This window comes from Oryza glaberrima, chromosome 1 (genome assembly GCF_000147395.1).
Source record: "Oryza glaberrima chromosome 1, OglaRS2, whole genome shotgun sequence".
NCBI classification, from domain to species: Eukaryota; Viridiplantae; Streptophyta; class Magnoliopsida; order Poales; family Poaceae; genus Oryza; species Oryza glaberrima.
The window spans coordinates 39,416,508-39,656,875 of record NC_068326.1 but is presented as its reverse complement, the minus strand read 5'-3'; the positions used below and the strand labels follow the sequence as shown (position 1 = coordinate 39,656,875).

The window sequence follows — 240,368 nt, the reverse complement described above, 5'->3', positions numbered from 1 at the left end:
AACCCTAACCCTAAACCCTAAACCCTAAACCCTAAACCCTAAACCCTAAACCCTAAACCCTAAACCCTAAACCCTAAACCCTAAACCCTAAACCCTAAACCCTAACCCTAACCCTAAACCCTAAACCCTAAACCCTAAACCCTAAACCCTAAACCCTAAACCTAAACCCTAAACCCTAACCCTAAACCCTAAACCCTAAACCCTAAAGGCGAATATTTGTTGGTTTTGCGTTTTATTTATGGCTTTTGGAATAAAGCGCATGAATTTCTTTCCGTGTGCCATAAAAGAGTCCAATATTACCATCGAGCTCTTTGCGCATTAAATATGTTAATATTAATACTACAGTAAGTAATTTGTGAGTGCCTTGTGCATTAAGTTTGTGAATATCAACGGTAGTAATAAAAATGAGAAATTTTGTCTCCATTTTTAAAAATTGTGAGTCATAATCTTCGATGGAAAGATGTGAGAACAAACACATGAAGTTTTTTCGTCGGGCCAAAATTTTTGCTACTATTAGATCTGGATGTTTATACATAAAGTTTATGATTTTCTAATTTTTTGCTATCAGATAAAAATTTCATGAGCTATAGCCATCGGCCAAAACCCGTGAGTGTTAAGCCTTTGAGAAAACGCTTGATTTTTTCCCTCTAGCCCAAAATTTTAGGAGTGTTAGCATTAGGATCATTGTGCACGAAGTTTGTTAACATTAACGTTAGTACAAAAAATTCTTGAAATTTTGCCACCAGGTTTCGAAAAATTTCGAGTTAATTATTGCATTCGGTCAAAACACATAAGTATTAACCTTTGAAAAAAAACACGTGATTTTTTTCTCGGCCAAAAACTTTTCAGGTATTAGCATCGGGGTCTTCGCGAGTTAAGTTTGTGAATAACATTAGAACTAAAAAATTTTTGGTTTTTCACCATCAACCAAAAAATTCATAATCTATAGCCTTCGGCCAAAACACGTGAGTGTTAACCTTTCAAAAAAACATGTGATTTTTTCCTTGCCCAAAATTTCATTAGTGTTAGCATCGAGATCTTTGGACATTAAGTTTGTGAATATTAACATTACAATAAAATAATTTTGTGGTTTTGTGCCATCGACCAAAATTTTCATGAGCAAAGCTTTCAACCGAAACCCATCAGTGTTAACCTTTGAAAAAAACGAGTGATTTTTTTTACCTGGCCTAAAATTTCACTAGTGTTAGCATCATGATCATTACACATGAAGTTTATGCATATTAATCTTACTGTAAAATAATCATGTAATTTTCCCTCTAGGCTATAAAATTGTTAGTTATGGCCTTCATCCCAAACACGTGAATATTAGCTATTGGAAAAAATATTATTCTCCTCAGGTCCAAAATTTAACTAGTATAAGTAATTGGATCTTTGGGCATTAATTTTGAGAATACTAATGTTAAGATCGAAAATTTTCATGATTTTTTGTCATCGGCCAAAAATTTCATGAGTTAGCCTTTGACCAAAACCCGAGAGGGTTAACCTTTAAAAAACCATGATTTTTTCCCTTTGGAAAATGTTTTCACTAGTGTTAGCATTATGGTCATTACGCACGAAGTTTGTGAATAATATCATTAGTACAAAAAATTCATGAAATTTTGCCTCTAGGTTAAAACACGTGATAATTAACATTTGGAATAAAACACATGAATTGTTGTATCGGGCCCAAAAGTTTTCTAATATTTGCATCAGAGTCGTTGTGCATTCAGTTTATCAATATTAACTTTAGAATATTTTTTGCGGTTTTTTCTCATCCGCCAAAAATTTCGTGAGCAATAACATTTGAAAAAAAATGTGAGATTTCTTTCCTTTGGCACGAAATTTTGCTAGTGTTAGCATCACGATGAATTTTGTGAATGTTAAAGTTAGTACCCAAAAAAATTGTGAAATTTTGTCTACAGGTCAGAAAATCTATAGTTATAGCCTTCGTCCAACACACATGAGTGTTAACCTACAGAAAGAACACATGATTTTTTGCTTGGCCAAAAAATTCACTAGTTTTAGCATCGGAATAGCTGCACATGGAGTATGTGCACATTAACATTATGACAAAAAGTTTTATTGATTTTTTTGCCTTTAGACTACATTCTCGTGTGTTATAGCCTTGGGCTAAAACCCGTGAGTGAACCCTTAAAATAACATGAATTTTTTTTCTCGAGCCAAGTTTTGCGCATGAAGTTTGTGAATATTAATGTTATGACAAAAATTTCCTGATTTATTTTCGTTGCACACAAAGTTTGTGAATATTTAAATTTTGACCAGAAATTTCATGATTTTTGCATTCTGGCTATATATTCGTGAGTAGCATACAGATAAAACACGTGAGTCTGTGGAAAAAAATTTAAGAAATTTTCCGCAGGCTAGAAATTTCACTAGTATTAGCATCGTGATCATTTCACATGAATTTTGTGAATATTTAAATAACGACTAGAAATTTCATTTTTTTGCATTCTGACTATATTTTCGTAAGTTATAGCCTTCGGATAAAACGCGAGAATCTTAACCTTTCATAAAAAAATGCATTAATTTCTCTAGCATCGGAATTGTTGCACATGCAATTTTTGAATATTTAAATTAAAACAACAAATTTTATGCCTTTTGCATTCTTGCTATATTTGCGTGAGTTATAGACTTCAGATAAAACACATGAGTTTTAACCTTTCAAAAAACACAAGATTTTTTTACTCCGACCAAAAAATTTGCAACTATTTGTATCAGGATCGTTGCACACAATGTTTCTTCACATTAACATTATGACAAAAAAATTGATGATTATTTGCCTTTAGCCTACAATTTCATGAGTTATAGCCTTCACGTAAAACAAATGATAACCTTTGAAAAAATGCAAGATTTTTTTACTCGGCCCAAAAATACACTACTATTTGCATGAGGATTGTTGTGTAGCAAATTTGTGCACATTAACATTATGACAAAAAATTTCATGATTTTTTTCCTTCAGGCTACAGTTCCGTGAGTTATAGCATTCGGCTAAAACTCCCTTAGAAAATAATGCATGATTTTTTTCCACAGCCAAAAAGTTCACTATTATTAACATCGGGATTCTTGTGCACGAAGTTAAATTCATGAATTTTTGCACTCAGGCTATACTTTCGTGATTTATAATCTTCAGATAAACACGTGAGTCTAAACCGTTGACAAAAAACACATTAGTTTTTCCTCTGGCACAAAATTTCACTAGTATTAGCATCTAGACCATTGCGCATGAAGTTGTGAATATTTGAATTATGACCAAAAAAATTCATGATTTTTGCATTCTGGTTATATTTTTGTGAGTTATACACTTCGGATAAAACATGTGAGTGTTAACTTTGATTAAACGAAAGATTTTTTTTACTCAGGCCCAAATATAGGTAAGTGTTTGCACCGAGATCGTTGCACACTATGTTTGTTCACATTAACACTATGGCAAAAAAAATTCGTGATTTTTTTGCCTTTAGGCTATAGTTTCATGAATTATAGTCTTTAACTAAAACCCGTGAATGTTATCCTTAGAAAAATTGCATGATTTTTTTACTCAGGCCCAAAAAACAGTGATATTTGCATCAGGATCGTTGCGCAGCAAATTTTTGTACATTAACATTGTGAAAAAAACATGAGTTTTGGCCTTCAAGCTACAGTTTTGTGAGTTATATCCTTCAGCTAAAACCCGTGAGTGTTATCCTTTGAAAAATGCATGATTTTTTCATCGGGCCACTAGTATTAGCATCGGGATCATTGCACACTAAGTTTGTACACATTAACATATGACAAAAGTTTTCATGATCTTTTACCTTTAGGCTACATTTTCGCGAGTTATAGCCTTCAACTCAAACCCGTGATTGAACCTTTGAAAAAAGGATGAATTTTTCCCTGACCAAAATGTCACTATTATTTGCATCGGATCGTTGTCCATGAAGTTTGTGAAGCATCTCGATCATTATAAATGATGTTTGTGAACGTTCTCACTATGATTTTTTTTTATTTTAGGACTACATGCTGTAAATTCATACATCGGTTATAGCCTTTGGACAAAAGCTATGAGTACTAGCATTTGGAAAAAAACATATGAATTTTTAATTTGGCCCAAAATTTAGCTAGTATTAGCATCAAGATCTTTGCACATGATGGTTGTGAATATTCTTACCACGATGAAAAATTGTGTGATTTTCTCATTCATGCTATAAATTCGTAAGTTATAGCCTTCGGCCAAAACCCGTGAGTACTAACCTTTAGAAAAAACAAATGAATTCTTTATTCTGTCCCAAAATTTAGCTAGTATTAGCATTAGGATTGTTGTTGCACATGATGTTTGTGAATATTCTCACCGTGATGAAAAATTGTGTGTTTTTTCCTTCATTCTACAAATTCGTGAGTTATAGCCTTCGGGCAAAATCCATAAGTACTAAGAATTGGAAAGAAATGGCCTAAAATTTATCTAGTTTTAGTATATGGGTCATTACACATGATATTTTCGATCGTCCTCACTATGATGAAAAATTTTGTGATTTTTGACTACATGCTATAAATTCGTGAGTTATAGCCTTTGTGCAAAACCCATGAGTACTAACCTTTGGAAAAGGCACATAATTGTTTCCATCTGGCCAAAAATATAGCTAGTATTAGCATCAAGATCGTTGCACATGATGATTGTGAATATTCTTAGCACGATGGAAAAATTGTGTGATTTTTATCTTCAGGCTATAATTGCGTGAGTTATAGCCTTCGGGCAAAACCCATGATTACAAACCTTTGAAAAGAAACTATAATTTTTTTCATCTGGCCCAAATTTTAGCTAGTGCGCATATGATCGTTACACATGATGTCTGTGAACGTTCTCAACACAGTTATTTTTTTATTTTTTGACTACATGCTATAAATTTGTGAGTTATAGCCTTCGGGCAAAACTCGTCAGAACAAACCTTTGGAAAAAACACATGAAATTTTCATCTGGCCCAAAATTTAGCTAGTATTAGCATCAAGATCGTTGCACATGATGGTTTTGAATATTCTTACCATGATGAAAAAATTGTGTGAATTTATTCCTTTGTGCTACAATTTCGTGAGTTATAGCCTTCGAGCAAAACCCGTGAGTACTAACCTTAGGAAAGAAACTCATGATTTGTTTCCTCTAGCCAAAAATTTAGCTAGTATTAGCATCAGGATCGTTACACATGATGTTTGTGGACATTCTCACCATGATAAAAAAAGAGAAAATCCATGAAATGACATTGACAAGCACCCTAATCCTAGAAATGCCATTGACAAAAGCAATTTCCCAAAAATTCCATTGCACAAGCCTCTTTCTCCCAAAAAATGCCATCACCGCCAACTCTACACCGTTACAACCGTTATTTTTTTATAGTGACCATTTTGCCCTCTGTGCAAAATATATCCAGTTTTCACTATCAAAGAAAAAGAGAGATGAAACGAAATTTCCGGCGACGGCTCGGTGACGGCGGCGAGGCGGCGGTCCAAGGCGGTGGCGCCGCTATGCCGGCGGACCACGGCGGCGGTGGCGCACGGCGCGGCGAGGAGGTCGCAGACGGAGCTCCGGCAAGGTCATGGCAATGGAAGGACATGGCGGCGGCGGCGGCGGAAACAACACGATGACGACGCCGGCTTCCCCTGGCCTCCCAGCTGCAAAATGGAAGTACGTGTGAAGCTTCTGAGGTCTTAGGGATGACACCTGCATGGGGAATCAGATGGTGGCTCACTGGAGAAGGACGATTTGGCGGTGGTGCTTGCTCCTCCAATCTTGATGGTTCTTGGGGCGTTTTGCAGAGGGGGACGAGGCGACCTTCACGGCGCAGTGGCTTGCCTCGGGCCAGACGGGTTGTGCCAGGAAATGATGACGCCGAAGCGGCGGCGAAGATTGGTGCGCGCTCCAGAGTGCCGTGTGCACGACCACATTCCCGTCGATCGGCAGCACTCAGTATGGTGAGGTGAACAAGGAACGGGATAGAGATAATGGCGAGCACGGCTTGACGACGAACGGCAATGCCTCCTTCTCGGCGGCCGACGATGAGGAATTTTGAACTGAGGGTAATTTGGTCACATTTATGGTTGTAACGGTTTGGAATGAACGGTGCGTTGACGGCGATGGCATTTCTTGAAGAAAAAGGCTTGTACGATGGCATTTTCGGGAAGTTGCGCTTGTCGATGGCATTTCTGTGATTATGGTGCTTGTCGATGGCATTTCATGGATTTTCTCATAAAAAAAATTGTGAGATTTTGACTACGTGAGATAAATTCGTGAGAAATAGCCTTCGGGCAAAACCTGAGTACTTACCATTGGAAATAAACTTATGCTTTTTTACTCTGGCCCAAAATTTAGCTAGCATTAGCATCTAGATCATTAAAAATCTTTTAGCAGGAATAAAAGTTTAGCCTCTAACCTGATGAAGTCCTCGGCATAGCCGATCTGACCGCCATATACACACTGGTTTGACCACAGCGTTGGCGTCGGTCTAACTGGTGTTGGTTGGCCGGTCGGACCACGCCTTCCTATCTGCTCCTACTTGCCGCTGTCGGACTGACCGCTTGCCTGTCACCGGTTAGACCGTCAATATCTCACCGATTAGGTTGCCTGCTTACCTCCGGTCAAACCATCGGGATCCAGAAACACAAGTATCGACAAAACTCTTTAGATCAACTTTATTACATCAAGATGTGTTTACATAGTGCATAATCTAAAGCACTCCTCTCAAAACTCACGAACTACGATTGAAACCTCGAAGCTAACCCTAACTTTTCTCTCCCAAAAAGTCCATCTCTTTTAGCCTCAACCCCTCTTCTATTTATACACATAACGTGGCTACCCCTAGCCACGAATCCAACTAAAACTAAGACTCCTAATCACATAGGAAACCTACCAAACTAAGGAAACAGCATCCCCATACAACTCCGCACTTCAATCGTTCCAAACTTGGACTCCAAATCCAAATTTGACTCATCTTTCCATACGTACACAACACCATCTGTATGCCAAATGAAAACCTTCACCTCCACGTGCATTGCTCTCTAGCTTGAGCATCCCGCATGATCTCCTTGACCGTCTGGACCTCAACTTCTCCAAAGTTTAATCCCGATCCATCACTGGCTATATTCCCATGGCCTCAACCAACACCTGCACATGAACAACAAAGAAACTACATATCTGAGTACAAGTTCGCACCATTATGACTGACATAAGCACACAAATAATGTCACATATGTATAGAAACCATCTGGAAGTCATAAACATGAAGCAATCTAGAAATTCCACAAAATAACAAAAACCTACTACCTCCCGGAATCTGCCGGTCTGACCGCCGGACTACCTAGTCAGACAACCCAATCACCACATGTCTGACTAGCGGCACCTGTCCGGTCTGACCGGCCTCCCAAAGCTGACAACACCATTCTCAAACCAAAAACACTATTCACCGTATTTTCGTAAACACTCACCTTTGACAATTGTTCACCACAACGATTAAATCATCACATGATTCTACAAAATTTAGCTACTATTAGCATCGGGATCGCTGCACATAATGTTTGTGAATATTCTCATAGCGATGAAAAAAATTGTGACTTTTTGCCTTCAGGCTATAAACTCGTGAGATATAGCCTTAGGGCAAAACCCGTGATTTTTACCCTTTCGAGAAAATGCATGATTGTTTTTCTTGGGCCCAAAATTTCACTAGTATTAGAATTGTGATGGTTACATGTGAAGTGATATTAAAATTAGGACAAAAAAATTCATGACTTTTTGCTTTTAGGCTATAATTTTGTGAGTTATAAACTCCGACCAAAACACGTGAATATTAAATGCATGAATTTATTCCTCAGGCCCTGTTACATGTGAAGTTTGTGAATATTAAAATTAGGAAAAAAAAGTTTCATGATTTTTTGCCTTTACGCGCTATAATTCCGTGAGTATAACCTTCGGCCAAAACAGGTGAGTATTAAGCTTTAGAAAAAACAGGTGATTTTTTCCTTGAGTCTAAAATTTTACATGTATTAGCATCGGGATCATTGCGCTTGCAGTTTGTGAATATTGACACTAAAACAAAGGATTTCATGATTTTTTTTATTTTAGGCTATAGTGTTGTGAGTTATATCCTTTGGCCAAAACAAGTGAGTATTAACCTTAGGAAAAAAGAACATTTGAATTTTTTCCTCAGGTTCAAAATTTTACTAGTATTAGCATCATGTGAAGTTTGTGAATATTAAGACAAAAAATCATGATTTTTTGTCTTTAGGCTATAATTCTGTGAGTTATAGCCTTCGGCCAAAACACATCAGTATTAACCTTTGGAAAAAACACATCACTTTTCCTCAGGACCAAAACATCGGGATTGTTGTGTTTGTAATTTTGTGAATATTAAATTTAGGACAAAATATTTCATGTTTATTTTTCCTTCATGTAATAAATTCGTGAGTTATATCCTTAATCAAAAACACGTGAGTATTAACCTTTAGAAAAAAAGGATGATTTTTTTCTTTGGTCCCTAAATTTTGCTTGTAATATCATTAGGATCACTGGACATGGTGTTTGTGAATATTATCATCACGGTGAAACAAATCCATGATTTTTTACCTTCAAGCTCGAAATTTGTGAGTTATAGCCTTTGGGCACAAAAAAAGTGAGTGTTAACCTTTAGAAAATACATGATTTTTTTCTCCAGCGCAAAATTTAGCTAGTATAAGCAGCAGGATCATTGAACATGATTTTTGTGAATATTCTCATCATGATGAAAAATTATGTGATTCTTTTTCCTTCAGGTTAAAATTATTGAGTTATAGCCTTTGGACAAAACCTACGAATACTGACCTTTGGATAAAAATGCTTGAGTTTTTCCCTTTAGCCCAAAATTTAGTTAGTACTGGCATCGGGATTGTTACAAGAGAAATTTGTGAATATTTAAATTAGGACAAAAAGTTTCACATTTTTTCCTCCAGTCTATCGTGAGTTATGCCTTCGGGCAGAACTCATGAGTATTAACCGGGGAAAAACATATGAAGTTATCCTCTAGACCAAAATTTCACTAGTATATATTAGCATCGAGAGCATCGAGGTTGTTGCGTGTGAAATTTGTGAATATTAAAATTAGGGTAACAAATTCATCATTTTTTGCCTTCAGGATATAATTTCATGAGTTATAGCGTTTGGCCCAAACATGTGAGTATTCACGTTTAAAAAAGTGCATAATATTTCCTCCGGCTGAAAATTTCACTAGTACTAGCATCGGGATCATTGCATGTGAAACTTGCGAATATTAAGATTATGAAAATAAAAATTCATGAAAATTTTCCTCCAGTCTACAATTTCATAAATTATAGCCTTCTATCCAAATTCGTGAGTATAACATTTGGAGAAAACACACCATTTTATTGCTCGGATCCAAAATTTCGCTAGTATTAGCAAAGGGATATTTTGGTAAAAAAATCATGAATATTTATCCTTAGGGCAAAAAACTGTTATTTTTAGGCTTCAACCTATAATGACGTGAGTTACAGCCCTGAGTAATCTTTAGAGAAAAAACGCACGAATATTTTTCTCCAGTCTAAAATTTTACGATTATTAGTATTTGGATCATTGGATCAAAAAGGGGACGGGGAAAGGGGCGGTGGCGCGAGGCGGAGGCGGAGACGGGGACGGGGGAGGGGGGCGGCGGCGCGCTGGCGGTGGTCAAGACGGGAGGGAGGAGGGGAGCGCAGCGGGGATACCGGGATATGGCTGGGGGTGTAAGGACTCAAGGTTAGTGCGCACCATTTTGCGAATAACCCCCTCGGTTTTCAGTTTTTACAGTTCGGTCCTAACTTGCGATTTTTCTCTCCTTTCTATGAAATATACGGCTTTAAGAAGGGCCTCCACGTAAAACATCCTCTCAGGGGTACTGTTCATGAGGGACTTCACAAAATCGCATAGCCCAGCGCCCGCGCCTTGTGCGCGGGTTAATCATTCCTAGATGGGCCAATAAGACACATAAGTTTGCAGAAAAAATTGGCGCTATCAAAATTTGCTTATGTTTTGGATAATATTAGATACAATGAATCGCCTCCATCCTATTGCTAGCGTGAAAATGGGATGTTGTTTGTGGGGGTTTCTTCTGTTACTATTGATTGCAGTTGTAACCATGTTGATTTTGCCGTTCGGGTTGAGCGCCAGCCACAAATGCGACTCTGGTCTGCAGGGATGACGCGATGTGTCCGTGTCTGTGGAGGCAACAGAAGGATCGCCGGTTTGTCAGTGCACGTTAGGAGAGCCCTGTGGATGAAATCGTCGCAGCAACGCAGCAGCTCCTGTCGATTTCGTCTATTTCTACTGCACGATTGTATCCTGAAGTTTGCTACCTTTACCTTCCAAAAGGATGGTTTATGTATGTCTCTAAGTTGTAGTTAAGGCGATGTATTGGGAAATTTATATTTCCCTAAACTTTTATTAATATATCTATCTACCCTATAATTCACCAACTACACTCCTACAAACCCCATTCATCAAATCCGACGGTCCAGAATCATATGATCCAACGCCTCAAAATCATCGCGGACCCTCCCCTCTGCACGCGCTCCTCACGCGCATCCTCCTCTCCCCTTTCCTCACGTGCATCCCCCCAATCACGCTCCTCACACGCATCCTCCTCTCTCTCGCACACCGCCGACGCCGCACCCTCACGCCGCCGCCATCACTCTATCCAGCGCCATCCGCCATCGCGACGCCACCTCCTCTCTCACATCACTCCATCGCCCTATCCAGCGCCATCCGCCATTGCGACGCCGCCACGCCAACAACGGCCATCCCTCTCCCGTCGGCCGGCGTCACCAACGTCGTCGATCTCCTCCGCGCCTCCGCCCGAGCCAATCTCTCCCGTCCGCATCGCCACCGACGGCCGCTCACCGATCTGCTCCGCTAGCGTCAATCTCTCCCGTCCGCATCGTCACCGACGGCCACCTTTGCCGATCTCCTCTGTGCCCAAGGTAAATTTTTGCTCACAAGAATTTGACCAGGTTACGATCTGAATGAATTCCTGCTTCTTTTGAGTTCTGATTTTGGTAATGCACATAGAATAGTGTTACAGAGAATGTGGTAATGGAGATAAAATAGTGTTGCAGAGCCCTTGTACAACTAGACCCCATCCATCCCTTTGTGTCATCATGTGTATACTACAAATTATGGGAATCAACTAAGTTCCATTGTACTATTGCAACTGGTAATAGGATTTTATTATTGTACTCTATTTTGCTACGAGTTGCAAAACAGGATGGTGATACAGGTAATCAAATTGATTTGAGTGTCTTTTTTCCACCGTCATGAGATAGGTACTGCTACTGCTGCAATTTTTTCCCATATAGCAACAACCCAGTTATCTGGATTCACTACTTATATTTGTGTAAGTAGATACCGGGGTGGGTAGATAAATATGTTTCTGATGAACTTCAAACATACGAACCGAAATTTTTGCAAATGACTTCACATATTTATTTGTGATAAATCTCCTCTCACATAAGACAAACAATTAGCAATATATGGAGCATCAGCATGTATTGTATTTGATAATTTGTTCCCTTTTTTCCCTTTACAGGACAGACTGAAATTGCTAACCAGCTTGTGGGGTAACTACTCCATTCCAAAAGACAACCCATACACTGATGACAGTGACTTAGAACTAGAAGTTTGGGCATTGGGTCTTAGAAACCCGTGGAGATGCAGCTTTGATTCTGCAAGGCCTTCCTACTTCTACTGTGCTGGTCAGGTAACATTCAGCATTATATGAGCAACTCATGATAATTTGCTACTTTTAAATTTAATACTATTGGTTAACAACTAATGCAGTAAAAGTAGTGGTTCTTCATCAGTTCTTCTTTTTAAGGAAATTGTCTATTTTACTCCATAAAGTATGCTATCAGTCATCAAGTGCGCTGGCTTGCCAACATCAGGTCGCTGCCTTCATACAATGTTTCTCAATTCCTGCATTTTGTCTCCACCTCTCCCTTGCACGAAGCCCTCTGCTATCCACCAGCGTACAACCTGGGAGCAACTTTTTCAGATGTGCTGGAAGGTAGGTGTAGCTAAAGGTTAAGGATATTCCTGATAGGTTCTACGCTTGGGTTGTTGCTTATCTCCCGGTTAAGTTGTTTATATTTGCGCCTAAATACCACTTCGCTCTTGTCACCAACAAACATTGATTCTTCATATTGGATTGGAGTTACAAAATTAGCATTTCAGTTTGCAGTACATGACAGATTCATGTGTTATATCAACTGAAATTCATATGTTAGTTCTGAGCTCAATAATGTACACAATGTTGGAATGCATAGTTGTTTGCCGGGCTTTGGCAAGGGTTGTTTCACTTCTGAACTTTATTCATTTATTTAACCCATATTTGCTATTTAGAGAAAATATAATGATCTCTATTTTGACATGTGTTGGAATAAATTTGTGCTTTGGGCACCATAAGTGTTTATCTATGGCTTGCTTTTTGAAGCTTTATGCCTATGCTTTGAAAATTAATGTATGGAGTATATTTGTGATATAGTCAAATTGATGAGGAAAATCATTAAATTTTATAAATATATTCTTTTTCTTATTACATTACCTTAATTCAGCACCTAAAATCAACATCATCTTGCTTGTCTTGCTTGGGTAGTTTGGTACATTATACAAGATTGCTGCATATTTTTTTAATGAATACTTGCAGAAAACTAATGTTGTTGTTTCAGATTCAGGCATTCAGCACATGGTATATTTCAGAATATGTATATAGCTATGTTAAAATTTCAGAATGTAAATAGGCATACATGGAAGCACATGATAAGACAGTTTAAGTTATAAGTTACCATGGTTAAGATTCTGAAAGTCTAAACTTTGGAATATTCATTGATAAAAGTTAATTCTGGAAGTCTTAACTTTGGTTTGAAAGTCTGAAAATCTGAAATTCCGAACATGCAGCGGCTAATATCAATTGATCAATTGAGGCGCGGCCCGTGCTGCCAAAGTGAATCGTTCTAGATCATCTGGTACTATATGTGAACTGGAAATTTATTTTGTAAACTTTCACCGCCATTAGCTTTTGAGGTAGATGACACCAAGCTGAAGCATGTTGGACATTTTTGGTCCGCTTAAGTACTTGGATCATTTAATTGGCTGAAATACACATGTAAATTTGTTTCCTAGATCCATTAAGTTTATAGTACTTTCTGATCGGCGGGAAGACCTTGGTGACTGGGTGAGCGACAAAGTCACCTGCATACTCAACTTATGTCTTTGCTCTGTATGTTCTACTGAGGAAAAGAAGATGCAAGGTCTCTTGGACTCTCAATTCTCTTAGGCCAGGTGATCAAATGAAAAAGGGAAATGCTTTGAGACTGAAGTTCTATCGTAAACCAGATATAGATCAAATATTAGATGCTATGGACTTCTATGTCTATGCCTGATTGTGAAGTTGTACAATAGGCTTGTGATACCAACTTGTCACGCCCGGAATTTCTATCCAAAATTCCAAACGCTTACATGTGTGTGAACCCTCGTCCAGGAATCAGCCGAGGCACACAATAACAAATTGATAATAGAGTACAATTATTACTCTAATTAATAAGCGAATAAAATGTCATTACAGAGGTAGATAGTTCCTCTCAATCAATAAAGATCTAAGCAGCGGAAAATAAGATAAACGGCGCAGACGACTCCACTCCACAGGCAGCTTGACCAGGGCTACGCCTAATCATCCACACCATCAGCATCACTGTAGAACTCCTCCTCTGATGAATGATTGCAAGGTGAGTATATGACATACTCAGCAAGCCACGCAGCAATTATGCAAGTGCACAGGATAACAAAGGATGGCATAGTAGGGTTTCATTTGCATAAACAGCATTTAATAGACATTTCAGAATTTAATAAAACAGTTAAGTAATTTAAACATTATTAATCCAACGCTATACAACATACCCTGTTGCATAGGCCCAACCATTCTGAACAACCAATCCCGGCTGCACAGTTCTATCTCCAAACCAGGAATATACCATTCCAAACAGGAGCTAATCAAATTATTACCAGTCATAGTATCTTTTATTATGATGAGAGGTGTGAGACTAATCACGAAAGACATTGTTAGACCCGCCCATAACCGCGGGCACGGCTATTCGAATAGTTTTACTCTGACCAGAGGTGTACCACTGTACCCACAAGACACAGCCCCACGACATGTCACCATGCGCCTTGATACCACCACGGTACCTCAGAAAGGAGCTGTGACAGTACCCCTCGCACAACACAATCCACCACAGCGCACCGTTCCTGGATCATAATCACTCCCTTATAAACAAGGCATGGACTCCCCAGCGACCCCCGTGGGCTTATCTCCGCCACTTCTCAGTCTGGTGCCCCGCAATGAACCATGCTATACAAAAGGTAAAACCGTTGCCCACGCTGGCTTGTGGTTGGCACGGTTAATGTTTCACAACCGAAACTCGTGAACCGGTCCTTAATTGTCATGAGCACGACCATCAAAACCATGTGCTCACAACCCACCATTAACAAGTTTTAGTTGGCAAATTAATTAATTAACCAATCATGATTAACCATCATGAGTTATCATTAAATAATAGTGAGTCATAAGTTATCCCCAATAGTGTGCTAAAGTTTCTAAGCATGGCTAAGCAATCACATCTAATATCTAGCTGAACCAATATATAAAGCTCAACTAGTCAATTTATAATAACCCAAGGTATCAAGGAATAAAGTAATCAAGAACAAAAGGGCTATAACAAACAATAGGTTAATTTCACCCAATGACATTCGAAAATAAATGCAATAATTGAATAGAAATAATAGCTTTAAACAGGATCAACATGCTCAAAGGGTTGTTTGGGATCTGTGTGACTTGCCTTGCTGGCCTTGGAACTCTTCAAATTCTTCTCCTGCGAAAACGGACTCTCCGGAAACGTCGGAATCTAAACAGAAAAGAGCAAAACACCAAAACAGCACATAAACAAGCATGAACAGTACGTGTGGATATTTTTAACATGTAGATCTCAATTTTAGAAAAATTTAGAGACTTGAACCAACTAAATCCGAGCTAAGATGAATTAGTTATGAATTTTTAAAGATTAAATCGGATTAAAACACTTATATGGATTTTAATTGAATTATGAAGCAATAAAGAATTATTTTTAAAAAGGAAAAGAGGATTTATTGCGTCAGCGGCTAGGGTTTGCGGTGGACCGGGTGCACGGCGATGGTTCACGAGATTGGACGGCCGAGATCGATCCATCCAAAACGAACGGCCGAGATCGACCGGTCCACGGCCGGACCACGGCGGACGGCATCGATGGCGTCAGCGGTGACGTCATCTCCGGCGGCGGCTCGGGCGCGCAAGCTCGCCGGCGAACGACGGCACGACGACGCGAACGGAGGGCACCTACGGGTAGCGGACGGCACGGCGAACTCACCGGTGACCAAAGAAGCGGCGGAAGAACAACGGACGGCGACAGCGGCGAAGAAGAAGCGGCGGCGACCTCCGGCTTGACGACGGCGACGGTGTTCCGGCGGTCGACAGCGACGGCGGAGTGGCGGACGAGGTCGGCGACGGCTTGGCGATCACGACGGCGGCCTTCCCGAGCGACGGCGACGACCGGAGCGACGGCGGCGCACGGCTGGAGCGACGGCGGCGACGGCGGCGCTAAGCTACACGGTGCTAGAGCTCTACCGGCGACGAGAGGCGAAGGCGAGGGTGGCGACGGGTAGCGGAGACACCGGGGATCCTTTTATAGGGACAAGGACATGGCGGCGAAGGCCCACGGCGGCTGGCGACGAGAAGGAAAGTCTAGGGTTTAGAGGAGAGAGATGAATCCGATTCGAGATCGAATCCACGAATTTCCAAAGCGATTTAGATGAAGTTCCAAAAGGGAAAAGGTAGAGGAGGTCCCGAAGATCATTTCCCCTCTATTGATTTCACCGGAGAAGGAAAGGCACGGCCGGATTTGGAAGGAGACGGCGGCGGCGCGGCGCTAGGGTTTCGGGCGGCGGCGGCGCGAGGAAGACGACGAGTCTGACAGGTGGGCCCCACCTGTCAGCGGGCGGACGCGCGCGCGCGAGCGGCGGCTCGGCTGCGGACTGGGCCGGCTTGGGCCAGAGAGAGAGAGAGGGTTTTGGGCCGGCCCAAAGCCAAAAGAGACTTTTTAAAACTTTTTCCAATTTAAATTATTCATGAAATGCAATTCCATTTATTAAAAATACTTCCTTAGCTCAAATAAATCCCAAAAAAATCTAGGAATTATAGAATTAAGCAAAGTATTTAATGATATTTTATCTGGCCCCATTTTATATTGGAATTTATTATTTAAAATTAGATCTTCTCTTCTAGGCTTTTAAAATCATTTCTAATAATTCCAATTAAACAACAATTTATATTTTTAGGATTTTTAGGATGTAACAAACCTACCCCCCTTAAACAGAATCTCGTCCTCGAGATTCGGAAGAACTGGCGAACAGATGTGGATGAGCTGACTTCAATTCATCTTCTCGTTCCCAAGTTGATTCTTCTTCCGAGTGATTACTCCACTGAACTTTACAAAAACGGATAACTCGATTCCTGGTTCTTCTCTCATCTGTTTCCAAGATACGGATTGGTTTCTCAATATAGGTTAGATCCTCTTGGACTTCTATCTGTTCAAGGTTAGCTTCTTCAGTAGGTACCCTCAAACACTTTTTCAATTGCGACACATGAAACACATTATGGACTCCTGCCAAAGATTGAGGTAACTCCAACTGATAAGCGACCTCTCCTCTTCTACTGACAATCTTGTAAGGTCCCACGAAACGCGGTGCCAATTTTCCTTTGGTGTGGAAGCGATGAACTCCTCGAAGAGGCGTGACACGAAGGTACACATAATCTCCTTCGTCAAAACTTAGATCTCTACGACGATTGTCGGCATAACTTTTGTGACGAGACTGGGCCACACGCAATCTTTCTTGAATGATTTTTACCTTTTCTTCTGCTTCCCTTAGGATATCAGTCCCAAAAACCTGACGTTCTCCCGTTTGATCCCACAAAAGCGGAGTGCGGCACTTCCGACCATACAGCGCTTCGTAAGGAGCCATCTGAAGACTAGCTTGATAACTGTTGTTGTACGAGAATTCTGCATAAGGTAAATTCTTATCCCAACTTCCACCGAAGTCTAAAGCACAAGCTCTCAACATGTCCTCCAAAATCTGATTTACCCTTTCGGTTTGTCCGTCTGTCTGCGGATGATAAGCAGTACTAAAGTTCAGCTTAGAACCCATCTCTTCTTGAAGCTTCTTCCAAAACTGTGAAGTAAACTGACTACCTCGATCAGACACTATTTTCTTAGGGACACCATGCAAGCACACAATCCTTGCCATATACAATTCAGCCAACCGACTTCCGGAATATGTTGTCTTTACTGGGATGAAATGAGCCACTTTGGTAAGTCTGTCGACTATCACCCAAATAGAGTCATGTCCTGATGACGTTCTGGGTAGACCGGTGATGAAATCCATACCGATTTCCTCCCACTTCCATTCAGGAATCTTCAAAGGCTGCAGCAAACCTGCGGGCTTCTGATGTTCTGCCTTGACTCGTTGACAAACATCACATACTGCTACGTATTCCGCGATTTCACGCTTCATACTTGCCCACCAAAATCTTTCCTTGAGATCCTGGTACATCTTGGTACTACCAGGGTGAATGGAGTATAAAGTATCATGAGCTTCTTTCAGAATTGCATCTTTTAAATCTTTGTTGTCGGGGACACAGATTCTTTCGCCCAACCATACAGTTCCTTGCTCATCTTCCAAGAAACCGATAGCTTTTCCTCTTCTCATATTCTTCTTAATTTCTTGAATATCGGGGTCATTAATTTGAGCTTCTCTAACCTGATCGATTAGCGTGGGCTTTGCTTCTAAGGCTGCAACAAAACCTCTACTAACAATTCCCAAATTTAATCTTTCAAAATCCTTGCATAACTCCAATGGCAACTGTCGTCCTTCCGTAGCATTGCAATAGCCTTTCCTGCTAAGAGCATCTGCTACAACATTAGCCTTTCCCGGGTGATAATGAATTCCCATGTCGTAATCCTTAATTAATTCCAACCATCTCCGTTGTCTCATGTTCAGATCTGGCTGAGTAAAGATATACTTTAAACTCTTGTGATCGGTGTACACCTCTGTACGAGTACCGAAACGATAATGACGCCAAATTTTCAACGCATGAACCACTGCAGCTAACTCAAGATCATGAGTAGGGTAGTTCTTCTCATGCGGACGTAACTGACGAGATGCATAGGCAACCACCTTCCCATCTTGCATCAGAACACAACCTAACCCAAGTTTGGATGCATCGCAGTACACTTGGAAACTCTTCTTTGGATCAGGTAAAATCAAAATAGGAGCTGATATTAAACGATTCTTCAACTCTTGAAAACCCTGCTCACATTCTTCTGACCACTGTACTTTACATCCTTTTGAAGTAATCGTGTCATGGGCTTAGCAATCTTGGAAAAATTCTCTATAAACCTCCGATAATATCCTGCGAGGCCTAGGAAACTGCGAATCTCTGAAACTGTCTTCGGTTGTTTCCAGTTGGTTACAGATTCCACATTACTAGGATCAATGGCAACTCCTCCGGCTAAGATGACGTGACCAAGGAACTTCACTTCAGACAACCAAAATTCACACTTGCTAAACTTGGCATACAACTGATATTCTCGCAGCTTCTCTAGTGCAAGACGAAGATGTTCTTCATGCTCTTCTTTTGTTTGGGAATAGATAAGAATGTCATCAATAAAGACCACCACGAACTTGTCTAGGTATTCCATAAACACCTTATTCATTAAGTTCATGAAGAAAGCGGGGGCATTGGTAAGTCCAAAAGACATAACAGTACATTCGAACAATCCATACCTAGTGGTAAAAGCCGTCTTAGGTATATCCTCTTCTTTAATCCTCAACTGGTGATACCCTGATCGAAGATCTATCTTGGAGAAAACGGTGGCACCTTTAAGCTGATCAAACAAATCATCAATTCTGGGCAGCGGGTACTTATTCTTGATAGTCACATCATTTAATGCACGATAGTCCACACACATCCTCTGGGTATGGTCTTTCTTTTCCACAAAAATAACTGGAGCTCCCCATGGAGATGAACTTGGTCTGATGTATCCTTTTTGAAGCAAATCGTCGACCTGCCTTTTGACTTCTGCCAACTCATTAGCTGTCATTCTATATGGTCGCTTATGGATTGGAGTGGTTCCTGGTATCAGATCTATTCTGAATTCAATATCTCTCTTAGGCGGCATACCAGGTAAATTGTCCGGGAACACGTCCGGGTATTCCTGTACTACGGGAATCTCTTCCAAAGCTATTTGGTTCAGACTTGACCTTAAAGACTCAGAAGATAGTGCATGAACTGTTACAACTCGACCATCATTGCTGGTGAGAGTTACTTTTCTGTTGGCACAGTCTATCACACCTTTATATCTGACTAACCAGTCCATCCCTAGGATGACATCAAGATCTTTGGATTCTAACAAGATAAGATTGGCCAGAAATGGCACTTCTTGAATTTCTATTCTGACAGAGGGGCTACGTTGCAAAGAGAGTACTTGATTACTCGGGGTACTAACCATCAAAGGGCGTCTAAGATCTTCTACTTCCATCCCATGATTTCCTGCAAAACTCATAGATAAAAATGAATGTGTAGCACCAGAATCAAAAAGCACTGTTGCAGGAACTGAGTTAACAAGGAACGTACCCAAAATCACATCTGGAGCACCTTGAGCTTCTGCAGCAGCAACATGATTGACACGAGCCTTTGATGCTGGTGCGGTAGAGTTGCTCTGGGCAGGGACAATCTTCGCACGTCGGGGCTTCGGACACTTGTCAGAGTAATGTCCTGGTTCACCACAGTTGAAGCATACTCCGGGCTTGCTGCCTTGCTCCTTCTTGGCAGGCTGTTGTTGTGTTGGAGCTGCCACAGGACGTGGAGCTTGATTTCGGATGTTGTTGCCAGCATTGTTGTTGAAGAACTGACGCTGCGGACGAACAACAGACGAAGAACCTCCTTGTGGCATGGACTGGGGTCTTAAAGTAAGACGCGGCCTCTGACTATTCCCCTGTTGTGCCTTGAAGTGAGCAATCCGACGTTTCTTCTGCTCCATGCGGTTGTACTTGTCCTCCTGACGAATAGCCTTATCCACTAATTTCTGGAAATCATGGTAATCCCCAGTCATGAGTGGGTAAGAAAGCTCATCATTAAGTCCTTCCAAGAACCTCTCCTGGCGCTCTTCATCAGTGCGCACATCTTCCGGAGCATAACGAGCCAGACGATTGAACTCGTGCAGATACTCGGTGACCGTGCGAGATCCTTGGGTGAGCGACCTAAATTCTTTCTTCTTGAGAGACACCACTCCCGATGGTATATGCGTCTTCCGAAAAGCAGCGGTGAATTCAAGCCAAGTGATAGGTTCAGCAGTAGTCCTGTTAAGGCGGAAGTGATCCCACCACTCAGAGGCAGGGCCATGCAGTTGGTGTGATGCAAATGAGACCTTCTCCTGATCGTTGCACTGAAGCAAATCCAACTTCTTCTCTATGGCGTGCAGCCAATCACCAGCTTCAACAGGATTAGTGGTGCTAGAGAAAGTGGGCGGCCTCACACGAAGAAATTCTGCTAACTTGTTCTGGGGAGGTGCCTGGTTATTTCCCTGGTTCTGCTGGTTCTGGAGTTGCTGCATCATCATGTTCATAAGCTGTGCCTGTTGAGCCAGGACTTGGGCAAGTGTGGGATTCTCTCCATTGTTGTTGTTGTTGTTGTTGGGGCCATTCCCGTTGCTGCGAGTGAGCACCATCTGGCATGGGCAAGAGCACAAGAAGAGAAACCGGGGAAAACTACTTAGGACAGAGAAGTAATTTTTCTTCTAACTTAACTTTTATTGATCTTAACTGAGTTTCATTATTACAAAACTGAAGACTCTCACACCACTAAACTCCCCAACTACCTAACACTCGAAAGCAAACAAACGCATGCACTTACATTCCACCACTGATGTAAACCACATGCAGAACCCACACACACAACCAAACTTAAAACAAGCAAACTAACACAACGACCTAGGACAACGGCTTGACAAGGAACTCTAGGTCTTCCGGGCATCGGAGTTGATTGAAGGCTCGTTCGGCTCGTCTTCATCATCTTGAGTGGCTCCCCACTCGACCTTTGAATGGGTGCGCTTCGATTCTTCTCCTTCATCATCACTTACATTGACGACCGGAGGATCTGCTAGGGCTGGGGTAACTTCTTTCTCCACCACACGGACCTTTGGCGTTGTTTCAAATCAAAAGATAGAAAAGTCACGATGTTATTTTACTCACATCGCTATGTAATTAATAATATAGTAATTGGCTCTGTCATTCTTTTTTTTAGAATGTTAAACTTTAATAGTTTAATTTGCATTACTAAATATTAACGTACGGTTCAATTACTAGTATAAATTGAGTCTTAAAACAAAATGAAGGAAACAATATACTACTCCTATAGGTACAGTAATTATTATGAGTATCAAGGAAGGAAGCATTTATCGGTGAGACTCTTCTCCGCGTCCTTGATGGCCTCCTCGAGGGGAGTGAGGACGAGGCCGAGGTCGAGGAGCCGGCGTGCTGCGTCACGGGCGTCGCGCGGCACGAGCCACGGTTGTGTAGTCCCCTCCTCGAAGCGGTGGATGGCGTGGGCGTACGCGGGGCAGATCCTGGCAGCTAGCCGTGCGAAGTCGCTGAACTGGTAGATGCCGTTGGTGCAGAGGTACCTCCCGGAGACGGTGGGAGCCTCGAGCAGCAGGAGGTGGGCGGCGGCGACGTCGCGGACGTGGACGGCGCCGAGCCAGTAGTCCGCCTGGTCGTCCGTGGAGCCCTGCAAGAGGCGCTGCAGCACGACAGAGCTGGCGTTCAGGGTGGGCTGCAGGAGCGGGCCGAGGCATGTCGACGGCAGGATGGTGGCCAACTCGAAGCCGGGCCACCGCGCCGCGTACTCCCACGCCGCCCTCTCGGCCAGCGTCTTGGACACCGGGTACCACTTGCCCCGGGCCTTGCAGAATTCCATGTCCGTCCAGCTTCGCTCGTCGACGAGCTCTCCCGCCGCCAACCCCGGGTTGGGCACCATCGCTGAGATGGAGGACGTCACCACCACGCGCCGCGCTCCCGCGCCCCGCGCCGCCTCCAGCACGTGCAGCGTGCCCCGCACCGCCGGCTCCACCAGTTCGGCCTGCGGATCCCGCGGGTCAGCCAGCGTGCACGGGGAGGCCACGTGCAGCACGCCCGCCCGGCAGCCCCCGCCCGCTGCCGCCGCCGCGGAGATGGCGCCCGCATCAAGCAGGTCGGCGGGGAGCAGGAGGAGCCTTTCGTCGTCGAGGGCGAGGAGGTGCGCAGCGTCCGTGCCCGGCTGGTAGGTTGCGGTCACGGCGTACCCGCGTGCGAGAAGGATCCGCACGATCCAGGATCCGATGAAACCATTGCCGCCGGTCACGAGCACGCGCCGCTCCTCCTCCATACTCGATTCCGCCGGCGATCCAGATGTCACGCGGACGAGAGGGTGTGGTCAGTGGTGGACTGGTGGGTGGGTGAGTGGGTAGTATGGGCAGCAGCCAGCAGATACTACTCCAGTAGTATAGACAGATGGGAGGGCCGAGGGCCCCTGCTGGTTGCTTTCCAGTTCACAACGCACTACCACTGGGGTGGAGAAGAACGCTCAGAAAGACTGCTTTCTCGTGCGACACCTTCTTTCCAACAGTTCTCTCCTCTATCTTCTCCAATCTCCCATCTCCCATCTTCCTACTACCCGGCGAGGCATCGAGCCGTTTGACTGATGGCATCTCTTGCCACGGCGAGGTCACAGCTAGCAGCACTAGACGACGTGTCGAAGAAAGGGACAAGGCGGCGAGCGGCATCGACCTCGTGCCCAAGTTCCCAACCCAGCCGCTGTCAATAGATCTTAAGGTCAGGCCTAATCATTTTTCTCTTTCACAACTAGGCCTAATCATTTACTATGATGCATTGTATCGATATGGCGACATCTATCAATTTGATTTTCTCCCAAGTTCTAGTGCATTGCAAGTTCATCCATTACTTTTGACTAATAACAATGTCAGGTGAATATTGTCCATGGAAGAAGCATGACGGGTGCGGTGGCAACCGGAAACTCTGCTCTAGACCTTGCCCCCGGACCTTGCTGCGGCTGAAGATGCTGGACTCTCGGTCCCAAGAGCGAGCTGGATTTGTCACCAAGTCCCCGGCCGGAGGAAGAAGAAAGGGAACAGGAGAGATATTTGTTGCTCTAAGATTTGTGTGGACAGGTGTCGTGCGGGAAGCAAAGTCTTTCTGATAAGCGTAGAACTCTTACCAAATTTTCTTCCACTGGGGGGACTGGGCAGGGAGAGGCGATGAGGAGGGGCTGATGGAAGTGGGGAAAAGTGACGGAGAGGTAGAGGGGAAAGTGCAGGGGTGGGTATTTGAAGCATGTTTCTAATTTTGAAGGTACATACCGCCAAATGTTGGACTTTATACACGAATAGAAAAAATTTTGAGGATTTAAATACAAGATATAACCCGTTGATAAGGGGGTAAAAAAGGCATGTGGATGTGGCATGTATTGGGTATGGTCTATCACGAATATGGTTTCATCCCATGTGATATCATTTTTTCTTATGAATGTGGCTTTCATTGTCCATGTCATAAATATACCCGGTTCGTCCAAATTCAATATCCAGATAATACAGAAAAACCAAAATTAGTGCAAAGAGATATTATATGGGAGGAAAAGGAAGCAGCACAGCGGAGGAACCACACGTTGAAGAAAACGACTCCAAGATCGAAACAAATCTATATCTATAACTAATATAAATATTCGTATTTTTCCGGTCGTCACATCTAATTTTCGTCCACACACAATCCGATTCGGTTAGCAATAGCCATGGAAAAAAATTGAAAAAAAAACGGTGGCCATCGACGCCCGCCTCCACGCCGTCCGGGCCGCCGCCCCCTCCCGCTCTGCCGGGACCACCACCACTGCACCTCCCCTCCCCCCGATCTAGCGGAGGGGAGGGCGTCGCCGGCCCTCCCGCCGCCGCCGCACAGAGAGAAAGGGGGAGAAGTAGAGAGAGTGGGGGGCGTCGCGCTGTGGGGAGGGTGGCGCCGCCGCCGCCGATCGCTGGGGGGAGGGCGTGCCGCCGATCGCTGGGGGAGGGCACACCGCCGCCGCTGCTCGGTGCGGGGGAGGCGGCGCCGCCGCCGCTCGCGGGGAGGAGGGCGCCGCCGCCGCTCGCCGTGGGGGAAGGCGGCGCCGCCGCCACACCCCACCGCACCCCGCCGTCGCCGCGCCGTGCCGACGAGAAGGGAGGGACGGCGCCAGCAGTGGGAGAGATGGCGCCGGTGGCGGGGGAGTCGGCCGGCTAGGGGGAGGGGGAGAGGCGCCGTGTAACACCCTGAAAATTCGACGACAAAAATGTAAACTCTAAAAATACGGATTTTCAAAAACTTTTTAAATTAATTGCATCATGCCGATCTTATTCGCCTATTTTATTTGGATTTGATCTCGAAGTTTATTAATCGTGAGTAAAGAATAGTTAATTAGGAACAAACTTTAAAAAAACAAAAACAAATTGGTAAAATAAATGTAAATTAAAATAAAGATTAGGTGTGGATAGGAATAAATAAAATATTATCGCGACCATATTTGGATCAATTAAATTTAAATACGATGGAATAAGAATTAACCCTAATTAAAAATTCAAATAAATTATATAAAAATAAAATATGAGTAATATTAATCTAGGGTGAATTCATTAGTTAAGATAACACAAATATTGAGTAAAATGCATATATGCAAAATTAGGAATTGTGGAATCAAATTCATATGGAAAATATACTAAAATCGGGTTAATTAGAAAACGGCACTGTTCATTGCACCTAAAGTGTTCGACCAAGTCCCCTAGCCCTAACCCTGCCCCGCTGCCGCGCCGACGCCGCCCCGAGCCCCGTGCCGCCGCTGCCGGCCGTCGCCATCGCGCCCGGCCGCCTCAAGCGCCGCGCCGCCGTCGTGTCGCCGCTGCCGCGCCGCGGCAACGTCGCCGTCGCTGCCTCGCGCCGCGCGCCGCCGCGGTCGAATCGCCGTCCCGCACCCGCGCGCCGTGAAGCCGCCACATCGCCGCCTTGCGCCCCAAGCTGCCGCGCCGTCCCGTCGCCGCGCCGCCGTCTCATCGCTGTCGCATCGCCGCCTCGCGCCTCGCGCCCGCGCCTCGCGTCCCGTGCGCCGCCTCGAGCCCCGCGCTGCTGCGCGCCGCTCGCCCCTCGTGCCGCTGCCCGCAGTCGTCGTCGGCCGTCGCCGTCGCCGCTCGTCCGCCTGCCGCCGCTGCTACCGCGCCGCACCGCCCGTTCCATCGCCGCGCGCCGTCGCCGTTCGGCCGTCGCGTCGCCGCTGCCGCGCCATCGCCATTGCGCGTCGCATCACCTGCCGCGCCGCGCCCCCGAGCCCCGTGCCGCCGCTGCTGCCGCGCCGCTGCCGCTCCTCGCGCCCCGCGCCCTGCCGCGCCGCGTCGTCGTCACATGGCCGCGTCGAGCCCCGCGCCGCGCCAACCCGCCGACGCCATGAGGCCGCCACCCCTCTCCTCCTCCCCTCTCTACAAATACCCCCCCTCTCTCCATTTTCCCCCACCCCATCTCACCCTTCCTCCCCTCTTCCCTCTCCACCGCGCCGCCGTTCCCGTGCCGCCGCACCGCCGCTCTCGTGCCACCGCGCCGCCGTTCCCGTGCTGCCGCGCCGCCATTCCCGTGCTGCCGCGCCGCCGCTCCCGTGCCGCCGCGCCGCCGTTCCCGTGCCGCCGCTCCCGCGCCACCGTGCGCCACCGTCGCCGCCGCCGTCGTCGCCGCTAGTGAGCCGCCCTCCTTCCCCCTCGCGTCCACCGCCGCCACCGCTCGGGTGGGAGAGAGAGCCGAGAGAGAGAGGGAGAGGAAAAGAGAGAACCGAGAGAGAGAGGGAGAGGAAAAGAGAGGCCGGCAGAGAAAAGGAAAAGAGAGGAAGAGAGAAAAGAAAGAAAATGAGAAAGAGAGAAAAGAAAGAAAAAGAAAAGAAAAGAAAAGAAAAGAAAAGAGAAAAGGGAGAAAAAGGAAAAGGAAAAATAAATAGAAAATTTGGAAGAAAATTAGGGAGGTTAATAGTTTAGAAAATTTAAAATAATTAGAATTTAATTATAGAATAATCATGGTCGTAGAATTGCAAAATTTAATTATTCTTGGTAATTTCTAAAAGAAATCAATTCGTAGTAGTGATTTAGATATAATTAACAATTAGATGAATCTTTATGGACTATTATGGATCATTTTTTTTAAAATAATCTCTATAAGTAATCGATTCGCGGTAGAAATTCGGATTCGGATTTAATCACTAGGAATTTTAGACGTATATTATATTTAATTGTTTAGTCATAGACTAAATTAAAATGTATAATATTATAAGATAATTTTAGGGTTCCGTCCGACATTTAGCTCACTATAGAAATTTCTAACCTATTATATGGATATAATGTTTGGGTAGATTAAATTAAAAACTTACGATAACAAAATATTTATACCCGCAAAATAGTTTAGGATATTAAAAATCGAAATTGGGTTTGCCCTAGTTTGTGAATAGTAAAGTTAATATAAAAGAATCAACTTTCGCATTCGATTTCCATTTGGATTTATTTGGATTTTTATTTGAATTCTAACCGAATTCAAATCGTTTCTTCGCACGTAATTTTAGAGCCCGAGGGAGTTGCGGATCCAAGCGAGGACCAAGACCCGCAAGACTTTGAGCAAGGCAAGTCATCACTATTCTTTGAACATGTTAATCCCAATTGCGAAATTATTTTGTTTACAAATAAAATTGCATGCAATGATGAACATCCTACTTGTGATTATGCCATGCCTTGATTATTGTTTACCCTTATTCCTTCGTAACCATGTTTACGTATGAGTCCCTAGTCAATTATGACAATTGCTTAGGAATGCTATTCTAGAATCATGCATACTCATATTTATTAAATGCTATATGCTTGGGCAATTACCTTTGGGAAGGTAATTAAGATGCGGCATGTGGAGACATGAGCGCCACATTGCCATGATGTTGATGACATGATTTGTGAAAGGAGAAATAAAATTAAACAATTGTTTTCGACTGGGGCGGACGGAGGATTTGGGTGGTATCTGGAAAAGGCTAGTATCGTCCCCGGTCAATTAAGGACCGAGCCATGAAGTTAAGCATGAAACGACCCCCGTACAACCGCACTTCTCGTATGGGTATAGACCTAGCGGATTAGATAGCCGAGCGGAGGCAGTATCCCTGCATAGATGGTTCACCCCTGAGTGAGGCAGGTGCGCTACGGTGGGACAGCCGTTGAGGTAGGGCCGAGAGGCGTGCCCTACATCGGTGTCGCCATTGGCAGGACTGCTATGAGTGTGTGAGAGAGAGAACTTAACTTGAACCATAATTTAATATGTGTGTGAGACTTCTCTTTCCCGGGAGCGCCAGAACTCCTCTCACTGCTAGAAACATGGACGCCTAGAGTGCATGAGGATTTAAGTTCATGGAGCGGGTACTGCCAATGCGAGGTTATCGAAAAGCTTTGCCGTGACGCGTCTCATGTGTTGGGACGAGGCTCATGTGTTGGGCAGTCGCGGAGTGCGGGTAAAGTGTACATCCACTGCAGTGTGAGTAAACCAAATCTATTCGAATAGCCGTGCTCGCGGTTATTGAGCACCGGGACATGTATTACACTTGGCTAGACTCTAAATTCTTAACTTGTGTGGGATGGGATATTGCATGATGATTTCTATACTGATGGAGCCACTTCCTGAGAGGCGAGAAGGTGGACGTCCTCAGAAAACCATGACGACTCAATGGTGGGAAGCTATCCTTGGGATCACAATGGATGGTGGACAGAACCGCCATTGTTTAATATGAACACTGATACTAAAATTTGATCAGTCTATGCTAGGTCTTAGGCTTGTGAAAAGAATTACAAAACTTGCTTTGCGCAAAAGAACCATAGCCATTCCTTGAAATACTCCTTTCATATGCATTGTTGCTGTGGTGGCTTGCTGAGTACGGTTGGTACTCACCCTTGCAAATATAAAATTAATCAGAAGCGGGAGATGAAGCTTCGGAGAATCCCTATGCCTACTACCAGGAGGGAGACGAAGACGATGGTGCTCAGTAGGTCCTAGTACGGTCGTTGCCTGTGGCAATGGCATGCTGCAGCCTGAATTCCGCTGCCTCATCTATTTCTGCTTTTGGATGTATTCCGGACCGCTCGGTCCGATGATTTAAGACAATGCCTGCGGGCTTATGATGTAATAATTAGCACTAGACTCTCGAGTATGAGCTTTCGGTATTTCAGCTATGAACTCGTGTGTACCAGACTACTTGATCCAGGGAAATGGTACTGTTTACACGAATGATTCTTGTTATAAAAACGGGTGTCGACACGCCGGTGGGGAGAGGGAGAGGGAGAGGAGGCAGCGGCCAGTTCGGCTCGGCTGGGGGAAGGTTAGGGTTAGGGTTAGGGTTAGGTTTTCATCAATTTTAAACTGATCTGAGCCGTCCATCAAAACGAACGGCTGAGATCGATCGAGGGTTTGGGCCGCACCACTTTGGCCGCACGTGGGCCGGCGGTCCACTAAGGGAGAGGAGGAGTATGGGGGTATGGGGTATTAAGTAGACTTTACTCTCTTGCGGGCTGAAAAAGGCCCATAGAGAAAAAATGATTTTTATTTAGATTTTTATTTCAATAAATGCTAAAATGATATTTGTATTATGAAAATTAGCAATTAAGCTATGTAAATTCCAAGAAAATTTCAATGAATGTAATTAATATAGAAATTTTAATAAAAGTTAAATCCAACTATAACATTTTATTTCTTACACTTACTTTACTTATAAATTAATTTAATTATATACCTACCTACTTAAAAAATACCCAAATATTAGAATTTAATTAGAATTTAATATGTTTTAATTCAATTTTATATGTTTTTTCTTTTCGTTGCAACGCAAGACCACTTTTGCTATAATTTAAAAGAGTGTAATTAATATTGCAGAAAATTTTATATTTCATTAAATTACAATTCATTTTCTTCATATAAATAGTTCAAATCAAATTTCAGTCACCATATCATTACCCGGTGCAACGCATGGGCATTTTGCTAGTAAACAAAAAGATCAATTTGCACATATTCTTGTTGATTTGATTTACTCCGTGGCAAAAGTTATGCTTCCCTGGAGGAAAAAAAGAGTAAGAAGAATTTTGAATAAAAAATACATATTTGGTTCTCAATCTTACAATTATTTTTTTGTTATATCAAAATTTAAGTAAATTTTATAGCACTACCAATTTACCACTATGGTATAGTTATATTGTGCATGTTTGGTTTATTATCAATATGCGGTCAAATTTTATGCTGGTAAAAATAAATCCTAGATTTAACATAAAAGGAGTGAAGTAAACGAGCGATCCATTAACTTATACGGATGTGTCAAATAGGTTCCTAAACTCTAAAAGTATATTTTTCAGGTCCTCAAAGTTGTCTTCGGTGTCATATAAGTCCAAACGGGCTTCAACTCGCTCCATTCGCTGACGTATACCATGGTGGCGCCTACATGTTAGTGGGATCTGCATACCAGTCATATGAAAAAAAAATAAAAAATACGTATTTTCTCCTCTCTACCTTAGAATCATTTTTTTATCTTGTCTCCTCTCTACCTAAGAGGAAAAAAAATATGGTTTTCAATTTTATATGCATATGGGTCTACACTAACACATAGGCGCCACCGTAGCATGCCACGTCAGCGCATGAAGCGGGTTAAAGCACGTTTGGACCTATATATGACACCCATACAAGTTCGAAGACACAAAAATACATTTTAAGAGTTTAGGAATATAGATGTAAGTACTGCCCATTTACTTCGCTCATAAAAAATATGCTCCCTAAGGATTAGAGGATTAGGCAAGCTAAAAGCAAGCAGCTAGAGCAATTGAGCAGCTGTAGAAGCTTCGAAGATTTTGTGCAAATTCTGTGGTGTAGAGATCCATTAGAGCTTTTAAAATTCCTAATTATCATGTGGACAATGTAGGGTGCAAGAAATGATATAAACTCAAGAGGGAGAATGGCAACGGCTTGTGAATTGGCAGGTAAAATGGAGCTAAGTGAATTTGCACAACTTTATACAATTGAAAGCAACGCACCAACCACCAAAACAACAATATAAACTTGTCAGGTGCTTATAATTTAGTGTATGAACTTGTAAAATACTCATTTTGGTATATGAACTTGTGTGATACATGTAAACTAAGACTAAAATGGCACGACAAGACTGATTTTTCTGTATTGAACATTATAAATTACAAATTAGTAGATGACTTGCGTATACATAGAAGAAAGGTTATATTTGTAAACTTAGATTTCACTTTATCTTTCTTTGTGATATAAACTAAGAGGGAGAATGGCAACGGCTTGTGAATTGGCAGGTAAAATGGAGCTAAGTGAATTTGCACAACTTTATACAATTGAAAGCAACGCACCAACCACCAAAACAACAATATAAACTTGTCAGGTGCATATAATTTAGTGTATGAACTTGTAAAATACTCATTTTGGTATATGAACTTGTGTGATACATGTAAACTAAGACTAAAATGGCACGACAAGACCGATTTTTCTATATTGAACATTATAGATTACAAATTAGTAGATGACTTGCGTATACATAGAAGAAAGGTTATATTTGTAAACTTAGATTTCACTTTATCTTTCTTTGTTTCTATCCCTTGCATCATTACTTAGATTTTTATGTTTTTATGCAATCATTATGCCTTATTATATGTTTATCCTTCTTAGACACATGTTTATATAAAGTTTAAATCAACAACAGAATCAGTAAGATTAACCTTACAGTGTGATTTTGACCTTGTTCGCATGCACCAAACAAGTTCGTGCACCAAAACGAGCATTTTACTAGTTCATGTACTAAATTACACCCGCTTAACAAGTTTGTGTACCGCTGATGCAATTTACACTTAATTAAAATTAATTGTGATGGTGCTTTTGTGGGATTGACAAATCTGGGTGGATGGGGATGTGTGGCAAGAGACTCAGCTGGATTGCAGTGCAGAAGTCTGTACAGATGGCTTTGCAGCCAGGGATGCGAAGGGTGAATTTTAATACAGATTCACTTAATTGCAAGCAGGCGCTAATAGGGGATGGATACGATCTGGTTATTCTCGGTCCTTTCTTAGCCCTTCTCTAGTTCCAAACTTTCTCTTCAAACTTTTAACTTTTCCATCACATCAAAACTTTTCTACACATATAAACTTCCAACTTTTCCGTCACATCGTTCTAATTTCAACCAAACTTCTAATTTTAGCGTGAACTAAACACACGTTAAATTTCTACTATGAGGCCTATCACAATGCACCTATGTGGACCGGTGCTACACGGTGCCAGTGAGGATTTTGGCGTGCGTGGCAGAAGGAATCGCACCCTAGTAGAGTTCCTCGCCCCCAAGCAAAGCCGCGCGAAACCTCGTTCTCGCGAGTCCACGGGCGGAGGAGAAGGACACGGGTCGCGCGCACTGTGAGCGGCGTAGCCTCGCCCTCGCGTGCCCTCGCGCCGAATCCCATTGCGAAATCCCCATTGTGCCCACGAAAATTCCCCTCCCGCCACAACCATTCTTCCTCCTGCCACCGAGTCAGAGAAAAGGCAAGAAAATCTTGGGGATTGGAAGAGGAGAATCGTTTATAGTTTAAACAACAAGAAATTGAAGAAATGAAAATCAATAGAAACCAACAATCGAGGCGTATGTCCACCACAAGATGAAAAAGAAAAAAAATCGCAAAAAGAAACCGACGCCGGTGATGGTGGCCGACACCGCCACGATAGCCGGGGACGCCTCCGCCGCTAAGAACCGGCTGTCACCGCCGCCGCAAAGAACCCACCACCAAGAACCCGCTGCCGCCCGCCGGATCTACGCCCCCACCTCCTCCTCCTCCTCGCCGCTCAGGGCCTCGCGCCGGTGCTTGCACTATGACTGGTCTGTACTACTTCAATTTTTTTCCTCTATTGTGTAGGAGTTAAGGGGTCTTTTAATAGAGTCTGCTAGAGCTGACCAAGTCTAAGGCCCTGTTTAGTTTCCAAACAAGAATTTTTCACCCTGTCATATCAAATGTTTGAACACATATATGGAGTATTAAATATAGAAAAAAAACTAATTACACAAATTACGTGTAAATTACGAGACAAATCTTTTAAGCCTAATTGCGTTATGATTTGATAATGTTGTGCTACCGTAAACATTTGCTAATGACTGATTAATTAAGCTTAATAAATTTGTCTCCAGTTTACATACGGAATCTATAATTTGTTTTGTTATTAGACTATATTATATGTCCTATATTCGATGTCCTATATTCGATGTGACACGTCAAAACTTTTCGTCTCGCAAACTAAACAATATCTTGTTGGATGAGACACCAGAAGATATATAATGTTTGTTGCGCTACAGAATTAGTGAAAGCACTCACTCTGTTGTATAAAAAAGTAAATATGACACATCCTAATAATCTAATCCGTCTAGCCGTCTGGATTCGTTGTCATTTGTTTTTCAATGGAGGGAATATATGGCAGTAGCAATGGGTCGCTGTCTACCACGGAGCCAAACCATCCACGTAGGAGAAAGCAAAACGAGTCTCCATCTCCACAGTGGGCGTAGCTTTACATGGGACCCACCACCAAACTTTTTTTCCACGTGGGCCCCACCTTCAGAGAAAACCGCGTCTCCCCAACTTCCACCGCTAATTTCCGCCGCTGGCTTCGTACTTTCCAACTCCACGGCGGTTCGGCGGCGTACGGCGGCGACCCCCGCCGCTTACTCCTCTTCCCTCCTCTCCTCCCACCGGCGGCGCACAGCCGGCCTTCCACCGCAGCGGAGAGGCCGGCGCGCCAACGCTCGGATCCGGCCTCCGCGCCGTGGCCCAAGCGGCGACGGCGACGAGCGGACGACTTGGAGCGGCGTCTCCCCCTTCCTCGTCCGGCCTCCGCGCCGTGGCCCGAGCGGCGACGGCGTCGGGCGGTGCTTTTCAGCTGTGCGCCTGCGCCTGAGCTTCGCTTTTCAGCCAAGAACGGGTGACCAAGTTTGGCCACTCGGTCTTCACTAGGCTACACATGTGGATGAGGACGTGGCACCGAATATGCCGAACATGTGGAGGAGCATTGTAAACGCCTCACAAAAGACCATACATTAGGGAGGGGATTAGGCAACAAAAGCTCGTCGTCCATCCGCAGATACGGAACTACTCCCCTATCCAACACCTCCGAGTCCGAGCAACGCAAGATGGCGTCGTGGTCGTCGCCCGTCGCCGCCGCCGCCTTGCAGGTCCAATTCGGGTCCTCCTGCTTCTTCTCCGCCCGATCGCCACGACAGACCCTCCTCCTACCACCTCTCGCCCGCAACCCTACACTGACCATCCAGCCCCGGCCCCATCCCTTCCGGAACATCAACTCCTCCTCCTCCAGCTGGATGTGCCACGCCGTCGCCGCCGAGGTCGAGGGCCTCAACATCGCCGACGACGTCACCCAGGCAATTTCCTTACCCTGCGCGTTACCTACCTACTTGTACAAATTACCCGCATCTTACTCATGCCACTCCTGCAAGTCTAAACTGCAAGATGCCTGTTTGTGAGGAGGGGAAAAGAGAAGGCTGAGTAGATACGCCCATAATTAATCAAGTATTAATTATTTTAATTTTTTGATTTTTTTTCAAGCAATTTTCTTATAGATTTTTTTTTTTTGCAAAAAGAACACACGTGTAGTAGTTCGGAAAGCATATGCAGAGGGAGTTTTTCTCCCAATCCGCTGCTGCCGAACACAGCCAAAAGTAGAGAAATCGGCAGCAACATCGTTTAGAGACATTTCTGGCCGACGAGTGCGCTGTATTCTAATGTGAAGTAGTTGCCTGTTTGAGGATTTAATGTCTGATTGCAGCTCATCGGCAAGACTCCAATGGTATATCTCAACAACATCGTCAAGGGATGTGTTGCCAATGTCGCTGCTAAGCTCGAGATTATGGAGCCCTGTTGCAGTGTCAAGGACAGGTACACATTCGCCGCCCTCTCTCCTTTCCTTTCCTTTCCTTGCCTTGCTGGACTCACCTTACACCCCCAATTTCTTTTCAGGATAGGATACAGTATGATTTCTGATGCGGAAGAGAAAGGCTTGATAACTCCTGGAAAGGTGAATCAATGTTCTTTTGTTTATATATATATGCATAACCACTTGTTGCCGTCTTTCACATTTTGACCTTCTTCCTGATTATTACTACTCCCTCCGTTTTTTAATAGATGACGCCGTTGATTTTTTCTCACATGTTTGACCATTCGTCTTATTCAAAAAATTTACGTAATTATAATTTATTTTGTTATGAGTTGTTTTATCACTCATAGTATATTAAGTGTGATTTATATCATATACATTTGCATAAAATTTTTGAATAAGACGAATGGTCAAACATGTGAGAAAAAGTCAACGGCGTCATCTATTAAAAAACGGAGGTAGTACTAACTACTAAGAAGACAAGTGAGGAAACATGGTCTGTTCATTCATCTAGATTTCTTGATGCTTCCTAGAAACAAACATTTGGTTTCAGACACCAATACATATTGAGTGTCCCAAGAATCAAACTGTGCCTGAACTAGGAGCCATGGTTTATGAATAATCCATTTGTCCAGTTTCACATTTTGAACAGAGTGCATTAACAGTGCCATATAATTCCTCCACCCATCACTAAAACAAGGGTACTTGCTATTCATTGTTCAAAATAAAATTATGGCAACTCTATTGGAAAAGCAACTACAGTAGTATATGCATCGATGTCCATGGCTCTATGCACTATCATATTCATCCAAATAGTTATGAAATTTTTCCACGGATATTAAATTTAGAGTAAATTTCATAAAACTACATATACTTTGCACGATCTATCACAAAACTACAGATTTAAGAACTTGTTTCACAAAACTATAGATTCAATGTCTTCGTTTATCACAAAACTGCAGGTACTTTGCACAATATATCACAAAACTACAGATTTAGGAACTTGTTTTACAAAACTACAGATTTAATATCTTCATTTATCACAAAACTACAAGTTTAGTATCTTCATTATCACAAATCTACAGGTTTTAGCATTATTAAAAAATGTAGTTTTGTGATAATGGAGACACTAAATATGTAGTTTTGTGAAAAATGAAGACACTAAATGTGTAGCTCTGTGATAAACGAATACACTAAATCTATAGTTTTGTGAAACAAGTTCTTAAATCTGTAGTTTTGTGATAGATTGTACAAAATACCTGTAGCTTTGTGATAAACGGAGACACTGAATCTGTAGGTTTGTGAAACAAGCTCTTAAATTTGTAGTTTCGTGATAAATTATGCAAAATACCTGTAGTTTTGTGAAATTTACTCTTAAATTTATATGGATATGTCATGTTGGTTTGAATTATTGAAAACTTTCTCAGATGCTACTTCATTGTTTCTTCTTTTTTTTTCTCATTACGTTACTTCAGCTCTAAGCCTAGTGACCGCGCATGTGCGTGCGTGTGTAAGTGTGTAAAAACTTTATCCAATCCTACTTCATAGTTTCTTTTCTCTCTGTACATTATTTCAGCTCTCACCCAGTGACTTACCATGCATGACATATTACTTTATGCTCTATGCTCAGAGTGTTTTGGTGGAACCAACAAGTGGAAATACAGGCATTGGTCTTGCCTTCATTGCTGCTTCCAGAGGATATAAATTAATATTGACCATGCCTGCATCAATGAGCATGGAGAGAAGAGTTCTACTCAAAGCTTTTGGCGCTGAACTTGTCCTTACTGATGCCGCAAAAGGGATGAAGGGGGCTGTAGATAAGGCTACAGAGATTTTAAATAAGACACCTGATGCCTATATGCTGCAGCAGTTTGACAACCCTGCCAACCCAAAGGTAACATATAGAACTAGCCACATGTCTGTCTAGATTTGTACTGTGCCCAATGTTTGTCTTTCTTCATTTTCAAGCAGGTACATTATGAGACTACTGGGCCAGAAATCTGGGAGGATTCTAAAGGGAAGGTGGATGTATTCATTGGTGGAATTGGAACAGGTGGAACAATATCTGGTGCTGGCCGTTTCCTGAAAGAGAAAAATCCTGGAATTAAGGTTTCTTTAAGTTCCATCCATGCAAAATCTGCTGTTATATGCACTTTATAGTCCTTACACAGTTATCTTTTGTAGGTTATTGGTATTGAGCCTTCTGAGAGTAACATACTCTCTGGTGGAAAACCTGGTATGTTTGTGTTCTTACTTCCTTAAGGTTTGTCAAATGTCTGCTCTTTCCCTTATAATTCACCCCATTTGTTTAGGCCCACATAAGATTCAAGGCATTGGGGCAGGATTTGTTCCAAGGAACTTGGATAGTGAAGTTCTCGATGAAGTGATTGAGGTCTGCACTTGTTCCAATCTTTTCTACTCTATATTCAGACTGGCCGTCAACAGGCCGCCACCGTCCTCCGCCGCTTCCGTCGCCGCACGAAGAGACACCGACGCTGACGCCTTGCCGCTAACCTTCGCGCTCCCGACCACCTGCCGCCACCAAACCTCGCGGCCAGGCGCGGGCCCAGCCACCTCCGGGCGCCACCGCGAAGCCTCTGCCACCCACCTTCCCGCTGACACTGCGCCGCCAGATCTGGGGGTGGAACCCCAGCCCCGACCCTCCCCCACATCCCTTCCGACGCAACAGGGAGCATGGCCCCCACCGAGGAGCCCAGCCGCCGCCTTCCTCGCAGCCGCTCGGTGTGCCGGCGGCCTGCTTGGGCGGCGGCAGAGCAGCGGAGAGAGTAGAGAGGAGAGGAGACGAGAGGAGGCAAAGAGATAAGACCATTTTTGAATTGGTTGTCCCATCAGCCCCCATGCCTCCTATAATTCTCGGCTAGTCTATAAGGTGTACATACCACTGATTATGCATGATCATTATTGCACTTTGAGGTAACAAGTAAATCAAGCGACCCAAAGTTATTTGGTGCAGATCTGGTAATCTGCAAAGCCAAAGTAAATCAAGCGAGCCAAAGTGGAATGTGCAGTACTGTCTCATTCTCTCTTACAGAGCAATCAGATTCCAGCCATTTCAATGTGCTTCTTGAACAAACCATCGTGAACTGGAATGAAATCCTTCACCACCTTCTACAAAAAAATATCACCTTTGGCAGTACATTAAGCTTCCTTAGACTCCAGACAAACTCATCGTTCAGTACCGATGAAGAAGCAAGACTCTTATTCCTCTCAACCTGTACAGAATAAAACAACATCCTGTACGCTAATTTAACATAATGGATTCATCACTGACTGGTGTTATGGCCTAGAATTCATTGGGGATAAACACCAGCATGAAGGTAGCCGGGTGGCATCGGCTTGGTTACTTTAGGTTGGGAAGAACTTGGCTAATTCTGATTCATTGCTTGATTGATAAGAGGGTTTCCTTTACATGTAGGGAGGACTGACTTGACATCCAACAAACTAATCTCTAGTATTATGGAAACCAATCTAATCTCTCTATCTAGTTTGCTAACAAACCTCATCCACTTACCTAACTAGATAATCTCATAACTTTATTTGACTTCTTCCTAATTTATCATGCCTAAACTGCTGCATGGGCCTGGCCCATGCCCATCTTGATTACTCCTTTCTTCAGAGCATCCATACTGGCCCAAATAGCTCACCAAGTATGGAACAACTAGTGTATGAGAAATTCACCATTTCCGAGGATTGTTGCTGGGTTTACTCATGCTAATATCTGAGAAATTTACCACCTGTCTGATTGTTGCAGATATCTAGTGATGAGGCTGTTGAGACAGCAAAGCAATTGGCTCTTCAGGAAGGATTACTGGTATTCTAATTTCATGTTGTGATCTACTCTTTTAATGCGTCATTCTTTCTTTGGTTTGCTCTTGAGTTGCAAATTTTTATATTCTAATGAGAACAGGCAAATCGCTACTCACGAGTCACAGCATGCTAGATAATGCCCTTTCTTGCTTTGCTTTTCATGCATGCCCCAGTCTTATTCGTGAATCAAGAACAATCAATTTCAAGGCACTATCTTGAGTCAGTCTACTCTATTTTCCATCTAAAAATAAGGGATTAGCGGTTAACTAGTAGAAACCTACACTTTTGTATGTCAGACCATAGATTTCTCCTCTTAGTTTCTCAACTATTGTACCGAAAGTGAACACAGATATAAAATCAGAAATGCCAGCAAGATGTGTGATGGATCTACCGAAAGTTAGGAGCTGACAAGAGCTTTATTCACCCTTTCTTGTAAATATCAAACTCTGAACATAATCTCCTTACAATGAAAATTACAGTAGGAGCCTTTCCTGCTGTTTTCGGGTCACACTTTATAATTTTGTTATAACTGCAAAGGCAAGTTCATAACTGCTTCAGGAATAAAACTGAGAATATTTTATCATTTGAAGCTATGTGGATGTTCTTCAGGTTGGAATTTCATCTGGGGCAGCAGCAGCAGCTGCCATTAAAGTTGCAAAAAGACCAGAAAATGCTGGAAAGTTGGTAGTGGTGAGTACTCTATTGTCATAAGTGCTAATACCATTTCCAGTTTCCAAACATCTGCTATTCTTTTGTCAAATCATAACTCAATTCCAAATATTATTACATGAGGTATTGGATATTTGGATGTCAAATACACATAGATAAATCATCTCATGTAATTACATCCTTTTGGCTCATTTCTACAGGTTGTGTTTCCAAGCTTTGGTGAGAGGTACCTTTCATCTATCCTTTTTCAGTCGATAAGAGAAGAATGTGAGAAGTTGCAACCTGAACCATGAGCCTAACTTCAGTGTTCACAACATCATAATTGTTTCTGAGATTTCTGGCCATTAGTTTTTTTTTTCTGAGAAGTATCATACCACTCCATAGCTGTTTGTTCGATAAATAAAACAGTTACCTTTGCACTTATAATGAGGCTTGTGAGGGTACTGTGAAATTTCTCTGAACATCTTCTACTCTTCTCTTTTATCCTTAAATCAATCTGGGAGCAGTTTGTAATACATACGTAAATTTAAAGCTGGGTGTTTGGTAATTGTAAACAAATGTTTCGAAGAGCCGTGAAACATTATCAATTAGCATGAAGCACTTTAAAAGTGCTTTCCGGATGCTGCTAGTGCTTTTTTGTCGAGAGCTGTCACTCGAGGTGTGGTATTTGAAGACATGGTATTATCGTTTGAAGTAAATTTTACGTAACTACATATTTTGTGATCTTAGTTACATATATGTTTTAGTATTGGAGTTTTTTTTTGACGCTGTATTGGAGTTTTACAAGACATGGTTGTTCCAACTAGGATGTGGACTTGGTTGTTCCACCTAGTATGTGGACTTAGAGCTTCATCCTAGGCGGAATAATCACGATGCCACATCCGCATCCAAAATATATGTAGATAAAGGATTGGTTTGGTTTGAGGCCTATATTGGCCTTACCAATATTTGGCAATTTCAATAGTGTTTATTGTCTATTTGATTTGGAGCCAAATTTTGGCATGCCTAAGAAATAGGCTATTTCAACAGTTAATTTAGGCTATTTTGGCTTCAATCCAAACACAATTTTTCCTTTGCCAAAATTAGCCATGCCAAAAGTTGCTAAAATTTGACATTGACAGAAATTGATAAGGCCAATTTAGGCCACAAACAAAACCAGCCCAAATAGCCACGTCATCTCGTGGGTGGGCTCATTCGTTAATAGTGTACTTCTGTGAATCTTCAATTTCAAAATATATGTATGTAAGTAAGCGAGTGTTAAAATTGTTTGTTTGTGAGCTGGTATAGGTCTAGTGGATGTTGATATAAGCCTTTTTTATTTCAATATTGGTATTATTAGTTAATATTTGAAATAGTAAGATAGGTTGATAGGGTACATCTTCGATTTAGGTTTTAAATTGTCAGAGGTGTAGATAGTTGGTTCATTATAGTTTTATTTTAATACTTAATACTATATAAAATAGATATAGCTGCTAACCTCACCATTAATAATACTCCCTCCATTCCAAAATGTAGGGCACACTACTTTTTAAAGTGGTTTCATAATATAAGACGTGCATGCATGCATGTAATTAATTAGCACATTCTCTCCCCTAAATCATTATTATTTTAAATCCTATACTCATAAGCTCTTCAATTCTATTGGTTGCATGTATTGTATTAATTGGGGTGATTCATGATAATGATGAGATATTAATTATTTCTTGGTATTTGGGTTAAGGATGGTTATGTCTTATATTTTGGAATGGAGGGAGTATTTATTTGTGTTGTAGAAATCCATAGGATATTAAAAAAATCCATAATAAGATATTAAAATCAACGGGAAAGCAAGAGGCACAGTTGGTCAGTGTGAAGAGCAAAGTAATGTTCCCTTTATTATAAATATTTGACATTTAGAACCAGATTTGGTTTAAACATTTTGAAACTTTGACCATCAATTTCGTATCAAGATAAGTCTATAAAAATCTAATCCATTTATCACATTATGATAACACTTGTGAGGTAAAAGAAGAGCAACTGTGCTTATGATATGAGGAATGGTTTTATCATGTGAGGTGAAAGAAGAGCACCGTGTGTAAGTCCAAAAGCATGTAGCCCCATCATAGAAATGGTGAAATACAGTTTCACTGAAATACGTGTAGCTTGCAACCTTGGAATCAAACCCAATACAAGAATGGCTTGTCAGGAGCTACTATTTGGGCAGACTTCAGCAGATGCCACATATACGCACAAATGTGTTAGCAAAAATATGAAGATGATGATCTGCCTATATTATGTGTGGCAGCAATCTTGGTAAAATCGCCACAAGATAATTCGAGAAACATGGCAGCAATCTTGGTAAAATCGCCACAAGATAATTCGAGAAACTCGCGCTCAATAGATGATGCAAAAGCAAGTTTAAGTCACAACTTCCTTTCATATTGTTTACAAACCTCGGATACATGAAATTACTACCAAGAGTAACCTATATTTGCATTAGATTTTGTGAGTTTCATTTTTGGTAAAATTAAAAAATTGCTCAGACAGTACAATGACATGTTATGGCCAATCATCTCTGCACAAATGGCTCTGTTGATGTTGTCCTCTGCTGAATTGATGGGTTTAATTAGAACGCATTGTCCTGTACAAAACAAATCTAATCCTAGACATATGTGGCCTTCAGCAAACAGCACTATAAAGTGGACTCAGGAGCTACAGCTAAATCAAGCATCGATTCAGTCCTGCTCCTGCTGTTCACTTGCATGATAGATCCTTGGCTTGCAGTGCAGTGCAGCAGACTTACAGAATTGATCTTCTTACCTTTTTGTCATTTCACAAAAATAAAAATAAAATCATTAGCTTTGCTATGACAGAGTGAAAACAAATAGAGCACTTATTTAGGTGTAAGCATGTCAGGCTATAGCGATGAGACTAGGACTTCCTTTTTCTTTCCATTTTTCCCCTAAAGTAGCAGAATAGCATTAAAAAAGAATATTACCTGCTCCAGTGTTAAAAACATTATCACATTCCATGACCCAATGCGGCAAAAGTTTGCAATGAACCCTTTATAAAAAGCAGGAAGTCCCTGCAGAAAAGGATCATCAGTATAGAAATATTGCGTGGTGCAAACGCCTTCTAAATCAGATATGAATACAACCTAGTCCACATGCATGAGCATCTACAGCAACCAGAAACAAACCAAGGACTGAGACAGCTACGTTTAACAGAATCCCTATGTTGTGGGTAGCCTAGTATGTCTGTATGTGTAATATTCAGATGTACTACGCTGATTGAGTGGTAGAAAGTGATCACTTGGTGACATGCCATGTTTTTATTTTTTTGCGATGTTCCCACATCATTCTCCATAACGGATTCGCCCCTGATTTCTAGCACAATATTAAAAGGGAGAGGCCGGTTGTATCTAGGTGACGATCTAAATACACTAAGCCACTCCCGATAAACCCTAACACCGATCCTAAGGAGCGCTGGAAGGAGACCGAAGGGCGTTCTCCAACGTAGGCCGGAAGGGCGACGCCATCCGCACCGCAAGCCTCTACTTCACCTCTGGCGACCCGCTACCGCGACCTCGACTTAACCGACGACTCCTACCGCGACTAAGATGTCCTCAAGCTCAACCGCTCAGTTAATTACACCATTCCACATAAGCTTAGGTGATCATGTATGTGCTAAGGTTAAGTTAATGAGTATAAGATCTAATACACTGCTCCTGTTGTTCGATAGTATGATCAGATAGTAGACATTTGTGGAAACAAACCTTTGAATCAGATAAGGCCTAAGGGCATGTAAGATTTTCAAAACACCTTTCGTTTTACATGCTAGTTTTTTTTTCAATGGCAAATAGGCTCTCAATATCTCTATTTTTTCCCCTAACGCTCTTAGTAAAATGGGCAAACCCTAGTAATATAGGTCTGCTTACAAAACAATTACAAACACGAGCAAAATCCAAATGGAAAAACGCACACAGGGTTAGAGAGGGACCAGGCCTGTAAAATGCAGCCAGTCAAGCTTACATACTATATACCCCCAAACAAACAAGCAAACAGATTGCAAATTCTAAAAGATTTAAGAAAGGATAACAATCATAATACCTGAATATATAAAAAACTAGAGGCCAAATCAACAATTCAATCTCCATATAACTAGACTATAGTCGAATGATAGAACCAAAAAAAACAATGTAATTCGAAAAAACTATATAGAGCAACAAGGCAAAGTAAAGCTAGTGAACTGAGTTCAAATAAAATATTCATGGTTGCAGGGTACACTTTGAACACTTCATTAGGAGCAAGTGAAAATGTGAAATGTGCTGCTTATGCATCTAATTAGAGAATTGGTGCATATTAGCTTAGGAATCATCACGCGCAAGGTTCTTAGCCTCAGATTTTGATCCGAAGTCACGGAGAAAAATCCATTCTCCTTAGCAGCATCCAGTTTCTGTCATAACCTCTCCTAAATTCAAGTTGACCAATCCAATCAGAAGTCATGGCAAAATAAGGCTCTTCAACCTACTTGAGGTGAAATCCTATTTAGAATGGAATGTCAGCTATATTCTATCCTTTCAGTTGAGTGGACGATTTAAGGGACAAGTATTTAGGGCAGAGGAACATAAATGTTTTAAGGGAATGTTTAACTGAAATGTTGAACCGCTAATCCCCAAGGAAAATTACTTCTGTGCTTGCTACAAGTGTTTGAACTTTGAAGATTAGTTGTATAGTACCAAAATACATTTGCATCGAAAAATCTAAAAGATTTGGTTGTACACAACAGAAGAGCTATGAAAGTTTTGGAGAAGGGTTTGCCGTACATCATTCTTTAATGTCTTTGCAAAACAGTCTAGTGTACTCTTGTACGTTGCGTCACCCATCATTCTTGATTTCACCTACACGGAAGTCATGTATAGTTACATTTTGTAACAGAGTGTTCTGTAGAACATAACATGACTTGGGAACGATGAGCCTAAACAGCATGTGCAGAGCATACCACATCCACTGGAGAGCCAATGCAAACAGCAAAAAATCCAGCACCAAGTCCAGCTAAAAGATGGGTAAAAACGTTATCAGTAAACCCAGGAAGTTTTAGAAACATCTGCACAAACAGAACAAAGTGATGAACAGTAACACACATAGAAAGTGGCCACAAGAATACAAGGTGAAAGAATCAAAAGGCACCTGTTTGAGTTGGTCGTAGCTGGCCAACTCGGTAGCATTAATTATAGCATTGCGTGCTATGTTTGGACCGAGGCCAGTCCACAAAGCTCCAATACCTTCCTGAAAATATGAAGATTTACAGGCCGTGGGGAATATGAATATTTTTTTTTTAATTTACTGCTCATGATCACCATGAATTGTAGCAGCAACCTGTCTGATTATGGTAGCATACGCATTGAGGGCTCCAGAATAGTGCCTCTTGACAGTGGTGGCCTTTCCATCAGCTTGCAATCTCACTTTGACAAGATCAGTTGGATTTGCCACAACAATTGCTATGACACCTATGAATATATAGAACGGTAATTAATATAAGAGTATATTTACTTGTGCATAGTGCACCTACCTTAAGTCCTTAACACATGAAATTTGGATGTAAACTGGTTGGCTGCATTTAATTAGCAAAAGCAATTTAATATGTGACAAATTATTGAGAAAGTGCAGCAAAGAGAAACGGATAGGGGAAAGTACCCACCTGTCATAAGAGCAGCAAGGATCTTAGCAAATAAACTGACACCACCAGCAACAGTATCTCCGTCTCGGATAAAGAAGGCTTTCACCTGCAAGGTAAGGAGGGGATAATTAATGGTGTTGACATGAAGTGCTTTGACAGAAGAAAGAAGAAAATGTATATGAAATAGTAGTATGAAACAGAAGGAAAGGAGCACTAACTGACAGGCTCATACAAGGCGATGCGGAGTCCGCCATAGACGCACTGGCGGTGAAGGCCAGGGATGATGCCGTTCCAAAGCGCGGCCACCCCTTCCTCCCTTGCGATGCACATTATTGTGCCCAGCATTCCTCCAGTGGTCCCTCCTCCTCCGCCTGTAGCTAGGGCTGCTTTCTTTTGCAGCTGAAGCCGCACTTTGGCTGTGTCGAGAGGAATGGTGCACACCTGATGAGAGCGTTGAATCGATACATTATCAGTGTCTACAGTAAGAACAAGCAAACTCACTCTAAGCTAAAATCGGAAGTGAGGGACTCGATAGTTCCTAGTTGTCCAGTTAAAAGCTAACGATCGATGCCCTTTTCTTGCATCACAGCCAATGATTCACAAAGTTGTTCTTCTTTCCCCATCGACCGATGAGCTGAGGCGGTTGGGGATGTCGCAGCGTGCTTACCTCAGCGAAGCAGGCAGCGAAGGCGCTGCTGAAGAAGACGGCGGCGAAGGAGGAAGCCATCGCCAGTGTGTCTGCAGCGGAGGCGGAGGCGACTTCCTAGTCCTCCGCCACTCGCAAGTCGCAACGCCTCCTCCGCAGTAGCCAGTGCTGCTGCCGTACTTGGAGAGTTGGGTGGGAGCTGGATCAGATCCAGATCCAGATCCAGAATCCAGACGAGAGTCTGTGTACTCTTTTTCAACAGAGGAGGCGTTTACCTCAACACCGAAAACCAAATATTTATATCCACTTCTAATCACACAACTCTTCAAGATCACATAGTCAATTTGGGTCACAACTTTACATGTTTCTCGTTAGGTAGGGCCTACACTAGTGCTCCGCACCAGAAGGGAAAGGAGAGGGAGGACTGAGAAGAGAGACCTCGTCGGCCATCCCCTCGCTCCACGCCGCCGAGCTTGTCGGCTAGGTAGGAGAGCCGACATGTGTTGTCGGCTTGATGGGGAAGGCGGCGAGGTCGGAGAAGCTTGTTACTCCGCGGCGTTGCCGTGTCACTTTTATTAAGTGTTATGTATCGGTTTATTAGTGAAATCTGACATAATCGAGTAGTTATTGTTTTTACTAATATCAATGTTATATTGTCTCGGTTATATCCGATCGATCAAGATTGAGATTAGTAAATGCAATTTGCTCGGGATTTATGTTTTATCTCACTAGCATGGTGGCCCGCGCAGAATGCGCGGCTAGTATCGTTATATTTTTTTTTCTCATATAATAGCATATATTTTCTCAATTTATTATTAAAATATATTAAAATGATAACATAATTTTAAATTTTGTACTAACTTTACCAAACTACCCATGTGTAATATTCATATTGCGCGTGATAATTATTGATTATTTTTAATGTTAAATTTTAGTTATTTCTAAATTGTATTCTTATATAGATTGTAGACATGTCTTCCAATATCCCTTATTTTTTTAATTATGAATTTTCGTTATTTGTACATTGTATTTCTATATGGACTCTAGCCTCTTCTTTCAATATTATTTATTTTAAATTCTAGATTTTGAAAATTTCTAAGTGTATTTATACGTGGACTCTGAACTGATTTTTCAATATTATTTATTTTTTTAATTTCGAAAAAATAAATTGTATTCCTATATACTCTAGATTCTTCTTCCCTTTTTTAAATTTCGAATTTTAGTTATTTGTAAATTGTATTTTTATATGGACTCTAAACTCTACTTTTAATTTTATTATTTTTAATCTGAATTTTAGTTAATTCTAAATTCTTGTATGGACTCTATACTCTTCTTCTAATATTCCTTATTTTTAATTCCGAATTTCTATTATTTCTTAATTGTATTTCTATATAGACTCTATACTCTTCTTCTAATATTCCTTGTTTTTAATTTTTAATTTCTATTATTTCTTAATTGTATTTGTATATGGATTTTTTTTTAATTCCGAATTTTAGTTATTTCTAAATTGTATTTCTAAATGGACTCTAACCTACTTTTAATTTTCTTATTTTTTTAATTTTGAAATTCTATTACGGCATGGACTCTAGTCTCCTCTTCCAATATTCATTTTTTTTAATTCCGAATTTCAGCTACTTCTAAATTGTACTTCTATATGGACTCTGTTTTTCTTTTTTTCGATTGATATGAGAATTTCTAAGCCGTGAGAGCAAACGTGGAGACTCATTTTTCTATTACTTTAATAAGTTAATAGATTTTAATGCTGGCTTTGGGTAAAATGATTAGGATTTAGTTAGTTGTAATTTTTAACCAAACAACCTATTCAGTGGGACAAGCAAATTGAAACGGAGGGACTATATCCATTTATTAAGCTGTGGTATGTCAACATAAGTATGTATGAGTTGCGGCGCAAATAAACACTATAATACGTGGTATGGCGTCTCTTTGATAATTTTTCTAAAACTAGAAAAAATGCCCGTTTGCAACGGGTGAAGTCTATTTTAATCTTATTATTGTTATATGGTTTAGTTAAGATGAAATTCACTATTGGAGTTCGCTTGGATATATATATATATATATATATATATATATATATATATATATATATATATAGAAAATCATGAGCTGCAGTTAGGAGTTCGATCGTCTCAAGTTAGCATGCGAGTTTTTTTAAACAGATTGGATATAACATAAGTTGGTCCATCCAATGGCCTAATTCATCAATTAACCTAGATTTCTTAGCTTGAGGCTTTCATCGTCTCATGTCACACTTGCGTAGCTTTATTTTTTTTACATTATAGACACCATGTATTCATGTTGTTTAACACCTAAGCACATAATTATTAAGATGAGTAGTTTATTGATTATTGTATTGTTGTTCCTTGCATTGCTAGCTGGATGTTGTATTGATTGCATATACATGTAGCATCCGATAAATTTAATCCGTTTCTGATCAGACTACGCACCATTTCCGACATCTGAAACAATCCGCTCCGCATCGGCATCCGTACACTATCCGCACCCGCTTTGAATCTGCTTAAAAATATGGTTTAGGATATGGTATGACCACTATCCGTTCGAATCCGCTCCGTTTTCATCCCTACTATCAACAATACACGCGGCTGCACACCAAGCAACAATGGTGAGAGAAGTAGATGTAGCTACTACAGATTGCACAAAGGTTGAAGTGAGCCAATGAGGTATGCCCGATGCCACTTGTAGTTGGCAAGAACATGGCTCTGCCGAAGGTCAGTGTGATCGAGATTGACAACAAATATTACTAGTTTGACTTCTGGAATGTCCTTGGTAGGCCCAATGGGGTGGATGGGCAATTTTTTGAAAAATAAAGTTGTGGAAGCTAAAGCGATTACAAGGTTGGACGATGTATATCTGATGGTCCAAACTGAGATAGGATTGCCTAATCCGCTCAAGAGAAAACCTAGCAAGCCACGACCCAAAAGGTTTAGATCCAACAAGCAAGTATATAATCTCAAACAACAACTAGATTACTACAACACAAAATAAAGTAACAAGAAGGTAAAATGAGAGGATATCATTGAGATGTACGGGATGATGTATTTCTCGGAGTTCAAATCCTTAAGGAGATTCTAGTCTCCGTTGAGGAACTCACAAAGAGCTAGGCTTTTTCTACCATATCCTCTTGAGGTTGCACAAATACACTCCTCCACTAGAGTTATCTTTTTCCATGAGCGAGATGCCAAGATCCGATCTTCTTCCCTTTACCAACCACCAATAGATCGATGCCTCGAGAGCGACGCCTAGCTGTCTAGGAGTCCTCAACCTCCAAAAGTAACAAACATCACACAGCTCTTGGCAAACTCTAGTGCTCAAGATTGAAAAAAAACACACATTAGGTTCTCAAACTCCAAAATTCACAACCACAAAGATTCAAGTCACCAAGAACAAGAGGGGATTCGAGAGAGGAATAGAGAGATCAAAGACTCAAAGCATATTAGCACAAAGCTCAACCCAAAGCAAGATGATAGTTGAATGATTTGGGGTAACCCTGGAAAACATTGGTGGGGGAGGAGGGTTTATATAGATCGCCCAAAATGTGGTCGATGAAGAGAAATCTTTTAGCCCACGTTAGATAGTCCGATTTCTAGATCGGATAGTCTGATATTTTGCTCCCCCCCAAAATAAGAAAAAGGTGAAAAAAGAGCGAGAATCAGAGAGCGAAGTTCTGACAATTTTGAACTATTTGATTCAACGGATAGTCTTAGGGTTTAGAGTTTAGCCGCAAATACTTCACTCTCAGAGATCTTTCAAGCCAAGACAGATAGTGAAGTTCGGTTAAATTTCGAATAGTCCGATGCATCATATAGTTCGATCTTACATCAAACAAACCAATGCTTTGAGAGCAAAAATGCCTCTCAGGACAGAGAGTGACATGCAGTGAAATTTCGGATTGTCTAATGTGTCGAATAGTTTAAAATAGCGTCGGATAGTCTGACCAGAAAACTGTAGGAACACTCAAAGAAAGTGAACTTGAGCTCTACTGTTTAACCAATTATATGCATGTGATACCCCCCTCTTAATAGTACAACATCCTAAACTCAATAAACAAAGTTTACAAGAGTTACCACATTTAAGATGTTGCTTAACCTTTATTTGAATCACACTCCATTTGAACCTTGCAACCATCTCAACAAATTCCATTAGTACCTCTCTATTTGTGTTGTCATTATCACCACAATAAATTAGGGGTTCTAGATGCACGTTGAACTTCATATTACCCATTTTTCCTTTGTGAGTGTGGTGCCCTGTGTCTATCTCTACAAGGTCAATGTGAGACTAAAGCACTTGACATAAAACTAGTCATTGATATGAGACCCACTATTAAGTGTAGCTTTCCTATGACTCAAATTCTAACTAAAAATAAAATTAAATCGCCTTGAGTCATTCCACCCGCATCACATCGATTTGTAGGGTTCGCCATATCACAATGCAATTTATCAACACATCGATTTTAAGGAGCACTCTTTTGATAGCTCATGCCGATGTTTATGCCCATTATATATTTATGGAAAAAGTACGAATTACCCTCCCCCGGAACTATCGCGGTCGACCGAATTACCCCCTGAACCACAGAACCGGACATTCTGCACCCCCAACTATGCAAACCGGACGAATTACCCCCCTCAACCCAATCCACGGTGGTTTTGGTCTACGTGGCGTACGCGTGGCTGTCCAGCCAGCATTCTATTTTATATATAAAAAAAGGTGGGACCCACTTGTCATACCCTTCCTCTCTCTCACTCTTCTCTCTCTCACGGGTGGCAGGCGGGGGACCCGGAGCAGCGGTGGCAGCGGGTGAAGCGGACGCGGCGGCAGCGGGTGAAGCGGGCGCGTCGGCGGCGGGGGATGAGGAGGCGGCTGCCAACGAGCTCGGTGGTATGCAGGAGCTCAGTGGGATTAATCGATTCTTGAAGAAGAGCAGTGAGAGACGCGAGAGTAGGAGGCCATGCCGGAGTCTTGGAGAGACGCGGAGGCGAACGCCTCAGCGGCCGCGCCGCCGTCGTCGGCCTCCGTCGCCGCGGCGGACTCGAGCCTGGGGAATGGCAAGGGCGGTGGCGGCGCCGCGGCAAGGGGAGAGCGCGCGGCGTCAGCGGCGTCGGCATCGGCGTGGGTGCCGTTCCACTTCCACAAGCTGTTCGCGTTCGCGGACAAGACGGACGTGGCGCTGGGGACGCTGGGCGCGGTGGCGAACGGCATCGCGCTGCCGTTCATGACGGTGCTCTTCGGCAACCTCATCGACGCCGTCAACCGGGTGTCCATGGTCTCCCTCGAGTTCATCTACCTCGCCATCGCCTCCTCCGTCGCCTCCTTCGTCCGTAAGTGCTGGAACACACCACTGTACTCTACTGTACTGTCTTGCCGCAAAGATTGCAAAGCTGAACTTGTTGGATGATCTTGTGGCCAGAGGTGACATGCTGGATGATCCCCGGAGAGCGGCAGGCGGCGAGGATACGGAACCTGTGCCTCAAGACCATCCTGAGGCAGGAGATCGCCTTCTTCGTCAAGTACACCAACACCGGCGAGGTCGTCGGCAGGATGTCCGGCGACACCATGCTCATACAGGACGCCATGGCGGCGGCGACGGCGGCGCGTCATCCGTCGTCGTCTCCGCAGCCGCCGCCGCCGCGCGCCGCCTCCCCGTCGGCGTCCGCAAGCTGCCCCTCCACGTCGTCGTCACGGGGGAGCGGGCTTCATCAGCAGCCACCTCGTCGACGAGCTCCCGCGGGGACAGCGTCATCATCGTCGACAACCTCTTCACGGGGCGCAAGGAGAACTTCGCGCACCACCTCGCCGACCCGCGGTTCGAGCTCATCCGCGGGCAACGAACCTCATCCCCTGCCGGCGAGGCCGCGCAAGCCGAGGCCGTCGGGGCCTCGCATCCGCCTCTGCCTCCTCTGCCTCGCGGTCGTTGGCGGCCGCCTCCTCATCCCCCACCACCGCCGTGTCCGCTTCACCCGCTGCCGCCCGTGAGAGAGAGAGAGGAAGAGTGAGAGAGAAGAGAGGAAGAGTGAGAGGGTATGATAAGTGGGTCCCACTTTTTTTTATAAAATAGAATGCTGACTGGACTGCCATGTGTACGCCACGTAGACCAAAACCACAGCGGATTGGGTCGAGGGGGGTAATTCGTCCGGTTTGCATAGTTGAGGGTGAACAATGTCCGGTTTTGTGGTTTAGGGGGTAATTCGATTGACCGTGATAAAACTGGTCATTGCTATGAGACCCACTATTAAGTGTAGCTTTCCTATGACTCAAATTCTAACTTAAAAATAAAATTAAATCGCCTCGAGTCATTCCACCCGCATCACATCAATTTGTAGGGTTCACCGTATCACAATGCAATTTATCAAAACATCGATTTTAAGGAGCACTCTTTTGATAGCTCATGCCGATGTTTATGCCCATTATATATTTATTTATTAAGCTTGCATGTACAAATATTCAGTGACATGTTGAATGCAACATTTTGGACACATTGTATGTCGCACATGCTTCTGTTTTTTACCCGTTGCCTTTATTTCAAGAATGGCGCCCCCACGCCTTCACATATAGTATTCCTTCTATATCTTCTATATAGTTACAACCCAGTACATCATAAAGATTAACATGCAAACACGCTACACTATCCTCCACTGCAAATTATTATATCTTAAAATTGATACAAGCATCCTACATCATTTAGTGTGCAAGCATATCAAATCAACATCCTCACATATTCCACAATGTTCTAAAGAATATATATATATATATATATATATATATATATATATATATATATATATATATATATGATCTCTACAACATTGAACAAACACTCATGCACATTATCTGTAGCGAAGCGCATGGTACCATCTAGTATGTTTCAAAATCCAATTCAACCATATGTCTTCCCATAGCATTTTTCACAGCTACATGCCTGTTTTCTTCCCCTCCATCAACGGACCTCTGAGGAAGAATCACCCTGTTAGCATATTATGGAGGAAAACAACCAAACCAAACGGCACTCTTGAACCAAGAAGATATAATCACAACAAATTGTGAATACAAATTTAAAACAGCAAAATTGATTTGATACCTATGCATTGAATATGTGGGAGATTAAAGAAGTAGTGACTTTAATACTATATATAGCATCCAAATGTTTACAGCATCATCAAGTTAAAGGATCGATCAGAGGGGGAAGGCGTGTGGGTTAGAAGAGGAGACAAGGAAGGAGGAGGATGTGGGTGTGGTGGAAGCTGACGCGAGTACAGGTCTAGTCGAGTGGAAGCCATTGTTTAAGCTGATCATGGTGGTCATGTTTATGGAAGCAGATGAGGTGCCAGTGTAGGAGGTGGAGGTGGAGGTAGAGATGGAGGCGGAGGAGGATTGGCGCGGTCGGCGGCGTGGTGCAGGGCCCTTCTCGGCCCAGACGAGCTCCTGCAGCTTGATAGCCTGCGCGTCGGGGTAGTAGCCCCAGAAGGCGCAGGTGCAACAGGCGGCGGAGGGCGTGAGGTTGGTGCCGGCCCGGTGGATGTAGCGGTGGCTGTACCTTCTTCCCAAGCAATCGATGCATTTGCGGCCCTCTGTCATGTCGCCCATGCCAGCGCCGACGCACCGCCGACAGTACACGCGGCCGCACACCAAGCAGCGATGGCGGAAGAGGTAGATGTAGCTGTTGCAGAGCGCGCAGATGTTGGAGTGAGGTATGCCCGGACGACGCCGCTTGTAGTTGTAGTTGGCACCAACACGGCGGTCGGCGACAACAGTGCTGCTGGTAGTGGTGGGAGACAGCCGAAGGCCGGCCGGCGCTTCGGCGCTTGGGCGATGCTCCTCCTCGTCCTGCTGCAATTTGTAGGCGAAGATGTTGGTGGAGGACCTGACGGCCAACAGATCATTCTGCTTCTCGCCGGCGGCGGACGCGGACGGGAGGTCCTTGAATGTGAGGTCCACCGATTCGTCGGGAACACCCAGACCCAGGTAGAGATCCTCCAGCTCCTGCCGCGCCATCCTCAGAGTAGTCTCCTCCTCCTTGTCGTTCATCATATCGATCGCTTGGCTTGCTTCTAGTGAATCTAGCTATCTCGGACGGTGGATCGATCTTGTATATATATATATGCCCATCGCCCGTTAGAGTCACTGACATCGATCTATATCTATGCATAGACATAGATTGCTTTAATTTGCTTGCCTTAATTTGTATCCGTCCGTCCGGCCGCTGCCGCCCGCTTTGCTACAATCGTCAATTCCCAAGTGATTTAAGCTGTCGATCGATCGATCGACAATTCCGTGGCCCTGCCGGCCGGCCGGCCGGCCGCTGCTATAGCTGTCTCCAATCGATCATACTCCCTTCCTCCCATAAAAAACCAACCTATTACTATATGTATGTGACATATCCTATTACTACGGATCTATATGTAGCGGAAGTCTTCTTATTGGTAAGTGGATATACTTTAGTCGATACAAAGTCTTCTTTTTTAAAGATCCACCGTGATAATAAAAAAGGATTTCTACATATCCGACCAAACCGATTAAGAATATCCCAATCTGATAAAAAATAAGTCCAAATTGGTTTACTAATAGGATGCCCCGATACAGTACAAAATTGGGCTTTTGCTAAAGATCAATAAGAGGAGTAACGGGGACTTTGGTATCGAATTTTTTCACTTGAGCATCTACTAGAAATGAATTCTCCAGCATTTGATTCCTTACAAACAAAGAATGTATTGGTATACTTGAAAAGTACCCCAGAAAATCGAAGCAAGACTTTGCTAATTGGTTTAGATGGATCCTTTGCGGTTGAGTCAAAAAGAGAGAATATTGCCACAAACAGACAAGGTAATATTTCCATTTCTTCTTCAAAAGAAGAGTTCCTTTTGATGCAAGAATTGCCTTTCCTTGATATCAAACATAATGCATAAGGGGATTCATAACTAACCATATGGTTTTCCGAAAAAAACCAGGGTATATTAACCCAAAATGTTCCATCTTCCTAGAAAAGTGGATTCGTTCCAGAAAGGTTCCGGAAAGGTTAAAAAAATTGTTCCGCGAATTAGCTCTCATTTATGGAATTAGTTTTATTATTAGTCTACGTTTAATACTTATAATTAGTGTCCAAACATTCGATGCGACATGGACTAAAATTTACTCCCTAGATCCAAACACCACCGTAGAGGGAGGAGAAGAGGGAGATGCTAAGATGTGGTTCTCGTTGTATTTTTTTTAGACGTTACGTAGGACGAAGGCTATGTCAACGTGTCATGTAGGGCTTGTTTGGTTTGGTGCCAAATTATGCCCTACTAATTCATTGGTAATTTTGTATAGTGCTTCTATATGTTTGGATTGGTGCCAAATTTTACCAACACCAGTTCTTAGGTAGTACAAATTTTGTCCACCTAAATTTGGTAGTGCCAAAAGTTACCTAAACTTTGGTACTACCAAGATTTTGGTAGGGCACCAAACCAAACTGGTCCGTATATTCCATGTACTCCCTTCGTCCCATAAAAAACCAACCTAGTATTGGATATGACACATCCTAGTACTATGAAACTGGATACACCTCTGTCCAGATTTATTATACTAGAATACGTCACATCTAATATATTTATTTTTTTTGGACGGAGGGAGTAAGCAAAGACCACTGTCAATACTGTTATGAGAGTTGTTTGGTAGCAAATCCGGTTCTAATACTGGAGTTGCGGTAGAGGGAGTGAAATTGGACGTTTTGCGAGAAGAAAAGTTGGCATAATCTCAATTGGCTGGCCCATCAGAGTCAGAGCCGCCGCCGACTCCAGATTCCAGAAAGCAATAGAAAAGAAGAAGAAAGCAAGAGAGAGAGGCAAGCGAAGCGAGGGTTCTTCTTCTTGCTCGATCGGGCTCCTCGGCGGCGGGCGGCGGCGGCGGCCGAGATTAGGCGATGGGGAAGCACAAGGGCCGAGCTGCCAGCAGCGGCTTGGCGGCGTCGCTGCTGCCGCATGCGCAGGGTGCCGTCCCCATCGTTGGTTTCGGGGGTTACCATGGCGCCTCCCGTGTTGAGCCCGCCGCGCCTTCGTCCTCGACCGACCCCGATGCCTCGATTCTCCTCCCTCCCGTAAGTGCTGCAATCTCATCCTTATCTTTCCTTTCCAATTTCCAAACCCTAACTGTGGATGAGCGAGCACCCTACCTGCTTACTCCAATTTGCTACAACATGCTCCTATCTAAACCCTACCTATGAGAAGCCTCAACTACTATGCTTTGCACGCCCATCTTTACCTTCACCATGCCACCACTTCACAAGCTCTGGTTGAACTGCCCCCTTCATGTTGTCATGCTCATCAATACTATCCGCATGCTGCCCCATAATGTAATCTTGTTTTCTTTTTGTTTATTTTGGAAGGATGTGGACAGTGAGGTGCTGCAGCACCTAAGGAGATTAGGAAGGAAGGATCCAACAACAAAGGTCAGACACATCCTTCACTCAATTCTTTTCTTAATTCAATACTGTTCTGTTATGCTTTTGCGCTTGCATATTCAATTATGTTCTGTTAATGCTTGTGCGCTTGGAATATGAGTGTCTCCCTCCATTATTAGTTATAATTAGCTGGTTCTGCAATTACTGTCGTCTGTCGATATGAAATATTTTTAGGATTGTAACCGTCCGTGTCCAAGCGATTAAGAAGACAGACTTGAAATCTGTAGCATGACTTCCTTGCTTTTCAAGATGTTATTGTTTTGAAGTAAAGTTAAGGTCTGACCTTTCCTGCACTTGAGCTTGGTTTCCTTCCAGAAAGAACATATAAATACTGTATGTATATGATGGCATATAATCTATAACTTATTATCTGCATTTTAGTTCTTCTTAACACTGCTCTTACTCAAAGTTATTATGCTAATAGGCTTGCTGGCCTGATTATATTAAGCATATTAGTGGACTGCTGCTAAAGAGAATTAGTATTTTCATGGCTGTGGAAAGTTTCGCTAAGAAATAAATTATTTTAGACATCCATTCAGAAGTGTTATTTCTTCCTGAACCCTCAGATTGTCAATATCTTAAAGCAATGTGTATTTCCTGTAGCGATCTATTTTGCCACAATAAATCAGGCCTAACTTGCTGCATTTTTCTTTCACTCATCAATGCAGCTCAAGGCATTATCTACGCTCTCTATGCTCTTTGCACAAAAACCTGGTCAGGAAGTTGTGCAAATTGTTCCACAATGGGTATTTTCCTTGATGGCTCTGCTGCATTTTCATCGTGATGTTTTATTTTTATGGTCCTCGGCAGAGTATAAGTGATCCTTCTTTACAACCCTTTTTACCATCCTTAGTATTTATGTGAGAATGTGCCATGTGCCACAGTAGGTTTTTTCCCCTCATATGCATACCGTAAATTTTGTTAGTTCAAATTCATGCAAAAATTATCTGTAGATCAGCACATCTGCTAGCTGGTGAACATTTTTTTAACTATGGTAATATATACTTCATATGATGTTTGTTCAAAAATATAATATCCGAGTGGAGTTAGTTGCTACAATCAAACAACTATACCTTGTTCTCTGGTTCTTATAATTGTTTTTCCTGCAATTCATGAAAGCTAAAGATCTATGACTTGTTGCCTTGTAAAACGAGACTGGATGAATCCAGCTCAGTAGTCCAGCCCCTTCTTGAGGAATCACTTGTTGGTTCTACCTCTACGGTTTGCTTCTTCCTACTAAGCTTAACTATGTGTTAGTGAAGTATAGAATGATGGAACACATAATTCTTGTTAAATGCTTTGCTCCAGTATTAGGTGATGGATTATTGCTATTCAGAGTGTTATGTTCCTCTAGTTTACTGACAGCGAAATCTATTTCATGATTATTCTAATGCCATTTCTGAAAATGCATCACCTTTTTCAAAAGAGAAAATCCATTATATGCCACTGAGTTTGTCACAGGTCTACAATTTTCCACTGACTTTGTCACCTTTTTCAAAACATATAGGCATTCGAGTACAAGAGGCTGCTGCTTGACTATAACAGAGAAGTTCGTCGTGCTACTCACGATACCATGTCTAGCCTCGTCAAAACTGTCAAGTATGTTAATTATTTCATTTCCTTTCATTCAACTCAAACACAACTGGTTGGTCCCCTTTTGCTACCTGTTTTTTTTGGACCAGCTATTAACTTCTCATGGTTCCATGAAATTACTGGTCAATTTCTGTCCAGCATACAATTTCTATCAATCTTGAATGGATGTCATTGATTGACTGTTTCAGGAAGGGTCTTGCTCCGCATCTTAAGGCTTTGATGGGTCCTTGGTGGTTTTCTCAGTTTGACCCTGCTCTTGAGGTTGCACAGGCTGCTCGGCATTCGTTTGAGGTAGATCATATGCTATCACTATTTACTTGATCGGTGATACTGGCTGCAAGTCATTCTCAGCTGAACCTTCATCTAGATCAATTGGTTTCATTTTCCATCTGGGTTGCTTGTCGTTTCTAGAAATGTTGGAGTTGGTGCTGACGGTGATTTCACCTTGGCACCTTGGAGGATCTTCTGTGCAGATGATTTTTGGATATTTGTGGAGCATGGGGTGATTTGATATATTTGTGTATGTGTTATTTGTGGCATGATTATCTGTGGATTGCTGATCACATGTTAATTCTTTACGCAATTTCTAGAATTAATGACAGCTATTTCTACACAATGTACTTCATCATTTGCTTGCTAGCTTTGAGATAATTTGCAGTAGCATTTGTTTGGGATCTTGCAATGCAGCATCACTGGCTAGTCACAAGAAATAAAATCCATTAGCTTAGAGGAAGGAACTCTGAAAACATTTCAAATAAATTCACTCCCTGAAATGGGTCCTTGATGTAGTAGCATTAATTCAGTCATAGTTTCATAACTTGGTTGAGGCATACTGGCCTAGCCTTCTTAAATAAGCAGCTTTATTGAATTTAAGGTATGTTGGTTTAATAAGCTTTTCCCGAGAGTCCAGAATAAGTTCAATGTCAAAGCACAAAAGCATAGAAAGCATGCCAGCTACTTAACCTCATTTGTCAAGTTCGCGCTTGTTGAAACTGAGCTGAACCTATGATGATCAGACTTATTTTGGTTATTCATTTAGTTATATTTGCTTTTGAGTGTTGAGAACCAAGAAATTTTCAGATGGAGTCTTATCTTATGCTTTGATGTAATATATCTACTAGTTTCTCATACAGATCTGCTGAATCACAAAGTTGTCTGTTCATGTTGTTTCTACTCTTATTGATAGGCTGCCTTCCCACAATCAGATAAAAGGTTGGATGCTTTAATGTTATGTGTGAAGGAAACATTTCTTCACTTGAACGAGAATTTGAAGTTAACAACACAAGCATTGTCTGACAAGGCTACACCAATGGATGAACTAGAAGATATGCACCAGAGGGTATGCTTTATATTTTTCCATTATAATATGTGCAACAATTTTCAGATAAAATATAAAAAGTCAGCTGTATGATCTAGTTATAGCCAATGTAATAGGGTGACACTGTGTAGAAACTGGCATCATTTTTATCATGATGGGCAACCCACATGCCAGATACACGAATACACACATGCACAAACTGCTGTAACTGGTAGGGAGGCATTGAGGCAGGTCAGGTTACTGGCACAGTATGTCACAAGTCACTGCAACAACCAAGTGACGAGCACAAACAGTTATTCGTTGGATGGGTAGGTCCAATAATCAAGCAACTGTTACATTCTGCTGACATTATTTAGTATCCAGATGTTAAAAATCCAACAAAATGTTCCAATATTCCAATCAACAATAGAAGATAGAGAAGAAATGAGCCCTCCTTAGTCATAGTGATGTGCTCAACCCTAACAAGAATTAACTGCATAGGCCATTAATTGTTTTATGTGGATCGCTAATAGTAGAGAACAGAGAGCCTACTTGTAGTATATGAGCATGACCCTAACAAGAATATCTTATTATCTACTCTCTGTTCATTTTTATAAGGCGTATTTTGATTTCAGAAAGTCAAATTTTGAAGTTCTTGGCGAATGATTAGTTATCTCACAAGTGCATTTATCGTGTAAAACTTACCAATAGATTCATGCTTCAAAGTACTTCACGCAAAATTGGTTTTGTATCTATTAAGAATTTATGTTATGAGAAACTAATCATCAAGGTTCAATCTTGTAGAATTTCTGAAATCAAAATTTCCCTTATAAAAAGGAACAGAGGAAGTAACTAACTAAGGAGATTTTGTTTCAGATAATAATGGGAACTAGAGTATGCATATTAAGAACCACATGCTGCTGTACCATGATATCGGGCGGGGGGGGGGGGGGGGGGGGGTGTTCGCCTAACATGGTAACCAAAACCCGGGCTTCTATAAGCTGAACAAAACAGCTTTTGGGAAGTTTAGAAGTCTACTTATACTAGATGAGAATGATCCTAATTATATTATCTTAGTATCTTATGCAATACAGCATCAGGTAGTTTTGGTACAACATGGTTACGATGTAAAAATGTGCCAAACTTGGTTGTCTTTCAAATTGAGCAAAAAGGTGTGAGGCCTATTGAAGAAAAATCTTTGCTCATGTCAATATATGCTCACCCATGGACTCACCTTGTTATTTAGTTGTTTCTCTACTGGTGATTATTGGAAATGGAATTTGTAGTTCTAGATGCTAATGATGGTTGATGACTCTAATCCCCAAAAAAAAAAGGTTGGGCACAGTAACCATATTGACAACCTTAATTTCTTCCTTTTCCTCTGTGTCTCATCAACTAATGCTACATGTACTGCCTACATTAACAATTATCATCTGCGCTTCATATTCTCTTGGAAAAAGTGCATGCCGCATGAAAGAAATTTTCTGAAGAGTATTCTTTATGTTCAGTTATCTTCGATTATGCGTATAAATGATATTTGATTTATGGATTTCAAACATTCTGTTTGTAATTTCTACTGCACTTCTACTAATGGTTGCCTTCTTTTTGCCAAACTCTATAGGTAATATCATCATCATTGTTAGCAATGGCAACTCTGATTGACATTTTGCTAGGTGTAAAATTACAAAATTGTGTCCGTGACAATTCCAGTTCTGAAAATACGAGTCTTTCAAAAGTTCTATCTGGCACATTGTCTTCTGCTGAATCTGCATTTTCTATGAATAAATATTTTCTTGATTTCCTCAAGTCAAAAAGTGCGATTATACGGTCTGCCACATACTCACTGCTTGCAAGTTATATCAAACATGTTTCTCATGTTTTCAATGAAGAAGCCATGAAGGTACTATCTCCTGCTTTACTTGGTGCCTTCAATGAAAAGGACCCATCATGTCACTCCTCTATGTGGGATGCATTTCTTGCTTTCTCTAGAAGGTTTCCAGAGGCTTGGTCATATTGCAACATTCACAAGGTTGTTTTCAGCCGGTTTTGGCACTTTCTACAAAATGGATGCTATGGATCCAAGCAAGCCTCATACCCTCTCCTGGTTCAGTTTTTGGAGTCTATACCATCTAAAGCTGTAACTACAGAGCAATTTGTTTTTGACTTCTTACATAATCTCTGGGCTGGAAGAAACCAGAGGCAATTATCAGCTGCTGACAGTTTGGCATTCTTTACTACCTTTAAACAGAGTTTCTTGTGGCTTCTAAAAGTTCTACCGAGGTACCCTTTTTCTTTACTATTTGTTTTCATTTACTTTGTAAGTTCTGAAGTTTCTGCGTAATTTTGTTTCCCAGACATTCTGGAGGAGGTTCTTCGGATGATATTCCTATCAAGCTCATAACTTACTTTCTTGCAAAAGTTGTTTGGCATGATTACCTTCCAATACCATCTTCCAAAAACCAGGATATTAGTTTGAGTGGATTGTCTGATGAAGCAATCAGTGGTGATTGTCAGTTATCTCATAAGGAGTCACTGTTGGCATCAAGCACACGCTACCCAACTTATTATCTTCAGGATTTGGGGAAATGCATCATTGAAATATTGGATGAGATTTCAGCTATGGAAAATCATTTGTTAAATATTGCTTGTGAGACTCTATTGAAGGACTGTTTGGATATAATCCATCAAAGGGAGAGTTTGCCAAATTTTCAGTATCATGTGGAACAAGTTGTGTCCTTTTTTATTTCGTTGGATCAGCTCATTGTACAGAAAGGTAAAACATGGCCATTGGAAAGCTTAGCAAGACCACTGATTGAACAATCTGTGCCAGCTATCAAGTCTATGGTAAGCTCAAGTGTTGAATTCATTCCTTCTGTTTACTTCTTGTTGAGGTGTGTTTCTGTTGCAATAACACTTGCATATATACTTCTTGAAAGAGTCAACTTTATTTTCGTTACTTCACTAACACATCTGATCCCAGCCTTCTATTGCTTTATTTTCAGTCAATTCATCTACTTGTGTAAGAAGAGTAGAGTTTGAGTATCTAGCAGGGTTGAGTATACATTTGCCAAATAATTTTGCTGTTATTGAACTTATCTATATTTATACTATGCCAATGAATTCGAATTTTTGACCTTTTCTCTCCAGCATGACTCTCTTGACTCGAAATGGGAGCAGAGCAGGTTTGAAAAAAGATCCATTGAAGTCTAACATTAGGGATTGCTGAGTGTACTCTGAATATATTTATATATTATTTTTAATGCTTGCAAGTGTTACATTTCTTTACAAAAGCTGGTCTTTTTCCATTTGTCTACAAATGATTTCTGTTATAGATCCAGAAGGTAAGTAGGGATACAGCCCTATGAACTAGAGATCATTGTGGGTCAAAATTCTGTTGGAACAGGATCAGCTCTACCTAGCTGCAGGCAGAGCAAGTGACTTAAGATCTTCTGGAACTGCCATCCATGCTATATATATTTGGGGTTCATCATTCACATAAATTTTCTCCTTTTATAGAAGTCCAATTGCTTCAATTTTCTTCTATGAATCGTCAACATATATAATGCAAACAACAACATGAGCTTCAAGATAAAGATATGCTGTGAATTTATGCTATTATATGCAAACAAGCGCTTTTTACCAGCCAGATTGATATTCTAAAATGTTTTGCTTTCATGCAGGACACTCCAATTGTTGTTAAACTTCTATCAGTTTTGGTTGAAATATTCAGGCCTGTCCCTTTGTTCTTGAAGAATTCACAGAAAGAGAGTGAGGAATCTGTCCAAGGTTATCTGGATGTGTTCAATGGTGACTTTGTCCCCTGGTGTTTGGATAGGAAATATAGTACTTGTAGCTCAAAGATCGATCTGTTGCTCTCTTTAATTATAGATGAGTGCTTCTTTGACCAGTGGTGTACGATCATTAAATATACTAGTGCTAAGCAAAAGCACCCTGTTGATAATAAGAACTCACACGTTGATGACCAATTTGAATTGCTGACACTTATACTTCAAAAGGTGAGAGAAAGAATTGCTGGGGGCAAGTTGAGAAATTTGCAGAAAAATGGCTCTCTACCAGAACATTGGCGGCATGACCTATTAGATTCTGCTGCAGAATCTGTCTTCTGTGATTTGCCTGCTACAGATTCCCATGTCCATTATGTATGGTATGTGCTTCTAATTTGGATTTGGCCCATTTGTTGAGGCACATTATGTGGTGGTTTTTCTTCATATTTCTTATGAGATGCACACTTGCGCTTAACCATTATAAGTTGTACACGAATTGTTCCATTTTATTTGATGTTAGAGTTGTGCACACTTACTATAAAATACAAGAATACCTCGTACCCCTACTAAAATCGTTTCTCGTGTTACCCATTAAATCCATTTGATGATAGAGTTGTGCACACTTTCTTGTTGCTGCAGCCTTGCTGCCCAGGCCTAAAAAGGATTACAGATATCAAAATAATAAGAACACTTGTTAACTCCTAAACATCAAACAGAAAAAAGAACTAGTTCATTTGGATTAGGCAACAACCAAAACTTTGAAAATTAGTTTAATATGATTGCCATAGTGGTGGTAGACCGACCTGTGTAATATGTTGCTGATGTGGGTTTGATATGTGAAATTGCAGTGCTGCACTTGGTGGCTCAGATCAAGATGACCAAATTTGTTTTCTTTCTGCTGATACTGTCCACAAAATGCTCGGGTCCATTTTGAAGTGTTTGACATCAGTACTCATGACATCAACTTTTGAGTGGGCAAGGTTTGCTTATGTGGTGTTATTGCCTACTGAACCAAAGGACTCGAAGGTTATAGGAGCACAATCCTTTTCATCAAACATTAAGATGGCTCATTTTGCTTTCAAAGTTCTTGAGGGTAGCTTATTTGCCCTGAGAAGACTAGAGGAAGATTCTTTATTTCCTTCTGTTCTGGCAGCTCTGTTTATCATTGAATGGGAATATAGCATGGCCTTAACACTCGATGAAGAACATGACTTGAAAGGTTATAAAGAAGATATTGATGTTGGGTCTTCTGCATGCAACAGTTCAGATGATCATTTGGATGAGGGAATACATTTGAAAGCTAACCTTGCAGAGAGTATACATACCTTTTGCCAAAGCTTAAGTCCATCCTTTTGGAGTGATCTTCATCCATTCACCTTGAATAATTTGTTAAATATTTTAGCTCAATCTGTCAGGTGTGCTTTATTTCAGACACTAGAGTTGCCAACTGAGAGCACATCAGTCTTATGCTCAGAGTGGATGGTGAACATGTTGAAGCTCATCTCTCTTGATCACACAAAATTGCAGAGTTTTTTTTATCTTCTTTTATCTGAGGGAGAATATTGGCCACTCTGGGTGAAACCATCTTTACAAAATGAGAATGCACCAGTGAAGATCAAATTTGAGCCAGTTATTACAAATGAAACGGTAAGAATCTGTCTTTATTTTCCCTTCAAGTTACCAAAACTAGTGCATTTTCTTGTACATAATATAATAAATGCAGGCATTCATGTATTTTACTGCCATTCTTACAAATTCTGTTCGTGTTCTGGAATTTGTGAAAGCGTAGTGCCTGACAGAAGAAATATATAGTTTATGGCCGTTGTTAGTCGTTGCTATTTTGTGAAGTAAATGAACTTAATACATAGTTACTTCCTTTGTTGCAGGGACTGAAACACCATCAATTTGTTGCTTTTGTTGACAAGCTTGTTCTTAACCTTGGCTTTGGTGAAGTGATCTTAGGTGTTCCAGGAAATACATGTTACAACACATCACAATCAATTGATACTACTTCAACTGTTCCTTCATTGTCTAGAGCATGGGTTGCTGCTGAGATTCTTTGCACTTGGAAATGGAAAGGGGGGAGTGTATTCAGCACATTCTTGCCTTCTATGATTCAGCACTTGAAAATGGAATCATGTGCAGAGGTCAGCATATTGTCCATATTGCTTGACACATTGTTGGAAGGAGCTTTTCATGAGTGTAACCAGTGGGTACTGTTCAATGCTTGGCATATTTCTGACAATGAGATTGAGAAAATTCAAGATCATTTTCTACGTGCTCTTGTGGCTTTGCTATTTAGTATCAATAGCATCAATGAGTGTATTTGGAGAGAATCCGAGGCACTTGTATTTTTTGAGAAACTACTGAGCAATCTTTTTATTGGTTCCACAGTAAATAGAAAATGTGTAAAGACTCTTCCCTTTGTCATGAGTACAATCATCAAACCATTGTCAGGCAAACTGAAATTAAATGAAGCTTCTTGTTACACTGATTTGGTGGGGCAAAACATACTGAGTTGGCTTGATGTAGCCATCTCTTGCCTATCATCCAGCCCGAGGGAAGTACTTCAACAAGGTAAGCTAACACTGAAACCTTTTATTGGTCGTACTAGTACAACACTGCTTTACAGTCATTTCATATGATCTATTATATTTGGCAGACATTGTTGATTGGATGCAAGTGGTGTTGTCTTGCTTCCCGTTGAATATAACATGTGGAACCCAGAAACTAGAAGTTAAGATTGAACGAGAGATCAGTGATACAGAAAGATCATTATTGCTGACTCTTTTTCAGAAGTACAAGATTTTCTCTGCCATTGAAGCTCCGTCGCTGTCCACCAGTGGAACTACCCTGTCAACAATGGTTGAACTATTGGGGGTGAAACTGATAGCAGTTATGGTTGGCTATTGCTGGACAGAACTTCAGGAAAATGATTTGCATTTTGTTTTTCATACAGTACAGAAGTGGATTGAATCAGCTGTTTTGCTCGTGGAAGAAATGACAGATGCCATCAATGATGCTGTAATAAACAAGAAATCAAATGAAGATACTTTGGAGAAGCTTAAATTAGTGGTTAGCTCTATAGATGAGTTAACTTTAAGCTTCGGTGAATTCGCTTTGGTTACACTGTGTCACCTCAACCATCTCGTGGATATCCAAGAAACGGAGAACTTCCAGAGTTTGCAAATTATTAAATCAGGGTATTTTGCTGATAGAAATAACAATATGATGGAAAGTATGCTTCGTTTGTTCTTGGCTTCTGGTGTTTCAGAGGCAATTGCAAAGTCTTCTTGTGAAGAGGCTTCATCCATCATAGCTTCCAGTCGCGTTGCTTATATGCATTTCTGGGAACTTGTGGCATCATTTGTCATTTATGCTTCACCACAGACTAGAAGATGTGCACTGGAGTCGATGGAACTGTGGGGGCTCGCGAAGGGCTCAGTCAGTGGGCTATATTCAATTTTGTTCTCTTCACAGCCAATCTCTCATCTGCAGTTTGCTGCTTATTCTCTACTTCTTTCTGAACCCCTCTGTCAATTTTCACTAATAAAGGAGTGTTCTCTGGGATCAAATAGACCACTGACTCAGGAATCTTGCATGGGACAAAGTATTGAGTTGATGCCAGATTCAGAGAAGACACTAGATCTGAGAGAAGAACTCTCATCGTTAATTGAGATGCCTACTTCTGAACTTCTCCAGACAGATCTGTTAGCCCATGATAGGGTATGTATATTAATAAATTTCAGCAGGTGTGTTTTCTAGTTCGTGAACTGATGGCTTATATTTTCTCTCCCTAGGTTGATGCCTTCATTGCCTGGTCATTGTTGTTGTCCCACCTGCAATTACTACCACCAGCTTCCATTACTAGGGAAAGGGTACTTCAATATATACAAGATAAGATTAGTCCATGTATATTGGATTGCATTTTCCAGCATATTCCTTTAAGGACTGGTGCACCTTGTGGAAAGAAAAAAGATGCTGAACTCATGCCTGAAGCAGAAGTTGCTGCGCAAGCTTCTAAGAATGCCATAATTACATGTTCACTGCTCCCATGCATTGAATCCCTTTGGCCAGTTGGGACATGGCAAATGGCCTCACTTGCAGGGGGACTGTATGGGATGATGATTAGGCTGTTGCCTTCCTATGTGCGTACATGGTTTACTAGTTTAAGAGATCGTTCATTGTCATCCTCAATCGAGTCCTTCACTAGAGCATGGTGCAGTCCTCCTCTTCTACTTGATGAATTTTCTCAGGTATTACACTTTTGTTTAAAAAATATGCATATTTAATTTTTTATCCAGTACTCAGCCCTTTGGAGTGTCTATTTACAGGCCTACCCTGGACACTATATTATGACACAGTATGTTATTTCATTGTGAAAAAGAATGTTTATAACTTTTTTAGCCAACCCTCGGGCTGCTTTGGGCATATTACTTCTCTGTTCTATACCAAACTGGAGGGGTATCAAGGTGGAAACCACTTTGAAATTTAGAGAAAAGATATTAAAAAGTTTCCATATGCGGGAGGGTTATGATACAATCACGTGTTGAAGCAGTTCAAACTTCTTTTTTTACCAGAAGCAGTTCAAACTTTCAAGTTGTACTTTTTGGCTCTATTCATTTCGTTAATTGTGAATTTCATCTCCAATCAGAATCGATTTTGCACTAAATTGGTGGTACATTGATATTTTACTGTCAAATTGATCCATGGAACCTACCTTACAAAATGATTTTACCCCATCTTACAGGTCAAGGACTCTCTGTATGCTGATGATAATTTCTCAGTTAGTGTTAACCGCTCGGCGTACGAAATTGTTGCTACATACAAGAAGGAGGAGACAGGAATTGATCTTGTCATACGCCTCCCGAGCTGTTACCCTCTGCGCCATGTGGATGTTGAATGTACCAGAAGTTTGGGCATCAGTGAAGTGAAGTGCAGAAAATGGTTGCTTTCTCTCACGGCATTCGTACGCAACCAGGTAATACCTTCCATCAGAATAAAAGAACAATTTTCTTAGTACATCAGTAATATTTGTCTCTAAGCTTATGTTCCTGTGTGTACAGAACGGCGCAATAGCAGAGGCGATCCACACTTGGAAAAGCAATTTTGACAAGGAGTTTGAGGGTGTGGAGGAATGCCCAATCTGTTACAGCATTCTGCACACGAGCAACCACAGCCTTCCCCGGCTGGCTTGCAAGACGTGCAGGCATAAGTTTCATGGTGCTTGCCTCTACAAGTGGTTCTCAACATCCAACAAATCAACGTGTCCCTTGTGCCAAACTCCTTTCTAGTCCGGCTGTGCTGCGCTATGCCTATTTTTTTTTGTACCGTAGAAATTTAAATTTATACTCCGTAGTTATTATGTTTTGTCTTACAAATTTAATGAAGGTTAGATAAAAATATGTAGTTCATGTGTCTCCGTTGTCCCGTAATTCAAAATGCGATAATTATCACTTGTAGCTTAGTAATAAGTTGTCTATCAAACTCCTGAAACACGTGTGCTGCTGATATGGTTTAGCATGCCGTGCCTATTGGGTAACTAGACGCACACCAGCTTTTTCGTGTACTCCATTAGAGCAGCTACAATATCTGGCTATAAGCCAGCTATAAATATATATTTTAAAGAGATAAAAAGGGTGAGAGGAGCAAGTGGGCTATGAATCTGTAGCCAGCTGCAGCACAGACTACAAGACGTAATATGCGTATGGAATGCGGGACTAGATATTAATAGTATAGTAAATAACTATTATATGTATTGACTATTAAATTGGCTATTGATGTTTTGGATCTAGTAGTTGGCTATACTATTAAACTTGCTCTTATGGCTGTGCTCTTTGCTCTGTTTTCAACCCCTCTCCCTCGTATTCCGCACGCACGTTTTTTCAAACTACTAAACGATGTGTTTTTGGCAAAAAGATTATATACGAAAGTTGCTTAAAAAATCATATTGACCTTATACATAGATGGAAAAAAGAAGAGGGAGAACGGTTCCATTTTTGAAATTTTTTTTTTGCTAATACTTAATTAATCACGTGCTAATGGATCGTTCCGTTTTTCGTGCGGAGGAGGGGGGTACCCAACCCGAACGAACAAATCTCTCCGTTTCAGATTACAAGATGTTTGACCAAGTTTTTGGACAAAAATAATAATATTTTTGACCCAAGATAAATTTATTATAAAAAATTATTTAATATTAATTTAATAAAGCTAATTTGGTAATGTAAATATTACTATATTTGTCTATATAAAACAGTTTGACTTTGATTAAAGTCAACACATCTTATAACCTGAAACAGAGGGAGTAACAAACTTTATCAAAAAAATCGAGGAAAAATTGTACAAGTACTTCAAATAGCATCACACTTATGTGTAAAATCTTAATCTCAAAATCATTATATTTTAGTCGTTAAAAAGATAAAATTTAGATAGTTTTTTCAATATAAATCTTTTAGAATTTTGTCTTTTTTTCTCCCTATATATAATGAATTTGAAAATACATATAGATAAAGCTACCCTTTGCAAAATTGCTAGTGCATGCGTGGCATGCATGTAGGGGGAGACCAGACACATGGGGTGGGAGGTACCAAACTTGAACCGCATGCTACCGGTTCCAACTGCCCAACCAGGGAGCACTGTTGTAAAAGAAATTACGTGGTAGCCATCCCGGGATGCTAAAAATAAAAAAAAAAGGAGAAAAAGGTACTAGTAGGGGTGTTAGCCTGCTTTAAGCCAGGCAACTAAACCCAGGAAGGACATAAATTTTGGCACAAATTGCTATGTTCAGTTCAACCCAACAGTACAAGTGTGCAACCAAACAGCTGTACAGTATGTGATTGAGAAAAATCATGTCCCACGAACGTCAAAACTGGAAATTCCCATCCAATACATGAGCAAAGCAGCTAGCCAGGTGGGCAGAATATGCGGATGGAGTTCAATCAAATGCTCCAAACTCCAAAGCATGATTCAAGTTCAATACTTGTAATCAGAATAAATGCTTAAGCAAGGTTTGTCAATGTTACAGTAAAGAAACAAAATCTAGCAGAACAAACCTGCCCCGCAGTTTTGTTCAAAGCCCAGTTGAATGCTGGCTGATCCTTTGCTTTCTGTTTCTTCGACAAGGGCTCCTCAAGGCAACAGCAGCTTAGCCCTTTTTGTTGCTAAGGGCCTGTTTGGTTAGTGCCACATTTTGCCATACTTGAGGTATGTTAGTTTGACGAAATGTGGCTAGTGTTAGGTTTGGTTCTATAACTTTGGCATGCCACACTTTCTACTCTTTTGGTCCTTTCTACTCTTTTGGTCCCACCAGTCATAGACCTTTTTCTTAGCCAAAGTTTGCCACAAGTGTGGCCATCAAATTTTGAGCCACACAATTTGCATATTGCCACACCTTTGGTATAAAAACTGTGATAAATTAAGGTGGGCATCCAAACAGACCCTTAAGTTTATGATTTTTCCAGAACATTTTCACCTACAATCAACCTTTGCCAGAAAAAACAATAACTTATCAACCTTCTAATATTTAATCTACTCGAGTAATTGTCACAAACTCAACGTCTATAATCAATCGTCCATCGGAAACATAGAACACACATAATCCCAAATTAATAATGCAAGAGATTATGCTCACAGAATGATATGCAAGAAAATCATGGATTTGAGGTGGATTTGCGGTTTTGTAAATTTTTATACATGATTGTGGAGTGATTTTTATTAGGGATTTGAGGTGGAAAAGGAGATTAGGGATTTGAGGCGGATTTTTAAATTTCGAGGCGGGAAAGGAGATAGGGTTTAGGGTTTGAGATGGAATTTGAGGTAGATTTGTAAAAAAAAAGAATTATCTGTGATTGTGGAGTGATTTTGTTTAGGGATTCGAGGTGGAAAAGGATATAAGGGTTTTGAGGCGGATTTGCAAATTTTTATATGCGACTGGAGTGATTTTTATTAGGAAATTTGAGGCACAAAAATTAATAATATAATCGCCCACCGTGGGGCTCGAACCCACGACCACAAGGTTAAGAGCCTTGCGCTCTACCGACTGAGCTAGACGGGCAATTTGGTAATACGACATCATAAATATAATAGTTGATATGCACTGCACAATATTCGGTGATTATGCTGTCGAAGTTTTCGTAAGACTGAATATCCTAGGTGATATGAAATTTTGGTAAATGTGCCAATTCAACCAAATCAAATATTTGGCAATGGAGTTCTTTTAGCTACAAATAGATGCCTTGTTTGGTTGTATTCCTATGGCAGAAACTTGAGGCCCTGTTTAGATGACTTTTTAGCCCCTATCACATCGGATGTTTGGACACTAATTATAAATATTAAACGTAGACTATTGATAAAACCCATTCAATAACCCTGAACTAATTCGCGAGACAAATCTATTGAGTCTAATTAATCCATGATTAGCCTATGTGATGTTACAGTAAACATACGCTAATTATAGATTAATTACGTTTAAAAAATTTGTCACGCGAATTAGCTCTCATTTATGTAATTAGTTTTATAAGTAGTCTATATTTAATATTCTAAATTCATCCGATATGACAGGGACTAAAGTTTAGTCCCTATCCGAACACCCCTTGAGGAAAGATTAGATACTTGGAATGTGGGAACTTATCTCATGTTGGCAGAGCTATACAGTTTAATGCTTGCTTGTCATCTATTCCTTCCTATGCCATGAGATCTTTTGCTTTTGTGTTCTGTAAAGCTGTTAACCCCAGAAACCTAAACCCTTGCCACTGTGGCTTTCAATATAAGGCTGGTCTATGACCTTTCTTTTTTTTAAAAAAAATAAAGAAAGTTTGATTGTATTTGTCAATTTTTTCTACATGGTTGATTAGGGTCATGAAATATAACAATATTCATTATCCAAAGCGCTTTTGAATTTTAAAGTTTTTTAAAAATATTTTGTAGTGTTTTATATTTTTCTTCAGCAGGTCATGAAAAGAGAGCCAAAGCAACGAAAGTGGTGAAGATAATCCATAAAAATTAATCATTGAATCGAACTATAAAATTCAAAATCAAGATTCGGATTGTAATCCGTAGCTCAGTAGCTGAACCACGCGTTGTGTTGTCACCAAAAATCTCCACAGCTGCATTGCCCATTCTTGAAATGATGAAACCTATTAGCATCTCGTACAATGATAGCCCTGCGCTTCAGTAAGCTTATGTGCTTGATTACAGTATGACAGTCCCCACAAACGCGGAGATTCTTAGTAACAAAAATGGTCTTATCTTCACTAAGACTCAGGATACCATAGGCTATCGCTAGCTTTTCACTATGACAGATGAGTGCCTTCTCCTTTTCCTCTTCCTCCAGATCTTGCAAAACAAAACTGGTATCGGGCTGGTAACCCAGTTTCTTAATACCTACTAGAATGTTATCCAGCTCTCGATATATTTCAGGTGATTGTAGATGAGATTGGTCTCCCCCAACAAATGCATGTAGGGAGCCGTTTATCTCAATCCAACTGCAGCCTGGACTCTTCTTAAAACCCTGTACCTTCTGTATTATCCGAACCTCCGCCGCCTCATCGAATCTCCCAGCAGCGCTGTATATGTTGGACAGCAAAACAAAGTTGCCGGTGCCCTCGGGCCCTAGCTCCTGGATCATCCTTGACACCTTCTTTCCTAAATCAATGTTCTTATAAACCCGGCAAGCTCCAAGCAAGGCTACCCACACACGAACATCTGCTCTCAGTGGCATGCTCTGGATAAATTCGTAGGCTTCATCGAGGAAACCACCTCTTGACAAAAGATCAACCATGCAGATATAGTGCTCCATCCTGGGAGTTAGACCATACCCGTGTCCCATCACATGAAACCAGTGCTTCCCTTCAATCACAAGTCCAGAATGGCTGCAAGCCGAAAGTAAGCAGATGAATGTGACACCATCTGGTGGAAAACCTAGATTATTCATCTCTAAGAACAATGCAGTGGCTTCTTTCCCTAGTCCATGGATTCCATATCCTGCAATCATAGTATTCCATGACACAATATCCCGAGATGGCATCATGTTGAAAACCTGCCTGGAGAGATCGATCCGCCCACACTTTGCGTACATATCTATTAACGCGTTGCATATAGAAGTCTCTGATGCGAGTCCACGGATTATGACAGAACCATGACTGCACCTTCCATGCTGCAAAGCCGCCAGGTGTGAGCAAGCTGGGATGAGCGAGACCATTGTTGCAGCATCTGGTTCTACATTGCATGCCTGCATCTTCTTGAAGACAAGGAACGCCTCCTCTGCCCTGCCATTCTGCACATACCCTGATACAAGCGCACTGTAGGAGACAGTGTCCTTGACGGCCATCTCATCAAACAAAGCTATTGCCTGGTCAATCAAGCCAGCCTTGGCGTACATCGAGAGAAGTGAGTTCCCTGCAGTCAAGTCGGCGTGGACACCAGATTTAGCAAGCAAAGCATGCAGCTGTTCACCCATACGGAGATGGTCGAGGGAGGCGCAGGCCCTGAGAGCACTGGCAATGGAGGTGGGAGAAAGAAAGCAGAGGCCCTGGGCTAGCATGGCCTTGAACAGAAGGAAGGCCTGGGTCATTCTGCTGCACAGCACAAAGCCTCCGATAAGTGCGCTCCAGGTGACCTCGTTCCTGGCAGGCATGGCATCGAACACCCTGCGAGCATAGAGCAGGCTCCCGCACTTTGCGTACATATCCAGGAGCGCGGTGCCGAGGAGCACCCCGTCCGTCAGCTTGCTCTTGCTGTTGCGGTTGGGGTGGAGGCAGGCACGAATGCAGTAGGCGTGGACGCTGGTGCCCTGGGCGAGCGCCCCCTGCTGGGCAAGGAGCGGAAGGAGCGCCACGAGGGTGGAGGCGTTGGGCCTGAGCCGATGCATCTGCATCTGCATGCTGAGGAGGTGAGCAACCGCGTGGTGGTACATGCCATGGTGCGCGTAGCCGGCAAGCATGGCGTTCCAGGCGACGAGATCCCTGGCGGGCATGGTGGCGAAGATGTGGGCGGCGTCGGGTAGGCAAGCGCACTTGACGTACATGTCGAGGAGGGCGGTGGAGACGAAAAGGTCGGCCTGGAGGCCCGCGTGGATGGCGTGGCGGTGGATGGCGCGGCCGCAGTGGTGGTCGACCAGCGCAGAGCAGGCCTTGAGGGCGAAGGGGAAGGTGTAGTTGTTAGGGGCGACGCGGTGGCGGAGCATACGGCGGTATAGGTGGAGGCCATCCGCAGCGGCGGTCGGTGAGGAGGAGTAGGCTCGGATGAGGTCGTTGTAGGTGCGAACGTCCGGGCTGGGGATTTGATCGAACAGGTGGTGAGCGCGGGAGAGGTGGCCGCTGGCGATGTGGTCCTGTAGCTGGAGGAGGAGCGACGCCGACGCCGACGCCGACGCTCGAGGAGGTTGCAGTGGAGGTGGATGGAGGCAGGCGGTGGTGGAGGAGAGGCGACGAGCAGCATGGTGGCGCCAATGGAAGTGGAACGAGGGCGGCATTTGTGGTGGCGGCGCAGAAGCAGAAGCAGCAGCAGCAAGAGAACGGTGACGCATCGCGCCCGCTACTCCTCGCTGCCGGCGGGACCTACCCTACATAACGCCGACCAAACGCCGCCGCGAGGAAAGATTGGTTTGGCGGCGGGGCGATCTGGCGCCGGATGAGGTCGGGCGGCGCTGGTGCGCATTTGCACGAGCAGCTGGTGTACGTGCGCTGCCGGGCCGGAGTGGAGTGGAGGAGGAGGGGAGCTGGGTTGCTGGGCCGCGAGAAGAGGATGGCCCGGCCTAGCGAAGACGATGGCCTGCTGGGCCAGTGTGTTTTCAGCCGGGAATAAGTCCATCTCCAACTATAAGATTTGTTTCTTGGTCTACATCGTCTATGTGACAATAAAAGAAGGGAAAACCAACTCAATAGACATATATCAGTCGACCCCTCTCTCTTTATCTCTGTAGCGTTGGATGACAAAAGCGGGCACCTCCTTATTTTTACATACGGGTCTTCTCTTAGCAGTTAGAAAAAATAAAGATGTTTCTATATATAGCGTATATATTGGCCATTCATCAAAGAGATTTTGACAAATAACTTCCCGGTGGTGAATTCGATCGGCAATTAAGCTGGTATAAATTAAAGAATGAAAGAAAATTATATATTACCTCTGGTACTGTTTGTAATTTAGGCATGCATGGTCGATGTGCATGCATGCCGTTTTCCCCTGCTGGTTAAATTAGCTTTTCTCACAAACGGGAGTGGCACATCGATCGTCCGTCCGTGTTCTTGTAATCTAGCTCGCCACCTCGACGTAGCTATCTCTATCTCCCTTTGAAGCGCATGCATCCAATAGTACGTACTTTTTCCTTTTTCAGTATCCCTGTGGCGTCGCACCTGCGTACGATCGACGTGTAGTCGTTATCTGTCTCGCTAGCTAGGACCAATATAATCTCAATTTGCAATTAACCCAAAACGATCGAGCGACCAAGAAAGAATCAACGAATACTACGTGATCGATCGAGTAAGCGTAGTGTACGTTTTGGTAGGAACAAGACAGCATCGATCGATCGGTGCATGCATGCATGCGTGCGATATACGAGTTAGCTAGCTAGCTAGGCGACATGGCCGCACCTACGCATCGTCCAGACGCCCATACACGTATGCATACGTGCGTCATACTTTAATTACTTGCTAATGGACTTATTACTTTTGCTTGCTTTAATTTTGCCCGGACGTTGCAGGCAGTAGGTGATGAATTGCGATATATAGCGCGCTTGCATTGTCGACGAGCGAGGGGAGCTAGCTAGGGAATTGAAGTGAAGGTAAATGGGGATGTGTAGCAAGACAAGGAAGAAGGGGTCGTGGAGGGCGGAAGAGGACGCGCTGCTGACGAGGCTGGTGGCGCAGCATGGCCCCCACCGGTGGAGCATCATCAGCGGCGCCATCCCGGGGCGCTCCGGCAAGTCGTGCCGGCTGCGGTGGTGCAACCAGCTGAGCCCGGCCGTGCAGCACCGCCCCTTCACCCCGCAAGAGGATGCCCTCCTCGCCGCCGCCCATGCCCGCCACGGGAACAAGTGGGCCACCATCGCCCGCCTCCTCCCCGGCCGCACCGACAACTCCGTCAAGAACCACTGGAACTCCAACCTCCGGAGGTGCCTCCGCCGCCAAGCCAAATTCAAATCCAAGGACCCTGATCTGCTGCCCGATCCAATTAATATTCCACCTGACTGCATCGTCGTGCTCAACGACGACGACGAGCCTGCAGATCGGCCGGTCACGCCGCCCGCCATCATCCAGGCCCAGGCCCAGGAGACACTACCGTCGCTGACCCTGAGCCTTAGCCTTTCCCTGCCCGGCGCCGCTGCTGCTGCTGCTGAGGTTGAGGTGGCGCCGCCGCCGCCCAGGGCACTGGCAGCTGCTTCTGAGATCCAAGACGGCAGCAGCAGATCATCATCGGCATCGCGTGTCATGTTGCAGGTGATGCGACAGATGGTGAGGGAAGAGGTGCAGCGCCATACTGCGCAGCTCGCCTACTCCCTCATGGCCCTGGCCTCCTGCAGCCGTAGGCCCCCAAATTAGGAGCATTCATTTTCAGACTTTGTTCAAACATCGATCGATCATCAAATAAAAATTTCTCAGGAGGAGTTGCATGCTTGACTTCCATATCACTTTAAACCTCCTCTCTCCCTTTCATATCATACGACATTTTGACTTTTTTTAAGTCAATTTTTCTTAAGTTTAATATTTTTTATAGAAAAGCTTAGCAACATTTAAAACACCTAATTAATTTTATTAAATATAATTTGATATTATATTTGTTTTATGTTAAAATGTTATTATGTTTTCTATATAGATTTGATCTAAGTTTAAAAAAATGTTTTGACTTTAGAAAGCTTCTTATACAATATAAAACAGAGAAAGTTAGCTAGCCAGATGTTACAGTTAACATGGAGATTGTTAGACATGACGCTCATGGTTGACTGATGGCTAGACGGTCCAGCGAGTGGTTCAGTATGTTTCTTCAGAGGATCTAAGTTTTTTTTTTGGGTTAGTTTTTCTGTTGCGTGCCGACTCCGATCACAATACATGAATGGACCTTCGGTTTTTATGGTTTCGGCGCAAATCCTTGGCTAGTGAAAGTGAAACAGCTAGCTCCACAGTAAGGCTCAGTTTATTTCGATTGGATCATATGCGTCAGAAAATCCCAAGGAAGGATACAACTTAAGGAAAATATTTGATGGTGCTTAAACAACACTTGTATACGATTCTCATCTTGATCGATCGGTCGGTCGGCCTGACTGCCTACAATCAATACCTGTTGTTAAGCTTATCAGCGTTCCTAAAACAAACAAACATACAAACTCCAACTCCACAGACAGTAACTTTCTATCCAAAGTTGAACTGAAATCCTCCAGGAAAGCCGCCCCCGGGGAATCCTCCTCCTCCATGGAATCCACCATCGTAATGGAATGTGTATTGCTGACCACCTCCCCCAAAAGGATTGAAACCACCACCTCCTCCTCCCATATTCATCTCATCAAGATCCTCTCCTCGGTCGTATCTTACACGTTTATCTTCGTCCCCAAGAACCTGCAAATTGCCGATTGCGCATTGTTAAAAGACACGCGTGGCATCTGCAGCATGTCGATCTGATTCAAAACAAACATGCCTATCGCTAAATATGGGTGACCAGAATTTATGTTATTGGGACACTTTTTTCTCTCGGACACACGCGGTGTCTAGCATGATATATTTTGTGGATGAAATGCACTTTAGCTAGTTCTTATTCATAGTACAACACCAGGGCTAGAAACTTGGAATGCATGAGAGTATTTTAAATTAACCATATTAATAGAAAATGTCATCTCATAGAACATTAAATACTTAGTACGGTTCAATTTTGTTTATTCATACCTCATAAGCTGCAGCAATTTCTCGAAACATGTTTTCTGCTTCTTCTCGGTTATCTACATTTTTATCTGGATGCCACTGCAGTGCCAACTTCTTGTAGGCACGCTTAATATCTGCAGCTGATGCCGTCTTTGAAATGCCAAGGATCTTATACCAATCTTTTCTTTTGCTTAACTTAAGCTGCTTTTCAGCTCTCATTAGTGCTTCTCGGATTCCCATGTCCTGAGCATGAACAGTGCAAACCATTGTTACATTTGTACCAAAAAAATACAGAAAAGGGGCAGAGACCAAGTCTGCTAGATAGATAAATCTAATAAAGCATTCCATTAAAAGCACATGACCTTTGGATTCAATTCCTGATGTTAAAGAAACATGGAAGCAACAAGTTAACTTCCTATTTGTAATATAGCTGAGAAGCAATTTGTGTAACTATCAATATTATTTGAGAACTGTGCTAGAAGGGGCAGCCGTCAAGCGGGGCTCACACATGTTCGATACTCTGACCGCCCTCACCTTTTCCGCTAGTTTAAGATCTTGATGAGATCCTGTTGCTTATTCATAAATACATTGGCATAAAGTTCCTCTTCGGTGCCCCACTTTATTATTAGTAGTACTAACAATAGTAATGTGCAAATCTAGTTTTATCAACTCATCCATTGCATGCATAGGTGCTAGAGAAATATATGCAACCTACGATCCCACGCTGCAAAAACCGGATAACAAAGATTGCTGGCAGAAGGGCAGCAAATAGAAATACATCACGGGGAGTAAAAGTATCATCAGATGACTACCGTAAAAAACAAGTAATTGTTTTCGCATATTGTCTATCCAATCGACTAAAACTAGATGTTTCATCCATTTGGAACTATGTTTCATGATAATTTGATTGCAGCACAATTACACTAAAAATATTGTGTTCCCAAATCTAAAAGAAAATGAGATCAACACACCGCGTAGCCACATAAGCAGATTATTTGATGGGAACTCAAATAGCAATATGAATGTTTTCAAACGACAAAAAAGAAGATATGCTGATATATGAGCACACTTATCCCTAACATTTGCCTAGGAGGGTAGGGGAAAAAAGAGATAGGTCCACATAAAACTTGCCTGGGGAGATTTCTGGGAAGCTTCTTTTAGATCCTGAACCGCTCCTTCCCAGTCTTCTGTAAGAAGCTTAGCTTCACCTCTCTGCAACCAGTAGAAGGTAACATACAACAAGCAGATGAAGTAACAGACTAGTGAGATCTGGCTATAACAACTAATTCAATTGCATTGTCTGGTGCATAACTTAGTTTCCTGGTGCAACACTACCAAACAAATATACATTACTTTTTTTTTTTTGCATCACTTATTCACTCACAAAATCAGAACACATTGATTGTGCATACTGAATTACATTTTTTGTGGTTTCTGAATAACAGTTGCAGCTTTCCCAAGTCTTGTGGTTTAAAATACAGAATTAGCAGGACAGGCTAATGCGACTGCATGTCTGCATGCTCACAACTTGCTCAATAATATGGCATCAGTGTGCGGAAGGAGTCCAAGATTCAACATTAATGGCAGGGCAATCAGACTGAAATTCCCTTCTTTTTTTCACGGAAATTTCAACATCGAATAATACGAACTCTAAATTAGAAAAATGTGTATTTCTGTACATGCCAAGCAAGTAATGTAACCTGTGTTAATGCATCAACAAGTTCTCCATCTATGTTGAGTGCTTCTGTACAGCTACTGATAGCCTCCTTGCCTCTTCCGAGTTTAACCAGAACCTTACATAGCCCAAGATAAAGATGTACATTGTAAGAAGTATGATCTGGATCCATTGCTAGGGCTGCCTTGTAGTCCTCAGCAGACACACGTAGCTTACCCTTGGCAGCATTATCTTCAGCCTGCATGCACACCGTTTGATCCTATTACTATGATGCAGTAAGCCCCTAATTTGTTGATACAAAGAAATCATACTCACACTCTTAGTCTTCTTCAGAAGATTTTTCAACCCAAAATATGCTTTCTTCAGTTCTGAATGTTCAGGGTCTAGACGAAGGCCTTTCTGGTAGTGCCTAAACAATTAATATTGTCATCACTGTACAAATATTTAAAGCTAGCACATTTATCTAGTACTGCATTTGTGTGTGCAGGCACAAACAAGCATGCACTTGTCCAAACCTAAAATACCAGATACGCTTTACCTGGATGCAACATCATGATCAGCGAGGTAGTAATATGCTCGGCCACGAAGCAACAAGGCGTCCAGGTTATCTTCATCTTCCTTCAGAATAAATCCTGTTTCTGAGATAACACTTGAGTAGTCTTCAAGTGCTAGCAATGCTTTAGCCTTGAGAAGCTTCGCCTGAAAAATCAATCTTTAGTACTGCAGCTTACTGAGACAAAATTAGATGAAATATTTAGCTGTCCATGATTCCTACTATCCTCTGAAATATACCTTTAAGCAGTCTGGAGAAAAAACAAGCACAATTTTGTTGATGTACTCCAGGACTTTTGAGAAGTCATGAGATTCAAATTGGCCATAAGCAGACTCTAATGCATTTTGAGCCTGAAGCAGTTGAGATAATTCCTTTTCCACAGAAGAACTCCCAGGTTTTAGCTCCAGGTATTTGCTATAGTCACCCTCCGCTTCCTTGTACCTAGACTTCAGAAAAACACATTGAAACAAGTAAGGGATACGGAAAGGTGACACATACGTGTAAAACTGACAATGTTATAAGTAGGCATATTAGCTTAACGGTTCTTTAATGGTACAAGTCTTTAGACATTTTTGGGGCAAGAGAAAATGGGAGTTTAGCTTTCTGGCGGTGGCAAGTAATTATTTTTCTGGTAAGTAACTTTGAACTGAGGAAAATATGTGAATCAAACATGAATGGATTATAAACTAAAGTAACGGACACACAAATTTTTTACCTGCACTTGTGACGAAGCACAGATGCACGCTGCCTGTAAGCTTCTGAGTGATTTGGGTCAACCTCCAACACAGCATTTAGCAGACCAAGTGATCCATCATATTTCCTTAGGTTCATCATTTCTGAGGCTCGTTTGAACAAAGTAGAGGGATCATTATCCTGGCCTTCTGAAAAAATGAGGGGAAAAAGGATACTTAGTCTACCAGGAGGCATAAAGGAAACATCCATTTTGTGTAGACGTAGTGCTAATTGGAGTGAAAAGAAACTTAGGACATTGCTGATCCATGAAATCAATATGTTAAATAGCAAATTTAGGATGGAGTGGTCCCGTTAAATTTAGGTTCCAAGGGTGGCTCTAAGATCCAAATATCTTGTGTTAGAAACGATCCAATGGTATCGCAGATGGATGCAGAACACTGCTGTGGTGGAATGAGATGACGAGTCTCGCGTTCATCTTATCTGTATGATGGATGATTCACTTGCAGTATTTGCCATTTGGGGCTGGGGTGGCGGGGCCAAGAGGAAGCGCCGCCGCGCAAGAAAGAGAGAGAGAGAGAGAGAAGGCGGGGGTCGCAGTACCTTGCGCGAAGACGGGGGAGGAGTGAAGGAGAAGCAGCGGCAGCAGCACCCTCCACCTCCACGGCCACCGCGCCATCGCCGCCGCCGCCGCCGTGCTCTCTTAGTTCTGCCTGCTAAATTAGACTCAAATTTTCTCATTCATTCGCGTACACAAGTTAACTGGGACGGAAACGGGACACGTAACCAGGACCAATCACCACATGACGCGTGGCGTCTGTTTTGCTCTACGTTACCCCCTGAATAAACACGGGATTCACGAAAATAAGCCTTTCCTCACAACATGCCGATAATAGTATAGCCCACTACTTGCTCCAATTCACCTATTGTCAATCTAGGTTGCGTTCGTTTGTGTGATATAGGGTGAGAAAGCACATCGTTTTCCGCGCGCATGCTTCCGAAACTACTAAACGGTGCGTTTTTTGCAAAAATTTTCTATAGGAAAGTTGCTTTAAAAGTCATATTAATCCATTTTTTGAAATTTAAAATATTTAATACTCAATTAATCATGCGCTAATGGCTCACCTCGTTTTACGTATCTTCCCAATCTCCCCAATCTCCTTCTCCTCAAACACACCCCTAATAGCCAATTCATACAATAATTGCTTACTATACTATTAGTATATGGTCCCACCTGTCATACACACATTACGTCTTGGAGTCCGTACTGCAACTGGCTACGGATCTATAGCCCGTTGCTCTTCTCTCTCATCTTTTATCTCATTAAAATATATTTGTAGCTGGCTAATAGTCTGCTATTGTACCTGCTTTAATAATAGTAATTTTGTTAGACCAAATGCGCATTTTCCTAATACTCCCTCTATCTACTTTTGATAGTCATATTTCATCTTAGCATACAGACCAAGGATAAGTAATTCTACTTATCATCAATTTAAACATGCTACTAGTAATTCCTCGTAAACAAGCGATTCATTAATATTTATATTTCTCGATGCCCATGTAACCAATCTTGTGTGGAAAAATGGAGAGTCATGCATTAAATCCGAGAAAATCATTAAGATGATAGGTTGTTGGATTGAAATATGCCTATCAAAAATAAATTTTTCAGATTTAGAAATATGACTATCAAAAGTAGATGGAGGGAGTATATCAAACTAAAACATGCTTTGATATTCCCCTACATGACATACTTTGATATTAATAATTTTTCATGTAATTATTCCTCAATCTTGGTTCAAATCCAACCTATACCGGTCTAAAAGAATCCAACACCTCAGAAAGAAATACGTATATAAATGAATAGATCATGATTAGAGATATGGTTTTATAATCTTATCTATTACCGGTTTTATTTGATTCTCGATTTTGTTTCTACAGGTCGATTGTAAATAAGGATGTACATGCCTATGTACTCATGGTTGTGATTAAAACAATTATCGTGTTGACTCAGTTAGTCTTTTATGGTATTAGATGTTTTCCGCTTCCGCTCCAAACCCTAACTCGCATTGTATGTTGCCGCCATCTCTCTCTATCACCTGTCATGGCCGACCCCCCCTACCCTCACAGAGGCAGTCGACGCCACCTCTTTGCCTCACACCGGTTTCACTAGAGCTACCTCCAATTTTGATTTAATTCACTATATATGTTTTGTGGACTTCTCCTGTGCCTAGTGATTCCGAATATAAATACTACTTGGTTATACTTGAGACTACTCTCACTATCCGTGGATGTTTCCTCTTCGTTTTAAGTTTGACACTTTTCACACTTTATCTAACATATTTGCTTATGTCAAGACTTGGTTTTCTAAAACTATCCACAGTATGCAGTACGACAAATGGTGACGAGTTAGATAACACCACCTCCCGCACCTTCTTCCTCACGGAGGGAGTTGCGTTGCGCGTGTCCTACCCCCAATTTCTCCTCAGAATGACAACATTGAGAGCATGGGTCGTTTGGTTAATATATAACATCGTGCGCTCCCTACTCTTCCAGGCAAGTCTCCCCTCATCTTCTTGGGTTGAGGCCCTTCATACCGCCGTATATTTTATCAACCGCCACCCCCACCAAAACTCTAAGAGTTCCACACATCGTACTTTGCGTTTAATGGCATCCACCCATCCTAAACCATCTTCGTGTCTTCGACTGTAAATGCTATCCAAACCTCTCGGCTGTTGTCCCACACAAACTCTCTCCCCTGCTCCACCTTGTTCGTTTCTCTTGGCTATCCCACATACCATAAATGATATCGGTGTCTGGATCATATTTCTAATCAAGTTATTATCTCCTGCTATGTGGTGTTTAATGAGCACCCTTTTCCATTTGCCGAGTCATCCTCCAAGACACTTGCTACTTACCTTCGTCAACGGCGCCCATCGACCGAGCGGTGACCTCCCATTGTCGGCTCCACATGCCGCCTGCCTCTCCCAGACGGAAGAACGACTCAATTTACACTTCCAATCATAAATCCAAATAATATATGGTGTCTTATTTGTTGAAATGCCCCAAAATTGGGGGAGGTCTAATGCGCGAAATGTATGTATCACCGTGTGAACACGTATGGCACGCCGACAACATGTGTGTCGGAAAGCTCATGCATGTGCGTAGGGAATCCACATGCCTTTTTCTTTTTCAACCTTTTTCACCACCATACCATCCCATAACAAAATGTGAAAAAAACGAAAAGGAAAAAAAGGAGATAATATTAGAGAGAGGAATGGAGCAACAACAGAACTGAGAAGACATAAGCATGCAATTGATATACTAAAATGCATAAATGTTGAGATGGATGCATGCATGTCTTTCTCTCAACAAAATAAGTAAATGTATATCCACATGAACAAACTGAGACACTGAGAACTAATTAGGTAAAAAAAAACCTGAGAAACGTTGAGAACTAATTACAGCAGCGGTACGGTGCGTGTGCCTAAATTATGTAAGTATCCTGCTGAAGGCAAAGGAGGTAAACTTAATTTGGTTTCACCAGTGCAGCTAGCTATCTTCGTCCATGCCACCACCTTGACCTGCACACGTACGCACCAGATCAATTACATTACAAGCTAGCTGAGATGGATGATTGCTCACTCTCTCGCGCGCAAAGATAAAGTAGATACCAGCGGTACTCCCAGCGCGGATGGAGATGGAAGATCGTCTTGGAGGATGTGGCAGTGGCAGTGTTACGGAAGGCGCAGCAGGCGCAGGAGTAGAAGAGGATGAGAAGCAGGAGGAGGACGACGTTGAGGATGGTGACGTTGTGCCAGTGGCGACGCAGCTGCTCCAGCACGCCGGCCTTGCACGAGTCGCACCCGTAGCACAGCACGCCGGGGGCGTTGCTCCACCGGTAGCAGTCGGGCTGCTGCTGCTGCTGCTGGGCATCGTCATAGTAGGTGCACGCGGTGGGCGGCTTGCAGCAACCGGACTGCACGGGCGTGAGGTCATTGCGGAGGTAGTCGAGGGGCGTCCAGGCGGCGAGGGTGTCGCAGGCCCTGGCAGCCAGCACGCAGGCCAGCGCCGGCCTCCAGTACCGCTCCGCCCGCACGTGGCGCTGCAGCCACGACGAGTAGTCGGCGAGGCGGAACTCACGGTAGGGCCTGCCGGCCACCTGCGTGCCGCCCCCTCCCGCGGTGACGGCCAGCCCGAAGACGGTGATCCCGAGCAGGGCCAGCACGAGGAGCAGCATGGCGGCGAGGTACAGCCACAGCGCCGAGGGGACGTGGTAGCAGGCGCCTAGGAAGCCAGCCAGCGAGACGAGGAGGGTCACGAACCCGATGGCCAGCAGCGGCGCCTGCAGCGCGGACCCGCACGGCGATGACCCGCCGTGAGCCTGCAGCCAGAGCCCCGCGCCGATGATGGGGACGGACGCCACAAGCGTCACCAGGTTCACCAATCCCACCACCCTGTTGCTCAGGTGCTGCTGCTCTCCTCCCGCCGCTGCCCGCCGGCTATACATGCTCACCGATCGATCAAATCTAACAATGTAGTACGTGCTTGCAAATTCAGCTAGCTATAATATAATTAACATATATAGCTCCCATCTGATCCAGCCTCCTCTTCTTGTGTGCTCCGGCCTCCATATATCGACATCGACCTACCTAGCTACTTGCGCCTCTGCAACCTACTATAGCGCTCTGCTTTAATTTGCTTTTGCTTTTTTACTTTCTTTATCTACTTTGCTTTACTTAACGATGATCTGGAACCGTCTCTACTTAACTTTTGCGCATCCCCAAACCTCTTTTTTTTTCTTCTACTGGAGTAAACTATTTCAAATCTGTTTTTTGCGCGCGCCTGCTCTTCACTACTACTGAGATCTATCTATCTCGTATATTCGATATGGTTTAACTAAGAACAAGCATATATAACCTGCAAGATCTACCGAGACATGAAAAGTGAGATTCTTTTTTGAAGTGAAGTGGATTATAAACTCTCGAATAGTCGAGAGATATCCTCTCGTTGCTTACATGACACTCAAAGAGTTAACAAAAAAAATAATTCTTTTTGAGAAGATGTATTAGCATCTGATATATCACTCCACAAATATGCATCTTAAATTCAACTTCTACATGTCGCAATAAAAAATTAAATTAAACTACAATTAGTTAACGCATATTCACAGGCATATTGTTTTTTCGGTGTGACATGTAAAGTGAATTTTAAGTTGCATGTTTGTGGAGTGATATATCACATGTTAATACATCTTCTTATTTTTTTAACTATTTAAGTGGCATGCAAATAATGATGGAACATCCCCTTGAGAGTTTAGAATAGTTCCCTTTTTTATGTTTTCTCATTTCTCGCAAGCAGGGTTAAACTTTTCGGTTTAGCCGATTTGATCGGACGTCACCGAAATACCGAAATTTTGAATAAATTTTAGTTGAATTAGGACAAATATTACCAAAATTCATGAAAAAAATAAAAAAAATTGAAATATTTCGGCCAAAATAATATCGTATCAGAGGGGTCCGAAATGACCGAAATCTCAGAAATTTCAGTCCGAAATTTCCAAGCCTGCTCGCAGGTCATTCAAATAGCTATGATATTTTTTTAAAAAAAAAATAGCAAAATGAATTAATATATGTGATATATTGCTCTATGGACATATGGATTTAAGCTAAGTTCAAATTCGACATATACAAGTCTAAATTGTAGAAAAACACGTCTAAATTCTCTTGTATCATTAACGGTTTTTGTTACATCATTAACAGTTGATCGACACAAAAATTTAATGAGAATTCAAAAACATATTAATAGATAGCTTCTTGGATGATTTATGGACTTGTGGCCTCATGGAGATGGGATTGACAGTGTAAAAGCTAATGAGAATGCAAGAAAGAATGGCCATGCATGAAAAGGTAGCTGGCCAACAAAGCTTGTTGGAGTCCAACTTTTGCGGTATGGACTGTAGGATATCTCTCTCTCACACACACACTACCTTTTGGGCTAGCTGTCTTTATTCCAGGCCAATGTAATGTAGGGCAGGACATCTTTTGTTTCTTTGTTAAATTTACATATACCGGCCATCAATGTGCGGGTACAATAAGCTGACTAGGCGGGCTCCAAAAATGTGCCACATCATCATATTCCTATGTGGAGGGGAGAGAAACGATGAGAGAGAAGCGAGCGAGCGACAAATCTATCGCCCGGCGATAGCTCTCTTTCCCACGCGCTATCGCTTGCTTGCAGCCTACCTGGGCGATAAAAAACACGATTTGTGGACCCCACTCACCGCAGCTGATCCCTTCCCCACTGTAGCCAATCGAGATCCCCTTTCCCCTCCACCCAACGCCCGCCCGATCTCCGCCCTTCCCGCGCGATCCCGGGCGATCGCGCTCGATCTCCCGCGCGATCCCGGGTGATGGCGCTCGATCTCCCGCGCCGCGCGCCATTTCTTTCCCTCCCACGCGCGCCATCTCTTCCCCTCTCGCGCGCGAAGCTCTCTTCCCCTCCCGACACAAATCCACCGAAAAAAAATCCCCATCTACTATTTTGCCGGCCCCAAAAATCCGGTAAGATTTACTGTCTCCGCCTCCCACTATCCGCCTTCCCTCTTCCCCCTCGCTAATCTCTCCCGCCCGCACGCCACAGATTTGTACGGAAAATGCTAGTTCCTCTCCACCAACAGCCATGTCTCACCGGAGGAAGAGGGAGGTTGCGCTACCTCCACATACCAGCTCTTCTTATCCTCCTGGTGTTCCTACTCCGTCGGCAGTGCCATATCTTTATGGAGGTCCTTGGTTCGCCACCCCACCGCCAGCTTGGTTTGCTTCTCCACCATCGCAAGCCATGCGGAGTTCATCTGTATGTCCTCTCCCTATGGCTGCCAAGACCAACATCGAGTTGCAACACGATTTTGAAGAATGGTAAGTTAGTTGCGAATTTGTCATAGTTCTGTCTAATATTTCAGATTTTATATGCCTGTTACTATTGTGTTCGTGCGTTAAATGAATTTGAAAAGATATTTTTGCGATCTATGTTAAGGACCATGTTAAAATTTTACAATTTTTTTCATGAATGTTAGTATACGTGATGTCGATTAAAATGAGAATCAGATGACATTGGCTGTAGTAGCATTTTTTTACATAAAACATAGCATGTGAGTTTTATTACTTAATCTGCATTACTAAAAAAATGCCTATACCATATCCTGAGCTGGGATCTTTATCTAAAATTATTTTTAGTCCCTTGCTGTAAATCAATCTCTCCCCACAATAACCCTAAACCCTAAAGTGAGGATATATTTGCGACTACCCACAAGTGAGGATATAGAGCATATACTACAGGTTAACGAGTCTCGTGGCTTTCCAGGTATGCTAGGGAGTATAGATTGCATGCACTGGAGGTGGGAGAGTTGTCCTAGAGCTTGGAGGGGCCAATTCACCCGTGGTGACTACAAAGTCCCAACAATTATCCTTGAAGCGGTTGCTTCACATGACCTTTGGATTTGGCACGCTTTCTTTGGTGTCGCTGGTTCTAACAACGACATCAACGTGCTGAATCAGTCCCCTCTATTCCTTGAACAAGTTAGAGGGGAGGCTCCTCGGGTTCATTTTTCTGTTAACGGGAATGAGTATAACAATGGGTATTACCTTGCTGATGGTATATACCCAGATTGGGCTAGCTTCATGAAATCTATATCACTTCCACAAACAGAGAAGCATAAATTGTTTGCTGAACGTCAAGAAGGGGCAAGAAAAGATGTGGAGCGGGCTTTTGGAGTGTTGCAAGCCCGTTTCAACATTGTGCGCTGTCCAGTGAAGAAGTGGAAACGGAAGAGTGTTGGGAAAATCATGCTAGCTTGTGTGATTCTCCACAATATGATTGTTGAAGATGAGAGAGAGGATGCGATATGTGACATTGACCTCAATAGAATTCCTAGGACATCAATAGTCCTGCCTCCTGAAGTAACTTCTGGTGATAATCCATGTTTTACTGATGTGCTACGTAGAAAATCTACTATTCGTGCTCGTTCTGTGCATACCCAACTGATAACTGATTTAATTGAGCATATTTGGTGTCGGTTTGGACATAGGCAACAGGCATAAACATGGTAGGGTAATAAGCATGTGGTTTCTTTGCCTTTTCTTTGCCGTGTGTAGATTATATCAATTAACCCTTGTGTCTAATTTATTTCAGGAACATGCTCTGCTCAGTATGTCCAAATCATGGAGCTTCACTTCTCAAAGGTAGCTTATATGAACTAAATTTAGTACTTGGCCAGATTACTTACAGACACATTCTTGTGATGATTTACTTGAACTAAATGTACTCCTAGTTCAGACTACTAATAGCCACAGTTCAGTATTTCTCTTTTCTTTCTTATGATGCAGTAGCATGGTGTTTTGTTATTGCTTTTACCTGCTAAACTCACTTTTAATTTACTTGTTATGCATCTGGGCATACTGCACACTGTTACGAAATGGTCAATGAAATTCTCAATTTTTATGGCAGTGCAACTATTTCTTTGTAAGATATACCAACTGCAGAAAAATGCATGTACTGATTACTCCTTTTAGTGAGGTTTCACTGAAAAGAGATTTCATTGTTTCATTTATTCATCAAGTGACAAACTACTCAGGATATTATATGTGTTTTTCTTCTCCCATTAGGTTGATGATAGCTCAGGCAATGGTAATATGATGCAATGATCCTGCTATCAAGGGTCTATCTTCGATGAAGAAATCAGTCTATCTTCGATGAATAAATCATTCTCACTTGTTGGACAGCATATTTATATGTACTTTTGCTTAATGCCCTATTGTTGATGTGACTTTTGGATCTGTAAACCGTTATGTTTATTTTGCTTTATCCTCTATTACCTTGTCAGTTCTTTGGAACTACAGATATCTTTCATTACCATGTCCTTTTGTTAAGACTTGTGTTCGGACTGGCATGATATTATCGATTAATCTATGGTATTTGAGTTATTGTTATATAGTAATACTGTCTTGTAATTGTTATACTATAGAGATTTTGGTTGATATGGTATGTGAATATGCTATTGTCACAACTGGCTACAAAGATGCAATTCACTCTTGATCACACACATTGATATGTGCATGATATAATTTACTATTTGATTATGAGGTGTAGCCAGCCAACAGACAATCTATTGTACTAGTAGCTGGCTTTAGCAAATGGCTATTAGTCAGCAACTGGCTATACTATTAGCCTTAGCCTTGCTCTCAGGGCGGTGCCGGTGCAGGCTTTGGTTTGCCATAGTACGAGTATTGTGCTACTGGTTGCTACTGCAGCGTTCTAGTAGTAGTCCATACTGGAGTACGCTGCAGAGGCAAGCGTGACAGTAAGGGAAGCGAATGAGAGATCCTATCATCAACCGCAGGAGCAGTAACACATAATGTATCACTAGTACCTTGTACCTTGCACACACTTGAGAATGAAATACTACTGGAGGTGGGTTAGCTTTACGGTTGGTTATTTAATTTAGTTTGGAACTTGATGGGATGGGATCTCACTCTGCTTTAATCGCACTCGCATCCCACTGCTTTGCTTTCTCCTGATGCATGATCTCTTTCCCTCTCCCCTGCAGGCTGCAGCTCACAGCTTGCATTGTACTAGTACACTGTACTACTCTACTCCATTGGACTCCAATAGCACTATCACACTCGCATTTAATCTGATTGATACAGTACTTGTTCACTGGAGTAGTATTTCCCAGCCAAAGTTCTCTATCAGTGCCCTTAAGTTATAGCATTAGCTAATTTGGGTGTTGGTGCCTGGCTAGAAGGAGCTACTCTAGGTAATTAAGATGATGGCTCCTCTCTGCTGCTGCCTCCTGCGCGCGCGGCGGCTCCTCTTCTTCTTCTTCTTCTTCTTCGCCGTCGCCGTCGTCTTGTTCTCCTCCGTCTCCGTCGCCCAGATACCTGGTGAGTCTAATAATCTCTATATTTTATTTTATGGAGTTGTGGGTCAGTGAGTGAGATGGTACGTAATGCGTGGGCAGGGTTCCAGAGCATCGACTGCGGGGGCTCCGGCAACTACACCGACGAGGTCGGGCTGGAGTGGACGGGCGACGAGGCGTACGTGGGCGGGGGCGCAGGCGCGACGGCGAGCATCTCGTCCATGTCGGGGCAGGGGCGGCGGCCTTACAGGACGGTGCGGTATTTCCCAGCGGACGGGCGCAAGTACTGCTACAGGGTGAGCGTGAAGGCCAGGACGAGGTACCTGGTGCGTGCGAGCTTCCTGTACGGCAACTTCGACGGCAGCAGGGTGTTCCCGGAGTTCGACCTGTACGTGGGCGCCTCGCGGTGGTCCACCATCGTCATCTACGACGAGTCCAAGGTGGTGACGAGGGAGATGGTGGCGCTGGCTCAGTCCGGGCCCTCCCTCTCCGTCTGCCTCGCCAACGCCACCACCGGCCACCCCTTCATCTCCACCCTCGAGCTCCGCCCTCTCAACGCCTCCCTCTACCACACCGCCTTCGAGGCCGCCTTCTTCCTCTCCCTCGCCGCCCGCATCAACTTCGGCGCCCCCACCGCCGACCCCGTCCGCTACCCCGACGACCCCTACGACCGCGTCTGGGAGTCCGACATGGCGCGCAGGCCAAACTTCCTCGTCGACGCCGCGCCCGGCACCATCCGCGTCGCCACCGACAACCCCGTCTTCGTGGCCTCCGGCGAGCGCCCGCCGCAGAAGGTGATGCAGACCGCGGTGGTGGGCACGCTGGGCGCGCTCACCTACAGGCTGGACCTCAACGGCTTCCCGGGCAGCGGGTGGGCCTGCTCGTATCTGGCGGAGATCGAGGACGACGCGGCCGCCACGGCGCGAAGGTTCAAGCTCTACATCCCGGGGCTGGCCGAGGTGAGCAAGCCGACGGTGGACATCGGAGAGAACGCGCCAGGGAAGTACCGGGTGTACCAGCCGGGCTACGACAACATCTCGCTGCCGTTCGTGCTCCCCTTCGCCTTCCGCAAGACGGACGACTCCGCCAGGGGCCCCATCCTCAATGCCATGGAGATCTACAGCTATATCCCCATACTCCCTGCCTCGCCCGACGCCGTCGCCATGGACGCCCTGGCGGCGCGCTACCAGCAGCAGCAGCACAGCTGGGCGCGGGAGGGCGGCGACCCGTGTGTTCCCGCACCCTGGTCCTGGCTCACATGCACCTCATCCAGAGTCATCGCCATGTACGTACGTCGTCACTCTTTCAATTATTCCCGGGCGTTTCCTTCCTTGGAGTAGTAACGTAGTACGGTACGGGTGCAGAAATCTTTCAGGAAACAACTTGACAGGCGCCATTCCACCGGAGCTAGCGGCGCTCCCATGCTTACAGGAGATGTACGTAACACAAGCGACTGACTCGCTCTTAATTCCATTAATTAAGCTGATCGATGAGCTCTCTTCTCTGACGAATTTGCAGCCGGCTTGACAACAACATGCTGACAGGCCCAATTCCGGACCTCAGTGCTTGTACAAACCTGACAGTCATGTGAGTAACTCAATTCACCACTTGCACGCACTTGCACCAGGCTTATTTCTGTTTTCCTTTTTCTACTAGTATATACTCCTTATGTCCATATGATAAACTAACAATATTGTCGAATTGAAATTTTCTTTTGCAGACACTTAGAGAACAATCAACTGGAGGGCAGTGTGCCGTCATACCTAAGCGGTCTGCCCAAGCTCAGCGAGCTGTGAGTCTTTTATAAGTGAGAGATTTGTTAAGAAAATGCATGCTGATAATTAAATTATAAGAGAATCGGCATGGTATGTATAAAATGCAGGTACCTAGAGAACAACAGGCTGTCTGGAGTCATTCCCAGGGCTCTGCTAAGTAGAACCATTGTTTTCAAGTGAGTGATATATATGATGTATGCCTATAATAATAATGAAATAAAATGAATGGTGAAATTAATTACTCCAGTATATGCGCGCGGCATATGTACGTATGTTTGCAGGTACTCAGGGAACAAGCATCTCCGAGTGGGGAAGCAAGAGGAGGAGGAGCGGAATGTGATAATTGGGATATGTGCGCTGATGGGAATAGGCTTGTTGCTTGCAGCTGCCCTGTGCTATGCCTATAATGTTAGAGTTAGCGGGAGGAAACAATTACAAGGTGCTAGTGCGGGTGGGAACAGCAAGAGCAAGAGCATAGTCGTGTCCGCGGAGCAGAAGAAGAAGGCAACACCAGTAGCAGCAGGAGGAGGAGGAGGAATAGACAACATGATGGCGGCTATGGCAGCGCGGGGTCCGTTGGAGTTCGAGGTGAGGGAGCTGGAGGAGGCGACCAGCAAGTTCGCGAGGAAGATCGGGTCGGGCGGGTTCGGGGTGGTGTACTACGGGAGGCTGGGAGACGGGAGGGAGATCGCGGTGAAGGTGGCGAGCAGCAACGAGTCGATCCAAGGGAAGAAGCAGCTGGCCAACGAGGTGGCGCTTCTGTCCAGGATACACCACCGCAACCTGGTGGCGTTCCTGGGCTACTGCTGGGAGCGCGACAGCAGCAGCTACATGCTGGTGTACGAGTACATGCACAACGGCAGCCTCAAGGAGCAGCTGCAGATGATGAGCATGAGCTGGCTCCGGCGGCTGCAGGTGGCGGAGGACGCGGCCAAGGGGATCGAGTACCTGCACTGCGGCTGCACGCCGGCCATCATCCACCGGGACATCAAGACCAGCAACATCCTCCTGGACGCCCACATGAGGGCCAAGGTGTCCGACCTGGGACTCTCCAAGTCCAACAAGGCCACCAACTCCACCACCAATACCATCACCACCCACGTGCGCGGCACCCTCGGCTACCTGGACCCGCACTACTACGTCTCCCAGCAGCTCACCCACAAGAGCGACCTCTACAGCTTCGGCATCATCCTGCTCGAGCTCATCTCCGGCCGCCCGCCCATCCTGCTCACGCCCGGCGCCGGTGCCATGGCCAGCCTCGGGCCCTGGGCCAAGTCGCACTACGAGAGCGGCGACATCGAGGCCATCGTGGACCCGTCGCTGCGCGGCCGCTACCGCGACGTGCACTCGGTGTGGAAGGTGGCCGAGACAGCGGTGCGGTGCATCGACGCCGATCCCCGGGGGCGCCCGTCCATGCCCGAGGTGGTCAAGGACATCCAGGAAGCCATCGCGCTGGAGATGCCGTCCTCGGAGTCGGAGAGGCCCGCCGCCAGCTTCTTCTCTCCAGGGGCGGGGGCAGCCGGTGCGCGCTCCTCGGCGACGGTGCGGTCGCACGACCTCGTCATGGACAACCTCATGTACGACTCCAGCTTCTGCGATTCCCTCAACCTGCCCCGCACGCCCAGATAGAGACATGCTCGATCGTCTCTACTCCTATTTTTCTGTTTAATTACTTCATCACGCGTAAATTACGCGGCTGGTATTATCTTTTTATAGGAGGCTGGTATTGTTTTTCACGCTTACATTTGCTATATTATATTTATTTCTATCTACAAATATTCTCTTAAATTGAGCTATCATTGCAAATATTATTGTTTTTCAAACATGATATATTAACTATGAAATGCAGAGAGATGAGAAAGAATAAACACCATGGATAAAAATAAAATATTAATTTTTAACCTGCCCCGTACATCCAGATAGAGAAACTCGCCTTTACTCCTAGTTTTATGTTTACTTTATTATACTAACTAGCATCATTATATTTTATCTCATATAATAAGCATATGTATTTTCTTAATTTATTATTTAAATATATTAAAATGACAAGTTTTAAATTTTGTACTAACTTTACCAAAATACTAATGTGTAATATTCATACTGTGTTTTATATACGTGATAGTTATTAATTATTTTTAATATCAAATTTTAGTTATTTCTAAATTATATTCCTATATGGACTATAGACTCGTCTTCCAATATTTCTTATTTTTTATTCTGAATTTTTGTTACTTGTAAATTGTATTTCTATATAAACTCTAAGCTCTTCTTCCAATATTATTTATTTCTAACTCTGAATTTTCATTATTTCTAATTGTATTTCTACGTGGAATCTAAACTCATCTTTCAATACTCTTGTTTTTTAATTTCAAACTTCAGTTACTTCTAAATAGTATTTCTATATGGACTCTAAAATCTACTTTTATTTTTTTTCCCAAAATTTTAGTTCATTCTAAAATCCTATATGGATTCTATATTTGTCGACTTTTGAGGTCACAACTATGATATTTTCATGTTATGGAGACCGTTGGTACCAGGGGTATATGCAAGATTGAAGTAAAAGAGACGTATGCAAGGGTTTATACAGGTTCGGACCCCTTATCTGATATGTAATAGCCCTACTCCTGTTGGTCGTAGCCGATGTTGCTTTATATTCATCAGAATCACACAAGTACAATATTTGGGATAACCTATCTAGTTGTCGTCGACTTGGCGACATAGATAACCAACACGTAGTCGACGACAGGGTAGTCTTTCTCCTCGAGTACGAACTCATTGAGATCAGATATGGCCTATATCCATCTTGTCGGCCTCCGCAGGCACCATATTAGGTCTATCTAGGCTTATCTCTGATGTCGATGTTTGACGGCGTGTGTTGGTGTCTATTCTGACTTGTGTGTCGATCGGTCTGTCCCTCCTCCTCCTAGAAGGTCTTATATTTATACTCATAGATGTTCTCTTGTTCAAGTAGAACTAGGGAGACAACTATGGATACAATACGAGTAATCCTTGTCGTTTTCATATAGAACTCTACTCGTCCTTCATTATCCGAAACTCTTTCTATATTTGAGATATGATTCCATATAAGACTTGTGTATGGTGGGTCCTGCCGAGCTTAGTGGGTATGTGGTATCCATAATTATGACAATACTCTTCTTCTAATATTTCTTATTTTTTTATTCTGAATTTCTATTATTTCTTAATTGTATTTCTATATGGACTTGATACCCTTCTTCTAATATTCTTTATTTTTTAATTCTGAATTTCAGTTATTTCTAAATGGACTCTGACCAAATTTTAATTTTTCTATTTTTAAATTCGGAATTTCCATTATTTCTAAATTGTATACCGGCATGGACACTAGTCTCTTTTTCAATATTCCTTATTTTTTAATTCTTAATTTCAGCTATTTCTAAATTGTATTTCTATATGAACTCTATTTTTTTTCTTTTACTAATATGAAAATTTCTAGGCTGTAAGAGCAAATGTGGAGGTTCTTTTATTTATTACTTTAATAAGTTGTTAATAGAAGATTTCTACTGGTAGTAGTATTCCTACTGTACTAGAGAAGTATGCAATCAATAATGTACAGTATAACTCTGTTGACTTTTGAATGACTAGCAAAGTTAGTACTAACTAAGTACACTAATATAAAAAAAAAGACACACATATGCGCGCGGTCAGTAGTCAGAGTTTTGGGCTTAGAATGAAGAAACGGAGTGAATGGTGGATGGGCCTTTATTGGGCCGTAGCAGGCAGAAGGAAAGGGAGGCCCAGCTAAGGGCCGAATGGGTCAATTCACAAGCACGCGGGCGGGCGGGGGGAGGGATGGATTAGGGTTTCCTTCCTTCCCTGTCGTCCCCGCCGCTCCACTCCCACTCCCACTGACCCGAGACGCCGCCATTTCCGCCTCTTCTTCTCTTAAACAAAAAGCCAACCCCTCCCGCCCCCGCCCCCGCCCGCTAAACCCTAAACCCCAAATCGCTCTCTCCATTTCCCGCCGCCTCCCCTCTCGCGATCCATATCCATCCATTTCTCTTGGCTCTCCGCCCGATCAATCGATCCGCCCCCAGATCGCGGCCGCCGGTAGCTAGCTGCAGCTGCAGATGGATATGGATTCTTCCTCCTCCCCGGTGGACAAGGTGGATCCCGACGAGTGCAACGGCTCTAAGGCTTGCGCTGACTGCCACACTACCAAGACTCCGCTATGGCGCGGCGGACCCGGAGGACCCAAGGTGAATATCCCATTCTTCTTCTTCTTCTTCTTCTTCTTTTGGTTTCTGTGTAGTCGTATGTTGTTTTGATCTGATCCGAGATCCGATCCATGATCCCTTCTTCCAGTCGCTGTGCAACGCATGCGGGATCCGGTATCGGAAGAGGCGGCGGGCGGCGCTCGGCCTGGACTCTGCCGCCACCGCCACCGCCACCGACGGAGCGGAGCAGCAGAAGAAGACTAAGGCCAAGAAGGAAAAGGCACAGGAGGAGGAGGTCACCATGGAGCTCCACACGGTGGGCTTCCGCAGCAAGGACGCTGCTGTGCTCAAGCAGCGCCGGCGGATGCGCCGCAGGAAATGCCTTGGCGAGGAGGAGAGGGCCGCCATCCTGCTCATGGCACTCTCCTCGGGCGTCATCTACGCCTGAACCTCCAACCGAATCAACCTCTGGCGCCATGGCAGGAAGAAGAAGCAGCGATTCCTTCCCCTCTCTTTTTTTCCCTCCCCCCGGCGCTATGGCAGTCACCGAAGCTAGCTAATAATCAATCTTGTCTTGTGGTGTAGTAGCTCTTGTTGTTCTTGCCTTAAGCTGTAACGACGTCTGTAATGCGACTCTTTGTCTGTGTCTCTGTACTAGTACTAGTAGTAGTAGTTTACCGCCTAACATTCAAGTTTGGTTTCTCTGCAATGTAACAAGAGAAGAAGAAGAAGAAAAAAAAAAAAGAGCTAAAGCTGGAGCTGGAGCTTGAGCTTGAGCTTTGGTTATTGATCAATCATCCATCCTGTCTGTTCGTGCTGGTACTGCTACTTCTCGGTTGGTTGTGCGCCTGTTACTGTGACTGTATAGATGATGATGTGCCTGCCTGTATTTCCTCCTTTGATGCGTTGGTCAAGTCACAGAGGTCAAAGGGAAAAGCCAGCGCCATTACTACTACTTGTATTCTCATTTGGCGTATATAAAGTACTAGTCTACGTGATCAGGTGTTACTACTATCTTTTCTACTTATAGAAAGCAACTGTGACTGATGGAGGAGTCATTGGCCCTCTTCTTTTCTCCAACAAAAGTTGGATTAAGGCCCCTTTGAATCAAAGGATTGAGAAAATGATAGGAATATAAATGTAAAACAGATAATTGCAAAACACACGAAAAACACATACAAGAAACCTAATACGTGCGCGCCGGCAGCACGCACACACGGCCCACCGACGCGTGCGCGATTTTTCTTTTTTCTCGCTAACCTCTATCGTCGTTTTCTTTTTTTCTTTTTTGCTTTTTTTCGCAGTTTGATGCTGTATGGGTAGGAGAAAAAATCATAATTAGTTTCACTAGTGAATAGTTTCCTATTTTTACTAGTAATTTTTAATTCTGAACTTAAAAATTTTTAAATTTGGACTTGAAAGTTTTCAAATCTCGAGTTGAAAGTTTTTAAATCTGGATTTGAAAGTTTTCAAATCTTGAGTTTAAAATTTTTCAAATCTCAAGTTGAAAGTTTTCAAAATTTTCAAATCTAAACTTGAAAGTTTTTGAATCTCGAGTTGAAAGTTTTCAAATCTCGAGCTGAAAATTTTCAAATTTCAAGATGAAAGTTTTCAAAATTTTCAAATCTGGACTTGAAAGTTTTTGAATCTCGAGTTGAAAATTTTCGAATCTGAGTTGAAAGTTTTCAAAATTTGACTTTAAAAATTTAAATCTTTAAGTCGAAAGTTTTCAAATCTAACTGAAATTTTTTTAATCTATTAGTAAAAAAATCTTCACTTTTTTTCTAATTACTGTCATTAGCGTTAACTAAGGGGTTAGTTACGCGCGCGCGGAAGTGCGCGTCGCCGGCGCGTGCGCGCGAGCTAGCTTCCCCCAAACACAGGAATGACCGTTTGATTAAACTGTAGGAAAAACGTAGGAATTGGATGAGAGAGATAGACTCAAAGGAAAGATACCAAGAGGTTGAAGCTCTAAATTTCCTCCAAAATCTCTATAGGATTTGTCCATTCATAGGAATTTCAAAGGATTGGATATGATTCAATCCTTTGTTTCAAAGGGCTTCATAGGAAATTTTCCATTAGAATTGAAATCCTCCAAAATTCCTATGTTTTTCCTCCAAATCAAAGAGGCCCTAAATTTTGGATACTCGTGGCACGCTTTTCAAACTGCTAAACGGTACGTTTTGTATAATAACTTTCTATATAAAAGTTGCTCTAAAATATCATATTAATATATTTTTAAGTTTGTAATAATTAAAACTCAATTAATCACATGGTACTACCACCTCGTTTTGCGTGAAACACTTAATCTTCATTTTCATCTTCAGGAGATTCAAACACCACCATTGTGCATCGTCAAGGAAACCACAGATCTTTGGACCCATTGTCGACCAAAAATCCATCATTAAATCTTTAGATTTTACTCCTTCCCTTCCAAAATAACTTAACCTAGAATGGGATATGATCCATCTTAAAACAACGAATCTGGACAAGCGATCATTAGATATGCATTGTGATTCATGCGCTAAGGTGCTTCTTTTCCTACTCTGACAGCCTCTTCTTCTCCGATACTGATAAAAGCTTAAATTTCGACAGAGTACCTATGAATTAAGGTCCTGGATGGGGGTTGGAGGAGGAAGGCAAAAGAGGAGGATGTAATCGGACTTAGAGGGATAACCATGGGAGGTACCTACGAATTAGGGGTCCTGGATGAGGGTTGGAGGGGGAAGGCAAAAGAGGAGGATGTTATCGGGCTTAGAGGGATAACCATGGGAGGTGACGGCGGTGCCACACCGAAGCCACGGGATAGATAGGTAGTGGTATGTTGGTGTTGGTGGTGGGAGCAAAACAGAGCAACATATTAAGAGGCACTGAGCGGTGGTGGTGGCTGATCTGGCGACGGGGAGCCATCTGAATAGGGGCACCTCACTATTGTTGGATTGGAGGAGGGAGGAGGGAGGAGGCCAGCCCAGGAAAGGGGATGCCTCCCTGTGCCGTTGACGTCTTCTGCCTAGCAGACAAGACCGGGTGATAACATGCTATGCGGAGGCGACGGTGAGAGGCGTCAAGCGTCGTTCAAGAATGCGACACTGAGGGAAAAAGAAAAAAAGATGAAAGGAATTAAGGTTGGGATATATGCACGAATCTCAAAGTAATCCAACGGTTAAAAAAGTATTTATTATATCTATTATATTATTAAAACAACTTTGAAAAGAGACACCACGTTCGCTGTGGGGGCTAGAAATTTCCACATTAATCGGAGAAAAAGAAAAGGAAGTCCAAGTAAAAATACAACTTAAAAATAGCTGAAATTCGGAATTAAAAATAGACAATATTAAAAGAAGAGTCCATATAAAAATCCAATACAAGATTAATCAAAATTCGAAATAAAAATATAATAAAATCTGAATCTAGAAAAGAAAAGGAGAGTCCAAATAGGATTAAAATTTAAAAATAACTGAAATTCGGAATTAAAAATAAGGAATATTGAGAGAAGAGTATATATAAGAACCCAATAAGAGTTTAATTAATATTCGAAATAAAAATAAAAATAAAATCCAAAATTAGCAAAAAGAAAAGAAGAGTTCAAGTAAGAATACAATTTAAAATTAACTTAAATTTGAAATTAAAAATAAGCAATATTGAATGAAGAATCTATAAAAGAACCCAATACGAGATTAATTAAAATTCAAAATAAAAAAAAATAATATCCAAAATTAGAAAAAAATTAAAAGAGAGTTCAAGTGGGAATACAAACAATTTTGAAACAACTGAAATTCAAAAATAAAAAATAAAAATATTAAAAGAACACTATATGTTATTAATTAAAATTTGAAAAAAAATAAATTCTGAAATTAGAAAAAGAAAAAAAAAGATTTCAATTAGGAATAAAATTTATAAATAACTAAAATTGGTGATATAAAATAAATACTATTGAAAAAAAGACCATCTGAAACCCATGACGTGATAAATTAAGTAAGAGGCCTATAAAAGAGTAGAGTAGTGGCGGTTAATACAGCATATAAAAACTATTAGTAAAACAACCAATAGAATCCTAGTAATGATTAATAGAAGGAACGACATGCATGCCGTGAAGCAAATGGGTAAGGTGGTTGCTGGGACTTCTAGAAAGAAAAAAATAAATCCCATTGATAATCATATTCGATTTGTAAAATCTCAATGACAATAAGAAGGAGAAGCAGCGGGCGGGGTGTATAGGAGTATAGTTGCAGAGCTACCAACAGTTGGCAGAACTTCTAGAAAATAAAAAATGAATTCCAACGATAGTTATGTTCGATTTTTAGAATCCCAATGACAATAAAGAGTACGCGGTGAATAGGCCGTAGAGGAGTATATAGTGCCAGCGTTTGCCAGTACTTCTAAAAGTTATAAAAAATGAAACCCAATAAGACAATAAACTCTAAAAACTTCTAAAAACTACCAGGTATGATTTTTAAAGGTTCGGAACTTCTTAAAAAATTAAAAAAATAATGAAAATCATGTTCGATTTTAAAATCTCAATGGCAATAAAAAAGGGTGGCAGCGGGCGAGCCATAAAGGAGTACAATGGCAAAGCCGCTGATGGTTTAGCGAGACGTCTAGAAAGTTAAAAATGAACCCAAATGATAATTATGTTCAGTTTTTAAAATCCCAATGACAATAAAGAGAAAAGGTAGTGGATGGGCCGTAGATGAGCATAATGACCGTGTTTGACGAGACTTCTAGAAATTATAAAAAGAAACCCAACGAGATAATAAACTCTAAGATTCAATTTTTAAAGGTTTCAAGGAGAATAAATAAAAATAGTGGTAGATCGAGCAAGCAAATAAATAAGAATATGACATAAGTAAGGGGTAGCAGCTGGTGTAACTTTTAAAAACTATATAATTAGAAATACGGGATGATAAGGTTTGGTCTTTTAAAGTCTTTTGACAACGAGATATCTACTTAATAATTTTTAAGTAAAATTATAATGAAAAATATATAATTTTGTTTGGGTGCTTGCCACGCAATTGCGCGGGCCATTCAGCTAGTTTATATATACTACTTCGTTTTTTTAACCCTTTGCAATTGTTTCGGTTTTGTAACTCAACTTAGCAATTGCGTGATACGGGTAAGATAATACTAGTCGTCAGATAGTTGAGAAAAATCAATACTTAATATTGAAGTACGAAGATGTTGTTTAAGTCGTGGAAAAAGAAAATTCAGAAAAATATCATGGAAAGGAGAATCTGTGGGAGGGGAGGGGAGGGGACGAGGGGACAGAGACCAAACCAAAGCACCATGGGCTGCCCCCGTCGCCGTCATCAATCCATCGTATTCTTTCTTTCTAACTGGAGTACACTAGTGCTAACACTCTTAAGACTAGGGGATAGGAGCAATAAAGTACAAGTAGTAGTTGCTGTTGCTAATTATAATCCATACTAATAATCAAACGACCTCCCCTCCCTTCTCCTTCTCCTTCTCCTTCTTCTTCTTCTTGTTGCAGGTCACATGGGATAGATAGATACTCCTTCCTCCTTCCCCCTCTCTTCCAATCCTAATCCTAATCCTAAAGAAAGAAGTTGGAGAAATCTCACGGCGGAATCAATCCCACGCGATTCGTCGTCGATCTGGCCACGGCACTCCGCTTCTCTCTTCTCCTCTACTCCAGCACAGCAGTGTGAGTATGAATTAGGATAGGAGGGAGGGAGGGAGAGGAATAGCATAGCAGCAGCCTGCAGGCGGAGGAATTCCGCCCGATTTGATTTGGATTTGGGATTCTTCTCTTTCGTTTTCGTGTGTTTTTTTTCTTGTTACTACCCTTCAATTCCTCCCTTTATTTGGGGCCAAGCCAAAGCCAAAGCAATCAACCCCGATTTCACGCCGCAAGATTCTCTTCCTTCTCATGCACCGCCTCTTAATTTCTTCTTCTTTCTTGGGGCCAGACCTCAACCCCCAATCCCTTGACCACCAAGCTCCTGCTTCTTGCAATCTTGATCGATAGCCTCCTCCATCTTCTTCGTCAAGCCTCTCCTCCTTGGATCTTTCTTACTACCTAGGTTTCCTGGTGCAAGTGCAACATGGTTGGGCAGACGGTCATGCGGATTGTGCGCCCCTGCTTCAAGCCCGACCACCAGCTCGCCGTCGGCGGCACCAGGGATGGATTGCTCTGGTACAAGGACACCGGGAGGCACGCTTGCGGCGACTTCTCCATGGCCCTCGTGCAGGCAAACAACCTTCTCGAGGATGCCAGCCAGGTCGAAGCTGCCCCTCTTCTTCTCTCCCACTCCTCCTCCACCACTTTTGTCGGCATCTACGATGGCCATGGTGGCCCGGAGACTGCTCATTTCATCGCACAACATTTCTTCCCCAATCTAAAGAGTATGTTCATTCCTCTATTTCTCTCAATACTACTACTACTACTACAATCTAAAGAGTATGTTGCTTCCCTGCAGAATTTGCTACGGAACAGCAAACTGTTTCAGTTGATGTCATTCGCAAATCCTATGCTGCCACGGAGGAAGGGTTTCTCAATCTTGTAAGGAAGCAATGGCTCATCAAACCGCAGCTTGCCTCCGTTGGTTCCTGCTGTTTGGTTGGCATCATCAATGAAGGAGTTCTTTATGTAGCAAATACTGGTGATTCCCGTGCTGTTCTAGGGAGACTTGAAAGGGGTGTTATTAAGGCGGTTCAGCTGTCAGCCGAGCATAACGCAAGCATTGAGTCTGTAAGGGAGGAATTAAGACAGTTTCACCCAGACGATCCACGAATCGTGGTCCTAAAGCACAACGTTTGGCGTGTCAAAGGCCTTATTCAGGTAGTATTTGTTTCACTTTGATCACTTCTGTATGACAGATTGTGCCTCAAAATATTATTCCATGTGCACCACGCACTCCGGTTTATTAACTGAGTGGGTGCACAATTTGTGACGTTTCACAATATTGCTCACCTTTACCATATAATAGCGCAAGTACTCATACCTTTTGCCTTGCCAATTTGTGATGTGCTCAGGTTTCCAGAACGTTAGGCGATGCTTACCTAAAAAGTACTGAATTTAACCGAGAGCCTCTTTTGGCGAGATTCCGGCTTTCAGAACCCTTCCACAAACCAATTCTTTCTCCAGAACCATCCATAGAAGTACATAAACTGTGTACAGAAGACCAATTTGTGATATTTGCCTCAGATGGGCTATGGGAGCACCTGACCAATCAGGAGGCTGTGGATATAGTTAACTGTTCGCCACGAAATGTAAGATGATATCCTAACTTTCTCTGACAATAATTTTTTTTTCGTGGAGTTCTGAATTAGTTTCCATGTCAGTCATGTCTTTATCATTGAAATTTAAGAAGAATCAACATTAATTGTTATGTCAGACATGTGCTGAGTTTATTTGTTAGAACAGCAAACATCCTAGGGATATTCAACAACATCTGTGCTGGGTCACACATAACATGATGTTGCTTCAGATGCTTCAAGCCATATATTTAGCTCTAATGGAATTAATATCTTTTGAATTTATAAGTTCCATTCGCTGATCAGTTCCTTAAGTTCTTGTTTCAAACCAGATTAACTGTGCGCTTTCCCCTGAGTTCACTCTGTTTTCTGAATTAATTCATTGACTTATGTTTATCCAGGGTTTGCTTTGTTGTTGTGTCTTTTGATTTTTGTTGTATCTATGTAGAATCGAGTATAGTATCTCGGGCAAAGTGAATTTGCCTTGCTCAGGTAGATCTTCACATGTCTCATGTTCATATTTTGCAACCGTGATCCCCTTTTCTTTATAATCGCTGCGTGCTCTGAATGTTCTGATGCTAACATCTTGTTGCTAACTTTTGCCCCCCAAAAAACTGTAGGGTATTGCAAGAAGACTAATAAAAGCGGCTCTGCGAGAGGCAGCAAAAAAAAGAGAAATGAGGTACTCAGACTTGAAAAAGATTGATCGCGGGGTCAGGAGACACTTTCACGATGATATTACTGTTGTAGTACTATTCCTGGACTCTGCTCTAGTTGGCAAGAGATTCTATGGTGGCCCATTACTTTCACTGAGGGGTGGTGATGGTGCTTCAACGCTTACACAGAAATGCTGAAGATCATAGAGGTTTTCTGAGTGAATAATCCATGGTATCTTGGCTGGTTAAAGGGTGGAGCATATTAATTTTGATTCTATAATATGTACGGATAGACTTGTACCTTTGCGTGAGCTCAGGAATGCAAATATTGATCATATTACTCCTATGCGGTTGGCGAAACCTGGGAGCTGCATAACTTCAGGTACCATTGCTTAATCTTTCAGTGGATGAAACTCAAGCAATTTTTTTTTTGATACATGGCTTGAGATGATTATATCTCATATCCTTCCTTTCATTTTGCAGCATCTCCCTCCGCCTCTCAAGTCTCTGTTGTACTATGTGCTAGAGAGGGCTTTGGAGAGTTTGAAGCTGGAGGTAGCCCTGTACAATGAGAGCCGGACTTGTTTGCTTTCAGCTTTGGACTTTGAATGTATGTCCATCTTCACCGCGGCAGAAGAAAGATCCATTCCATCTCGTTCATTCAGTATTTTCGTTCTGCGGTAGTACATATATTTATATAACAGAGAACACATGCAAGTGAGAATCACAATTTTGATTGCAGCATCGTATTGAACTGCCCTATTTGTAAAGCGTTCCTTTGGCAAGTCTTTGGATTTTGAGAGCAAATTAGTGATCGTCATCCATCAGTTTGTCACTATGTAAAGAGTTGCAGCGATGTGAGCAAAATATCCAATTTATAGAATTTGTTAGTTACTTGCTCTGCCCATTTTTATAGGACCATTTTGATTTCAAAAGGTCGAAATTTGAAGATTTTGACCAACAACTAGTTAGTCCATGCATATTACGGTACAAAAGTTAGTAACCTTCGTCCCAAAAAGAGTACAATGAACATGGACTAGTATTGGTTTTATAACTATCATTAAGAACATATTTTATGATGAGAAGTTAATACTCAAGATTACCCTGAAGACTTTGTGAAATTGAAAATACACCTTATAATGAGGTGGTTTTCACACAAGTTAAACAAGTCCATTGATGATAACAAAAATACATTGGACGCATGCTAATATAATTACGTGGTACTTGATGTATCAGGATTTGTCAGCAACGGACATAGGATTTGCCTTTTACTTATACTGCATTGGTAATTTAGTGGAAGGAATTACTAAACTCACCCAAAAAAAATGGAAAGAAAATTATGCGTCTTAATCATCAATCAACATATGAAGTTCACTTGAGATCCCCATCTTGTCGAGTTTGAAAATCGTTGTAGTAACGCATCGCTAATGTTGAAAAACTGGGTCACATTAGGTTGAAAGGCAGTATTGGAAACGGTTTTAACTGGCATGACGACGTGGGACCCACATGTTAGTGGCCCAATCATGTTCAACTCTCTCGACATCGGTAATTGAGGCGGTGGTGGTCTTGCTAGAGCGGCCGTGGCCGTTGGCGGGCGCTGGTGCCTCCTTTGGACATCACCCGCACTTGTCCTTGCACGTCGCAGTGGCCCAATATCATCTGGCCCAATAATAGCCCACACAACCCTAGGCTGCGCTAGTGTCGTCGGTCCCCATCCCATTCGGCCACCGATCCCAATCTCAATCTGACGCCGCCGCCGGCATCCCTGACTCACCGACACGGCTGCCCCAGGCGCCGCCGCCGCCGCCTCCGCCTTGATCGTAAGGAAGTAAGTTTGGAGCACCATGGCTCTGCGATCGGCGGCCGGTAGGCTGGCGTCGTCCAGCCGCCGCCGCCTCCTCTCTCCGCCCACCAGCATCCACACGGCCTTCCTCCACTCCCACGCCACCAGCTTCGGTACCCTTCTCCTCCTAAACCCTACCCTACCACACAACTCTTCTTCTTCTTCTTGTCCAAACTCCTTCCTCTTGGTTGGTTCATCAGGATACAAGCAAGTAGCTGAAGAGGACAAAAGCAAATTGGTCGGTAACGTCTTCAGCAGCGTCGCCTCCAGTTACGATCTCATGAACGATCTTATGAGCGTTGGACTACATAGGTTGTGGAAGGACAGGTTTGCTTCCAATCTCCTCCTCCTCCTCCTTTTTTTCATGTCAGGCTTACCACATTCCTCTCCTCTATTTTTTAAGGCTCATCTCAAAGCTTAATCCTTTTCCTGGGATGAAGCATCTAGATGTGGCTGGTGGAACAGGTATTCTTCCTTTCTTACCTTCAGCATTAACATCCTAAGATGCCATGTACCATGCATAGCTTACTGACCCACCCGACTAAAAACATAGCCTTGCTAGTCAAAAGATATTAGTGTATTTGTGTTATGTAACTCCTCTGCATTTTTTTGGCATGTCTAAAACGTCGATGTGCTGTGCTGTGTTCCATGTGCTAATATCCCCATTTCCTGTGCAATACTGCAAATTATATGAAATGTGCATCAATTAGGTGACATGTTAATTACGGAACTTTTCTTTGTTCTAAAAATGCGTGCTGTCCTAAAATAAGGTGATTTTACACCTAATGTTTCAATTACTACTAGTCTGTTCATGAATGATATTTCAACATGTCCAAGTAAACGGTTACTCCCTTCTCAAAAGAATTTATCTAGTTGCTTGCTAATCTCGTTTTGAAATTGGAAAGTAATTCATCCAATGACTCTCTATGCCTTCAGGGGATGTTGCCTTCCGTGCGCTCGAGAGAATCAATAGCGTGAGCCATAGAGCTATGCAGGGCACTCTTACTGATATTGAAGAAGAGACACAAATCTATGTTTGTGACATTAATCCAAATATGCTGAATGTTGGAAAGAAACGTGCTTCAGAAAGAGGTTTGGATTCATGAAATTTCTTAGCATCATGCCACCTTTATTTCACATACTGCTTCTGTTGTCCCATGGTTGATTTTGTTTTCTTTTTATTTCAGGATACAAAGAAGGCCATTGCCTTAGCTGGATACAAGGAGATGCTGAAGCTCTGAGTTTTGAGGATGGATCTATGGATGGCTATACTATTGCGTTTGGGATCAGAAATGTGACACACATTGAAAAAGCTCTATCAGAAGCTTATAGGTCGGCCCATAATATTGAACTAACTGACTGTATTTATATTTGATCATGATTTTCAAATGTTGTGTATGTGTAGTATGTTTGGATCAAATCATTAGATGTGTCCAAAGCGCTTTTCTTTTCTTATTAATGTCTAATCTCAGCTTCTATCAAATGCTGTTAGTTTCACATGGATTTACATGTTTCAGAGTCCTAAAGCGAGGGGGAAGGTTCCTATGCTTGGAATTGAGTCATGTGGATGTTCCGCTTTTTAAAGAGATGTAAGTTTCTTTAGCCAAGTATATGTTTCTTTTCTACCTAATTTAGAAACACAGGTAGGATAGTTTCATATAAGGTATCTTCCAAGTGTCTTCTTACACATGGTGTAAAATAAAAGAGAAAATAACAGAGTTAAATCAGTTGTGAACAATTACATTTTTAGCTTTCATAACTGGTAATCATTTCTATAAAGCTATCGTTCGTAGTTCTATACCAAGCTATGTATTAAAGCGTTGAGGGTTCTAAAAATGAAAATATTACTTGAGATGTCTCAATGGTTTAAAGATTCCCTTCTTCTGGGGAAAAAGAATATTTGATGTTTCTTCCTACCAATGCTTGCGGAAATTAACAATTCTGAGGATTGTAAAAAACAAAAGTAATACTTGTGGTGATTTGTCAGTGGACAGCTTAATCCAACCGGAAAAGTTTCCCTTCTGTTAGAAAATATATTTGAAGCTTCTTCCTGCTGGTTCTTGTGGAAATTTGATGCCAAAGTTTTTGGCATAGTTCTGTTACTAACTGTGGACCCCCGTTTTTATAACAGGAATCAATCGTGTAAACAGTACCATTTCCCTGGATCAAGTAGTTTGGTACACACGAATTCATAGCTGAAATACCAAGTGCACATACACGAGTGTCTAGTACGAGTTATTACATCATAAGCCCGCAGGCATAGTTCTTAAATCATCGAACCGAGCGGTCCGGAATATATTCCAAAAGCAGAAATAGATAAGGCAGCGGAATTTAGGCAGCGGCACGCCATTGCCACAGGCAACGATCGTAACTAAGACCTACTGGGCGCCTTCGTCTTCATCACCCTCCTGGTAGTACGCGTAGGGATCCTCCGAAGCTTCATCTCCGGCCTCTGATTAAGTTTGTATATTGCAAGGGTGAGTACCAACCGTACTCAACAAGCCATCACAGCAACAATGCACATGATAGGGGTATTCAAAGGATGGCTATGGTTCTTTTGCGTAAAGCTAGTTTTGTAATTCTTTTCACAAGCCTAAGACCTAGCATTGACTGATCAAATTTTAGTACCAGTATTCATATTTAAACAACGACGGTTCTGTCCACCATCCATTGTGTTCCCAAGGATAGCTTCCCGCCATTGAGTCGTCATGGTTTTCTGAGGACGTCCACATTCCTTCCTCTCAGGAAGTGGCTCCATCAGCATAAAAATCATCATGCAATATCCCATCCCACACAAGTTAAAGATTTTAGAGTCTAGCCAAGTGTAATACATGTCCCGGTGCTCAATAACCGCGAGCACGGCTATTCGAATAGATTTGGTTTACTCACACTGCAGTGGATGTACACTTTACCCGCACTCCGCGACTGCCCAACACATGAGCCTCGTCCCAACACATGAGACGTGTCACGGCAAAGCCTTTTGATAACCTCGCATTGGCAATACACGCTCCATGAACTTTACATCCTCATACACTCTAGGCGTACACGGTTTCTAGCAGTGAGAGGAGTTTTGGCGCACCCGGGAAGGAGAAACTCACACATGCATTAAGTTATAATTATGTTTAAATTCTCTCATGGCAGTCCTACTGATGGCGACACCACTGTAGACACCCGCCTCGCGGTTCTACCAATGGCTGCCCCACCGTAGAGCCCCTGCCTCACACATCAAGAAACCACTATGCATGGATACTGCCTCCGCTCAGCTATCTATTCCGCTAGGTCTATACCCATATGAGAAGTGCGGTTGTACGGGGGTCGTTTCATGCTTAAATTCATGGCTCGGTCCTTAATTGATCGGGGACGGTACTAGCCTTTTCCGGATACCACCCAAATCCTCCGTCCGCCCCAGTCGAAAACAGTTGTTTAATTTTATTTCTCCTTTCACAAATCATGTCATCAACATCATGGCAATGTGGCGCTCATGTCTCCACATGCCGCATCTCAATTACCTTCCCAAAGGTAATTGCCCAAGCATATAGCATTTGATAAATATGAGTGTGCATGATTCTAGAATAGCATTTCTAAGCAATTGTCATAATTGACTAGGGACTCATACGTAATCATGGTTACGAAGGCATAAGGGGTAAACAATAATCAAGGCATGGCATAATCACAAGTAGGATGTTCATCATTGCATGCAATTTATTTGTAAACAAAATAATTTCGCAATTGGGATCAACATGTTCAAAGAATAGTGATGACTTGCCTTGCTCAAAGTCTTGCGGGTCTTGGCCTTCACTTGGATCCGCAACTCCCTCGGGCTCTATAGTTACGTGCGAAAATTGATTTGAATTCGGTTAGAATCCAAATAAAAATCCAAATAAATCCAAATGGAAGTCGAATGCGAAAGTTGATTCTTTTATATTAGCTTTACTATTCGCTAACTAGGGCAAACCCAATTTCGATTTATATATATCCTAAACTATTTTGCGGGTATAAATATTTTATTGTCATAAGTTTTTAATTTAATCTACCCGAGCAATATATCCATATAATAGGTTAGAAATTTCTATTGCGAGCCAAACATCGGACGAAATCCTAGAAATATTATACGACTTAATTTAGTCTATGACTAAATGATTAAATATAATACACGGGTAAAATCCCTAGTAGTTAAATCCGAATTTCTACCGTGAATCGGTTACTTATAGGGATTACCCAAAAATAATCTATAATAATCTATAAGAATTCATCTATTTGTTTAGTTGTTAACTACATCTAAATTATTACCGCGAATTGATTTCTTATAGAAATTGCCAAGAATAATCCATAATTTATATTAAATTTTGCAATTCTACGACTATAATTAATCTATAATTAAATTCCAATTATTTTAAATTTTCTAAACTTCCCTATTCTCCCTCTAATTTCCTATTTATTTCCTTTTTCTTTTTCTCCCTTTCTTTTTCTTTTCTTTTTCTCTTTTTCTTTCTCCTTTCTTTTCTTTCTTCTCTCCCGACTCCTTTCTCCTTTCCTCTCTTTTCTTTTTCTCTCCTCTCTCCCGGCTTCTTTCTATCTCTCTCTCTCTCGGCTCTTTGCTTCCCCGGGCGGCGACGGCGGTGGGCGCGAGGTGGAGGGGGGGGAGACGGCTCACCGGCGGCGGTGGCGGCGACGACGGCGACGGCGGTGCAAGGCGGCGACGCACGGCGCGGCGGCTTCGAAGGTGGCGGCGCGGCGGCACGACAACGGCGGCGCGGCGGCGCGTGGAGAAGGGGAAGAGGGAGAGGAGGAGGGAATGGAGTGGGGTGGAGAAGGGGGATTGGGCCGGGGTTTTTATAGGGGAGGGGGGAAGAAAGAGAGGGGAAGGAGGGGGAAGGGTGAAACGACGGCGGCGCGGCGGCGCGGGGCGCGAGGCGGCGGGCTCGCGGCGCAAGGCGACGAGACGGCGTGCGGCGGCGGCGATGGGACGCGCGCGGCGACGGGACGTCGATGGCGACGGTGACAGTGGTGGCGCGCGGCTCGGGGCGGGATGCGATGGGCGGCGACACGACGGCACGGCGCGACAACGACGATAGGACGGCGCGGCGCGGCGCGGCGCGGGCTTGACGGCGACGGGCGGCGACGCGGCGACGGGACGGCTGCGCGGGGCTCGAGGCGACGCGGCAACGGGACGGCAGCACGCGCGGCACGGTGGTGGCGATGTCGGTGCGGGCTCGGGGCGGCTCGGCGACGTCGGCGCGGCGGCAGGCGGCGATGGCGACAGGCGGGCGGCGAGGCGACGGCGGCACGCGCGGTGATGGCGACGGCAGAGGGGAGGCGGAGCGGCGCGCGGCGCGCGGGGTGCGATGGCAACGCGGCAGAGTAGGGGCTAGGGCTAGGGAACACGATCGAACACCTATGAGGCAATGAACAGTGACTTTTCCTATTTATCCCGATTTTAGTGTATTTCCCATATAAATTTGATTCCACAATTCCTAATTTTTGCATATATGCATTTTACTCAATATTTGTGTTATCTTAACTAATGAATTCACCCTAGATTAATATTACTCCTATTTTATTTTTATATAATTTATTTGAGTTTTTAATTAGGGTTAATTCTTATTCCATCGTATTTAAATTTAATTGATCCAAATATGGTCGCGATAATATTTTATTTATTTCTATCCACACCTAATCTTTATTTTAATTTATATTTATTTTACCAATTTGTTTTTTTAAGGTTTATTCCTAATTAACTATTCTTTACTCACGATTAATAAACTTCGAGATTAAGTCCAAATAAATTAGGCGAATAAGATCGGCATGATGCAATTAATTTAAAAAGTTTTTGAAAATCCGTATTTTTAGAGTTTAGATTTTTGTCGTCGAATTTTCAGGGTGTTACACTAACGGAGAGTGAATCTGTACACGTGAACAAAGCTGTGACCAACATTTGTGAGACCATTAGACCAGAATATTTTCAGCAGGACAGTTTCTGTAAAATATGCATAGTTACTAGTAGTATTTAACAAGGAGTCATTCTTGAGGCAGTTAAAGTTTTAAATCAACAGAAATAGCATATCTATTATGTGTATATAGTTGCCAGTTACCTTTCCATTGATCTATTGACAAGTTGTTGATTCTTTTGGCCTTTTCTTCAGTTATGATGTTTATTCATTTTCTGTGATTCCGGCTGTGGGAGAACTAGTGGCCGGTGATCGCCAGTCATACCAATACTTGGTTGAGAGTATCCGCCGGTTTCCAAATCAGGTAATTCTGGTTCTTTATTATCCTTGCCTACTTCTGAGCTGCCATGTTAGGATTAACTATTGACAAAACATGAATGTACATTTGTTGCTTAGAATTTTGGTTCTAAAAGGCTTTCTACTGTATGCTATCCACTCCAGTATAGGCAACTAGAAACCAGTAACTTATAAAAGGTTCATACATATTGCTTTATGTGCCCACGGCAAGAGGCATTAAGCAGAAATGTAGGGAAGTTTTACGGAGACAGCTGAGATGTATCTTTTGCATATCTGGTGATCAAACTTGTGCTTTTCCAGGAAAAGTTTGCTCAGATGATCCAAGAAGCCGGATTTGAGAGGGTAGAATACGAAAATCTGGTGGGTGGTGTGGTTGCCATTCACTCTGGACTGAAACTGTAGAACATTCTGGGTTTCAAGTTTGATGGATACTTTACTGTTACTCCTACGGCAACGGCAAGGTCTTGTGAAGCGGGCGTTAAGAATCAGGACCTAACGAACAAACTAACTCAATCTTGTACCAGTAGTTAGCATTGCAATAAATACATGCAGTGTTTCTGTACATGTTTCTTGTATTTATTTTTTTTAGATGAAAGGCTTTTGACAGCCCAGCTTTACTGAAAAGCATAAAATGTTGTTTTGACAACCAAAACAAACAACTAAAAGGGAGTCACACTAGATTGACAGAAAAGTTACAGCCTATTCTCACGCCTTTGTTTTGGTCTTGTCAGCTCCCGCCGGCTTCAGTTGCATTCTGCATCATTCTTTGGATGATGGCAAGCAGTGAGCGACATGTAACGACGTTGTTGTGTTATACAGACGACCATGCTGTGCTAGTAGCATCCGACCCAGTGTTGTAAAAGTCGGCCGACCATACGGCCATATATACGGAAACGCCGGCCAAACCGTTCCGTTTCAGCATGTCGAAACGGTGTTTGAAAATGCGACCAAATCTGGACATTTTGTTTGCTTAATCACCTTTTTTTTATAATTATTAGATTAGACCTATTATGTGTCACAATTAAGTTATATTGGAACCTGTTTTAAATGGTTAGCAACCCACAAGAGTTGGTCAACCCTTCCGGTGATGCAAGCATATTATCTCATTTTGATAATATAATATGTTAAAGTATGTCTATAACCATAAGAAATTATCAAATATATCGTTATTGGGCCTGTTTGGCTGCCGGGGCTGCAGCAGCCGCAGCCAACCGGAATAGTCCGGCAAGCTCTAAGATAGCAGGGGCTACAGCAGCCGCAGCTGCAGTCCCAGTTTGCCGAACAGGCCCATTAGTGTGAACGCCAAAATTCCGTTTAATCCCGATTAATTATCCGTAATTTGATTAATCGCTTAACGGTACTCATTCCATTTCACCACCGTTTTTCATCTTTTATAACACTGATCCAACCACGTTTCATCTATCAACCCTCTCTCCAACCACTATTTCCCATCTTTTATAACACTGATCCAACTACTACTCATCTATCAATCCTTACAATCAGCTTATCTCTATGGGGATAGGAACATCTTTTATAACACTTAACTAACTAGGAAAACAATAGTTATGTGTCTTTTATAAGACTGATCCAACTACTTCTCATACACCAATCCTTACAATCAGCTTGGAAAACAATAGTTATGCGTCTTTTATAACACCGATCCAACTACTTCTCATCCATCAATCCTTACAATCAGCTTATCTGAGATAGGAAAACAATAGTAATCCTTACTATCATCTTCCTCCAACCATCGTTTCCCGCCTTTTATAACACTGATCCAACTACTTCTCAATCCTTACAATCAGCTTATCTCTATGGAGATAGGAATCCATCAATTCTCACAATCAGGTTATCTCTATGGAGATAGGAAAACAACAGTTATGCGTGTTTTATAAAACTGATCCAACTACTTTTCATACATCAATTCTTACAATTAGTTGTCTTTTATAACATTGATCCAACTATTTTTCATTCATCAATCCTTACAATCAGCTTATCTCTATGGAGATAGGAATCCATTAATTCTTACAATCAGCTTATCTCTATGGAGATATTGATCATCTTATCTCTATGGAGATAGGAAAACAATAGTTATGCGTCTTTTATAAGACTGATCCAACTACTTCTCATCCATCAATCCTTACAATCAGCTTATCTCTATGGAGATTGGAAAATAATAGTTATGGGAAGTTGATCCTTAGGATCAGCTTATCTCTATAGGAGCTAGTAAAACAATAGTTGAGTCGGACATGAGTCATATACACAGATTGTACGTATAGCCCATTTCAGAAGTAGAACTAATTGCAGTCGTTATCTATCAAGACCCATTATGCATGTCCAAAATTGAGATGTTACAAGGAATGAGCGAGGTTACAGTTGGGAAAGAAGTCCAAATCGAAGGAAGGGCGGAATGCAATGGTGGAAGTAGAGAAGAGAGGAGCTACCTCGGTTGCAGCTTGGCAAGGAACCTGAGATCGGGCTGCTGCTTCTGGAGGACAGGGGTGACGCGCGCCAGCAGCGATGGCTTCTTGGCCTTGGCCGGGAACAGGAAGGACTGCAGGGGCACCTTGGACTTGGAGGCGACGCGCGTCAATGGCAGCGGCGGCGGGGTGGCGGCTCCGGCTCCGGCTCCGGCTGCAGGTCCGTCGGCGTCAGGCAGGGTGACGCCCCCGTGCTGCAGCTTCTTCTCGATCTGGGCCTGGAGGCCCTTGACGTGGTCCTGGCCGGCCTGCAGCTCGTCGGAAACCCGGTTGTTCTCCTGCTGCATGTTGAGCACCTCGCCCTGGAACTTGGCCGCCTGGTACGACGTGAACTCTCCTCCTCCTCCTCCTCCTTGTTCCAGCGCCGCCGTGATCTCCTCCTGCACGTCGCACAGGGCCGCGAACCTGCACTGCAGCTCCCCTCGCAGCATCGCGTTCTGCTCCGACCACACCTGCAGCTCCGTCTTGAGCGCCCTCAGCTGCTGCTCCTGCTTCTGCTTCTGCTTGGTGTCACTGTTGCCGTCGGTGGCCGCCGGCTGCAGCTGCTGCATCAGCTCGTCGTGCTTGCGCTGGAACTCCTGCACCCGCTGCAGGGACGAGCTGAACTTCATCCAGAACTCGAGGTTCTCCTCCAGCAGCGTGTCGATGTCCTTGCGTAACTTGTTCTCCAGAGGCGACGACGATGTGGCCACCGCTGGCAGCCGCAGCTCCTCAGCTTTCACCTTCTCGCTCTCGTCGCCTTCATGGATGGTCGACCCCATTCTGATCATCCTCGAGATGGACGACAGGCTCTGCTTCCTGTGATGTCCCAGCGAATAGCTCGGCGTCCTTCGATGGCCGCGCCGACCTCCGTTGCTGTCTCCTCCTCCTCCTCCTCCTGCTGCTGCCGCTCCTGCCTCGGATGAGCCACTGCTGAGCAGCTCACGCAGCGATCGGATCTCATGCATGCACTCCTGGTTCGTCTTCTCCACCTCAGCCAGCCTCTTCTTGGCATCCTTGTTTTCCTCAAGGAGCGCCCTGTACTCCGCCACCAGGATAACCTTCTTCTCTTCTTCAACCCCTTCTCCTTCTTGTCCTTTCTTCTGCTTCCGCATGCCATCGGGGTCATCCACTGCAGCTGGAGCTTCATCGTCACAGCCTCCCAGGTCGTCGGAGGAGATGTGACGCAGCCGTACCAACGACCCTCTCTCCCGCGAACATCCTCCTGCTTTCTCCTGTCCAACGTCCACCGCCTGGGCCTCCTCCTCCTGCGTCGCTGTTGATTTACCCGCAGGATCAACGTCAGCTGTTGATTTACCCGCAGGATCAACGTCATCAGATGCAGCCTCCGTCTGGACCTGGGGTTCAGCAACATCATCCATGCCTCCTGCATCATTGTCCTCCTCCTCCTCCTCCTTCCCATCCGCCACTGCCAATGTGCCTCCTACACCACCGTGTTCAGATGACTGCAACATCTCTGATATACCACTCAGTCTGCTTATGGCTTCGCTGAAGTTCGAGCGGATCGTGCTCTCGTCTTTGTGGAAGCAGCTTTCAAGAGCCTGCACTCTCACCAGCTCCTCTTCTAGCTTCTTCAGCTTCTCATTTACTTCATCTGGGTCACTCACATTCTCTTCCTCCAGACTCTGCAGACAACTCTCCAACTCGCTGTTCTCTCGACACAGCCTGTCTATCTGTGAGCTCTGCGATGACACCATAAGCTCCAAATCAACCACCTTGTTAACAAGTTCATCGATATGTTCTGTGATTTCTGCCACCGAGATGCTGCCGTCCCTCTCAAAATGTTCCTTGATCTTCTCGAGCACTGTCTGCGTCTCAAATTCACCCAGTTTGATATGCTGCACCTCTTCCATCTCAAAGCCATGATTCTTCCTCACGTTTTTATCACAAGGATCTGGAGAATCCGGCAAGGATTTCCCATGCCCCTCCATTACAGCCTTGAGCTTCTCACGTAGAACCTTGACTCTTTCTGACTCACCCATTGCCTGGCTAGCAGATGTCTTCCGCTGTTCCTGCAGTTTGACAATGGTGTCTTCACAAGATTTAAGGGCTGTTGCTGTCATCAGTGCCCGGGCTTCATCATCCTCAATCACCGCACTTTCATCAAACTTATCTTGGAAATGGCACACCTGTTCCTGCATTTCATTGATTTGCTTCTCAAGATCCCAGTACTTTGCAATGCCACTCTCGTACGAGCTTTTGATGAATTCTTTCTCGGTCTGCATCACAAGTATCTCTTTCTGTAGTCTGCTGATCTCCTCCCGTGCGTTGTCCTTGTCGATTGGAGCTGACGTCGTGTTCTTGTTCATCGACCCTGCAGGCTGCTCTCCTCCTTTCTTCTTCTTCATCAATCCGTCAACAGTCGACTTGTGAATTTTACGTGGATCGACTGGGGTAAATGCCTTGGGGATATTGTCATCTTCCTCTTCTAGCATTGCATACTGCACTTGGTCAGGGAAAGCTGTCGCGATGGTATGGTTTGCTTTGTGCAGTTCCCCTGAAATGATGTCATACCGGTCAGCTAGACCCCTGTACGCCCTGTATACTTCTTCCACTTGAGTGATCACCTCCGGCCGCCTTTTGTAGTACATCTCTGCCCTTTTTGAAAAGGAATCAGCTTCCTCTCCAAGGAGTAAGAGCATGCACTTCACTCTGTGTTCCATATCTGCATATATATCCACAAGACCATTTCATGGGATCAGAAACACAAATTTCTATGATGATTTTACAGCAGATAAGATTTCACATACATTATTGGTTTCATAGCTTCAAAAAGGCCCTAATTATGTCACGGGCATCAACATTATTTTGTTTTGCTAGCAAGTATAACTGCAACAGAAACTGCTGAAAACACAGGAATAAAGCTCCCAAACAGGAGAAACAGTTTCCTGATATGACAATATTCTAAAGTAAATTTAATATATTTTTAAGGCGATTGTTTTCCATCTAGATGTATAATGTTTCTTTGCCCCCTTTACCAGGTTGCATCATATCAATTGTACGCATATGCATTCACCTCAGTTCTGGAGGTTCAGGAATTTACACATTCGATTTGGTCCAAATTGATCCTCAGTCCCATTCCCATAAGCAATACATGTTTAATCTTCAGATTAACAAGCCTAAGCTGATTATGATTGTGCAGATTTACCCAGAAAAGTGAAGAGGTTATGTGTATTAATTTAGAGATGTGAGATCTCGTGCTACTCCAAATAAGAATATCTGTAGCCTCATATCAAGAATCACATGGATGGAAGGCTTAGAATAATTTCGTTATTCTCCCCATTGAAGAACTTCTAGGATTGAACAAACCAACAAATCTCCCATATAAGTACATACATAACTCACAGAAATCAAATATATGATAAAAAAGATCAAGATTATATATTGGACGGTCACCTTGGAGGTGGCTATCAAGCCATTTGGACTGCTTGGTGCGGATGTGGCTCGCCCACCACCATGAATACGCATTGCTCGCCGCCCGCTGCAGCATCCTGCCTCCTCTGTCTCTTCCTCCTTCACCTTCTCCAAAATCCAAAGCATTAGTCTTTCCTGTGCATGAAAACTAACACACGAGAACAGAGAAGTGGCAAATGAAAAGAGCAAGAAAGGAGGAGGGAGGAGATGCCATTGAGAGGCTCATAGCCAAGTCCATTCAATGGCTAAATATAGTTAAGATGGTGAGAGGTTAAAGGAAAGGAGAACACACAGCAGATGCACAAACATGTACATAATAGAATTGCTTAAATGCAGATAGGAAAAATAATAACTGCGCTGAAATGGCAGATCAAATGAGACAACAGGCACACAATACTGCTACCTAGCTGTGCCCCACGATGGAATGGAATAGGGTTCTACTTCTAAATTACTTGCTATATTCTTTCAGAAAGAAGAGCGACATTTCATATTGTTCCAAAGGCAATCTGATTAATTATCAATCTTCTCACATGAGATAAATAGGTAAAGGCCATTTAGAATTCATGAATTTAATGAAAAAAAATATCAAGCCTCTGAAATTCCTGCAAAATTCATACATTTCGAACAGGCTTAAGATACCAGCCTATATGTTGGCAGGGGATTTATTTTTTCTCTTTGAATAAGTTGACATACGCCAGAGAGACAAGTGTCTTCCATGCATGGAACAGTGCCTTTGATGTTAAACTCCCTTTCCTGCTCCTGTCAAAGCGGCATTGCCTCGATGAGATTATTGTGGAATCTTTATTGTTTCACAATAATTTGCAACCCATGCATGAGCACTTTCCAAAACTCGGAGCTCGCCGACAAGTAGATCTTTGGCCATTTCTTTTCTGAATGGATGCATGCTCCTAGAGGCAGGGCCATCAACAATTTCAAGTTGCTGCAATATAGAAATTAAATTAGATTATTCAATTTTACTGTTTAATTGAAGTTTTGCTTCACTCAAGTCTTTCATGATAATTTCAATTTGTGTCCCTATTTTTTTAGTATAGTATGTATTCAAATTTTTAATTGGTGAATTAATCTCCCAAACACTGTAATAATCATGAAATATGATTACTAACTTACTATATTGGAACATCCATGCCTGAGTTGTATATATGTGTGTGTGTGTGTCTTACTTCCTCTGATCCAAAATATAGGTCGTTTTGGAGTTGTGCACAAAGAGTACTAAAAGTGACTAATGAATTTGATGGCCTTAAATTATTTTTGCATTGGAAAACATGGGCAATTTATTCATGAGAGAAGCAGCATTTATGTAACAGAAAACAATGCATTGAAATTCTGGCGTGACTTAAATTTGGAGCAGAATTGAGAGAGCTAAAAATGACTTATATTTTGGATTAGAGGGAGTATTCGTCTTTGTCAAAGAATGCATGTGTATAATTTGCCAAGTGCATTCCTTTACATAGCCACTTATAATCGTATGAATATGTTTCTACTTAAGAACAATAGCAACATTGTTTTCATACATACCATAAAACATAAGTGCTGACAGAATGGGAAAATGCAAAAGGATATTTGGAATTGTAGGTTACTTTTTTAATAGACAAAACTCTTGTTATTCTTGGTGCCCTCACCTCAATAGCTGCAGAATGGCCCTGAATCATTTCAGCGAAGTGCAAGAGCAACCTGCGGTGAGCATGGATTTCTCTCTCCATATTCTTCAAAGGACATCTGGCAAGCCTACCATCACTTTCAGCAGCCTCCATGGCCATCTCTTCGAGTTCTAAAGATGTTGTAATCATGCCATTGGACATCAACAGAAACTCTTTAGTATCTAACCTAAAGGGGCTGTCAGGCTAAATGCAAAACAAGAAAAATATGCTACTAGCATAGCACCTTTAAGTGACATGGCAGAGAAAACCCGAAGAAATGCGCGCAGAATCAGAGGAATCCCAATGCCTTTGCTCTGAGAGGATTTGACTTCCCTGTTTCCATTCTTTGAATTTAAAATACAAGCAGAGACCATTTTCTTATATCATGCCAAAGCTATTACAGAATGATAACTTTTTGACTATTTTTTTTCGCCGGAAAGGCCGAAAGAGGCCATCCGAATGTATTAAGGAGTAAAAATTACAAGAAAAAAACATCACAATGCACCAAGGTGCATGACCACACACCACGCGCTACCACCCAAGCACAAACCGCTGAGGGTGAAGCCTAGCACCAAACGACCCCCGCTAAGCGTGGCCGAACGCCGCTAGGCCTACGGCAACACCACAGAGACAAGACTCCAAAAACGATGCCACCACGGTGGTCACGACATCCAGGATGCCGCCATCGCCCATCTAAAAAAGATGTGGTTTTCACCCAGAGAAGCTCATCAAGAAAGGAAGAGGGTACCCCTCAACAACGCCCCAAGGAGGTTACGACGCCCGAAGACGTAGCCGCTGCCGGCCCGGTGAACCACCGGACTAGGCTTTCGCCTGGGACCCTACAACCTTGACTGCAAATCGCCGTCCACCAACTCAGAACCACCACACAGACAAATGGCAACACGTAGCTTCCGCCATACCGCACCAACGCCCCTCCGTCGGCCGACTTCATCGAACCACACCGCACTGACGCCCCTCCGTCAGCCGACATCAACCACCGCCCTTGAGAGCAAGGTTGTCAGTATCCCGATTCGTATTCTAGTATCTTACGATAATACGATCCTACCAAGCCGAAACGATACCGATCCCACATAGTATCCTAATATTCATAGTATCTCGGTCATACTATTCATTACTACACGATCCTACGAAATTTTAGGTGGTATCCCGATTCTATGATCCCTACGATACTACAAAATATTATTTAAAATAACATGGTTTCAAATAAATAATATAAATAAATATGCTCAAATTTATATAAAAATCAGCTAAATATATCAAAACCAACGTGGTTTCTCTCAATAAATATCTCTATTTGCATGACATATATCATTACTATATTTTTTTAATATAGAATGGCTATATATAATTAATATAAATATTAATTAAACTTAAAAAAAGAAAATCTCATAGTATCCCGATACTACAATACGATCCTACGGTACGATATTACTTTGAGTAAAACGATACTACCTATTATCCCGATCCTGACAACCTTGCCTGAGAGCTGGCCCAGGACCCCTCCGTTCCACCACCCGCTGGCCTCCTCGCCAGCTTTGGACGAAAGGAGAACCCGGGATTGGATGGCATTGCTTTGGCAGCCTGGGCTTCACCCGCTGATGAGCTGCCGCCTCAATCCAACCCAGAAACTCCCCACAGAGAAGGGGAGGAGCTCCAGGAAGGGCGAGGGTGCCGACCGGCAACGGAGAAGACGACCCACCGCCGCCAGCTCCCTTTACACTGCCATCTGGGCTTGCGCTGACGCCAGTGAAGCTATTGCTGCTCCGGCTCCGGCACAACCCACCGGCGCCCCCGTCACCCAGCCGCCGCGCCCCATCTGGCCGCGCCGCACAGCCCACCCGGCCGAGGAGGGCACTGCGGCGGCACCCTGGCTGCCCGGCTGCCGAGGCCTGCCCGCGCCATGGGGGCTCGCGGCCGCACCGCCGAGCCGCGCCATGGGCTGCCGTTCGGACGGCCGCACTGCCGAGCCGCGTGAGCCCGGACCGGCCGCACGCCGAGCTGCCGCCTCCCAGCCGCCGCGCCCGGGCAGCCGCACCAGGCCGGCCGTGTTGCCGCCGCCGCTCCCAGCCACCACCGCCTCCAGGCTGCCGCCGTCCCAGCCGTCGAGCCGCCGCCACCGCGCCCAGGCTGCCGCACCGGGCCGGCCACGCCGCCGCTGAGCCGCCGCCGCCGCCCCCTAGCCGCCTCGCGCCGCCGTCGCGCCAGATCCGGGCGCGTGGTGGCCGGATCCGGCCTTGGAGGCGCCGGATCTGCTGCCTCCCCTCATCGCGCCGCCGTCGCCACCTCCGACCACGGTGGAGGGTCTTCGCCGGCGTCGTCCCGTCCACGTCGTGCCGGGAGGGAGTCACCAGGAAGGAAGGGCCTCGCCGCCGCCTTCCCTGCTCGCTGCCGGCTTTGCCGCCGGCGAGCTCTGGCGGCGGCAAGGCGGTGGGGAGGGAGTGGAGGCGCGGGCGGCTAGGGTTTTTCGCCCCCCGAGCCGCCCGCGCGAGAGCGACGCGAGGGATTGTTCCCTTCATTTTTTGACTATTTCAAATGTCTCATTCCAGAAAATATTGAATTAATGCACACAAGAAATACATTTACTGATAAAGTTTCTCTAGATACATAAGCTAGTGTTTCAAAGTTCATTCAAGCTTAGCATATCACTTTGCGATCTGTTTTTAACGGGTCCGCGGTCATAGTTCAACACGAACAGTTGAACTCATGACGACCTCGATCCAAGGCCCTCCAACCTTCATGTTGTTAATGAAGTTAGCCTACCTCTATTTCAAGGTTCAGCATGCTGTCAGAGAAAAAATGTCTACAGCATAAATATGTCCAGTATCTCTATACTAATAGAGCAGATAAAATATAGCAACTGAAGAGTGAATTGAACTGGTCATAAAGAGCTGACCAACAACATACTTTATGACAAAAGAAGTAGCAGAGCTTAAATTGCACATATCTTCAAATATTGGGAGCCTATGCTTTTGCCATATGTCAAGCTTCTTCTTGTATAGTGGATCTTGGACTGGCATATCTATTCGAATAAGTGCCTGAACAGTGATAAGGAGTTACTCGAACACCATGTGCAACAATACATACAAAGGGCAGCGATTTTTGAAAAATCAATGTGCAATTAATATGTAATATTTCTTGGTCAATGGAAAAGGAAGTTTAATTAGACCTTAAGAACTATATTTTTAATGACATCTAGTCCTCAATAATAAAATTACTAATCTTTCAAAGTGACAAAGATGCGAAAAATTGGTATTTGTTTTTTATTGTTTTATTTTACATAATATAAGTGCCCTTTCAATTTATAGTAAGCATTCGTGCCTCCTGGAAATTAGGACATTTGAATTTAGAGCTAGGCTGCTGTTTTACCTGGTCATATATGTTTCTGGCGAGTGTAAATCCAAAGTTGAGTGCCAGTGTAGCATTTGAGTATTTCCCATACCTTATCATCACCTAAAATTGTAGTGAACACTTGAGATTTCAGAGCTAGCAGAAACACATAAAAAGAAATGAAGCACGGTTGCCTCCATTCCCAGAAACATTTTTGTGATAAGGATAAAGATGCAGCTCATGGATTTGGCTACTCACAGTTTATCAGGTTATTTAAGTGTATAGAATAAAGCATAATAACTAGTAGCAAGAATCACCTGTTCACCAACAGCATAATTCCTGTCAGCAATGATCTGCAAGTTGTAAGAAATAAGAGCAAAGAATGTTACTTTGGTATCTCTAGGTGGATAAGAAATTATGTAAAAGATCTTCGTAACCATACAACATAGGCACAAAAGTACACAGATAGATGTGGAACTAATGATGGTTACCTCACAAACATCTTTCTGCTCATCATATATCAAAACAGAACCAAAAACACCATCATGGTTGAGGAAATCTGCAAATGGAATCTAAATGACGCTTTCAGTATCACGAAAATGTTAGGGAATTATGCATGCGATCCATTTAATCTGCAAAAAAGATGATAGGAAACAAATGAGAGAAACTGTACCAACGATACACCTCTAGGAGTCCGCCAAGCTCGAGATGAAACTGCATGTGCCATGTAAAAAATGCCCCAAGTTTACAGTCTCTCCTATTATGCTCCTTTTGGTCATTTAAAACTCAAATGAAATACCACTGTACATTGCAAGAAGGTCCAGGTGGAAGTGCCCTTCTTACTAATTTGGTTTAACCAACAATCAGAGGGATTCAATGTCTGACATGTGGAAATAAACATGTATAGTTTCAAAACAGTAAGAATGTTGCCAGCCTGGTTCCAACATGTTGAAATGCCAAAACTAGTTTAATATATTGATTAATTACTAATTTATATTTTCCTCCTTAAATGAGGAGTTGAAGCGGTGGCACATTCTACATCAACCCCTCCTCTATCAGAATCTTTAGTGTCTTTGTAAATGATTGCATCATATGCCATCATCCATTTAAGTGTATATGCATGTGGCTATAAAACCTGATGTGAATTATGTATTCCCTATTCCTGATTTGATTATATTTATTTACAACCCTCTGCAGTGCATGGGAGCCATATGATAGCAATGTTGCATGGTGTGACCGATGTACTCAACTTGCATGCATTAAGCAACATCAAACACGAATTCAGCGAGGAAATGTTACTACATACCCAATGCAGAAGCATGCATGAAATCCCCCAATTTAACTTCTCCAAACAAATGTGGGAAATGGTCAAGAGCCTTGCATATGAAAAGGATAAAAATGAGATTGGTGGAAAAGGAAGGATAGATTGGATGTGCATATTGCGTGCATAGATAGAGAAAAGGAGGGTACAAACTGGCTTCAGTGCCAAAAATTCCTTTTTAGCTTGTTCCTTGTGTTCAATGGCTTCATCATAAATTGAGCTGTTTTGGACCGCATGGAGCTCATTTAGATCCCAGAGCACCTAGAGCAAAGTAGAGATTTTGGTGCATCAAATCTCTGTTGGAAATGCATATAAAACTCAAAAACTGGGATATGCAGATTTGAGAACAGAAAAGGTAAAACAATCAGGCCCCAAGTTAAGCATATTGAAATACCATGTTATGCATCTGATCCTTGGTGGGAAGAGATTTAATATACGGCGCCCATCCTGATTCCTACATCATAAAAGGAAGCCTCTTTCTTGAGAATGATATGTGAGGAGGGGAGGGGAGGGGAAATAGTAGAGAGTAGAGAGAAGGAGGTACATTTCCCAAGTGTTGCTCCATGATGAGGAGCGCAGCAAGCTTAGATGTATCTCCAACAGCATGGTCAAGTAAGGTGTTAAACTTTTGAGGAAGTTTATCAAGGGTAAGCTGCTGCACATACATAGAGACAATATAGATGTGGTAGAAAGGATGAGATTGGTTGTAGCAGAGCTGATGAGGGGGAAGGAAGTATTGTTATTATAGGAACATACAACATGGTAAGGAACTTGCATTATACAGTCCCCCTCTTGAATGGGCTCCGATGCAAATAATGACCTGAATGGACAAAAAAAGCTAGCAGCTAGTAACAGATTATTATGTAGTAGTAGAAATTAAGAGAACAAATTAAGGGAGAGAATGAGAATGAGAATGACCTTCCAAAGGCAGAGGAGGTTCCGAGAGATAATACAGAAGAAATGTGGGTTCCAGACTTGCTGCGCAGCCAACGCAGGAATACAGAGCAGTCGCAGTCGCCGCCGCCGCCGCCCCCCTTTGAATTCCAAAACATTATTATTAGTAATAGTAGTAGGCAGTAGCAGCTGAAGGTACTCCATATATTATGAAGCATATAGAAATACCTCGGAGGCGGAGGCGGCGGCGGCGGCGGCGCAGCGGCGGGGTGCGAAGCGGAATCGCATCGAGCAGAGACTGACTAGTCGAGTCGTGGGATTGACCTTTGCGTTAGCTAAGCTCAACAAGGCCCTTCTTGGGCCCCAACAAAAGGGGGGCCCCACCAAAACCAAAAAAAAAAGGCCCAAAAATTTAAAAAGAAAACGACCACAGTGGGAGTCGAACCCACGACCTTCTGATCCGAAGTCAGACGCGCTAATCCACTGCGCTATGCGGTCGCTTCTCTTTTTCTTCTTTATACTTTTTTTATTTGACAGAAAAATCACTGTACCTTTTTTTTTACTGAACAGAAGACTTGTGACTGTATGGGATTAGCCTGTCTTTTAAACACAAATGTACTGTAATTGATAGCCAGAAGGCAAAAAAAACGCGCTGATTACTCTGGGGATGCATGCGAGCCATGGAAGGAGTAGTAATCTCTGTAAGTACTGTATCTAGGAAGCATCGTATCTAACCAAAGCAGAGAATATGAAAGTGGCTAGCAGGAACACGTACTACGCGCTCATCCATCCATCCACCCACTGATTACTTCAATTAATTAATACTAATAGAGATCGTGAAAAAAATTGATACGTGGTACAAGCTAGCACCAGGATAAGTTCCAACTTGAACTTATCTTTTCTTTTTCTTCTCCACTCACCTACCTAAGCCGGGCGGACAGAAGAAGAATTCCCCTTTCTTTTCGTTTCAAGTTAGATATGCTAGTAGCTACTAGTAGGAATTTGTTCGGTTCACACTAATTCAACGTCATATTAATTTGTATTGTACTACAGTACTACTGTTCCACATCATCTAAAATATCGTCAGACTGTACTTTTTACCTACACTCGTTTCATCCTATTCAAAATCATAGGTCTCCAACCATGGTTCAGTTGTGTTAGGCGTAATTAGTGCTAATAGTAAGTTTTTTATATTTAAAATGAAAATTGTTGAAGTATAATTTGAGAGCATTTACGAGGTAAGTTGTATCGATGATATTTCTCTCACTAGCTATTAAGATGCATCGATAACTTTCTCGCAGTTCATAATCTGTGAATTGATACCCCCTCACATTTCATGAAAAAAAATGGCTTTTATAAATTTCCGTATACAGTAGTACTTACAGATACTAGTGCACATAATAATCTAAAATTAAGGGTGAAGCAAGCAGTAAGCAGGGTGGATGAGAAATCAGAAGGAAGCGGAGGCGCGTGGAGGCATGGGCGATGAGGAGGAGGAGATGGGCCAGAACTGTGCGGGCTTGATCTTGGAGACGGCAGTGAGCACGGACAGCGGCGTGACGTGGCCGACGACGGTGACCTTCTTGGTGGCGATGTCGATGTCCAAGGAGGTGACGCCCTCCATCTTGGAGATGTGCTTCTTCACCTTCCCCGCGCATCCCTTGCAGTGCAGGGACACCCGCAGGACCACCACCTCCACCTGCGACGATGACTCTCTCTTTTCCTCTTCTCCTCCTCCTCCTTCCACTGCAGCAGCTACGATCTCATTCTCCTCCGCCGCAGCCGCGACAGCAACCGGGATGACGAAGGGCGGCGGCAACTCATCCGCGCTGGGTTGCATCCGGGAGGAGTTGAGAAGGAACCTGGACGAGCTTGCAGGGCTAACCAGCTGCTGCTTGCTCTTGTTCGCCTTCGCCTTCTTCTTCTTGCTGCTGTTGCTGGTGCGAGCTGGGTCTCGGAGGTGCGGCGGCGAGTGGCCGGAGAGCACGATGGAGGTGGAGGCGGCGGAGGAGCAGGAGAGGCCCAGCAGCCGCTTGTTCAGATCCTTCAACACCACAGACGCCATGCCTACTGCCTCCTCTGCTTGTTAATTACTGTACTACTACTGTAGTTTGCTGCTGATTTTGCTTTGCTCTCGCATCGCGCGCGCGTGCCTCTTCTTGCTTGCTGATTGCTGCTGCTTCTTTTAAACTCCCCACCCCAGCAGCAGCGACTTCAGCATAGGCCCACCAAACGAACCTTTGCTTTGCTTCTCTGCCCCTGCCCCCACTGTGCTGTCCATTTCTTAGGCCCCCTTTGAATCACAGGAATAAAAAAACGGGAGAATAGGAAAAACATAGGATTCTAATAGGAATACAAGTATAAAACAGAGGATTGCAAAACACAGGAAAAACATAGGAATGACCGTTTGATTGAGCCGCAGGAAAAACACAAGAATTTGAGGAGAGAGAAAGACTCAAAGGATTCTTAACATGAGGTAGAACCTCATGTTAAATTTCCTTCAAAATTTGCATGGGAAGAGGCATTCCATAGGAATTTTATAGGATTCCATAGGATTCATTCCTTTGATTCAAAGGACTATATAGGAAAAATTCCTATAGGAATTAAATCCTTTAAAATTTCTATGAATTTTCTTTGAATCAAAGGGGGCCTTATTCGTTTTAATTTTAACTACCACAGTATACTGCGCTAGTGTTTTACTCCTATATAAACATCATCTTTTGTACTTACCTATATACTGTGCTCCATATACTATGCAATAATTAAGTACGTACAGATCGAGATCAACATCGGGTCTTTTAGTTTTGTCTTATTGTCTGTTTCATGAATACAGTATAAGAGATGGCATCCACACTGCATAATACATACGTATACAGATTCCTTCACATGCGCAACAGGACGTACATACATGCTGCTCTACCACACTTATTTTAATTTTTCTCTGCTAATTACTACAACTAATCAGGCCGCCATACATTCATTAATTAGCAAACAATTAGTAAAAGAAATAATCAGAGAGACATAGACCAAGTGCTAGCTGCAAGCTAGTCAAATGCAGATTGATAGACTGTGTACCACAACTAGAAGATGAGAGATGAGAGATGAGACAAGAGGCAACTAGGCAATGATGCAAGCGGATTATTAATTCTAGTACAATTTGCTCACTACTACAGTTTACTAATTAGACTGCAGGTACGTCGCCGTCGAAATGTAGAAATTGGATTAGTAAAGGTTGACTCAACTGAAGGAGAACCACTCTTTCTTCCTCCGCGGAAATGAATAAGGCATCTGCACGTACCTTACCTTTCGGCCCATCAGTTTGAAACTCATGCAGTGCAGGATTACTTGTTTACGAATTAGTATGAGTCAGTGGTTTAAGTATATATAAATAATAAAAAAATAGGCACGGATCAGCTGAGCAATTTGCTTTGTTGACATTGGTACTTATTACTGCTCTTTTCTTTTCTTTAGGGACCCTACATATTGACGACTTTGGGTTTATCTTTCTTACTTAATTTGGTGAGTCATTAATTGGTTCATCATGATCAAATGATGATTGTCTGCACTGAACTGAACAATCAATCGGTCGGTAAGCTCTTCAGTCGGTGCTCCGTTCCTGTCACCTATACTTACTTGTTCATCTTTAATTACTCCCAGTCTTACTACGTGTTCTCCCATCTCAAGTGCATATGCTCAACATGGAGACACTCCTCCTACTGCTGCATCTGAATGGAGCAAGTAGTTAGACAGTCAGTCACTCCTTTTAGCAGAAAAAAGGCTGATGATGGTTGCTTCTTGTTGGTCAAGAGAAAAAAGAATGAATCACAAAATTTTAACAAGATTAAGAATGTAAGCATATATAGGCACCCACTGCATTAGTATATACTATATAGTACTAGCTAGTAATTGCTCCCTGAATTTCTTCACCTCGAGCCTAACCCCTGAAAGAAAGGAAGAAAAAAGAAAGGCAAATGGCAACGCCAGGAGACGGCTAGACTAATTAAGCTAGAATTAATACACGCACTGATTAAGCTAGAATTAATCAAAAGCTAAGCAAATGCAGTTGACGAGTGGACTAGTGTAGACAGTAGCCCCCAAGGCCCAAACCCCGGCCGCAAAAGAAAAGAAAAGAAAAAAAATCACATGCTATGCACCATCGGCGGCTTCTGGTGAAGCTCCGATTCTCGTTAATTTGTACACCTTAGGTCCGGAGGAATAATCGAAAATAATTTGGCAGTCTCCTCTTTTTCCTTTTTTTTTGGGACAAATATATACTCTACCTCCTTTCACATTTTAGCTAATCGTAGTATGCTCTATCTGCATATATACATCGTGCTTGCTTTTCTGATATAGTATATGCAAATGGCTGCTGGAATGTTGAGGTTTATATGAACAACCCCTGTAGTTAGCTGCTTTTCTTCATTTGGAATGTTGAGAGTTCTGTACGGTTCACCAGCAGCAAATTCGGCGTTCAAGCTAGGCTGTGTTTACTTCAGCGTAAAGCTTCAGCGTAAAGCTAGGTTGTGTGTGTATGACAGGTTGATGTGATGGAAAAGGACTAAAGTTTAGATCTAAACACAGCCCTAGCTTAGTTTTTTTTTGTCTTTTTATTCATGTTAAATTATTGATTTCGATATGATTCTGATCAATCCTGTTAGGTTTTTGTTCATATCATATCTTGTTCACACTCAGAAAAAGGATTGCAATCTATGGGCAATGGTGAGAAGCTTCTCATCCACGACTAGAATAGAATCTGATGCTGCCAGGCAGGCAGGCAGCCAATGGACTACGGAGCACTCTACTCCAATGATCAATCCCTTTATTTTCTTTCTTTTTTTGGATCATTTCTTTTTTCTTTTGGAAAGGCTTCAATGATCAAGGTAGAATACTAGGTATGGAAATGGGAAAGAAAAGAAAAAAAAAATGGAAGATACGGTATTGGGCCTTGAAAAGAAAGGCATAAGGGAGAGATGGAGTTTCTGGGCCAAAGTTAATTCAGTGAGCCCGTCCGGAGTAAGAGTATTAGGATAAGTTCACTTAAGGTCCCTAAGTTGTCCCTGAAACGAAATTAGATCCCAAAACGGTTTAAACTGCGGTTTCAACTGATGTACCGCCTACGTGGATGGTTTGACGTGATTCATGTCTCATGTGGCGTTGATGTGGCACTATAAGCAATATTTTTTAAAAAAAATAAAATAAAATGTTTGGGTCCATACGTGAGGTAAATAAATAAAAAGTACAGTGGGAGGCATATGTCGGTGAGTCCCACTTCCTTCAACACCCCCCCCCCCCTCTCTCTCTCTCTCTCCCCTCTATGTCATTCCCTTTGCTCCCAAGCTATTGGCAAGGAACACAGCAAACAACAAATAGGTACCGAGGAGGGAGTCGTGGTGTCCTGCGGCAGCGGATGAGAGGACGAAGGCAAGGAGAGGAGCTATAGGAGCCCTCCCACAGCTCCTAATATTCGTCACTTGAGCAGCTTGCTTTCTCGCGGCTCTAGTAAAACTAATTTACATAATATTTTTTTTCTAAAGTCTGATGTGTACCTTTTTAAAAAAATTTTAATGTTATATTTTGTTGTTTTGATAATCAAAATAGAACACAATGTGCCTCTTGTCTAATTCCTATGGAACAATTCATTTATTTATTTTTTCATTTATGTAGTATTTTTATTTTTTCTTCAATTAATATGGTAATTTCTAGTTATCGAAAGTGAACATCGGTGCTTTTCTTTTAGTCCCATATATCTAGCAATTACACACTTTGTATTTTTAATAAAATTTTATTATGAATTTATTCCAAATTTCTTATTTTGAAGGTTTATTTGAAATTAGTAGTGAAAATCAATTTCGGGATTTATTTTATTACTTAGTTCGGATTTTAATTAGTAGTCTTGGTATGCAGTATTTATTTATTTAAATTTTTACTCTTGTTTTTGAATTTTAGTGATATTTTAAAGCTTATTTGGAATCTATTTTGTTCTTATTCGGAATTTTAATTAATATATTTTGGGTTGATGATGGAGCGGAAGTGCGGAGGTGGTGAGGTGGGGTCCATGCACGCAAGGTTTGGTGTATGGGCTGGTCGCGCTGGCGCGGGCGGCAGGTAATCGATCTGGGCCGGCCAGGCCTCACTCAGGCCTCAGTACTACGAGTCAATACACGAACGGAACGGACGTCTCGGAAGATAAGTGATTCATCGCCCGATCCGATCCAACCGGGAACGGATCCAAGGATCGCAGGCCATCCGCTTCCTTATCCGGCTAACTGACGATAATTATCTTTGAATGCAACCAACTGAACTTGCTGCATGTACGCAGTCACTCCCACCCCACCTGGACTGGAGCATCTTCTATAAATAGCTACAATGATCAGTCTCCCTCCCAGTTAATCACTTCACCTTCTTCATTCAGTTCATCCAATCCACGATCACTTCCTAGCAATTAAGATCATGGTGCAGCGCACTTCATCCGATTCGGCGGCGTCGGCTGAGGCCATGGTCATGGACCTGAGTCCCAAGCGTCCCGCCAAGTCCTACGGCGGCGAAGGCGGCTCGTACTTTGATTGGTCCCCCTCCGAGCTGCCCATGCTCCGCGCCGCCTCCATCGGCGCCGCCAAACTCTCGCTTGCCGCCGGAGGCCTCGCCCTCCCCTTCTACTCCGATTCGGCTAAGGTGGCCTACGTCCTCCATGGCAAGGGCACCTGCGCCGTTCTCCTCCCCGAGACCCCCTCCGAGAAGATCCTACCCATCAAAGAGGGCGACGCGCTCGCCCTTCCATTCGGCGTTGTCACCTGGTGGCACAACCTGCACGCCGCCACCACCGAACTCGTCGTCCTCTTCCTCGGGGACACATCCAAGGGCCACACGGCCGGCCGCTTCACCAACATGCAGCTCACCGGCTCCACCGGCATCTTCACCGGCTTCTCCACCGAGTTCGTCGCCCGCGCCTGGGACCTCCCGCAGGACGCCTCTGCCTCCCTCGTCTCCACCCAGCCCGGCGCCGGCATCGTGAAGCTCAAGGATGGCTTCAGGATGCCCGAGGGTTGCGACAAGGACAGGGAGGGCATGGTGCTCAACTGCTTGGAGGCGCCGCTGGACGTGGACATCAAGAACGGGGGCCGCGTGGTGGTGCTGAACACGCAGAACCTGCCGCTGGTGAAGGAGGTGGGGCTGGGCGCCGACCTGGTGAGGATCGACGGCCACTCCATGTGCTCGCCGGGGTTCTCGTGCGACTCGGCGTACCAGGTGACGTACATCGTGCGGGGCAGCGGGCGCGTGCAGGTGGTGGGCATCGACGGGACGCGCGTGCTGGAGACCCGCGCCGAGGGTGGCTGCCTCTTCATCGTCCCCAGGTTCTTCGTCGTCTCCAAGATCGCCGACGACAGCGGCATGGAGTGGTTCTCCATCATCACCACTCCCAACCCCATCTTCTCCCACCTCGCCGGGAGGACCTCCGTCTGGAAGGCCATCTCCCCCGCCGTGCTCCAGGCCTCCTTCAACACCACCCCGGAGATGGAGAACCTCTTCCGCTCCAAGAGGCTCGACTCCGAGATCTTCTTCGCCCCCAATTCGAATTCGATTTGATGGACCATATCCATCCTCCATCTCCAGCACCTGCCCACCTAGCAGCATCAGCAGATTCAGCTTCCTTCCTTTTATTTAGATCATGTCAGTCGTTAGATTTAATTCGGTTCTTTGGTTGTTAGCATCACCTACCTCTTTTATTTGATAATAACAATAAGCTCGAGATGGAGTGGAATTTGATAGTCCTATCATGCATATGTCCTCTTTATTTTTTTAAAACTCTGTTTTAAAGTCAACAGCCGTTCGATTCGATCTGCCATGCATGAACGAACTGGTTTTATCAGATTTTGTTTGTTTTACAGTGGAGTGGAGTTGTTATTCTGAGAGGCGCGCGATATATATGAATCTAACAAATTGGCTGCATGAATGGGCGCCATATATCCCCGCTGCCCGCGCTAACAAACAAAGGCGGCGAGTGTGCGTGGGATAGATCATAATAGATGGACGCATGATGATTGCACAAAATAACCTGTTTATTGTGTTTTCTTGTCTCCTACATCTAGGAGATGAACTGTAGAGGGAGATGAGCTGTTAATCATGCATGCATGCTGCTTTCATTGTTGTTGAACAGGGGAAATGCACACTGCTATAGCTCTGAATTTAGTGTTCTGATTTTTCTTTCGAAATCATTAATTCAAATCTTAACTTTTGTGGAATTCCTGAATCTAAGCTATGAATTCAGCACTTAATCTAAACTCTGAAATAATTCCCGTAGTCCTGAAATCAATACTACGTGTGCTCCTAAATTTCATTTTAGTGGTACATCTGCAAAAATCGTTATGGTATCTTGTCCTCTACTGTTCAACAGAACTTGTTTCGCAGCTCTAGTTGATGATTCTTTTAAAATAATGATTTTTCATTAATCCAGTCTCAATATCCAACAAGGATATACATAACCAAATTATCCACATAGAGTATATATAACGAAATGAATACCTAAAACACTTACACTCACATCTCAACAAGAAGAGAACATATAACCATAAAAAAAACAAGAAGAGAACATACAACCAAAAAAAACCATGACCTTGGTACACATTTGCTTTAGGTGAGCTGAATTGATGCCACGCGCCGCTGGTTAGCCCACCCTCATCAGTTGTCGTCCAGTCAAAACTAGCCGACTAGACGGGATCCGCTTCTGCTTCGCCAGATTCACAGGCCTTCGCCGCATATAGAGCAGCTGTCATCGTCGAGATCCTCTTCCGCCTCCCGGACTCCCAACCTTCCACCGCCCCTAGGACCGCATATCTTGCTGAAATCCCAGTTCTCCTCCACCGACGTCGAGGAAATCCTCTTCTGCCCGGACTCCTAGGTCTCTGCCGCTCTAGTTGATGATGGAAATCAGTGCTAAGTTTAAGCTAGACTACTAATTCTGGAATGGTTCAACCTATATAACAATTAATACGGCAAGAACTATAGCACTTGGAATTTAGAGTAGAGTTCTGCCCATTTTGCTAACAGAGTGTGAAATTCATTAAGTGGGCTATAAAAATTCAGTACTTTCCTTGTTTTAAATTGGTTTGAGCATGGAAAACATGAAGTTGCGAGAATCTTTAGGCTTAGATCCCACCTCAAAATTTTTCACCATGTCACATCAAACGTTTGAACACCTGTATAAAGTATTAAATATGGGTTAAAAAAATAATTAATTGCACAGATTGCGATTAATTTGCGAGATGTATCTTTTAAGCGTAATTGCTCCATGATTTGACAATGTGGTGCTACATTAGACATTTTCTAATGACGGATTAATTAGGCTTAATAAATTCGTCTCGTGGTTTACTGACGGATTCTATAATTAGTTTTTTTATTAGTGCGCGGACACCCAATACAACACCCTATATAATATCCGATATGACACACCAAAACTTTACACCCTCTTAGATTAGTTAGTTGGGCTTGTGCTTAGAATTTTACATGGTTGTCCAATATTATCTGAGCTATTTATGACTTTTATTATTTTTTAATAAGAGAGTAAAGAGGAGGAGTAAAGAGGCAAAGAGTAGAGTAGCAGGAACCCGAAAACGCAAAACAGCAGAAGATGGAGGTGTTGAGCGGTAAAAAGAGCCAACCTGTAAACCTAAACCTAAAGAGGAAAGCAACAGCAGTAGCAGTAGCAGTAGTAGGCTAGTGTGGCGAGTAGTAGTGGTATTCCCCTCTTGGTCTTGGTGTTGGGCTCCGATCCGGGTCGGCCGGCGATCGAGGTCCGCCGCCACTGACCGATTCACCTCGCCGCCCGCCGCCCGCCCATGAAGCATTCTTCTTCTTCTTCTTCTTCTTGGGTCTTCTTCTAGACTGGACTACCTTGTTTGACTAGCTAGCTACTAAGGTAGTGTGGATGCCATTCAAATCTGCCTCCGCCGCCGACGAGTACTAGCCGCTGCTCATGGTTTCGCGGGGCCTCTTCGGCTGGTCCCCGCCGCACGTCCAGCCTCTCACTCCCGTCTCCGAGGCCTCCGAGCCGCCGGAATCGCCCTCTCCCTACGCCGCTGACCTCGCCGGGGACGCCGCGCCGCCTCCGGAGGATGACGCCGCCGCCGCCCTCGACGATGGGGACGACGAGCCCGATCCGCCCCCCGCCGCCGTCCCCTTCAAGCGCCTCTTCGCCTGCGCCGACCGCCTCGACTGGGCGCTCATGTCCGCCGGCGCCCTTGCCGCCGCCGCCCACGGGGTGGCCCTCGTCGTCTACCTCCACCTCTTCGGCACCGCCATCCACTCGCTTCATGGCCGCCACAACCACGACCTTTTCCACCACATCAACCAGGTAAGGTTCCTTCATTCCCCTTTCTCATACGTACTACCAGATCTCCATTTTTCTCATATACATGCCACTCCACTCCTACATATATGGTATACGTACGCCCCGCCCCACCCCGCAAATCAACATTCCTTCTTACTTGGCGCAGTAATCATGCAAATTTCCTTGGTTGTTACAATTACAATTCTTCTGCCAGCTTTGCATTAGTTATCTCCAATTTCATAAGCAAACTACCTAGTTAGTATTAGACTGCAGATTTGTTCTTAGGCTTGTTTGGTAAGCTGTCATTATTTATTTCTGCCTCTCTCTGATGTTGATTTAGATAAGCTGCTGACCTTTTACGATATGGTATTGCTACCGGTGTTTATAGGCGTATGGTTGAAGCTTATATCACTCCATGTCTGAATGTGCCGCTTTCGCTAGCTTTTCTATGACCTATGCATTTATGCGTGTTCAGCTGGAACCAACCTTTCGCTCCAACACACTGAATGAAACAATTCGCTCTCACGCGATGAACCTTTGCAAATTCATTTACTAGTAAAATTACTTTGGCAGCTTGCTGGTTTTCTAAACCTTCACAATTTTCTAACCTCCACACTAATATCTGTGCATTTCTACACTCATTTATGCATCTCTTGTCCATCTATCTAATTGGTTACACTCACTTTTATGTGAATATCAGCATTTGCTTGTCCTTCTATCTCTGTATAATCATTTTTTCTCAGAATTATGTATCTTTGTGTTTTGGAAGTTAGTAACTAAGTGTTTTACCCGCAGCATGCTTTACACTTCCTATATATTGCCATTGGCGTTTTCTTTGCGGGATGGATAGGTAAGATGAGGCTACATCAGCTTTTTATGCACTCTCTGTTTTCTTTTATTCTAACAAATTCACTATCTGTTATATCTATAGAGGTTTCATGCTGGATTCTTACTGGGGAAAGGCAGACAGCAGTGATAAGATCAAAGTATGTACAAGTGTTGTTAAATCAAGACATGAGTTTCTTTGATACCTATGGGAACAATGGTGATATTGTCAGTCAAGTGCTGAGTGATGTCTTACTCATCCAGTCTGCGCTGAGTGAGAAAGTGAGTAATTATGAGCCTTCATGATTATTCACAACAAATCGCATGCTTATCTGACTGACAAGGGTTATTCTCCCATTCTGGCTTTGTTCTTTTAGGTTGGGAACTACATTCACAACATGGCTACCTTTTTTGGTGGTCTTATCATCGGTTTGGTCAACTGTTGGCAAATAGCTCTTTTGACATTGGCTACTGGTCCGTTCATTGTTGCTGCAGGAGGAATATCAAATATTTTTCTCCACAGGCTTGCAGAAAACATTCAGGATGCGTATGGTGAAGCAGCAAGCGTTGCCGAACAGGTATTCAAATTCTTTGACTTTCTTTTATCCTGTAATGACTGCCCACATCTCATCCGTGAATAACCTTGGTTTGTCCTACTTTCTCGCTACAAACGACTATTTCTAAAAAGATGAGAGTACAACATCATCGTCTAAAAGGATAATAAATTTATGGTCTTGAAATTGGTAGGCCTCTAGTGATGTGCGGAATGGTGGATTTAGCTAGGAATATACCTCTTGCTAAAATACAAAACACACTTTCCTTTCGCAACTGCATGTAGCATTATTATTAATTGCTAATGAAGGTATGCATCCATTTGAATCATTCTCATTATTGCAGGCAATCTTATACATTAGGACTTTGTACTCATTCACAAATGAGACCCTCGCAAAATATTCTTATGCTACTTCACTTCAAGCAACACTGCGCTATGGAATCCTGATAAGTCTGGTGCAAGGTCTTGGTCTTGGATTTACATATGGCCTTGCCATATGTTCTTGTGCCTTACAACTTTGGGTTGGGAGGTTCCTTATATCTCATGGAAAAGCTAATGGTGGTGAAGTTGTAGTAGCCCTGTTTTCTATTATCCTGAGTGGCCTGTAAGCATCCAATTTTAAGAGATTGCCTTACTTATAGTTTTATATTGATCAGCACACTCATGATTCCCAATTGTTTGTAGGGGACTTAATCAAGCAGCAACAAACTTCTATTCTTTTGAACAAGGACGTATAGCTGCATACAGGCTCTATGAAATGATTAGCCGTTCAACCTCTGTTGTAAACCAGGATGGCCGTACCTTACCTTCAGTGCAAGGCAACATTGAGTTCCGCAATGTCTACTTCAGTTATCTATCCCGCCCAGAAATCCCCATTTTAAGTGGCTTCTACCTTACTGTACCTGCTAGAAAGACTGTCGCTCTTGTTGGCAGAAATGGTTCAGGGAAAAGCAGCATTATTCCTCTCATGGAACGTTTCTATGATCCAACTTTAGGTATTATGCTTACAAGCTATTCTTTGCTATTTTCTGTTTACTCAATTATGAATTTGAATCATCTTTGTTATATGTTGCAGGTGAAGTGCTTTTGGATGGAGAGAATATAAAGAACCTGAAGTTAGAGTGGTTAAGAAGCCAGATAGGACTTGTGACCCAGGAACCGGCTTTATTGAGCTTGAGCATCAGGGAAAATATTGCATATGGAAGATCTGCCACAACTGACCAGATTGAGGAGGCAGCAAAGACAGCTCATGCACATACTTTCATCAGTTCACTTGAAAAAGGATATGATACTCAGGTGCTGTTCATGCTTTATTCTAACATATATTGAAACTGTGAAACTTCTTATTCTCTTTTACTGGTGAACATGCTTATTTAGTGAACCTAAATATGACATAGGTTGGTCGGGCTGGCCTTTCACTGACAGAAGAACAAAAGATAAAGCTCTCCATTGCTCGTGCTGTGCTTTCAAATCCATCAATTCTTTTACTGGATGAGGTTACTGGTGCTCTTGATTTTGAGGCTGAGAAAGCTGTTCAGGAAGCACTAGATATTCTGATGCTTGGTAGGTCTACCATCATCATAGCTAGACGCCTCAGTCTTATCAGGAATGCTGATTATATAGCTGTAATGGAGGAAGGTCAGCTTGTTGAGATGGGAACACATGATGAGTTGTTAAATCTGGATGGCCTTTATGCAGAACTACTTAGGTGTGAAGAAGCAGCAAAACTTCCAAAGCGGTTAGTGCACCCATCTTATCTAATTACCATGTATTTTTTTGTTCTGCATTAATGCTGGAGAATTTTCCTGATTTCCTTTGGTGCTAGCAAATGTTTTATTTTTATTTGAATTTTGAGGTCCCAAGATACATGTATTAGAAAAGAAATCTGGACAACCAGTACTATCTGCCTCTATCGTATTCCAGCTTGAGTGAATTGTTCTGACTTCACAGTTTTAATAGTTTCTTTTCGTGCATTCAGGATTCACAATTTATTTTCTTTAGATAGCCTCATATCATATTATGCTCTTTCTTATTGTTCAGTATATATCCCTACTTTTAATCTCTTAGCTATTTATTTGCCCATCAATCAAATAACGTTTATTCTTCATAGCTTATAAGTGTCCTAAATTTTGATGGTTGATTTGAAGGACTCATTCCCACCTAAAATGTTTCAGGACTCCGATAAGAAACTACAAAGAGCCTAGCTCCTTCCAAATTGAAAGGGATTCTTCAGCAAGTCACAGCTTCCAAGAGTCATCATCTCCTAATATGTCAAAGTCGCCGTCACTTCAGAAAACACACGGTTTTCTTGCATTCCGTAATTCAGATGCAAATCATAACTCACACGAATCACCAAATATTCAAAGCCCTCCTTCCGAACAAATGGCAGAAACTAGGTTACCTACAGTTGCTTCTGAGAGAGCTCCATCCATCAAAAGGCAGGACAGTTTTGAAATGAAATTGCCCGATCTTCCCAAAATTGATGTCCCACTACACCGACAATCTTCAAATACTTCAGATCCAGAATCACCAATATCACCACTATTGACTTCTGATCCAAAGAATGAGCGCTCGCACTCAAAAACTTTCAGTCGTCCTCTTGATATGTTTGACAATTTTCATGCTGAGGAGTCAAAGAAGCAGCAAACAAAAGCTCCATCGTTTTGGAGGCTTGTAGAACTTAGTCTTGCTGAGTATTTTTATGCTCTATTAGGGAGTGCTGGTGCTGCTTGCTTTGGTTCATTTAATCCTCTTCTTGCTTATACAATATCTTTAATAGTGGTGGCATACTATAGAATTGGTGTACGTGATGTGCATGATGAAGTCAATAAGTACTGCTCATTCATTGTTGGCATGGGTATAATAACCGTGCTAGCTAACTTCTTACAGCACTTCTATTTTGGTATAATGGGAGAGAAGATGACTGAACGTGTTAGAAGGATGATGTTTTCAGGTATGCCTCTTCTGAAATGTGCCATGGAAAGTTCCATTGCGCTATTTGGTTCAATACCACCATTATAACATACTCTTGATTGTTTATCACATCCATATTTAAAATAATGTCTATTTTGTGATTGCGTGTCCATGACACTACGCTTCTATAGCACAGATGATTCGGCAGTAGACATCTAACATATCCACTGCAATCAGAATTCACATTTCTTAGGGAACTTACATTTTCTGTTTACTGTATTCCAGCAATTTTGCGCAATGAAGTAGGGTGGTTTGATGAAGAAGAAAACAGTGCAGACATATTATCAATGCGACTCGCAAATGATGCTACTTTTGTTCGTGCTGCTTTCAGCAACAGGCTTTCTATATTCATTCAGGATACAGCAGCCATTTTTGTGGCACTTCTTCTTGGCATGTTGCTAGAATGGCGTGTTGCTCTGGTTGCCCTGGCAACTTTGCCCATCCTTGTAATTTCTGCAGTTGCGCAGGTTAGTTCTCATCTATTTTCAACATTTCTTCAAGCTGGTAATGCCGTAAGTCTATACTAATCTTACATTTTCCTATATAGATGCATCTTATACTGAACGCTTATTACATGCTACTAAGATTTACAACGTTCTTTTAGCTATGTCTTGGTAACAGTTGAAGTTTTGAACTCTGTCCAACTGTTAACTTTCTTTGATGTTGTTCAATGCTACCTGGCATTGGCATTGTTTCAAGTGAGGCAACATCATTCCCATCTCAACCATGTCCAGACTTGCTAGAGTCATAGGCTTGATTTGGTAAAGCTGTGGCATAACTATTGTCCTCTTGGTGTTGATAAACTATTAATCTAGAATTAGCTATAATATGATAATTCAGATTAAAACAAAAATAAGTAATGCAATACTACCTGATAAGCTCTCAATCATATGCAAATTTGCAGAGTGAACATGCATTGTGTTTACAATTTTGAACTTGGTATTTTCTGACTTATTTGAGATAATAATAGACAAGCTTTAAGATTCCAATTACAGGTTGCCTGTATCCTAGAGTAGTGACGGTCTTGCAAGTGATAGAAAATGAGGGCCATCTTTGGGGTGTCGCTGGAGCTTCTCGCCTTCAAAAGCTCCTTAGTGGGACGGCTAATCTAGGCAACTAAGCTCCCCGGGTTGTCTAGTGTGTGTGGGTCTTGGTAGGAGGGCTCGGGCACTCCTACTTTGGTTTTTTCTTTGTGTTGTGTTTTTGTATTGTTTTTTCTTCCCTTTAATGAAATGAAATGCAGCTCTCCTGCGTTTTCGAGAAAAAAAAAAGGTTGCCTGTATCCATATATTCGTTTATGGAAAATAATTATTCTGCTAATAAACCAGCATACCATCATTATGATCAAAGATATAAAGAGTCTCACTTTTAGTCTATGTAAAGGTACTTGAGAAAGTTGTTATCACTGTTTTGAATAGCTTATAGTGGCTTTGCTTCTTTTGTTTTGCATGTGAGTCAAGTATACATTTGAATCCACAATTGTTTTTCTTCATATAGTTGTCCAATGAGAATGCACAGATCTTGACATGAAAAGTTTTACAGTGAGCTTGTTGAAAAATGAAAATCATGTGGAACTCATGCCTGGATTTGTTTTTTTTTCCTTCCCTCAGAAAATGTGGCTTTCTGGCTTTTCAAGAGGAATTCAGGAGATGCACAGGAAGGCTTCTTTGGTTCTTGAGGATGCAGTCAGGAATATCTATACTGTTGTGGCATTTTGTGCTGGTAACAAAATAATGGAACTTTACAGACTGCAGCTTGGGAATATTCTTTGGAAAAGCTTGGTTCATGGAATGGGTATTGGTTTTGCCTTTGGCTTATCTCAGTTCCTTCTTTTCGCCTGCAATGCACTTCTGCTGTGGTATACAGCCGTAGCTGTTAAGAATGGGCACCTTAGTCTGGTAACAGCACTTAAAGAGTACATTGTCTTCTCTTTTGCGACTTTTGCACTGGTGGAGCCATTTGGCCTTGCGCCATATATTCTCAAGCGTCGAAAATCTCTGACGTCGGTATTTGAAATTATTGATCGTGCACCCAAGATTGATCCAGATGATGCAAGTGGGCTAAAACCCCCCAATGTCTATGGTAGCATTGAATTCAGGAATGTTGATTTTTGCTATCCTACACGCCCTGAGACGATGGTTTTGAGTAATTTCAGCCTTAGAGTCAATGGAGGACAAACTGTTGCTGTGGTAGGTGTATCTGGATCAGGGAAGAGCACGGTAATTTCTTTGATAGAGAGATTCTATGATCCAACCGCCGGGCAAGTTTTATTGGATGGCCGTGATCTGAAGCTGTTCAACTTGAGATGGTTGCGGAGCCACATGGGTTTAGTTCCTCAAGACCCAGTTATATTCTCCACAACCATAAGGGAGAACATAATCTATGCAAGGCACAATGCAACAGAGTCTGAGATGAAAGAGGCGGCTAGGATTGCGAATGCTCACCATTTCATTAGCAGTTTGCCACATGGCTATGACACACATGTGGGAATGAGGGGAGTGGATTTAACTCCTGGGCAGAAGCAGCGAATCGCCATTGCCCGTGTAGTGCTGAAGAATGCACCCATTTTGCTGCTTGACGAAGCCAGTTCTGCAATTGAATCCGAGTCCAGTAGAGTGGTGCAGGAGGCCCTCGACACATTGATTATGGGGAATAAGACGACAATTCTCATTGCACATAGGGCGGCAATGATGAAGCATGTGGATAACATTGTTGTTCTGAATGGCGGAAAGATAGTTGAGCAGGGAACGCATGATTCACTGGTGCAAAAGAATGGGTTGTATGTCAAGTTGATGCAACCTCATTTCACCAAAGGATTCCGTCAACGTAGACTAATATAAGAACCCCTGGTAGCATTTGTACATTGCTCACTCTGCTTCACTAACTAGTGACTGGAAACGTGGAAGGCAGCTTGGAGACAGTATGAGATGGTACAAGTATTTGTGTTGCGATCTGACAGGATAGGCATAGGCATTGGCACAGGCTCTGGAGTCTGGACACATGATATTTTAATTTGCTTTGCTGTAATAAAGCTTTGAGATGAAGAGTCCGGAATAGCATATAGCATGGCGGCATAAAGGAGGTGAAGCTGAGATGCGCTGTCTCATTGAATCCACTCCAACATTGACTTGAGAGTTTGATGAGTCCGGAATAGCATATAGCACATGGAATTGGTCAACATTCCATGTGCTGCGCTGCCTGCCTATTCATTCATTTTTGTAACTGATCGTTATTAGATCGGATTTGTTCATTGTGATAGTGTGATGTAGTTTTGGCATTTTATTTTTGACACTTAATGGAATTCTTGGTGGGGGGGGGGGGGGGGGGGGGGGTGTGTTGTGTAGTTTGGTACTGCATTGAAGTGTAATTAGGGAAGGGATATTATATTTGTTTTGGTGGAAGTAGTAGAAGTAATTTTGGGCATAGGTGTGCTGGAAGTGGGAGTGGGTAGGTATTCTTGTTTGATCATGTTATAGTAGAATTTCTTAAGCAGGCGCATTGGTAATTAATTTGTTGATACACTCAGTTTGGTAATGGAGCAAAGCTCTGGGTTGTTGAATGGAATGATGGGGCGGCGGAAGAGTTGGTTATATTTCCGGTTGTGTGTGTTTTGCCCCTCTCTTGTGTGGTTAATATCTATATATCTATCCTGGTGTAGTACATCCCTGTAGTGTAGGGGAAAAGAGAGATGGGAGTTAGAAACACATCATGTGCTAGCAAAATGCGATAGCCAAAGACGAAATGCGGTTTTTGGTGGGTGTCAGTCGCGTGCGTGCTGAAACGAAGGCATGAGGGATTTACTAATAGTACTATTTTATAATCGGAAGGAATTGCTGGTATAACATGTATGTATATGTAGATTTGAACCAACTGAATGAATGAAGGACTGTATGTAGAGGAGAAGAGATCCAGGGAAGGGAGAGAAACTGTGTGTAGTGTAGCCAAAGGGAGCCAACAACCGGTCTCGTTCCATCGAATCCGACTGACGGAGGCGACCCAACCCAGCAAGACACGATCGAATCGAATAGAGTACATTCTCTACAGGGGAGGGGAGCGAGCGAGCAAGGAAGAAGAAGAAGAGGCATCGGCATCGCGTCGGGAAGGCCCCCCATGGATATGGATCCTCCCACCAATAACCCTAGCCCCCCTGGTCCCCCCGACTCCCCGCCGCCGGAGAAGAGGCTCGCCTCCCTCTCCCTCCGCACCTCTCACCTCCCTCCCGACTTCGAGATCCACGACGACTACGACGACGACGACGACGAGGGCTACCTCACTGCCGTCTCCAGGGTAGGGAGCATCAGCACCTCCGCCTCCGCCTCCGCCTGGAAGGACGACCTCGAAGACGCCGACGTGGCTCCACCCAGCCCCAGCAGCAGCGGCTACGCCGCCGAGAGGGGCACCAGCCTCGCCTCCAGCGCCGCCGCCAACGACGATCCCCAACCCCAACCCGACGACGACGATTGGCCCCGCGACAAGAAGCATCTCCACGAGGTTTTCCATATCATATGCCTCCTCCCTCCAATCTCCATGGATCACCACTCCGCACTAACTACATCCTCTAATCTGGACTAACTACTACTCCGTACTGTACCATTATTCCCTTCTTTTTCCAGGACGATACTTCTGCTTCATGGCGCAAACGGAAAAAGCACTTCTTCATCTTGAGCAATTCTGGCAAGCCAATTTATTCTAGGTATTTTCTTTTCTTTTATAAAAAGAAGAACAACCACTTATGCACAAAACAAACGACCCTTTGCCACCCTCACTTAATGCATTCTCTTTCCCCTTCAATTTTTCCACCACTTGTGCAAAAAACAAACTAATTCTTAGGTATGGAGATGAGCATAAGCTTGCTGGGTTTTCCGCCACGTTGCAAGCAATCATTTCTTTCGTTGAGAACAGGTGTGTAATGATACCCAATGATCACATTTCTTCTCTTCTCTTCTCTTCTCTTGTGGCCTAACCTTATCTGTTTGTCTGTCTGTCTTCTTCAATTGGTGCTTTCTTTTCGGCAATGACCTATTGTTTTCATTCATTCCAGTGGTGACCATATCAAATTTGTAAGGGCTGCCAAACATCAGGTGATGTGGGCTTCCTGTCCAAAACTTGTATACTTTTATGCCACATTCGAAGATAAATCCAAGCATAATTAACATGGACTTCTTATTTCCAAATCTTTCTAACTCCTACCTATTCTCCATCTTTCAGATAGTTTTCCTTGTCAAGGGTCCAATATACTTAGTTTGTATAAGTTGCACTGAAGAGTCATATGAAGGATTGAGGGGACAACTAGAGCTCATGTATGGTCAGGTGCTTCCCCTGCTGCATTCATCCTAACACAATTATTTCTGTGGGCTTTTGGTTGTGATTACACAAACTTACTTTCTAAAGTTCTCATCCAGATTTCTCTATCTGAAAATTTAATTTGTAGATGCTGCTGATTTTGACCAAGTCTGTCAACAGATGCTTTGAGAAGAACCCTAAATTTGATATGGCACCATTGCTAGGTGGCACAGATGCAGTTTTCCTATCACTTATACATGCATTCAGCTGGTCAGTTTTGTTTTTTCCTTTGCCTGAAATATTTTACACTCTAGTTGCCCAACTAAATCTCACCAAACCATTCTGCAGGAATCCTGCTACATTTCTTCATGCGTACACATGCCTTCCCCTCGCCCAATCCACAAGGCAGGCGGCTAGTGCAGTTTTACAAGACATTGCTGATTCAGGAGTTTTGTTTGCACTGTTGATGTGTGAGCACAAGGTTTGTCCATTTTCACGCCAGGGAAAACTTTTAGTGGGATATTAAATTATGTGACTTTTTGGGCATAAATGAAGTATTTAAGTTTAGTGTGCTGAATTTCTGAGCACAATTTAGGTACCACATGTCCACATTCATCTATTAGAGATGCGTATATACTATATACAATGGTATCTCTCGTCATTTTTATTGGTTAACCAAACCTGACATGTCTTCACCTTATGTCCTTAACTATGCTGAATTTACAATTCTGTTAAGGTCTTTATGAGGCGTCATTCGTTTTGTCGCCGTCCCACGCTTCAGCCAACAATTATCTGTAGTTCTTTGCCCTATAATTTTACAAAAGGATCTGTATGTCTCGCTCTTTGTTCTGTCTATCTAGGTTTGTTATGTGCTGCTAGCATCCCATCCTGAGGCAGGCTAAGATAGGGCCTGTCCTCGATCTTTCTCTTCAATCCTACTTGTTCGTGTTTCTGGGATTTCACTCTTTGTTATTTTTCAGGTTATTAGTCTAGTGGGAGCACAAAAGGCAACTTTGCATCCTGATGATATTTTTCTACTTTCAAATTTCATATTGTCCTCTGAATCTTTTAGGTAATCATCACGACACACACTCTGAAATGGTAATCTTTACTTTGAGACGTTCTTACAACATTTTCTTTAATGCAGGACTTCGGAGTCTTTTTCACCCATATGCCTTCCAAGATACAATTCTATGGCTTTCTTATATGCTTATGTTCATTTTTTTGATGTGAGTCAAATATATCATCTGAATGTGTATGCTTTTTAATCTGTGTCGAAATAACTTATAAGTACAATAAACAGTGCTAATGTATTGAGGTGTGATATCTCAGTTTGATCTGTCCTCATATTAGACTAAATTTCCTCACTATTGAATCTTTACTGTTGGTTAGGTTAATTAAGCTTTGAACTAAAAGAAAAGCAAAGTCTTGCCCTCAGCAGATCATACTATAATGCCTTTTATCTCCCTTGCTGAACTTTAGCTTAGTTGGCCTCTTTGTCTATGCTCCATTTTCCTCTCTACAGACAACAATTTATATTTTACGAAGCATGGTCTACATAATCAACAATCGCAGTAACACTTCGACAAAACCTTGAGCTTGAAATATGCATGTTGAAAACTGAGGATCAATGGAAATGAGGGTGATGCATAATGACAGTGTTGGTAGAGAGGAATGTAGAGAAGACAAATATAAAAGAAAACAGTGTTGAGGGGCAAAATCGGAGTAAGAATCCAGGTCCTGTAAAAAATACTAAGCACCTAGCATGCTGGGACTCCTTTTCTTTTTCCTATAGGGGAATTCAACTTTTGGACAAAACATATGAATGAATAGAATTGGCGAGTGCAGGGCCATGCTTCTAATCATTCATTATATAATTTGTATCATATTTGAGGGGGAAACTATATTGTAGCTTCTTAAGTAATCTTATTTAATTCATGGCAGGAAAATACATACTTGACACTTCTTACTGCAAGATCAGACGCCTTTTATGATCTGAAAGATTCCAGGTGAGCTATACAATCAAGTGACCACGTCTCTTAAAAATATCATGATGCCTGAGCATGTCCTGTCTTAAGGGTATATGGAATTAATTTCCTTTCCCTTTTATGAACATTGTGTAGGTCCCGCATTCAGAATGTTCTCTTGAAGGCAAATGTCCTTGTGGAAGTCCAAAGGTCTCTGCGTGAGAGCGCACTGTGCATTGAAGATCTCCCTGCTGATCCATCTTCTCAATCTGTATCACCACCTCCACAGTTCTCTCAAGATCTGCACTTTCAGTTATTATCTTCTGAAATGGCAATTGGTGGACCAGCTGGACTTTGGCATTTTATATATAAAAGCATTTACCTTGATCAATATGTATCATCTGAGTTCCCCTTAATCATAAGCAATCCAAAGCAACAGAAAAGGTATTGTATTTTGATTTATTTATTAAATACAATTCACTGTTTGTTTTTCATACGTATGATATTTTCTATAAAATTAATATTCAACTGATATGCGCAGATTGTACAAAGCTTATCAAAAATTGTATGCTTCCATGCATGATAAAGCAACTGGTCCACATAAAACCCAATTCAGAAGAGATGAAGATTATGGTGAGTTACCCAGCAATTTAATTACCCTTGTTTGAAGAGATATCATTGACAGATACAGCATTTCAGTTAAGTTTGTTAACCAGACAGTGGTGTTTGTTGCACATTTGTGAGTAGAAACTGTATAGTTTTATACCACATAAAAGATGAAATGTGCAATCCATTATTAGTCAATTCTGATGCTCAATTATTTTTATAATGCATACGAGTTATAATAGCCACTGATAAGATACCTGTGGGGATTCAGGTTTCTGCTCATCAAATTGTTTTCATGAAAAAGAGAAGTAGACAATCTACGAAGAATGATAAAGATAGATGTTATTATACGGTGATAAGTTGGCATTGGATCCATTTTAGTTCTATGGTAATTTTGTTGGGTTTTCCAGCATGAACCATTTGTGTTGATGCATGTGTCCTGCAAACAAACTGACCTAGAAGTTATAAGATTTTAGCTTGATTTTTGCTTTGCACGTTGCATTTTGTGACGTAGAGGGCCCATTTGTCAGTCTTCCATGTAGAATTGCAATACAAAATTATATTTATTAAGTTTTGATTCCAGTTGCTTTGAATCTGTGACCCATAAAGGTTCTGTAAAGTCTCACGAACATGACCTATAGCCCTTGTATAACTGGAATGTCAGCTTCTGTTAGCATTACTAAACAAAACATAGGTGTGAAATCCTTCTTATCTGGGGAGTATACAATGATAAGGGATGTAATTGCTTTTCTCTTCTGTAAGATTTGGTTATGAACGTTTGCAAGCACATGCATATGTCATCATGGTGTTCTTGGGTTTACTAGAATTACTGAGTAATGATATTCTCCGTGTGCTTTATAGGAAGACAGTTTGTTAAAGTTATAATTTTTTTTTTTGTTGCAGTTCTGTTCTGCTGGATAACCCAGGATTTTGAGTTGTACGCCGCTTTTAATCCACTGGCTGACAAGGTTTGTACCTGTCACAATCAGTTTATGTATGCTCACTTGTGTTTTGTTTGTTGTGGTAAATGCTGTGGTAGTCTAGGCACCAGGGGAATGGATTTAGGTACCATATTCTTGGTTGTATAGCAACTCAATAATTTTGAGCATACTTATTTTGCAGAGTCAAGCAATCAAGGTATGCAATAGAGTATGCCAATGGATCAGGGACCTGGAAAACGAAATTTTCGTATACGGAGAAAGCACCCTTTCCTGGTGATATATTGTCTTGTATGTAAATTCCTGTACGTTTATTTTCTTTCTTTATTGGAAGTTTTGATGATTTATTTATGTGCTTATATATACCGACACAGGCAGTACCATCACTGTTGGGGAGATATGAGGGATTAGGTTTGTATAACATTTTCACTAAAGTCATGATTTTATTTGCTACCCAGGGTATTTCATGTCAATTTTAATTGGTTCCTGTTTGTTGTCAATGCCATTTCGTTTCTTTCACTCTATGTATGTTCTTCGTGTAATCTAATCCGTTAGTACTTTTTAGAGTTAGTAATTTCCACCGGGATCCATACTCGTTACTGTTAAACTACGGGGACTTCTCTCCGGGCCAAAATGAGGGGATATTATTTAGGAACTTGATGTGAAATATATTCTTGTATATTAGAGGAGATTTTTTTTGGTTCATTATTCTTTGGTGATGCGTCAACAGGGTTTACATTACCATCGGTAACCGCGTTAACCACGCGGTTACGGCCTTAACCGCGGGGTACGGTAATAGAAAAACCACAGTAACCTCCTTAAATTTAAATAAATTTAAAAAATAATTTGAATTTTTGATAAATTTTGTACGGTTTCGTACAGTTTTTTACGGTTACCGCGCGGTAACCGTGCGTACCGCCGGGGCACTTGGCGGTAACCTGGCCCCGACGGTTTGGGAAACCTGTGCGTCAACCACCCACTTTTTCGAAGTTTATGCCATGTTTTAAACGCTGAGAATGTGCGAGAGAGAGACGGGTAATAGGATATTTCTGGAGCAGTCGAGTGAAGTCGATTCCAGAAGCATCCGCTAGCTCTGCTGGATTTTTTATTTTACAACTCCAAGTGTGGATCGATCTGGTCCTGGAATACGCACCGCAAGTGTCTGTACTAGCAGACACAAAGTGTAAACGTCCTGGAATACGCTTGTTTCTCTTTGACATTTTTCCGATTTATTGCTGGTATTTTTATCTGTGTAGAGAAATGCGTCTATTAATGCACATTTGCTAGCTGACAGATTCTACTAAAAAGATTCCAAACTCTGTGCAACATATACTGGCTGCCAGGCAGTAGTGTATTCCAACCTCAATCTGATCATCACAAGATTCTGAATGACGATGATGGTCATGTCCTACTCTATGGAGTGGAGTGGAGTAGTATACCATTGATTGATGCTTGATTGATTGGTTTGGTGAGTTCTCTTTCCGTCCCAAAATATAAGGGATTTTGGATGGATGTGATACATCATATTACTCTGAATCCGCTCAAAATCCCTTATATATTATAGGGCGGAGAGAGTATTTTGCTTCCCATGCTCCCTCTGTCCCCCTAGTATTTTTTGGATGTCACATTTGATACTTCCTCTGTCCCAAATCCCATATAAATCAATACCACTTTATCAACTCACAATACAATGATTTTCTACTTTACCTACTCTCAATACATTGATTTTCTAATTTCACTAACTTGATGCAATGATTACTCAAAAACTGAATGAACTTATTTTAGTACAAACGGGATGGGTTAAAAATAAATTTATACATCTCTTCGATAATAAGAACCTAGAATCGAATGAGATATTTTCTAGCCTCTTTAGATTTGTGGTACTAGAAAATGTTTCATCCGATCCTGATTCTTATATTATGTGATGAGGAAGTATTTCGGTACGAAGAGATATTAGCTTATTTTAGGATGAAGGGATAGTATTTTGGAACAAACATAAGAAACTGAAAATGAACTTATTTTGAAACGAAAGATGTACTCCCTCCATCTATTTTTGATAGGTATATTTTTAAATCTGAAAAATTTATTTTTGATAGGCATATTTTAATCCAACAATTTATCATCTTAATTACTTTCTCGGATTTAATGCGTGACTCCATTCTTCCACACAAGATTGGCTACATGGACATCGAGAAATGGAAATATTAATGAATCGCTTATTTACGAGAAATAACCAGTAGTATGTTTAAATAAATGATAAGTAGAATTACTTATCTTTTATCTGTGTGCCAATATAAAATATAACTATAAAAAAATAGATAGAGGGAGTACTACATGACCCTGCAAATTCCATGGATGAGCTCTCACAACCACAACACGAGCCTCCATTTCATTATTATAGCCAGACGGTCAGATAGATTATTGAATCCAGAGAGAGCATGCAGCCACGTCACGGTCGGCGCCTCAGAAGCGACCCTGGCCAACCGTTTGTACACGTGGCGCGTCCCTACTGGCCAGGAGGCCCGGCCTATCAGCAAGGACAACGGCTGGGCGGCACACATCGCCTTCTTCCTTTGTTTCTACTCCCTCCCCTCCTCTCACTCATCGTTTTCTATAATGGACGATTCCTTTCTAAAAGAAAAAAAAATACTTCAGTTATTATTTATTTTACAGGTTGGTACTCTCCTATATTAGTCCAAACAATTTCTCTAGCTCCGTATGAATGCATTTCTTTTCTAAAATTTCTGAGCATCTTTTGCTTAGTACAGTATATTATAAGGGAGTGGTTATACATTATTTGATATATTTTACAGAAAAATTTTATATGTAAATATAGTAAAAATAAATATATTGCAATTACAACATATAGGGCAATTTATATGTAGTTCGTATGTTATTGAATTAACTCGAGTGTGGCCTGGTGGCTAAGAGCGAATGCATCCGCTCACGACGATGAGGGTTTAAATCCTAGCTTCAGGTACCTGCTTGTTTTTCATAGTCAAGTTTCCCTTCCCTTTCATAAGGAAAATTGCTTTTGAGATCTTTTATTTTCAGACGATGTATCATGGATTTACTTCCTGTGAACTCTGTCTTTAATCTATAATATTATATTGAGTTTTCAAAAAAAAGAGGTACCTGCTTAGTGGTTTTTTTTTCTCACATGGCACAAAACTCAAGACGACCCAACGGATGAGAAAAAAAAATGCAATGTTATATATAACGATACTCTCAGCCAGGTTCTGGAAGAAGTTTTGTTTGGACGTTTTTTTATTCCTTCTGGATAGGCATCTAGTCTCAGAAAATCTCTGAAATACAAATAAAAAAAAAATCATAGAACACGTCCTTATCCATGGAACCGTCTGCAACTTTTGTTGTTGATGACAAAAATAGGCGCGCAAAGGGCGGTGAAGAAACTAATTAATAAAATGAAATATGGATGCCTTATGCATGGCTTTGGCTTGGTTTGGTTTGGTTTGAAGAGGTCATATATGAATCACTCACTCTCCCTCCTTCCCTATATATAGTAGTACAAAGATGGGAGAGAGTGTGGAGGGGAGCAATATAATAGCCGCGCTTAGCGTAACTAGACGAACGTACTAGCAGAAGAAGAAGAAGAAGAAGAAGAAGAAGAAGAAGAAGAAGAAGAAGAAGAAAATGCCGGTGAGCCGGATCGCGGTGGGCGCCCCCGGCGAGCTGTCCCACCCGGACACGGCCAAGGCCGCCGTCGCCGAGTTCATCTCTATGCTCATCTTCGTCTTCGCCGGATCGGGATCCGGCATGGCCTTCAGTAAGCAAGCATTGAATCCAAGTAATTCATCCGTTTAATTATGAGTAATTAATATGATGATGGATCGATAATGGTACGTAGGCAAGCTGACGGACGGCGGCGGCACGACGCCGTCGGGGCTGATCGCCGCCTCCCTGGCGCACGCGCTGGCCCTGTTCGTGGCGGTGGCGGTGGGAGCCAACATCTCCGGTGGGCACGTGAACCCGGCGGTGACATTCGGCGCGTTCGTGGGGGGGAACATCAGCCTGGTGAAGGCGGTGGTGTACTGGGTGGCGCAGCTGCTGGGGTCGGTGGTGGCGTGCCTGCTGCTCAAGATCGCGACGGGCGGCGCCGCCGTGGGTGCCTTCTCGCTGTCGGCGGGCGTGGGCGCCTGGAACGCGGTGGTGTTCGAGATCGTCATGACCTTCGGCCTCGTCTACACCGTGTACGCCACCGCGGTGGATCCCAAGAAGGGCGACCTCGGTGTCATCGCCCCCATCGCCATCGGCTTCATCGTCGGCGCCAACATCCTCGCCGGCGGCGCCTTCGACGGCGCCTCCATGAACCCCGCCGTCTCCTTCGGCCCCGCCGTCGTCACCGGAGTCTGGGACAACCACTGGGTCTACTGGCTCGGCCCCTTCGTCGGCGCCGCCATCGCCGCGCTCATCTACGACATCATCTTCATCGGCCAGCGCCCGCACGACCAGCTGCCCACCGCCGACTACTGATCATATCATATCATATCGTCTGCCCCCAGTCTCAATAATCGAATTCGTCCCCCGTCTCGATCCATATATAGCTAGAATATTAATTACTCCATGCAGCTGCTACCTGTGTCGTCTTCCACCCCCAATCAATTACTACTCTCTTCTTCTGTACAAACAAATTACGTAAATCTCCTTTAATTCCAAAATCTGTGCTGTGCTGTCAACCAAGCCAACCATGCATTGCAGCTGTAACGTCGTCCATCCATCGGTTGTCTCATCTGCAATATAATGTCAACACATCCCATGCATCCTAATCCAAAGCTCTCTTCACTGTCGTTCTTCACGTCCTTGTTTGAGTTGGTGGAAAGATATATACATACATGCTGCGTTTGCACCATCACTTCATGATTGAAACGAGTTTATGCGCTCCGATCCATTTGCTTCCTCCAAATGAGGACCTAAATAAATCCCATCTATCTATTATTTATATATTATTAAGGGATGTACGTAGAAAACGAACCATCATGTTCTCAATAATGGTTGTAACTTATTTGAAGCAAAGGTCGAAATGAATTCAATTATCTAAAAATCACTAGTTCTGCCATCTGGGTTGCCAACTACGGATAATTATTGGGTTAACTTGATTCGTGGGTGGAGATAGAGGCAAGCTGATTTGAATCATCTGTCTTTAACATCTCCACTTGAAAGAGTAGAGATCAGAAAGAAGCCTTTCACTTCTAGAAAGAGGGTGCTAGGATGCAAAATCAACCGAACACATGCATGTGGATAATAGAGGCAAAGATATTGGGAGTTATCTCTAACTCTCTCTTCGGCCCTGTTTCCGAGGGAATTGCCTCCTTATTTGGTATAGACGAGCTAACGATACCTAGTTATTTGCTAGTTACGTAGAGTTATGTTAAAGTTATATAGAGAAGCTGCTACGTTAATTGGTGGATCCCACTTTTCTTAGTTATGCACTGGTTTGAAATCGAACAAAAAAAAAGATCATAACAGGGATTACTTCTTGACCCTAGTCATGCACTGGTAGGATATATTTGTGGTAGCAAAGATCAAATTTCTATCATGTATTGACAATCTTGTTTCAGCATGACACCATACGTATTGCAAATCACTTCATTGCTAATCCAGAGCGTGTGGCCTTCTACATAGAGATATGCATCAATAATCGTTATAGAGGTCCATTAGAAATGTTGGACAAGGGGCTAACACACAACCGGCACCAGAGGCGGATCTATCTATTAGTTAGGGTGGGCCGATGGACCCAGCTACGACCCGTGTCACCCTAGACACCCCACCCCCCCCCCCCCCCAGAAAAAAAAACCCTCCTACTCTCTTATCGTACCATCAAAATTAGGTATAATAAGGTGCGAACGTCCAACAGATTAGTCCATCTCTTCACAACACACGCACGCTGCAAACAATGATCGAGACAGTTATGCGATTGAACTATAAATATGATATATGTTGTGTTCGACTACTCTTATCGAGTGAACATTTCCGTTCTCTGCCCCATCTATATTTTAAAGCTGCGTCCTCCTGGCACACATCATCATGCATGCATAACGAGGAGGGTAGCAGTGTATTTAGTTAGGATTAGCTAGAGACATGGCAATGGGAAGAAAGGCCTCATCCTCTTGAACCCTGGCACAATGGGAGCACGGAGATAGGAGAGGTAGCACACAGATGGAAGACATAATTTGATAAGAGATTAGGGGAACGTTTGGATGCTAGGCTAGCTACTTCCACTCCTTGCCATGCTAGGCTGTGCATTTGGGTAACTGCTTAGAAACCTTGCTTTGCTTGGGAAACTAGCACGCCCGGCCTAGTTGAAAATCCTTGCCCCTCTCCTTTGTCGACAAGCTATCGAACTAGCAACTTTGCTTTGGTGGGCTATGGCTTGGTGAGCTAACCTAGCTGAGCAAGGGCTATAGAGATGAGTGGATTCTAAACTCTCGAGGGGATGTCCCCTCATTATTTGCATGTCATCCAAATAGTTATAAAAAAATTGAAAAAAATTAACAAGATAGGTTAGTATATGATAAATCATTCGACAAACATGCAAGTTGTTCCAAACGTATCCTAGATGTCGGGCTCTAGCTAATTTACTTTGCCATTTTAGATTAATAGCTTCCTTTTCTAGCTAGCTAGAAACAGTCTTGCCATATATAGAAATAGCGCGTAGGGTATAAAAAGGACTCTAATTTTATTTTTCGTAATGTTCGTTCTAGTTTCGTGAAACAACTTTCTATTTCACGAAGAGAAAAACGAGAAGAAACCATCGGAGACCTAGTGGTAAGGCCATGATCCGCAGGGGGATCACTCATTCTTCTACTAGGGATAGGTGCACGAACGACAACTCACAAGCGTCATACATTTATTCCACCGCCTATATATACCTACGTACTTTTAGGTTTTTTCTTGCTGGTACAAACATATATACGTGGGCTAGCAGGGCGTATATCCAGAGTCACGCAGAGAGAAAAATATATTAACAAGAATAAGAACAAGAACAAGAACAATAACAATAACAACAACAACAAGAAGACATGTATCATGTAGCTAATGCATATATTTTTAGTAATAAAAAGGGTGATATTACATCCGCGTGGCTGCAGCTAATACATTGGAGGTGAACTACTAATCTGTCATTTGCAGTGGCGCATATAAGTTTGCGCGTGCTTGCTAAGGACGATACATACTGCAGCAGAAGACATAATAACATGCAGGGATACAAATCTCCAATCTCCATGGAATCGAATGAATGTGTGATGGAAACAAAAAAAGCTAGCTAGCGATCGATCGACCGGGATACAACGATGAGGCCGGGTATGATATGCATGCATGCAGCAACTAATTAATAATAGATGAGATGAAATGATCAAAGAAGAAGAGGAGGCTAGCTCTAGCAGATTATATTGCGGAGATGGATGAATGGAGATAGATAGATAGATATTATTCAGATCAGTAGTGTGGCATGTGGAAGAAGCCGAAGCCGGCGGTGGTGGTGGTGGGCGGCCTGCGGCCAATGAGGAGCGCGTCGCGCAGCATCTGGTCGGCGCGCGCGGAGACGGCAGCCTGCACAGCCATGAGGCCCGTCCCGAAAGCCATGAGCTCCTCCGGCGACATGCGGCGCACATCGGCGTCCATGGGCAGCCACCTCCCCGCCGCGCGCTCCATCTCTATCTTCTCGTCCGCCCTCTCCCGCCGCGCCTTGTGCGCCTCCACCATCGCGCGCAGCTCGCCGTACTGCCTGTTGAGCTCCCCGACCATCCCACCACCACCATTATTATTCGCTCCTCGCCGCACCCGCGCCGCCGCTCCCGACGACGAGTCCGGCAGGAATCGCTCCAGGAGGCACTCCACGGAGGGGTGGCCGAAGGAGTAGGCCTTGCCGGCGGGGGAGAAGACGACGGCGGCCACGTCGGCGCTGCACAGAATGGACAGCTCGCTGGCCTTCTTGAAGAAGCCGGCACGGCGCTTGGAGAAGCACACCTGACGTGCCTCCTCGCTCTCGATGCGCCGGATCTCGATCTTCTGCCGCCCCAAGCTCGGCCTCCTCCGCGACGGCGCCGCCACCTGCATCGCCATATCTATCTAATCACACAACCAACTTCGATCTTCACAACTACGACTAGCTATAGCGCAGGTGTCCTCTCCATCGATCTGTGGTTCATATGTCTATATATACAGCTCCAGCCTCCAGGCTCCATCATATCGATCGCGTGAGTTGTCACTAGCTTTAATTTGGGTGTGGAGGAGGGATATGATATGATGCATATCTCTAAAATTATTACAGAATTAACTCGCTACTAGTGTTTGCAAGCTTGCTAATATGGGGTGTGGGTTAATTAACCTGCCAATACAATAATGTCTGTCATGCTGGTAAATAATGCACGCTATATATGTATGAGCATGCATCCTGGGAAGGGTTTTACGACTAGCTAGCTATTTACTCTCATGCTAGCTAGTCGCGCATCAATATATTCATCATCTTCCAATTTTGTACGTTTATGTACACACACATATATATTGTTTTGCAGCTAGCTACCTAGCTATGTCCATTCTTTTCTGCTGACTGCGCATATATATATTGAGTAAGTATTTTTATATATTAGGATCTTGTATACAAATATTATTGCTAGACGTCTGCTCTAAGGTCGATCGATCGTATACATTTCTCGGTACATGCATGCTGTATACTTTAGTTATCACTCAGCACTTCGCGAGGTGTTCGTTGCTGTGCACATATATACACATCCAGATTGACGTGCATTACCGGTTATTTTTATTTATATCTAATTTATCTAGTACCTATGTATCGCCAGCGATCGTACACTACACAGATATATAACAGGTTTAATTAATTAAGGGCCAGTGGAGCGCTGTTAATTGCTTGAACACACACATATTTCTCTACCTAGCTAGCTAGCTCGAGGGCCAGCCATTCCTCCTCGTGTCAAAATTAATCATGCAAATTAAACTGGCCAAGCTGTATAAAAGTTGAATATCAGAGTGCACATTTAATTTGACAGCATTTAGAAATTAATACAATTAATAAAACAACGTGCTGTCCCGGCCCGTAGAAGTGCTAGCTAGCTAAAGATAAGTTGCTGATGTGGAGGAGAGAGAAAAGTACGTATCATCTCTTCGATCATCAAGGAAAATTTTTGATGAAACTCAACAACCAGCTCAATGACCAAAATTTTTGGGCACAAGCTAGGGGAAAACTGACCGTACTAGTCACGTCTATGACCTATCGGTGGTCAAGCTAGCTAGGACGATAGATTTAGTGGGGCTGAGATATGATCGATCGATCAGGTGCTGTAGAAGAGAGGTTGAGATGAGGAGAGGTGCATCTATTGATCAGTTAAAGTAGAGCAACGTACTACGTATTCTATGTACACACGACACGACTTCATGAAGCCCTCCGATCAATCCTACGGTTAATAAATCTCCAAGCCTGCATTTTCCAAACAACCGCCCACCTTCAATAGTACTTGACTTCTGCAAAACAGCCGCCCTCTTCTAGTCTTCCTCGACCGATCCATCTCGCCAATAAACGAAACACAAAGCCGTGGAGGTAGAATCTCGTGCCACGGCTTCAAAATTCCTGAATGAAATTTCGATTCTATCGGATTCCCCCCTCCCCCCGATATGATAATATTTCGGCCAAAATTTTGAAATTTTTTCATTATTTTATGAATTTGACAATATTTTGTTTAAAGTTGATCAAATTTTGTTCGAAAATTCAAATAATTTCAGACCGAAATTTTGGTATATCGCACCCCGATACAAATGCCGAAAATGAAATATTAAACCCTAGTGACAGCTAGCTGTAGCGGCGACAACACATCAGCGGAGACAGCGATCTGGGCCGATAGCAAGCTTATGGAGGCGGTGATTTGGAGCAATGGCTCGTTTTTAAAGTCTGCCGTTGATCTCGTTACTTAAGTTTTTTCGAGGCTCACTACAAGAAACCAGAATTTTCTTGGTAGCCAAAAAGGGTCAAAGATAGCATCAAAACCATCAAGACAATATATTTTGTTGGCCAACCGCTAAGTACATAATAACCACCAAATCTAGAGAGCAAGGATGGATTTTCTTGACTGCTAACCATGAGGCTAGTATTCAGAGGCAACGGCGAGAACTCATTGGCGGAGATGGTGATATAGAGATAGGAGTGACACTGTGCCTACGAAGGCTTCCACACTACTCTTGTCTACTGTGCCAGTGCTTACAGGAACACTATCATATATATGAAGAAGATGAGGATGATTTAACGGAAAGAGTAAAAGGGATGCATGAATCGGTTATATAGGTTAACTACTCACTAGCTGTTTTTGCTTTCGATAATTTTGGGCTCTCTAAACAGGACATAGGACGTAAGCAGAATCTTGAGTCACTGACATGTAGGTCCCACTTAGCCCATATGTCATTAACTCAGATCATCGGAAAAGCTAATTAATGCGTGAACGTTCGCGGGTAGCGAGATCAGTGAACGAATCCGGATTTCCATTTCTAGGGTCACGCATGATTTTCCTTTTCTGTTCACCCCACTTCCTGCCTGCTCTCACGTGGAAAACGAAAACGCTGGTACACGTGAAATCGTGAACACAAGCACATCTGATGGGCATATGGGCCTTAATGATCTTAATATAAGGTTTTTGCAAATTGTTTTTTAATTCGTTTGAAATTTATATGTGCAAAGTTTATAGGTACAAAATTTATATGCAGAAATTTTCTATGCATAAAGTTTATATCTATAAAATATCTATGTATAAAGTTTCTATGTATAGATTTTTTTTTCGCGTATAAATATTCTTTTAGAAAGGGATTACACACTGTTGCATTGTTTAAATTTGTATGTACAAAATTTACATGAACAAAATTTACATGTACAAACTTTCTTTGTATATAGTTTACATATGTGAAGTATATATGTATACAGTCAGGTATAAATATGTTAGAAAAAGTACACCCAAGGTCCCTCAATTTGTCATCGAGTTACACAATCGTCCCTCAACCACAAAACCAGATATATTACATACCTCAACTTACAAAACCGTTCACTTTAGGTCCTTGAGTGGTTTTGAACCCGGTTTTATCCGACGTGGCGGCTGACTCAGCGTGGGACCCATATGTTAGGATGCCACGTCATCAACCCTGTCTCTCTCCCTTTCTCGCTTTTCTCCTTTGGGCAAGCCGGCCGACGGGTGGGGTGGGGAGGAGGTCGCCCGGGACGAGGCGGGAGAGGAGGAGAACCGGCGGCGGCAGCTTTGACGGGAGGAGGCCACCACGCCTGGGTCAGGCAGCAAAAGGGCAGAGGAGGGGCGCCTCCTCTCCGCCGGATGTGGCTTGTGGGCGACCTCGACGGCGGCGGGACGTGGACCCGGCTCCAGCGGCAGCGACGCCAGCGGCGTGTAGCGGCTTCACACGGGTGAGGCGACGGCGGGAGCAGAGCAGGAGGCGGCCGGCGGAGAGAAGCAGGACGTCGGGGGAGGGCGTCAGTTAGAGCAGACATGGCTGCTCCAAAACCTCGGCCACCAAGTAAAACAGTATCAGGTTCCTGCCCAGAAGCAGCACCTCGCTCCCACGAAGATGTATGTCGTAAATCGCAATTTATCAAGGGCAGCAGCAATTCGATCTTTGCATGTGTCGATCTGCTCGTAAATTTATCTTGTCATTATTACATGTTCAAATTGACTAAACAAACTGTAACACTTCTTACATAGAGGGGCCAAAAAAGAAATTAGAGGCATGGCATCTCCAAGGGCAGCAGGCAGCCCATCTTCTCCTGTGTCTGGAGGGATAAAAACATTTTTTACAACTGGAATTGGACCTTGTACATCATACTGTCTAAACAGGGAGCCTGGAATCGGAGCTGTTGCACAGAGAAAAAGACAACTGATGAGCAACATAAATTATACTCGCTCACAATTCGCAATTCAAGCAACCAATAATTCAGTAAGTTTCAAGCGTTCAAAACAGTAACCTTCTAGTGCTGCCAGAAGCGCACTCTTAATAAGCTCCAGAACTCTTCAGAACCTGAATACATTCAAACACTACAATATCATTTCTGTAAATAAATCATATAAGCACGAACTGAGGGGACTGTTTGAAGATGCAATGCAACTAAAATTTAATCATCGAATGCTCATCAGCTTCGAGACTCATACCTGCAGATACTATCAAATAACAGCATACAAATTCGAGCTACACGATTTCATTTTCTCTCTCCTTTCTCTAACAGCATACAAGCTCGACAACAACCTCCTCCCTCGCCTAGCCGCGCCCCCAAGTCCCAACCATGATGCCGCCCGCGGGCTGCTCACCCTAAGCCGCCTCGTCGCTAGAAGACCCTAGCCCCGCCACATAGAGGCAGAGCTCGCTCCGTCCTTACTCGCCACCAAATCACATCGGAGCGCAACCGCCTCCATTGGTCTCAATCAGAGCGGCAGTCACGCCGGGCCAACCTGGGAATGCCCGAGCATCGTCGCCCCTATCGCAAGTGGCCACTCGTCACAGGACTCGCATTGTTGAGCTTCGCTCCGACCGTCCTCCTCCATCTTCTGTCGCCCCTGCGCCAACCGCCGCCACGGCGCCCGCCTCCGCGCCTACCGCCGCGGCGCCTGCTTGCTCCCGGCTTGCCGGCGCCGCGTCACTCCTTCTCCCGCATCGCCGGCCGGCCATCGGACCTCCTCCCCACCACCGGACGGCCTGCCCAGAGAGAAGAGTGAGATAGAGATTAGAGAGAGGAGGAAGGGAGAGGGAAGACAGACCTTGCTGACGTGGCAGGGGAGAGAGACCTTGCTGATGTGGCATTCTGACATCTGGGGCCCACGTGGGTCCCACGCTGACTCAGCCTCCACGTCATAAAAAACGGGGTCAAAACCACCGAGGGACCTAGTTTGTAGTGGTTTTGTAAGTTGGAGGATGTGTTGTATCCGGTTTTGTAGTTAGGGGACGATTTTGTAACTCGATGACAAGTTGAGGGACCTTCGGTGTACTTTTTTCTAAATATGTTTTGGGTTGATCAAGACATTCTTGGGCTAAGGCATGGTACAAAGAGAAAAGGCAGGTTAAAGCCCATGGGCTGGCTTGGCTAGCTTGCAGTGTTGCACGCGCGTCAGAAACCAGGTGCGGATGTTGGAACGAGAGGCTGTTGGAACGTTCGCTGACCGCGAATATCCGCATACTAGACGCCCCCTCAGATGATCCCTTTCATGTAAAACATACTCACGAATAGACGGTGTTAAATGTGAATTAGTGCATAGGGAGGACCCACGCATGTCATGCTAGCACTTTCCGTGGCCTAAATATTTCAGGCCTTCAACGTACGGGAGGCCCAATTAACTGGTCACCCATCTATCTCATTGGACGGGTGGGCCAGAACTTCGGCGGCCCATAGGCCCATATTCCTTTGTCCACTTACTGGAAATTTGGAGCTGATGAGTAAAACTCAATTTGTCGCTGAGTTCGAAATTCGTCCCTTGAGTGCAAAACGGATACAACACATCCTTCAACTTACAAAACCGTGTAAACAAGGTTCCTCGGTAGTATTAGAGCAGGTACAATAGCGGGCAATAAGCCAGCTATAAACATATTTTAAAGAGATAAATAAAGAGAGAGAAGAGCAATGGGCTACAGATCTGTAGCCAGCTGCAGCACGGACTCCAAGACATAATGTGTGTATGACAGGTGGGACCAGGTATTATAGTATAGTAAGCAACTATTGTATAAATTGGCTATTATATTGGCTATAGATAATTTGGAGCTAGTAGTTGGCTATACTATTGAACTTGCTCTTATGCCCGGTTTTAGCTGACGTGGCGCCTATGTGGCTCCATTAATTAGGTATTCATCTTACGTGGCATTGACGTGGCGCTTACGTGGCAATTCAATCTTAAAAAATAAAAATCATGGGACCCACGTATCAGCTACACACATGTCAGCGGTGGCTGGAGCAGGCCAGTGGAGCTAAGCGGCGGCGGCTGGAGCAAGTCGGGACAGGCGAGGGGCAAGGGGCGACGGCACCGCGGTGCCGAGGGGTGACGGGCGGAGAGAGGGGCGGCGGGCGGAGCAGTGGAGAGTGGAGGCGAGCTCCTGGGAGATGGCGACGGGATGAAGCCGAGAGGACGCCAACGGCGAGGTGGAGCACGTATCTCAAGAAGCGGGTGTTGCCGGAGCAGAAGAAGGGTGGGGGCAAGAGCAAGAAGAAGACGACCTGGACCGACGTGCTCGTCCCGTCCCCCTCGCCGTTGTCCTCCACCGCGTGACGGCCAACTGCTCCAGCGGCGACTCAGCCGGGGCGCAGAGCAACACAAGCAAGGAGGAGGAGGCGGACAAGATCGAGATCCCTATGCTCGACCCCTGCAGCTTCTCATCACCGACGCAACCACTGCTGCCGTTACGGCCATGGCGCCGCCTATCAGCACCAGAACTTGGTATTTCCCTGAAGAATCTCGCATAATGTTTGTTGCTGCTGCTACCAGGGCAGCGACGAGCGGTGCCAAGCAAGACGGCAGCGACCGAGTAACCAGTACAGTATCAAGCTCTACTGCTTGCTCAAGCTAAAATCATCACATCCAGAAAGAATCAAGAATTAATTGGCCAGAATCAAGAATAATGACGCGGGCTGTCGTCCTCATGAGCGGCCTCATCTCCGTCATCTTTAGCGCCCAGCGCCGCCCCGCCAGCCCCTGGGCAGCCCACCGCCGCTTGTGGTTCCGGTTGCGCTCCACCTCCCGAAGCGCTTCCCCGTCCTGTTCGCAATCCAAGACCACGAAGGTGCCTGACGGTGACGACGTGTCGCCTGTGCGTGACATTGCTGGTCGCCGACAGGTACACGCCGCTGTTCGCCGACGTGCTGTGGTGGGAGGCGTTCTCGGTGGCGGTGGCGGTCGCCGACGTGCCCAGACTGAGGGAGTCGTCGGCGCCGGAGGTGGAGCGCCTCTGCGGCGGCGTGCGGCTGGTGAAGAGAGGGGGAGAGGAAAGAAGGGAGGCGAGGTTGACAGGTGGGGCCCACGTGGGCCCCACCATTTTTATATTTTTGTGTAGCTGACATGTGGGGCCACTATTTATATTATTTTTCCGGAATCGAATTGCCACGTAAGTGCCACGTCAAATGCCACGTGGGACAAAGACCAAGTCAAAGCGGCCACGTTGACGCCATGTCAGCCAAAACCGCATTTCAAACCACCGAGGGACCTCGTTTGCACCGATTTTGATAGTGCAGGGACCGGTTGTATCTGGTTTTTGAGTTGAAGGACGAAAATTGGATTCGGTGTAAAGTTAAGGGACCTCGTATGAACTTATTCCGTAAAACTTTGGTGGGATAATGTTGGTTTACTCTCAACCTGTGTTAGGAGGCCTGTTCACCTTGTTACTTCTCCTTTTAAGGGGGAAAAAAGAACTACAGGCTACACTACTAGTACTACCGCAAACTCAATTCATCCATTATGGGATATCCCCTTATTTTTACAGGTCACTTAAAAAGTTATCAATTTTTTTTTAAAATAATAATAGGATAGATCAATATGTGATATGTCACTTCACAAACATGCACATTAAAATTCAACTTATACAAGTAGAAATAAAAATAACGAATTTGACTATTAATAGAACGCGTAATTCACGGTCAAATTTGTTATTTTTGTTTCGAATTGTATAAGTCGAATTTTAATTCGCAAGTTTGCGAAAAGATATATCATATATTGATCTATCTTAATATTTTTTTTCTAAATTTTTTGATAACTTTTTAAACACCATGCATAAAACGAGGGAATGTCCCCTCGAGAGATAAAAATCCACTCCCCTACTACTAGAGATAAAAATCCACTCCCCTACTACTACTCTACTAGTGCAAGTACTAAATATGCCTTGGTGCTCCCTAGTTAGTTGCTACTCTTTTCTGGAGTATCTAACGATTTTTTTTATTATATGACGCACCCACACACACATCACTACTCACTCCGCCCTAAAAAAAAGCTAACCTAGTAGAAAATGTGACCTCTTCTGATACAACTAATGTGGATAGCCCTTTGTTCAGATTCGTTGTACTAGGAGAGGTCACATCTCCTCTTAGTTTGACTTTTTTTTTTAAACGGAGGGAGTACACACTACCGCACCTACACATTGTTAAATGTATCCCGTAATGTACGTTTAAATAGATGGAAACCAGTGGTATTTCTCCGATCTTCGAGCATATTAAAGAATGAATAATTCATGTATTAATTTTGAATTATCTACTTCAGGTCCCGTTCTTTTCTCCAACAAGAGTTGGATAAAGATTAAGATTTTCGTGGCATGCTTTTCAAACTGCTAAACAATGTGTTTTGTGCGAAAACTTTCTATATGAAAGTTGCTCTAAAATATCATATTAATTAATCTTTTTTCTAGTTTGTAATAATTAAAATCCAATCAATCATACGTTAATACCACCTCGTTTTGTGAAAAAAATTTAATCTTTATCTTCAGAAGAAAAGAAAGCAGTATTGCAATAGGATAATTAACTAGGCATCGATCACTGATCATTTTCAGATGGGTCTATGTGGGAATCCCCCCCCCCCCCCCCCCCCAATCGAAACGAAACGGCAGAGAGTTATATATGGACTAGAAGGAAATAAAATATGCAGTGTAAATCATTATATATATATATTCTTGTTATCAAGAGTAAAATTTTACCCTTAAATTTAATCATGCCTAAAAAAATTGAGAGTAAAAGTTTTCTCTAGCTAGATGACATGGATATAGTTTCCAGATTTTTAGATTATATATATATGAGTTTTGCTACATTTTTTTCAAGAAGAATCGCAAGCGGATCAACACTAGTATGACAAGGAAAGCTTTGTTAGTGCATTGCATGTGTGCACTAACATTTCGAACTATAGTAAAGGATAAATATCACTTGGAGATTGCAACCGCGTGAAATTTTTTTCTATGTCGTCCACTAGTATATAGCTAACCGCATGCTCTTTAATTCAGCATAGTGCATTTTTGCCCCTCCCAAACAAGAAAATTAGTTTTGGGTCCCCTGGCCCCTGCAATGAAGTAGTAACAACCTCCATCTTAAAAATCGTAAGCAGTGGCAAGCACTATTAAAAAGGATTTTCATGCGTAGGTCCCTTTTACTTTTACTAAGGAGGAAAAAAAATACCCGCTTATAAAAATGTGCGAGAGGTGTTTGATCAAGGCCCACATTTTAAATTTTCACAAGTAGGTCTCTTAACAGATCCACCTGCAATAATAAATTATTTTCCCAGACGAGCATGTTAAGAGGTCTGTATGTGAAAATTGAGGCACGACTGGCCGGCTCCATTCCCCATTATTTATTTTCTTTCTTTTCTCCCTATCAATCCATTTCACTTCTTCTCTCTCCCCCTTCACTTCTCCTTCTCTTGTCCTCTCTTCCCCATCAAGCAATGACAGGAGCATTGGTGCCAGGAGCGGCTAACGATGGGAGCGATGGCTATAGAGGTTGGCGGCGACTGTCGAGGTCGACAACGGTGACGACGACAACAGAGATAGGTGGTGGCACATCTCCCTCTTCGATGACGGGAGGGGAAGAACCATCGAGGAGGGCCCTAGCCGTGGTGGATCCGTCTCCTGCTAGCCCGAAGGCGGCAAACCCACGATGGCATTTCGTGGATCTGGTAGCCATGGCGGATCCGTCTCCTGGTGGCCGGAGGCGGCAGATCCACGGCACCATCGGGCACAAGGGCAGTGTCGATGAGCGCGCGATGAAGACCTCAACCTCGACAGCATGACGAGGACCTCAACCACGCAACAACAACATCGACATTGGACCACGCGATGGCAGCAGGCTGTTGTGGCGGTGCTCGATGATGGCGGTAGCCTTACGGGGACCTTGGCTAGGGTTTTGGATTTGATTTTTTATTTTTATTTTTTGAAAAAATTGCAATCCGGTGTTCTTGCTTGGTCGGTTGTAAAAATCGGTTTTTCCAAGCAGCTTCCTTAGGATGTTCATATGTGAAAATCATGTTTGCGTGTGGTTGTGACGTCTGCATGTGAAAATGCCGATTTTCACAGACACATGTAGGCAGGGGGTGCTCCACCTTCCAGCGAAAACGAGATATATATACGATGATAAGGTTATATGGCATGTTGTCTGCCATTGGGGACAAATCGATCTAGATTAGATAGCTAGTGTGATCGACATGCGCAGCCAGTATGCATGTGTGATATGATAGATCCTAACGAAATTGCGAGCGGTGATTTGAAAACGTGGATAAGCCCATCCAATTCAATCAATTGTCTAGCTAGTTAGTACGATATCGTCATCAATGGCAATGCCTGCCTGCGTTTGTTATTATACACGCTAATTATATAACCAATCGGCAAGGCCACTTGGAATTAATTAAACTCTGTTAGTGTATTGCGCCTGCCTTGAGCTAACATCGACGTGATCTTTTCTCTGCAAGTTGGATGGATATGAATGATGATGGATATGCGTTCGTCAGTGACGTGATCGATCGAAAAACAATCATGCGCTTGCATTGCTTGCTTGCGTAGCCCTCCTCCATGATCAATGGCGACGTCGTTGGAATGGAGACACTAACTAGACAGTAATTATATTAGTGGCTAAAGTGCATGTCGTCTCTACTGATGCCTTGCTTCTTGTTGAATCAGTGTCTGCCTGAATTAATCCTTTGTGGGTGTTAAGTGTTAACTGAATGATCGATGCAAGGCTAACCCATCCATCCATCCATCATGATATGCCTGATGGCTGATTCCTCAGCTCTGCTCACTTTTGATTAGCTACTTACTGCGTGCATGGCACCACAATAAAGTAATCTTTAAGTGCTTAATTTGATCAGCACTCACAGGCATACCGAAATTAGAATTTAGGATAGGCCCACATCTACCTGTAATATATGTACCTGCAGCTCCAGTTTTGCTCCTTAATTCTGACAAATCAATTATATATATTGACGATTAGTTCAGTCCAGTCTCTATCTACTAGCTAGCTAGTTACTGTCAGACACTTATTAACTATTATTAATCGCTTAATTTTCTGCCTAGAAAAAGGTGAACCTGAATTATGCTTGGGAATGGAATATACTGTACTTTTCTTTTGCCATGATCAGACCATAGGCCACTGATGCATCAAGGTGTAAGATTATATGGAACAAGAAAGCAAATGCAGGGCTAGCCTAGCTATATGGAGTATGTTGTTTGACTTTGCACTGAAAGCTGTGTCAATGCTGCCTATCATGGATGCATCTTATAGTATGTTCCAAATGCACTTCTACTTTCACTAAGACATCTAGAGACACAAGTGTCAGCTATGTACTGAATCCTCAAGACGTCAGCTTTTTGTTCACTAATGAGAAATCTCTACTATTTAAAAGGGAGTCGTCATCCTTTTATCTTCTCCTCTCACCACCCGCACACATCTTAATTTCTACGGTTTTGTATATGTAACCACCGCCTCCAGTGCTTTATTCTCAGTCCACTTTTCTAGTCATCTTAATACACCTTCCTAGCCTATATTATATGGATCTGATCCGTTGCAATACACGGACATATTACTAGTTATAAACAGATGAAATAGTTAACTAGCTTTTTCACAGCAAACAACGATGGGACGGTCCTTCGAAGTTTAGAACCATTTCCTCCCTTTTATCCTCATGCATGCATAATATACTAGTTTCAGAATTGCGGTATACACTATATCGAACTTTTCTTTCTTGCTACTCCCTCTGTTCTATATTATAGGTTACTTTGATTTATTTTGCCAAACTTTTATAAGTTTGACTAATAGAAAAATATAGTAACATTTTCAATATAAAACAAACATATTATCAAAATATATCCAATATTATATTTGATGAAACTAATTCGATGTTGTAAATATTGCTATTTTTTTTATAAATTCGATCAAGTCTAAATAAGTTCAAGTAGGTAAAAAGTTAAAACGACTTATAATATGAAACGGAGGGAATACTAATTAACAAGCATCTATCTATATCTAAAATACATCCAAACTACTAACACATATTGTGAACAACAAAACAAGGAACCTTAAATCCCCTGTATGATTTCAGTGCGCGTGTCACTAGATCCATATGTTTTTTCTTTCTTCCTTTTGGAATATATGATGAGAGAAGATTTGACCCTAAGCTTAAGCTAAGAAGGACAGAGGGTAGTAGTAATACTTTTGCAACCATCTTTCCCCACAGAAAGCAACTTTATGGATGTTGTGATAAAAAGAAGAAACAGGAAGGCCGCAAGATTCTTGTGCAGTGCATATATCATATCCCTATCCCATGTCAAGCTAGACGTAGCTATCGAATTGGAGGCCGGCAGGAAGGAGAAGAAAAGAAGAAAGTGAGGATCAATATCAGATGAGATGAGGCTGGGCATGCGTGACGTTAGCTATCAGCACGCTAGAAGACAAGACAACAGCACTAAAGCAAGCAAGCCAGCTACATGGTGATGAAGCACTATCTAGCTAGTTGGAGTAAACTAATCATCAGGATAATGCTAGGTAATATGAGAGAATTACAGCAAATTAGGCAAGTTGCACAAAGGTACCAAGCTGCTGCTGGCTCCTTATCACGTACGGCGATATCTATATGCTCTACCACTTTAATCTTGGCACCTTCTAGCTAGCTAGCTCTTCATCTTGTTGGATCGTCATCGATATGATCGATCTCCTTTTTAAAGGCCGGCCGGCCGGAGAGAAAGAAAGAAAGAAAAGAAAAGAAAAGAATAAAAACCAGGTGGCTTATCAGAAGCTATCTAGCTTGGAAGCAGTTGAATTGGGGCCTCTCTTTTCCTCTCCAACTTGCAGGGGCAGTGGCAGTGGCAGTGGCTGACCTTCAGCTAGCTAGCTAATACACATCACCCAATTCCCTCCATCTACTATCTATCTCGCTCATTCAGGCCGACTACAGTTGAGATGGAATTTGGAAAAGGAACACGTACCTGTCCGGCCTCTGATCTTCTCTTGCTTGTATAGCTAATCGCCGGCCGGGTGGCAACAGTAGCTATTTAGATAGCTGTCCTCCTAATCTTGTTGTTCTGTATATAGCACGTAGTACGCAGCATCTTGGATTGATATAGTACGTATCAGTTGCAATCGCTCCACAGTTTTCAGGTAGGAGGCAATATGCATGTTGCTCATGCATCTGCATGTACAGACACAATTATTAAGATTCACGCGGCGGGCGGGTATCAATTCAATCAGCCTGGCTTTGCATCTCATGAATGCATTTATTCAGATTCTGTGTAAGCAAGCTATTTGCGAAATTCAGATTCTCTACTGCCCTAATATGCTTGCTTCGCGCGCGTGCGAAAAGAATAACGATGATCATCTGTTAATTCCACTCGGTACCATACCAAGCCACCATAAAATTATTATCTGATATGTATATATACAAAATGGTACGTGAAGCATAATACAGTATTCAGTTCAGTGTATAACATGATACATATGAATTTGCCAGAAATGAAGAAACGTATGCACGTGCACGTGGCGCGCTGATCAAAATATATCAGCCAGCAGCCGTCTGTTGCACTTGCACGTATATGTGCATATACTACAAGAGGCAGTACAAGCATGAACACACACACATTCATATGGATGTGTACGCAGCTAGCTAGCTAGCAGCTGTTACATATATATATTTATATAGTACTGATCAGAGATTGAGATGCAACTGCAAGTTGCGCTATAGAACGAGTTACTAACATGTATATATTAATTCCTCCATCGATCCCTATATGCAAGCTAGTAATTACAGTAATTAGCAGCTGTAGCAAGGATGTAACAATTGAGATGAGCTGAGTACTCCCACATGATTAGGAGGCATCGATCGATCGAGTTGATGTAGTCGTCATCGTCTTGGCGGCTGATGGATGATATATACTATCCCCAGAGAGGTAGCGAATAATCCGAGCAGAAGAAGGCGTCATCGATATCCCAGAGCGGCGAGGCGGGCATCGGCGGCGGAGCGACGACGTTGGTGCTGCTGCTCCAGCAGTCGACGTCGACGATGATGTCGTCGTTCCAGAGAGGATGAAGGAACAGTTGGTGCTGGTCCTCATGATGTTGGGCCTGCAGGCTGCCACTGGCCGACGACTCATCCTCTGGCTGCGGCTGCTGCTGCAGGTTGCTGTTGCTGTTGGAGGAGGACGAAGAGGAGGAGGAGTTGCGGTCGTCGTCGTCGTCGTCGTCGTTGTGGTGGTCGTCGGACTGCTGCTGCTTTTGCTGTTTGAGCTTGAGCTTGCGCAGGTGGGTGCGCCAGTAGTTCTTGATCTCGTTGTCGGTGCGGCCAGGCATGCTCTTGGCGATGCGAGACCACCTGTTGCCGAGCTTGGCGTGGAGCTGCACCACCATCCTCTCCTCCTCGGGGCTCATCCTCCCTCGCTTCAGCCCTGGATGCAGGTAGTTCACCCACCGGAGACGGCAGCTCTTCCCGCTGCGCTGCAAACCTGCATCAGCCGCACACCACCCATACACACGACGGACGATCCAACAACCAGCGTTGATCGCACGCATACATTATATTTATGTCAGTTACTATCATCAAATCTACTATGTACGGCATATGCATGCATCCATCCATCTGGTCGACATCATCAACAATTAATCGATAGATTAGATGCACGCACGCATATGCTCATCACCCGCCGCCGCGCAAACCTGACACCTTTGCTAAGAAATCCCACCGCCGTTCGCCCAGCAGCCGCACGAACCAAACCAACTGCACGTCCTCCTGCTCCGTCCACGGGCCCTTTCTCATTATTCCTCCTCCTCCTGCTGCTGCTGCTTTGATGCCGATGAGAGGGTCCTCACCCTGTGGGCGCTGATGATGACCCAGCTGCACTACTGAACAAGAAGAAGACGAAGACGACGACGATGATGCAGAAAAAGAATGCCGTCCCTGCTTCTTGCCGGCCACCACCATCTATACAGATCGATCGATCACTATGCAATTAGCTACTGCTCGATTGAATTGAACAAGCAAGCTAGTATAATACAATTAGCTAGCTACTATAGGAAGATACCTGCACTCTCCTTTTATAGTCGTCGTGCGCCTCTCTGCAGCAGCAGTACTACTCCGTGCAGTGCGAGTGCGTGGCACACCTAGCTAGCTAGTACCACCTACTCCAGCTTACTTGCCTTTCCAATCCATCATCATCCGTCGGCATCTAGCTAGCCAGTAGTACGTACCCTCCGTCCTTAAAAAAATCGTCATACATACTAGTACAACAATCTGGACATACAAATGTTTACATCCTAATATAAGGTTAGTTTTGACAGAGGAAGTAGTACTAACAGATGTCACATCCCATACTAAATTAATTTATTTTGAGATAGAGAAAATACTTCATATTTTCTAGCCATCAATCGATACATTTAAGGGAAAGTATTTTCGTCCCTCTCACCATATCCCCATGTCACCTTAAAATAATCAATAAAAAATAGCTAAATAGCTGACGATAGATTTGGGGAGCCAAAATCTTACAAATTACTAACCTTGATACTTGCTTTATAATTCATGCTCCGGCGATCCCATTTCTCCTCCTCAAGCTCTAACAACACCTTCTTCCCTAGCTCCGCCGGCTTCAGCAACCCCAACGAAGGTAGCAGAGTTAAGGTTTAGGGTCCCGTGTTAGGGTGAGAGTTGGATGAGGAGGGGGGGGGCTAGGGGAAGAGGAGGGAGATCACTGAGCTTAGAGGGATGATGCGGGCCGGCGGTGGGCGGTGGGTGGTGGACACGGGCAGATGATGAGGTGGTGGCGGCGGCACTGGAGCCATGGGGATGGAGGAGGGTGATGGGCCGGTGTTAGTGGCAAGTGCAAAGCTAGTTTATGGGCAACTGTTGTGATGGATCCGATGACGGGGAGACACCAGCTTGAGTAGGAGAGGGAGGAAAGGAAGGGGGGGGGGTAAGGGGAAGAAGCCAGCCGGTGGGGCTCGCCGCGCCATTGACGCCTTCCCGCAAGCCATTGAGGCTAGGTGGCGGCAGCGGCATCGAGTACTCAAGCCCATGTCGTGGGGCCGCTAAGGGGGAGAGGAGATGAGGAATGGTAGGTTATGTTTCATTAGGTAGGTGCACACAAATATTAAAGCAATATGATGGTTGAAAAATTATGAGATTTTTTAGGGGTTCTTTTTGTCAAATACTACATAGACAGTCCAAAAAAAAGGGTGCATCTAAAATTATACCCATAGTTTTTTTTTTAAAAAAAATGTCAAACATAACTACAATATAACTTACTTGCATGTAATTATAGTATAATTACAAGGTAATTAAAGTGTAATTTCAATTCAAATCAGAAAATGTTCATTCCTTAGTTGGTCCAGGCGTGTGGTGCGTGAAATTTGTGTGAAATCGATAAAAACTATCGATGGTTTTTAGCTTTTCCATCAAAATAATTTAAAAAGAATTGAGAAGATAGATTAGTATGAGACATATCACTCCGTACACATGTAACTTTTAATTTTTTAAATTTTTTATGACTATTTAGATGACATGATGAAAATATTTTTTCGGTCAAAAAAGAATGGACAAGATAAATTAACGAGACATATATATGACTCTACGTACAAATATATAGTTCAATTTTTAAAAATTGTTTTTATGACAAAAAAGCGAGGGATATCTCTCGATGAATGAAAATCCATCTCCTAAACATAATACTATATCAGTGGAAGCTGACGCAAGATACACAAACATATGATATGTCTCTCCATGCGTGCCCATCTGTCATATATACTCCACCATTACATTGATCGGAGTCGTCACAACCTTTTTTTTTTTTTGACAAAGCGTCGTCACAATTATATTCACTGCGATAGATGTCACTATCGTGCCCTACGACGTCATATATATGTGGATATTTTAAAGATTTAATTAATTAGCACCATCCATCATCGTCAGTGATGGCCGATTTGGATTAGAGGACCGTCTATATTCTGATATTCACCGTTAATTAAAATGATGAAAAGAATAGTATACATGAATCATCAATGATGATTACTTCCTCCGTTTTCTAATATATGACACTATTAATTTTTAACATTATTCAAAAGGTTCTATAAACACTAAAAATATAAGTTATGCTTAAAAAAACTTTTAGATAAATTTTACTAGAGGATACTAAAATTTGATGTAATTTTACAGTATGAGAAAATGTCCGTTCAAGGAAGCCCAATAAGCAGCCCAGGAGGGGAGACCTTTAGGGCCAGTGGGCCGGTAGGTTGGGCCAAAAGACTAGTATTACCCTTATAAACATACATGTCACAAAGACGGTTGTGTAAACTCACTAACAGTACCTTAGAGTTCTAAACCCAGATATGCAAGCTATAAATAAACTCTTAAGGGTTATGTAATAGGGGATACAATTTTGGAGAGATTAATACATTTACCATTTACCTTTTACACATAATCAAGTGAAACTTACCCTTTGGTAAAAGTGTTTGTCAATCGACAACAATTGTCAAGCATAATTATATTTATTTTGAAAAAAGAAGTTTATGCTCGTTTAGTAAATAAATACTACTAGTACACTTGTTTGGAATTAAGCATGCATACATTATAGTAGAATAGTAGTGTCGCTTACTCGCTGTAACCTGCAGATAGGGGAATTTTTTTTATTTTTAAGTTTTTTTATTAAAAGTTTTACAAAAATAATTTTCTATTTCGAAAATTGACAGAAGTAGACGCCTGCCGCCCTCTGGGAGGGCTCCCAGAGGGCGGCGAATGTGACGTGGCAGACGGCCGTTCGCTCTCGGGCGACGGCCGTCAACGAAATTTGCAAGCGGCCCCCTTGCCGCCCTGGGGGAGGGCAATTTTGCACTGTGCGGGGGGCCGCCTGCAGATGGGCGACGGGGGGCCTGGAGTTTTGCAGGCGGCCCCTTTGCCGCCCTGGGGGAGGGCGATTTTTGCCTCCCCCCTATATAGCCCCGTCCCCCCTCTCTGAAATTTCATTATATTCACTAAAAATCCAAAAAAAACGAAAGAGAGAGAGGGGAGGGCAGCAGAAGGGGAGCGGCGAAGCCCTGCTGATTCGCTCACTTCATCACAGGTTTGCTCCCATACATCTTTTGCATTTGTACTAATATGTTATGTTTGAGTATATATGTTGCGTTTTAGTTTTAGTTCCATATATTTTAGCAGATCTGTAGCACACAGCACATATGTGTAGATCCAGAGCACAGAATATAATAGTATGAATTGAGACATAGACAGTAGTGTTAATTGTAAGATGTAGTTTAGTTTGATCTGGAGAACGTAACCTACTTTTAGAATTTTGGAGAACAATATTGTAGAGAATGTAACTTAGGGCGTAGTACAGAAATGCGAGGTTAACGTAGTTATTGTTTTCATCAGGCACAATGTCAAATAAGGTCACGTTTCAGATAGTTCACGGTGAAGGAAATATTAGATTTGGTCCAGATGGTGTTGATCTGTCAGATTTTGTAATGACATCTAAGGGCATCGATAGGACTGCGGAGAGAACATTTCAGTCAATTTATAGTTGGTTGTTGAGAGGATTTAGAATAGACCAAGAAGTCTACACAATGTCAGTATCTGTTGTAGTGAGTCATGGAATAGAAGGTTATTTTTGGGAACTAATGCCGATGGACAGCACTACTGCTTGGAGACGGTATGTGGAAATGGCTTTTGAACGGTCATGGCCCCTCGTTATATTTGTGTCGGTACAAGAGAAAGATACAAATGTTTCAATGCAAACCGAAGATGTGGAGGGTCCTAGCAATGCAGGGGATGTTGTTGGACCATCGATGCAAAATGAGGAAAATCAACCAAGGGAGGAGCAGGCCATAGGCATGGCGGATGAGGGGGAGAGAGTCGGTATAATTGTTGATGAAATGGAGAGGGAAGATTCGGATAATGAACAAGCAGAGGACGACGCATCATCCGATGAAGAAGGTGATGTAATGGCCACTGATTGGGAAAATGAGGGCTTCTCTGGACTTGTTATATCAGAGGGTGATCATGTACCCTGGGAGTATAAGGAGAACGAGGTAATTGAGGGTGCTAGGTATGCTCATAAGGATGAGATGCAGGAGGCGGTGAAGCATTGGGCAGTTTCCTTGCAGAGAGAGTTTAGGGTGGTCAAGTCAACAAATTATGTGTATGAAGGAAGATTGTCCGTGGCGTGTCCATGTATATAAGGGTAAATGGAATGATTATTGGAAAGTTAGCATTGTGACCGAGCACAAGTGCTACTTACAAGGGGTGGAGAAGTATCACCGAAACATCACTTCAGCTTTTGTGGCAAGTGAGATGTACAGCAGTGTTGTTGGTAACATTGGCTTTGAACCGAAATCAATTATTAGGCACATCGAGAACAAATTCAAGTACACCATAAGCTATGCAAAGGCCTGGAGAGCCAAACAAAAGATTATTGAGATGAGGTATGGCATATTTGAAGCTTCTTATGATAATTTGCCTCGTCTGTTAGCCACCATTGCCCAGAGGAATAATAATACTTACTATGACCTACATCCATTTACATTGGTTGATGATCGAACAAAGAGTGTGCTGCAAAGAGCCTTTTTCTCATTGGGTGCTTGCATCAATGCTTTTGTGCATTGTCGACCCGTTCTATGCATAGATGGAACTTTTTTGACAGGTAAATACCAAGGTCAGATATTGACAGCAATTGGGTGTGATGGGAACAACCAGGTTCTGCCTATGGCATTTGCATTTGTAGAGAGTGAGAACACTAAAAGCTGGTACTGGTTCCTAGAGAGAGTGCACATTGCAGTGGTGCGTATGAGGCCCAACGTTTGCCTTATACATGATTGTCATGCGGGTATGTTGCGGGCTATTGACTACTTGCAGAACGGTTAGGATGAGAAGGGACTTCCAGCTAAGTGGCCTGATGTTCGGAGTCGGTGGTGCATGCGTCACATGGGTGCAAAATTCTACAAGCAATTCAAGAACAAGCATCTTATGGAGCTCTTTAAGAGGCTCTGTGCACACAGAACCAAGAGAAGAAATTTAATGAGTTGTGGGACAAGTTGGATGAGTTGACAACGAAGCAAACAGACGAGCAATCTCGCAGACCACAAGTTGAAGGTGACGAGCCTCCCATACCTCTTGGTGCATTACATGATGACCCACCAACAATGAGAAGGAGGTCGGGGTCATCCATCAGAAATTTCACTCAGTGGATTGAGAATGAGCCTAAGGAGAAGTGGTCTCTATTGTTCGACACCGATTGATCTCGGTATGGCATAATGACAACCAATTTGGCAGAGGTGTACAACTGGGTAATGCGAGGAGTTCGGGTACTTCCATTGGTTGCTATTGTTGAATTCATCCTTCACGGCACGCAAGCCTACTTTAGGGATCGATACAAGAAAATTGGTCCGTCCATGGCCGATAACAACATAGTGTTTGGCAACGTAGTGACAAAGTACATGGAAGATAAAATCAAAAAGGCACGGAGACATAGAGTTGTTGCTCAAGGCACACAAGTGCATCGGTATGAAATAATGTGTGTTGATAGGAGCAGGCGTGGTATCTATCGCAAGCAAGCCGTGCAGGAATGTGTCTTGAAGGCGGATGGTGGATGTACCTGCAGTTGTATGAAGCCGAAGCTTCATCAACTTCCTTGCTCACACGTTCTTGCTGCTGCCAGTGATTGTGGCATATCTCCCAATGTGTACGTCTCAAATTATTTCAGGAAAGAAGCAATCTTTCATACATGGAGTGAGGAGATATATGGGTTCGGGATCTCAGGATCTTACACAACGCAGAGTGGCAAAGTTTTTTATATTCCAGATCCATCTAAGTTAAGGGTGAAAAAGGGTCGACGCCAAACTAGACGCATCAGAAATGATATGGATGAGTCAGAAGCAGGTGGGAGGACTTTACGCTGCAGCAAGTGTGATCTGCGCGGCCATACTTACAAGAAATGCCCGAAGAATGCAGAAGTTCCAAGCGGCGCGGATGCTAGTCCATCTGGACAGGCAAGTGATGGAAGGCGACCACTTGCTGAAGGAACAACAAGCAGGCGCGCAAGGCCAAAGCGTCGTCTTGCAGCAGGCAATTCCATGGTGTAACAATGCTATCGATTTAGGAAATAAAATGCTATTGTGATGTGATGAGTGTTCGGACTAAATACTTCTATCGTGTAATTTCAATTGAATGTTGTTGTAATGAGTACCTCCGACTATTGTTGTACTAGTAGTATTGTGAATTATTCGGTGTTGTATCATAATGTTATCGTGATGAGTGTTTGGACTAAGTACTCATATCGTGTAACTGCAGTTATTGTTGTAATCAGAAATATTCCGTATTGTGACACTTTTGTTTGTTTGTACTCTTGTTTAATATGTGTTAGTAATTCACTTATGAACATTTATTACTTATGTTGAACTAATTATTTTTATGTTTCTGATCAATCTATTGGATGTAGGTATGGCGTACGACACACCGGCGTTGTTCAACCGTGGGATTGACAAGAGCCACTGCTTGTTCCTGTCATCAATCGAGGGTGCACAGCTCGGCACCTTCCGTCCACGCACGTCGCGCGAGTGGTTGCGTGTCGACCCCCATCACATTCCTTGGTATGCATATGTTCACATTTCAACTCAACTTTGCTTTGTCTTGTACTTATGTTTAAAGTTTGCTCTATGCAGGTTGCGTGCGGCAGGCCTTCTACCACTTTGTAGGCTTGTTGAGGCGGCGGCGGACGACCGTGACCCAGCGAAGCGGTGGGATGCTGACCGGTCACTCCTTGCCGCTCTGGTAGACCGCTGGAGACCTGAGACGCACACGTTCCACCTTCCCTGTGGGGAGATGGCTCCGACACTGCAGGACGTGTCGTACCTGCTCGGGCTACCACTGGCAGGAGCCCCAGTTGGTCCTGTGGACGGTGTTTTTGGGTGGAAGGAGGATATCACCGCGTGCTTCGAGCACGTGATGCGCCTTCCACACCTAGGACCAGCCGACACCCTTCCCCCGTACTCTACCGTCGGGCCTAGCAAGGCTTGGTTGCTTCAGTTCACTGTAAGTAAATAACTTGTTATTATCATACATGCTTATTTTGCGATCAACAGATTGTTTTGTACTAACATTTCATTCTTAATTGTAGGCGGACCTTCTGCACCCTGACGCTGATGATTACTCGGTCCGACGCTCCCTTGAGGCGTACCTGTTGTGGTTGTTCGGGTGGGTGATGTTCACTAGCACCCACGAGCACGCTGTGGACTGCCGGCTGGTTCACTACGCACGGTCCATCGCGGATGCTCAGCCACAGGACGTGCCGCAGTGGAGCTGGGGTTCTGCCGTGCTAGCAGCCACGTACCGTGCCCTCTGTGAGGCGTCCACGAAGACCGACGCGGGAGCGATCTTCGCTGGTTGCCCTATGTTGCTTCAGCTTTGGGCAGCCGAGAGGTTTGCTATAGGTCGACCAGTGGTGGACAGCGCACCCTACGGGGTTGGTCGCAGCGCGCAGTGGCCAGAAGACGGTCCCACGATGGGGACTTACTGGTGTCGACGTGGGGTTAGTGCAACTTCGCTGCGTTATAAGTTTATCAGTCGTCTTCTTTTTTCATCATCACATAACATGTCTAATTCCGATCATGTTTATTGCAGCGTCGTTACGCTCACGTCCAGGTGTGACGAGGTTACCCGGACTTCGTGTTTGAGTTTGACCGTCTCCAGCCGAGCGACGTCATCTGGGAGCCGTACACAGAAGAGGCCGTTGCTGCGAGAGCACCGCTAGGACTTTCGTCCTTGTGCACATGCGACCAGGCTTACTGGCTCACCATCCTGCCGATGGTGTTCAACATTTTCGTCGAGCCTCACTGCCCGCAGCGTGTGATGAGACAGTTCGGACTGAGGCAGGTGTTTCCGGGCAACGTGCAGCCGACCGTCCTCCCTGCCGACCACTCGTGAGTTCGGATGGTTCATTTCAAAAATTTTATGCTAATTACTTCATCGAGCCATATAATTTACCTCTCTTCACAGGTTGACTCAACGGGGACAGCTAGCAAGCGCACTTTGGGCTCCACGTGTACAGCAGTACGTTGACAACTGGGTGTTAGCTACAGAGGAGGTGATCAACGAGCTCTTCCCACACACAGAGGAGAACTACTGTGACTACCTTCGCCGGTACCTTCCTCGCACTCGTGCGCATGTGACCTTCACTCCAGACGCCCCAGAGCCGCATGTTGCCGCTGTCACGGACGCGTATCCCACGCACCGTGACCGAGACTACTTCGTGGGGGTACGTCGAATTTGTATTAGTTCTTACAATTATTTCAATTATCTTGCATAATATAGGACAATTACTGAATTTTTTATTTCCATCTTGCATAGGCCGATGCCGCACGGGATATCAGTGCCGATATCATCGCAGTCCAAGTGAGGTTGAACAGAGGTTTGCACTTGACTGACGTTGAGCAGAGGGTGACCTTCGACCGGATGCAGGAGAAGATGCGTGCGGTCATGCGCGTCTTCTCCTGTCACAGCTCCGTGGACATCGTACCTCCAGCTGGTCTGGTACAACCACGGCCTCGCGCGCCTACCGTCGGAGCAGGACCTTGACCTACGGCACCGGTTTCGCACGGTACTGCTCAGCCCAGAGGTTTCTTAAGTTTTGTTTCTGTTTTTGTACGAAAACATCACCCCGTCGTAACTTGATGTTCCATCCTCGCAGGACCTCGTTTGCCTTCGAGCGCCCCTAGCGTCGGAGCAGTGCGACCTACAGCACCGGTTTCGCACGGTACAGCTCAGCCCAGAGGTTAGTTCATTTTTGTTTCAGCTTTTGCACGAATATGTCACCACGTTTTAACTACACGTTTCATCATCGCAGGACCTCGTCTGCCTTCGAGCGCGTTCGCAGGCACGACCAGCGCTTCCGCGAGCTCCGTAGGGGTATTCGCCAGCACTTCCGGCGCGTTCGCCACCTCTTCGAGCGCGTTCGCCAGCTCTTCCTCTCACGGAGCGTCGATCCCTCGCCCACACGGTACTTTAATTTTTATTAATACTATTAAATACCTGTATGAAACTGATGGTCCTTGTCCAGCAGGATTTGCAGCAGGGATCTTCGGTACTGGTGCCTCTTCGTCTCACGCCGGTAGGTCTGGTCCTACTAGCCATTTCTATGACGACGACTTGCATGGTGCGCACCACCACGACGTACTAGGCTCCTCTCAGCTTGGAGGAGCTCCAGAGGTGCACACTCAGGAGCAGCCAGAGGTCACACCTGTACAGGCAGGACGGGTTGGCCGTGCCATACCACCGGACCGACTCACGTACTCCCAGGGGCACGTTAGGGCGCAGGGTAGGAGGGACAGGGGTAAGAGGCTTCGTCAGTAGTGTTCTACCTCTTCAGTCCTTATGTGACCGTTTCTTTTGGCTTACAAACTTGTAAAGCAGTACTACTTTTGCTATTACTACTGCAGTACTACTTGTGTTTCTCTCGCCTACATAGTTCTTTTCATTCATATGGTGCTAGAACAACTTATGCTCACGACAACACACTTTCGGCGCTTCACGGTAGTGTCAGATCCAGTAGCGCGCACAGTCCAGCACAGCACACATGAAAAGCGACAGCTCGAGTAGTCACTATCAACTTTCGGTGCTGCCTGCTGACATAAAGTGAATCACGCCCGCGCGTGCTCGTCTTGTCACATCTAATGAATAATGTATCTCATTGAGTGCACATATATTGCACTGAAAACGATGCTATATAATTGACAATCTGAAGGCAACCTCTTCATATCATCTTTCCAACTAGCACACAACTAACGAGAATGGAAGCATCATTCCTTGAGCGTCTCAACTGGCGAAGCAATCCTTTTGCTGGTTGGTTTCCACCATGGTGTGACCGTCCTTTGTGCGATTGTGGCGATGGATGCATACTCAAGTCTTCCCTCATGATACAAACTCGGGGCAGGAGATTCTTCCAATGCGCGAACTTTGATCAGGTATGATTCATCTATTCGAAGTTCAAATGGATAAAAAAACTAACTTCTTCGTACACAATTGTAACATCTTACGCAGACATATCGTCCAATGTGCAACTTCATCGAGTGGGTAGACATGGAGAACCCACAAAACAACGGAACACGTGCATACCCACGTAGTGAAACAAGATCGGACTACCTAAGGCGGAAGGATGAGCATGAACGTCGAATTGCTGCTGAGGCTTTAGAATGGCAGGTAAATCCCCTAGGACTCCCCACGTGGCGTGAGCGTCCGGAGTGTCGTTGTGGTGACCGTTGTCAGGTCATAAGGTCCGTAAGGCACCGAACTCGAGGACAAAGGTGTTTCGTGTGTCCAAACATTGTCGACGATGATTTCGTGGTAATTACAACTATTCTTTTCATCACTCCTCAATACTATCATTAACTTAACTATCCCAAAATGGATGTACATAGGAGGATGTAAGGAAATGTCAATTCGTACAATGGATTGACACAGTCAGAGTTACTTCCAGTGGCGGGCCGATAACGCAACCTGAACCGACCATACAGTTCATTCATGCTTGGATGGAATACGAACGTCGGGTGGAAATTGCAAGCTTAGACTGGAGGAACAATCCATTAGGGTTACCTAAATGGTCCGAGCGTCCAAAGTGTGGGTGCAGAGATCGCTGCCAGGTGGCTACATCCTTTGCTGAACAAACATTTGGAAGGAGATATTTTGTCTGCCCCAATGTAGACAACGATTTCGTTGTATGTCTAACCGTTTCCAAAATCCGCTATGATTTGCACAAAATTTCTACCCAAACTGAATAACATTACTATTTTTTCAGGGCAATCCAAGGATGTGTGGACTTACTCGATGGATCGATAATGTCACTCCATCATATCATGGCCAGAAGATAACAGAGTCAGAAACACAAGTAGAGTATCAACGATTGAAGGACCACGAGAATGCAATGCATTCTGACCGACCTAGAAGGGGCCGATAGGTTACCGCAGGCTAGATTCGTCGGGATCGACAAATTTGTACTGTGTATCGATGGCACTTCTTATCTATCTTATCATTACAATGTTTAATTATGGTGGTGAATTTTTGTATGCGTAAGACTAAGGGCCTATTTGGATTGCTACCAAAAACATGCCCTACCAATATTTTGGTAATTTGAATAGTACTTGTGTTTGATTTGGATTGAAGCCTATTAATTGGTAATACCTAATCTAGATTTGGGATCATGTAGAACATTCTTCACTACAATTTTACATTTTGGCTCTATTTTGGTAGCAAACCAAATATGATCAAATGCAATTTTACCTTACCAAAGATTTGGTAGTGCCAAAACTTGCCTATATTTTGGCACTACCAAAAAATTTGTAGGGTAACAATTCAAATAGGCCCTAAAAAATAATAAAATTGTATTTTACCAATCTTGGAGATTTTAATCTTGTATAGTTTTCAATATAAAAAGATTTGATAACTATTGATATTTATAAAAAAAATATATTTCTCAAATAAAGCACAGTATAAAATCGCCCTCCCCCAGGGCGGCAAGGGGGCCGCGTGCAAAATTCCAGGCCCCCCGCCGTCCATTTGCAGGCGGCCCCCCGCACAGTGTAAAATCGCCCTAGCAGAGGGCGGCAAGGGGGGCGCCTGCAAATTTCGTTGACGGCCATCGCCCGAGAGCGAACGGCCGTCTGCCACGTCACATTTGCCGCCCTCTGGGAGGGCGATTTTTCCCAGAGGGTGGCGGGTGACTACTTCTGTCAATTTTTAAAATGGAAAATTATTTTTGTAAAACTTTTAATAAAAAAAATTCCTGATAGGGCTAGGTAGCGGTTGGTTAATGTGGTGAGGATAAATTAGCCCAGATGCATGGTTGATGGGCTCCGCGGCCCGCTAAAAGAGAGGGACACACACGATGGGAAGTTAGTTGACCATCCAGTTGTCAAGTTTGACTCGGATTGATGACTGGACCCACTGGTCTGCATGGAGTATCTGTAGTACTAGGGAGTAGTAGTAGGTGTGGACTAAGTGTAGTATGTTTGACCGGTTGTGCCGCCCGTACATATGCATGTGTAGTGATGGGAGCGCGTGGAGTGGAATTGACTAGTACTAGTATAGTAGACGGACGGCCATTGATGCATGTGGCTTGTGTGGTCGTGATGCGTCATGTGAACTGCTGACTACCTTCTTCACACTTGTTTTTACTCCCAAAATATTCCGGCTAGCGAACGCGTTTGAGCGACGGAGAGAGTTGCATATATATAGAGAGAATGATGGATTAGCTAGCTAGCTTGTTCCTCCGTCGGCTCGGGCGGTCCTCTTCGAATTGGATCTTCTTCTTCTACTCACATACACACACTCGATCTTGTGCCTCTGCAGCACACGGTAGTGTTGGTTGATGGCAAATCCTAGTCGTCATAGCAGGTCAGGTGATGGTAATGGTTGGGCTAGCCCCGAGCGGACGATGGTGTGGAGGACGGAGCTCAAGAAGAAGCAGATGAAGCAGGTTGTGGTGGGCGTGGTGTACTACCTGTGCCGGCAAGACGGGCAGCTGGATCACCCCCATTTCGTCCACGTCCACGTCCCCTCCGACTCCGATCAGCAGCGCCTCCACCTCCGCGACTTCATCGCCCGCCTCAGCGACCTCCGCGGCGCCGCCATGCCCGCCGCCTACTCCTGGTCCGCCAAGACCACCTACAGGAGGAACGCCGGCTACGTCTGGCAAGACCTCACCGCCGACGACCTCATCCCCGCGCCATCAACCAACCATGAGGAGTATGTCCTCAAGGGCTCCCCGCTGCTCCACCATAACTCCACTACGCCCCCGCAGCACAGGAGGTGCATGACATCCTTTGACCTCGCCGACTATCACCGCACCACCGACCCTGTCCCTGTCCCGGCGGCGGCGCAGCAGTCCTTAATTGGCATTGATGAGATATCACCTCCACCGTCTTCAAGCAGCCCCGACGACACCACCACCCAGCTTGTTACCCTGAAGCAGAAGCAACAGGAGGAGGATGGCTGCACGCCCCAGCAACAAGCGGCGACGACACCGGCAGGGCGGATGCGGACGTCGGCGATGCTGATGAAGCTCATCTCGTGCGGCGCCTCCTCCATCAAGGAGCTGCAGGGCCAAGCACAATCACAACGCCGCCGTGCTACTGCTTGGCATAACAACAAGCCGGACATCATGGACCACCGTGACTACTTCAGTGGAAGCTTGCTGGACACCAACACAACCACCCACCCCATCGACCTCACCCTCAGGAGATCATCCTCTTGCAATGCCCACAGGTACCAGTTTTTTTTATTTACATATACTGCGTAACACATTACTAGTTAATTAATTTGATCAACAAATTAATCCCTCTTGATTATATTATTGAATTGAATTGCAGGGGACAGAGTAGTAGGCTTGGCGTGGTGGATCAGGATGGCGTCCCGAGGAGGCAACAGCTGCACGCCAAATCGACGGCGGCGCGCATGGACAGCCCGGAGACAGATCAGATCAGATCATAGAGGAGGGGATCAGCAAGCTAAGCTAAGCTAAGCTAATGCTCTTGTCAGGCAACTCATCCATCGAATGATACCAAAATGTTTCTTCTGTTACTAGTACTACACTAGTTAGTTATTTTATTTCCCTTTTTTTTTCATTTCAACAAGTTAGTTTGTTCGTTTGAGCGCACGATTCGATCAGTTGGTGTGAAAACGAAAACGAAAACGATGGAACACACGTATAAAAACATCTGTGTAATCTCGTCTTTTATTAACTTAAGGGAATCAATCAATGTCAGATGATTGTCACCCAGCACATGCCTGAGTACCGACGCATAGCAAATGATGCTTCGTACTAGCACTCAGCTTACCAACCACAACGTACCAGCCAGCAATCGAATGCATCAAAATTAAGACTTTGGTTATTTTTCGCCTTTGTTCCGTCGATGAATTAGGAGGAATTGATGGCATGGCGATAACATGTATTCCAATTGATTATCCTTTTCCTTTGTTAAAAGAAAAGAAAGGCATGAGAAAGGAGTATGTAGGTCTTCATGGAATGGATTGTGGGGGATTTAACTGTGGATGATCTTATTGATGCCTGAGAATATATATGGTGCTGTTTTTTTTTTTAATGAAACAAAGATGGTGGTGTTGGAGGCTTGGAGCCAGGGGAAGCGCCTCTTTACTTTACGTATACTGGAGTAATGCAGGTTTCCTTTTAGGAAAAAGTACACCGAAGGTCCCTCAACTTGTCATCGGGATTACAAAACATCATCGAACCACAAAACCAGATATGCGGGGTCCCTTGACTCTACAAAACCAGTCACCCGAGGTCCTTCTGTGGTTTTGACCCCGGTTTTAGTCTAGGTGGCAGCTGAGTAAGCGTGGACCCACTTGTCAGGTGACACGTCGTCACCTCTCTTTTCCCCTTTCTCTCCCTTCCTCCTCTCTCTGTCTTCTCTGTGCGGGCGAGGCGGGGCACGTCGATGACCAAGCTCCACCACCGCACCAATGACGACGATGGCGCACAGGCGCGAGGCTGGGCAGAGAAGGGACAGTGGGCACCAGCCGCAGCGTCAGCCTCCGCCTCCACCTACGTCGCCGCACCCGACAACGACACACGCTCGAGGCCGCGCGGAAAAGGGGCGGTGGCCGGCGGAGCGGCGGCGGGCACCAGCCGCAGCGTCAGCCACCGAGGCCTTCGTGAGGAGGGCAACAACGGTGGAGGACAACGCCGCCGCTGCCGACAAGGCCGAGAGGTGCGGAGGCTACAACGGCCGCCTCTCCCCATCTGCTGCCGGCGGCTAGAAGAGAAGAGGATAGAAGAAAGAAAAGAAGCGCCGCCGACCCCAGCAACATCCTCTCCCTTTCTCTCTCGCCGGATTGGATCGAATCGTTGGCCGCCGGGGAAGCAGCTGGGCATGGCTGGTCGGTGCGGCGGGCGTGGGCGGCGGGGGAGGAGCTAGGCGCGGACGACGATGGCTTGGGGGACCTCCTCATCGATTCGCACGCGCATCTCGACGAGCAGCGCGTCATCCGGCTCCAGCACGCCATTGACGGCCAGCGACTCAAATAACAGCGCCATGCCATTGGACTTGACGGCGTCGAGGGCGTCGGAACGGAGGGCAACCTTGGCGAGGTCGTTGAGGTCGGGGTGGGAGAGGAGGAAGAGCTTGTGGGCTAGCACCCGGTGCTGCTCCTGCTTCGCCTCCTCGCTGCCGGCATCCATGTCGTTCTCATTGGAGTTGGGGAGTCGCGGTTAGGTCGGCTCGTCGGAGGAGCGGGGCGCGGCGCTGCGCCCGAGGAGCGGGTAGGGCATGGTGGGGCGAAGCAAGAGGCCGGGGGGGAGTGGGAAGCGTGCAACGCGACTGGCGGCCGATAGGGGACAAGAGTGGCGGTGGCGCTCGCTAGCGAAGACGAGCAGCGGCCGGGGGGGACCAGAGGTGAATGGCGCGGCCGGCGGCCAGCAGGGGAGAGCAGCAACGGAGCATGTCTCCTTCCCTCTCTTGTCTTCCTCCTCTCAGTGTTCGCCTCCATCGACGCTGCCATCGATCAGGGCCAAGCTCATCGTCAACCACGATGGCCCGCGTCGCCACGGCGGTGTTGGGGCAGACGGGCAGCTGGCCCTCCCCATGCTCCCCCTTCGCCTCCCCCTGTGCTCCCACCGCCCCCGCCGGTTGCCGCACCTCCTCTCCTGCCTCGCAACGCCGGCCCGCCGGCCTCCTCCCCGCTTGCCGACCGCCCTGCCCAAGAAGAAGAGAGAGAGAGAGGAGGAGGAGGTGAGAAAAGAGGGGAGAGAGAGGTGATGACGTGGACTGTCTGACATGTGGGGCCCACGTGAGTCCTATGCTGATTCAGCCACCACGTCAGATAAAACCGGGTTGAAAACCACCGAGGGACCTCAGGTGACCAGTTTTGTACAGCTGAGGGACTCCGCATATCTGGTTTTGCTGTTCGAGGATGTTTTTGTATCTCGATGACAAGTTAAGGGACCTTGGGTGTACCTTTTTCCTTCCTTTTAACAACAATGAATCTGTATGCATGGGCCGAACAAGGCTCGTCAGCCCAATTCTTTGATTCCCCACACTTCCAATTCCAAACTTGCAAGAGAGAGAGAGAAATGTCTTGTTTCTTCAGGAAGGGTGGGGTGGAATAGATCAGATCGGATCGAGATCGAAGAACAAGGGGGAAGGAAGGAAGGGGTGGAATTGAAGAAGATGGGGACGATGAGGAGGGTGGTGAAGGAGAAGAGGTTCTGGGTCGCCTCCTTCCTCCTCGTCTGGGCTGCCGCGCTCCAGGTATCAGTATCACCTACTCCCATCCCATCCATGGTGGCGCGCGGTGGCTGCTCTCTCTCTCTCAGACTCACTCACTCAGATCGATCTGTGGATGGATGGATTGAATTGAATGGCAGGGGCACATGATGTGGATGCAGCGCCAGGACGCCTTCAAGCAAAAGTTCCCCTCCAACTCCAACTCCAACTCCAACCACGACGACGACCTCGCCGGCGCCGACTCCTAGCTAGGCAGCTACTCCTTCCATTCCATCCCATCTAGGGCTTACTGTACTACCCCAGTAGTGGAGCTCCTCCCCTCTACAGTAGTACTTACTTTCTTCTTCATCACTTGATGGGTAGTAGTAGCTAATGATCGTTGAAAACGAGTACTACGTGTTTGATGAATCGCCTGCCTGCCTAATTGAATTGCTTCTTACATACTCCTACTCCGTAGTTTGCTGCTTTGTTGGATTCAGGCAGCTTATTAGTAGGAGTATTAAACTGTCTTGTATGGACTCACTCGCTCACACCTTCCATTAGATTTACATTTTGGTTTTGGATCGATTAATTCATGTCCTTCTCCTTCCTCCTAGTGGTAGGTACGGTACGGTTCAACGCGCAAACATTGGAGTAACATTTAACACTGGGCCTGGCCTGGAACAATGGATCTTGACATCTTCTTCATTTGGATGCCGTGGTGGCCGACATGTTGATCGGGTAAACTGCTCGCTCTCTAAGTAGAAACTGCAATGCACACAGCTACTGCTTGAACAAGCCAACCCAACCCAATTAATCGGTTCATACTTCATACAACTAGTAGTATGATAGTATGCGGCATAGCATAGCACAGATCCACGGGGACGACTGATTCCAGCTCAATTAATCGCAGACGGACGGACGTGCAGTGCATACAGTACATGCATACAACTTCAGTTTCTATACAATACAGCTCTGTCCCAACTTCCGATACATACATATTCAACTGACTAGACTTGGTCTCTCTCTCTCGCCCTGCCCTGTAGGTAAGGAAGGAAAGGAAGATAGATAGATAGATAGATAGATCGATCGATCATTCTCTCTTCCAACCGTCTTCCCATGCTGACTCAGCAATTACTCAACACTTTTAGGCCTGCCTCTGCCTCTGCCTCTCTATAAAAACCGCCAGAGTAGACAAACCACCCATTGCATGCTTGCTTCCATCTGATCTTCTTCTTCCCTGTCCTGACACAGCCTAATTAGGAGATCAAGCTCATCCAATCCAAGCAGCAACACAACACACAACGTCTCAACTTGGTGCGTCTGCTACCTTCTCTGCCCCCATCCCCTCTCTACGTAATAATACTACTCCTAGAGTTCCTAGTATGATCTGCTCGGCTTTGTTTTCTTTTTCTTAATTTATTTTGTCCATGCTATGCCTATGCTAGCCTGCAACTTACTAGTAAGTCATTTCCTGCCTTCCTTACTTCATTCATAGTACTCTGTTTGATTTGGTTCATCTATGTCATGCAGGCTTGTTTCATCGAGCAACATCAAGCTCCATTTAAGATTTGATTCAATATTCCATTTCCATGGCTCCCCCTCTCCAAGTCGCGACCACCGCGAGCTCCTCCACCCGCGAGGGGAAGGCACCAGCTCTCAATGAGAGGATACTCTCATCCATGTCCAAGAGATCTGTTGCAGCACACCCATGGCATGACCTTGAGATTGGTAAAATACTCGTAACTCTATTCTCTACTCTACTCTACTAACTGCTGCTCAACCACCTTACTTTGGAGTATTTCGTTACTAGTAGTGATTTCCTTGGGTACACGTTACCCTTCAGATTTCTATTATATTTCTTAGGTTCAAAAATTCATCATTTTCCCTCCTTTGCTTTGCTTGCAGGACCTGAGGCACCCACCATCTTCAACTGTGTAAGACACTGCTGCTTGCCTTTGCCGATTCTCTCATCACTTAAATGTTCTTGTTTAACTACACCATACAGTTCATGCGGATGGCATGCAAAACCTGCTAGCTATGTATATTCAGTCTTCTGATGATGGCCATCTTGACACTGACTCAACAACCCACCCATGTTCTGTCTCACAAAGCCACATTATGTGACAAAGCAATACTCAGCCACTTTTGTTTTCAGGTCATCGAAATACCGAGAGGCAGCAAGGTCAAGTATGAACTTGATAAGAAAACCGGGCTCGTAAAAGTAAAGATACATGTTTCGCTCATCTTCTTCTGCACTTGCAGTTTTCCTAAGCTTATGTTTCCTTTTCTGTACCATGCAACATGCTCAGGTAGACCGAGTTCTCTACTCTTCAGTCGTCTATCCTCACAACTATGGGTTCATTCCTCGCACGCTGTGCGACGATAGTGATCCTTTGGATGTGCTGGTCATAATGCAGGTGTGTATTTCCTTGCACGTTGCTAAATCAGAATACAATAAGTCTTTCATCTAGGTATAGCCCATCCATACATGGTCCCTTCACTGAAACTTGTTACACAACACAATAGAAAAAATCCACTATCAAGTCTATTTTTGTAATCCTTAACAATTGATCCCTTTTCCTGCGTATCTGGTGGTTTTGAACTAATGTTTACTGCACACAGGAGCCAGTTATCCCAGGATGCTTCCTACGGGCAAAGGCCATCGGTGTCATGCCTATGATCGATCAGGTTTGGTCCCTACTCAAGTGCGCTTTCTTCAGAATGAATGAACAGATTCTAAAGTGGTAAGGTTTTATCCAGGGAGAGGCAGATGATAAGATTATTGCAGTCTGTGCTGATGATCCTGAGTACAAGCATTACAACGATATCAAGGACCTCCCACCTCACCGCTTAGCTGAAATCAGGCGTTTCTTCGAGGACTGTATCCTTTTAATTTATTGCTCTTAATGTACTTGTTCTATTTGCATTCATAGAGCATAAAATATTCATGGAACTCTACTGAAACAAGCTCAGCTAGCTTCCCATTGCCTTATTTATCACTGCAGTATGAATTATTTGTAGCTTCTCAAATTTGAAAGGACAAGGAACATATATGGTTTGTGTTTTTGGATGGATGCCTAGTAATTGTATCTCTCGCAGAAGTCCGTTGATTACTGCATCTTGGCCACTTAGTGCATGTACATGTACTTAGACAGTGCTACTATCTTCTTGAATTGAGTATTTTCTTTAATGGGGTAAAATAGACAAGAAGAATGAGAATAAGGAGGTGGCTGTCAACGACTTCATGCCTGCCACTTCTGCTTATGAGACCATACGCCATTCCATGTGAGTTTCAATTCCTACATATGTTCCTTGGGCGATATGCAACGCCAAATATTGAGCTGGTTTTTGTTCTACAGGGATCTATATGCTACTTACATCCTTGAGGGCCTACGCAGATAGGAGGTGCCTTGTCACTGCTGGAAGATGTTGACGAAAAAACATGGACACATTGCATTATATACGTATATAATACCATTCTTTCTTACTATAGATAATTTGTAGCCTTGATGGCAGTACGCCCGACCGATAAATATTCTTTTCCCAGCTCATATATGTGATATGAATAACTGATTGAGCAAAATATGACATGCTTTGGAAATTTTGGATGAATCATGTGTGCATCAAGAAGTACGAGCTTCCTTGTTAATTGATATGCCCATAATAGGCTTCGCGTTTACTGGTGCATAGAATGAGCAGTTCTTTTTTTCAAACTCGTGCAATGGTTTTTCAAGGGTAGCTACACCAATCATATAAGTTTTCAAGTCGGAAACATGGAATTGTTCCGCCAACAGGGGGGTCCAAGTTGAGCTAAAGCAGAAGAGACTAGTGTTCTATTTCCATGTTACTCTGGGGGAAATTAAGCTTGCTTTGATATATTCCAGTTGTCTAAATTCAGCAGAATACAGAATAAATGTTTAGATGATATATCAAATGACTTGTGTATTGGGGAGATGGGACAAGATTGAAACCCACATATGCAGAGGTGCATATTGCTAGCCATGAAAACGAAAGACTACATATCTACAAATACATGCCTTAGTTGAGCTCTCCATGCACCCCGACACAAGACAAGACACTTACTCCTCCAAGAAGAAGTGGCACCAGATCATCCGCTGTTTGCATAGTGTACCCTTATGTTCCTTCCATCAATCACCTGAAGCAATTTCATCAAATGGAACAATTGCATTAGCAAAGTAATGCATATTATAGCAAAACATCCTGACTTGTGCCATGTCTAGCACCACAAGAGAGCAAACCTACCTCACCCCCCATCTTGTGCAATGCTGCAGCAGCTTCATCTTCTGAAGCAAACTTGACAAAGCCATACCCTTTGGATTTCCCTGTCACTGGGTGGCATATTACCTTCACTGCACAACACATTAATCAATCAGGGAGAGGACGCTGTCGGTTCACACACACAGATTCAGAAACCTGATAGCATCGGAAAGGAACAGATGGTTTGAGATGTACCTTGAATAATATGGCCATGCTGAGAGAAAGCATCCTTGAGAGCAGTCTCATTTGTATCGTAAGAAAGACCTGCAAATCAAAACAAGACAGAGCGGTACAAGTATTAGCACTAGGCTTGCGTGGTTGCAGCGAATTAGAGCTAACACTAATTCAACCAAAGACAATGTTTGCACAATAATGTATATCGAATTCGAAGCAGGTAGGCAGGAAATTTGCACCGCCAATGAAGAGTTTGGAGCGGCAGGAGGAGGAAGAGGCACGGGCACGGGCAGTAGATGAAGGATGGGACAGAATCCCGAAGGGAGTCGCCGCGTAAGGCACCAGCTTTGGTCTCCAATTCAGCATTGGCTTTAAACCCTAGATCTATCCCCGAATCAAATACTGATTTGAGAAGCGTGTCGTTTTTGACAATCGGAACCCTGTGAAATCCACATATTTTGGACTCGGACAGAGACTGTTAATAAATTGTCCAATCCAACAATCTCAAGCACAGTGTTACTGCTAGTCCGGGGACTCCGGATGTAGCAAGCAAGCACATAATAATCCCGTTTTGCAGAAATAGAACACGGAATGCGTTTCCAAGAACAAGACAGATGTGGGAGCAAAAGTAAGGAAGGAACTTCCATTAGCCAAGGAATGCAAGGAGTACAAAGCTAGTACCAATACCACCCCACCACTATCAGATCTAACGGCAGCATTACATACAGCAGAAGAAGAAGAAACCCGATCCAGATCTAGCCATTCATGGCTAGACCACGGAAAGAAGGCAGCTACTCTACTCTACTCTACTCTACTCGGCGGTGGCGGGCTTCTTCTTCGGCGACTTGGCCTCCTTGTTAGCCTTCTCCGCGGCTCTCTTTGGGAGGAGCACCAGGTTGATGTTGGGCAGTACTCCGCCATGGGCGATGGTCACCCCCAGACAGCAGCTTCCCGAGCTCCTCGTTGTTGCGGATGACCAAGGAGATGGCGGCGTGGACGACAAGAAGGGATAAGGCAGAAGGAATCCAACTGGTTGGGAGAAATGAGACGATTCCATGGCTCGTTTTAATGGGATAAATGTCCACCAGCAAATAACCAAAATTTCATGGCTCCATCGGTAGGCCTAATGAGCAAAAGCAAATTTGAATTTTTAATCTTAATTTGAAATTAATTTAAAGATATTTTCAACGTAGTTTTTTTTATATTTGACTTTTAACTTGCTAAGAATAAATAGGGCCAATCACGAAATTGGAAAAATCATCGTATGTGTCATTGAAGCCCCACATATCATTGTCACGTATAATGGTATCTTGCAACTCATGTATATTTGTGATGGTATTTTCCAAATCTTTCTTAATAAATATATAAAAGTTTTACGTATAAATTAGTTTTTATTTTCTAATAAACCGTTTTGGTTTAAAAGGTGGACAACATTTTAGATGTACGATATCAAATTTTGAAAAAGAAAAAAAAGGAAAGGGTCAGAAGGAATACATTCATGTGATTGGGCTTCAGCTCCACCAAGCGGCTGGCCCCATCTGTAAGGGAGGATATCAGAGGCGGAGGGACTGGAGGAGACGGCGGCGGTGGCGGAGGAGGCGGCGGCGCTTCGATCAGTCGGCGAAGGAAGAGAAGACCAGCGAGATTATTTATTTTTGTACTACATTTGCGATTATTATTGTATACATCCCGGATCCTGGATCCCGCTGGCTTTAGAAATTAGAAATGACGACGACGGAATCCTCGACAGATCCAACAACAACAACTAGTCTCAGTCATGCCGCCTCTCTTCTCCGCGCCGGCGCTCCACCGCCGCCGCCTTCTCCGCCACGCCGCCGCATTCGCCCTTGTGCTCCTCGCCGTCGCCCTCCTCTTCCTCCTCCTCGTACACCCCCGCTCGCTCGGCACCCCTTCCCCTTCCCCGTCCTACGGCCACCGCCTCCCCACGCTCGTCGACCTCACCCTAGTCCACGGCGCCAAGGAGAAGGGCGCTGTCTGCCTCGACGGGACCCCGCCTGGGTACCACTGGCTGCCAGGCTTCGGCGACGGATCTAACAAATGGCTCCTCCACCTAGAGGGCGGGAGCTGGTGCAGGAATCGCACGTCCTGTGATCATCGCAAGAAAACCAGTCTTGGCTCATCTGCTTACATGGAAACCCGGGTCGAGTTCGTCGGCATCCTGAGCGACGACAAGGCCCAGAACCCAGGTCAAATCCAATCGCTCTCTCTCACCTCTTTGCACTTCTACTTACTACTACTTGCTATTGGAGTACTTCACTTCACACATACATAGTGATGCAGATTTTTACAACTGGAACAAGGTCAAGATCAGGTATTGTGATGGTGCCTCCTTATCTGGAAATGTCCAAGATGAACACCAGGTTTATTTGCACCAACCAACCTCCTATTCCTATACACTGTACTAGTCACCATACCCTACACTCCCCACTTCACTTCACCACATTTTCTTACTTACTTGTTCTACTGTACTGCGCCGTCATTCTCTACAGTATGGCGCCACTTTCTTCTTCAGAGGCCAGCGCATCTGGGAGGCCGTCATGGCTGAACTTCTACCCAAGGGTCTAGCCCGTGCTAAACAGGTTTCCTCTTCCTTCCAATTAAAAGAGGATGCCCGATTATTATTCATACTCACTGCTAGAACCTTTTGACTTATGAATTACTAGTATCTTATTGTTTGTCGCAGTATTGGATCGGTCTGGCTGCTTTTACGCACCACACTAGAATATGTATTGATACAGGGAAAATAATTCACTTTCAGCATGAATGTTGTCTTCACTTGCAAAGCCCTGTCAATTATTGATCATGCTCACCTGATCACCACAATATTCCTCTAAAATAATGTACTACAAGTGTTCCTCGTCATTTTTCTATATCTTGTACCTGTAGCTGACAACCAATCTCTTTAAGCCCTTATTGTGGATGATTTACACCCACTTTTATTATTTTTATGCTTTGATCTTTTGATCTCCTCATTTTAATGCGTTTCATATTATTTTAACCATTCATTTACAGTACTTGCAAGTTAGCGAAGGGATTTTTCCATAGCTATATCAAATGATTCATTCCTATGTTTGATGCAATGACTCAAAATGTTGCTGTGTTAATTTATTTCTTTTTATTTCCTACATTTGCAGGCTTTTCTTACAGGATGCTCTGCAGGTGGTCTATCCACATACATTCACTGTGATGATTTCCGTGCACTTTTACCAAAGGATTCTACTGTTAAGTGTCTTGCAGATGGTGGTTTTTTTCTTGACGTGTATGTGCTTGCTTTGATCTTGAGCACTGCAGTGTTTCAATATCCTCTTCCCTGTTTAAGTTTTCAACATGCAATTCACGCATTGCTTCATTATCCTTTCTTCTGGACTGCTGCTACTTCAGTATAAGCATCTGGGAATGCTAAGTTGTCAAGGGGTTTGATGTTGACAATTTGTCAGGATTTTATTATATGTTAACTTTGGATGTGTAAAATGTTTACATTTAAAACCACATTGCCTGCTCACCTCAGGTGAATCAGCTGTGGACGAATAAGTTAGCTATGCATGTGTTTACTGCTGATCATCCAACAATGTGCCCAATAACCCATAATTCACACTTCCACTTTTGGGGTCAACATATTCATAGGATAGCTTATCACTTCTTCTGGGGCATTGGCCATTAGCAAAACACAAGTATAGCCAGCCCTTAAAACTTGCATTTTACTGTTCCTTTAACTTTTCTCATTACAGGGAAGACATTTCTGGGAGAAGGTATATGCGGGGCTTCTATAATGATGTTGCTCGTCAACAGGTCGCTGTCTGCACTTTTCTCTGCGTATACCCTTTTTTTGTTTTTTTTTAATTGTATGATTCTTATGTTTGCTGTTGATTTGTTGCAGGATTTGCGGAAACGGTTCCCTGGTTGTAGTTCAGATATGGAACCAGGGCAGGTAATCCTTTAGTTGTTTTTATGATACTGTTTCTTGTATTAATATCATCACCTTTTTTATTCAGTACTTTTCAAGCTGTTATGTGCTAAGTAGCAATCCTTAATCGTGCCTTGTAGTGCTTTTTCCCACAAGAAGTGGCGAAAGGCATCACCACCCCAATGTTTATTCTCAATCCAGCATATGATGTTTGGCAGGTACCATTATCCGTATCTGTTGGCAGGTTCCATGTTCTGTTAGCAGCTCCAATATTAGTGTGATAAAAAAATTGTTGTCCTTTTCAGGTAGAGCATGTCTTGACTCCAGACGGATCTGACCCTCAAAATCTGTGGCAAGATTGCAGAATGGATATTACCAAGTGTAATACGAAACAGCTTGAAATTCTACAAGGTTGTAATATGATAAACTCATGACATGTGCTCTACTGCTTCATGCCTTCTGGATGACTTTACCTTCCGTCCGCTGTCACTTTGGCACCTTACCATCTCGAGAAATATTTTTTTTCAGGTTTTAGAAAATCACTGCTTGATGCTATAAGTGAATTCAAGAAGAAAAGGGGCTGGGGCATGTTCATTGATTCATGCTTTATACATTGCCAATCCATGAAGTCTTTGGCTTGGCACTCCCCATCTGCTTCGAGAATAAACAATAAGGTAACACATGCGGAATGATATGATCTTGTTTATAGAACTATAGGTTGGCATGTCCCCCGTAGGATTTGAACTTACAGACTTTGGTGGTTAGATATTGCATCGTTTTAGAGTTTGATGGTGTAGTCTTATTGCAATGTCGTCATGGCTTCTGAATGCCAGCAAGATGTAGAATGCTGAAATCAAGTCTGATCAGAGGGTAGTACTTAACTTACTGGTTGTCGACCAATATTTATATTCTTTGCAGTCCTGCTGATTCATTTGCTTCTGCGATCAATGACATGTCATATACTCACATCTGCTTCAATTCTGGTGAACAGACTGTGGCTGAAGCGGTGGGCGACTGGTTCTTTGATCGGAGAGAGGTGAAGGAAATAGACTGTGAATATCCGTGCAACCCAACATGCTACAATGTTGTTCTTGAACAACCCTATCAGGAAGGCTGACATGTGGTTCTTCGCCGTTGTAGTTTACCGATGATTTGAAGCAGAATATACCCACCCCTATGGGGCTCTCAGATACAGTATGTCCAGTTGAATGGGACACACACTAGTAGTAGTGCACCTCTTGAGGACCGTTCAAACATAGAAATATTGACAAGATCTTGCCGTGTTGATGCCTCTATCAGTTTGATGACATAGGCCCTGTTTGGATGCTTCAGGCTATTAAATAGCCTTCTGGAATCTTGTTATTTAGTAGTATTAAACGTAGATTACTGACAAAACTCATTCCATAACCCCTAGGCTATTTTGTGAGATGAATCTAACGAGATATATTAATCCATGATTTGCTACAGTGATGCTACAGTAATCATTCGTTAATTATAGATTAATATACCTCGTTAGATTCGACTCGCAAAATAGCCTAGGGGTTATGGAATTGATTTTGTCAGTAATCTACGTTTAATATTCCTAAATAACAAGATTCCGAAGGGCTATTTAATAGCCCGAAGGATCCAAAGAAGGCCATACTATATGGGTATGGCATGCCCAACTTGGCAGTGACCAGAGTGTGTTTGTCCTTGTTAGATGAAGCTGGAATGGAACGTAAGACTGGCAAGTACACCTGATGGCGTTGAGCCGGTTTTTCTTCCATTGGTTTGGTTGGGATTATGTCAAACATATGTGTTGCTGTCTGCTTGTCCTCTTGACAGGTAAGTTGTCCGGTCTAAGCACGCAATTTGTTGGAAGATTTGCACATACACTTGTTTCCTTTCCTCTGCCTCCACTAGCAAAGGTGACATATTTCTTTCTTTCTTTCAGTAAAATATTATTGTAGGTTGTTGTATTGTATACTATATTGCTCAATGATAGGAGGAAGCCTTGTAAATATCTTGTGTACTTGCCGGCTGCTATCGTAATCCGGAAATTGAAACTGCCCTTTCCCTAACTAATTGATGTGGAAGTGGAAGTGCGTGCGTGCGTCCGAGACCAACAGGTTGGTGGCACTCCACTCGATCTCTTCCTCTTCCAATTCCAATTCCAATTCTAAGCACTAGCACCACGTTCCTGAAGCCAAATTGACTGGTGAAGTTTTCCCTGAATCAACTTCCTATCCATCTTATGCATGGAAGGCTTGGCTAGCAGCCGCAGCAGTATCTTTGTTTGATCGGCTCATCAATCTTTCTGGTCAAATGATGGTAATGGAACGTGTAATAAGGAGGAAGGCTTCTTAATTTTTATTACACCGGAAAGGCACACAAGTAGGTACGGTCCATGAGCTTTAACGTGTTGCTTACACTGCATTGACACTTGGCGATTGCATTGCACATTGTGTATTGCAGTTTCTGTGTGAAACCGTCAAGTTTGTCCAGTAATTTAATTTTCAGGAGGAAATCTGTCTTGGTCATAAACTTAATTATACTACTCTACATGATACAAAAGCCAACGCCGGGAGACACATGCATGCTAGCTATCCCTGGTCGTGGTACTAATTAGAGTAGTAATTAGCGTTAAGTACAGTACAGTACAGTACAGGTGAGATGGGTGATAGACTCACCTGCTGATTTGTAGGGAAACATTAAGATATATAGTACCTCTATGGAGATCTCATAGCTTTAGTAGTACTAGTACAATGTTTGTGCAACCATGCACATCCACTGGTGTTGGCCTTGTAATAGTACTGCAGTATTTAGTGTAGTTGAGTATGAGTTTGATAATCGTACAATAAATAGGGAGTAAATATTATTTACCATGACAAGCCAAAAACAAGTATATACTACAAATTGAATGCAACACAAGACAATACAAATGCAATCCAATCCCAATATCCAACTCCTGTTTGCTATAATGAATAACCTAGCTTGAGCTTGTGGGAGGATTGATTGATTACCCAAAGCTCTAGTGCTAGTAAGGTGTAACTGCACAAAAAATGAATAGAGGAGGGAGGGTCATGTGTCACAAATAGCAGCAGCGGCGGCGACAGAAGAGAAGTCGTGGTCAGGCTTGTCGGCGAGCTCTCCTACACTGCTGCCGTCCACCACCAATCTCCCGGAGCCGCGGCCTATCCTGGAAAACGACCCCATGGCCGACGAGAGCCCCCCCTTGAAGCTGCTGCTGCTGCTCCTCGACCGGCGGCGGCTGTTGGTCTTGTTGGAGTTGGTGGTGGCGACGACGAGGCGGGAGATGGTGGTGCGGCAGAAGGGGCAGGCGGGCGGGTGGAGGAGGAGGGTCTTGGGGTTGGGCTTGCTGTGGCAGCAGATGGCCAGCGTGCACGCCGCGCACATCTGGTGCCCGCACTCCTTCACCTCCATGCTGCACGCCTGCTCGAAGCAGATGTTGCACGCCTCCTCCTCCTCCTCGTCGCCGCCCTTGATGTTGATGTCGCTGCCGAGCAGGATCCTCTTCTCCCTCTCCCTGTTGGCCTCCATCAGCGCCGCCTCCAGAAGTGCCTTGGCGTCCGCCTCCAGCTCGCCGATGAACTTGAGCGGGGACGGCCACACTATGGGCTCCGCCGCCGCCGGGTTCAGCAGCGCCGCGCACGCCCTGTGCCCCCGCCTCATCGCCACCGCGTACGCGATCCGCCCCGCCGAGTCCCTCTGGAGCCGGTCCGCCCCCCAGGCCAGCAGCTCCCTGATGCACTCCATGCTGCCGGCGCGTGCCGCCAGGTGCAGAGCCGTGCTCCCGGGGAATCCGTAGACGGCGGTTGGCGCCGACACGATGGCGCCCTTGTCGAGCAGCAGGCGCACGCAGGACGCGCGGGAGTGCCTCGCAGCCAGGTGCAGCGGCGTGGCGCCCCGCTCGTCCCTCACGTTGACGAAGCGCGCGAAGCCCCAGGAGGCGGCCACGGGGCCCTGCGCCTGCGCCGCGGCGCCGAGGATGGCCTGCAGGCACTCGGCGTGGCCGTAGTAGGCGGCGTGGTGGAGGCACGTCCTGGCGCGCGGCGAGTCGAAGGTCAGGACGTTGGCGCCGCCGCGGAGGAGCCTGACCACGCACTCGGTGTTGCCACGCATGGCCGCCACCATCAGCGGCGTCTGCTTCTTGCGGCTCAGGACGTCCACGTCGCCGTTGCAATCCAGCAACATGGACAGTACCTGGAGGCGGCCGTTGGCGGCGGCGATGTGAAGAGCGGTGAAGCGGTCGTAGACTGTGGCGCGGCGGGCGAGCGCGGGGTCGGCGGCGAGGAGGGCGGAGAGGGCGTGGATGTCGCCCAGCTGCGCCGCGCGGAACAGGTCGTACTCGTCGGTGTCGCGGCTGCAGCTCAGGCCGTGCCCCATAGGTAGGACAGGATAGGGCGGCGACGGCGCCGGCGCCGGTGGGCAGAGCAAGTGAGTGGAGGCTTCAGCTTGGAACGACCGGCTCCATCGCTCTCTGTTTATTTATACTCCAAATCTTTTCGCTCGTAGCATTCCTCAAACCACTTGCCTTCCTCAATTTAGTCTTCGCTTTCTACACTGATTTCTTCTTCAACTACCATGCGTGCCTTTTTGTAATAATAAATATTAATTAATAAAGGCGTTAAGTCTATTTAACATTCACCCTTTTTTCTTCCGGTAGTTAGGATTGTTTCCAGACTTATGCACGTATATTCTCAAAACGGACATTTTCCCACAAGAATTTCTAGCTTCGTCATACTAGTAGAAATTCTAACGAGTCTATAAAAACATGTGTGTTCACATACATTAGTGGTGTTACAATAATTCTGGGGAGGTAAACTTTGGAACCTACTCCGGTGACACCAATTGAATTGGCATCATGCGCCAAAACAGGTCGGAAAAGTCGCTATTCAGACAGGAACACTACTGTATATAAACATCGTATCCACTTTTTTTTTTTGAAACCGAACATCGTATCCACTTATAATTGCTACTAGAAATTAAAACATTGCAGCCACTGAAATAGTACTGTATGATTTTTGAGGGAGCCTGGGAGAGTTTATCCAGTTTTAACCTTAATTTGATTGCAATCTTGGCCGCGCAGCTGCCTTTTACCCTTTTCTGACTTGTCAACGTGGATGTGACCTGTATTCTAAACAGTTAGGTCAGCTCAAACTCATGTTCAAAACGAGCCGCGCCAGCCGATGAGCTCGTTTAAGATCATTACATCTTTTTAAGTACTACTATGTCTTAATTAATGCTTAAGTCCATCAAAGTACTGTCTATATATCTGATGGTATATAATTACTACTAGTGCCTTAGTACTAAGTAATACTCCGTACTACTAATTGTTTTGTTAAAATATGATAAAGTTGGAGTATATTGTACAGGGGATGCAACAATCATGCAAACAAGCGGTTGTTAATTAATGAGCTAGCTAACTCCTTAATTAATTATAACACGGATCAAACATGCGATCTGAGACGACCGTGTTGATTTTCTTAAAATAAGAAACAAACTGGTTGTCGGTGCACGCTTGGCATCACCGGCTTGATTAATTATGCACCGCACGCAGTTTTGTACAAGGTTGTGTTTGGTACACTTTCAACTTCAACCATGTTTACCTTGGGTTTCTCTAGCTTACTATTGGTACACTATTGCGTGGGCCATCTTCTATTCAAAATTCAGGTTTAAATCGAGACTCTATTTCTACTAGTCTACAAGCTCCATTTCCCATGAAAATACAGTACTCCATCCATTCATTTCAAATTATTTATCGTTTTAGGTTTCTTTTATGTCAAACATTTCAAACTTTACCTATCAGTTTCTATAAACTTATATTGTTTAGTACCATAAGATATACTCCCTCCGTAAAAAAAACTCAACTTCTAGAGTATGAATTTTGTCCTACCTACTCTCAGCGTGTAAAACGAGAAGTTTTATCTCTTCAATAACTTTTACCTACCTATCACTTTTACTACTTTTTTTTCAATAAGAGCATTTTAGTCCTTCTTCATCTCCACTAATTCCACCTTGGGATGCTAGCTCTTTTGTGGGATGGAGGGAGTATATTCTTGATTCATGATACTTTAATAATACTCTCTCCGTCCTAAAATAAGCACAGCCATGAGTTTTCGTATCCAACTTTGATCGTCTGGTTTATTTGAAATTTTTTTTGAAAAAACTAAAAAGCATAAGTCACGCATAAAATACTATTTATATTTTATAATCTAGTAACAATAAAAATACTAATCATAAAAAAATAAATAAGACAAATTTACATGTTTCTTAGAACTACACGGATTTCTAAAAATTAATGGTAAACATAGACATGTTTGACTTAGAATGATAGTTCTAAGTGTTATATTGAGGTTCTGTTTATTTCCCACGCAAAAACTTTTCACCATGTCACACCAAATATTTGGACACATTCATGGAGTATTAAATATAGAAAAAAAACTAATCGCATAGATTGCGTGTAAATTGTGAGACGAATCTTTTAAGCCTAATTGATCCATGATTTGACAATGTTGTGCTACAGTAAACATTTGCTAATGGCATATTAATTAGGCTTAATAAATTTGTCTAGGTGAAATCTATAATTTGTTTTGTTATTGGTCTACGTTTAATACTTTAAATATGTGTCCATATATTCAATGTGATAAGCCAAAATTTTTCACCCCTGGATCTAAACCCAGCGTGAGTAAATTATCCACTTGAGAAATGTCACCATTCACCTGATTGATCGATGTGTTATTGAGTAAATAACTGTGCATGAAGAGACTTCTGAACATCCTTAATAATTGTTCCAACTTGGAGCATAACACTATAAGCTGCTAATGGCACTGCATATCTGCGATTAATGACTGGGTGTAGCTAGTTCTTCTGAATTGAAGAAGAATTGACTCACCAAAACATTTTGTTGCCTGCTAATTAACGTCGCAGTCGCAGGAACAATAGCTAATTAACAATAGGCTTAATTTTCGCGAACGCAACAATAAGCTTAATTAAGTATCAAATTATTCAATTAGAAAAGTATTACTTAAATTCTCTATCATGACTAGTACTAGTTTTCATTTGTTCAAACCACGCATATATACGTGCTGTCTTTTACGGTATAGGAGTACTATAGATCAACTAGTACTAGTATAAATATGGATGAAATCTAGAACCGAAAGTAAGCATAATAATCCCTTTCAAAGGAACAAATATAATCGTGCGTACGCATCGAATTAATTCTGGCTCTTAGGCCACTTGTGTGCACATATATAGATGCGTTTTTGTCGATGGATCGGAGCATTTTGCATGTGTAGTTTTCATGCATTTATTCAGTTTGTTTTTACTCGCACACTGCATCTGCATCCCATTTGGCGACTAGCATGTATTTATACAGTAAATTGCTATTCATCTCGATCTTTTACTAGTAGTAGTTTGTAATTGATGTGATGTCTGCTAACCTACACCAAATTAGTTTTAATAATTGTAACACTGAATATATTTTGATAATATGTTTGCTTTATGTTAAAAATATTGATATATTTTTTATAAACTTGGTCGAACTTAAAAAAAATTAACTAGAAAAAATCAAAACGACTTATAATATGGGGAGTAGTATTTTGTACTGCCATGGATATATGGAGTAATTAATTAAACTGATGAACAAGCTGGCAGTGAAATGATTTGGACTGTATGTATGCGTATATAAGTTTTTCTGAATTACAGTACAGGGCTTAAATTCAGTTTCTTGACGCAACATACTACCAGATGCATCTGTTTGTATGTGAAGAAGGCAGATAGTTAGCTAGTCGCCTTGCTGTACAGGGTGAAAGGTCATTGTACTCTTGTTTTTAACATGACACCTAGCTAGCTAAGCTAATATCCTTCCATTGCACACACATGGCCTGGATGAATGAATGAATGTAATAGACCAAGTAGCTAATGCATGTGATGGCCAGTTTTCATTTTAAACATAAGACGCGTATCGATCAATCGATCACAGCAGGCATAAGCAGAGTAGTTGCATCTAAGATCCAACTTCTAAGGACTCTTAATAATACTCATACTGGTCATCAGTTTTACTTTATTAATTGTTGCTGCTTTGACTCAAGAAAGGACGATTAAAAGAAAATACTGATATTATAGTATGGATGCGACGATGACGTAGCGCTCTACGTGTTAATGACTAGCAATTTCGTTTTTCGTCAGCGGGCGATAGATCAACAAGTGCAGAAATACTAGAACAATGCAAGTTGACAGTATATACGCAGTCATGACAGTTACAAGTTAACCTATTAGTAATTGGAGTAGCTTGCTTGATCTTCATTCTTCGCCTGCAGCCTTTTGGATCGCTTTCAGAGGTTTCAGAGTTTGAGACTGAATCTTTGATGGTGTAGGTGATAGATGCTGCCCGGCGACAGGTTAGGCAATCAGCATTCGACATGCATGTAATTATCATTGAATTGTATAGTTGAAAGTAACACAAGCTGCTAGCAGTACCAGCTAATTTCAGCTGATTATATGGGCTCATTTACAGTCTGGACTATATATACTCATTTTTAGTCCGGATAGTGAACTCTGAACATGCATATAAAATGAAGAAGGGGGGAAAAAAATACTGACTAGAGTTTTAAACCGTTCTTTTTCTCCAGAAATTAAGACCTTGATTTATACTCCCTCCGTTTCGAAATGTTTGACGCCATTGACTTTTTATCACATGTTTGACCATTCGTCTCATTCAAAAAATTTAAGTAATTATTAATTCTTTTCCTATCATTTGATTCATTGTTAAATATATTTTTATGTAGACATATAATTTTACAAATCTCACAAAAGTTTTTGAATAAGACAAACGGTCAAACATGTGCTAAAAAGTCAATGGTGTCAAACATTTCGAAACGGAGGGAGTAGTTCTGTTGTGTAGTATTCATATATAGTTAGATCCATTTACTCAAGATACGTTGAGCCACATCATCTATAAAAGAAGAGCACTGTTATTTCTAATCGTAGCCGATGGATCACTTGTATGTTTAATCGTAGCCATAATAAAAAATATAGTTGTATGTTAACCGTTCTATATTGATTGCAGATTAATATGTATCTTTAATTTTATACTGTTTTCAAGTGTTTTTAATTAGAAGGTTTATAAGGTCGGGACTTCGAAGGAAACTGTCCCTGTAGCGTCTTTGGGTGCAGTGCTGTTTAGAGAGAGGATGGACAATGTTGTTTGGCTCGAGATATTAGCCTTCAGTAATAGGAGTAACAATATTAGTAGGAGTAAAAAAAAAAAATACTCCGATGACTTGAACAGGGACGGACCTATGATCGGCCTAAGGACCGAGCCAGCCCATGAAGACTTAGACCTTGTATGCTGTTTACATTAGGCCTATTGGGCCGAACGAGACGACGTGTTTTGGGCCTCCTTTTTGGAGAAGGGAAGGCCCACATATAGATGTGGTGGTCGTCTTGTTGGTGGTGACAGGTCCTAACCTAGTAACCCTACACTGTCACAAAATTCACAATCGATCGAGGGATCCCAGGCGACGGAGCTCCGGCGAGCTCCGACGGGCGTCGGCGTCGGCGTCGGCGGCAGTTAGGGCGAGGCTATCTAGGGCATCAGAGATCCGAGATGGCGGTCCAGGTCCAGGAGTCGAAGCGGGTGGGGAGGCAGCTGCCCCCTCACCGGCCACCGCGATCCGTCTCCCTCGCCGCTTCCATTTCCTTCTCCTCCGCCCGCAAGCCTCCCGAGCCGCTCCGCCGCGCCGTCGCCGACTGCCTCTCTCCTCCCGCTCCCCACACCCACACCCATGCCCCGCCACCCGCCGCTTCCTCTGCCCCCGCCGAGGCCTCCAGAACCCTCCGGGTAATAATAACAACTACTCCCTCTCTCTCTCTCTCTCTCTCTCTCTCTCTCTCTCTCCACCCTTCTTACTTTTAATCTTCTGCTGTTCCTGCTGCCAGGATTATATCGCCAACCCATCAACCATTGATATGGCTTACAATGTCCTCATCGACCATGCTCTTGCTGAAAGAGATCGTAGGTATGCTTTCACCCTTCTTCCTTTCCTTTTTTATTTAATTTAATGCTTCTATCTATTCCCTTACAATATCCGCCTCGTTTCTTTTGAACCAGCCCCGCAGTTGTCCCTAAATGTGTCTCCTTGTTAAAGACTTATCTTATCAGGTAAGCTCATTCTCATTTCTCACTCTCTCTCTCTCTTCTAATTCTTCACACCTAAAACACTGAAACACTTTATTCACTCTTTAATCAGGTACACCCCAAGGGTGCAAACTCTACGCCAAATCGATCTCTTTTGCGCAAATACCATAGCAAAATGCGAACCATTGGGAACTCAGAGATCATCATCAGCTTCGCCACATTCCTCTGTTGCTGCTCCACCAATAACCAACTTTGCTTCACCATCTCTTGTCAAGTCTTTGAACTACGTCCGCTCATTAGTTGCCAGGCATATCCCAAAGTTGTCCTTCCAACCCATTGGCCACTCTGTTGCACCAACCTCTACAAAACAATCCCTCCCCTCACTTTCTTCCTTTTTCAACAAGTCCTTAGTTTCTCAGTTGACTCCAGAAGCTATTACCAACATGGATCTTGTTGAATCAAAGGAATCACATGCCCCTTCAGATTTAATATCATTAGCAACTGAAAAAGCTGATGGGGGAGAGCCTGCCGATGATACCAAATATATATCCTTTGACATTTTAAACTGGCGATGGCATGTATATGGTGAAAGACAAGCATCGGCTTCTACCAAAGAAAGGTACTTCTTTTGTGCTTATTACTTGGTTTGATTAGGTTGACTGGAATGTTTCCCTCTACTAGTTCCCTTGTGAAAATAGACCACACCGACTAATAAAAAAAATATACAGATTTAGGAACACTGACTTCTTCCTTTATCAGCAGCAATGATTTTGCGGACCTTCAAGATTTTCATACACAGGGTTTTCTTGAAGTTGGTGCTGCAGCTCTTCTAGTTGGAGATATGGAGGCGAAGATTAATGATCAACAATGGAAATATTCTTTTATCCAGGACTTTCCTGATATTGATCTGTTGCAACCTTCAACTTCTACAGCAAGTACTTTTGCATCATCACAGAGTCACTTGAAAGCAATAACTGCCTCAAAACGCATGAAATCAGGCCCTAATCAAGTTTGGTAGGTTTTTTAAAGTGATGTATAGATGTCTCTGCATCAGTTTGCATGAAACATATTCACACTGCTTTACATTCTATTTTCATTTCTTTTTTTTTCTTGAAAAGAAGACCCCTTGACATATCGATGCTCTTCAAGAATTTACCCTGGAAAATTTGCTGAACGTTTCTGGTTGTAATTATAATTCTTTTTGGGATTATTGCTTTTGACACCAGTGGTGTATACTAATTGTTTTATGTATATGTCCTTATGAGTAAAATCGTCATCACTAAACCAGTTATTGGACATAATGTTTATGTTTTTTTTGAAATCAACGATAAATGACAATTTCTTATCTATGGGACCATCTACTTCTTATGTAGGATGAACATACCTGCAAATACTTTCCAGCCTCGAGCACGTCCCCTTTTTCAGTATAGGCACTACAGGTACTTTTCTTGTTTCATTTATTCACTCTACATAATCCAGGGCAGCATTTGAAATGCTTATATAAGGCCGGTTTCAGTGTTGCATTACAGAAATTGAACTGTAAGTGTTTATATTACAGACATACAGATTGATGTAGACAATGAAAAGAAGAAACAACCAGTGCTTAATTGACAAACCTATGGAGACACAAATTATATTTTGTCAAATGACTCTCTCTCTCTCTCTCTCTCTCTCTCTCTCTCTGCCCCTATATCAATTTGCCATATTAATTGTAGATGATATGATGTTCTTCTATAAATCAACAGTACTCGTTTGAGATATATATAACTGTTCTTGAATATGAGTTTTGTCTCTTTATCTATTTTTTATGGTCATGTTTAACAATGCGCTTGAATGTCTTGCTTATTGTGTTACCCACTTTTACCAGTGAGCAGCAACCTTTAAAATTGAACCCTGCCGAAATTTCCGAAGTCATAGCTGAAGTTTGCTCAGAAACAACTTCAAACTCAAATCAGTTCAGTGCTCCATCAAGATTGACCACCCAGAGTCGCCAACCTTCAGCAGATGTGGCATTCAGTGTCCTTATCAAACTTGTTATCGACATGTAAATAACATTACACCCTATTCATTTCATTTTGTTTTGTTTCATTGTCCTCCATTCACACACCTGTAAATGTTCGTGATGTATTTCATTTACACCGGAATCCTTGATAGTGTGGCTGCGTAGTTTCTTTTAGGGCTTTTACTGATAGCTCAATTGTTGGCACCATTACTTATTCTTATATCATGTCTCAATGAATCATTTATTACCTGAATAAAATATTTTTATAGTTGAGGCAGCATTTAGAGTATAAAACACATACTTGTATCTCGCTCCCATTGAATTAGTAGTTCAAGTAATTAATTGCTGTTCCTTTGTGTACATAGTAATGTTGTGAGCTACTTCAGGAGATACACAGTGTAGATATCGATATTTCTGAGTAAATATGAACACATCTCAGTTAAAATAGTTGAGATTATCTTGATCCTGCCCAACTCTTACTGTAAGCCTGATGTAGCCTCTTTTTTCCCCTACAGCCTTTGAAACCATTTATTTAAATCCCTTTACCAATTTGCGAAGTTTCTGCTGTGCAGATATCTTTTTCATGTATCTTATGCTGTGCATATTCTCTGAGGGCTTAAATGATTTCCTTTATTTTCTTTGGTCCAGGTATATGATGGACTCGGAGGCCGCTGCCCCTCTAACACTATATATGCTTGAGGTGTTCTACTTTGCATGACAGTTAGACAGTGGCCCAAAAGGGATTGTGTGATTATATCACTAACATTTATATGCTTTTTAGGGTATGTTGAGCTCTCAAAAATCTCCTGCCAGGACAAAGGCATTTGATCTGATACTAAACCTTGGGATTCATGCACACCTGCTGGAGCCTATGATAGTTGAGAATGCACCACTTATTGAGAAAAGTGAAACTGTGAATCATTCTTATATGAACAACGAATATGGATCAAGTATGGATGAACAGAGGGCTACAGAATCTGAACAAGAGCAGAGGGTTAGTCCTGCTATTGATCAGTTTGAGTCGTGGCTTCTGAAAATAATGTTTGAGGTTCTTCTTCTCCTTGTTCAGGTGATTGTCACTCGATAGAATATTGATTTTATCATATACTCCCTCCGTATTTTAATGTATGACGCCGTTGACTTTTCGACCAACGTTTGACCATTCGTTTTATTCAAAATTTTTGTGCAAATATGAAAATATTTATGTCATGCTTAAAGAACATTTAATGACAAATCAAGTCACAATAAAATAAATGATAATTACATAATTTTTTTGAATAAGACGAATGGTCAAATGTTAGACAAAAAGTCAACGGCGTCATACATTAAAATATGGAGGTAGTATTAAGCTACTTCAAATTGAGTCTACTTTTATGCCCAAGTAATTTGCAACTGATGATTATGTGCTGGTGCTTCTACCAGTTTGCTTCCTATGGAAACTGGTTAACTCTGAGTGAATTGATTATTTGTTGTTCTGTTCCATTTGTCTTTATGTTTTTCTACGGGATGCTCAATTTTGTAGTATGCTGATACATATCACATGTGGCTCTGTTTGCTATTCTTGGTTTCGTAGATGGAGGAGCGGCAAGAGATTGTATGGGCATCAGCTTTGAGCTGTCTATTTTATTTTGTATGTGATGGAGGAAAAATCATTAGAAGTAGACTTGGAGGTCTGGACATAAGGGTAAGAAAACATACTTTCTTCAAAATTTCTCTCTCTTGACTAGCAGCATTTTCTTAGTCCAATTACTCACATGCCTTTTAGGTTATGTAAAAATGTGGATTACTGTTTGTTAATCTTGGAGTTGCAAAAGCAAATGTATGAACACATATGCTATGTAGTTTCAACTAATTTCTGTCAGTAAATTATCTCTTTTTGAGGAGGATATAACTATTTGCATCTTTTTTTACCATATATAGGTAATCAAGACTCTTCTTGAGATAAGTGTGGAGCATTCGTGGGCAAAAGTAGTGCACAGCAAACTTATTTGCATGCTGACAAATATGTTGTATCAAGTATCTGATGGAGCTCCAAACGGTGCCATTGATACACATTTTCTTCCTGACCAGATAGATCGCGTTGGTGGAGTTGACTATATCTGTCTCGAGGTTAGTTTTATACTCTTTTCCTATGTGTAGATGGCCTATGCTGCTTTATATATGGCTTTTTGATTAGCGAGCTTTCTGTCTATTTGACTGGATATTCTACTATTAGTGTCTTAGTTGTGCACAAATTACTACTCCCTCCGTCCCAAAATATAACTACTTCTAGCCTTCAAACTTGTCCCAAAATATAGCAACTTCTCTACCTACATCTCTTCTCAACCAATCACAGTCTTCCACCATTCAAATTTCCTGCATATCTCTTCTCAACCAATCACAACCTTCCACCATTTTTTAATTCCAGCAACTTTCTTAATACCCATGTCCAACCCTAACACTTTATATTTTGGGACGGAGGTAGTAGTAAACAGTAAGAAGCAAGGAATCATAATTGATTTATGGGCCTGCCAATGGTCTGCGCTCTCTCTCGAACCTACATGTCTTTATGAAACAATAATTCAGCTCAATATCCCTTTCTAATAATCATGATAGTATTGTTCTCGGACTTCATTAAGAGGTTTATGTTTGTGGTGTTTTTCATTCAGTTGCATCACTACATTTTATGCAGAGTCATTAACAAAGAGATGTTTATGCATATACCTTTTCATTTGCAGTATTCACGAGCCAACTCAAGGGAGGAGAAGCGGGATTTGTTCTTTGTTCTATTTGACTATGTATTGCATCAAATAAATGAAACATTCTTGGCTGGCGGCCTTTCGACCTACACTTATGATGATGCTCAGCCCCTTGCTTCCCTTCTTGCATGTGCTGATGCTCCAGAGGCCTTCTATATTTCTGTGAAGCACGGTGTTGAAGGCGTTGGAGACATGCTGAGAAAAGCTATATCATCAGCTTTGTCACAGTCAACAGAATATGAGCAGTTGAATGTGGTATTATGCTTTTGACTTGTGTGTTACTAATATATGTTGCACGCTTAAGAAGCTAAGAGTAGACATTACAACACTTTTGTTGAGTTTCTATTTCATGTCACTAAACCACAAATATGCACAATTGTGTGTAATGGGAAACTGTATCCACAATCTTCATAGCTTCTAAAATCAACTCTATTATGTGATTTCAACAAATAATGATCCATATACATGCACAATTGCACCTAAAAAGCAACAGTTGATGCCAACAAATAAAATCCCCATGCTATTTGAATTACCTGGTATTGCAGATTGCTGCTATGCACGTTTCTTCTGTTTGTTGGACTTCATTTGTGTAATTGACACGACAATGCAATATACTTCTCTTCTGTATATTAATATTGTAGTATGTTAATGTTTTCTTCTGTATAAAGTAAGGATGTTTTATTCTGTATAAAGTAAGGACTAGGGACAGTGTTGGCGACGAACTTGAAGCAGCACATTATTTTTTTTTTAAAAAAAAATCTATTTATGTGTTTATTCTGATTGATTCTCAATATTTGTAGCTTCTGGACAAGGTTATCAGGAAACTTGATGGAACAGTCAGCACATTTTCTAGGATTGACACTGAGTTTGCTTATATGATCCAAGTAACAAAATCTTACAAGTGTTTCAGCAGCATTAGAGATGGACATGAAGATGCTGATGTTGCACTTAGAGCAAGGCTTTGCTGGGCTACTTTGCACTCACTTCTTAACTCGCAGATTTCATCATATAGGCATCATGGATATGTTTGGTTAGTTGAATTGCTCCTTTCAGAAATCAGTGAGGAAACAGATGGTTCTATATGGTCTAAAATCCAAAAGCTCCAAGACGAAATTGAAGTTGCCGGAAGCCAAGATTTGTCATCCTCAGAAGTTTCATTGCCTGTTTGTCTGCTATGTGGGCTTCTGAAGTCAAAACATAACTTCATTAGATGGGGATTTCTATATGTTCTGGACAAATTTTTGATGCGTTGCAAATTATTATTAGATGACAATGACATGCAAGAGCACACAGTTGCTGATCATAGCAAACATCGCCTGGACAAAGCTTTTGCAGTTATAGATATTATGAACAGTGCTTTGTTGCTTGTGGTCCAAAATAATGAGACAGACCATATTAACATCTTAAAGGTGATTACTTTCACATGAGTGCAATTGGCACTTATGGTACAAGCCATAATTGGTAGTGTATGTAGCAGTTTCCTCCTTAAAACTTAAGTGTTTTTCCCGGTACTTGGGAGGCACCAATAGGTACTGATACCACCTAATGTTAATCTTTTAAACCTCTTGGCACCTCCCAAGAATCCTTAGGAACTCAAGATAAAAAAGTTAACTTATAAAAGTTTGCAGAAGGGAATCAGTTTTTTTTAGACGTATGAGTAATATTATAATGCTTATTGATTATTTTGCTGTTCCATGTTATTGATTGCTGCTCATAAAGTTTGAATTTAGAATGGTCAAACCTCCTCCCGAGCTTGCAGTTTCTGTTTGTCAAGCTAGTACTTTTTTTTTTTCTGTTGTTAGATGATTCCTAATTATATTCTTTCTTTCTTTTTTAAGTGGTGGCCATATTTTGTCAGTAGCATTTGGCAGCAACATACCTGCTCGGTTGATTAGCTTATTTTGCAGTTAAAATTAGATTCTTACAGCCAATATTCTGGCATATAAGAACTACTGAGAAGGATTTGGATGAAGAATCATGAAGATACAGCTAATCGTAACCAATCTAAAAATTTTTCAAGTTCAACTTTTGTTTTAAATAAAAATGAAATTAGCTAATTTTGTTTCTCCTCGCCCTTATTAACTGCTTAAAGTCAGTTACCTCTGTGGTGCGCTGTGGAATGAGCTGTTTAAACAAACTAGTATTATCGAGTTCTATCCTCTGATCTGTAGTTTCCTCATGCAGATGTGTGACATGTTGTTTTCTCAATTATGTCTGAGACTGCCATCTTCAAATGTGATGCATATGGGTGGGCTTCAATCCCTTGGTCAACTTTTTGGTTGTACAACTAAGAACATCGAGAGCCATCTGGAAACTCTTGCGTCGCATCAAACTGTTGGAAACAAGAACTTTTGCAGGAGTGAGACATTGCAAGACATAGGCGTGAATCAAACTGCTCAAACCACTTTACTCTCCGAGACATCAATGGCAGCACTACTTCTGAGAGGCCTTGCGATAGCTCCTATGCAGCTTGTAGCACGCGTACCAACTTCATTGTTTTTCTGGCCATTGATGCAACTTGAAGGGGCAGCTAGCGATGATATTGCATTGGGTATTGCTGTTGGTAGCACAGGTAGAGGCAATCTCCCTGGTGCTACGTCAGATATTCGAGCAGCGCTTCTTTTACTCTTGATTGGTAAATGCACAGCTGACCAGGAAGCTCTTAAGGAAGTAGAAGGCAATGAATTCTTCAGGTAATCTTTTCTATTCTACATAGATTAGTTACATAATGTGTTGTATGTGTAGCTAACACATGATGATGATGTTTGCCCCTTAATTAATCAACACCAACAGGGGTCTTCTAGATGATACAGACTCAAGGGTGGCATATTATTCTGCTGCTTTTCTCTTGAAGGTATGCCTATCACAATTGTTGATTGTTTGCTTATAGTTCTGGTCCACTTTGATTGATAAAAATTATATGCACAGAGAATGATGACAGAAGAGCCAGATACCTACCAACGGATGCTTCAAAGTCTCATCTCAAAAGCTCAACAGGTGGAGCCTCTTTTTTCCTATCTCATTATGGGGGTGAAATTTGAAGTATTACATGAATGCCATCCATATGCATCGGTTTATCTAGATTAGTTTCTGGTTTCACGCCAGGTGCTTCAAGTGTCGTAGGAGGTTTCATTTCATGCATATCTGATATCTCAATTATGTCGGTACTGACATGTTATTTACATTGTTGCCAGTGTAACAATGAAAAACTGCTGGAGAACCCATACCTTCAAATGCGTGGGATACTGCAGTTGTCAAACGATCTAGGAGTTCAATAATCACTCGAATGTGCTATTTCTGTGGATAGAAGCATGGGCTAGAATTGGTACTTTCAACTATGCTCATTGCAGTATAATAATCTGTGGCTGTGTTCCTCTGCTCCAAACTATGAAAAGGTGTGTGCAGCTAAACTTCATCACAAACTAGCTTCTGGCTGCAGTTCCTGTGAATTTGCATAACACCTTTTGGATGACCTCTCACCACTTTTATCTTACATATGGAAATTCACATTATTTCTTCAGTGCTTTGCAATGTTAGTGGAAATAAGAAATAAGATGCACACATGTCCTGTTTAGGCCGAACATTTATTGACACATGTCCAGTCTGTCAATACTTTTTACATACTGCAGCACAATGCTTCTTCAATCCTTGCAGTGGATTTTGGAGATAAACAACCTGTTTTAACTGCCCCATATATTGATATTGACATATTGTATCTGCAGTTGACTTGCCTGTGTTGATCTGCTTGTATTAGAACCGTAGAACTTGGCATGGTGTACTTTATGAGGTTACTAATGGTTTTGAAAATAACTACAGATATTAGTGCAAGTGCATGGTGTAAATTCCTTCGTCCGGATGCATGCACATGCCTCTGAAGTTCTTAATTGTTTATTATAGGATCTGAATCACCTGTCACCTGCAAGCTGATTACAGGATCTAAGCGTTGTGGCTACCTCAATGAAGTATGACTAAGTTTGGACGAGGTGCGCATAAATGCGACTCTGCAATTTTGTAGCCAACCATTAAGATTGAGCCAGCGCAAGTTTTTGAGAGGGATGCTGGGATCAATAATAGTATGTGTGTTTATTTGCAGCGTTGTTCCAACGAAAGTAACAAGGGTGTACATGTTTGCATGCTAGTGTTATTTGCTACCTGGAAGAAACCAAACCTTGCAGATATCAGTGAACTTCCAGACAACTTATTATTGTTTTCTTCTTTTTTTTTGGGAAAATTAACTTGTGATTCTTAGATTCGTATTGAGAGTTAACATTGTAAATGCGTAGGGTGAAACAGAAAAATTTTGCTTATGGTAATTGAATAGTACATCTCTTGTACAATATGGAGTGTAAAATTTACTGCTACCATTTTGTTAGTTGCTAGTATTATGCACACATGTGTCGCACTTTTTGAGATATATTTGATCATTCGTCTAATTAAAAAAATTGTAATTAATATTTATTTTGTTGTGGCTTGATTTATCATTAACATTTCTTTAAGAATGACTTGTATTTTTGTTTGTTTGTAAAAAATATTGAATAAGACGAATGGTCAAATGTATGAAAAAGTCAACGGCAATATATATATATATATATATATATATATATATATATATATATATATATATATATATATATATATATATATATATATTAAAAAGGAGGTATTTCATGAATGTCAGTTTGGATGAAATCGTAGGAAAAACATATGAATCAAATGAGAGATATAGTCAAAGAAAATTTTCCAATAAGTTAAACTTATTCTAACTTCCCTTCACATTCTCCTTGTATCGAGCCATCCTAAAGGGTTTTCACATGAGACAGTTTATTTTCTTCAATTTTTTGTTAAATTCCTCTGTTTCGAAGAAGGCATCAAATGGTGTCCAATTTTATTTCAAAGGGCTATCTTAGAAGAGAGGGGAAAAAATTCCTATATGATTCAACTCATACAAGCATCCTCTATTAATTATCCTTTGCTCCAGGGAGGTAGCACAAGCAGCAATGGTCAGGGTGCATTCCCTTTGCCTGTCCAACAGGGATCCCCTGTAATACTGCAGAGGCAGTAGCAACCGTTATACCGCAGAGGATATGCATCATCAATACCTGTCTGGCGCTGAACTTTTGCGTGCAGTAATTCAGTTTCTCAATATTAGGCTCAGCTTGTTTCACTTGTTTTTGAGATCGAGGTTACAGAAGTATATAAGCAGCCAAGTTAATATGAATTAATAAGATGGTAGGATTAGAATTACGTACTCTCTCGATCATATATAGCCTCTGCTTGCATGCGGCAGGAGTATAGTATATAGTTAAGACAAAGAAAATGTATATAAATAAGATTTTGCGATTATGTAAGGAATTTTATTTAGGGGCCAGGCGGCAACATGACATACATGAGACGCTAAGGTAGCTAGCTAGCTAGCTAGCAGCAAATTAAGGACTTGCATGCAAGCTAGGTAGCTAGTACATGGCATATGTAGTGGTACTGGTAGCTCGTTGATCAGGTGATGAATTGGATGGAGATAAGTTTCTTCTAGTTGCAGTTGCAGCAGGAGCAGCCGCAGCTGGTGCCGCACTTGCAGGTGTTGCAGCCGCAGCTGCCGTTCTCCGCCCCCATCTCTGATCCTCCGGAAGCAGCACCAGACCTGCAATCGATCATGCATTGCCCATGTAATGGATATATAGTGTTCATACTTATATAAAATCTATCGATCGGAGTATGTATAATTAATCAAGCATGGGTATACGTACGTACCCCTTGTTGGTTGCATCGGCAAGGAAGGTGGTCGTGGTCGTGGGTTCCACCTCAGAGTACTTGCATCTGCATATATCGATCGTCAAGTTTGAATTGCATCGATCGATCGATCTGCATGTAATATACGTACCCGCCGCAGCCGTTGCCGCACTGGCAGCTGGAGCCGCATCCGCAGTTGCCACCGCAGCACGACATGGTGATGATGATGAGAGCTTCTTCTTCCTTCTCTGGCCTTGTCGGCAACTAGCTGCTGCTTACTTGTATGGAGCTTCTCAGTTGCTGGCCTGAGGAGCAATGGCAACCGCACCCTGCCCTATTTATAGCCACCCACACTACACCCACGGATCATCAGTAGTGAATGCAATGCATACGCCCGCGCGAGAGAGATCGATGTAGGAGTAGCAAGCATCTAACTGCAGTTGCAGAATAATCAACAGTAGTAAAAAGAAGAAAAAACAATACTCAGTAGTAGCTAGATCGACTGCTAGAATGGATGGGATTGGAGATGCCGCGCGCACTAGATAGCGATAGCAGCTGCCATGGAATGGAAATAAGGAACGGACGCCATCATCCGAGGGACCACCATGCGTCTCATCTCATTTTGTCTCATCCATATATATATCTCTCCAGTTTTCTTCTTAATTTCTTCAATTAATTTCACAAATATTGCAACCGGAAAAACTAAATCTTTTAGTTGAATTAATTCTTGCTTCAACATGTAGTATTCAGTTCGATTTAATTTAATTTACGACGCTATATTATATACATACAGTTCGATTTGCAGTTTTTATTCGTCGAGACACCGACGGACGGATCGATCGATCGATCAAACATCAAAAGATATAAATTAGTAAAGGTGAATGAGTGGAGCATCTGTGGAGTGTCAATTCTTGTTCCCCCTCTATCTATGTAGATCTCTGTCAATGGCTACCCCTATGATATTGCAATTACTAGACGATCGTTTACTTTTACAAGGCGTATATTGATTACTAGCATGCAGCATGGGAGTATATATATGGCTGACCATCGCTCGCATCACCAAAAAGTTAAACTGCGAGCAGTGACGAGGCCGATGATAAGGATATGGAGAACGATCTCTCCTCCATTCTTTTCCTGCCCCAACATATATATTCCTCCTCATAACAACAAAGGCAACGCAACTTTGATTCCAACAGTTAAAGCATCACACAACAGGAGCAATTGATAGATACGTCTGCGACAATTATTGTCCATCACTAATCACGTACTGCTAAAGCTGAAATTAACACTACACACATAAAGCAGGGCCAGTCACATATACAAGAGCTGGAAAACGATCGATCCATCTCTTATTATTACTGCATTAAAATTTGCATATGCGTGGTTGCTAATACTATTTTTTTCCAACAAGTAAGAGTAGAGTGTAATTCTTCTTGGGGGCACAGATCAACAACAAGTAGTATGCAGACTTCAGGTAAGGTAATTGAGGAACTCTGCAGCGGTTGCGATGGCTCCCCCAGTGATGGCGTTCTTCACCACGTTCTGCCTGTGGCTGTTGCTCGCCGCAGACACCAGTGCTCCTGTTACGGCGCCTCCAACCATCGCGTTCTTCTGCTCAATTGCATACACACACATCCCAAGGAAATGCAAGTTAACATCCAGATCGATCGTGTACACTGCACAGACAGCAGCCAGTATATATTCATGAACAGATGAGTACATTTTCCAAAACTACAGATGCTTTAATCAAACTATCACAAAACTATATACCTAAGAGTGCGTCTGCCAGATTTAGTACTAAATTATCACCAAACTACAAATTTAACATCAATTTTATTATAAAACTGTAGCTTTTGTAACTTTCAGAAAAACAACAGGGCTATTGATTTAAACTTTAAAATCTGTAGTTCTTTGATAAGTTTATTACAAAATCTGTAGTTTCGTGGTACAAGTCATTAAATTTATAGTTTTGTGATGCACAACATTAAATTTGTAGCTTTGCGATAGTTTGGTCCAAGTATTTTGAGATTTACTCCGACCAAATTAATCAAACACCATATGCGTATATTACCCAGTCCCTGTGACCACGGATTCTTTCGATTCCATACTCCATGCCCACATATACACCCGCAATAGTACCTGAATATTTGTTTCTTCCATTGTTAGATTAACAAAAATACAACACATGCGCTTGAGTACGTTGACAGTAGTATTTTGTTAGTTTTGAGCAAAGCTGAGTTAATAGAAAATCAAGTACTCCCTCCGTTTCACAATGTAAGACTTTCTAGCATTGCTCATATACATATAGACGTTAATGAAACTAAACACATACATATGTCTAGATTCATTAACATCTAAATGAATATGGGCAATGCTAAAAAGTCTTACATTGTGAAACGGAGGAAGTAGGAGATTATATATGCAGATGAGTTGATTATTTAATTATACCCCAATATGCGCCTTCCTTGCACATTTTCTTGAGCTACATACATATAAATTCAGGAGCGCAAGATCAGCAGGAGTATAGCAGTATTAGGTGGGGAAACAGTAACTTCATTTCTGAAGAAACTGTCCTTGATGGAACAGCAGATAGAGAGAAAATGGAATAACGGATGCAAAGCTATGGAAATGTGAGTGTATTTATATATACTTACTGCACTCTCAACTTTGTGCTTTGAGACGTCCCCTGCAGAAAGAAACAGGTCAAAAGTCAAAATAGCATGGAGCACTAACTCTGAAAGTGCATTATTCAGTGGGTGAATTATATATTTGAAAAGGGGTAAAAGCTTATGTATTAATAGAGAAGGAGAGTGACAACATTAAAAACAAATATGGTGGGTAGAAATGATGGCCACAGGAGAGATTCATGTTGTCTCTGGTGTGTCTTTGTCCCTTTTGGATGAGAGAGAAATGAACACGATGATAGGGAAATTATATATGCAGCAGATGAAGTAAAGTTGAGACCTCTGTGAAGGCACTCGAAGGTCTCTTCGGCAGCGACCTTGCAAGCCCCAACCTGCATCGATTATTATTCGATTAAATAAAAGATAATACATAAGATGCAGAGATTAATTGAGAGAGAGAGAGAGAGATGTATTATGTACAGCGCCAATCTTGAGGAAGCCGTCGACAGTGCGGTTGAGGAAGGGATGGCCCATGTCGACGGTGAGGTCGAACCTCGGCGACGTCAGGCTGCCGGAGAAGCCGCTGTGAGCCATATGCTGTTCGTTGCTCGATCGATCTCGTCGTCTTCTATTGTGTATACAATCACAAATAATATAGCCAGCCAATTAAGTTGAAGCAGTCGCCAACTCCGGCATGCACTGCACACCTTCCGCCCGGGATCGCTTACCTCTTCAATTCCCTTCCTCTGCACTCTCTCTCTCTCTCTCTCTCTCGCATAGTCCATATCCCACGCAATTCTTTCTGTTTCTGGGCACACAAGTAGGAGTAATACGCAACACATGGGACTCCCATACACAACAAGATGGTTCACTCAGACAACAAAGTTTTCATGTATTTATGCATTCCTTGCTGGTTACCTTTGCGCAAGGGCACAAGAATGAAACATCACAATATCAAACAAAAACCGGCCTACACTGCCTCCCAAAAAAAAAAAACAAAACAAATTAAGAAGATGCCCTACACAACTAACGGAGATTTACACATTTCCCCGTGCTTTTCTTGTTTTAATAATATCCGGGAATGCAGGAAACTTGGAAAACAAAACCAGAGACTATAATTCCACTATTCAAAAACTTGGTTCCCCTCTCTCCAAATGACCTCTTTCTAATCTCATTCTCAACCTGCGCTTTCCTCTCATTTTCTTCCTTTTTTCAAGAAATGCTACACTAATAGCAAATTCCTGTATCAGCGCTTCCCAATGGAGAAAGCTCCCCCGTGTTATTCCTGAGCAATCACAACAGTCTGCTAAGTGACTTGATAAGCAGCTTGATGTTCCGCCTTGTCGCGTCGTCACCGGTGAAACCAGAGATGTCTGAGCTGATACTCTGCGAAGTAACCAAGGACGGGTACAGCAAATACATTTCAGTCTGATGATCTGACTGAGAAATAACCAAAACTGACCTAAAGAAAGTTATAAGAGTATATATATGCAAACCTCAATATTCTTCAGAGTAAAGATAAGGGTGAAAATAGACTGCTTAATAAGATCGGTGTTCTCAGGGGTAAGCATGGAAGACTTCAGCCTTCTGCAGGGTAGCACAAGAAAAGTTTATCATCACATTTATCTTTGGTACATTATATAATATGATGCAGTGTATATTTAGAGAGGTCTATTTGAATACTAGTATAATCTTGTAGACTCTTTCATAATAAGAAAGTCATAGCTTGATGGTTTATATCAAATTCTCCAATTTATATCATTACTTATCATGACTTACCTCAAGCAAGATGTTATAACTCATAGTTGTATAAATAATATGTATTAGGCCACAATGCTTTCCAGAAGTACCTTAAATCACCGGATGCATCAGCCAGACCTTTAGCTATAATCTCGACATCCTTCACCAGATCACTATCACGAACCTCAGAAAGCAGAGGTTGAATTTCTTCAGCTAATGCTTCAATCTGTTCCATCACTAACATTTAAATGGATGAGTACTACTATTCAGGAACATTTTTCGATTTTGCACCCAAAAAAAAAGGATTCGGCAGAGCTGCACATATGGAGGAAGTACCACCCACAACCTTTTTTTTTCTTTCTCAGAAGCATGTGACATAAACAAGAAACCTAACAACATATCCCCCCTAAATGGAGGTCCCCTCTCTTGACAGTGCTACATGCATGCCAACCAGTGCAGCTATGTGATAGAACAAAAATTGACCATACCCTGGAACATTCAGTGGTCAACCAACGTCTGACTTAAGTATGGACAGGATGGATCATTTTTTTCTTGGTATATCATACACAAATAGATCATATACTTTGGTACACAACCAATTTGAACCATATACAAGACATAAAAAAAAAACATGCCAATAGTTGAGTTGTACATAAAGGCATGAAAACAAATGAATGAAGGCTGAAAATTTATTTGCAAGTAATAATCACGATAATTACATGATTTATGGCTTCATATGCATGATACATTGACATGTTAGGAAAAACTGTCAGGTATAAAGGATGAGACTCCAGTGGTACTAACTGCCAGAGTAACCACTCTTTTCAATATTTAAAAGGTACACAGGATCAGGAAACGCTGTTGCACTTCCAAGCATGGTTACGAAAATTTCACATAGGGGTAAAGCATATGAACCATGAAATCTTATTGAGTGGCAGTGAGAAAAAAAAAGGTTGCAAAGAGATCTGATTAACTAAATAGGACAAATTATAAATATTTCTCCGGATATGGAAACTATATACAAAAGCAGAACGGTGAGAAAAATGTACCCGTGAAAGAAGAGGCTGCGCTTCTTCCATTATAGATGCTACTTTTTCAGCCAACTTGTAGCTTTTGTGAACACCAATTTCCTCCATATCTCTTCCTAGACGAGTAAATATTCCTACCAGTGCGTCTAAGCTTACTCCTTGTTGTCCTTTCATCCTCTCTTTGTCACAGAGAATTAAACCTTCTTTGGAACAGTCTGGGTCAAGAGGACCAACTGAAGGTGTAGGGAGTGGATCTTTTGGTGTTATATCAATCAGTGTCTCCATTAGAAGACCAGACTGATTCACCTCAACCACTGAATTGCGGGGCACAATAATTTTATCATCTTCAACCTATCATACAAGAGATAGCAAATATTCAGCCCAGGGGGAATTATACAGTAAGAAATGCACATATGTAGACAATAGGCAAGACCAAAATGAAGGTGCTCTTGTTGCCCAACTTACTAAAAGGAGTGATGATTGAAAGGTAAACTCAACCTATTTGTGTAACTGGAAAGTATCCGTAAGAGAACCAATGAGCCCTGAAGCTTAGTGAAACAGCATAAATGCAAATTAATGACACATTGCATTGCACAAACTAAACCATGGATTCTTTTCAGAAAGTTGTTCTATGAATTAATAGGCATTTAGGGCAAAGTCAATGCAAAGTCTTGCTTTCAAATAAGTCGCACACCTGCAACACCAACTTTATATTGAAAATGTGAAGTCTGAGTAAGTGAGTAGTGGAAAACTCTAAGCATCTAAAAGGAGGACATGACCCCTCCCATCCATGAATCATGAATCATGACAAGTTACAATACCAGGAATTTGCTGTTCAGATTACCAGCTTAGGTAAATCGAGTGGCTACACAGCCAGGTTAAAATAAACTAGCCAGCAAGAGTAAAGATCTCAGCTTTTCCAAATGAACAAAATTTGAGCAACTAACTACTCTAGATCCAATATTTTTTTTAGAAAAAAAAAAACTACTCTAGATGCAATTAATTTCAGCATCAGTAAGCAATGGCAATCTTCTTTAGAAGAAAATGGCATATATCTGCATAGAATTTGACATGCGTGAAGCAGTCATTTGATTCTGATTGATTAGGTTAGCATCAAATTTCAGTTGATAATTAGAAAGAAGGCGAAGCAGTTAGCAAGAAAATGCGTTAAAATTAAACACAAGAATATGCATTGCCATTTTGACAAGTTACATGGTTTGAGTGCCAATTGTATGAGAGTAATATAAGTAAGGTGATAAGAAGTAGTCCTATGGTGCATGTACTAGATCTGCCATCTTCCATTTTGGTTTGTTGAAGGAATGCAAAAGGATGCATAAAAAAGGAAGAGGATGGTGTAAGTAGGGGGTACCTCAACATAAGCATCGATGCTCTTGAGGGAAGAGTCGACGCGGACGACGTTGCCGACGGTGACACCGCGGATGCGGACGGGGGTGCCGACGCAAATCCCGCAGGCCTGGGTGAACTCGAAGACGGCTTGGTACTTGCGGAAGCGGGCGCGGAGCTGGAATCCCCGGAGCCAGGCGAGGGCGAGGGCGAGCAGCGCGGCCCCGGAGACCATGAAGAGGCCGACGCCGCCCTCCCAGACGCTGCGCTTGCCGAAGCCGTAGTCACCCAGGGGGTGGAGCGTGCGGCGCCATAGCGCGAGGAGCGGGTTGCCGCCGCCCTCGGCCTCGGGTGGGGGAGAAGGGTCGCCCGAGGCGGAGGCGGAGCAGATAGCGAGGGAATTGCGGCGGCGGGGCCTGGGATTGGGAGTGGGAGCGAGGGTGGTGGGACGAGGGTTCGAAGAGAGGGCGATGAATGGGGGAGGGAGAAAGGATTTGGTGGTGGCCATGGCGATGATGACGAATTTAGTGGATGGATGAATAGGGGGATTGGAAGAGGCGATGCCGATGCGTCACCTTGGATGATTGAGCGGTTCCATCGTCGGCGATTGGAGGCGGCGGATCGGAGGTCTCCGGCGGCGGCGGCGGTGGCTGATGGCGATTCGATCCTCTTTGGCTGGACGCCCCTCCCCGTCTCGTCAACTAATCACATCACATCACCTCCACCACACACTCCTCCAAACCTTTACACAAGATTTCACATTATTTTTACTATTACTATTTTAGAAAATATGTCTTGGTGAAAGAAAATATATTGGTTAACCTTGTGTATTAACTCATCTGTTCTAAAATAAATCAACTTTTGTATACAAATTTAGATATTGTCAACGCTCTAGGAGCCATCGAATTTAGGTTTGTTCATTGCAAACCATCCAACCCAGCAACCAAAACCAAATCAGTACAAGCGGGTTACACTGGTTTTCTCGGTTATAGATCAAACATGTACGATTTGACAACGTGGTGGATTGAATAACGGTTTTAACCCACTGGCTATAGGTGCGGCGGAGGTGTTACTTTTAATCTCTCCGTTGTTATAGCAAGGTCGTCTCTTCTCCTCCAACAAAACAAGGACTATTTGTTATTGTCTCCAGTATAGTTACTGTTTGTTGCATCACCATGTGCACATGTTCCACGTGGTTTTTTTCCCTCTTTGTTTTTGCTTGTGCCCATGCTTCACACTCTATATATATTATTACTCTACTTTTTTTAAAAAAAAAGAATGGTTATATATAATAGTATTACAATACTACGATACAATTCTACGATTTGATACTACTTTAAGGATACTGCCTAGAATCCTGATACTAACAACTTTGGTATTCCTAGCAATTCAAAACACAATACTACTAAATAAATGAAAATGCCTCAAAATAAATACTAAATTTTAGTTTCCAAATTTAATTTAACTAATACAACTAATAGGCTACAGTAAAAAAAGCAAGTGCTGAGGGCACCGCAATGGTTATCTATAGGCTCTCTACGAGAGATCCATGTCAGCATATTTTCCTACTTGAAAGAGATTAAATGAAGAGAGAGAGTAAAGCTATCTACTAACCTAGAAATAGTCTATAGAGAAAAACGAGACAATTATTAGAGAGCTATAGATACCCATGTAGACATACTATTGAGGTGGTTTACTATTAATTTAGTTATCGCTAACATATACATGTTTTATAGATAGCACCTTACTTTATCATTACGGGTGCTCTGATAGTCTGTAGCAAGTATGGACGGCGAGGTGGAGTTGGCCCAAAATAATGGCAAGTGTGGTGTGGGTTGGCTCTTTGTAGTAGGTGTATGTTTGGTCGAGTCGAGCGTGTGAGAATCGTGTACCACGTTGGTTCTTTAAAAAAAAAGACGGTGGTGGACCGGTGCGTGTCCCCATTGAACGAATTCCAAAAGAAAAGGACAAGGGCAAAAAAGCAAACAGGCTAGTAGTATTTAGTTTTTTATCCTACGGCAAAATCAACACACAACAAGGCCTATTAGCTCAGCTGGTTAGAGCGTCGTGCTAATAACGCGAAGGTTGCAGGTTCGAGACCTGCATGGGCCAGTTCTATTTTTTGTTGCGATTTTTCTTCCACTCTGTATCCATAAAATAAATAAAGTTAGTTTTTCTTTAACAAATTTTGAGATTTTTTTTAACACGCATTTAAGGTCAGGTTCCAAAATCCCCCAAAACCAAAGCATATTATCTATCTATCTATCTATTATATTATTAAAACAGCTTTCAAAGGAGGCACCATGTTCGCTGTGGGGTTAGAAATTCCTACATTAATCGAAGAAAATGAAAAAAAAAGAAAATGAGAGTCCAAGTAGAAGTACAATTTAAAAATAGCTGAAATTAGAAATTAAAAATAAGCAATATTAAAATAAGTTTCCATATAAGAACCCAATACGAGATTAATCAAAATTCGAAATAAAAATTAAATAAAATTCAAAATTAGAAAAGAAAAGGAGAGTCCAAGTAGAAATACAATTTAAAAATAGCTAAAATTCAGAATTAAAAATAAGCAATATTGAATGAAATTTCTATATAAGAACGCAATACGAGATTAATCAAAATTCGAGTCCAAGTAGAAGTACAATTTAAAAATAACTGAAATTCGGAATTAAAAATAAGCAATATTGAAAGAAGTTTCCATATAAGAACCCAATACGAGATTAATCAAAATTCGAAATAAAAATAAAATAAAATAAAAAATTAGAAAAGAAAAGGAGAGTCCAAGTAGAAATACAATTTAAAAATAGCTGAAATTCGGAATTAAAAATAAGCAATATTGAATGAAATTTCTATATAAGAACCCAATACGAGATTAATCAAAATTCGAAATAAAATAAAATAAAATCCATAATTAGAAAAGGAAAGGAGAGTCCAAGTAGGAATAAAATTTAAAAATAATTAAAATTCGGAATTAAAAATAAGAAATATTAAAAGAAGAGTCCATATAAGAACCCAATGCGAGATTAATTCAAATTCAGAATAAAAATAATAATATTTCCGAAATTAGCAAAAGAAAATAAAGAAAAGTTTAACTAGGGATACAAATTAAAATTAGCTAAAATTCGGAATTAAAAATAAGCAATATTGAAAGAAGAATCCATATAAGAACCCAATACGAGATTAATTAAAATTTTAAATAAAAATATAATAATATACAAAAATATAAAAATTAAAAGAGAGTTCAAGTAAGAGTTCAAGTAGGAATACAATTTTGAAAGAACTTAAATTGAAAATAAAAAATAAAAACATTAAAAGAACACAATACGGTATTAACTATTTTTTTAAAAAAAAATCTGAAATTAGAAAAAAAAAGATTTCAATTAGGAATAAAATTTATAAATAACTAAAATTTGTGATAAAAATAAAGACTATTGAAAGAAAAGACCATCTAAAACACATGACGAGATAAATTAAGTAACATGCCTATAAAGGAGTAGAGTTGGTGGCGGTTGATACGGCATATAAAAATTATTAATAAAACATCAAATGGAATCCTAATGGCGATTAAAAGGAGGGACGTCAGGCAGGCTGTGAAGCAAACAAGTAAGGCGGTTGCCGGAACTTCTAGAAAGTAAGAAAAAAACCACATTGATAATTATATTCGAATTTTAAAATCTCAATGAAAATAAAAAGGAGAAGCAGCGGGCAGGATGTATAAGAGTATAGTTGCAGAGCCGCCGACGGTTGAATCATAATGACAATAAAGAGTAGGCAGCGGACAGGCTGTAGGGGGGTATAATGGCATCGTTTGATGGGACTTCTAAAAATTATAAAAAATAAAACTACAAGTCTAAGTTTTAAAGGTTTGGAACTTCTAAAAGTAACAAAATAACTAATGATAATCATATTCGATTTTAAAATCACAATGACAATAAAGAAGGGAGGCAGCGGGCGAGCCATAGAGGAGTACAATGGCAAAACCGCTGACAGTTTGGCGGGACTTCTAGAAAGTAAAAATGAACCCAAACGATAATTATGTTCGATTTTTAAAATCTCAATGGTAATACAGAGAAGAGATAGTGGACGGGCCGTAGAGGAGCATAATGGCAATGTTTGACGGGACATCTAGGAATTATAAAAACGAAACCCAACGTGACAATAAACTCTAAAAATTATAAAATCCAATTTTTAAAGGTTCCAAGAAGAATGAATAGAAATAGTGATAGATCGAGCAAACAAATAAAGGAGATAACATAAAGGGTAACAACTGGTGTGACTTTTAAAAACTATATAATTATAAACACGGGGATAATAAAGTTTGTTCTTTCAAAGTCTTAACAATGAGATAGCTATTTAATAAATTTTAAGTAAAATCATACTTTAAAAAATATATGATTTTTTTGGTGCTAGCCGCGCAATTGCACGTAGAAGTACAATTTAAAAATAGTTGAAATTCGGAATTAAAAATAAGCAATATTGGAAGAAGTTTCCATATAAGAACCAAATACGAGATTAATCAAAATTCGAAATAAAAATAAAATAGAAATCCAAAATTAATAAAAGGAAAGGAGAGTACAAGTAGAAATACAATTTAAAAATAGCTGAAATTCGGAATTAAAAATAAGGAATATTGAAATAAGTTTCCATATAAGAACACAATCCGAGATTAATCAAAATTCAAAATAAAAATAAAATAAAATACAAAATTAGAAAAGGAAATGAGAGTCCAAGTAGGAATACAATTTAAAAATAGCTGAAATTCGGAATTAAAAATAAGAATATTGAAAGAAGAGTACATATAAGAAACCAATATGAGATTAATTAAAATTCAGAATAAAAATAAATAAATCCAAAATTAGCAAAAGAAAATGAAAAAAAGAGTTCAAGTAGGAATACAATTTAAAATTAGATAAAATTCGGAATTAGAAATAAGCAATATTGAAAGAAGAATCCATGTAAGAACCCAATACGAGATTAATTAAAATTTAGAATAAAAATAAAATAATATATAAAATTAGAAAAACTAAAAGAGAGTTCAAGTAGGAATACAATTTTCAAACAACTGAAATTGAAAATAAAAAATAAAAACATTAAAATAACATAATACAATATTAACTATTTTTTTTAAAAATCTGAAATTAGAAAAATAAAAATAAGATTTCAATTAGGAATACAATTTATAAATAACTAAAATTTGGGATAAAATAAAGATTATTGAAAGAAAAGACTATCTAAAACACATGACGAGATAAATTAAGTAACATGCCTATAAAGGAGTAGAGTGGTGGCGGTTGATACGAGATATAAAAATTGTTAATAAAATATCAAATAGAATCCTAATGACGATTAAAAGGAGGGACGCCAGGCAGGCCGTGAAGCAAACGAGTAAGGCGGTTGCCGGGACTTCTAGAAAGTAAAAAAAACAAACCCCATTGATAATCATATTCAATTTTTAAAATCTCAATGACAATAAAAAGGAGAAGCAGCGGGCGGGGCGTATAAGAGTATAATTGCAGAGCCGCCGACGGTTGACGGGACTTCTAGAAAATAAAAAATGAATTCCAACGATAGTTATGTTCGATTTTTAGAATCACAATGACAATAAAGAGTAGGCGACGGACGGGCTGTAGAGGGGCATAGTGGCATCGTTTGATGGGACTTCTAAAAATTATAAAAAATAAAACTACAAGTCCAATTTTTAAAAGTTTGGAACTTCTAAAAAGTAAAAAAAACCAATGATAATCATGTTCGATTTTACAATCTTAATGACAATAAAGAAGGGAGGCAGCGGGCGAGCCGTAGAGGAGTATAATGTCAAAGCCGCTGACGGTTTGGCGGGACTTATAGAAAGTAAAAAATGAACCCAAACAATAATTATGTTCGATTTTTAAAATTTCAATGACAACAAAGAGAAGAGACAGTGGACGGGCCGTAGAGGAGTATAATAGCAACGTTTGACGGGACATCTAGAAATTATAAAAATGAAACCCAACGTGACAATAAACTCTAAAAACTATAAAATCTAATTTCTAAAGGTTCCAAGAAGAATGAATAGAAATAGTGGTAGATCAAGCAAGCAAGAAGGAGATGACATAAGGGGTAGCAACTGATGTGACTTTTAAAAACTATATAATTAGAAACACGAGGATGATAAGGTTTGGTCTTTTAAAGTCTCAAGACAATGAGATAGCTAGATAGCTATTTAATAAATTTTAAGTAAAATCATACTAAAAAATATATGATTTTGTTTGGGTGCTAACCGCGCAATTGCGCGGGCCACCCAGCTTGCTGTTATAATTTGAGTCTTTTTAAGCGAACTTTGAGATTTTTTTTAACACGCTAAGGTCAGCATCCAAAATCCCCATAGATTTTTTTCACGTCAAAAAAAAATCCCCAGAGATTTTTTTCACACACTAACATGCAGCATCCATATTTTTTTAACACGATGAGTTTTAACATTTGAGATTTTGTTTTTAACACACTGAAGATCAGATTTTTTTTTAATTTTAATCATACTGAAGTCTAATATTTGAGTTTTTTTTTTAAAACACACTGAAGTTTAGCACCACCCAAAAAAAATTACACTGAATTTTAAGATTTGAGATTTTTTTTTCTAGACTCTGAAGGTCAGATTTTTTTTTATCACACTTAAGTTTACTATTTGAGATTTTTTTTTTAACATACTGAAGGTTAGCACCATCCAACAAATACACACTAAAGCTTAGCACGATTCAAGAACAGAAAAAAAAAGAGATTTTTCTTATCACACTGAAGTTTAATGTTTGAGAACTTTTTTTAACACACTGAAGGTTAGCACCATCAAAAAAACACACTAACTAAAAGGTTGGCACGACTCAAAAATAGAAAACACTAAGGCCTTGCTCGTTTAATCCACAAAAGAGAGAGATTGACAAAAAATAATTCCATACCACGAAAAATATGGACTAAATCCTCTTCAAATCCCCTATTAGAGGGATTAATGAAGAAGGCCTAAAGGTTAGCACGTTTCAAAAACAAAAATGTATGAGATTTTTTTTATCACACTGAAGTTTAGTACTCCTATTTGATATTTTTTTTGTAACACACACATACTGAAGTTTAATACTCCTATTTGATAATTTTTTGTAACACACACATACTCAAAAAAAAAGGGCTTCGCCACACATACTAAAAAAGAATTGGCTTCGCCCGGACTCGAACCGGAGACCTTCAGTGTGTTAGACTGACGTGATAACCAACTACACCACGAAACCGACCTGAGATTCTATCAGACTAACAGTAAATGAAGAAAATGCATCTGAGTTTTCTCTCAAGGAAAGTAAAAAGAAGAGTAAAACCTTCGCAATTCCTCGAGAGAGAACTATCTCTCAATGTGTATATTAGTAGGAACAAAAATGGCTGGGAAACGAATAAAACTATCTCTACCATATTTATTTTTATTACTTTAATCGAATCGAAAACGAAAACCATAAATATGAAAATAAAATCAAATAATATAAAATACAGATACCAAACGAATATGAATCAGAATTTTATGATTACGAATATTTATGGGAACATGAGAACTCTTTATATCTTTTCTTCCAAAATCAACAGAGGTATATACCTAATACTTTTATCCAAAAGATATGCTAAATTCTTGTTAAATATGATATGCGAACAAGTCTTTAACCGAGTTGGTTAGTTGATTCAAGTAGCACTTCTCAACTCCTAGGTTGACTCCCATCGTTTGTCCGATGCCAAAGTACAGGTCGATGGTCGTTATCAGATGAGCTACAGTACCGCTATATAAGGGTGGGGCTGAGGTTCGGGGTTTTCTCAACCTGCGTGAGAAGATCTTTTTCTATGCAAAATATAGCAACTTATTCGCCTATCTTCTATGCAAAATATAGCAACTTATTCGCAGATATCAAAACTATTATTTGCTTCATGCTAGAAAAAAACTCAAAATTTTTTCTTCTGTTGTATTGTTTAGATAACATGTTTTAAGCTATTTTTTAACTTCCAACATATTTAGTTTATGGTCATAATTAAGTAGATAATCCGCAGGTTTGTTTGATTATGGGCAAAAAATCAACCCAGAATAGCAGTAAATCAACCCAGAATCACACGGGGTGGTGGCGCAGTTGGCTAGCGCGTAGGTCTCATAGCTAATTTGAGTGATCCTGAGGTCGAGAGTTCGAGCCTCTCTCACCCCAATTTTCTTTATTTTTTCCTTTCAAGATCTTTTTGTTCTCTTCGAATATAACCAAGCTTCTTGGGAGATACCTTTTTTTTCTATCTGAAGATTTCTTTTCTCTGGCAAGCCGTCGTAAGCCGTAGCCCGTAGGCCCGTGTAAGAGCCTCTCATCTGCGCCACATTTGCAGCGTGAGTTTCTCACTGTCAACCAAACCAACCTTCCTAACAAGTTCCTTCAAAAGAGAACCGAAACTGCCACCCGAAAATGGTTCAGTTTACTAGCAGCACACATCTCATAAGATTCTCAAATCACCTGCTATACAGGCATACCAATTGTTTAGGACAAGAAAGAAACATAAGACAAGTCAGATTAAATAGATACTGGGACACACACCAGGCTGGAAAAAGAAGAGGGAATAATCAAGACTTGTCTTGGTCATAGTTGCATGCTTTTCTCAATGTTCACATGCACTCCGCATATGTTCCTATCTTTTCCCACAAATCTTCTCCTTTTCTTTAGACTACTTCAGCAGTAACATCTTAAAAAGAAAAGGATACACATTGTCATTTCTTTCTGATGAAAAGAATCTCCCGTTTTTAACCACATACCTAACAAGTGCGGTGGCACCAGAAAAAGGCTGAAGCCTCAAGATATCTTGTTCACATCACAGCAACATAAAATATTGTAACATAAAGAATTATCTTGTTCACAACCAAAAAGAAAAGCCAGAACATTTTAGAGTATATCATTTCAAAACAGAGTGTAACTAAGCTTGAACATTCTATTATTACAAAGGGAACCAACAGCATGTATCATGTCCACTCTACAACAAGGGGGAAAAGGAAGTGTGTTCAAAATACACAAGGTCCATCTATGTGATAAAAGAATGAATATAAGGAGGAAAAAAACGCTGTAAACACTCATCATTGTACATGGTATGCAGCAGATTAACCACTAGCAGCCATCATCGCCGGAAGAACAAAAATGAAATCCAAAAAGAATTTTATGTTTTTGTATATGCCTTCAGAAAAAAGCTGGCACACTCTCTCAACTCTCCTGCCTTGTTAGTACCCGTCATCTATTTCCCTTGTATGTCCAAAACTGTTAAAAAGAACTCCTTTTATCACAGAAAAAAAGTATGGGAAGCTATTCTTCCTTCTCTCAGTACTTCAGTATCCAAGAAGCACAAATATGAATCAGAAGCTGAGCAAGGAACGGCGCCGCCGCCTCTCAAACTTTGCCCTCCGCTTCATATCAGTCTTGATTGGCATCATAAGCAACCTTTCGGTATCCAGTTCTGACTGCAGGGAGGATTTCAGCCTTTTGAGGTGCCCAATGCATAGTGCGTGATCTGAAGCTGTGCTGTGGAAGTCTTGCTCAATGTGCAGGTCTATCCTCTCATACTTGGAATGCCATTTTGCTTGGAGATAAGGCAAGGATCTCCAAGGAGGCAGAGGCATAGAGTTCTGCTTAAGCGACCATTTTGCAGCATCTACCATAACATGCAAGAACTGTTTCAGTCTGGGAAGAGTGCCAACATAGACCACCGGAAGTGAATTGAGCAGACTGTCATAAGAATCAACAGCCCTGGCTATTTCAAAGTGGCTCCTGAAGTCGATATCAATGATCAGACGATATTCAGTATCACTATTCATGATGACATCGATATACTCATGATCACCTAGTCACCGAAAAAAAAACAAACAGATAAGTTACACAGTTCAATTCCAAGGAGAGATTGTAAAGATGTACTGTTAGTTATGATTTTGAGACTTGTTAGGCAAGTACCTCCAGGTATCTTGTCGAATCCCTGCCATTTTGATACGCAAACAGCTGCATCATATCCCGAATATCTCAAGAGCTTCACAAGTAAATGACGGATGCAGCTGGCACTGCATTGACCTCTTTTGAAAGCCAGAAGGTCTGACTCATGGATCGAGAATAACAGCGAGTGGACCATGGAGAGTAGCTCGTTTTCTTTCTCATCGCCGCCTTGCTTGTAGATCTGAAATGGAACACATAGATAAAACGGTGAGTTATGACAGATGAAGCATAATAGTAATAGTAATATTTAAAGTTGTATCCAACAGTAAGCTATCCAGTATCCAATTATGAATTTAGATAGGAGGAGTAGCAGTTATACAAATACGGCTTGCTAATAATAAATTGAGAGGTAGAAATTGGTAGCGCTAGTTAATGGCAGGGCAGGAAATGAAGGATGCATAATGAAACCCTCGAGTAGCAGCTAGCGTAGGCATCGTAGGGGCAGATTTAATCGTCGTTGCAATTTCACGGGACAGAAGCGCCAAAAACTAGTAGGATCATGGGATGATAAAATGATAAGAAACGAGCTAGGCAGTGGTAAGTTGTAATGAGAAATTGAAAGTAGAGTAATACCCAATTGGAATTAGAAGGGTTCCCTTGTGAGAATTTTGATGGGCAATTGAGGGGGAAAAGGTATGCAAATTACAGGAGAGAGGGAAATCCTGTCGAGTTGTTCAAGGCAGAGGAGAGAGGGGTATGTATTGCATACAGAAATGTTATCGGCGAGGTGGTCGGAGAGGGCGGAGTCGGAGTCGCTGCTGGCGCGGGAATCGGCGCCTCCGGTGCCGCCGTTCTCAAGGAAGTCGGTGACGAGCATGGCCAAATCCATCTCGCTCTCGTGGCTGTGGCTCCCGAACCCGTCTCCTCCTCCTCCTCCGGCTCCTTTGGTCCGGAGCCAGAGGTCTCCGACGGCCACGGGCGAGCCACCGGAGGGAGAGGCGGGGACCCTGGCAGGCGGCGGCCTCCGGCGAGGAGTGACCGCTGCCGGCGGCGACAGGCCCAACTCCTTGGCGAGCAGCATCATCCTTCAATTCCTTGGGGCCTTGGATTGGAGGAGGAGAAATTTGAGAGAAATGGTGGCTCAGCGGGGTGGGGGACGAGAAATTGACGAGATCTCGCGAAAAGGAATTACTAGTATGTTATGGGGAAGGAAGAAAGAATGGGCAAGGCAACGCCAGCGCATCGCGGCGGCTTGTTGGTTGGTTTTCTTTTTCTCATTTATAGCTGACAGGTGGGCCCGCAGAGCAGCGGCGGGAAGCGGTTTATACCGTTTCGATTTGGCGTTTGCTCCTCCGCACCGCTATCCACTGCTGCCATCCTGGCCGTTGGTTGGATTCATGGGATTCAATCCCATCACATCTGCGCTTCTCTTTTTACTCACATTAACCATTAGCTTAGCTGTCAATTTTTTAGGTAGGAGTACTTTATTTTGGAAGCAATAATACTCCCTCCATCTACTTTTGATAAGTATATTTCTAAATCTGAAAAATTTAGGCATATTTCAATCCAACAAACTATCATCTTAATGACTTTCTTGGATTTAACGGGTGACTCTCCATTCTTTCACACAAAATTGACTACATGGGCATCGAGAAATGTAAATATTAATGAATCGCTTGTTTACGAGGAATAACTAGTACTAGCATATTTAAATGGATGATAAGTAGAATTATTTATCACTGGTCTGTGTGCCAAGATGAAATATGACTATCAAAAGTATATGAAGGGAGTAGTACTCCCTCTGTACTCGTAAAGGAAGTCGTTTAGGACAGCGATACGGTCTCCAAAACACAACTTTTGACTTCATATTTCTATAAAAATATTTATTGAAAAGTGATATATGTATACTTTTATGAAAGTAGTTTTCAAGATAAATCTATTCATATAAGTTTTACATTTTCAAACTCAACAACTTGAGAGTTATTTATGATTTATATTCCTAAGGTTTGACTTGAACATTGTCCTAAACGACTTCCTTTACAAGTACGGATGGAGTATGTAGTAAGTAGCACATGCAAGTTCGTTAAATTAAATTAGAGGGTGGATAGTATAAACGGGAATTATTGAGTACTCCCTCCATAGAAAGTGGTTTTGGATAGTGACACGGTCTCCAAAACAAAATTTTAATTTCTTGTTTCTATAAAAATATTTATTAAAAAGTGATATATGCATACTTTTATGAAATTTTTCAAAACAAATCTATTCATATAATTATTTATATTTTTAAACTCAACAACTAATGACTTGAGAGTTATTAATGATTTATATTTCTTATGTTTGACTTAAATTGTTATAAACGACTTTCTACGGATGGAGTACTAGTAGTAGATGGATTAGGTGGGCCGGGGCGGCAATGATTAATTAGTCGATTGCCATTAAGATTTTAACTATGGGATCCTAAGATTAGGGAGAGTATATGGATCTCGTCGGTCTGTCTGCTTGCACGTGCCTGCGGGTAACTAATTAAGCTGATTCATTTCTTTCTTGCCGCACAAGATTAAGCATTTCTTTCTTGCCGCACAAGAGTAAGTTAGGAGTAGCTAGTTTCGTTAGTTATAAGTATAAAACTATATATATAGCTGACTATGTATACTAAAATATAAGAAATTTTGTTTATGTAGTTATTATAGTATATATTTTGGGACGGATAGGTCCGATCGGAGGTAGTACGTACATATAGTAACAGTTAGGAGGGTACAACATAGTGATTAGTAATCATAGTTAGATCATGACCTTTCGAACCGGCCGTTCAGGTACTTCCTTCGTCCAAAACAATACAATATTATTTTGGTGGTGTTACATTTTAATTTAGATTAGTTTTTTTTTACGGAAAAAGTATGTAGCTAGCTAGCTCTAGCTGTGTTTAATCACACATCGGTTGGTGTCTTTTTAATTAGAAGCTCTAGAGTTTTGTTACAGTTCGTATATGTGTAGTGCACACCAAAGATAAGTAGAGATAAGTAGGCAGTCCTACTACCTAAAGAAAAACCCACTTGACAGTTTATTTTTAATATGATAGTAATTTTGGAAGAAAAAATAAATTAGAAGTGGGAAAAGCAGAAAAAGAAACGGGTTTGCCCACCCTAGCACCCCTAGGATTGAGGCGCTTCTTACGAATTGATAATTTTCAATGGGTCATATCGAGAAACAACCATACATGGCTAGAATTCTATATAATTTTTAGTTTTTCCTTTAAATAAAAATACCTCACAAACTTTTGTTTTACACACGTATCTCTGTTGAAATCTTATGTTTTTCTCTTTTTTTTATCAAGGGGCCAGATCCCATTTCTATTTCTATTAGTAGAATGCATGAAGACAAGAGAGTTTTGACACTACAAAAGCATCGACAAAAGAAGATTTGCTCAACCACGCTAGCAGAGTTTCCAACAGAGAAACAGACGGGGCACTCTTGCCCTTCGCAGCTCCCTGCCCTCCAGCAAGCAGCCCCCCCCCCCCCCCCCCCCACCCCCAAAAAAAAAAATTAAAAAAAATAGAGCTAGCTCCAATCCTGTAGATGATAAAGCTCAACACAGCCGTTTCCAGTTTGCCCTTCCATATTGAGAGAATGGGAGTTGAAGACTTCATTTGTATGATTAATTAAGTATTAGCTAATTTTTTTAAAAAATAGTTTAATTTGATTTTTTTAAGCAACTTTCGTATAGAAACTTTTTTGCAAAAAACACACCGTTTAGCTATTTGAAAAGCGTGCGCGTGGAAAACGAGGGAGAGGGGTTGAGAAACACAGTCTAAACTTGTCTTCGCAACTGAACTCCCCATAACTATGGTTGTGTTTAGTTCAGCGCAAAGTTTGAATTTTGATTGAAATTGAAGATGATGTGACTGAAAAGTTATGTGTGTATGACAGGTTGATGTGATGGAAAAGGACTGAAGTTTGGATTTAAACACCACCTGTCTTTCTCGCTTTTCCTCTGAAATCTGCAGAATGGCCCATGAAGACATAAAAGAACAGGCATGGTGTAAGATTTCAGTGGAATCAGCAGGAATGATTTGATCAAAACAAGCTTTATTTCTAATTTTCCTAATTGCCCAGAAAACTACATCGACCCCTACAAGCAGCAACTGCTTTGTTTGTTTTTCACAGCTTTGTAACCAAGTTTCCACGCACTTGCTGTAAATTTACAATTAGTTTCAGATTAAAGGCACAGATTATTATGTCCCATGTGAACCTTGTTAAAGAGCATTAAAAAATAAGTGATGAATTTGTTTCCTTTATGTCACAGAATGGGCAGTTATCAGTCCTTTGTTCTAACCTCTTCTTTTCAAGTTGTGACACTGTTTTTACATTAACTAGAGGAATACCTTAATTTTTAAGGGTATTTTGATAATCCAAATCTTCATGTGTGGAAAACCCACATTCTGTAGTTTCGGAGCTTTATAGAAGGATTTCAGAGTGAAGTTTCCACTTCTTGTCAAATTCAACTGGATTTCATCTTTTTGATCCGTCAGAGGTTAATTGTTACGAGCATTTTTTTTTATTTTACTCTAACTAGGATCTTAGGTTTTTCCTCCGTTTTTCTCAATCTAGTCTTTTAAAGGACAGAGTCTTAGGATATATGATCGAGAAAGAGAGGAGTAATAAAGAAACAAAAGTTGGGGTGTTCAATCTCGTTGACATAATGACATACTCTTAATTTGTTCCCAAGCCTCAGAATGCAGATAATACTAGTTTGGTTTTCGATCGAAACGGATGGTCGATGGCTTGTTTCATCGCAAGTTGTTGCTGATGGATGCCCTAGTGGATCGAACGCGTTAACATTTCAAAGGTCCTAGCTAGCTGCTGCTTAACGCGAATATTACAGTACAATAGTACGATTTTATTTTTAGAAGGCGAATAATTAATTGACCATGCATTATCCGTGTTTATATACTATAATATGCAAAGTACAAAATGTTGCACGCTTGTCGGCAAAAGCAAGGCGTCTATCGATCAATGAGTCAATGTCCGATTAGAATAACCAACGCTAGTACTCCAGTTCTTAGTGTTGGTGGTGGAAAGATATCATGAGGACTATGCTTTTTCCGAATGCTTTTTCAGATCCAACGATATACTACTGCTCATATCGGCCCACTGGAGTGTTCCGATCTTATCGCCCAGCCCACATAATTTGGCCTGTAAACTAATGTAGAGACAGGATTAATTCCACACCGAATAAGTTTACCTTTGGTTTCCCATCTTTCCATCGAATTTGATCATATCTTTCTCAATAACTTACAATATTACTGGATATTCTCGAGATTCCGAGGTAATATTGTGCTTGGTTTCGACCGACGTGACGATCGAGTTAACTGTTAAATCAGTATGGAGACTTGATTATCACATGTCTGTCTTCTGCCTAGTGCTCTTCCTCTTCCCCATCTCTCCAACCTTCCATGGGCCATGGCATATCCATCGAGTCATCGTATATATCCACCATCAAAATCTCTAAAGTCAAAATAAGTCATATGTACACCATGCATGTGGAGTACTACTACTAAACACTTTTTTTTCCTTGTGATTGATACGAAATGCTAGCTTACCTTTGTCTCTTTGCTAATAACCACCGATTGATATGCGCCGCTAGCTGCAGAGGCTAAAGCCACTTGCATTGTTTGGTTGACTTGACCGTGCATTAATTCATGCATGGAGACTTAATTGAATTAATAACTGTAATTTGATCACGGAGTCAACGTACGTTCCATAGGTTGTTGATTGGTAGGAGTACATGCTACTACTTGCTTGTTTTATACCTAGCTAATTAACACAAATATATACTCCGTGTACTCCTATATACTCTTGATCGACAGACTCAGAGACATTAGCAGGCCACCATTAATTAGTGGATGGAAAGAAAAACCAGTTAATTACTTACTAATTAGGGCAGGGCAATAATGAGAACACAAGGTCAACGCGTGTATATTGCCCTGCATTTGCAGGTACTCATAGTACTCCACTATGTAGACGTACTGTAGCTAATTAATTCTGCAACTAGGTAGCAGCAGATCGATGGACTTGTGGAGGAGGATAAATATACGTTCAGCATGCCTCTGGCTACACTTGTGCACATAAATTACGAGATGAAATAACTTTAATTTGTTGCGCTTGTCAACATGAAGAGAGGATTGGTTCTCAATTTTTCTTAAAAGATTTTTTTTGCTTAATTTATTCTATACCTTAAAAAATATGTACGTGTTACCTCCATATTTTAATATAGATGTTTAGAATAAACTAATTAGGTAAAAACCAAATTAGCTCCTTTGGATGGGAGGATTTTCAAAAGAAAAATGAAGGATTTGTATCCTTAGGATTTTTTTTTCCTATGGAGTTTATTTGGTTTGTACGATTTGGGCTTGCAAAATTCCTGTATATGGAATCATTCCTATATCTCAGTTCTTTTCAAAAGAATTTAGGGTTTCTTTGAAGAAACACGAATTTTGAAAACACGGGCCGAGGTAAGAAAAAAAAGGATGGGAGTGCCGTCACATCTCAGATCTTATGGATAGAAAAAACACAGAAAACTATAGGAATGACTATTTGGATGGAATACAGGAAAACACACAAGAATTAGAAGAGAGATAGACACATATGAGTTTTTCCAAGAGGTTTAATCTCATGTTGGAAATCCTCCAAAATTCATATGAATTGAGGCAATTCTAAGGAATTTCAAAGGAATTTAGGAGAGCCATTTCTTCATTCCAAAGGACCCCTTTTATAGGAATATATCTAATTAATCCTTCAAAATTCCTTTGTTCCAAAGGAACCCAACCTCATGTTATTTTTCCCTATGAGAATTGCATAGCAACATCGTCTCCTTTTCTCTCTCTTCTCTTACTCTAAAATTTTCTATATTTTTTACATCCAAGCATATATTTTGAGCAGTCATGTAATTTTATTTCCGATAGGATTCAACATGCATGCTACAACATAAATCTTGTACGAGTATTTTTTTTTTCTGTTCCTATCTTTTAAGAATCATGTGCTCCAGAGAAGCCCTTAGAAGGTAATGAATATCATTTATTAGAGGCAAAATTAAGTTGGTACGCATTCACTAACGCAGAGAGCAAAGTTGGTAGTGTATATGAAGAAGATGAGATCATAGCTGGGTGCATGCTTGTTTCCA

At 42.6% G+C, this 240,368-nt stretch overlaps 33 protein-coding genes, 1 long non-coding RNA gene and 5 other non-coding genes across 56 annotated transcripts; 19 read left to right on the top strand and 20 right to left on the bottom strand.

Moving 5' to 3' along the window:
* Positions 1–7: 7 nt before the first annotated feature.
* LOC127760775 (uncharacterized) lies at positions 8–188 on the bottom strand. Its single transcript, XR_008015134.1, has 2 exons — positions 141–188; positions 8–107 (listed from the first exon to the last, which is right to left on the bottom strand). It is a non-coding gene; the product is annotated as an uncharacterized LOC127760775 (long non-coding RNA).
* A 20,731-nt stretch (positions 189–20,919) lies between these two features.
* On the bottom strand, positions 20,920–22,565 carry LOC127766013 (cinnamoyl-CoA reductase 1). Its single transcript, XM_052291043.1, has one exon. The coding sequence runs from the start codon at positions 22,563–22,565 to the stop codon at positions 21,582–21,584; it is 984 nt and encodes a 327-aa protein (XP_052147003.1). The 3' UTR covers positions 20,920–21,581.
* Positions 22,566–22,690: 125 nt separating this feature from the next.
* Positions 22,691–23,851, top strand: LOC127766088 (uncharacterized). 2 transcript variants are annotated; one of them, XM_052291161.1, is made up of 2 exons: positions 22,691–23,011; positions 23,184–23,851. In XM_052291161.1, the coding sequence occupies exons 1-2, from the start codon at positions 22,691–22,693 to the stop codon at positions 23,394–23,396; spliced, it is 534 nt and encodes a 177-aa protein (XP_052147121.1). In that variant the 3' UTR covers positions 23,397–23,851. The 2 variants fall into 2 exon arrangements, with proteins under 2 accessions (XP_052147121.1, XP_052147197.1); XM_052291237.1 differs by having other exon boundaries at positions 23,164–23,848.
* Positions 23,852–33,010: 9,159 nt separating this feature from the next.
* On the top strand, positions 33,011–39,309 carry LOC127775072 (cysteine synthase-like). Its single transcript, XM_052301389.1, has 10 exons — positions 33,011–33,680; positions 34,085–34,194; positions 34,276–34,333; positions 35,823–36,086; positions 36,164–36,301; positions 36,377–36,428; positions 36,505–36,584; positions 37,965–38,024; positions 38,630–38,710; positions 38,890–39,309. The coding sequence occupies exons 1-10, from the start codon at positions 33,435–33,437 to the stop codon at positions 38,980–38,982; spliced, it is 1,182 nt and encodes a 393-aa protein (XP_052157349.1). The 5' UTR covers positions 33,011–33,434; the 3' UTR covers positions 38,983–39,309.
* Positions 39,310–41,046: 1,737 nt separating this feature from the next.
* On the bottom strand, positions 41,047–45,246 carry LOC127755203 (mitochondrial uncoupling protein 2-like). Of its 3 annotated transcripts, none has more exons than XM_052280866.1 (9): positions 45,015–45,246; positions 44,570–44,788; positions 44,369–44,453; positions 44,028–44,177; positions 43,858–43,952; positions 43,670–43,774; positions 43,494–43,568; positions 41,667–41,753; positions 41,047–41,488 (listed from the first exon to the last, which is right to left on the bottom strand). In XM_052280866.1, exons 1-9 carry the CDS (start codon positions 45,072–45,074, stop codon positions 41,468–41,470), a joined length of 897 nt encoding a protein of 298 aa, XP_052136826.1. In that variant the 5' UTR covers positions 45,075–45,246; the 3' UTR covers positions 41,047–41,467. The 3 variants fall into 3 exon arrangements, with proteins under 3 accessions (XP_052136826.1, XP_052136832.1, XP_052136839.1); XM_052280872.1 differs by having other exon boundaries at positions 43,858–43,956; positions 44,047–44,177; XM_052280879.1 differs by lacking the exons at positions 41,047–41,488; positions 41,667–41,753 and having other exon boundaries at positions 43,444–43,568; positions 43,670–43,722; positions 43,858–43,956; positions 44,047–44,177.
* A 4,565-nt stretch (positions 45,247–49,811) lies between these two features.
* LOC127770276 (ABC transporter B family member 20-like) lies at positions 49,812–51,515 on the top strand. Its single transcript, XM_052295939.1, has 2 exons — positions 49,812–50,347; positions 50,437–51,515. The coding sequence occupies exons 1-2, from the start codon at positions 49,978–49,980 to the stop codon at positions 51,000–51,002; spliced, it is 936 nt and encodes a 311-aa protein (XP_052151899.1). The 5' UTR covers positions 49,812–49,977; the 3' UTR covers positions 51,003–51,515.
* Positions 51,516–54,829: 3,314 nt separating this feature from the next.
* Positions 54,830–67,554, top strand: LOC127770155 (E3 ubiquitin-protein ligase listerin). Its single transcript, XM_052295826.1, has 15 exons — positions 54,830–55,098; positions 55,387–55,449; positions 56,130–56,207; positions 56,969–57,060; positions 57,243–57,345; positions 58,241–58,393; positions 59,973–60,631; positions 60,706–61,195; positions 62,032–62,516; positions 62,985–63,783; positions 64,023–64,713; positions 64,799–65,862; positions 65,937–66,392; positions 66,887–67,117; positions 67,203–67,554. The coding sequence occupies exons 1-15, from the start codon at positions 54,925–54,927 to the stop codon at positions 67,428–67,430; spliced, it is 5,766 nt and encodes a 1,921-aa protein (XP_052151786.1). The 5' UTR covers positions 54,830–54,924; the 3' UTR covers positions 67,431–67,554.
* A 2,562-nt stretch (positions 67,555–70,116) lies between these two features.
* On the bottom strand, positions 70,117–70,189 carry TRNAK-CUU (transfer RNA lysine (anticodon CUU)). The gene has a single exon. It is a non-coding gene; the product is annotated as a tRNA-Lys (tRNA).
* A 904-nt stretch (positions 70,190–71,093) lies between these two features.
* On the bottom strand, positions 71,094–73,799 carry LOC127770197 (pentatricopeptide repeat-containing protein At3g16610-like). Its single transcript, XM_052295865.1, has one exon. It carries the CDS (start codon positions 73,658–73,660, stop codon positions 71,222–71,224), a length of 2,439 nt encoding a protein of 812 aa, XP_052151825.1. The 5' UTR covers positions 73,661–73,799; the 3' UTR covers positions 71,094–71,221.
* An 818-nt stretch (positions 73,800–74,617) lies between these two features.
* Positions 74,618–75,671, top strand: LOC127770303 (transcription factor MYB44-like). Its single transcript, XM_052295967.1, has 2 exons — positions 74,618–74,750; positions 74,834–75,671. Exon 2 carries the CDS (start codon positions 74,919–74,921, stop codon positions 75,669–75,671), a length of 753 nt encoding a protein of 250 aa, XP_052151927.1. The 5' UTR covers positions 74,618–74,750; positions 74,834–74,918.
* Positions 75,672–76,245: 574 nt separating this feature from the next.
* Positions 76,246–80,623, bottom strand: LOC127770214 (dnaJ protein P58IPK homolog B). 2 transcript variants are annotated; one of them, XM_052295883.1, is made up of 9 exons: positions 80,504–80,623; positions 79,926–80,091; positions 79,450–79,651; positions 79,196–79,356; positions 78,973–79,066; positions 78,683–78,895; positions 78,114–78,194; positions 77,007–77,225; positions 76,246–76,682 (listed from the first exon to the last, which is right to left on the bottom strand). In XM_052295883.1, the coding sequence occupies exons 1-9, from the start codon at positions 80,577–80,579 to the stop codon at positions 76,479–76,481; spliced, it is 1,416 nt and encodes a 471-aa protein (XP_052151843.1). In that variant the 5' UTR covers positions 80,580–80,623; the 3' UTR covers positions 76,246–76,478. The 2 variants fall into 2 exon arrangements, with proteins under 2 accessions (XP_052151843.1, XP_052151850.1); XM_052295890.1 differs by having other exon boundaries at positions 79,926–80,088.
* Positions 80,624–83,012: 2,389 nt separating this feature from the next.
* Positions 83,013–84,530, bottom strand: LOC127770292 (tetraspanin-6-like). The gene is made up of 2 exons (XM_052295956.1): positions 83,572–84,530; positions 83,013–83,481 (listed from the first exon to the last, which is right to left on the bottom strand). The coding sequence occupies exons 1-2, from the start codon at positions 84,405–84,407 to the stop codon at positions 83,454–83,456; spliced, it is 864 nt and encodes a 287-aa protein (XP_052151916.1). The 5' UTR covers positions 84,408–84,530; the 3' UTR covers positions 83,013–83,453.
* Positions 84,531–89,365: 4,835 nt separating this feature from the next.
* On the top strand, positions 89,366–93,381 carry LOC127770175 (probable LRR receptor-like serine/threonine-protein kinase At1g67720). The gene is made up of 7 exons (XM_052295843.1): positions 89,366–89,838; positions 89,916–91,098; positions 91,178–91,249; positions 91,332–91,400; positions 91,534–91,605; positions 91,696–91,764; positions 91,870–93,381. Exons 1-7 carry the CDS (start codon positions 89,721–89,723, stop codon positions 93,215–93,217), a joined length of 2,931 nt encoding a protein of 976 aa, XP_052151803.1. The 5' UTR covers positions 89,366–89,720; the 3' UTR covers positions 93,218–93,381.
* Positions 93,382–95,499: 2,118 nt separating this feature from the next.
* Positions 95,500–96,757, top strand: LOC127770320 (GATA transcription factor 16-like). The gene is made up of 2 exons (XM_052295989.1): positions 95,500–95,823; positions 95,930–96,757. Exons 1-2 carry the CDS (start codon positions 95,695–95,697, stop codon positions 96,227–96,229), a joined length of 429 nt encoding a protein of 142 aa, XP_052151949.1. The 5' UTR covers positions 95,500–95,694; the 3' UTR covers positions 96,230–96,757.
* A 4,412-nt stretch (positions 96,758–101,169) lies between these two features.
* On the top strand, positions 101,170–104,557 carry LOC127770258 (probable protein phosphatase 2C 38). Its single transcript, XM_052295923.1, has 5 exons — positions 101,170–102,144; positions 102,219–102,580; positions 102,775–103,011; positions 103,617–104,034; positions 104,136–104,557. The coding sequence occupies exons 1-4, from the start codon at positions 101,844–101,846 to the stop codon at positions 103,848–103,850; spliced, it is 1,134 nt and encodes a 377-aa protein (XP_052151883.1). The 5' UTR covers positions 101,170–101,843; the 3' UTR covers positions 103,851–104,034; positions 104,136–104,557.
* Positions 104,558–105,352: 795 nt separating this feature from the next.
* On the top strand, positions 105,353–112,465 carry LOC127770283 (2-methoxy-6-polyprenyl-1,4-benzoquinol methylase, mitochondrial). The gene is made up of 8 exons (XM_052295945.1): positions 105,353–105,608; positions 105,696–105,822; positions 105,899–105,960; positions 106,432–106,587; positions 106,683–106,827; positions 107,013–107,084; positions 111,639–111,747; positions 112,041–112,465. The coding sequence occupies exons 1-8, from the start codon at positions 105,497–105,499 to the stop codon at positions 112,140–112,142; spliced, it is 885 nt and encodes a 294-aa protein (XP_052151905.1). The 5' UTR covers positions 105,353–105,496; the 3' UTR covers positions 112,143–112,465.
* A 1,162-nt stretch (positions 112,466–113,627) lies between these two features.
* Positions 113,628–118,382, bottom strand: LOC127770184 (protein NETWORKED 2D-like). Of its 2 annotated transcripts, none has more exons than XM_052295848.1 (3): positions 118,252–118,382; positions 117,617–117,739; positions 113,628–116,885 (listed from the first exon to the last, which is right to left on the bottom strand). In XM_052295848.1, the coding sequence occupies exons 2-3, from the start codon at positions 117,708–117,710 to the stop codon at positions 114,181–114,183; spliced, it is 2,799 nt and encodes a 932-aa protein (XP_052151808.1). In that variant the 5' UTR covers positions 117,711–117,739; positions 118,252–118,382; the 3' UTR covers positions 113,628–114,180. The 2 variants fall into 2 exon arrangements, with proteins under 2 accessions (XP_052151808.1, XP_052151815.1); XM_052295855.1 differs by having other exon boundaries at positions 117,617–117,733; positions 118,252–118,341.
* LOC127770230 (uncharacterized) lies at positions 118,166–125,165 on the bottom strand. 4 transcript variants are annotated; one of them, XM_052295899.1, is made up of 15 exons: positions 125,084–125,165; positions 124,880–124,995; positions 124,718–124,781; positions 124,506–124,616; positions 124,356–124,415; positions 124,115–124,222; positions 123,947–124,016; positions 123,314–123,354; positions 123,132–123,212; positions 122,958–122,993; positions 122,680–122,763; positions 122,218–122,348; positions 119,537–119,625; positions 119,275–119,423; positions 118,166–118,574 (listed from the first exon to the last, which is right to left on the bottom strand). In XM_052295899.1, exons 1-15 carry the CDS (start codon positions 125,141–125,143, stop codon positions 118,422–118,424), a joined length of 1,353 nt encoding a protein of 450 aa, XP_052151859.1. In that variant the 5' UTR covers positions 125,144–125,165; the 3' UTR covers positions 118,166–118,421. The 4 variants fall into 4 exon arrangements, with proteins under 4 accessions (XP_052151859.1, XP_052151869.1, XP_052151866.1 ...); XM_052295909.1 differs by having other exon boundaries at positions 123,132–123,199; positions 123,325–123,354; XM_052295906.1 differs by having other exon boundaries at positions 124,506–124,613.
* A 114-nt stretch (positions 125,166–125,279) lies between these two features.
* On the bottom strand, positions 125,280–125,353 carry TRNAR-UCG (transfer RNA arginine (anticodon UCG)). Its single transcript has one exon. It is a non-coding gene; the product is annotated as a tRNA-Arg (tRNA).
* Positions 125,354–126,142: 789 nt separating this feature from the next.
* Positions 126,143–127,031, bottom strand: LOC127770312 (protein SODIUM POTASSIUM ROOT DEFECTIVE 3-like). The gene has a single exon (XM_052295978.1). It carries the CDS (start codon positions 126,918–126,920, stop codon positions 126,306–126,308), a length of 615 nt encoding a protein of 204 aa, XP_052151938.1. The 5' UTR covers positions 126,921–127,031; the 3' UTR covers positions 126,143–126,305.
* A 4,188-nt stretch (positions 127,032–131,219) lies between these two features.
* On the top strand, positions 131,220–132,550 carry LOC127770267 (11S globulin seed storage protein 2-like). Its single transcript, XM_052295934.1, has one exon. The coding sequence runs from the start codon at positions 131,306–131,308 to the stop codon at positions 132,437–132,439; it is 1,134 nt and encodes a 377-aa protein (XP_052151894.1). The 5' UTR covers positions 131,220–131,305; the 3' UTR covers positions 132,440–132,550.
* Positions 132,551–134,560: 2,010 nt separating this feature from the next.
* Positions 134,561–143,094, top strand: LOC127770164 (ABC transporter B family member 20-like). The gene is made up of 11 exons (XM_052295834.1): positions 134,561–135,203; positions 135,975–136,029; positions 136,111–136,286; positions 136,382–136,582; positions 136,902–137,161; positions 137,242–137,552; positions 137,633–137,853; positions 137,955–138,295; positions 138,732–139,510; positions 139,756–139,997; positions 141,141–143,094. Exons 1-11 carry the CDS (start codon positions 134,826–134,828, stop codon positions 142,368–142,370), a joined length of 4,194 nt encoding a protein of 1,397 aa, XP_052151794.1. The 5' UTR covers positions 134,561–134,825; the 3' UTR covers positions 142,371–143,094.
* Positions 143,095–143,467: 373 nt separating this feature from the next.
* LOC127770205 (vacuolar fusion protein MON1 homolog) lies at positions 143,468–148,848 on the top strand. Its single transcript, XM_052295874.1, has 15 exons — positions 143,468–144,021; positions 144,144–144,223; positions 144,361–144,432; positions 144,572–144,611; positions 144,739–144,840; positions 144,962–145,083; positions 145,162–145,294; positions 145,794–145,885; positions 145,961–146,042; positions 146,758–146,822; positions 146,937–147,224; positions 147,322–147,413; positions 148,290–148,354; positions 148,509–148,615; positions 148,699–148,848. Exons 1-14 carry the CDS (start codon positions 143,641–143,643, stop codon positions 148,602–148,604), a joined length of 1,710 nt encoding a protein of 569 aa, XP_052151834.1. The 5' UTR covers positions 143,468–143,640; the 3' UTR covers positions 148,605–148,615; positions 148,699–148,848.
* A 2,999-nt stretch (positions 148,849–151,847) lies between these two features.
* Positions 151,848–153,202, top strand: LOC127760725 (probable aquaporin TIP1-2). The gene is made up of 2 exons (XM_052285022.1): positions 151,848–152,111; positions 152,193–153,202. Exons 1-2 carry the CDS (start codon positions 151,979–151,981, stop codon positions 152,816–152,818), a joined length of 759 nt encoding a protein of 252 aa, XP_052140982.1. The 5' UTR covers positions 151,848–151,978; the 3' UTR covers positions 152,819–153,202.
* A 2,577-nt stretch (positions 153,203–155,779) lies between these two features.
* LOC127760779 (agamous-like MADS-box protein AGL29) lies at positions 155,780–156,406 on the bottom strand. Its single transcript, XM_052285076.1, has one exon. The coding sequence runs from the start codon at positions 156,404–156,406 to the stop codon at positions 155,780–155,782; it is 627 nt and encodes a 208-aa protein (XP_052141036.1).
* Positions 156,407–169,791: 13,385 nt separating this feature from the next.
* On the bottom strand, positions 169,792–171,351 carry LOC127760789 (transcription factor MYB59-like). Its single transcript, XM_052285084.1, has 2 exons — positions 170,988–171,351; positions 169,792–170,776 (listed from the first exon to the last, which is right to left on the bottom strand). Exons 1-2 carry the CDS (start codon positions 171,250–171,252, stop codon positions 170,211–170,213), a joined length of 831 nt encoding a protein of 276 aa, XP_052141044.1. The 5' UTR covers positions 171,253–171,351; the 3' UTR covers positions 169,792–170,210.
* A 12,190-nt stretch (positions 171,352–183,541) lies between these two features.
* On the top strand, positions 183,542–185,505 carry LOC127769331 (protein SOSEKI 4-like). The gene is made up of 2 exons (XM_052294886.1): positions 183,542–184,560; positions 184,665–185,505. Exons 1-2 carry the CDS (start codon positions 183,665–183,667, stop codon positions 184,783–184,785), a joined length of 1,017 nt encoding a protein of 338 aa, XP_052150846.1. The 5' UTR covers positions 183,542–183,664; the 3' UTR covers positions 184,786–185,505.
* A 2,286-nt stretch (positions 185,506–187,791) lies between these two features.
* Positions 187,792–191,252, top strand: LOC127753309 (soluble inorganic pyrophosphatase 4-like). Of its 2 annotated transcripts, XM_052278798.1 has the most exons (10): positions 187,792–188,258; positions 188,772–188,834; positions 189,051–189,248; positions 189,426–189,454; positions 189,676–189,741; positions 189,830–189,937; positions 190,143–190,208; positions 190,281–190,401; positions 190,724–190,805; positions 190,880–191,252. In XM_052278798.1, the coding sequence occupies exons 3-10, from the start codon at positions 189,110–189,112 to the stop codon at positions 190,920–190,922; spliced, it is 654 nt and encodes a 217-aa protein (XP_052134758.1). In that variant the 5' UTR covers positions 187,792–188,258; positions 188,772–188,834; positions 189,051–189,109; the 3' UTR covers positions 190,923–191,252. The 2 variants fall into 2 exon arrangements, with proteins under 2 accessions (XP_052134758.1, XP_052134759.1); XM_052278799.1 differs by lacking the exon at positions 188,772–188,834.
* A 195-nt stretch (positions 191,253–191,447) lies between these two features.
* On the bottom strand, positions 191,448–192,398 carry LOC127753325 (glycine-rich RNA-binding protein 2, mitochondrial-like). The gene is made up of 4 exons (XM_052278810.1): positions 192,212–192,398; positions 191,994–192,062; positions 191,784–191,890; positions 191,448–191,676 (listed from the first exon to the last, which is right to left on the bottom strand). Exons 1-4 carry the CDS (start codon positions 192,336–192,338, stop codon positions 191,629–191,631), a joined length of 351 nt encoding a protein of 116 aa, XP_052134770.1. The 5' UTR covers positions 192,339–192,398; the 3' UTR covers positions 191,448–191,628.
* A 1,103-nt stretch (positions 192,399–193,501) lies between these two features.
* LOC127752838 (pectin acetylesterase 5-like) lies at positions 193,502–197,206 on the top strand. The gene is made up of 10 exons (XM_052278276.1): positions 193,502–194,179; positions 194,274–194,353; positions 194,483–194,572; positions 195,128–195,252; positions 195,722–195,782; positions 195,871–195,921; positions 196,038–196,115; positions 196,203–196,308; positions 196,426–196,571; positions 196,889–197,206. The coding sequence occupies exons 1-10, from the start codon at positions 193,750–193,752 to the stop codon at positions 197,012–197,014; spliced, it is 1,293 nt and encodes a 430-aa protein (XP_052134236.1). The 5' UTR covers positions 193,502–193,749; the 3' UTR covers positions 197,015–197,206.
* A 1,523-nt stretch (positions 197,207–198,729) lies between these two features.
* On the bottom strand, positions 198,730–200,338 carry LOC127752829 (probable E3 ubiquitin-protein ligase XBOS31). Its single transcript, XM_052278266.1, has one exon. The coding sequence runs from the start codon at positions 200,281–200,283 to the stop codon at positions 198,958–198,960; it is 1,326 nt and encodes a 441-aa protein (XP_052134226.1). The 5' UTR covers positions 200,284–200,338; the 3' UTR covers positions 198,730–198,957.
* A 5,035-nt stretch (positions 200,339–205,373) lies between these two features.
* LOC127776095 (uncharacterized) lies at positions 205,374–215,192 on the top strand. Of its 7 annotated transcripts, none has more exons than XM_052302471.1 (19): positions 205,374–205,741; positions 205,840–205,919; positions 206,012–206,062; positions 206,151–206,657; positions 206,798–207,052; positions 207,412–207,477; positions 207,906–208,082; positions 208,689–208,740; positions 208,822–209,109; positions 209,614–209,724; positions 209,961–210,149; positions 210,758–211,033; positions 211,579–212,187; positions 212,963–213,471; positions 213,572–213,632; positions 213,707–213,775; positions 213,973–214,173; positions 214,712–214,761; positions 214,872–215,192. In XM_052302471.1, exons 1-17 carry the CDS (start codon positions 205,508–205,510, stop codon positions 214,054–214,056), a joined length of 3,618 nt encoding a protein of 1,205 aa, XP_052158431.1. In that variant the 5' UTR covers positions 205,374–205,507; the 3' UTR covers positions 214,057–214,173; positions 214,712–214,761; positions 214,872–215,192. The 7 variants fall into 7 exon arrangements, with proteins under 7 accessions (XP_052158431.1, XP_052158414.1, XP_052158407.1 ...); XM_052302454.1 differs by having other exon boundaries at positions 214,676–214,761; XM_052302447.1 differs by having other exon boundaries at positions 214,595–214,761.
* A 926-nt stretch (positions 215,193–216,118) lies between these two features.
* Positions 216,119–216,835, bottom strand: LOC127762750 (metallothionein-like protein 2B). Its single transcript, XM_052287234.1, has 3 exons — positions 216,657–216,835; positions 216,527–216,592; positions 216,119–216,416 (listed from the first exon to the last, which is right to left on the bottom strand). Exons 1-3 carry the CDS (start codon positions 216,719–216,721, stop codon positions 216,305–216,307), a joined length of 243 nt encoding a protein of 80 aa, XP_052143194.1. The 5' UTR covers positions 216,722–216,835; the 3' UTR covers positions 216,119–216,304.
* An 828-nt stretch (positions 216,836–217,663) lies between these two features.
* LOC127757169 (outer envelope pore protein 16, chloroplastic-like) lies at positions 217,664–219,909 on the bottom strand. Of its 3 annotated transcripts, none has more exons than XM_052282630.1 (6): positions 219,610–219,909; positions 219,470–219,521; positions 219,160–219,191; positions 218,954–218,987; positions 218,577–218,644; positions 217,664–218,181 (listed from the first exon to the last, which is right to left on the bottom strand). In XM_052282630.1, the coding sequence occupies exons 1-6, from the start codon at positions 219,721–219,723 to the stop codon at positions 218,089–218,091; spliced, it is 393 nt and encodes a 130-aa protein (XP_052138590.1). In that variant the 5' UTR covers positions 219,724–219,909; the 3' UTR covers positions 217,664–218,088. The 3 variants fall into 3 exon arrangements, with proteins under 3 accessions (XP_052138590.1, XP_052138574.1, XP_052138584.1); XM_052282614.1 differs by having other exon boundaries at positions 217,664–218,116; XM_052282624.1 differs by lacking the exon at positions 218,577–218,644.
* Positions 219,910–220,001: 92 nt separating this feature from the next.
* Positions 220,002–223,988, bottom strand: LOC127757159 (protein TRIGALACTOSYLDIACYLGLYCEROL 2, chloroplastic). Its single transcript, XM_052282603.1, has 5 exons — positions 223,267–223,988; positions 221,919–222,248; positions 220,980–221,095; positions 220,626–220,716; positions 220,002–220,515 (listed from the first exon to the last, which is right to left on the bottom strand). Exons 1-5 carry the CDS (start codon positions 223,747–223,749, stop codon positions 220,423–220,425), a joined length of 1,113 nt encoding a protein of 370 aa, XP_052138563.1. The 5' UTR covers positions 223,750–223,988; the 3' UTR covers positions 220,002–220,422.
* Positions 223,989–225,279: 1,291 nt separating this feature from the next.
* Positions 225,280–225,353, top strand: TRNAI-AAU (transfer RNA isoleucine (anticodon AAU)). The gene has a single exon. It is a non-coding gene; the product is annotated as a tRNA-Ile (tRNA).
* Positions 225,354–230,423: 5,070 nt separating this feature from the next.
* On the bottom strand, positions 230,424–230,497 carry TRNAV-AAC (transfer RNA valine (anticodon AAC)). The gene has a single exon. It is a non-coding gene; the product is annotated as a tRNA-Val (tRNA).
* Positions 230,498–231,355: 858 nt separating this feature from the next.
* On the top strand, positions 231,356–231,442 carry TRNAM-CAU (transfer RNA methionine (anticodon CAU)). The gene is given in 2 exon segments: positions 231,356–231,393; positions 231,407–231,442. It is a non-coding gene; the product is annotated as a tRNA-Met (tRNA).
* A 723-nt stretch (positions 231,443–232,165) lies between these two features.
* On the bottom strand, positions 232,166–234,427 carry LOC127764758 (uncharacterized). The gene is made up of 3 exons (XM_052289675.1): positions 233,958–234,427; positions 233,213–233,429; positions 232,166–233,105 (listed from the first exon to the last, which is right to left on the bottom strand). The coding sequence occupies exons 1-3, from the start codon at positions 234,270–234,272 to the stop codon at positions 232,621–232,623; spliced, it is 1,017 nt and encodes a 338-aa protein (XP_052145635.1). The 5' UTR covers positions 234,273–234,427; the 3' UTR covers positions 232,166–232,620.
* Positions 234,428–240,368: the final 5,941 nt, after the last annotated feature.

Bases quoted from the DNA above. Each gene is read 5' to 3' on its own strand.
- LOC127766013 (XM_052291043.1), bottom strand. From the start codon at position 22,565: ATGGAGGAGGAGCGGCGCGTGCTCGTGACCGGCGGCAATGGTTTCATC.
- LOC127766088 (XM_052291161.1), top strand. From the start codon at position 22,691: ATGGGAGGGCCGAGGGCCCCTGCTGGTTGCTTTCCAGTTCACAACGCA. The intron at 23,012-23,183 runs GTCAGGCCTAAT...TGTCCATGGAAG, and splicing joins CGCTGTCAATAGATCTTAAG to AAGCATGACGGGTGCGGTGG.
- LOC127775072 (XM_052301389.1), top strand. From the start codon at position 33,435: ATGGCGTCGTGGTCGTCGCCCGTCGCCGCCGCCGCCTTGCAGGTCCAA. The intron at 34,334-35,822 runs GTGAATCAATGT...CTCTATGCTCAG, and splicing joins GCTTGATAACTCCTGGAAAG to AGTGTTTTGGTGGAACCAAC. The intron at 36,087-36,163 runs GTAACATATAGA...ATTTTCAAGCAG, and splicing joins ACAACCCTGCCAACCCAAAG to GTACATTATGAGACTACTGG.
- LOC127755203 (XM_052280866.1), bottom strand. From the start codon at position 45,074: ATGGCTTCCTCCTTCGCCGCCGTCTTCTTCAGCAGCGCCTTCGCTGCC. The intron at 43,953-44,027 runs GTGATCATGAGC...ATTTTCAGGAAG, and splicing joins GGTTGCTGCTACAATTCATG to GTATTGGAGCTTTGTGGACT. The intron at 41,754-43,493 runs GTACGGCAAACC...CCTTTTCTGCAG, and splicing joins CAAAGACATTAAAGAATGAT to GGACTTCCTGCTTTTTATAA.
- LOC127770276 (XM_052295939.1), top strand. From the start codon at position 49,978: ATGCCGGAGTCTTGGAGAGACGCGGAGGCGAACGCCTCAGCGGCCGCG. The intron at 50,348-50,436 runs GTAAGTGCTGGA...TCTTGTGGCCAG, and splicing joins CTCCGTCGCCTCCTTCGTCC to AGGTGACATGCTGGATGATC.
- LOC127770155 (XM_052295826.1), top strand. From the start codon at position 54,925: ATGGGGAAGCACAAGGGCCGAGCTGCCAGCAGCGGCTTGGCGGCGTCG. The intron at 55,450-56,129 runs GTCAGACACATC...TCATCAATGCAG, and splicing joins GGAAGGATCCAACAACAAAG to CTCAAGGCATTATCTACGCT. The intron at 60,632-60,705 runs GTACCCTTTTTC...TTTGTTTCCCAG, and splicing joins CTTCTAAAAGTTCTACCGAG to ACATTCTGGAGGAGGTTCTT.
- LOC127770197 (XM_052295865.1), bottom strand. From the start codon at position 73,660: ATGCGTCACCGTTCTCTTGCTGCTGCTGCTTCTGCTTCTGCGCCGCCA.
- LOC127770303 (XM_052295967.1), top strand. From the start codon at position 74,919: ATGGGGATGTGTAGCAAGACAAGGAAGAAGGGGTCGTGGAGGGCGGAA.
- LOC127770214 (XM_052295883.1), bottom strand. From the start codon at position 80,579: ATGGCGCGGTGGCCGTGGAGGTGGAGGGTGCTGCTGCCGCTGCTTCTC. The intron at 80,092-80,503 runs GTACTGCGACCC...TCATTTTTTCAG, and splicing joins CTCCCCCGTCTTCGCGCAAG to AAGGCCAGGATAATGATCCC. The intron at 79,652-79,925 runs GTAAAAAATTTG...TCTGAAGTCTAG, and splicing joins GTGCTTCGTCACAAGTGCAG to GTACAAGGAAGCGGAGGGTG.
- LOC127770292 (XM_052295956.1), bottom strand. From the start codon at position 84,407: ATGTATAGCCGGCGGGCAGCGGCGGGAGGAGAGCAGCAGCACCTGAGC. The intron at 83,482-83,571 runs GTATCTACTTTA...GTACGTGTGCAG, and splicing joins CCGCGCTGGGAGTACCGCTG to GTCAAGGTGGTGGCATGGAC.
- LOC127770175 (XM_052295843.1), top strand. From the start codon at position 89,721: ATGATGGCTCCTCTCTGCTGCTGCCTCCTGCGCGCGCGGCGGCTCCTC. The intron at 91,401-91,533 runs GTGAGTAACTCA...TTTCTTTTGCAG, and splicing joins TGTACAAACCTGACAGTCAT to ACACTTAGAGAACAATCAAC. The intron at 91,606-91,695 runs GTGAGTCTTTTA...TATAAAATGCAG, and splicing joins CTGCCCAAGCTCAGCGAGCT to GTACCTAGAGAACAACAGGC.
- LOC127770320 (XM_052295989.1), top strand. From the start codon at position 95,695: ATGGATATGGATTCTTCCTCCTCCCCGGTGGACAAGGTGGATCCCGAC. The intron at 95,824-95,929 runs GTGAATATCCCA...CCCTTCTTCCAG, and splicing joins GCGGACCCGGAGGACCCAAG to TCGCTGTGCAACGCATGCGG.
- LOC127770258 (XM_052295923.1), top strand. From the start codon at position 101,844: ATGGTTGGGCAGACGGTCATGCGGATTGTGCGCCCCTGCTTCAAGCCC. The intron at 102,145-102,218 runs GTATGTTCATTC...GCTTCCCTGCAG, and splicing joins TTTCTTCCCCAATCTAAAGA to AATTTGCTACGGAACAGCAA. The intron at 102,581-102,774 runs GTAGTATTTGTT...TGATGTGCTCAG, and splicing joins GTGTCAAAGGCCTTATTCAG to GTTTCCAGAACGTTAGGCGA.
- LOC127770283 (XM_052295945.1), top strand. From the start codon at position 105,497: ATGGCTCTGCGATCGGCGGCCGGTAGGCTGGCGTCGTCCAGCCGCCGC. The intron at 106,588-106,682 runs GTTTGGATTCAT...TTTTTATTTCAG, and splicing joins GAAACGTGCTTCAGAAAGAG to GATACAAAGAAGGCCATTGC. The intron at 106,828-107,012 runs GTCGGCCCATAA...TACATGTTTCAG, and splicing joins GCTCTATCAGAAGCTTATAG to AGTCCTAAAGCGAGGGGGAA.
- LOC127770184 (XM_052295848.1), bottom strand. From the start codon at position 117,710: ATGCTGCAGCGGGCGGCGAGCAATGCGTATTCATGGTGGTGGGCGAGC. The intron at 116,886-117,616 runs GTGACCGTCCAA...ATATATATGCAG, and splicing joins GCTTGATAGCCACCTCCAAG to ATATGGAACACAGAGTGAAG.
- LOC127770230 (XM_052295899.1), bottom strand. From the start codon at position 125,143: ATGCGATTCCGCTTCGCACCCCGCCGCTGCGCCGCCGCCGCCGCCGCC. The intron at 124,996-125,083 runs GTATTTCTATAT...TGGAATTCAAAG, and splicing joins CCGCCGCCTCCGCCTCCGAG to GGGGGCGGCGGCGGCGGCGA. The intron at 119,626-122,217 runs GTATGTTGTTGG...GAATGGAAACAG, and splicing joins GCTACTTCTTTTGTCATAAA to GGAAGTCAAATCCTCTCAGA.
- LOC127770312 (XM_052295978.1), bottom strand. From the start codon at position 126,920: ATGGCGTCTGTGGTGTTGAAGGATCTGAACAAGCGGCTGCTGGGCCTC.
- LOC127770267 (XM_052295934.1), top strand. From the start codon at position 131,306: ATGGTGCAGCGCACTTCATCCGATTCGGCGGCGTCGGCTGAGGCCATG.
- LOC127770164 (XM_052295834.1), top strand. From the start codon at position 134,826: ATGGTTTCGCGGGGCCTCTTCGGCTGGTCCCCGCCGCACGTCCAGCCT. The intron at 137,854-137,954 runs GTGCTGTTCATG...AATATGACATAG, and splicing joins AAAAAGGATATGATACTCAG to GTTGGTCGGGCTGGCCTTTC. The intron at 139,511-139,755 runs GTATGCCTCTTC...ACTGTATTCCAG, and splicing joins TAGAAGGATGATGTTTTCAG to CAATTTTGCGCAATGAAGTA.
- LOC127770205 (XM_052295874.1), top strand. From the start codon at position 143,641: ATGGATATGGATCCTCCCACCAATAACCCTAGCCCCCCTGGTCCCCCC. The intron at 144,433-144,571 runs GTGTGTAATGAT...CATTCATTCCAG, and splicing joins ATTTCTTTCGTTGAGAACAG to TGGTGACCATATCAAATTTG. The intron at 145,295-145,793 runs GTTTGTCCATTT...GTTATTTTTCAG, and splicing joins TGTTGATGTGTGAGCACAAG to GTTATTAGTCTAGTGGGAGC.
- LOC127760725 (XM_052285022.1), top strand. From the start codon at position 151,979: ATGCCGGTGAGCCGGATCGCGGTGGGCGCCCCCGGCGAGCTGTCCCAC. The intron at 152,112-152,192 runs GTAAGCAAGCAT...AATGGTACGTAG, and splicing joins GGGATCCGGCATGGCCTTCA to GCAAGCTGACGGACGGCGGC.
- LOC127760779 (XM_052285076.1), bottom strand. From the start codon at position 156,406: ATGGCGATGCAGGTGGCGGCGCCGTCGCGGAGGAGGCCGAGCTTGGGG.
- LOC127760789 (XM_052285084.1), bottom strand. From the start codon at position 171,252: ATGGTGGTGGCCGGCAAGAAGCAGGGACGGCATTCTTTTTCTGCATCA. The intron at 170,777-170,987 runs GTTTGCGCGGCG...CGGCTGATGCAG, and splicing joins TTTCTTAGCAAAGGTGTCAG to GTTTGCAGCGCAGCGGGAAG.
- LOC127769331 (XM_052294886.1), top strand. From the start codon at position 183,665: ATGGCAAATCCTAGTCGTCATAGCAGGTCAGGTGATGGTAATGGTTGG. The intron at 184,561-184,664 runs GTACCAGTTTTT...ATTGAATTGCAG, and splicing joins TCCTCTTGCAATGCCCACAG to GGGACAGAGTAGTAGGCTTG.
- LOC127753309 (XM_052278799.1), top strand. From the start codon at position 189,110: ATGGCTCCCCCTCTCCAAGTCGCGACCACCGCGAGCTCCTCCACCCGC. The intron at 189,938-190,142 runs GTGTGTATTTCC...TACTGCACACAG, and splicing joins ATGTGCTGGTCATAATGCAG to GAGCCAGTTATCCCAGGATG. The intron at 190,806-190,879 runs GTGAGTTTCAAT...TTTGTTCTACAG, and splicing joins GAGACCATACGCCATTCCAT to GGATCTATATGCTACTTACA.
- LOC127753325 (XM_052278810.1), bottom strand. From the start codon at position 192,338: ATGCTGAATTGGAGACCAAAGCTGGTGCCTTACGCGGCGACTCCCTTC. The intron at 191,891-191,993 runs GTACATCTCAAA...TGTGTTGTGCAG, and splicing joins GCATGGCCATATTATTCAAG to TGAAGGTAATATGCCACCCA. The intron at 191,677-191,783 runs GTAGGTTTGCTC...AAATTGCTTCAG, and splicing joins TGCACAAGATGGGGGGTGAG to GTGATTGATGGAAGGAACAT.
- LOC127752838 (XM_052278276.1), top strand. From the start codon at position 193,750: ATGCCGCCTCTCTTCTCCGCGCCGGCGCTCCACCGCCGCCGCCTTCTC. The intron at 194,354-194,482 runs GTTTATTTGCAC...CATTCTCTACAG, and splicing joins ATGTCCAAGATGAACACCAG to TATGGCGCCACTTTCTTCTT. The intron at 195,783-195,870 runs GTCGCTGTCTGC...GATTTGTTGCAG, and splicing joins ATGATGTTGCTCGTCAACAG to GATTTGCGGAAACGGTTCCC.
- LOC127752829 (XM_052278266.1), bottom strand. From the start codon at position 200,283: ATGGGGCACGGCCTGAGCTGCAGCCGCGACACCGACGAGTACGACCTG.
- LOC127776095 (XM_052302471.1), top strand. From the start codon at position 205,508: ATGGCGGTCCAGGTCCAGGAGTCGAAGCGGGTGGGGAGGCAGCTGCCC. The intron at 205,920-206,011 runs GTATGCTTTCAC...CTTTTGAACCAG, and splicing joins CTTGCTGAAAGAGATCGTAG to CCCCGCAGTTGTCCCTAAAT. The intron at 212,188-212,962 runs GTGATTACTTTC...TTCCTCATGCAG, and splicing joins ACCATATTAACATCTTAAAG to ATGTGTGACATGTTGTTTTC.
- LOC127762750 (XM_052287234.1), bottom strand. From the start codon at position 216,721: ATGTCGTGCTGCGGTGGCAACTGCGGATGCGGCTCCAGCTGCCAGTGC. The intron at 216,593-216,656 runs GTACGTATATTA...CGATATATGCAG, and splicing joins TGCGGCAACGGCTGCGGCGG to ATGCAAGTACTCTGAGGTGG. The intron at 216,417-216,526 runs GTACGTACGTAT...GATCGATTGCAG, and splicing joins GCCGATGCAACCAACAAGGG to GTCTGGTGCTGCTTCCGGAG.
- LOC127757169 (XM_052282614.1), bottom strand. From the start codon at position 219,723: ATGGCTCACAGCGGCTTCTCCGGCAGCCTGACGTCGCCGAGGTTCGAC. The intron at 219,192-219,469 runs GTCTCAACTTTA...TTCTTTCTGCAG, and splicing joins CTTCGAGTGCCTTCACAGAG to GGGACGTCTCAAAGCACAAA. The intron at 218,645-218,953 runs GTATAATTAAAT...ACAAATATTCAG, and splicing joins CAAGGAAGGCGCATATTGGG to GTACTATTGCGGGTGTATAT.
- LOC127757159 (XM_052282603.1), bottom strand. From the start codon at position 223,749: ATGGCCACCACCAAATCCTTTCTCCCTCCCCCATTCATCGCCCTCTCT. The intron at 221,096-221,918 runs GTACATTTTTCT...GTGATGGAACAG, and splicing joins CGCAGCCTCTTCTTTCACGG to ATTGAAGCATTAGCTGAAGA. The intron at 220,717-220,979 runs GTACTTCTGGAA...GCTACCCTGCAG, and splicing joins GATGCATCCGGTGATTTAAG to AAGGCTGAAGTCTTCCATGC.
- LOC127764758 (XM_052289675.1), bottom strand. From the start codon at position 234,272: ATGATGCTGCTCGCCAAGGAGTTGGGCCTGTCGCCGCCGGCAGCGGTC. The intron at 233,430-233,957 runs GTATGCAATACA...GTTCCATTTCAG, and splicing joins ACCTCGCCGATAACATTTCT to ATCTACAAGCAAGGCGGCGA. The intron at 233,106-233,212 runs GTACTTGCCTAA...TTCGGTGACTAG, and splicing joins ATTCGACAAGATACCTGGAG to GTGATCATGAGTATATCGAT.